Genomic DNA, 288,358 nt, shown 5'->3' on the forward strand with positions numbered 1-288,358 from the left:
TTAAATTATTGTCATCGCCCCCTGTGCATATACAAACCAGTGATTTACGCTGTGTCAGATGATAATACCCTAGTAAATTTGGTATTTTAATGGCTATAATAGCTCTAATAAAGAAATTAAATCAGATGTCATAGGCAGAATGCACATTTTTGCCGCTAACAATAAACTGAATTATAACAGGCTAAATATTATAAAGCAAAACTTGTATCCATTTGCAATTGAAAGCGTGTGTTGAAACCACTCTAAGATAAGCAGAAGAGGTTCTGAAGGCAGCGGGGGAGGATGCAAGGTGCTGGTTTCCTCCAACACAGTCTTTTATGATGATTCACTCTAAATCTCATCCTGAAGAGCATCATGCTGCACCCTGCCCCAGCTCTGGTCCAACCAAAATCCTAGAACCCAAGCCCGCAATTTTAATATGCATATAATTTCACACAGTTGATGAATATAACACACCATGGGTAAACAGCAGGGAGGGGCTAAATGGAAAACTCATTTGTTAGTTTTCCCACTTGGAGGTTGTTATTTTTTAAATTACTGATATTGGACACTGTGGGAGTGCCCTTTTTCATACACACTGAAGCACTCCACTGGCCCCAGGAGTCACTAAGACTAGTGGATTTTAATAGTTATAGATCTTAAATGGAGGGTTAGAAATTGTTTCTTTTCATTACAATTACAACAAGGAATTAACCCCAAGGGTATCCACTTAATTTCATAATATATAGACTGGAACGCTAATGTGGCTCTTCTACGGTGTAATAAAGAGGCAACTGGCCCTTCTCTCCCCAGGGTGGGTTTCTGTAAAATGTATCACCAAAAAAATGTAAAATGGAGAAGATTTGAAGTTAACAAGCTCCATAATGTCACCAGCTCCAGTGGCCAGCGAGAGAAACCCTGGTAGACACTGAGTGCTGCTTTTTTCTTTTCCAAGGGGAGCCCAGTTCCAGCACTTTTCTTTGAATCATTTCACTGACACAAGGAAAATGGAAAATGAGAGAAGGAAGAATAATTTACAATTAAGCACAGAAAGTCACAAGACAGAGAGAATTGGACTGAGGTGGGACCTGCATTGCATGCTGGCCAACTCCAATTATGTCAGTTTAACCCCCTGCACTCTGCAGACACCTCAGCTCCACTTAACAGGAATTTCCTCCCTACGTGCTGGAACCTGCAGCAACTCCAAGGATTAGAGTTTTCCCTCTTCAGAATCCAAGCATCTGAAGCCACTTCCTGGCAGAGGTTTAAAATCTTGGATCCCTGCTGATAAGCCCCTGAGGCTAAAGGCATTTTCATTTCCTAATGCTTTTTCATGATATTTGACTATGGATTTCTGGGGAAAATAGAGGAAGGACACTACTTCAGAAATAAAGCTATAAACAGAAGTGGTACAGGGACAATGGGAGAGGCAATTGGCAATTCAATAAATACACAACCCAGAGAGGAAACTTTCTCTCCTTATATTACGCTTTTTCAACATGGATGAAGCAGTTGGCCCACTACAGCTCCCAACTAGCCATAAACTCAGGATTCATTTCTTGCTTTCCCACTGAAAGTGTCAGTTCTGTTTGTAATCTGCAAATTTGCCAGTCAACTGGGGAAAAACTGATGATCCCGAGAGGGGAAAAAAAGGAAGATCACTCAACTCATTTGTTCACATCTATCATGCAGATCACATTTCCAGAGACAGAACAGATCATATAGGAAAGCCACACAGGAGTTCCAACTTCAGTGAAAAGTACCTCTTTATAAATTGGAATTCTCAGCTTCCCTCCCGAGATAGGAAGCAGGTGTCAAGAGGGTTGCCTGGAGAGCAGCAGAGAGGAGAAGTAGCTAAAGAGGGCCAAGGGAGACATTTATCACAATAGAAAGTTGAGAGAACCATAGCTGCTGGCTCAGAAACCATTCCTACAGAAACCATTTCTAGGAGAGTTCAGTATCACTCGCAAACCCAGGAGTAACAGAAAGAGGAAAGGAAGGCATGTTGCTACTGGAAAACAAACGCAGTGAGGATTCTGCCAGCAAACCAGTGAGGCAATACAATTAGCAGGTGAGTCTCAATTAAGCACATGGCCAAGACTTTGTAAATATAAACCACGGAGCCACTATCAAGGAAGATGGAAGTAATGCATATGCCTCTCTCCTTGCATTTTTTCATTCTTCCTTCCATCCCCTTAATACCACATGTCTCTAAGCTGTTTCCTGGCTATATCAAACATTGACTTATTAAAAGTTGTGTGCATCTCAGAATAGCTTCTTAAGCGTTTTTCCCCAATGGCTTTAATTGTGTTTGTTCTGGGCTCATAAACTTGGGGAACTTGAAGCATTTAAAAAACACACACAAGTGTGGTATCCAAATGTTTTGGTTTCTCTAAGCTCAATGCACTCTAATTGACTCTTTCCTTTAAAAATTATAATTAAAAGGAGCAAGCGCACCTACGTAGAAATTTCTTCATTTGCCTTAAATCTTTTCATGCAGGAAACTGTTAATGTCCTTTGTTTTGTTTTGTATTAAGTAGAAATAGGATACAAAACAATTCTTTAATTAGAATTACATGGAATGTATGCCTTACAAGTTTGATTTTCTGAATTTCCCCCTGACATTTTCAAATTGAATATCATATTCAATATCAATCTAACCAATAAAAAGCAATTTAATTTTTATAATGAACCAAGAGAATATCTAAATTTGGCATATCAGACAGTTTTTGTCTCTGCTGAATTATTTTAGGAGATGTTTTAGTCAAACTGACTTACAATAGCAAATTTCACATCCTTCAAGTAATATTAGACTATAGCCTCTTGATACATTATCATCATTTAGGACTAAAACTTATTCACACCATACCTCATGGGAAAAGTATCTGAAATATCCACTACTGTTTGTTCTGTTTATAACCCTATTTGCTTTATAGGTCTTATCTTCTCAGAAATTATAAACTTTTCAGTATCACACATAACTTCATAGTTTTTGATTTTTCAATATTTCTCACAGTGTTAGTGATGATTTGGATACAACAAATACTTTTTTTGTGATATAATGCTTCCTAAATGATATAAATGCTTAGTTTAACATAAACAGTATAGGCAAATCTATTTACCCTACATTGCCTCTGCCAAATGGCACAGGCTATTTCAAAAATGGAATAAAAACACACCGAAGAAATCCCATCAAACTTTTGTTATTTTCTACATTCCTAAGCTCACTCTGGCAGATAGCTAGAGGAAGAACAGAAATCATATCTCTGATAGCTACACTGCTGTGAAAATCAGAAACATTCTCTCCATTCTTTTCCTCTGGCTCTGGCAGTCTATTGAACTTTTGCCCAACATGACCGATGACCTGGGAGATTTTCACAAAACTGTTTCTTCTCCCATTTTTCCCATTTGGTCATAGGGATAAATCATTTTCTAAGGGCAGAAGGATTTCTGGGACATGCTAAATTGAAATAGTACTAGGCTTGCAATTGAATGTATCAGGCGACTGTTTGAATATAAGAGTTTAGGCTTCCAGAATGAAGAGATTAATTAGGGTTTCACCAGTATAGACCCAAAATTTAATCCACGAGATGGCCTAAGTGGTGAATATAGGTGGAGGGGAGGAAAAGTATGAGGCTTGAATTACAGAGGGCTCCCAAGAATATGAGGGGAAGTTATCAAAGGATATGAATGAGAAGGAATAGGCAGTGAGGCATCCTGGCTTGTGTATACATCCTGTATTTCAAGTGACATGGTTGTTTCTAGGAGCGTGATCAAGTCTGTCAAATGCTGCTGGTAGGTTAGGTTCAGATTGTTAGCCATTGACTTTATCAACATTGAGATTATCTAGCTGCTTCAGTGAGTGCTAAGGATAAACCATGATTGGCATGGCTCCAAAAGTGGAGCAGAAAAGACAAAAAGGACAGAGTTTAAGAAATCTTCAATAAGAGGAAAAAGATGATTGAGGTGAGGGAGAGTAGTAGACACCCAGTATTTTTGAAGATAGAAAAATATTTCAGGGTACTTACATATCGATGAAAACACAAATGAAAATGAAAATTTTGATTTTTCAGAAGCACAAAGAAATAATTGTGATGTGATTCCCTTGATAGGAAAGAGGGGGGTGTCCAGTTGACAGGTGAGTGAGACAAGCAGGGGGAGCTCATCAATAGCACCGGGGAGGAGGTCAGAGTTCAGGAGGTGGATAGATGTGGTGGTGGCAGCAGATGGAAATTTCTCATCTGATGGTTTATGTTTTCTTATCCTCAGGCCTTTGAGCAGCTGCTGTTACTCAAACAGCCTTCCTTGACCACTCAGTCCAGAAGCCTTCCTTTACATAGGGCCTCATACAACCATGTTTTACTACCTTTATTGCATTTATGACTTTTTTGAACATTGTTGTATAATTTGTTTCTACATTTCCCAACTAAGATCGTAGCTCTTACTACTTTACTTCTCTATCCTCAATTCCCATATCTGAAAAGCACAGAATCCAAACAGCAGTTTTGTCTATAATTGTGGAAGGAATAAGTCAATGAAAGTTTTAGAAACAAGCAGTTCTTAGAATCCAAGAGATTTCAAATGAAATATTGCCAGGCTCTTGTATATTTTCTAGAGTTATCCATACAGTTTGCAAAGTATGGATCACAGGTGCCTGTATTACTTGCTCTATTGAAAATGCACATATCTGAGAGTTTTGTAACAGTGAACTAGGTCATCCATGGGTGTGTAATAGGCTACAGACAAAGATCAGCAGGGGTCTCAAAGAGGAGCAGGGGTCTCCAACAGGAAAGGTTCTGCTCGTCCAGGTAAGACCCTGTATTTGGCATACATATCATGGTACAGAGAAGGCAAAACCAGCCAGAAAATAGAGAAACCTCAGGAATTCCAAGCCATTAAGAGGAAACAATCCTTAAATGTTTGTCTATCACTTGATAGTTGCTTTCCATAACTTTGTTTTAAGTATGTTGCCTTTCTTTTTTTATTATTATTTTTTCTTTTTTTAAATTTCTTTTATTTGTTTAAAGATTTATTTATTTTTATGGAAGAACTATTTTATTTTTATATAGGCCAGAGGCACAGGGAGGGTAAGAGAACTCACCAGAGACAGAACAGGAAGCAGAACAGGCAGATGGACTGAAATACACTGCTGAGGGGAGCAGTGGGTGAGATAGGAGAGGTTTGCCGTGCCATGTGGGTAGCTCCTGGTGGGCCAGCAATCGAACCCGCACTGCAGCAGCTGCGGACAGCCTCACAGCACTGTGCTCAACTTGCTGCGCCCCAGGGAGGTCCTGCTTTCCATAATTTATATTAGTACACCACCAAATCATTTCAGAGCTCATTTCATTTCAGAGCTCATTCCAAATCATTTCAGAGTTAGTATTGTTGGGCTCATTCTCACAAAGCCATCAACGGAAACCCTGAGAGATTAAGTCCTCTACACAAAGGAAGTTACCTTCAGCCATGGAACAAGAGCTCACAATCATGCTGTGCTTTTCTTAGCCCACCTAAGTCTGCAATGCCTCTAAGAGTCACAGAGTGAGAGTCAATGGTTGGATGATACTAGCAGTAATAGCTGACAATATATATATATATATATATATATATATATATATATATATATATATATATATGTCAGTAACACCAGCGCTAGAAATATACACACACACACACACACACACACACACTTCTGTTTTACTTCTGTGGGTTGACTTGCATTGACCTGAATCAAGAATATTTATGAAAAAGAAATAGTGCATCTATGAATACCAACTCCAAATTCTGCTAGAAGTGTTTATGCCTGGTTGAGCTATGCCAAAAAGCAATTAACGTTACCCAGTGGCCCTGGGTTTAACCTGTTATTTATACCAGTTCGGCAGAGGGGATCCATGAAATTATCTATGGCTAGTCAGCTTGGAAATTTTCCCAGACTATTTTTTAAAGGTTAACTGGTATTGCTGGTCACCCTTGCCAAATAGAAATAAAGAAGAAACTCAGAAATAGGAACTAGATATCCTGTAAAGAAAAGAAAGTTTAGTAGAACACAAGGGAGTTTTGATTAAAAAAAGAAAAATACAGGATGAAATCTAAGAGTTTGCCCTTTTCCTTTAGATTTTTAATTTTTAGCAGTAGAAGAGGATTTGTTTTGAAAGGTTGATCATTCTTCTTCCAAATTGTGTTTCCAGATGAGAAATAACATTCCATTCTCCTTTAACTCTCCAATGAAGGAGAATTTCACACCCCCTGTTCCAAACCACATATTAGAATAATAATATTCTGCCCAGGGTGTAGAATGACTTCTATAATCTGCCTCCTTGTTCACCACACAAAGACTTGTGCAAAAATGGAGTACAAAGGATATTGTTTGATTATGTCTCCCCAATGAGGTAAGTGCCTTTTAGTTAAGGGGGAAATAGAAGATCAATTTACAGAACCCACAAATGTGTAAGAACAATCCATATTTGTTCTTTATACTTCCTTCCTACCATCTTCCCTCTTCCTGTCCATTAATTTTTCATGGCATTTACTGCCAATCTTGGGCCTTCTAAAACAATGCAGTGTGATCTGGCCATTAATAAATGTAATCATCAAACTGAGGTAGAGAATATAGCAGTACTGTTGATAAAACTATCTTCCCAGCTTTGGCCTCTTCTGTTGCTCTGCTCACCTTAATTGCTTTTCTTTGACCTTGAAACTTGCTTCATTTCTATCCTAACACTTAATTCAAATTTTAGAGAAAAGTTATGAAAAAGCTGTATCCATTAGCAAAAAATTTAAATAAGAAAAATCTCCCAATAGAAGCATTAAGTAAATTCTAATTTATTTTGTTTGAAATAATATAAAGATATTTAAATTCAATTACAATGAACATTCAATACATGTGGGAATGCTTTGGATATGCATTGTTAAAGAAAAAGGATACAAAATTGCATAATTATAGGATTATAATTATATAGAACGTAGAAAGTGGAAATACAATTAAATGTTAACAAATTAAGATTACTGTGAAAATTTCTTTGTTTCCTCTGTATTACAATTGTTCTATGAAGTTAAAATAAATTTTAACTTAATTTTTGAGCTTAAAATTTTTTAGCTTAGATTTATGGCCTAAATGAACCCATATGTCTTCCAATTTCTCCTTTTTCTTTTTAGGTATTTCTTGATTCTTGGAGTAGATGTTCATGGGCAAAAAATCATGTTTGGGTTAGGCCAAATTTCTGTTCTCTGTGCCAGTTGATAAGGACAGGGATTTAGAAGGAGAAAGTTACATAATCAGAATTTTATTAAAACTGTCTGGGATTTTATAGATCATCAGTTTGAAACCCTGCATTTCATAATGTAGAAACTAAAGAAGAAAAAGCTAGAAAAATAAAAAGAGCAGATATGTGGGTTGATCCAATAGACACTTGTGAAATTTTTGTAGTTGTAATTATTTCAAAGGGTTCTGAATATGGTTAACAGTAGATCTAGGTAGTACAAAACTGCTTTCTGTCTAGTTCATTCTCCCCTACCCAGCTCTTTTCTAGTGACTTCCAGTTTTTTGTTTCAAAAAAATCCTGTTTCTCTAGAGTCTGCAGAGCGATTTTTTACAACACTCAGAGAGAGTGCTGGTGAAGACATTAAAAAAGATGTTTTTTAGAAATGTCTTAGTTCAAGGAGCAATGTGAGTAATCAATGTCATAGAAACCTGCTTTGTGCAGAAGTTCCCATTCACTAATTTCTTTGCCTGAGAGTGGCTGACTACCTACCCTGAGTCCCTCTCTCTAAATAGCTCTTGGTCAAAACCACCCCATTCAAGTTATACTGTCCCAGAGCAATTCCCTAACTCCCAGGTAAACCCAAGAACAAATCTGTCTTATCCTAAGACAATGCAACGATACCATCACATTCGAAGCCCATTTTTAAAACCTATAGTTCATTTCGATTGAAATTGTTTTGTTTTCAATTTCTTTAAATGATAAACCAAAAAATAAAGACCCGTTTGAGAGTTATAGACCTTCTCTTCACAGTAATCAAGGAGAGTTGAGCAATTGTGTAATGAATATAATCAATTTAAACAATCTAGTTTGAATACTCTTTCCCTTAATAACAAGAAAACTTTATATTTTAATTTTTCTTCAGTTTTACTTAATTTCTCTGTTAGTTATAAACTTAAATGACAAGAAAATTAATCTGTGGACCCCCTTTAATTTGTTTTTCAAAATGTAGTTACTGTACCAGTAATTTGGGCATCATCTGAGAGCTCATTAAAAACACCAGAATCTCAGGTGCCACCCCAGATCTACTGACTCAAAATGTGCATTTGGTCAGGATTCATAGACAACTGTGTTATATTAAAGCTTGCTAAGAACTGTACCACTGTTGTGGTGCAGGGTACCAACTGTACCCTGGACATTGTCACAGGGGAGAAAGAAGTCAGAATTCAGTATGAGTCCCAGCTCTGTTACTTACTTATTGGGGCAAGTAAGTCCTCATTTCCTCGATGCCCATTTGCTTATACTTAAAAGTCCTTACAGCAATGTTTACCTTTGAGGATTTTTATGAAGATTTATGATTGCTCTTATTCAAATAAGCAACTGTAGTGGACCAGTTACTGTTTTAAAGACTAGATAGAGCATTATGAGGAACAAGATAGACACAAGTCCTGCCCAACAGATAGTCCACAAACATGCCTTGAGCATGGACCATGTACTGCAGTACAGGAGTTCCTGCAATAAAATAGACCCTTTTGGAGCTACCATTTGAAAACAAGACACAGTTACAATTAAAAAAAAAAAAAAAAAAAAAACCTGCTAGTGTTACAAAGGACCAAGTACAAGTGCAAAGAGAACTTATATTAAGGGAATTAATCTAAGTTAGAGGAGGGAGTTCTCAAAATCTCTCCACCTTCATGTAACTTCCTTGCTAAAGAAGACAAACAGAAGATTTCCAACACTGTTAGGGGGAAATGATGTCCGTTTTGTATCGGGGTTGCTCTACAACAACACCATTGCATGAATGATGCCATCAGTGATGTGGCAGTGCAATAGGAGACCATTAACACAGACCTGAAGGGAAAGGGACACAGATTGGGGGATGTAGTTGGGGGAGCGCGGAAGGGTTACTGAAGGGAGGTCAAGGTGTCCCAGAAGAAATGTCATTCACTGAGACAAAATGAAGAGGATTAATTCTCATAAATGTGGGATTAGAGGGACACAAATGTAGAAAATAATATAAACTAATTCAGGGTTTCAAAAAAGACAAGTGACATAATCCACAAAACATTTTGCAAGAATCCCTTTGCATTTCTGAGAATAAACTAGATTGATAGTGTACCCTGAAACTGCCTCCTCCCTGGACCCCTAGATTTCTGACTTGCTCCCCTGTAAACCTTCTTCTGAATTTGTCTCAGACATACTCTAGGCCAGAATTTTACTTTGGTACTTTCTCACATGCTATTGTATCAAGCATGTTTTATTTTGTTTTTTTATTCTGATGCTTTGACATCTGGGACCTTGCTGACCCTGAAGAGCCTGACCCTCCCAAAACTAGTCAATTCCTAGAGATCTTAAGCAATTCTCTTTTCTTGTGTAAATCAAACAATCCAGAATCCCTGCCCCGCCTCCTCTTTTATCAGTCTCTCTCCACGCCAGACTACTCTTCAGCTGCTTTTAATCGCCCCAGGTCTAGTTTAACTAAAGACAATTCCTAATCCTGAGCCCACTGAAATTATTCAAACCAGCCAAACCCAAATCTGCTTACCCTTCCTTTCCATTCATTCCAATTAAATTAACAATAAAGCACTTACCTGTATTTCCTCCTCATTCCTTCTGCTGCCTGACCAACTCTGGTACCTTCCTTTGTGACCTTGTATCGTGAGGTCCAGCTAGTACTCTTGGGAACCATGAGAACCTCTTTTCCATGGCAGTTGAAAATGGAGCCACTGGTCCCACTGTACATAAATTAAAAAAAAAAAAAAGTAACATTTTTAAAGCAGTGTTGTACAACCATCCCAGGCTGGGTAGGTTCACTGTTGGTTCTAGCAATTTGAAGGAGAATTTTGCAGACCTTGGCATCATTTTCACAGCTTTTAATGGTAAGCAGGAGAAACAAGCCAGCAGGGAGGCAGCAACTTGAGCCTCTTGCAAATCTCTTTATGCTCTTTTCTCTGGGCTTTCTCTGGCTTTCTCGCGTGGTCTCCTCCTCTAGTGGCCAATCTCCCATCTCTGAGTAACTGCGCCCTTATATCCCTGACCTGTAGGGTCAGGTGTGCACATTTGCACATGCACACACACCTTTGCTCAGGTGTCCATAGTCAGGCACTCATGCCCCCCACACACTGATCCTCCACGTTAACAAGATTGAGGCCACAGGTGATAGCCACAGAGGCCAATGGCATAAAAGCCTAATGGACTTCATTTACGCTACAAAAGTTACATCATTTAACTTTTGTACCACTCCTATGGGAGTTTCATCCCCATTTTTTTGAGATGACAGAATTGAGTTGCATTTATCTTAGATTTCTGACTTTATTGAAGTGAATATAATATGGTGGGAGCAATGTAATCTTTCTAGTGAAATAGATTGGCCAGGATTCAAATTCTACCAGTTATGAATCTGACAGTAATAAGCAACCTTAAGAATTTTAGTCTCTCTCTATATAAAAGTGTATTATCTACTCTCACAAACCCTCCGCAAGGTTATACTATGCAAGGCAGGCACTTTCCAGCAGTAAATCATGGATCCTTGCAGCTTCTAGATTATGGCTTCTCTGGCTTCTCCATCTTAACACATGACTCCCAGTGTCTTCAAGATAAGCAAAGAGAGAACACAAAGAGCTCACAACTGCTCATGATTATCATAGTCACTTCCATGGACATAGTCATAGCTGCCTATAGCCCACTAGCCAGAACACTTCAGGTTGCCTAACTATAAGTTTGTAAAATGCACTGGAGTACCTGGATATTTTCTGTACCTGCCCCCCCCCCACCATGGATCCATGGTGAGTACATGGATATTTTGGGACAGGATAATCCCTGTCACACTGCCTGTGATAGGTGCTTCATGTGCTTAGGTTGCTTTTTTTTTTCACCTTGAACAATACCTTACCTTCCATTGACATAGTGTCCCAAGTGCAGAGGTCAATAGTTATTGTATTGGAAAAATCAGCTGTGCTCCTTCCTTTCATTTTTAACACATGGTCATGATCAGAGTTTAATATGTCAGTCCCTTTATAGACACTCAGAGGTCCAATATATTTTATTGATTCAGTAACCTCTTTATTTAATGTATACTTTAATATAAGCTGCTAAAATCAGAACCTCTTTCATTCTCATTACCACTTTCAACATTGGTTTTTGGCTTCTAAATGCTTTTATTTGAGATTGTTTTGGTTTTTTAAAAATATATATTCTAGGAACAGAATCTGTTGCACAGAAAACTGTGTCAGAATTCAAGCAGAAAAGAAAAATGGAATCTTTTGGTGGCTACCACAGAAATTAAATCCATCTATTAGTCCCTTTTTTCACCGCTTTATTTCTTTTTATTAGCTGCTTCTTTCTATGTTGTTTGTTTCAAGAACCCCCCAAAATACTATTACAGTATAATCTTCATATAAAGGAAAGATTCCATATTCCATATTCCCTGCCCCATCTAATGGAGGCTGGTGTTGAGTAAGGAGGAAACTAGAGGAAGAACAGACACATGGGGAGACATGTAAAGAACAATGTCCGCTTGCTTCTCGGCCCATGAAGAAATTGACAGTGGCAAACTTTAACTTGATTTGTTCTTTGATTTTGCTCCTTTCATCCCAGACTTGCCTGGCCCCTTCTGCTCGTTTCCTGTGGTTCCCTGCCAAAAGATGCCTTAGACTTGTGGCAAGCTTTCTGGCCTCAGTGACCCCACTTTGGGCCAACCCTGTTTTACTAGCATTTACCCATGAGGGGATGGGTAACATCAGGTGTTTTCTTGGGAAATGATTACCTTCCTTTCTCTCTCAATGCACATGATTATATTAAAGTCCTTTCACACTAAGCATATTCTCTGTCTTTATGTGGTGAATGGCAGAAGACATTTAGAGCATGCAGGTTTGGGGGTCCCAGAGTACTCATCAGTCTGCCTGCTAACAATATGTCTAATTGGTTCAGTTAATCATGTTCCAATTGTAGCACCTCTTTGGGGTAAAGTTCTCATAGGCTCTCCCTTCATAGATCACTACTCAGTCTATGTATGGTTGCCTTGGTCAAGGACAGTGGCTGTAGGGGCAGGAATGGGCACGGAGCAGGTTTTCTATGATCTCATGCAGACGTGGTAAAGGAGAAGAGTACTGGAGCCCTCAGTGGCTTTTCAGGCTTTTATTGGGTTTACCGGGTACATGGCAGGCCTCCCAGCCCCCAGCAAATCCTCAGTCTATCTGGGCTCTCTGGCGTTCTCTCTGCTTCTCTTCTTCTTCTCTCGGCTTCCGTTTGTTCTTGGCTTCTGCTGGCGTCCCCATGACACCGACCTTATAAACTCAGTCTCTCAGCCCAGGTGTACCCACTTCAGGTGCCCGCCATCAGGCATGCATTCAGGACCACAGGGTTCCTTCATCTATCCTAATGGCGGGAGGGCAGGAAAGCCTGATACTTTTTCCTAACCCTACAGCGGCCTAATACCATCTGGCTCAGCCAAAGTGGCTGAAAGTTGTAGGATACCAGCTGACTGTGGGCTCCACGACTCCCCTCTGGCAGCTTAGCTCCAACGAGAGCCTTGGGTGAGGCCCAGCCCACTGATTCATAGGTTTCTCTCCAAAACAGCATTGTGAAGAACTGTTTTTTAATGACTAAAGCTATATGCATCGTTCTCAGTTTACTGTTGTCTTAGTATTTTAGAGAGCAGGAAAATATTGAACCTCAGGGCTAGCCACCCATGTCATAGCTAACAGATGGGTTCTTCAAGAAAAAGGAAAATGTGAAAAACGTGTTGTCTGGTCTTTCCATCTCTGTTACACATAGGATCATTTTTAACAGTACCAACAACCTTCTACATAGCTTCACTGACTGTTGTAGTATTGAATTTTATTAATTTACATTTTGACTTAATGTAGGAGTGGTACTGTTGCCATGACAAAAATGCAAACTGAGTTAGTTATTCTCTCAAACATTTAGGTCACCCAGTGAGCATAACAAAAAACTATGATAATTATAAATTTAAGCAAGAAGAGAAAACAGATCAATTTTGAGCAAAGGGCATGACTAATCTATAAGTAACCTTTCTACTATGAAGCATTTTTTAACTATTAAAGGATTTTTTTAAAGGGTAAAAAAGAATTGAAACCAATATGAAGTTTTGCCTCATACACTCAGTCTTTCATAAACATGAGGAAGACATACTAAAGAAGAAAACCTGTCAGTTAATTATCAAACATACAAACCTAGGACATTTCATAGCAGCTTTAGTTGTGATTGGCAGAAAGGATATTGAAGCAACTCATGCCCATCACTAGAAAAAATGTATGTCAGCATGAAAATGCTGGGTGCACATCATGGAGCATCAGGTGGCAATTAAAAGGAACAGATGAGATTTGTTCAGAGCAACATAGAAGATCAAGATAGAAAGAGAGAGAAGGTAAGAGGGGGAGAAGGGTGAGAGGAAGGGAGAAATGTATAAACATCATCTGATATCATTTGCATAAAATATGTATATACAAAACAATGAAACAGCACGTAAAACAAAAAAGATATACATCATAGCAGTTGCCTATAGAAATGGAATTTAAACCTTTCAGAATAATATTCAATGGCATATGAAGTTACTGCATCCCATTCAAATTATCCTGTATGACCTCTTTGATGGCCCAGAACTTGGAGGGTAAGATTCCCAAATCAAAGCCTTGGGAACTCCTTTAATTCTCTCTGCTCCTGCTCTGAAGGGAATGGGTGGGGTAGACATGAAACAAACAGTTAAAACAAATAAATAAGACTCTCCATTTGTCTGAAAATAAGTATGATTAACAGGTTGCATCTGCAATGAGAGGCAGAGAGAAACATCACTCTCAGGTCGTGACATGCTTAACTAGACGGCATATTGTTAATTTACGCAGGACGTTTTGTTTTGTTTTATCTACAATAATGGTCCATTTGACCATCAACAGGTTGAAGAGAATACAAAACCAAACTCTAGGAAAAGTATTACAGGTAAGAATCAAACCTTAGCAACCATTCAATCAGTTGCTTAACCCTCAGCACAAATCAATGGAAAAGCAATACACTTTAAACTACATAGAGATATGGATTAATCATCAACAGTGCACCCATCCATCTCTTGGTTGGTCCTGGGATTCTGTGAGCCACAAATATTATGTTCCAACAAGTAGGATGTGACAAGTAGTCAGGAAAATAAAAGACAGTTGTGGTACTGAGTATTACAGGTGGTCAGAAGTCAGGTCCCAAGCCTTCACACAATTGAAAATGATTAAGGAATATACCCTCTGATAAAGTTTCAGAGCACCAGATGCTGGTGAGCATGGTAGCAAAGGCAACTTTTCCACAATAGCTAAGGGTAAATTTGAAAGACTTAAGTGAAAGAAAAGAGCCAAGACAGATTTGAAAGCTTCCAATCACCTGTAACAAAGCACTTTTTTTTTTCTGGGATTGTAGAAAGATGGGGGGTTGACTAATGAAGGAAGGCTGTCCGTGGCATGATTTATTGAGAGACCCACAAACTCTGATACAATTCCACACAATGGCATGCTGGACAAATTATGTGATTTTCCAAAGGAGATGCATGCACGATGAGAAATGGAAACAAGATTTTATGATTTAGGAAACAAAGCACAGCTTTCCTGCAGTCACATGTCCAACATTTAATCTCTAAATTATTACAACCTGAGAAACTAACATTTCTATTGCTGCAGAATGAATGACACACGGTTTAATGTTCCTCTTCTCTCCTGGGAATGTTCTTTCCTCAAGAGCTCAATGAAAAGAGGCTTGTCTGGTCATATCTCTGCAAAGGAATCATTGACTATGCCAGCTTTGATGTTTATTACCTTCTTATAGTGACGCTAGAAAAATTATTAATTTTTTTTTTAGAAATGAAACAAAGACGATGTCTCATGTATTCTGATAGAATTGGTTTTATTTTGGCAACATTCTTTCTCCTCCTGAAGGTGGGGGGTGCATTAACATATGAAACAGCCAATATGGCTTAGGCACAGATCAATCAAACTATATAAAAATCAACTCATTATCCCAGTGCCTATTGGCACAACATAGCCTGAAGTCCTACTGAATTAACCCACAAATATTAAAGACCATTTTTCTATTTTTGCATTAGGGTAAGTCCAAAGACCTATTTTCATTTTTCAAAATCATCTCAAAATTTTGCCATAGGACTCTGTGATAACTGCTATACTTTCACATTATAGGAATTTCCAATCATTTAATTCTGATTAATCAAGAATCATCAGATTTTTCTAAAATCCTACAACAGTTTTTTTTTGTAAAAATGTCCACATTCTACCCATTTGGTTTGTCATCATAGATTTATTTAACAGACATTTCATGAGAGTTAACTATGTATCAGATGCTGTGCTAGCAGCTGAGAATATAAAAAGGAATGAAATGTGGTCCCTACCATGATCAAGATTCCAGTCAAGTAGAGGAGACAAACATCTACATCTACACACATGATGCAGTGCAGAGACTGCTTTCAGATGGGGTACAAAGAATTTGTTAATGTATATCTAAGGGCCAAATGGATATATGTCTGTAGGGTAAGGTAAAAAGTATCAGGCTTTTCTGCCCTCCTGCCATTAGGATAGATGATGGAACCCTGTGGTCCCGAATTCATGCCTGATGGTAGGGACCTGGAGAGGGGTGTGTGCACATGTAGATGGGATTCCCCTGAGTTGGGCTTATAAGGGCAGCATCACGGAGATGCCAGCAGAAGCCGAGGGAGAAGCAGAGACCACCAGAGAACGCCGGAGAGCCCAGATAGAGTGAAGACTTGCTGGGGGCTGGGAGACCTGCCAGCCTCCCCAGTACCCCTGTGTACCGGGTAAATCCCAATAAAAGCCTGCAAAAGCCACCGATGGCTCCAGGACACTCTCTCCTCCTTTACCTGGTCTGCTGGATCAGAAAATCTGCCCTTTGTCCTTCCTGCCATTACAATGTCCCACCCCGTTAAAAAGTGGTCAAAACTATAACTAGTATGGGGCTTAACTGTATATATGTGGTACAGAACTAAACTCATATTTATGAACTTTCATTTTCATCCATGTTAAAAGCAAAAATTAGATCTTCCTAGTTCAAGTTAACGTAGAACCTTCCTTTTTTAAGTACAATTTCTTTTCGATAGCCAAATTTCTGGTTTTCCCAGTATCCTTCTCCAACCCCTAAGGGACTTATGAGCTGTGTAGGGTAAGGAAAAATTATCAGGCTTTTCTGCCCTCCCGCCATTAGGATAGAGGAGGGAACCCTGTGGTCCTGAATGCATGCCTGATGGCGGGTACACCTGGGCTGAAGTGGGTACACCTGGGCTGAGAGACTGAGTTTATAAGGGCGGCGTCACGGGGATGCCAGCAGAAGCCAAGAACGAACGGAAGCCAAGAGAAGAAGAAGAGACCCCCAGAGAATGCCAGTGAGCCCAAATAGAGTGAGGATTAGCTGGGAGGACTGCCAGCCTCCCGGCACCCCCCGCACCCCTGCCTGCCATATGCCTAGTAAATCCCAATAAAAGGCCTGCAAAAGCCACTGAGGACTCTGACTCCTCCTTTACCTGGTCTGCTGGATCAGAAAACCTGCTCTGTGTTCTTCCTGCCCCTACAATTGTCATTCAGAAAAAGACATCTGGGCTTAGCTGGTGTCCCAGCATCAACTGGCCTTGTTACAGAACAACCCCAAAGGGAAAAAGAGTGACTACGGTGTGAGTCCTCACCCATACACTTGAGTCCATAAAATATCAGTGGGTGTCATACAGGGCAACAAGGGGCACTAAAACTGGCCAAGGACAGTGTGCCCAAATAGTTTACCAGTCACTGTATGAGTTCTTTACCTGCGTACACAATTGCAATACTACTCAAGTTTAGAGAACAACAATAATGGGATGTATGTAACAAACCAGGGGAAACAGAGTCAGTGAGGCCTCAGATGGCCGTTAACCTCACCGAAAGCAGTGTCCAATGATTCAAAGTCCTAAACACAGACTCCTAAAATGGTGTCCCACCACTCAGGGCCTGGAGCAGCCAGACTATAGGCCAAGATCCAACTCACAAAGATAGCAGAAGACACAACAGGAGATGCTCACCAGAGCTGCTGAGATGAGCCAGCACAGCAGCAGACAATTGACACTCAAAACAGCAGTTGCAGTGGCCAAACAGCCCAACAAACGGCCCACACTCACACAGCTCAGCGAGGTGCCGGGCTCCAGGTCTTCGCCTTCCCCTTACAGGCTGTAACAGCAGCAAAGCTGGGAACAGTTTCGGTCACTCAACTACCTGCAAAGCCTCTGAGCTTTCTTTCTGAGTTTGACTGCTGGAAGCCTCTCCACATCCTTCAGAGGCCTGCAAAATCTTTCTGCCAGATCGGCATGATGGGGGCAGAAATGGCTGACCCTGTAATCACTGAAATTCTGATTCTTATCAGAATCTCACTCCCACCGATATTTTGTTTATATCTCTCTTGGGGCTATTCATCCTCACCAGCACCCCCCTCCAAGAGGCACCATCTGTAATAGTCTTTGACTTCAGCCCCCGTTACAGGTGGAATTCATGTTTCCCCCAACCGCTTCTGTCACTATACTAACTAGTGTGAAGCTGACATCTGTATTCTGTTTACTTAAGAACAGGGAGTGGGGACTTTCAGGTAACTGCCTATTCTGTGCCCATAGCCTAAAGCTTTCACCTCAACTGACATACACAACTGACATTCAGAGATTTAACCACATTCACATAAGGCCCCTGCTTTTGGCTATCCAATTTGTAGTTTCCATTTTAAGCTGTAGCAGCCTCCTGGCAGACATGCTGTTTGCTAATTCTCAAATACCACCCCATGCTCCAATTCTGAATTTTAGGAAGTTTCCTAGGTCTCTCTGAATCCTTTGTTGGAGCCAAAAACTTTGGGCCTGAGCTATTCCCTGGCCTACCTCATATACACATAACCCCATAATTTCTGTTCTAAGAATACACCCTTTGAAGCAATCATATCCATCCAGAGCTCTAGACAAGATGTGAGAAGCAGCTCCTAATCAATTATTTCTAAAATCACCTGGAGTCTCTGTTCCACCCAGGTCCAGGACCCAGCCCCAGTCTAGGGTTCTGCAATCTGATTTTCCTATCACTCCTTCTCTCCAGGCTCCTGAGTCATAGGGCAAGCTGAGCACCCTTAGGGTTAGAATAGAATAGAATAGAATAGAATAGAATAGAATAGAATAGAATAGAATAGAATAGAATGGAATGAGAACTAATCAAACACCCCAGGACTAAGGGCAACAGAACATTCTGAAACAAGAATGATAAAGAAAAGGATGCTAAGATAAGGACAGGGACACAGAGACTTAGTTCTGGGCAGAGACATTTAGGCAGTGAGTGAGACCACGGAGAACTAACCAATCACAAAGAGACTGGTGGAGCTTTAGCATTATTAGGGAAAGAACATATATATTCCCTGAGGCACAACTCCTTTGGCTTCCTGGACCCTCCCTGGCCTGGTTCCACTGGCCTGGGAGTCCCACTTTATTTCTGTTCTTTTCTCCTCAATAACCTTCCTTTCTCTCAACAACTCTGCCTCTTTTCACTTGCTTGCCTGAGCGTCAGTGAAGTGCCTGCTGCCACTTCGTTAGACACCAACCCTTGGTGGTCTAGTGGCTGGGACTCAGCGCTGCCAGTACAGCCTGGGATCCATTCTTGGCTGGGAGACTAGGCCTGAAAACCTGAAATTATGGTATCACTCCACCAGTTTTTTTTTCTTCCTGGCATATTGGAAAATTACCCTTGTGTTATGCTCTGCATATTCTGTATTCTGTGGCTTATGGCAAATCTTTCTCCCTACAGTTCTCTAACCTCTTAATATTTTAAAGGAATAGTTAATATTTAAAGCAATGTTCCCATTCTCTCTTTCAACAAACCTGGGTATTGCAAGTGAATGCTTTGGCTTTTCAACACTATTGTTTCTGAAATTAAGCTTCAAGAGCATGTTTTGGAATTCAAAAACTGAACATTATCTCCTTTGTTCTTGGCTGGGTTCTGCCCTTCGCCTGAAGCAATGGATATCATGACTCAATGGGCGGGACCATGGAGCCAATGAACTAAAGGGAATTAAAAATAAAGGAGAGAATATCTCAAACTCATGCCTCTTTTGCTCCTTATTTATTTATTTATTTATTTATTTATTTATTAATCTTCAATTACAAAAGATTGTTAACAAACTAGCAGTGGGTACATCTGTTCTTTGACATACCTTTGCTATAGAGTGGCCTGGAGCATGTCACAGAAAAAATAAGAGCAGAACTATTCACAAACAGGTGAGGCTGTATCATCACCCTGATTCACAGGGTGAGCGAACATTCCAGTCTCAGCAAAAAGAAGGCTTTGCCACTGTCTGCAATAAGCAAGGTTATTCTGAAGAGAAGTGAACAGAAGGACAATAAGGAAGGGGACAAAAATGACAGAAGTGGAGAATTTTTTTACACTCTCCCATATGACTGACTGCCCATGGCTGATCACCCAGAATTACCTCGCTATGATACCCAGTATCAACTGCAGATATTAAGAACCACTGTTCTAGCTCTCTACAACAAACTCTGGGCTTTCCTGTCTATTTTCTTATTTGATTCTCTCTGAGAAATAGAGTTATAGTAACCCAATTTCCACTTAAATAACCTGAGGCTTTCTGATTTTCTTAGAGGTGATAGAAAGCAAATTCAGACCTCCACACTGCTCGTGGGAAGAGCTATTGACAGTCTTCATCCTTGCAGGAATTGCTCGTTTATTCACATTTTTTCTTAAAATCACTCCTAATTTTTAATCCCACAGCTTATAATTATTTTGCTTATGATATGTATTCTTCCCACGTCCTGATGGACTGCAATTATCCTAATTTGTGCTGACTCCTCCCAGTATCATGTGTGGCATGGCTTGCTTACCTTGTCAAATATCTAATTACCTCACCTTTATGTTTGCTCTGTCCTCTAATTTTGAGGAAGCTTGCACTCTTTATGAGATGCCTTATGTGTTGTTTGTCATTGTTTATTCCCTGAAGAAGATATCCTCCTAGGTCATATTTCAAATCCCACCAAGGTATTTACTGTCTCAAGTCTTCCAGGGTTTAGATCTTTCCATCTAGGAACTTTCTGCAAGGAATGCCTTATGCATGGGTCAGATCAAAAAGAGTTTCAATCTCTCCCAAAAGTGTAATTTTAACCAATCTATCTGGAATTTCCTAATCTGCATGATAAGAACCCCCCTTGCCATCCCCTGGGGGAAGGTAATTTTACCTGAAATAATCTTTTATTTTGCTAATAATCTTGTCCCACCCTCTTTCATCTATAAATACCCTCAGTTTTGTGTAACCCCTTGCAGGATCTAGATGAGATGTTGCCGAATAAAACCAATTAGATATCGAAATGTGTGAATGTTGTTGTTGTTGTTGTTATTTTTTCATGACTTACAATTCAGTAGTTCAGCACTTTGGACTGTGCACAGCTAGTGGGTCTGGTCTTAGCGGCCTTCAATCAACACATTTGTGCTGAGTCGCCTGGTCAGCTGGGAAGCAGTTGGTTCAGGATGACCTCAGCTAGAATGATGTCTAGACTTGTTCACAAAACAATTGAGCCAAGTTTCAAGAGAGTGGAGGGGAAATATAGGCTTGCGACCTGAACACCATTATTTCTGGCACATTTTACTAGCTAAACCAAATTCTAAGGCCAGTCAATATTCAAGGACTGGGTAAAAAGAAGGCATGTTTTGCTAGGGCATGCTGAAAAATCACATTTCAGAGATGAGATTTTTATATTAACCTACCAAAATATATATACCTAAAATTGGTTCAACAATAAACTTAATATTAAGTGTGACTATAAGACCTATGTTGCTAAGTACTCTTACAGGGATAATACAGACAATAAGTATATATATATATATATATATATATATATATATATATATGATTGACACTGAGGGCACTTTGGGGTTAAAAAGGAAGTATCCATGACTAAGAAAGTTTCCTGGAGAAAGTTGTAGAATGTTAGGTATCAGAGATATACAGAAGGATGTAAAATACTGTATTCTATGTGTATGGACAGATAACACTGAATCCATGGCTCCTATCCTTATTAGAAGGTCAAGAAATTGCCTTACTGCCAGACTTGGGTTACCATGAATAGCATATTGGATGCCAAGGACTGTCAATAAGGAGGCATCAAACTGTTTCAGTTTATCAGTCCCTTCCCATTTCCTCCCATGGAAGGATTCCAGGTAAACTTTGTTCTTTGTCTAATTTTTATTCTTTATTTTATTTTATTTTTTTAAAGATTATTTATTTTATATAAGAACGGGGGTACAGACCAGATGTGTGGGAGGGTGAGAGGATTCGCCAGAGACAGAACGGGGAACCGAGCAGGCAAGCTGACAAAATACATTGCTGAGGGGAGCAGCAGGAGACAGGAGAGGTCTGACGCACCATGTGGGACCCCCTCGCTGGCGCTGCAGAGGCTGCAGACAGCTTCACAGCGCAGCACTCACACCGCCTGTGCCACCAGGGGAGGCCCTGTCTAATCATTTTTAGAATAGTAATTTATCAAGGACCTGGTATAGCCTAGAAACATTATATAATGGTCAACAAGATAATTATAGCCTCTATCCACATGACTCTTATAATGCTGCAAAGGGAGATTCACATTAAAGTAGGTTTACACAAGTGACTTTCAATTATGGTTATATGTCCAATAAAGAAAAATATATGGTGGTTTAAGAACAAAACAAGGAAACTTTTAACTAGTCATGTCATAGATGAGCAGAGATTGATCCCAAAAAGGAATTGGAAGGATCCAGGGGGAGAGTCCTTGGCTGAGGACAGTGTACCAGGGCAGAGAATGAAAGTGTCAGAGGACCAGAAAGGTGGCCAGTGCAGCTGCAGTCTAGAGGCGAATCACAAGACACGGGGTTAGAAAAGCAGGAAACTATAAGAACAGATCCGTCACTCCATCTGAAGATACTTTTCTCCAAAGTCGCAGCAAATTTAGGAAGCAAATGACATCATAAATAATCCAGACTCACAACTTTCTAGTAAACTGGCAATTTTTCAAACGTTTCCTCATTTTTGAGGGCTGGGTTAATTTTCGTCCAACCTGACTGGTTAGGAACTAAGTAGTGTCCTAGGATATAAAATGTCTTACAGGATTCTTAGTATTGAAAAATCTCTAGGCACACAGACTGAACAGTGGTAAAGGGGCAACACTCAAATCTGGTTCATTCTGCTTTCTCCCCCATTGAGGACATTCAGGCTAAAAGTTGTGTCTTACCTCCTTTATCCTTAGAATCTAAGGGAGAGAACTCCCAGAATATTCTAGGGATTTCTCTAATCCTCCCTTCCTATGCTACTTCTCCAAAGGCTTTCTTAACCACTAATTCTCTATGTTCCCTTGAAATTAGATCTAGGAGCAAATGTACTTCATGTGCAAATATTTGACTGTTTCTGTGTGTAAAATGGAGTTAAAAATCAAAGCTATAAAAACAAAAATAGAAAACCTTAAAAACCCAAATGGTGCACACATTGGTTGGGAGTGTGATTTGCTTCCTGTTTGGGGATGGCAGGGAGTTGGTAAGGAAAGCAAATCTGGAAGGATTTTCTGAGGCTCACTAGGAGATCAGATTGAGATTGTTTTCCTGTTCCCTTATATTCTCCAGCTGAAGGACTGACATGAAGCCATTGCTCTTTGCCCCATCACGCCTGTGGTGTCCCTGTGGTAGCCAGCAGTAAAGCTACCCTGTTCTAGATCTGTGATCATTGTGGGATTCCCCTCCATAACACACAATGTAATCCTTTACTTAATTCAACATCATTTTTCCTGCACTTAGCACGTGACGCATAGGTCCTCACTGTTCAATTCACCTAAGTTTAAAGAAAACTTGCGTGAACCCTGAGGTCAAAAGTTCATGAATCTCTCCTTCTCCCAGGAAGTTGCTTTATCTGGGCGTCTGATGCCATTTACCATCAATTTTCAGAGTTGAAAACACAATATTGTTTGCCTTTTAGGAGCTCAGTTCCTACGCAGGGTTCTGTTATTTTAAAACTTCAGCTAAAAATTTCCCAGAGGTGACTGAGTTTCCCCAGTCCTGGGGGAAGCTGCTGTGAATGACTTTTCACAATGCCTTTTCTGAGAGTCGCCAAGTTCACTTTTTGCAAGCTAAGTGTTATATGCTTAAATGCGTGCCAGGGGCATTCAAATTGAAGGAAAGCAAGAAAACTCTAAATGGCATGTTTTAAAATGAATAAAGAAATAGAGAAAGCTTAACTTAGAGAGGCAATAAGGCAAAAGCAAAGCTTGGAGTTCTAATCCCACCCTGAGCAGAGGGACCCTAAGCAAGCTACTCTGGCTTCCCCCTTCTCTTGCAGGGACATCATGGCATTCTTATGAAGACAAAATGAATGAATACTTGTAATTCATTTTTGCCTTTAGCTTTCTTAATGTCTCACTAACCAGCATGCTAAGACAAGGAGTAACTCATGTTCTGTGTTTTAAATGAACTAATGGAGATTCATTGATTTATGCAGTCAATTATAAGTGTGGGCAACAGCCAAATAGGCAAGTTACTTGATGAAAAAAAAAAAATCCTCAGGTCACTGAAGCAGCAATTAGCAAGTATTGTGGGGAGAAGGAGGGGAAGAGGAAAAAGGAGGAGGAGAAAGGCCTGATGAGGCAAATTGCCTTTAATTATCCTTAAACATTTTCTCGTCTTCTTTTGATGCCATAAGACCCCCTGCAGTTCCAAAATAAAATAAGCCTGAGTTTTGTTTTGCTCTTTTAAATAGGAACATAATAGCCACTGTGGAAACATGTTCTTAATCAAAGGTATTAAACTCCTGGCCGCTCTCCTTCGTTTGAAATTGCCTGGGTTGGTTATTATCCAGGGGAAGAGAAGTCTAGTCACCATTTTAGCTCCCTTCTTAGTAAATTAAAATATTAATTACAAAATACGTTATTTTTATCTTATATCTTAAGCTATTAGTTACTGTGGCCAGAAGAAAAAACTAAGGGATTCATTTTGTGCTGAAGTAATTTTCCTAACAAAGCATCCATGGCTACTTTCTAGTTCCTGGATATCAAATCGGTATATGGAATGGTGCATTTTGAGAGCCATCTGAATAAATTAGATAGCAACTTCATTTATTTTTTGTCTCAGAGATAAGTGTGCAATTACAGTCCCCGTGTCCATGTGCTCAGGACATGTGACCATGCAGACAAGGCCGTTGGCTGCAGCCCATGCCAGGCAGAGCTTGAGAGGACAGAAAGAATGTTTCCTTTTCATTTCCGCTGCACAATGCAGTAATCGATCTTATGCCCGTAGACACAAATGCTCAATCTCTGGGAAAGAGGCAAATAAAGCCACAGAATAGACATTAGAGCCAACTAAAACCCTCATTGTCTGCCTCTTCAAAGACTCAAATTACCAGCAAGGTATTGAGGTGACAGTAGAAAATCTTAAGAAAACACCGGCCGATGGTCAGCAAACCCACTGAGCGCGTGCAGATCTGCAAAGCCTGAAGTCATCACAACATAAACTGAAACAGGGGTCTCTTTTACAGGAGAGGTATATGTGGTAATCATGCACTTAGGTGGTTTATTGGGGAAGGGCAAAAAGTCACAATCTCCCTTGGGGGAGATTTACTTCTTTCCCTACTACCTGCCTGGAGCCTGACTTTATAATCTGTACCCAAACCCTTACATTTGGAGGGATATTTAGTTTAAGAGCACTCATTTCAGAAATAGCTACAAAGATAAGATTTCACCATTTACTAAGAGCCCACTATGTACTTAGTACCTTGCATATGTTATTTTGTGAATCGTTTCCATAATCTCATGATGTAGACAGTTTTTATAGCACCCGCTTACTCAAGTGAATGCTGAAGCTTCAAAAGATTTAGCAACTTGAACATTGGCAAGTGAAACAGGGGTGATCCAAACCCAAGCATCTAATTGTTAAGTCCTTGCTGTAACTACATCTGCCAACTTCTATCTGATGGTATGTTTGGGGGTGTAAGGGAAAGAGTGTGGGGTACTGGACAACAGAGGCCAGTGTGAAAAGGGGAGGCGAGAGGGCACCAAAGAGGTGAGATTCAGCCCTAGATATGTCTTCAAAAGAGAAAACCCCTCTTTGCCAGACTGCCAGATGGAAGCATTAATGCTTAGCCTGTTCTTCCCTCCCGCTAAACATCATCCAGACCAACCTTTGTTTCAGGCCTTTGTGCATATGTTTCACTGAATTGCATAAACCTATAGTCCCTGTGGATGAGCAAAGCAGTTTGAATTCTTTCACATGCACTTTTCTGTGTCCTTGGTGAATTTTAGTCATATGTCCTCCTCTTGAAAAGAGCAGACTCACTGAAGTCAACGGATCAGACTCTAGGACACAGGAGAGTGCAGGGGCCCTCTGCCCTTCTGTGTAGCTTAGGGGAAGTTACTCAATTCCCTGTACCTCGGATTCCTCATCAGAGACCTGGGGTTAATCATAGTGCCGCCATCATGGAACTGCAGAAACTAGCACATAAAACAGGTTGAATAGATGCTGGCTAATGGTTGTAGGAAGGAATATACCATCAATTGATTTACAGGATAAGAAAGCATTGCTCAAAGATGTCCTGTAAAGCAATGCTTGAAATAAATAAGTTTGGAAAATGTTGACAACTTCACCTGCTCTTAGAAATCAGTGCACGTGAAAGCAAATAAAGACTTAGCATAGGGGCCTCCCTGGTGGTGCAAGGGTTAAAGTCTCAGCGCTCTCAAGCTCTCAATAGCCACTGAGGCATGTGTTCCATCCCTGGCCAGGAAGCTGACCCACATGGTACAGCAGACCTCTCCTTTCTCGCCTGCTGCTCCACTCAGCAGTGTATTTCAATAGTTCTGCCTGCTCTGCTCCCCACTCTGTCTCTGCTAAATCCTTTCACCCCTTGCACTGCTGGCTTACACCCCAGTTTTGTATGCATAAATAAATAAAAAAAAATTTAAAAGACTTAGCATAGAAAAGTCTCCCCCAAACTGCAGTCAAGAAATCTATTTTAGGGCCTCCACTGGTGGCGCAAGCAGTTGAGCGCCACGCTGTGATGCTGTCAGCAGCCTCTGCAGCACCAGTTCGATCCCGGCCAGCCAGCGAGGATCCCACATGGCGTGGCAGACCTCTCCTGTCTCGCCCGCTGCTCCCCTCAGCAGTGTATTTCAGTCAGTCTGCCTGTTCTGTTCCCTGCTCTGTCTGGTGAATCCTCTCATCCTCCCGTGCACATCTGGCCTATGCCGCAGTTCTTGTATAAAATAAATCAATCAATCTTTTTTTTTTAAAAAAAGAAACCTATTTTAATAATTTTAACATGTTCATTCTCTAAAGACCTCTTGAAGGATGTCTGTTCCAAAGAACTCCTTATAGGTATATTACACTAAGACTAAGTTAAAAGTCTCAGGTTCTACATACATGTTTGTGAGTCTATCAGTGATCGGGATCAGCCGTAGTCATCTTTGAATTTCCAGCATTTCAGAGCCCAACATTTTGTCAGGGCTCAGAATGTTTGTAGAGTCAGAGAAAAAGGCTCAACTGGGAATTTAACAGCACCAAATTGTTGATCTGATATCACCTACGCCATTCAATCCCAAACACTTTTGCTGAGTCATAGCTACTCTTTCTGGAAGCAGACACTGAAACCACATTAAGCGTGCACAAGTTTAACTGAGAGGTATTGCCTGTGAAAAAAAGGCAGAAGCAGGATTGGGAGGGAGAATCTCAGACTGCAATGCAGATCTGATACTCAAGTCAACATGATGGGGACTCCAGAGCAAATACAGCTTGTCAGAGGCCTGCCTTCAGCACAATTGATAGAGCCCGCTCCCCACCTTGCTCAGTCATTGGCTGGGACCTGGCCAGGACAGCTTGGCCTTAGCTCAAATGCTGTTGCTACAGTGGCAGCAGATCCCTGAAGCTTTTCAAATGGACACTATCAGCTAACTACATTCCCCACTGCTGAATGGAAAGTTCTCTTGAAGAGAGATCCAGCAGTGCGCCTCGAGGTTGCCAAGGTGAGCCTCTTGTATGTGCCAAACTCAGTGGGTTCAGAGACAAATACCGCTTTATCTTTAGTGTGTAGTATTGTAACATAAATAAATTACCTAAATTAATCTAAGAAAGTTGAAGGTAGATAGATAGTTTCTAAGAAAAACAAAGTCTGCTATGGGGTCACTAATAATGTCTACCCCAAGCAAAGGAGTAATTGTGAAAATAACTGCACTCGCCACCCCCCAGCCTTCCCCTCCCCTTTGCCAACTCAGGTCTCCCTCAAGGTCAGCTGCAATCTCATATTTTCCATAATTTTCTTGAATGCTTCTATCTCTTCTGTCATTTCATAACCAACTACAACATTTATTACCTTCTTAGAATATATCACAGAATTTATGTTGTTCTACACTTTTCCCATAAATGTTTATTGCCACTACAGTTAGCCTCAGTGACTAAACTATAAACAATTTGGTGGCAGGGAAAATGTTTCATATTTCCTCACCCTTCCCTTTTTTATTATTATTATTTTCATTTGGGGGTTACATTTTTATTCCTGTATAGGAGCATATGTTCCACTTACCCTTCACCAAACCCTTCCCAGTTGAATAACCCGACACAAAATAACACACTGTAGTGAATATAATAGTTAGCTAATGTCTACTTTGGAATATATGCATTGATTGACTACACTGGCTGTTTTCAGAGGAAATCAGAAATCTTGTTGCAAAGATCAAGTGCATTGTCTATTCCTTTCAGCATTAATGCTCCAGAGGTAGGGAGTAAGAGTCATTCTCAGTTGGGATGCCTCTCAATGTGTAGTTGGAGATGTATACTTCCATTACATGTGTTTCTTTTACTAGCCCGGGCACTCACTGGCATTTTATAAGGTGTCCAAGGTGTAAACTAGTGGCATCCTGAACATTTACATAATCTCCATCTGTTCCATCTGACTAATTTGTAAAATATCTAACTTTAATTTTATAATATAATATAAAATTCTCTGCAAGCACAACTCAAGTTTCCTGGCCTCCAGTCCCCTTTCTGACAATACGAATACCACTGAGCTTCACAAACAGAAATTGTGCTTCTATACTTGCCTCTGAAATTCATGCAGATAATAGAGTGTAGTCTCTAGTTCTATTTTCTCCATGAAAATCCTCCAGGGATGGGTGTAGTCAGCTCCATTTCCCTTAAACTCTCCACTTCTGCTATTTTGGTTCCCATCCAGCCTCTTCCAAGGATCAACTTTCCAGTTAACTCTCTGTGGAAAGTAACAAAATTTATCAAGGGGTGGAGGTGGGCCGCGGGGTGGAGGCGAGGGGAGCTTGAGATAAATCAAAATTTCTTTCTTTAAAGCAGTTTGCCTGCTATACATCTGGCTTTATTTACCAAAGGGGAGGGGATACGTGCTCCTAAACTTAGTGAAGTTGTATCTACTCATTCAAATGAGTTTATCTTTTTAAATTGTAACCAAAATTACCAGTTTGCCAGTGCATGACATTTATAACATATAAAGTAAATAATAGCTTTCCGGGAAATCTCTTTAAACCCTTACCCTAAGAATTAGTCCTCATCACATTCCATTTGTTTACATGGTCACAATTGCCATCCTTATTTTAAAGCTCACTTGAAAGAGCATCAGAAGGTAAGTGATTTGCTGAAGGTCACAGCAAATCCAGGGTGAGTCAAGAATAGAAGCCAGCTGTGTGCACTAGCTGCCCCTTGCTCTAATCACCTCCACAACATCCATTCCCATACACCCCATCATTACTGAGACACTTATCCCAGAGCCCTGTACAATTCATCTTCTACTTTTTTTTTTCAGTTTTTTTAGTTTTTCTCTCAATTCATCTTCTATAAAAGGGGGTGGTGGAAGTGCTGAAACTGTTACAGAAGAGGGTTGGTACAGAGAATGCTCTTCATAAAAGGGGGAGGTTCTGTGTTCCCTGCCCCACCTAATGGAGCTGAGTGGAACTTAATGGTGAGGAGAAGCTAAGAAATCTTGAATGAAGACTTGGAGGAGAAACATGCATTAGAGACATGGGAAGAAATAGTCGAGTTTGCTTCTCGACTTTGTATTTACACCAGGGACTGGAGGGACATGGAAGGACGCATGTGGATTGGAAATAAAGAAAGATGCTTTGAAAAGACTTGGGTGATAGACCTGTGGGAATGCCTGCAGTGGTAGCTATTACCTTGATTTGTAGTTTGATTTTGCTCCTTTCATCCCAGGCTTGCCTGTCCTCTTCTGCCTCTCTCCAATGGTTCCCTGCCAGAAGGTGCCTTAGACTTGTAGCTAGCTTTTGTGCTTTGGTGGCCCTGTTTGGGGCCAACACTGTTTGGCTGGGCGTTTGCTCACAAGGGGATGGGTAGCTTTGGGCGTTTTATTGGAAAACTATTATTCTTCCTTCTCTTTCTGTGCACACTAATCTTATTAAAGTTCTCTTACACTAAGAGAATGCTTTGTCTTTCTGCAGTAGATGGCAGAACACATTTAGAGTATGCAAGTTTGGGGGTCTCGGGGTACTCCCTAAATCTGTCTGGTAACAAAACCACCCTCTCACTTCTCAAATTCACATCTGATTCATTGCAAAGTCTCCGAACCAATGCAAAGGATAGCCAATTGCCCATTTTCAGATAAAGTAATGTATTTAGTGAATTGGAAGGCTGCTTCCTTATTTAATATAAAATATTACTGTGAAAGTTACACAGATGCAGAAAATTTTTTCCCACTTCGCATCTTGCTGACATGAGTTCAGCCTGAGCTCCCTGTATGCTAGGCTGAGGACTCAGGAGATTGACTTTTTGTGGAAAACAATTAAGCAGACAACACAATGTTCTGAGTCTCATCATAAGGTGAAATACCAAGTGCTAAGAAAGTTCACAGACAGGGTATTGTATCTCAGCTTGAGGGATAACAAAGACTGCTGAGAAGCTGAGTTCTCAGTGAAGATATTAGCCAGGAGTTAAGGGCTGAATTGTTCCCCCTAAAAAGGACATATCAAAGTCCTAACTCCCAATACCCCAGCATTTGACCTTATTTGGTAATCCAGTCTTTTATAGACATAAGCAGGTTAAAATGAGATCATGGGGTGAGCCTTTATCCAATATGACTGGTGTCCTTACAAAAAGGGGAAATTTACACACAGAGACAGGCAGAGCAAAGGTTCTATAATGAAAGACAGAAAGAACACTATGTGAAGATGGAGGATTATAGTGCTGCATCTCTAGACCAAGGAACGACAAATGATTGCCAACAAACCACTGGAAGCTAGGAAGAGGCAAAGAATTCCTCTGCAAGTTTCAGGGGGAGCAGGCCCTGCCAGCACCTCTCAGATTTCTAGTCTCCAGAACTGTGAGAAAACATTTCTGTTTAAAGTCACCAATTTTGCAGGACTTTGTTAGAGCAGTCCAAGAAAACTAATATATCAGAACAAAAAGAAAGCAAAGGAGCATTCTAGATAAAGAAAATCAAAGAGACAAATGCCTAGAAATGAAACATCACCCTCCAAAATGGTTTGAGAGCGGGGCCATCCCAAGATGATGCTGGGAGCTGCGGCAGAGCAGGGGTCAAGGGCAGGTCTTGAGTACTGTGTACAATGTATTAGGTCTGCCCTTTGCTACCAAGGACCTTATGGAGTTCCTAGTGTCTCCATTGTAGACAGAAACGTTTCTGGATATAGTGTGTTCTGCACATCTGCTGATAAGCTATAAACCCTGCATTTCCTCTGCAGTCAGCAGCTTGAAGCATCAAAGCTTCTGTTTCAGCACCACATCAAAACTCAGGAAGCTTTAAAGTTCATCCAAACACCCAGCTCTTGCTGAAAGAAGACACCAGGACTCTGGAGACAAGCAGTGAACCATCTCAAGGATCTCTCTGAAAGTAAATATCCGATAAGTGGGCCTTTATTTACATCCTGAAATGTCCTTTCCTGTTCCGGGTCTTCTCTGGCCAGATCCAAGACACTAAGTCAATTTCATCTAAGTGAGGGCAGCAACCCAGTAGGGGTCACAAGACAGGAGGAACAAGACCCTGACACTCAGACCACAAACAGGCCCACTGCCTCCTGCTTTGTAAGAGACATCCAAGGCCATCCCCCTGGACCATGTAAACATGTACTCCTGGGACTGATCTAAAATTAGGAGTTGTGATTCCACTTTGAAATACCCCTACACGAAAGAGGGTATTCTTAGCCCACTTCCCATAGAGTTCAGCTTAATGCATTTCCTGCCAGACACTTGAATGGAGAAAATCTCTTATGATCCACCAAATTGGGGAAGCCTGGTCAGCAAGGGCAGGCTTCAAAGTGAGGCATCTCAACAAAACTGTGCAAGGGAATGGAAAGCAGGAGACGCCCTTCAAGAAGGTGTGTGAGCCATTCAAGGGCTTACTTTTTTCCTTTGATGTGGGTGGATGGCACCATAATGAGAAGAGCTGCCTTGTGCAAACACAACAGAGAAAGTATGCCAATAAAGACTCACAAGCCTGCGATCCTGCTTGTTTTACAGTTCGGTTACTGAGTCTGTGTTTAGAATGAAAGTGTCCTGTATTAACTTCTCAATGGAAATTAAACTTCCATTTGAAAATTTGAAGGCTGGAAAATGTGGGGGGAGGGGAAGTGGTGGTGGAAAACTGAAATTTTCTTTTCCCTTTTCACACACATTGGGTTTGAATTATGATGAGTTTGGTTGCACTTGGTATTGCTTGTTTTGTTTTCTCTGCGTTGAATCTAAAGATATTAAAATGTAGATTTACTGTTAGTTGTAGCACCCAAACAGCAGTACATTCAAATTACGGTGGATTTTATTTTAGTCTAACAGTCAATTTTTACTTATTCTAACCTGCATTCAACTTCCCTAATATCCCAGGTAGGATTTTCCCATGAGTTTTTGACCATAGTTTAGTGAAGAGTTTTCACCATTTTATTGTGACTTAATGTCCTATCTCTTTCAAGGCAACAACTATACCAACTCTCAGCGCAGAAGTGAGGTGCCATAAATGAATAGACAAACAACTATAGCATGGCGGAATCAACTTTCCCTTTTGACTAATCTTTGCTTTCCCTGAGATGTACCAGTTGCTGAGAAATCAAAGGGGCATGGAAATGATGTCTAAGAGAATGCTCTCCTATCACCCAGTTCTAGGTTTTCCCAACTTGGATTCTTCTGTAAGTCTCCCTCATGTGGAACGCTTCCTTAGAATGCAGAAAACAGCTAATTAGGTAAGCATCTTGGAAGATGTTATTTTAAAACATGGAACTTCAATCATACAGTATTTTATATTATACAGATGTCTACATGTACATAGCTTAATACCACATTTATATAAACTATGCATGCTAAACATAATTTCTACTCTTTATTTAAATATATTCTTTGCAAAATGCAATAAACTGCTTCATAATCATGGTAGCTTGACTTATAATAGTTTGTCTTAGGAATTCAACTCATTTAATTGGCTTTCCCTTCTACCCACTTAACACCCTCATCAATCTGGGGAGATGAGAGGCAAGGCTTTGTCCTCATTTGCCTGAGAGGAAAAGAAAGCTTGAATCAATAACTGAGTTTTGAAAGCAGTGCTCTGGAACCACTCTGGATGAATATAGCAGATTTTAGCATAAGACTGGTCCATGTTGGCTTTTGCCCAAAAAAGATTTTGTTAGGGAAGTAGAGTAATACTTACATTAATGAAGAAGCTACAGCTACACTCAAGCAACACACTTTATTGTCAGAAACTTTATTATCAGAGCTTGAAATATATGAGGCATTAGAAAGATATTTCAGAATGCCAGTAAAGGAATCAATTATAGTCTGGTCATGTGATCAACACTAATGTACATAATACCACCTGTTCTAGAAAATAAAATTATCATTTAAAGTATTTTATGGCAAAATGAGAGATAAGATTTGGGTTTGGGAAAGTCTGAAAATAAAAATATTATCTAATAGACTCCTAGGTGTTAGGAGGAATATATAGAGAATGTAAACATAAATACGGTTCAGTATCTTCATCTCAAGACCTACAGTTTCCAACCAGAACCTAGAAATAAGTTGTCCAGAAGCACAATTAGAACTGTGCTTTCTCATGTCTCCGATAAAATGTAGCAGTCAGCCAATGGGAGAGATTATGAGGCAGTTTTTGTTAAATCTAACTACTCGAGAGAGACCATGTGGACAGTGGAAGAGAAGGCAGGTCTAGGGAATCAGACAAGTCAGAGTGAAAATCTCAGTAACTAAGAGAACTTGGCTAAATTTCCTTAACCACTAGAGAATCTGTTTTCTCCATTAATAAAAGAAAGAAACTAGTTCAACCACTATGGAGAGCTGTGTGGAGATTTCTTGACCCTCTAAACTTAGAGCTTCCATATGATCCAGCAATTCCACTCCTAGGTATTTACCCAGAGGACACAGAAACATCAATTCCAAAGAGCACCTACATGCCTATGTTTATAGCAGCACTATTTACAATAGCTAAGCTTTGGAAACAACCCAAATGCCCAAAAATAGATGACTGGATCAAGAAGATGTGGTACATATACACCATGGAATATTACTCAGCATTCAAAAAAGATAAACACATGCAATTTGCAGCAACATGGATGGAGCTGGAAGGGATCATGCTCAGCAAAAGAAGCTAGAAAGAAAAAGAAAAATGCCAGATGGTCTCACTCATAGCAGGAATCTAGAAAACTTAAATAAGGGACCAGGAAAAAGAATAACAATAAGAAAGAAAATATCAAAATCAACAAATAACTATGAACAAGAGACACTCTATGGGGGGTGGGGGTGGGGAAAGGAGGGCTTGGGGTAAAAATAAGGGGGTTGTAATTGTATGGGGAATATAAAAAATTTAAATTAAAAAATGTAAGAAATCAAAATAAATAAATAAATAAATAAATATTTAATATCTGCAAAAAAAAGAAAAGAAAAGAAAAGAAAGACAATAGTATTTACCTTACCAGGTGGTTTGAAGATTTGAGATTACATAGGTAAAACACTTAGCCTGGTACCAAATACCAAATACCCAATAGAAGGAAGAATTTATAATAGGTAAAATTTAAATTACATTTACCATTATCACAAACTTGAGGAAAATTAGATTCAGTAGTATTCACGCCCAAAAGCAATTTGTCCCCTAATGAAATAATTTCAAATGTCCACAAGCGAGAGGGGAGAGTCTTCTTTTTATATTATAGGAAAAAATGTGAAAAGGGTAAGTGACTAAAAGATTAAAACTACATTAAAATATAATCAATCAATAGATCTCCAAGGGTAAATCATACACTGGATTCTTTTGTAGTCTATTTTACACAAGGAAGAAAAAGGTAGCGAAAGCAGGAAATAAAAGGAGAGGAAGAAAGGAATAACAACCTAGAGAAGAAAGAAAAGAGAGAAGAATAAAGGTGCTCACATTGAGTAAAAAAATATTAAAAATGATAAAAGCAAATTAAAATGAAAAAGTGAGAAGTAGCAATTGTTTACAACATTATGATTATATTCCTATTTCTAAGTTTTTGTTTGAAACAATGAAGATACTAGGTAAATACATTAAAAAAAATAAATTACTAAGCAACCATGATATTAGGGAATTCATAGAACTAAAAACTCAGGACCCTGGAATAAAGTAGATTCCATATTTGGCTTTTGTCCCAAGCCTCTGCCAACTCTTGGAAATCTTGGTGTCATCTTTGACAGATACAGTTCAAAGAATAAACTACATTCTTTTTGTCCAAAAGGAGGGAGAAGTGATTGTTTATTTGACTAGAAAAAGGGCAGAAGTGTAGGATGTGATGATAATCTCTTCTTCCAGTAGAATAAAGACCCTCACTGCTCTCAACCCCAAACAAAAAGCATTCTCTAAGCAATGGTAATAGACCTCCCAAGGCTCCCAACACCCTAACTGACCTCCAGTTCCAGTACTCAAGTGACAGTGGCCTACTGAGAGAAGCCAGTCTGACCCTTTTGGGGAGACTAATCACAGAGTTTAATGATTCAAACTTATGTTGCCTATATGATCATAAAATTTAGAATTTGGATAATTTAATTTAATGTAAAGTGATTCAAAGTTGATATTGCCAGTAAGGAACTGCCAGAAACAAGTATATATCCTCTCTACAGGAATTAAAATTCAATCTGATCCTTGGAAAACAGCACTGAATCTATAAGGTATAAAGAAAATAGACTACTCACAATGGAAAAAAAAAAAGGATCGCAAAACATATTTGGGAAGAAGGAACTATGAATAAACATCAGGAGAAATGACAGAAATAAGACATAAATCCATAAAGACTCCATGACATTGAAAATATAAAATAAATGGCATTGATTTGTTTATTTTTTTTGAAAAATTAACAAAGCATGTGAAAATTGATTAGTGATTGAGAACTTAAAAGGAATGCTTAAATGTATTTGACACTATATCTTTTTTTTTAAAGATTTATTTATTTTTATACAAGAACTGGGGTACAGGCCAGACTCGCGGGAGGGTGAGAGGATTCATCAGAGACAGAGCCGGAAACAGAACAGGCAGACTGACGAAGAAATACGCTCCTGAGGGGAGCAGCGGGTGAGAGAGGAGAGGTCTGCTGTGTCGTGTGGGACTCTCACCGGCCGGTCAGGATGGATCCCGCGCTGCAGAGGCTGCAGACAGCTTCACAGTGCAGCGCTCAACAGCCTATGCCGCCAGGGAGGCCCTAGCTAAACGTATTTGAAAAAGAATCAAAAGTAGATGTTTTGTAAATAAAAAATACAATTATTTAAGTAAAAGGGACCAATGGTTGAGTTAGACAAAAGAAAGGATAACACTAAAGAGAGAATTAATGAACTGGCCGATTTTTTAAAAACTAGTCACAATACACTCTAAAGGAATAAATAGAAAAAATGGACATAGATGACAGAAATAAAGATGACAGTCTAATCAAAGCTTCAGGCAGATTTAACAGAGAAAACAGGAAAAAGAGTAACATTCAAAGAGAGAAGGCTGAGAACTTTTCAGAATTGATGAGGCTAACTAATGATCAAATATAGGAAGCTTAAAAATTCCAAACAGGCACATCTAGATAAATAAAAAGGAAACTATAGGGAACAAAGTGAAAAAGAAGAACCTTAATACAATCCCAGAGAAAAATGGCAGCATCTCTACAAGAAACAGTGCAATTAAACTAATGGCTAACATCTCCACATCGCCAACAGAGCCCAAGACGGTGAAATAATAGAATCAATGTTTTGAGAGAAAATGACTTTCACCAGAGAGTTTATCTATGTTGAAATATGAAAGCAATCTTTCAAGAACTGGGAAATAAGAGAACAATAGACATTCTTAGGAAAACAAAAAAATGATTATTTTTACCACCAAAAAAGGGGGGAGAATTGCAAGAGATCCTCTTTAGGCAGAAGGACACATTCCAAGGAGCAAAAGAAATGTTGAATTAGACATTATATTTGCATGCCTCTCAAATTTTCTTAGCCACACCTTTGGCGTGGCTTAACCACACCCACACCGACCATTGTATGCAGACTTCAATCCACTTTGCCTGACACCACTGTGCTGTCTACTTCCTACTCTTGAAGCAATGCTTGATTCAGGACTGACAATTCGTACCTCAAAGAATAACGAGACATTTTAACTCAGGGGAACTGGAAGCCAATGAAGAATGCCTCCACTTCCTCCTCAAAGCCCATAGCCTGAGACTCATTTAGTAACACTTATCCCAGACTTTTCACAAAACCCTGAAAGACTGCACTCCCAGTCACCTCTAATAATAGTTAACTCAAACACATCTTTGTACCGGTTCTCTCTCCTTCCCTAGTTCATTCTTCTCTCTCAATTATATCCCACTTAAACTACTTGCTTATACACCTCTGTCTCAAGCTCTAGTTTCTGGGAATAAAACACTGGCAATGACTGGGCCCCCCTGGTGGCACCAGGGGTTAAGCACAGCACTGTGAAGCTGTCCACGCAGCCTCTGCAGCACAAGTTCCATCCCCAGCTGGCAGGGAGCTACCCATATGGCACCACAGATCTCTCCTGTCTCGCCCACTGCTCCCCTCAGCAGTGTATTTCTGTCAGTCTGCCTGTTCTGTTCCCCGCTCTGTCTCTGGTGAATCCTCTGACACACACACAGCCTGCCCCACACCTCTGGCCTGTACCCCCGTTATCATATGGGGTACTCTGGCCTGTACCCCAGTTCTCTCTTATTCTCTTATTCATCATCATATGCATAAATAAATAAATTTTTAAAAAAACAATGGCAATGACTAATTTACTTCAGGCAGGGACATCAAGAAAGAAGATAGGCTGAAAATATTTCAGAACAAAGGCTTTTAAGTTGGGAAGACGTTGATAAGATTTAATGTCTTTGAAAGTCATTTTATTGCATAAGCAATAAACATGCATTCTAAAATAGCTGTGAAAGCCCTAGAGGAATCTCCATAAATCATACAATATTCAAAGAGGAAAACAATTTGGGGGAGTTGTGCAAGTTGGGAGGAATGGTAGAAACTTATCCAATACAAAATAAGGCAAAATGGAAGAAGGAAAAAAGTAACAGATGGATACAGATCACTATACATTTGCCCAAACTCATAAAACTACAACAGCAAGAGTAACCATGATATAAATTATAAACTTTGAGTGACCATAATGTGTCAGTGTCAGTATAGGTCCATCAATTATGACAAATTGATCACTCTAATGGGAGAAGTTGATTATGAGGGTGAATTTGTGGGGACACAGGCATGTGGGAAATCTCTTTATCATCCCCTTAATTTTTTGGTGAACCTAAAACTGCCCTAAAAATTGTCTTAATAAAAAATAAAGTAAGAGAGATCTCCCTGGTGGCACAGGTGGTTGAGCGCCGCACTGTGAAGCTGTCCGCAGCCTCTGCAGTGCGGGTTCAATCCTGGCCTGCTGGTGAGAATCCCACACGGTGCAGCAGACCTCTCCTGTCGTGCCTGCTGCTCCCCTCAGCAGCGTATTTCATCAGTCTGCCTGTTCTGTTCCCTGCTCTGTCTCTGGTGAATCCTCTCACCCTCCTGTGGATCTGGCTTGTACCCTGGTTCTCGTATAAATAAATAAATATTAAAAAATAAATAAATAAATAAAGTAAGTAAGTAAGAAAAAAAGAGGAACAAATAGGGAACACAAAATAAGAAAACAGAAACAAGTCAAATATAGAAATATAAATTGCTTACGCTCTCTAAATAAAGGAAAATATTATCATATGGATTAAAACAATGTCTGGATACATACTACTTATAAGGGACACCCCCAACACACAAGAATACAGAAAGTTAACAGTTAATACGAGAAATAAGAAAACCAAGTCCGGGATAAATTAAATAATATGCCCAAGGCCATAGGTTTCTACATTCTTTTTTTTCTGATCCCAGCATCCAATTGTTTTCCATTATGTTATGCTAGTGACTGAGGATAAGGGCACTATCTTATTCATCTTTATGTACTTACCGTTCAAAATGGCAACAAAGCAATATATGCTGAGTTCATGAAATCAAAAGTATGGAAGTGTGCAATCCATCAGAAACATGTTGAGCATTCTGAAAAAGAGCAAAAATGTTTCATATAATTTATGAAGATTGATTTGCTCTAATATTTCTAACATAATAAATGAGCTTTATTTCTCCCTGGAGGATAAAATTAAGGCATAGCTCAACCTCAAAAACATCTACATGTGTGGTCATTTATAAGGTGACAGGCATGACCATAAAAGATGGCTTTCATTCATTCATTTATTTTACACACACACACTCACACATATTCACCTAATTTGTGCCAGATACTGCACAGTCATACAGATACAATGATAAATAAGACAGACACAATCTTTGTCATTTTAGAGATTACAGACTTCTTGTTGTACAGCAAAGCTCTAATCTTAAGCATTTTAAATTTAGATTTGTCTAAACAGCTTAAAATTCATTTCTCTTAGATAAAATTACTTTTAGGAAATTCTTTGACCGCAAATCTTAATTTATTAAGATTTCAGCAAATCTTAATTTATTAACTGAATAATTTTGGGCCCATCACTCAGTCAGTTAGATCGTTTACTATTCTGAGACTCAAGTTTCTTACATCAGTGTTTGAAAATAACTCCAACCTCTTGTGACAATTATCTGAGATAATGTGCCAGACATAGTGATGTACAATAAATGCCAATTCTATTTAGAACAAAATTGTTACTACAATACCTAAATCTCATATGTACCATATCCCATTTGTAAATATTAAGCATCATGCAGTCCAAGAGTCAGGTTTCAGAAAAAGAGAGCTGCAAGACTCTCTAGATGCAGCAAGACTGATATTTATTAGAAACAGGTTTATTGAGGTCCAAATAGGAATGTAATGCATGTATATTTATTCATACTATGTATCTATTACATAGATGATGGACTAGCCATTATGATTTGAATAATCTACTGGCATTTACTTGTAATAATGATCCTATTATATTCTGTATATTTAACACATATAATTTAGGATATTGCCTTCCATCCCCCAAAAAACATATGATTTAACGAAAAGTTACAAGGTGCTGTTTTGGCCATTATCTCCAAGCTCAGTCCACCTAAGCAGATGGAGAACTGTATTATTGGTTATGCTACATAAAACTAAAGACATTGAAATTAATAGAGACCTGGTTGCCACAGGATACAACTATACCTAATGGGCTATTAAAAAATGATGAATATGTGTCCCAGTGGGCCAGCAAAGAGAAGCCCCATGAGTATGCAAAAAAATGAAGGATTAATTTGACCTATCATGGCAACAAAAAGGACTAGTCCAAGTTGCAGAGCAATGACTGTGTGAAGAGGCTACAGATTTGGCTGACTTTCTCAGCATCTAAAAACAATTTTTTTTTTTTAAAGAAAAAGAGCAGAGTGTACTAGAATGAGCTTTGTGTTTGGTTTTGCTGCAGTGGCTCAATCTTTCAATGTTAAGTGCTGTTTTGCCTTTGATTCACCATGTCAGTGTGCTGTAAGTCAATTGCATGAGAGGAGAATTAAACAGTGCCTTTGGGAAAAATATTAAACTCTTGAGGATGTTGGGATGAAAGATGCTTCATAATTGCAAGAATTTATTATTAATTATTATTATTCAGACTCTCGTTTTCCAGTACTTCCCATTTTAGGTGAATGATACAAAGTCCCATCTCTGTCCTTCAAAACACAAACTAAAGATTCTTGAAATATTAGAAAGCTTTGTGTCTTTACTATTCTGTATTCAGGGCCACATATGAATAGATTATTTCTTTCTTCTCAGCAGCTATAAGATGAGCCATTAAATCTCTCAGAGAGTTTGGATGCCCTGGTAGTTGAATGAAACATCTTTAAAATTCAGGGTTTTTTTATTATTTCTTTTAAAACACTCCCTCTCTAGTGTAATCTTGTGTATTACTAATTGTTTATTATTATTACTATTAGTTTTACCTTTAAAATACTGTCAGTCAAGTAATGAATAATTCTACATGTCATAGAAGATTTAAAAGGTTGTGGAGGTGACAAGTAAATTGATCATGATGTTAGTAAAATTAAAAACGTTAGTTAAAATCTTCTTTGAAATAATTAACTAAAGGTGGTTTAATATATTTGTTTTTAACTGAAGATTTTAAGAATTGTGAAGGTCAGTCAGAACGATTTCAAACACTATGGGCCTCCCTGGTGGCGCAGCGGTTGAACGCTGGGCTGCAAGGCTGCCCACAGCCTCTGCAGTGCCGGTTAGATCCCCCACCGCCAGTGAAGGTCCCACATGGTGCCACAGACCTCTCCTGCAGCCCGCTGTTCCCCTCAGCAGTGCACTTAGTCAGTGTGTCTGTTCTGCTCTCTGCTCTGGCTCTGGTGAATTCTCTCACCCTCCTGTGCTTCTGACTGTACCCAGTGCTTGTATAAATAAATAAATATTTTTTTTTAAAGAACCATTTCAAACACTATAGATAAATCACTAAATCCAAGAGTCTCATTCATACACAAGCAGTGCACATCATCATGACAAAAGGGTCTCCATCAAAGGGGCAGGATGGAAAGCAGAGATGATTTCTTTAAAAGACCAAAATGCCAGATTTTTGGATGCCTCCTTTTACAACCCTGGGTTATTTCTTTGTCCTGCAAATACAAATTTACACTATCATGTATTCACAAGGGGGGAAGGAGTTTATTTGATTTAGTGCTTATATGTGCTACACACTTGATATATTTATCTCATTCAATCTTATCAAGAACTATTAACCTTGATCACATTTCACAAATGTTCGTGGTAAAACTCAGAAATGTTAGGAAATTTACCTAAAGTTACATGGATAACAAATGATAAAGTTAGAGATCCACACACAGATCTGATGAGAACAAACCTAAGTTCTTACCTTTATTTTTATTCATTCATTCATTCATTTATTCATTCATTCATTTTGTTGAATACCTACTATGTTTCTGGTTATATACTGAGAAAGTAAAGACCTCTAAGGTAATAGTCAGTGCCTTGGGGAGCTCAGAACTCCATTCTGGGAATGTGTAGAGGGGAAGGACTGATTAGAAACAGATGTTAGGGGAAGGTGAAAATGAAACCAAGGCTTCAAACATGAGTAGGTGTGTGGCCAGGTAGGTCAAAAGGAACTGTCTTTGCAGACAGACAGAGCATCATGGGCAAAGACAGATTTGCCTGAAATTTTTACTTTTGGAGAAACTTTTAGAATATAAGGTTTAAAGGAGAGTGTGGGAAGTTGGGAGAACAGTCACAGGTTGCCCGAAGTTGGTGATTTTTTAAAAAAGCACTTTTTTTAAAGTTAGGCTCATGAGAAAATTCTCAAATAATTTTCCCACACAAAGAAGCAGAATACTCATGGGAGTGTGAAATATGTATGAGAAACAGCAAATCAGTCTTCCATTAAAACTGTTCAGAGAATGAAGTTAAAAACAATTATGTTTATGGAAACCTAGAGCAGATAGACCTTCTCACAGTAAGACTGGATCTACTGACTGTGTACACAGTCTGCGCCCCCAGACAGTAACTTCTAGGCTCTAAACAACTTCCTCAATAAGGTGTGCAAAGAACTATTCCATTTCAGCATAACGCTAGCTACTTTGTAAAGTTCCCTAGAGCTACCTCCATGTGAATTGTCCAGAACAGCCTGTGGAACTTCCTCTTGGTCTTTTGGTTTAACATTCACATTGGCAGGTGATAGAAAGAAAGAAGGAGGGCAAGGCATCCTGATTAGGATGCTCTCAATGTAACCCTAGATTGGACGAAACCACCAACAGATTGATTCATGTTGGCACTGGGCTTCCTGGGATCTGTACCAGAAGCAGCTGCAGCACTCTCTTCAAACACCATGACTGCCAACCTCTGATGAGATTCCCAGGGGCCTGACCAAGAGAGCCAGGCATGAGATAGATTTCACGTTAATGAACTGCAGTCTCTGGGTTTTTAGGTAAACCGCTGAGTAATATGCTTCATTCTGGTGCTGGGTGGTGGCAGGGGGATGCAGAAGGAGCTGCTTTTTCACTTTCCATTTTCCTTTTAAATCTTCTGCTGTCCAGAGAAATCCAAAGACAGAGAATGATGAGCAACAAACTGACATATCAAATTGCCCAAAAAATATATTCATTATCATATGATAACCAAAAATGGGAACCAGGCCACCAGTCACATTAAGTTCATACAATCTCAGCAAGGGTTGTTAAACTCACTTTGAAAGCAACAAGATTTCTCCGAGATTTCTCTCTCTGTTTCTATCTCTCTACCTGTCTGTCCGTCTCTTCTTGCTCCCCCCACTTTCTCTCTCTGCCTCTCTATCTCTCTGTCTTTGTCTTCTCTGTCACTCTGCCTACCCTTGCTTCTCTTTCTCTCTCTCTCAGTGTATGCTGAGTTTCCCCAGAAAGTCACCACCATCCTGTAAGATGTGTTTAGGTTGACATCATTGGAATAATGACTTCATTTGATATTAAGGTGCCAGTGGGACAAACTCCCAAGATTAAAATATTTCTAGAAATGAAATGAGCCTCAAACATCATTTCCTTTTATGGCTCTCTAAAAATGGAGGGAAATAAACTACTACAATGAATTTTTGTGTCTAAAGATAAAAATGAACAACCAATCAATCATGGAGTCTTTCCATTTCTTCCAAGAAATATTTCCTTATGCCAAATTTTCTTTTGCTTTCTTTGGAAAGGTGGAAGGTAGCAAAGTGCCAAGTTCAGATATTGTTTCCCACACACGAGAAAGACTTCCTTGAGCTCACACATGGCATATTAAAAAATAATAATAAAAAAATTTTCTTAAATTTGCCTCCTAAACTTTATGAATGGCTCCATTATACATTTAATTCTGTAGTTTCTTAAAAACAGATTTGTAATGAACTATTTTATGCTCCTTAAATAATTTAAAATCCCAAAGATGCAGTTTTCAACAAAGCCTTAGCATACACACATTGGATGTACTGCTTGTATTAGATTGCACTTATTTTACATATTCAGTCGCAGGTACATTTCAGTATTTTGATATTTTCTGCATTGGTTTAAAAGACCTATTTATTATCACAGTCCCCTTACCAGTAAATATTTATGGGCAGTTTTATTTCTAGTTTAGGGTTTGAGTATTGTATCTTACAATACCTTAAAAAGGCATTGTTGATTTGCTATTTTAGTTTTTGATAGAAAGTGTGTTTATGGCATGGGAGATTTTTTTTCTTTAATAATTTACAAAATTACCTGCAGTAAAATCTTCACCTGTTCTTTGTTTTCTTAGCACCACAAAATTGGAATTACATATAAAATCTTTCCTCCAGGAGATTTATATCTACCATGGAAAGAAAATCTCCACTTAAATTTTTATGAAACATCAAAATTATGGTCTCCTTTAGCAAAAACAATACAAAGGAGCCTTTTGTTGGGTGAGAAATATTTCCAGTATTTGAGGACATCACTCTTTGTCTGCCAGTCAATCTTTATTTTCCTGCTGCAGCTTCTTTTTGGTTTCATCGATTCCCCTATTTATGTGTGCAGTGTGCTAATTTGTCTTTCATTACAGAAAGTTCCAAGGGCCAAGCACAGGAGCTAACCCCAACCAGAGGAGAGACTTCTGTCTGACTGTGCTTTTCACAGTTTAATTTGAAGCTGTTACATGAAAGGACTGATGACTGGTTGTTTTCTTTCTTTTTTTTAAGATTTATTTATTTATGCATACAAGAGCTGGGGTACAGGCCAGAGGTGCGGGGAATGAGGGGGTGAGAGGATTCATCTGAGACAGAATGGGAAGCAGAACAGGTGGATCTACTGAGATACATTGCTGAGGGGAGCAGTGGGTGAGACAGGAGAGGTCTGCTGTGCCATGTGGATTAGCTCCCTGGCTGGGGATGGAACTCAGGCTGCAGTGGCTGTGGATAGCTTCATAGTGCTGTGACTTAACCCCTTGCCAGGGAGGTCCCTACTTTCTTTTACAAAGGACTGATGTCACCAACCTTGAGGCAAAGGTCCCCACCTGGCACCCGCAATTTTTCTGCACACAGACATAAAGAACCCTATATGCTGTCCTTCTCTGTGATTTGGACTTATATCTCTCTTTATTGAATTATGTGTTTTAATAAATTGTTTATATAACATCCACAGAGTAGTTATCAATTAATTACCCATGGAAATTTAGGGGCTGTTCCACAATGGTAGTTACTGTATCCAGGGCATTAGACATATGTTACATAAAAGATGCAGTCACCTTGAAATTATATTGGTAAGACTGCCTTTTTCCTATAGAATATTATATATTCTAATGTGAAAATTGAGTTTAAAACTTATTAGGAGATGCGACTAGCATTTTGCAAATGGTTGAAGGCAGGCTTATACACGATATGCTCAGTCAAAATTGAGAAAATTGTGGCCACTCTGTGAGGAATTTCTGAAATTCTTAAGACACACTTGCCATCTCTGGATTGAGGCTTTTGGGAGTAAATACACAGCTCACTTAGAACCCTGGCTCCACCCAGTTCAACTCAAGAATTCATTTAGGGCCAACTGCAGATTCTGCTGGAGCTGGGGGAGATGTTATGTGTCTCTAAGTTTCAATGCTAAGATGAAAGCTTGGTCTAGTCCAGCAGCTTCTGGCTGCAGGGGCCAGAAAGGGCACAGCACAGTGCATGATGGGGCAAGATGGATGGACTCCAGCAGGGCCCAGGATGTGAATGACAGAAGGAAAGATAACTTCCAGGTCCCAGAAGAGCAAGCCCAGAACATGGCAGGTTCACTGTGAAAAGGAGGCAGAATGGAGACCCAGAAGGATGCTGATACGTTCAATAGACCAAGCCTTCTCTCCCTATGCGGAGCAGCCCTGAAGCTCTCAGCATCCAAGTGATTTTTCCATACTTGGAATGAAAACTGATCTCATTCGGAAGCATGCAGCGGTATTGTTTGTTTGTCTCTGTTGTTTTTCAAGTTACTGGGGATTAAAAATTGCCTTCCTTCTAGGCTGAAGGAATTAAGAAGTTGCATGAGCTATTTCTGAAGCTATAATCTAAAATCCCAGAAAATCAAAGTCATTACTTTAGGGCATTGTACTTCATTGATTTTTGGAAAAATTACCTCCATAGTTACAGTTTAATTAAAAAATACCAGAAACCAGTGACATGTTTTCATTTAACTATAATTCATTAAGTGAATTTGAACAAAAGCTAAGTCAAAAATTTGCCCTCATACATTGCTAGTATAAAAATAAAGGTGATCCATTCATGCATTCAACATGGAGCTCTGAGTTCATTCCTGAAGAGTCACTATCAAGAAATACAAACAAAGGACACTGTCCCTGCTTCCAAGAATAAAGAGACAGGAATGAAAACAAAGAACGATGATCCAGGCTGATGGGTAACCTATCAAGACACCATAAAAAGTGATGTGAACATCAAGAGGCACAAGTGCCTAACCCAGCAAAAGCTGGGGAAAAAATGTGATGTCAGGCCTCCCTCGTGGTGTAGGGGTTAAAGTCTCAGCACTATCAACCTTTTGCCAGCTACTGAGGCATGAGTTCAATCCCCAGCCAGCGAACAACCCACATGGTGGAGCAGACCTCTCCTGCCTTGCCCGCTGCTCCCCTCAGCAGTGTATTTCAGTAGATCTACCTGTTCTGCTTCCCACTCTGTCTCTGGTGAATCATTTCACCACCCACACCATAGGTTTTGCAGGAAAAACTTTTCATCCAAGGACCAATTTGTTCTGTTGGAATTTTGTTCACAATGGGAAAAAAAAGCTTAAGTGGAAATTCAGCTAAGTACTTATGATTAGTTTTAAATGAACCACAATTGATTTATTAAATGGGAAAGATCATCACACTTGAGAAAGGACTAAATCTGCTGAATGGAGAGTGTTCTGTAGGTAAATATACTGCATTCTGGTTACACAATCAGATTAGCTGTCAAATAAGAACAATCCCTAATATTCAATTGTGTTGTCGTATTTATTCTACAATTCTAGTCTTTAAAAAAGAAAAAAAGAAAAACCTGGAAGCTAGGAAGACAGCACTATTACCATCATTTTACAATATAAGGAAGAGTTGAAGATTTACCCAAAGCAACCTGGATTATCAATAGCAATTCTGCTGAAGGAAGTGTCCATATTTTTAAACCGATAAACCTCTATTCTGTGATATATCCCTTATCTAAAACTGATGTCAATCTTTCCCAAATGCAAAATTAAAAATATACTATCAAGTTAAGGAATAGGATACTTTTTTCTGTTAAGTAAAAATGAAGGTTATCCACTAACTTAATCAACTTCTCTTTCTATGTAGGATTTAATATGTTTTGTCAGTTACATAGTGGAATGACCTAAAATTGACACTATAACTCAGAGGATAGCAATGTTCTGAGGCTGCCCCAGAAAGAAGCTGATAGATTCTTATCTATGACATTTAACAAAGATTCGGGAGATGGAAGGAAATTACTGCTTATATTAAGATGGAAAAAATAATTAATTGACATAAAATTAGAGGAAGTCAGAAAAGAAGCATAGCTCAAGTAGATAATGAATTTGAATAATTTGGGCTACCAAAATAACCCATATATTCCTGGCAGCATTAATTATTCAGATTCATGTTTTACTTTGAGTTTATTGAATAACTGTCAAAATTTTATACTTATTTTTGCTTCCTATATTTATCGCTGAGATTAATTTTAACTTTTAAAACTTTGTTTTTTAACAAACTTTAAATATTGTTGTTTTGATTCCAAGGTTAAAAAGTAAATACATTGCCAATTTGTAAATTATCTACTCCTCTCCTTTATTCTGCATTACAGTTAATAAGACTGTATTGCATGTAGTATAAAGTCACTAAGAGAATAGATCTTAAAATCCCTCATCACAAAAAAACCCTGATTATTCTATATATGGGGGCAAACGATACTAGACTTAGTGTGGTAATCATTTCTTAACATATATACACATTGAATCATAATATCATACATCTGAACCCATATGTTATATGTCAATTTTACCTCAACTTTCACAACAACAAAAAAGATATTTCTTCTAGAGGTTCTAGGGGGGAAATCCATTTCCTTGACTCTTCCAGCTTCTAGGGGAGGGCTGCATTCCTTGGTTCATAGCCCCATAGCATCCCCATGGCTCCTTCATCCCTCTGCTTCTATTGTCACTGACATTGACCCTTCTGTCTCCTTACAAGGATTCTTGCAGTGACATTGGGCTTGCCTGGATAATGGAGGATAATCTTCCAACTCAAAATCCTCACATTAATTACATCTGCAAATTCTCCTTTGTCATGTAAATTAACACATTCACTGGTTTGGGGGATTAGGACATGGAAATATTTTAGGGGACACTACTCTGCCTATCAAAGAAGGCTTTTGTCAATGGAAGACGATTCAAAACCAGCACTGCAACTAGGTTTTTGTTCAAAGCCAAATCCATACTTGGAAATCATTTCAGAAGGCACAAGTGTATATTGCTAAATGTAATTGGTTTCTGTCTACATGGGTCTTTCTTGTTAAAATTTAATTATTACTACCCTTAGGGTTGTCTTTCTTTAATTTTTCTTTTTATTTCTTCTTACATACCTATTATTATTAACCCAGATCCCTTGTACTAGAAGTTTATAGCTGGGAATGGAGAATAGGATTCTACATTCTATTGCTAAATTCATTATATTCCTTCATAAAATGGCTTCTGTTCCTAATACCCTCATTTTTCTCAATAGCAATATAACAGAATAGCAATAGTGGTAAATCAATGAGCAGAAGAATTAATTGTGTCTGAGTTACAAGTGTGGCTCCCCTACTTAGCCAGTTGTATGTTCTTGGAGAAGCCACTAAATCTCTCTAAAGTTCAGTTTCTTAATCTACATAATGATAATAATGGTTTTGCCGTAAGTATATTAATAAATAGATTTCTGTGAAGTTGAAAAATCCAGTACAGTGTCTTGCACAGAGCAGGGGAAAAAATCCCATTCTTTATTTTACTTTTACCACCTTGGCACACCTGAAGTGGGACCTACCTATTCTTAAGGCAACCATTTCATAAAAGCTTGCAACCCCATGCACCCCACCCTACACCACACATCCTGCATTTGCATATTGCACAAACCTGGCAAAGATGGTCCTACTCCTAATGTCAACATTGTTTTTATAAACCAAGCAGGCTTGGGCCTCCCTGGTGGTGCAGGGTTTAAAGTCCCAGAGCTATAAAGCTATTGCCAGTCACTGTGACATGATTTCAATCCTTGGCCAGGGAGATAACCCATATGGCACAGCAGAACTCTCCTGTCCTGCCCGCTGCTCCCCTCAGCAGTGTATTTCAGTAGATCTGCCTGTTCTGCTTAAAAAAATAAATCTTTAGGAAAAAAATAAATAAACCAAGCCGGCGTTTCCTGACTGTGGCAAGGGAATGAAATATGAGAGGACCAAATTTTCCCTGACCTTACTCCATTCTTCCAACTTTATGTCATTCTGCTCCCCAGCAGCATGAGTTCCTCAAGGTTACCTGAAATCTTCAGGAGAACAGATGCAGTGTCTCTCCTGCAGGTCTGTGTCTCCAGCACCTGGTGGAGAGAGGCACATGGACTTCATTCCACAAATATTTGATAAATTAATAAACGAACAAATTACTTGTTCTCTCTCGTTTTTCATTTGATGGTTTGTTCTGCCTCCATTCTGCACTGCTTTATCTCCTCATCTCTGCAGTACAGATATAATATAGACCAGCCCAACAACCACCGGTTCCTCACTCTTCTAGAAAAATTTTCTGACCAGACCGCAGTGCCTGTTCTCAACTGCTTCTAAACATCTTCAACATTCCCACTCATCTGGTACTTACATCTTATAATGTATTATTTGTAAGATTTATTTTTATTGATTTATGTGTACAAGAACTGGCGTGCAGGCCAGAGGTGGGGGGGGTTGGTGGTAAGAGGATTCACCAGAGACAGAGTGGAGAAAGGAACAGGTGGATCTTCTGAAATACACTACTGAGGGGAGACAGAGGAGGTCCGCTGTGCCATGTGGGTTTGTTCCCTGGCCAAGGATGGAACTGATGACTCCTGCTGGTGATAGCTTGCTAACACTGAGACTTTAACCCCTGCACCACCAGGGAGGTCCCTGTAATGTATTCTTCATAAACTTTTCTCCTCTGTGGCCTCCCTGGTGGTGTGGGAGATAAGTTTCAGCACTTTCACTGCCTTGGCCTTGGCCAGGGATCTGACCCCACATATGGCGCAGCAGAACTCTCCTATCTCACCTGTGCTCCCCTTAGCAGTTTTTTCAGTAGATCCACCTGTTCTGCTCCCCTTGTACCCCCACATCTCTGGTCTACACCTCGATTCTTTTACACACACACATAATAATAATAATAATAATAATAATAATAATAATAATAATAATAATAAAAACTTCCACTTCTGTTAAACATTAATTGAAAGTCCCTTCAGGGCAGACAATGTGTCCCATTCTCTAGTACTAGAACATAGGCTAAAGTCATTATAGTCATTTGATAACTGCTTCTGAAATAGGCCTTCCCTCACTCCAAGCATTACAAATTGCACAAGATCCTTAAGAAGTATGTCCATGACTCGTGTTATATTTACAACCAGTTTGATTATTTTGACTGAAATGACAAAATTGTTTAACCAAATTGTTTCTTAAAAAACATCGTGACTGATATATTGACTTGACTGTACAAAATTCAATTATAATTCATTTCTGCAGCTTGTAACCATAAGTGGTATATGATAGGGGGTCACCAAAAATGTTGGGGTACAAATAACATGCTCTGTTTTCATTTTACAGAATTTTTACATCAAGTTTTGGGGTTTATTATTGTTTCTTTCATAAACTAATCACTCTGAGGTGTATGTAGGGGCTGGATGGTTATAGCAAATGGCAAACTGTGTTAATGGGAGGCAGGGAGGAACTTAATTATTCTCCCAATTTCCAAAGGCAATGATGTATCACATTAATACTTTTCCTTTGCTTTTTCTGCACACTAGTAGGTGAAAGTGAAATGATGTCCCAGTCCCCAGTGTGTTTGCAAAGGTGTCATAAATTATTTCTCTGCACCTTTTTAATGGAAGAGCTGTTTTCTCCTGATGCTACTCATCTGCACAGAGCATGGACAGAATGGCATGGGCTAAAAAAAAGAGTAGACAATGTGTTATAACAAATTTATTCTAGGAGTATTTTTTTTTAATTTGGGGATTTTTTTCTCTGAATGTTTTCTGTTCTGCAGGGTTGATGGTTCTTACTAACAAAATCTTCTAAGGAAATGATAATTTTTATTAGCAAATTCAATTTTAGTAGTATACTCAAAATTTCTGAATTTCTGAAAGCAGCACACCTGCAATTTTATGATACTGTAATTAGGGGATTCAACATTTTATCACCAAAGAATGCAAGTTCCTGGGGTGGTCCCTAAGAGTGTGTGATTAAGGCTAGTGCTTCTGTGTCACTCAATGCATGGTGCAAATGTTGGGGGTTCAAAGGAATGGACCGTTCTTACTATATGAGCCAATGCTGTTAAGTTCTTAGAATATCAAACAAGCGATCTTAGGTGAAATCTGAGTGCAGGTTATATAACCGTCACCTGGAATCCTCTAATGGAAATATCCTGAGAATTATTAAATAAAATTGCTAAAGCAATAGAAACTTGTGGACATGAAATTTTTGCTTAAAATCAAAGCACTGGTAGAGTCTACAATGTTAAGTATAAAAAGGCAGTGCAAAATGATTTATTTTTGGTGGGATTAAGGAAAAAAGGAAAGAGTAAGTGTAGAGTGGACAAGAAGAAGTGGAGAGGGAAGAAGAAGGATAATTAGTTTTGAGATGTTTAAGTAAAAGTAATTCTGGCTATTGAAATTATACATTAACTTCTGTTTGCTTATTTCTGTTAATTTTCTTGCATAGTATTTATTCCTGTAAGCAAAATCTATATATACATATTGTGAAAAAAATTTAGAAATGTCCACAGCACCAGAATTCTCATCACACATTTTTGCATGATACTCAAGATTTTTGTTTGCTTGCTCAAAACAACAGCTATTAATTTTTTAAAACAAAATCTGATTGAAAAATAAATTTTAACTTTACCTTTCCACAATATTTATTAATCTTTTAGGTACTTATCTATATATCATATATGAATTAATGGTTCAACTATTTTCAAGTTGTAAAAAGAATAGAATTCTTCCTTCTTAGGAACATTTAGTGCTTTATGGCTACCAAGAGTCCAGATGTTAAGTGATGCTAGTTGAAATGCTAGAATGACAGCTTTGTTGGCATATTTTTGCTTTATCATGAAACTGGTAATAAAAAATTTTGCTTTATCATGAAACTGGTAATAAAAAATTGGACCTTCCAACTGCAATACCCAGGCCTGATGGACATTGGAAAGGTAACTCAACAATTCTGTTGCTTCTGTTTCCCCACCAATAAAATAAAAATGAAAATTACCAATCTTATTATTCAAAGATCTAATAAAAGGACAATGGAGAATAAATATGCAAAAAGACTTAGGTATATTTAACAAGCTATATCATTACCAAATAGATTTCTTTGGCCTCTAGTTACTAAATTTGTGCCAAAACTTGTGATAAACATTTTATATACATTGTATCTCTTAATCCTTAAATAAGCTATAGTATTATCATCTCTTTAGAGTTTTAAATTCTAACCAATTCTGTCTATGCATCCCCCAAGATCTGCTCATTTGTTGTGCTAGCTAGCTGGAATGACTAAACAAAAAACTTAACTGCTACTCCAACATCTTGAAGCTGATCTCTGCTGTCTGCTGCAGCAGAAGTTCCTAACTCCATGTTTTTCTCACAAGCACAGAAATCTCATCTTAAGCTGCGGGACTTTCCTGTCAACACTGAGGCAGCAGACACTGCCACACTTAGGCATATGCAAATCCAAAATGTCAGGGAGCTCAAGGCCTTTGGGCCAAACATTGACCAGTACGAGATGGGAATGAGAGGATATATTATTTGTCTCTCTTCTTGTTCACTGTCCACACTATTTGGAGACACAACAGTTTCCTTCAGATTCTCTGAAGACCTCTGAGAAGCCAAATGGTCAGTTTATCACAAAGCTGTGACTAGCTTTGTAATTTACTTCCATATATTTGTTCTCCTTTCCTGGCTTTGTGGTCCTCTGACCTCACTTTGGCTTCCCTAGGGTAGAACTTCCATAAAATATTGGTGCTTAAGTTTTTGCTTCAGATTTTGTCTTCTAGAAAATCCATACTAAGAGAAAAAGTCATCACTAACAGATAAGCAGGCTTGATGGAGAGTCAGATCACTGGCAAAAGAACTGTTTGTTAACTGCAGATTCAAGTGTAAATTGGTAGAACTACTTTGGGAAATTATTTGGCAGTTTCTACTGAAACTAAACATATGCACACCACGTGACCCAGTGATTCTGTTCCTATGTGAATACGCATTTGAAATGAGTATGAAAGTTCATCAAAAGACACATATAAAAATATTCATATCAGCATCATACATAATAACCAAAATATGAAAACAAATAAAATATCCATCTTTGGTACAATGATTAACTTATTTGCAGAATATTATACAAAGAATACTGTGTAATAATGAAAATGAACAAACGACAACTACATGCAATATCATTGGTTATTCTCACAAATACTGGAAGAGAGAAAGCACACATGTACACACACAGTATAATTCTATTTATATAAAGTTCAAAACCAGGCAAGATTAATCAATGACCTTACAAGTCAGAATAGTCATTACCCTAGGGTGGCAGCAGTCATGATGGAAGGTGACACCAGAGAGCTACTTTGGTGGGTTAACATTTTATTACCCCATCTGAGTGCTTTCAGAAAATTAATCAAACCATGCAATTATGATTTATACACTTTTCCATGTGTATAGTTATACTTCAAAAAAGAAAAACTATTTAAATGAGCTAATCAGATTTATTTTTTTAAACTGAAGAAGCTCTCTCTATATATCATGTCAAAATTTCTTTAAAATCACTACCTGACATAAATAATAATTTAGATATCCTGCCTACACAATATAATAGTAAAGAGTAATAATAATAGCAAACAAACCCATAAAAACGCCAGTATCTTTTTCTCAAGTTAGAATGGGCTATCCTTTAGCTAAGAGAACATATTGTAAAATTCGCTACTTAAAACAATTTTTTTCTCCTGCAGACAATTCTCCAGAGCAGTCTAACATCTATGTGATGGCTAGGTAATCCAGGCTGCTTCAATCCTATGCCTCCGGAATCTGAGGCATTGAATCTGAGGCATAGAGTGGAAATCTATTGTTTCCACTCTAGGCAATGAGGGGTGGGGAAGAAAAATTCTGAGAAACCATGCAAATATTTATTGCTTGACCTCAGAAGGAACACACAGGAAGGGTCTTTTAGTATATGGCTTCACCCAACTGCAAAAAGACTGGTAAGGGTAGTTTTCAGTGGTCCTAGGAAGAAAGGAAACTTTATCTTAAAAAACATTGGTCATGCCTACCATAATAAACTTATTTAGTAAAAAAAAGAAGAAACTTCCATTGTGGTAGTATTGGTTTACATTATTGTTTGTATTTTTTTTCAGGTTTAAAATTTATTTTTGCATAGAAAAACTGGGATACAGGCCAGAGGTGCTGGGGGTGAGAGGATTCACCAGAGACAGAGTGGGGAACAGAACAGACAGACTGACTGAAATACACTGTTAAGGGGAGCAGCAGGTGAGTCAGGAGAGGTCTGCTGTGCCATGTGGATAGCTCCCTGGCTGGGGAGGAACACAGGCCATATCAGTGATAATGCTGAAACTTAACTCCTCAGCCACCAGGGAGGCCCCCATTGTTTGTATTTTAGAAATTCAGAATCCCCCAACACTTTCAGGTGGTGTTATCATAGAATACCCACAAACTAAGCACCCATACTGTCACCATATTCCCTTGCGCACCCTCCCCACTTTGTTTTCACCCCACCCGCCACCCATGCCTCAATTCTATAGTCAGCTTTCAAGGGTTACTTTTTTTTTATTTAAATTTTATTTTTATATTCCTCATACAATTACAACCCCCTTATTTTGACCCCAATCCCTCCTTTCCCAGCCCCCTACCCCCCATAGAGTGTCTCTGGTTCATAGTTGTTTGTTGCTTTTGATATTTTCTTTCTTGTAGTTATTCTTTTTAGTTGCACTTCATCTGGTGCTTGTTGGTTTCTCCATATTCTACATGTAAGTGGAATCTGGTATTTGTCTTTCTGTTACAGACTTATCAATATTTTGCTTAACATAACCCCTTTCAACTCCACCCATATTGCCACAAATCACAAAAGCTTATCTTTTTTTAAATTGCTGAGCACATCCATAGCACATCTTCTTGCCTCACTCATCTGTTTTGGGTTATCTATGTTGCTTCCACAGCTTAGCTATTGTAAATAGTGCTGCAATAAACATGGGAGTGCAGGTCTCCTTTCGAATTAGTGTTTTTGTCTTCTCTGGGTAGATCTCTAGGACTGGAACTGTTGGGTCACATGGCAGATCCATTTTCAATGCTTTGAGAAACTTTTTTGCTGTTTTCCATAGGGTCTGGACCAGCCTACATTCCCACCAACAGTGTAAGAGGCTTCCTTTTTCCCCCTCATCTTCACCAGCACTTGTTTCTGGTCTTATCGACATATAATATTCTCACATGTATGAGCTGGTATTTCTCTGTAGTTTTGATTTGCATTTCCCTGACAATAAGTGATGATGAACATTTTTTCATGTGCCTGTTGGCCATACCTATGTCTTCTTTGGAAAACAGTCTATTTTGCTTTTCTGACCATTTTTTTTATTACCTTAATTATTTATTACTTATACATATGACATGACTACTGCTTGCCAATACTTCATGTGAAAAACTGTGTTCACAAGGATACAGTAAAATCAAAATTTGAAATGTTTATCAGAATTCACTGAGCTACTTACTCCATTAATCACTCACAGGCATTTACTTACTCCATTTCCATTATTACTCAATTCCCCTTGTCACTTGGGAAAGCCACTTCAACCTCATGGGCCTTGGTTTCTTAACCTACGAATAGGACTCTGGAGTAACTGACATCTGTGTGTGTCCCTAACTTTTCCTAACTTGTGTCTCAAATGCACTGGGAATTATGGAAGTTCTACAAAATATGGCCCAAACTTTCTTGCTTGGTCCTCTACTGCCATCTCGCAGTCAGTCCTGCAGATGCTGTGAAGTCCAAGATTTGAACTGGAGGATACTGCTTGTTTTTATTTCAGAACGCTGAGGTGGCACCTGCTTGAGTTTCTTGCTGTGCTACGGTAAGTGATTGAATGTCAACGAAAAAGTTAGTGCATGACTCCTAACAGAAAATGGTGCACTAAATTTTGTCATTTTCCCCACTGTTTTATTATCCTTACCTGTTGAGAGAAAAGTGATTAAACAGTGAGTGTTAGCTTTACTTGCAGAGTTAGAAGAGACGGTGCATGCTGGTGGAACGGCTCCTGCTCTATGATTAGCTAATGAAGTAAAGGGGAGAAGGTATAAGAAGAAATAATGTCAGTATCCTAAACCAGAGTGCCCAAATCTCTATCATATTCCCATTGGAATGAGAGAGCAGAGGTGGAATTTCATAAGGCACTTACGAATTTTCATCTTCCTTTTCCTTTTTCTTGTCCCAATCCCTGACCTGAAGAGAATCCTGTAATGTTCACAACTCAAACCTTGCACCACAAAGCACAAATAAATATACACAGGCAGCCTTGGTGGTGAGTATCAGTGTTACAAAATGGTACCTACTGCAGTACTTATTAATAGTACATTTAGTCCCATTGCACTAGGCTTATGCTTTTCTAAGTGAGTTAAAGAGCATCAATTCCTATTGTCTACACGCCTACATTTCAGACCACACAATATTAATGTGGTCAAAATAGAATTACCTACCCTGGGTGATATAAGAGCAAAAGCAAGCCTATTCTAAATAAGTATTACATTATGTTTTGAGTTCAGCTGTTGTGGTTTTTGTGGAATGGACGAGTAGCACGTTAGAATAAAAGAGAGATTCAATATCACACGCACTTAGTCATGATGGGCTTCAGAGAGGAAGGGAAAATGAAAGAGATCTTTGAAGGCTGTAAGGAAAGATATTTGGCAAATCCAGGCAGGGGAAACTCTCTAGACACGGGGAGGGGAAGGCATAAAGGTATGCAATTAGAAGAAAATTGAGGTGTCTCCAGAAGGAAGGAGGGAAGGAACTGAATGAAGGGCAGAAAATTGAACTGAGTGGTAAAAAGATTAGTATGGGAGGAGAAAGAGGAATCAGATGCCAAGAATAACTAGAATGATTGAAAGAAGACACAAGAGTCTTATTACTTTGTTCACACTACCAATCTGTGCAGTGCGCATGTGTAGTTGGATATACCGATTCCAATTTTTTTTCCTCTTCTACTTTCCTGAGAGTTATGAGTTATTAAAATGCTGCAGCATTTTAATTTTTTGTTTAAACTTTTCGTGTTTAAACTTTTGATTGGACTCCAAAGGGTTGCCAAGAATTCCTCAACTTCAGAATTTACCACAATGGTCTGGGAGAGTTCAACTTGTCCCTTGACTCTTTCACTCAAGAAACATATATTGAACTAATCTATTTCATTAAATGCCTGAGTTTACTTAACTCTCTCTATTATTTGGTCACAAATTCAAAAATACGCTTGACTTTATTTTTTATGTACTAAGAGATCGGGGGTTTGGCTGAATATTTAAAATTTGAATAAACAAATTAAGAATGTATAAAAGTTAATGACCTGGATCATCATTGCATTTCAGAAATTAGAGTCAACTGTGTGTAGATACTATTCAAGAAATATAATCTTTTCTTTATTAAATTACTAAAGAGAAAATATCCTTAATGTCCTTTTCCCGCTACTGGACATACAACTAGCAATGAAGTCCTGTAAATTCTTTCCCCATAATTTCTCAAACTAAGTCTTCTCATTCCCACTCATCTCTCTCTTACCCAACAGCTCAACTCCTCCAATACCTCAAGAATGTAGTTCTCATCTCCAGCACCTAATTACCACCGAAACAAAAACTACACAAAATGCTATAGGCATACCTGTGGTTAGTTATTCCTTTTTTCACAAAGGCTTACCTAGAGCAAAATACAAACATTGCTGTGTCCCAGCTATCCCACACACTGTCCTCAAGTTGTTGTTCAAACTGATTGCTCCCTTCCCACAACATTTCATAGCCTCTTTTTTGTTTTTAAGATTTATTTATTTATGCATACAAGAACTGGGGTGCAGGCCAGAGGTGTGGCGGCAGGGGTGGGGGTGAGAGGATTCACCAGAGACAGAGTGGGGAGCAGAACAGTCAAACTGACTGAAATACACTCCTGAGGGGAGCAGCGGGTGAGACAGGAGAGGTCTGCTGTGCCATGTGGGTAGCGCCCTGGCCAGGGATCAAACTCCTGCTGCAGTGACTGCAGATAGCTTCACAGTGGTACTTCTTAACCCCTTGAGCCACCAGGGAGGCCCAATATCTTTTTTCTCCTAACCATCCTGTACCTTAGTTTCTTTTTCTTAGAAAAGGATAATAATAATATTAATAATACCTCCTTCATAGAGTTATTAATTAGTGCCTAGCACATAGTGTTATCTATATTAACATTATAATTAGTATTATTTGTTGCACTAATGTAAGCCCAGGACTGAATATATGAAAATATATATATATATATAGTTAAGTATATAAATAAATATATACTTTTCTGCTAGTGTCTGAAGTCTTATTTGCTGAGGTACTTGCTTGCTCCTCTGATCAAGCTCTAGCTTAAGCGTTTTCATTTGTTATCTCATTTGGCCTACCTCATAAACCCTCAGAGAATACCTAATGTTAACACACCCCAAAAAGAGTTCTTTTGGTAGAGCGAATAACTTGTTCCCTTTGCTTGATCAAGTACCATGAGTAAGTCGACTCTGTGATGTCAGAGGAATATTTTAGCCTAGAGCATGAAAGCTGGTTTTACCGAGCAGTGAGATCTGTTTAAACATGCTTTTTAAAAGCTGTATTTCATAGTCTGCATTTGGAATCATAATTCCAAAGGGGTCTTTGAGAAGGTTTTTAGTAGAGCTTCTAACCTGAAGCAGAAGCACCTGAGATAGAAGAAAATCTCTTCTGCTTTCAAAGAAAAACATCCAAAAAGATTTTCAAGCTATCTTTCATAAGCTACTGCAAAATTGGTGTCTCAGAATATCTAAAATACCTTCCCTGTAATGTAAATTACCCTGTAAGATCTACTTCCTGTTTTCCTTTCTTCTGTGCAAATGAAACCATTTAGCATCCTTTGATAGATTAATAATTCTACTTTCACTGTTTTAAGCACCTTATTTCTTAGATTAAATATAAATATAGATTGCCTTGGATTTTCCGTGTAAATCTTAATAAATTAATTATCTCTGTGCCTCTTCACTGAACTTGTCCAGAAATTTCCCACATAATTTTGTGAAAACCAAAATAGCACAATGAACTCTGGTTTCACTATTGATAAATTTAGCAAATGTACAAGTCAGGTTCTTTACCTAGACATTGTACTAGATGTTGGTACTATCTAGTTTACTAACTGTCCATTTTTTTTCCTTGCAATAATTTATAACTCTTCACTATTGGTAAATATGAATATATTTTAATTTTCTATTGATTATCGATTGCTTGATACTGTTTTTATTATTTTTCATGTAGTTTTGTCTTCATGTGATCTCATCATATTTATGTCATATTGTCCTTCATTGCTCTTACATGATTATAAAATCTTCATATCCAAACTTCTTTTTATTTTCACTTTAAAAATTCCCATTTTTGTATTTAACTTTTGAATGTTCATGATTTTGTTTGGCTTGTTTACTCGTTTTTAGCATGTCATCTCAAGTGAGACCCCAAAAAGTCAACATACCTCATGCAGTGTTAATGACTTTTTTTAATATATTAAGTTCTTATATATACCAAGGTTCTGCTTAGAAAAATTATTTTCAAATTATCTCTGGGTCAATTTTATACTGATTTTAGATAAGTTTAATACATGTTTTATTAAATACATTTTATTTTTAATAAATTGGTAATTAAACATGGGAAAATAATAGATAACTTTTTAAATTATGATAAAAATACATGCTATAAAATTTCCATTGTATTTGGTTCAGAGGTATTATGTAGATTCATGTCACATGACCGTGACCACTACTTATCTCCAGAACAGTTTACATCTTCTAAAATTGGAATTCACTTTTTACTAAAAGTGAAAGTTAATATTTTCCTTCCATTTTGCTATCACATTTTACCTGGTGGCGTAGGGTTAAGTCTCAGCATTATCACCACTAGTGCCTGAGTCTGATCCCTGGCCAGGGAGCTAACACGTATAGCACAGCAGACCTCTCCTGCCTCGCCCACTACTCCCCTCAGTGGTGTATTTCAGTCAGTCTGCCTGTTCTGTTCCCCACTCTTTCTCTGATGAATCCTCTTACTCCCCATACCTCTACCTTATACCGCAGTTCTTATATGCATAAATAAAATCGTTAAAAAAAAAAGTTACATCTGGTGTTAATAAGGTAACTACCAGAGAGTGGAAAGTGCAGCAGGACTTTCTATGGGAGGCTGATATGACAGAACAGACACTCAGGTAGTGGTAACAGAAATGAAGAAGAAAGGATGGATTTAAGACAGGAACTGAAATGTTTATAAGGACTTAGCACTGTGCGAGTATTAGGCACTTAATAAACGTTGGTTCTCCTTTTATTTTCCTTCCTGGATAAGGAATTAAGCTTGGTGAATTATTGAATAGAGATGACAAAATATGGGAAAGCAGTGGGACCTCTATGGGATTAATTTATTGTAATTCTCTCCAGTTCATGTCATCCAAATTATCAGTTCATTAACCTTTTTCTTATTCCTAAATCAATTCAGTTTTAGTTGTCTGTTATTATTGATTCTGATATAAAGAGCCCTAAGATCCAAAATATTTAAAAGAGCAAAATCATCAAAAGGCCAATAGGATACTATTTTGAAAATAGTTCAAATTGAATGCAGAAATAGAGATTCCAAGACCCATTATTAATAACTGTGATGATCAATTTTATGTCAATTTGAATGGGTCATAGTATCCATATTTGTGGTCAAATGTTCTGGAAGTTTCCATGAGTGTTTTGAATGAGATTAACATTTGCATCAATCAACTCTGAGTAAAGCAGATTGTCCTCCATGGTGTGGCTGAGCCTCATGCAATCAGTTGAAAATCTGAATAGAGGGCCTCCCCGGTGGCACAGCAGGTTGAGCACAGCACTGTGGAGCTGTCCGCAGCCTCTGCAGTGCATGTTTGATTCCTGGCCGGCCAGGGAGATACCCACATGGCGCAGCATTCTTCTCCTGTCTTGCCTGCTGCTCCCCTCAGCAGTGTTCTCGCTCTGTCTGCCTGTTCTGCTCCCCACTCTGTCTCTGGTGAATTCTCTCACCCTCCTGTGCCTCTGGTTTGTACCCCAGCTCTTGTATAAATAAATAAGTCTTTAAAAAAAAGAAGTGCGGGAGGGTGAGAGGACTCACCAGAGACAGAGTGGGGAGCAGAACAGGCAGATCTACTGAAATCCACTGCTGAGGGGAGCAGCGGGCATGACCATGTGGGTTGCTCCATGGCTGAGGGGATCGAACCAGCACTGCCGAGGCTGTGGACAGCTTCACAGTGCTGCGCTCAACCGCCTGCACCACCAGGGAGACCCCTAAATAAATAAATCTTAAAAAAAAAAAAGAAAACCTGAATAGAATAAAGAATAAAAGAATAAAGAAATAAAAGAATAAAGAAAACCTGAATGGAATAAAGAGTGACTCCCCCAAACGAGGGAATTCTTGAGGCTGATGGCTCTCAAACTTAAACTGTAGTTAGTTCTCCCCTGGGTCTATCAGTTGCCTGACCACCCTATAGATTTTGTAGATGGCAGCCTCTAGAACCATATAAACTAATTTTTTAAAATAAGTCATATACATGCGTATGCATATATTCTATTGTTTCTGTGGAAAACTTCAACGTGTAGTAACTAACACAATACATATCAAAGCATTCATTTTACTTAGGGAAATTTGTTCCTTACTTGGACTGTTTAGGAGAAAGTTTATACTTGTTTCCTGAGAATTTGTTCAACTCCATGATTAAAAAAAAAAAAAAAAAAAGCCTGCTCTGGGCTTTAGTGGGTGATAAAAATCCTCAAGGATTCTATTTCATTTCAAATACCTCCTTTCGCTTCATGAAAGTAAATCTTCCTAACAAAATTCATTTGAACATTTAAAAGAACGTTTAAACAGTAACATTTAGGCTGAACCAAGTTGTTACTGTTAAATATTCATTTTTTTCAATGTCAAGCAATATTGCATTTTAATACCAATTGCATTTTTAGGAAGAAAAGAGCTTGAACTCACAGAAAAAATTGCTTCCTCGAAACTCCCAAACTTCTGTCAAATTCCTCTCTCAGCTCTTTATTTTCCTTAGCACACATTCTCACTTTGCGCTCTCTCTGGCACTATTTGTATATTAGTCGATGTATGTCAAGACGATGATAATTAAATTTCACTTGAATTTCAGAGATGAAGTGATTAAATTTGAACTTAAATTTTTCTGAAATAGGTAGCGCTCTTGTATTTCACAGAGGGAAAATTCTACTTGAGTATTAGGAGGAATATAATTATCTTGTTCAAGATACTAGATCTTTCAAGAAACAATGCAATATTATCTTGGGTAGAAAAAGAGTAATCAGAAATTCAAAGCAGGTTTTTCTTAAAGTTATTTTACATTTTCAGGAAGTAATTGTTCTTCCCTCACACACAGACATTTGCCACAGTCAAAGGTAGAGAAATGACAAGCAGGCTTCTGTTTACTTCCTTCTGTGTAGAAGAAAAAAAAGGAAGCCATTCTGATGTGTCTATATGGCAGGAAGAAAGATGACGAGGCAGTCTAAGCAGCAAAAGCTGCTACGATAGCACAGCAAAGGTAGCTGACATTCCTTTTTCTCAAGGAACTGCAACCAACAGAGAAGACTGACTTCAGAGTCTCTCCGGCTGTACCTGGCTGTCTCCAGCATATGGATTTGGGCACTTATAAATGAGAAAGGTGACAGGAAGAGGATGTATCGTTATCCAGAATCGGGCATGATAGATAAGGATACCTGGACTGGCAAATTCAACTCTTCCCATCAGTCATCTAATTCAAATTCACCTCCTAAATTGAAGTGCTATTCAATTTCCTCTTGCACTGTAACTTTAACTCAGCAGTTTTTCTTACTCTATATCTAGCATTGATTAAGGAGTCTGAATGCCAAAGTTAAAGTTGCATTACAAGCTAGTGCTGTGCATCAGTGCTGAAGTGACAATCATCCCTATTCTCAGTGTGAACTGGGAGCGAGCACTAATTAAAATTATAAGCTAGAGAGAACATGCATTGAAAAAAAGAAGCCATCCCTAACCAATAATTCCAGGGATAAATCATACTTGATTTGCTAACATATAGAAGTGTCCAGGAACTATGATCTACAAATGTCTTGAATATGGTTCTAATCAATCTGCAGAACAATAATCAGGGAGGCATATAATTAGAACAGGCTCATCCGACGAGCAGCACATAACATTGTCTCACCTTGAAACAGTGCAGAGCATCCTGTCTCAAAGGTGAGAACTAATCCCAAACAGGCAGCTTTCTCACTTGAAATGCACCCTGACAGACTTCAAGCATTCCGGGAAATGCACTTCCAGACTTTAGATGTGTCCCGGTAAAGACTCACTGAGCCTCCTGCTCTTTTTGTCCTTTCCTTTTGCACTGACCCTTGCCACATCTGCTACATGAATGTGCAAAGGATTCTGATCCCAGATGCCCTTCATGACAGCTCCTAAACCTAGTTGGCAATTTGCAATCAGTAAGGGAAAATAACAGACAGGAAACTGAGAAAAGAAGAGTCAGTCATATTCTTTCCCAAGATACTGACCTCCTCTGACAGTTCCTGGTTTCACCACAGCTGTCTGGGTAGGAATAGCAGGGGAGAACATGAACAAAAACAAAACAAAGTTTTGAAGACTTACCACTTGTCATGTTCTTTGTATGATCACCACATTTATTCCACAGAAGAGACCAACGCTGTCCATTAGGAAACATTGAAAGAAAAACAGTATCTAGTAAGTGGCTTTCCAATGCCTGTCTTGAGACCTCCCATCCCACATGGGTTAAAATGTCATTTCCCTACACTCTTCTCTTTCCTCCTCATCTTAAACCCTCCAAGGTCATTCCTGACTCAGAGCCTTATTACTTGCTGCTTCTTAAGCTTCTTAAGTTCTCCCTCCAGAACAGCAAACACATACCTTGTGTTCACTGTTCAGGTCTCCAGCTCAGACAAGTCTTCCACAAGCAGGTCTTTCCCCACATCTTAGTGAGATCAGTTTTCTCACTGTGGCATCCTACATCATTTTGCCCTTCACAGCTCTGGTTTGAGGCCAAACTCTCTGTATTTGAGTCCTGGGTCCTATGTTTACTAACTGTGGGACATAATTTGTATGCCATAAGCAATAGCACTAATAATTTTAATAATAATGTCTACTTCTTTGTATGGTTGAGATTTATTTGGAATGTTGTCAATGAAGCATTACTTATTTAAATTAGTTCAAAAAGCACACAAGAGAACGCACCAAACACGGACATTATTTCCCCTTTCCCTTCCTTTCTTCCATTGTGGGCAAAAAGCTCAGGCATCAGTTTTCGCACCGAAGGGGTATTCAAGACTCCTTTCAATCTGACCTCATTCTCTCCCCACACTGTTGTTTCTCCACATTTCATCACAGACATTATTGTTCCAGTCACACTGGACTTCTCACTGAAATCAGGACATGTATTTTCATACCTGATTGTTTGTCACATAACTTGGCCCACCCCTTGATTTCTTTTTCTACTTTGTTCATCTAGCAAACTTCTACTGATCCTTCAAAACCCAGATCCAACCCTACTTCTTTATGTTTTCTTTTCAGAATCAATTCCTCTCTCCTTCGTGCCCTAAAATAGGTAAGTCTTTTATCATATTGCTTTGTAATTATCTTTTAAAATGTGGTTTCCTCTCAAGCAATGTCATTTGTATTATTACAAGGTCCTTAGGAACAAAATCCTCAGGTTTCCCAGCAACAGATTTTTAATCTTCAGTCAGTTACTTCACCTTGCTAAACCTCAGTTTCTTCACCTACAAAGTTCAGATAATAATTTATATTACATAAGATTGCTACAAGAATTGGAATATTTTAATGAAATAACTTTATAAATAAAGTAATCATGAACAGTTTAAATATAGAACTTAGCCAACAGTAGTTGGTGAACATATGCTAGGCATTTTATTTCATCATTATTTGAAGGACAGGGGTATCCTTATTTTCTGTTCTACCATCTACATTTACACATGAAAACTCATACTGTTAGACAAGAAATAGTTATTACAAAAGATGAAATAAAGGAAGAAGAAACTTCCTTATTGCTTTGTAGGAAAGAATGAGAAGGCAGAAAGAAGGCAAGGACAAAAGTGGAAAAACCGAATGACATACTTCTGCACACAAGATAAATATTGTTTTAATTAGTTAAATTAATATTCCAGGAGGAGACACAGAGACCTGCTCCCCTTTGCTCTCATTAACTTAGATCACAGCACAGCACAAAGCAGAGCATTCCCGGGAGTCCAGGTCCCTCCCAGGCGGAAATCTGGTGTGGTTGTGGAGCATTGTTCACAAGTGTTACTGATATACCCCGACCGCATGGCTTGAGGGAGATAATGACAATCCAGTTAAAGTCCTGATGACTGATTATTTTTCTGAAACTTTAAGTCAAGAGATGTTTATGCTACTCACAGTATCTTCCTAAAAAAAAAAAAAAAAAAGCTACTATCTCTGGACTCCTGTCACGTGCCAGACACTGTGCTAAGACACTTTACATACATTACTTCTAATCTGCACAGCAACCCTTGGCAAGGTAGGCTGATTCCAATTTTACGGAGGAGGAAACAATTTGAGAGAGGTTAAATAATTTGCCCAAGAGAGTCAGGGCTTACACCCATGTCTATGTGAATCCAACATTTCATAACTATAATACCTCTACTTCATTAAATTATTTATATGAATATCTTATATAAAATGAAGACTAAAATTGGGATAAATATGTAAAATTACAAGTAGGATTAAAAGGCTGTAGATACTTTTGCATCACTACCATCTTTGTGGTGCTGTGAAATGTGGGGCCATGTTTGCTGACTATGAAAAAAGAAAGTTAAGAGAAGAAAATGAAAAGGAAACACAGGAACTTTTGAATTTATTGAAGAAGGTGAGGGGTAAAAAGAAAATGAGAAGGTAATTAAAAAGTGTAATAAAGGAGAAATTTAAATATAAGCAAGCTTATACTCTAACAAAGATTAAAGGTTAATACTAAAAATTAGTATCCTCTATGAGGTCTTAAAAAAAACATATGGGGCCCCCTTGGAAGCCTAGGGGTTAAGTCTTGGCACTTTCACATCACAGCATGAATTCAATCCCCAGCCAGAGAGCTAATCCACATATGGTACAGCAGACTTCTCCTGTTTCACCTGCTGCTCCCCTCAGCAGTGTATTTCAGTAGATCTGCCTCTTCTGCTCCCCACTCTGTTTCTGGTGAATCCTCTCATTCCCTGCACCTCTGGCCTACAATCCTGCTCTTGTATGCAAAATAAGTAAATCATTAAAAAATAAATAAAATAAAAAGTAAATAAAAGCATGAAGCCAGAAGATAGATATGAAAGGAAAGCCACATGCTAAACCATATAGTCTAGCAGAAAAAAGGACTAAAATTGAGGAAATGGAAAGATATGCAAAAAAAGTTCTTAAAACCAAAAAATTTTTTTAAAGAATTTTTTTTAAAGATTTTATTTATTCATACATACAAGAACCGGGATACAGATCAGATGCGCAGGAGGGTGAGAAGATTCACCAGAGACAGAGTGGGGAGCAGAACAGGCAGACTGACTGAAATACACTGCTGAGGGGAGCAGCGGGTGAGACAGGAGAGGTCTGCTGCACCATGTGGGTTGCTCCATGGTTGGTGGGGATCAAACCAGCACTGCAGAGGCTGCCGACAGCTTCACAGCACTGTGCTCAACCACCTGTGCCACCAGGGGAGGCCCAAACCCAAATAATTTTTTAAAAAAAAAACAGTTGGAAATGGAGGGAAAAACAAATCTCTCAAAGAGAAGGAAAACAGAGGAGAGAAATAAGGAATAAGGAAATAAGGAAAGATAGGAAAGAAAGAAATAAGGAAAGAAAGGAGCCAGGGACAAAAGTGAGCATGCATTCAGGCAGCCTCAGGTGCAGGGCCCAGGAAGAGAGTGTCCATCTTGGGCTGACACCCATGGTACAAAGTATCATGCCCCTTCTGCACTCCTTTCCCTCTGAGAATGAATGAGCTGTCCCTAGAGAATCACGGTCTGTGGCCTTTGGTGCTCTATGAACTACTCCAGGGTGCCAGGGTAGGGTAGGGTAGGTCTCTATGCAGGTCAGAGGGTCCCCAAACTCCCTAGTACAGAGTTAAACAGTGCTCACTGGCCTCAGGCTAGCTGCTGAGTTTCTTCCACTTTGTAGTTGGCTGAAGTACTTAGGTGGTTAGTTTTCTTACTTGTAATAATACTTAGAAAATTGTGAGAATTAATTAATAAGAATTAATTACTCAGGATTACGCATGCCTCAGTAGGCTGTATCTCCAGCAACTTAACTCACAGGGCACCCATAACCACATTGCTCTTCTGAGCCTGCACCTGTAACTTCCGGGCTCTGCTAGACACATTTTGGGGGACAACAATATACAACACTATCAAAATTCTAACTCTTCATTTTTCAGGGGAAAATAATTGACCTCTAGTCAAATGTTAAAAACTAAATCTAGACTATAAACTTGAAAAGCACTAAATACTGAAACACACACACATTTAAAAGAGTACTGCCATTTAAGAGTCTAACTCAATATTTTCACTTTTCACATGATATTTTCATTATTATGGCTTATTTGTAAAGAGGAATAAAAAGTATCTATCTTCATAAACTGTCATTTTTGTGTTTTTGCTCACACTGCTAACTGGGTAAGCCAGTATTATTTGACATCTTGAATAAAAATATTCTGAATCTTTTTCCTGTTACAACTCCCTGTGAAGACATTTTATTTCCAAAGGTAATGGATAAACTTTATATTTGATCATCTCCCAGCTAATGTGCCTACCCCACTTTTGCTCAAATTTTCTGAGGTAGATGATCCTTTAAAAGGGTATCTTCTTCTGAAACACTTTAATTAAATTGACTTCTTTCAATTTCTTTACAGTTCTATAAAAGGCTCAAAACAAACAAATCCTTTCTTACTGCCAGCAGAGAAAAAGTACATGAAATATCAAGGATATTCTTGGAATTCAGAGTAAAACCAGAGGTGGCACATGCTTGTTAAATCTCAAACTCCGGAACCAAATAAACATCATACAGGCTCAGCCACTCACAGACTGTGAGAGCTTCAGCAAATTATTTTTCTTCTTTTGCAAAAGTGGATAACAAGTACCCTTCTCAGAGGATTGTTGAGAGGATTAAGCACAGTAAATCACATAACATTTGGTACAGAGCCGGGCATACATGAAGCATCTATTAAAGGATAGATGCTAGCATTTTATTCTCAGTGTGATATGTAAAATTAGTATGAGAACAATTATTTCATCGAGATATCTTTCAGAAATTAGACAGCAATTTTGTTTTGTTATTCCTTAACTGTTGAAGAAATTTACTCTATGCTAGTACTGCTTTGGTTCAAAAGCCCTCTATTTATTAAGATTGAGATTTCATCAGAAAAACATACCTGGATCTTTCACCTAATCAATATTTGTGATACTTGTCATTATTATTATTTCAGGGTGTTCTATATAGTTAACTGTCAGTCTTTCTAAGAGAATATAATAAAGTTAGTCATTCATTGCCTAATAAATTCAAACAGAAAAGCCATGCATACTGTCTGCCAAAATGCTTTTTAAAAAGCTTAGTTCTGACATGATTTACAAATGTTTATGAAAAACATACAGGAAACTATTCAAAAATTGATCATTTATCACTAGGCTCATGCTCATATATTGGGTTTAAGACTAGTTCTAACTATCCCTTCTAAACTTCTGACATTATTTAAAAATGCTTATGAAAAATATCCAGAAAACTTTAAAAATTGATCATCACTAGTCTCTTATGCTGCACGTTGGTTTAAGAAAAACTAGGCCTTTTAGACATCTGTAAGACATTTTGGTCTTACAGCTTCAATAAGCACATAATAGAGAAATGTGTGAAAGATTCATGAGGCAGTATTTTTTTTCCCATTGCATGTAAACGTTTTGGTGGGTTCGATTATATTGGATTACCTATTTTGTTTTTTCTTATTTCATCAATATCTATGTCAGCATACCAAACAGCCATTCCACATTGTGTTAATTCAAAAAGGTTTTACCAGTTAGAACAATTGGTTTCAAAATCAGGGCTTCCCTGGTGGCATAGGGGTTAAGTCTCAGTGCTATCACCTCCATGGCCTGAGTTTGATTCCTGGCCATGGAGCTAACCCACATGCCACAGCAGACCTCTCCTATTTCGCCCACTGCTCCTCTCAGCAGTACTTCAGTAAACCCGCCTGTTCTGCTTCCCATTCTGTTTCTGGTGAATTCTCTCACACCTCCCCCTGCACCTCTGGCCTGTACCCCAGTTCTTGTATGCATAAATAAATAAAAATAATCTTTAAAATCAAACTTCCCTCCGAAGTCTTCTTTTTGAGAAAGTGTACACTCAGTAAACGATAATGCCATTAGGAAAAGGATGAAGACTCCAGAGAAACCTTACTAAGAGATGAGGGGGGGTCTATCGCCAATAAATGAAAAATGCTCATAGTACATTTAATTAGCCTAATTACATGATGCACTTAGAGCTTCTTATTAATGCCTGCTGACAGAGATGTGTTACCCTTGCCTTTAAAGTTCTGTGGCCATAGTGCCTTGAAATGAACTTGGATAACATCCAGGAGTTTTCATCAGCCCTACTCGTTTGGAACAAAGCACTAGTAATATGCACAAAGTACATGTTCATTTAAAATGTGATATTCTTCTTAAACATTCAAGGTTTTCTGCTTGGTGCATTTCCCTAACATAATGTGTTTCTATTATCATTCAGAGACTCAGAGTGACATAACAGAAAATTCTCATTCCATACCACTCAAATAACACTGTCATGAATTAATTTCCAACCCACTAGTACCCATGCGTTCTTTATCACTAATGCTTCCAGGCTGCCATTCGTGCTTTATAAGGACAACTCAAAATCAACTTGATGCCCACTAGCAGGAAGCATGTGATACAGCATTTTTCACAAAAAGCATACTAATTACCCTGTGTAACAATCCTCTTCTATATTCAACATACCAGTAACTTTTCATATTGATGTTTGAGGTTTAATTCAACAATTTAATGGAAAGAGAAGTATCTAGAACACAGGATCCTGTGAATTCTCGGTACTAAGTTTTACTTGTAACACAGTGCAGGGATTATTACTGTCTTTAAAGAAAATTTCAGTTATCAGTAAAATATGAGAGCTGTTTGCACTTCAGAAACTCAACTTGTACACATTTTCTGCAGCCTTCCTACCTAGGTTATACCTGAAATTAAAATTTTACTGAATTAAAACTTTTTACAACACACCCTATTTCACAAGGACATTTTTAAACAGTCAGTTTTAAGACTGAGGTTCAAAACTGAATTGAAGGCAAGATAGAGTAGGTATACCAATATACCCCAAAACAAGCACACATGACTTCTTTTGAAATTTGGCAATGAATTTGTGTATCATGTTTCTTTTAATTTTGGGGAAGAGGACAGTGAAGGCAACTTTCTGTCAAATAATTGTTACTTTAGTTTTTCAGGTTAACATATATGTAATTATTTTCAAATGCATGTGGATGAGTTGGAGCTGACAATGTATTACATAATTTTTAGATCTGGAAGTATCCTCTTCCACATATTATTTAAAAGTCTGTAAGATGAATAGACAGAGATGAATAAGCTACAATTCTTTTTGCAGTAGAACACACAAGACTAGAATTAAAAATAAAAGGTCAACCTGGACTAATCTATATGACGTCACATCCAAAAATAAATAAAAACAACCACTTCTTATTCTTAATAGGCCAGCTGAGTGTCCCCAAGAAGAGGTAAAATAATGTAACTTTACAATAAAGTTTAGCCCCATAAAAAGAAAATAAACAAGGATGTGGAAATATCCAGGTATAATCTGGGTAGACACAAAGAAACTAGTGGTCAACTAATAAAGAGTAATGCGTGAGCATTAAAAAGATAGCCAGTACATTGATAATTTTAAAATAAGAAATTACCTTGCACTGGGAAAATTCCTTGGTGGAATCAGACAACATTTACACGTTAAAAAAAGAAACCTGGGCCTCCCTGGTGACGCAGCGGTTGAGCGCTGGGTTGCGAAGCTGCCCGCAGCCTCTGCAGCACAGGTTTGATCCCCGGCTGCTTCCCGGCCACTGGAGGAGGGTCCCACATGGCGCGCAGACCTCTCCTGCCGCCCGCTGCTCCCCTCAGCAGTGGACTTCAGTCCTTCTGCCTGCTCTGCTCCCTGCTCTGGCTCTGGTGAATTCTCTCATCCTCCCGTGCTTCTGACTGTACCCAGTGCTTGTATGTATAAATAAATAAATAAATAAATAAATAAATAAATAAATAAATAAATAAATAATCTTAAAAAAAAAAACTATTTAAAAAACGATTCTTTTTGTTATTGTTGTTGGCAAAGTTAAATGGTAGCTTCCAAATTATAACTTCTACTATGAGACATGGTAAACTACTTTTCCTTAACAGGATATTAACCATTTAGATACTTGCCTGCTTATTCACATTATAGTTTTGAGAACTGCCTCAAGAGAAACAGCACTAATTGAATAACCAATGCCACCCTTTTTGGAGGACGAGAAAGGTAGATAATGTTACCAAACCAGCCTAATCTTAGTTAGCATACATACTATACACAGTACCATACAGTTTCAGGTTTTGAAAAAGAAGTATCATGATTTGGTTTCCCTGGTGGTGTAGCGGTTGAGTGCTGGGCTGGGAAGCTGCCAGCAGCCTCTGCAGGGCTGGTTCTATCCCCGGCCGCAGGCGAGGGTCCCACATGGCGCAGACCTCTCCTGCTGTGCCCACTGCTTCCCTCAGCAGTGTATTTCGTAAGTCTGCCTGTTCTGCTCCCCACTCTGGCTCTGGTGAATTCTCTCACCCTCCTGTGCGTCTGACTGTACCCAGTGCTTGTATAGATAAATAAATCAATCTTAAAAAAAAAAAAAAAGTATCAAGAATTTCAGCCAAAATATGAATACACTCCTCAGAAGACTATTAAATCTGTTTGAACATTAACACAATTTCTTACAACCAATCTTCAATTTGTTAGGTATTAACTGAATGTGTGACATCTGTCCATTGTACTCTTATTGTTAAAATATTGATATTTTACCCTAGTGTCTACCTTACTATACCCACTATACTATACATTAGACATTTTCATATTACTCTCTTTAATTCAATAGGATTGACTACAAGCATACAACAGAGTGATTTCTAATTTGGTGGATGCACTTGAGAACCACAGTTTTAGAAGAATTTGGTATAAATGCTTATGGTGTAGAGAGGACAAAGATATTTGCTGAGATTCAATTATATGATTTTTGAACCTGAGTAAAACCTTTCTATGATAACAAATATTGTCATTGACAGCTGCTTCTGGGGATATTTATAATCCTAAAACTGTAAAAGTATGTTTTAGGAATTTCTTCTCAACTCTGCTGAAAAATCAATTTTTTTATGCTGCCCGAGTTCAACTGCAGATTTTCCAACCTCTTTTATTTGCCATTTTAATCTATTTTAGTCCTGGTGCAATGAAACAAACAAAAATACTTTCAACATGTTAACCTTTTAAAACTTACCAGCTAGATTTGTGGATGGGAGTAGATAATTAAAATAAAAATATGTTCTTTTCAGCATAAGAAACAAACAGGGGACTTACTGTATTCTTTTACATATATGAAAAGGGACATAAATACACCCCAGCAGATAGGAGTGGGAAACACCAGTGTGTAAATGTCCATTATATGTCATACATAAAAGTGCACATTAACTACTTGAAAAAATTCACATTTATTTACTGTCAAACCGTGTTAAACTTTACACTGGATATTAGTGATGGGCTCATTATTAACAGGTTTACACAAAGGGATGAAAAGAAAAGCAGAATTTTGCTGAAACAATTTACATTTCATTAGAACTTTATCATAAAATAAATTAATTACTAAATATAGGCAGAAGGAATATGGAAGAGTAATATTTATGTTTTATTTTATTTTTTAAAAAAGAATAGGCACCTTTTGTTCACTAGAAAGTTTGTGAGAAGTGCCCAGTGCCCAAATCTTTGCCCTCTGTTCAAGAATAAACAGAGGTTGACACACAATCTTTTCTAGATTTCACCACATTTGTGCAAGGCATGGCATAACTGGCTTCAAAGAGTTTTCTCCCCATAAAACACGTTCTTTTGGCAATAAGAAATTTAAATGTAAGAATAAAGACTAACTTGTCAAAGCAGAACACTGTATACAGTGGAAAATAAGTGGAAATGGGTAGAACTTACCAAGACAAAGTGTAAGAAAAAACATTTCATAACATATGTGCAACCAAGAGCTTTTCACAATATTTTCTTCAAACTCTTTAAAATTATTTTAATGACAATTATATTTCAGTTGGACACAAATGTATTTATTTTACCCTAGCAATAGAACAAAATATAATTTCTGTAGCCATTTCTCATGAGAATAGTTCATTGTACAGTTGAGGAAACATATGAAATAAGGCCTGTGGCTTGATTGCTAGTGGTTAAACATGTTTTCAATCTTTGCCTTAATGTAAAAGATTTGCAGTGAACTGCAAACTGATGCAGAATATCTCTCCTGCTTTTCCAAGTCTTGTCAGGAACAGTAAGGTACAGTAAATTTGTCCCACAGGATTTTAAAGCCTACGTCTTGTATATAATACAATGCAGGCCTACAAAAATGGTGCAGCCATATTTACAAATTTAGTTCACAAACTGCTGCAGTAAAATGGCTGGAAAGTTTGTTTTGCTTGTTTCACAATTTTTCTAAACAGCAGCAGAATCTTAAAATACCTGGTTGGCATCTCTTTTCTTTGTAACAAATAATTCATTTTAGTATACTCTGTATATACAAAGTTTTTGCATGTTTTATAAAAATTCACAGAACTGCAAGGTTCAGTCATCTTTTTACACTGGAGAACCACAGGTCAACAGAGCCGTCTCTTCAGGCAGAGTTTGAGGGAGCTGCATCGGGCCAATGGAGCCTTTATTTATTAATACTTGCATGTGGCCCGTGGAATTCCTTAGCTGCACTATTAAAGACTTGTTACCAGCTGCATTTGTCCTTCTCTAACATCTCCTTCAGGGATACACCCTTCTTTGTTAATGGGGATTATGTAACCATCACTATTGCCCCTGCTGATCTGGTAGCACATCTGAAGCTGGCGGCCAGCTCCGAGATTTGGCATGCTTTTATAGTAAATGTCCTCATTCTCACTCCTCCTGGAGGGAGAGAGGTCCTCTTCTATGTCAGGGCTGCTCTCCTGATAGGGAGAGTCTCTAAGGTTGGGCATGCTTGTATAAAGAGAGTCTCTGTTGGGGGACTGCAGGTGGTCCTCAGCCTCGGCAGTCAGCTGGGAGACGTAGCTATCAGTCCCCTCGGGCTTCACTTTCTTCTGGGGTTGGTACAGAAGGGAGTGAGTCCGCTGAGGAATGAGTGGTGCCTCGAGTTCTTTGTGATGGAGCTCCAGCCCTGGGTTGTCGCTGTGCATTAAAGATGAAGCGTCCGCCACAATAGCATCATCTTCGCTGCTGCTTCCTCCAATCACAGGTTTGACTGGGAGCGTGAGCTCCAGGTTGTGAGTCTTGCTGCTGCCCCGTAGGTTGTTGTGCACTAACTCTGAAATGATCATTTTCTCAAAAGCAGTGTCATTCAGACTTAGTCCACAGTCCACGACTTGCACGCTGTCATTATAGTCCCCTTTGCGCAGTGAGTAGCTGTTGTTAAAATTACCATTTAGCGGTAGAGTATCCATGGCACTTGTATCCCTGGCATTGTTCAGTGAATGTCCTGAAACAGAAAAGGGGGGGGTTGTCCATTACTGCCTCTGTTCCTTCCTAAACAGTCTTTACTTCTTTTGTACAAGACTTTTTAATGTCGTTCAGGACAAAGTTGTGTTTGAAAGCTAACACTTGAAAAGTGCCAGGCTTTCCAGCGTTCCCAACTATAAACAGTTGCAAGCCCTTACTTAGGTAACAGGAAAAAGTGTGAAAGAATAATACTGTTTTCCAGGGAGGGAAGATGGCATACAGAATATTACTTGATCAATTTCGGGGAGACAGTAGTTATGAATTGATTTTTGGTCAAATCTCTGACACACGTACAAAGAAGACTTCACTCCATGCCCTTGCATAGTTAATGCAAAGCAATTCATTAGTGACATTTACATTTTAAAGTACAAGACTATGGTTTATAAAAATAAAATTAACAGAATTTGTCCTAAACAACACTAAATTAAAAAGGAATAAGTCACATACAAAAACCAAAGGCAAATGTACAACATAAACCCACATAACTGGCAAGCAACTTATTAAACAACATTCTAACATTTCCTTTTTCTGGAGATGAAGTAAAAAAAAGAATGAAAAAATGGACAGATACAAAGAATTCATGTTAAACAAAGACAGCCATCTCTCACACTGACTGCACCAGGGTCGCACAAGCACCATCCAAAAACACGACAGACAGCAGGTGGGATGACTCACTTTGGACAACTCACATCATGTCTGTCTGCTCAGGCTATCTGGCCTAAGAGTAGCTGATATATAAAAGAAAGTAAAATGATTTATTGTAACATGATGAAGAATTTCTAAGCTTCTCAGCAACTTAGTCAGAGCAAGGGTTCAACAAATTAAATTACCAGCAATAGCAGCCTTTTATTTTTTCATTTAATATTTCTCATTATTTTGAATTTTTTGTAATATTACTCTTTCTAATAGCAATGGCCCCAGGCTCCTAATGGTCAAAGTTTGCCTGCAGCCCTGCAGTCTGCATCAGTCACAGTGACAGCACCGAATGAACCAGCAGAGTCTACTGTACGAGACTGGCCCACAGACACCATGGGCATGGAGGTTAAACGCAGAAATGTTAAGAGATTTCTTAAGTATGGGTCACAGAAATTAAACCAAGAATAAATATTAACTATGGAATGGGAAAAGGGTGTCAGCCTTGACTAATATATTTTTATCTCTAAAGGAATGAAAGATTGGATAAGTCTGCTGAAGATATGAAGAGAGGTTTAGGAGGAAAAAAAATATGGTAACATGCTCTCTTTGAATCAGAGTTGTATTTTCTATAGACACATAAACATGTAAACTAAGACATCACAGTGCTTCTCAGGCAAATGAAAATAAAAGTCTTAGAGAAAATTAAATGGTCTGCACATGGAAAGGTAGGTTATTCATTCTCAAAATCCTAGAGAAAAAAAAAATCACTTGTCTACAGATAGGTCTGGAAAAAAAAAAGAATGAAATGATGTTAGTGAAATGAATCTGACCACTGTGAGGCTGCTGCATTGTATGCAAGGCTTGGAGGAGTTTAGGAAAAAATTTTATTCTTGGAAAAAATAGAAAATTTCCTTTTTTTAATGCTCACTCCACTCTTAAAGCTGCAGATTATCCTAGAAAACTCAATCTGATTAATTGTTCAATATATTATCATTAGCAGAAAACGGGGGGAGGGAGGGAATTAAGATTTGTTGGTAACTCGTGTTACTTTAAAAACTTTGATCCAACCTCCACATTTGAAAAACTGACCATTCAATTTGTATCACGCTCCATGTATCACAAAATGAAATCATGAGAATTACTGGTAAGACTTCCTTTAGCTTTATAAATTCACATATGCACCAGTCTTTATTTATAAGAGCTACCACTAGAAAACATTTGGCGTTTTAAGTTAGAGGTGACACATGCTAGTATTTGTTTCCTCTGCAGAGGTTCGATTTGTTACTTTTCTTTCTTTTTAGTGTTACTTAATGAAATATAATAAAATATACTGGATCATCCAAAAGGTGTTTTCTATGATATACTGCAGATTTAAGCACATCTTTGACTGGTTTTGAAGAGGCAACTTTTTCTGCCCAAGTTCGAGTAATTCACTTGAAGACTTTCCACAGCCTGTAGCAAGATTACTGTGGGAATGCAGAAATGATAAGTCAATTATTAAGCATTCTGGTTGACAGTACCTCAGGCTTTAAAAAGCAAATTATTTCAGCATTGCATATACTTAAAGTATGGACAGCATTTGCTACAGACCTCTATTACTGACAACAGACAGCACAGATAAGATGTACTGTTTGAATTTGGTGACATTTTAGTTGCAAATTGTGAACCACTTGCCCGCTGAGTCTACTTCATGACTGCTAGTTATGTTTTAATTGTGCCGGTTAAAAATCATGCTGAAAAAATTTACATTTGATAGGCAAAGTTAAGTTTTACTCCCATACTTGTCTCTCTGTAGGTTGCTAGAGGAAAGCATAAGGAAAGTAAGAAAAACAAGAGAATGAAAAGAGAAGCTGCAGTTACATTAAAAAGAATTTTAAGGAAAAAAAAACGGAAACGAAGTTCTGTGTTTAATTTAGTGGTAAATATCAATCACAAATGAAGATTATAAGCTAGCAGTAATTATGCATTAACTTTTACAAAAACCTTGAACTTTCTGTTAATATTAAATATGTATGCTTAAAAAAAATAAGCTATTAGAAGACATCGTAATATAGAATGGGTTAGTGACACCCTCCCCCTCCCCATAAAAACATTGCAGGTATAAACTAACTGATATTAACTTTATTCTCAAAATTTTTTTAAGAAAAAAAGAAAAACAAAGCTGCACTATACTATAGTTTGGTTACATTGATAAAGCTGGACGTAGTTTTCTATACCTAGGCATCCAAATTATCTTTATTAGCTAATTCATTCCAGAAACAAATTCTGTCAGCAAGCTTTAGAGTCAACTGAACAGTATATTACATAGATAGGATACCTCTAAATGATATAAATCTTGAAGATGGGCTCTCGGACCATGTGATGTCAGTCCTGTAATAATATATTAAGATTTATGCCACCTGTGTCAAAAACATGGATAATTATTGGTAAATACTATCATGACTAAACTTTTACTATAATATAGTGCAGTTTTAGAAGCCTGGCATGGGCAATACCATAAATCTTTTTTAATTGAGAAATTAAGGGGTTCATAATAAATACATGACAACTTGAGTTGTACTCTAGAAATGGGCAAAGATCAGAGCTCTGTTTAGCAGCAAAGAAAGGTAGTTTTATTTGTAAGTATAAGCACACCTGGTGAGTTAAATACAGGAGCTGAAGGGGCATTACATACAACTGTTTCAGCGAGCAATGTGTTATAGGGGTTGTTAGTGCCGTGGGGTCGAAGAAGAGGGTTTGTTAGTAGGTAATTGCCAGTCATTCCTAAAGCAAAGAGACAAAAAAAAAATACATCAGTTCTCTTATTTTAGTGTTACAGTTGCAGTACAGTACGTTTTGTATTCATCAAGGGTAGTGGACAAGTTGGCAACGGAAATTCTGCTGAAATTTTCTGACTGTATTTGAACTACTAATTTGAAGGAGAAAGGGGAGAGGGAAGTTAAATTTCAGTAATTCACAGGTGCTTTCTAAGTCCCCCAAGTAAACACCTGCTGAGGATGACATTTACTAATTTATACAAAATCACTGTTAAACAAAAATGGCAATTAAATGCATAGAGATCAACATTATGTTTCAAGATGTTACTGCTTAATATTAAAAACCTACCCACTAAGGCCCAGAAGAGGGAATCTCAAACTTTCAGAATTTACAGGTGTGGGATTATCCCTCATGAAAACATCTGTGTTAATACCAACTTTGAAACAAGCAGGAGGCAAAACAACTTTCACAAACAGGTAAAAAGTATGGCACATTGCAAAAAGCTTCTCTTAGTAAATGCAAGAGCACACATGCTGAGGGGAAAAAAAGACTAGGTGTAATGAATTATTAGACTGTTCACAAATTCTATATAACCAGAATTTTCAGTTGGTAACCTAATTTGCCAGGTTTCAAAATGAATCAATGAATAATTCATTTCCTTTTTAATAGTAATCTTAACACAATAAGGTAAAACATCAGAGCAATGGAATAAACACACATTTCAGTCATTCTAATTGATAAATTACAAACCTTTCAATACTTATCAGACATAATTTTGCATAGCTAATGTAATTTGACTAAAAATATTTTAAAATTCAGGTTGGTTTTGATGCCATACATACTCCTTTTTTCATTTTAAACCAGAATCTCATCATAGCAATGTCAACAATGAAAAATGTCCTTAATATTTCATTGTGATAAAATATAACATGTTGTATTATATTACAAATCAGTATATCAAAGCTGAAATTACCTGGATAAATTACCTTTCCAAGGTAAAATTACCTTTCCAAGGGTATATATACAGTTGCATATGGTTTTTCACAGCAAATTGAAATTTACTAAGCTTGCACTGAAGACGACATGTGTATGTGCACGTGTAGCCTTCCTAAACAATCTTATTTTTCACCTTATTTTAATTAAGCATTATAATGATTACATGATAAAATTAAAGTTGGAGTTATGGACATTAAAAACCAGTAATTCAAAGGAAAAATTACTTTGTAAATTCTAGTGTTTTTTTATTTATGAATATTTTATTTTTGGATATTTAGTTTTGGATATTTATTATAATAGGAATTTCCACTACTAAACTGGCACTGTTTAATGTAAATAATAGTTACACTAATTATATAAAAGCTTTAAGAAAACTTTCATAAATGTCTGTTATAAAGAATAAACTGTCTTCTCTAAGAAAACATTTTAAAATGGCAAAGTAGGTTCTTAGTATTTTTTCCAGCTTTATTCTGTTAATGTGGAGTCTTAAAATATACTTTTTGCATTACATTAAGAATAGAAAGAATTTATATGTACTTTTATAAAAGGTCGAAGTTGACTCAAAAGGTTTGAGAGCTGTGATATAAACCCATTTGAGAGAAAAATCCAGCATTTTCTCTAGAATTATTGTAAATTGGTAAAAGATACAAAATTTATATTGTAAACTCAAATTTTCCTAGTGACTGACCTTGATTAAGTGTTGAAGTGCTATTGATGTCACCTGAGATAAAAGAAGATTCAGATTGTTTTCTCACAGTGTCATTCCACATCCTTCTTATACGACTCTATCAATATAAAATAGCAAGACATATGTTAGTTACCCCAGGTTTACCTTATTAAAGACACATAAAGATTTACCCTAAGAAATCTGTGTAGGATTAGCTGTTGGCCTTTTCAAAAACATGTGAGTTGATTCTGGTCTAAAACTAAGGAAGTCTATATTGTTCTGTTGCTTTTCTATTAAGGGCTATTTAATCTTCCACTCGTAAAAAGTTTTCTTTAATTGCCTTTTGTTTAAGTAGAAATGGTTGATTACTAAACAAATGTTTAATGAGTGCCCACTCTGAGCTCAAGGTTATCAGATGTTAGGATATACTTCTTAAAGAAGTATAACCTCTCGTAAAAGGACGTTCACACCTAAAAAAGAAGCATCCTGGAGAAATCTTTAGGAAGAAATTAAAATCAAAATACTAAAAAAGCAAATATTTGCTACCTAGATCATTATAATGAGGAGACAATTAATGCATCTGAACAGAACATGTCTCAATAGGCTTTCTATAAAGAACGTTAATTAAAGATGCGGTCAAATTCTTTGTTACCTGTGTGCCAGAGGAATACCGAGCGCTGGTTCTGGTCGCTGATGCCTTCACAGAACTGTGGGGGCTCTCAGTTGGGAGGCCACCACAGCAATACGAGTGTCTGAAGCACTTGCCGTATTCTTTCCGTACCTGTTATGAATAACCAGGAGACTGAGGGATTAATATGAATACATTTGCTTCTCGCTCTCTCTCTCTAATGAATTGAGCAGTGGAGATAAATAAGTTCCACAACCCTTTTCTATGGAGAAATAAGTTGAACTTAACAAAAAGCAAAGTTTGTTCAAACTGCTGAAATAGTAATCAGAAACATATCTCTGTCCACTAGACTGGCTAGCAGGATCTTCAAAATGTGATATAATCTATAAAAATGCCTTCTATGTTGTTACTATCATGCCATGTTTTAAATTAACAATAGTAATATTTTGTCAGTCTATTTAGACACTTAATAACCACAATTTCACATTTCACTCTGAGAATAGAACAAACACAAAAATTAGTATTTTCCTTGCTTATTCACAACTAATTACTTGTAATTCAGTCATTTAAGTTTATATGCTTCACATCCTCTTAGGTAGGTCAATACATAAACTTCTTTCACTGGATTGCACAGTTTTGTGGGTAACCTCTGTATAATGACAAGACTCCTTTGGCATAAGAATAAAGAAGAAAAGCACTTTGATACATATGCCATTAATTAGGATGGAATGTTTTCCTCATTTTCTGATGTGTATAGCTTTAACATCCAGTACAGAGAATCTAAGATGCCTATTCACTTCATTAGCACACAAGGGAACTATTTATGCAATTTCCATTCACATTAATGAGTTACCCATGTAATTTCCCTTTTCCCCTGAAGCTTGGATATATGAATAGATAGACAAGCTGTTAGGCTAAAAGAAAGTTTAAAGTAAACTTTAAAAAGTGAAGTCCAAACAATTGCTAAATAATAGGGTCCCTGCCTAGAGAGGAAGCACAGATTTGGAAGAAGTAGGGGAGAGAGCTGGGTTCTGGTCAGCAATACTATCTTATAGACATGGTGAGTTGTGGGTCAGAGCAAGACTTTGAAATTACAAGGAGGAGAAGTTGCATAAAAAGTTATGTTTTCAAACAGGTTCCAAAAACCTCTCAAAGACTTTTTCCTTCTTGACAGCTCAATGCTCAGTATCTGCCTGCAAATATCACGACTTTGACAGTTATTTCTTGCAAAATGAGAGAATTAAAATCACTAGATGACCTTTTAAATCTAAGTGCACTTCTAACTTCTATTTCCTATTTCCATCCTCCCAGATTTATTTAATTACACCTATTAGAGCAAAAAACAATGAGGTTGAACTTTCAAAGCATTTTCTTTGCCTAAATATGCTCACTCATTTTAACGAAATCATTTTATTTATATCATGTCCATAACAATTCATCCTGGCAGCATCCAATAGGACAGATCCAAGACTAAGTAGAACATGTTCAAAAGAAAACATAATTGTTACTTTAAAAAGCACAGCAAAACCTCTGATCAATTAACACATATAATGAGGAAAGGATGACTTCCTCACTCTTTTTCTGCTAAGTTTATGCTTTATGTACAAAACATTTGGTAGAAATTGTGAATATGTGATTATATGCATGTATACAAAATGCTCATGCATTCATTTTTTAAGAAATATAGAAAACCAAAAGCAATTACTAAGGTTATAACTGCGTAATGTTTATAAAGCTAAAGTTCAGTTTTATTAAATAACACATGATACCTCACAAACATTTTTTGTACATTTAATGGCTATTAACTGCTCTGAAATGCTGTATAACCAAGACAATGGCATTCAGAACGGTATTTTATCCAAATAATACCCTCCGGTGTTGGTTTTGCCTAATGCCTATATTGCTGTGAATGTACATTATCTGTCAGTATTGCACATTCCACTGTCATTATCTCAAAATTATAGCTTATCCAAAACTGATGGAAGTAACAACACTATCATCTTGTCAGGCTGAAAACATAATAGTTTTCACTTTCACAATTCTATTTCTCTGTTCAATTTAGTGACCAACTAGTAATAACAGAATAAAAAGACTACATTAGATATGCAGACAGGGTAAGGATGATACCTAGTGAAACACATGGAAATTTTAAACTTAAATGGCAGCTATTTTCTTAGGTTTATATCTTCTTACAATACATTAAACTTTTTTATCTTCAACTTTAATTTTTGAATCATTTTTGTGACTCCACTTACATAAAATCAGAATAAAGTAGTAAGATAGAAGATATTAAATTACTGGGTTTTAGATCTTTTAAAATTACTCAAAAGGCAAAATTAGTACTAATTTTTTGTATGCCTGGTGCTTCTAAAATTAAAGTCATTTATCCTTATACTAAATTTCACTTCAGACTGCTGCATTCTTCTCTATGAAGCAAGGAATGATGTTATTTAACTTTTTCTTTATCTTGTATGCCCTTTGCAAAAAACATGTTTTTGTAGAGCCCACTAGCAAAGAAGAAACTTTACAAATCTAATTTATAACATTTCCAAACTGAGATCCAAAAATGACTGGAATTGGCATATTTTATATGGGGAGCCTGAACTTCCAGGCAAGCATTATAACTGCTTTAGAATTAAAAATATGCTGTTTATTAGTATATGTAACTTAAAATTTTCTCTATTATATCTGTTATTTTTTCAATCAAAAAACAAGCAAGCAGAGGGCCTCTCCTGGTGGCCCAGCGGTTGAGTGCTGGGTTGTGAAGCTGCCCGCGTGCTGGTTTGATCCCCAGCCACTGGGTGAGGGTTCCACATGGCGCACAGACCTCTCCTGCCGCCCGCTGCTCCCCTCAGCAGTGTATTTCATCAGTCTGCCCATTCTGCTCCTCGCTCTGGCTCTGGTGAATTCTCTCACCCTCCCGCACCTCTGACTGAGCCCAGTGCTTGTATAAATAAATCTTTAAAAAAAAAAAACACGCACACACACAAGCAAGCAGAGTGCTTGGGTGTTTTCACTTACTTTCTTTTGGAGAGCACAGTGAAAGATGAAAATGAACACTCCCTGGAAAGCATTAAAGATGGTGAAGAGATATGCCATCACAATAGTCTCCTCATTAATAAAAAGCAAGCCAAATGACCACGTTAGGCCAAGAAGACATAGAAGAGCGAAAGCGCCAAGCACCCAAGACCTGAAAAAATAAAGTGAATTTTATTAACAAGTTCAAAGAGAGAACAGCATATATCACACTTAAATATTAACAAATCAGGAGTAGCAGTTGACTCTCTCTATGTTCATATTCAAATTCAACAGCACTTTGGCTTTAACCTTTCATTGACTAAAGAAAGAACAATAGCATTTAGTACTGCAGCCTCCAGTGAAAACAGCAACAGCAGGTATGACCTTTTCTTACTCCAGAATAAACAAGGTATCAGAACTATATTAAAATACAAGGTGCAAATCGTCCCCCATTGACTCTATCGTCTCATATGCATTTTGGTAAAAGAAACTCAGGAGTCCTTAATGAGTTTACTCCTATATATTTATTCCTGTGGTGTACTCATGACACTGAATAATGTGACACATACAGAAAGGTTAAATGGCAGATAATCACTGAACACCTAATCTTCACATTCTAATAAACTAATCTTAGGTGAACCTAAGGTTTTATAACTAAAGCATGAAGAAGCCTGGCTGAAATGGGACAAAAACATGAGAACAACTTCAAAATAAAATAATTTTGGAGAGATTTCATCATGAGTAGCTTAAGGAGAAAAGAACTGTAGAAAATAGGAGGGAATGAGAAGGATTTAAAGTCAGTGCATTCCATGTCTAACTAATGATCTTACTTGATAAATGGCTTATTATCTTCATAGCTAGAAAGCATTATAAGCAGAAAAGAGAAACAAAATTATTAGACAGAATTAAAATAGAAAGTAATAAGAAAGCATTTATATATTTTATAAATTAGTCAAAATTAAGAAAGTCAAAATGCAGAGGCAAGCAATTAAAAAATAAAGGCATATTATAGTTTAAAGGTACTACAGCAAATTAGATATTCCAAAATAATTATAAAAATTAAGGGTAATTCATGATATTGACGGATTTGTAAAAAAATATAAATCATGCCATAAATTTGTTAATGCAGGGTTCTACCTTACCCAGGTAAGTCCGTATTATAGTAGCCATCACAAACACGGTAATTACTGGTGTAGATGAGAAGACAGAAAGAGGAAAAGGAAGAAAAGAGAGAGATGCTAAAGATTAGCTCTCTCTCTTACCATGCAACATGCAATGAAGCTGGCACTAACCTATCTAAAACATCTAATTTTTTAAAAAATTATCCTTACTATAAATCTGCCATTTTTTTACATTAAAAATATTTTTTCACAATCCTATCATAACCAACTTGAATAACACCTCCACAAATTTTAAATTAAGACTCATTTTTAAAAAAGGTCTGAAAATGCTTCCATAAGATGATTTAATGAATCAACAGATATAAAATTTTTGTTAATTAGAAAGCATTTTTCCATTGATAGGTTGTTGCATTTTATTCAACATTGTAAATAAAATAAACATTTATTTAATGATTATGAAAACAACAGATAATCTCCAAGTTAACAGTAGTAAGAGAGTAAATTCTCTTAGGAAAACAGGATTAGAAGTGGAAACTGCTCAGAATCCTTAAATCAAAAAGTCATTTAACAAAACAAACTTAATATAATGATATCAGCCATGCAAACAGGAAGATCACTTTGAACTGCATTTTAAATTAAAATGAAATTGCTCCAGTGGTATGGAATTTCCACAAAGCCACTGAAACAATTCCTTGGCTTTAGATCAAAACAGAAATTGTTATCTAATTTTTGACCAATGTCTGTGACACGGAAACAGAGACTCAACCTTGATCAGTAAAACTTCATTCTGAATAATCTCTACAGTTGATAGAAGGCATTCATGTATTCCCTGTGGAGAATATCTTTCACTTAAGTTTGTCAAGCACTAAAATTAAAATACTAAACACTTACTTAATGTTTTCCAACCTGCTAGAATCTGGTTTCAAAGTGTTTGAGTGCTTCACCATTTTGCACAATGTGATCACCAGAAAGATAATATTTAGCTGTCATAACAAATAAAGAAAGAATTAGACCACTGTGAACAAAGAGTAAAAAATGAGTAAGCTTCTCTAATATATTTAGTGAATTAATGCAGTTAAATATAAATAACAATGACATGGGAACATGGTAAACACAGATTCAATTTTACTTTACATATGCAATGATCAAGTTGAGCTAAATAAAACATACTCTGGCTATGTATGATCGATTTTTTTAATAGATCATTTGACATGAAATTGCAACCTCATTAAATCAGGATCATGTGGTGATGATTAAATAAATTAGAAAACCTAAATTAGTTTCTTTAGCTAGAGGTACTCCAGGGCCTAAAAGCTATCTAATGGAAACACTGAAGTGAATTTCTTAGGAAGGGCATTTACATCATGTAGCTTAAAAAGGAAATATGGCTGGGTTTTGGGCCCCAAGACTTAGTTATAAGGTCTAGCCCTTGATTTTGATTGATTAAATGAACATAATTGCATTTATAGAACATATTTATAAGGCAGCTGTGAGGATCAAGTGAAATAAAATGTATAAAATATTAATTTACTATATAAAATAAGGTAAATTGTTAAACTAGAAACATGTACATATTTAGTATCCAACTATTAGTAGTTAGCAGTTCTTTTTTTCTCCCACCATTATATTGCATGGAGGTGGGTGAATTTTGAATAAAGGCTGCTTGAGTCCCTCTATACATTCACCTGTGCAAAGAATCTAGTTGCAAAAAAAAACAAAGAGAGGGTGGAATGGAACCTAACATGGAAGAAATGTTTGGGAGTTCAATGTAAGTGACTCAAAAGAAAGGCGCTGTGCATTGAGAGATAAAGTTTGTAATTCGCATTTGCTTCTGCACACACTGGCAGAATGCTAGGTGGTCGGGAGGGAGTTCCATTTTTATGCTCTAGTAACAGAACTGAAAGTAATACTGTGCCTGGACTTTTTTTAATGTCTTACTTGCTTAAGATCATTACTTTAAAAAAGATAAAATAAAGTTAATCCAGGCCCAAATGGTATATATTAAGAAAAGCAACCGTGAATAAGATATATTGTATTTGGGAATAAAAGCAATCCTAGTGGTAAACAACATAACTTCATTACAGTAATGTGATCATTTTTACCGAGTCACACCACCATCTGATGAAATGATAACTTATTTTACTCATCACAACTCTGGATTTCATAATTAAGAAAAATAATATAGGGCGATAAATAAAGTTCCCATGTCCTTCGTAATGATGAGTTTCAGGAATGGACTGATATCTTTAAGCTGTTTATCAGTCATTTCCTCTACTGTGCTTTATTATTTCTCTTAGATGTAAAATTTCCTCTTAAGGGATAAAAAGAAATTAATGGGCATAATTTGCAATTGGAGATAGCAATTTATCACTTGATGTTAATTACTCAAGGACAAATGAAGTTCTTCGTTTAAAAGGTACTTAAAAATAAATTTCTTAAAATATTTGTCTGCAAAAACTAAGTACATTTGTAGAAACATTTTTATAGCTTCATATTCTGAAGATCATTCCAGTTGATCACAATATAAATATTTACATTTTTAGGGATTTGGCAATATGATACATTCCATATACCAAGTATTTGTTGTCTTTACTTCTCTACACAAGATGTGTTTGTTGTATTGAGCTAGATACAATTTCTGCCTTTGAGAAATTAATCCCTCCAGCTGTATAATAAATATGTGATTTCCTTCTTAAAGAACCATGTACAGTGTATCTGTTTTTTAAGGCAGCATCAACAGTATTTTATTTTCTATTTAGTATAGCAGTAAACTTTAACTAGTAAGATTAGAAAATTAAAACAATACAAACTCTAAATATCCTAAAACCAAAAAAACCAAAACAATGTAAACAAACTGACTACGACTCAGGTAAGAAAGGCTGCTAAATTTATAGATAAAGAGTTAAAATGCATTAAGCCTTCCTTTCGTTCTTCTTGATCACCCTAGTAAAATTACTTATTTGTTTTCTGAACATAGGGTTATCCTTCCCTCTTTTCTTAAACAATTTTCTGAAGCACATAGGACCACAATTTGGCATTCATTATTTAAGCATATTAATTATCCTTTCGGGAATAAACTAACAGTAACAGTAACTCCTACTAGTACTACTACTACTACTAGTATAAGAGTCCAGGAAAGAAATCACTTATTATTCATTATAATGTATAAACTACAGGAAAATAAACACTGTGAAAAATGTGTATGTATAGTTATGCTATGAAAAGATAATCAGTAGAAAATGTAAATTCTTATGCAAACATTTTCAATGAAGAAAATCAGGTAAAAACAAGTTATTTCAAACCTAATACATTTTCTATTACAGTTGCAATGAAATGAAATCTACCAACATAAAAACAGGATCAAAGCTTAAATATAATTCACAGATTTTTTTGGTTAAGACAGGACTAACCAAGTTGAATGTGCCACAGAAAACATATCTCATTTAATACATCTTGTTTTTCTCCCTTCATTCTATTGAGGTTTTTAACATTACATGTGTTTTGTGTTTCTTTCTAGATACAAATATTATAGATTCACAATACACAAAGTTCAGAGAATACAGAAAATTACAGGGGAAGAAAAAAAAAACCCACAATAATATCCTGTAATCCTATTTCTAGAGGGAGACGGCAACTCTGGGCTCCATTTTACAAATCTGACATGTTAAATACCTTATCAAAGTTACTTAGCTTCTTCTATAATGTCAGTTCTGAGATACAATATACCCATGGTCTGGCTCCATAATTCAGTCTTTCCAAATAAAATTAACCATTTGTTTTGGGTGAGAAAACAAGGAATGTAACAAAGCAAAGATCTACTAGTTTTACATATTAAAAAAAAAATTCAATATCTATAAAGAGTAATACAATTTAGAAATCACTCAGATGAATTAGAAGATAAAATTATAAATTAATGTATAAGATATAGCTTCAAAGAAATACTGAATGATTCATGAAATGTTTTGTAAGTGACTTCCATCTGATGCAATTTGCTAGAATAACTAATTCTCTATTTCCTTTGTAAAGCAATACCATTCCATAATTGGAAAATGGTGAAAATGCAGACATTCTTCTACTCCCATTAATAAAATTATATGTTTGACAACAGTTACATGTGTTTACTCAAACCCATAAAATCTGGGCACATACAAAAAAAGCTGCTATTTCTAACATACTTAAAATTAAATGTCTCAAAAGACATTTTAAAAGCGAGTCTATTTAAAAACTTAAAATAATAGAAAACTAATTATAAAACAAAAGAATTTTTCCTGTCAGACTGCTTCACAAATGTCTGTGAAATGTCCATGTTAAAGAAATTGAAAGTAAAATTTATAGCTAATATACTAATAATTTAGGTTACCAAGAAATTTATAGTTAAATGCAACACTCATTTAGCCTCTGAAATATGACTTGAAGATAAGCAAAACAAGAGACAGTGCTATCTTTAACACGACAAAATGCCAACATTTCAAGACAAAGTAATTATGAAAAAGCATGCAAGATATTGTGAAGCATAATATGGCTAAAAATGCTAAATCTATGATATTTTTCTTTTCCACATCTCCACGTTACAAAGTTAAAATTTTCTTTAATAGATATTACACATTCATCTTATTAGAAAAACAAGATATTTATATCATTTAGGTATTAAATATTTTAATGTAACCACCAAGATGAGTGAAATATTTCTTAGAATTAAGTTGATATCTATTGATGTATAAAGAAAATTTTTTAAGAGCTTTCACAGTTCTCTTTACAGATTAAAAATATAAAATGTTGACTTTCATTTTCACAGAACAAATACCGTTGCAATGATCTTTTCTGGAGTTAATACTCTGGTAAGAATTAGGATTTTGTGGAGTAAAATATTTCAACATTCTACTTCTTCCTGTTCTTAATATATTACTGTATGAATCAGTTATTTTCATACAGGAAATACAAGGGCAAATAGAAACATCTTTGATAAAACTTATCCAAAATAGTCTCTCAAATGCAGTACTAGTGGTTGCAATTTGAGTTCTTTCTTCTTTGCATCTTCCCCATAATATAAATGACTCGTTTCTGCCACGTACTTTTGTGCTTTTTTTCTTTTTTCTGGTTATAGTAAGTGATTTCAATTTTATTTCTTCCCTATTTTCCTGCCTTGTATGCATTTGAAAAATAAAGGAAATCACAAAATTTAACATGGAATTCTCCCATTTCTATTAGAAGGCAGGCTTGATAGGAAAAGAAAATTGACTACACATGCAATTGCTGTTTTTGTCTCCTCAATTCCAAAGTAGTCACTTTTTGTCTGCTTGCCCTTTGCTTTTCCTTTCTAACATAGCATACTAAGGTTAAACAAAATACTTTGAGATAGGTTAAAAAATGTTCTCCATCTAGGTACACAAAGATTTGCTTAAGCCTGGTAAGTACATGTTGTCACTCATTCATTCACCAAGAAACTCCTAGCAAGTACAAGCTGGTAGGATTGTGTTACATATTGTATGTCAACCTACCAGTCTGAAAACTCATACTGATAATTAACTAAGAGATTAGTCAAATCATCCAGGAATTCATCAGATTTCAACTCTTGCTCTGTGTGTGTGTGTGTGTGCACGCATGTGTGTACACACATGAGTAAATAACTAGATGGAAAACTTAATTGAATTCTATGTGAGTAAAAACAAAATCAGAAGGAAAAAAAACTTCCCAATTCAGCCAAAATGAATCCCAAAACAATAATTTCATCAGTTACTGTTTAAATAACCTGCCTTTAATATAATTTGCTGAAAATATGAAGAAGTTTTAAAAAAGAAAAAGTACCACAGATGATAGGAGGGCACCGTTTGTTTTATAGTCATCAACCCGCTCAATTGAATCACATCCGTCTGAGCACAGCAGCTTAAAATTCATTCCACAGCTTGCAGTGCTGACATGGATATGATAAGACAGAAGAACAGAAACACCACTCTGAAGTAACCTAACTGAACTGCACATGTTCTGACCCTTTTTGTCCTCCCTGGAGCTTTTGCTACCTGGCAAATGCAACTCTAAAACTGCACTTGTATCTCCAGATCTTTGCTGTTAGCCAAGCAGAAACCTATTTCTCCCTGGGACTGGCAGCCAGAGAGGTGTTCTCTGAAGAAGACTTCTAAATGAGTGTGTGAGCTGAACTCTTACTGAACTGAATTAATTATTAACGATGCAGATGGAGCTGTCCAAATGATAAGAACAGCTCCTGACGTGTCATGATCCAAGCTTTCATTAAACCATTTCAGGCATACTAATGGTTTCCCACTGCTCATTACTTACAAGCACTTTTCTCATAGATATAATAACTCTAGTGCCTGTAGGCAAGACATTCTATAGAAATACAGAAATAGGAAGTTTTATCTTCCCATGTTATTTGTCTTCATAGAACATCATTTAAAACACACACTTATTTAGTACTACTAAGTTATGCTGTTATGGTTCATAAAGTTGGAAATGCAAAATTATACTTTCTGGCAATATTAATAGGTAATTTGGCTACAAGTGTATTCCTTAAAAGGGTTATATACAACTTGATTCCTATTATGAAGATTTGTAACTGAATTGATTTTTAAATGTCCTAAAAAATCACCACAGGGATATGTGTAGGTAAAATACTAATATTAACAAACCTGTGTTGTATAATCTTTTCAGATCTCAATTTAGGTTACATGCTAGATAATGTTTTACACTTCTCTATCCTTTGTCTTTCTGCGTTGGGATTATTGGAGGACAAATCAACTGCAGAAGAACTACTCCCAGGATCTATTAGTTGATTGCTACCAGCTGGGATTTTTTTTGTTTGTTTGTTTGATTTTTAAGTTTGGAACACTGTTTCCCAAAAGCCCTTCGCATCTCAACCTAAATTATTTGGTATAGAAAAATAATGAAATGGGCAATATCATAAAATATCCTTTATCTCTTTTGTTACTGGAAGTTGAATATTTGTGGACATTAACTTCTTCCACCAAATGAATTTTTTTAATACCCTAAGGTCAATAATTATCTTCAAAGATAGAAAAGAAACAAAACTACAACACAATGAAGTAAACATGATACTTTTATAGGACAAATTTTTCTAAAATAGACTTTATAAGTTCCTAGATATCAGTAAATTTGGCCAAGGGCTGGTGGGGGGTGGGTGGGAGGAGGCAGATGCTGTGTTTGTAGGGGACACACCTTTCATATCAGCTGTTTGTCATTTAATTTGAGCTAGGATTAGGATGTGTTAACATCAGGTAAAGCAAGAATAAAAACTGGGGCAATCATCTGGATTGAATAATTTTGATGAGAAATCAGCTTTCCTAGGAGCACTTGAAATATATTACAGCTTTATTTAACTCATACGGGCATTCATTTCAAATTTTCATTTTGCTTGGTAAAATCTTTGTGTAAAATAATTTATTTTAATAATAAAGTATACACGCTTGAAATAGTTTCAAGTTTCCATGAACTACTAAAAGATTGTCTCCATTTTATGAAACACTAGTTAACAAGAGAGAGTACATTTGTAACACTTTTTTAAAGAAAAAAATTGTTAAAATAGGAATAAAAAGATAGGCAAGATTTAATTTTCTTTCCTTTTCAATCTTACAATGGACAATATTAACTTAAAGCAATAAAGTAATAAAACCAATGATTTTAGCTAAATTCTTTTATTTCACATGTATTTCAAATATCTGACTTATGATAAAGTTAAAAATACTAAACATCACTATATTTAACTTGTTTTAAATTTATTTTAAAATAATTTCTTAAAATCCAGTATTTTTTTTATTTTGTATTTCTAAGTCTTAGAAAAGTAATTTTATTGACTTACTATTCATTTGCTAATCTAAACTTAAAAACATGTTTTGTGACCTAAATAGAATTTAGTTTGTGGCCATTTATTTAAAAGTACAAAAGCACTATGTAGAAATTAAAATAATATTAAGGTAATGTTCTCTCACTTTCACGAAACATTTAATTTATAAGTGCTATACAGGGTTGACAGAGGGCAAATATCACAGATTTTAGGACAAATTTCTGGATTAAAGTTCTTAGCAAAAGTCATAAACAAAATATATCATATATATTAGCTACTCCTTACTAATTATCAAAATAGTTTCAAAACATGTATTCTTAACATAGTTTACATATTAGATACTTTTTAGATGGCATTTTAGCAAACAAAATTAGAAATGAGAAAATGTACTTTTTAAAGGAGAGAATTTTCAGAAATAGTACTAATTAGCAAATATAACTCAAGAATGGCATACTATTTAAATTGTACTATATGATTTTATGCTATAAGTTAGATGTTTATGAATCACTGAATACAGATAAACTATAATAAAACATAAATCTCTGTTTCAATAGCATTACTAAAGCAGCAAGTTTATAATGAAGGGAAACACTCTGCTTACCAAAATAATAAAGGTAACTGGTCCAATGAAACTCCATATAAAATAGTTATCAACATGAAGCCAGCAACTATTATGAAAAGAGAAAAGTATGTAATCAATAGTTTCAATGGATCCCCAATAGCACAAGGAAAACAGATAAGAAACAAAGCTATCTTTATATTAGTCTTTGAAAATTCAGTTATAGTGGCCAAGAACAACTTTAATAATTATGATTTGGCTTTTATTTTACAAATAGTAGTAACTTATTTCAATCTACTGTTTTTCCCCCCTTTTGGGCTTTACATTTGATACACACTTATTCTTATATGATAAAAACAACTCTTACCCCCAAATTCTCAAGACCTCTGACTTTATTTAAAACTGTCTCATCCTTTTAAAGTTTTTAATCTTAAAACTTTCCTTCAGCTCTATAACTCTGATCTAAAGTACTGAACCTTATGGAATATAACAGAAAAAATATGTTCAGATATTATGTTCGTTACAAAACTGGATAGTACAAATATTATACCTCAACTGGGAATTGATGACTACTAGTGAAAAAAAATCAAAACATTGTATTCATACAGTATTAGAGTAAATGATGCATAAACTTATTAAGACAGATTTTACTTAGTGGTTCATTTTTCATATAATATTGAATCCCCACTGAATTTCTTTTATTTGTCTTTCATCATCTGTTCAGTCAAAAAAGCTTTCTTTAGTCCAAAGAATCTTTATATAACTAATGTTATCAAAGGAAGAAATACACAGAAATGGAAGGCAAATTCATGCCTCCAGCAAATAAAATCCTTAGAAACATGACTGTGTCTACCTTCTGTCACTTCCCATAAATATCTATAAGTTTTTATAAATGAAAGACAGTGACTTATTTTAGTCCTTCAAGCTGCCTGATAAAACATTATCAGAGTAAAACATATGGGATAGAGTGTGCTACTGTCACACTTCAGAATGAAAGTTAGTTAGAGGGTTGGCTGCACAAAGAGAACTAATGAAGCATTAGCTTAAAATCGAGTAGTTAAACCTGTCAGATGCTTTAAGTTCAGGAGAATTTTTACTTAATATCTTTCTAAGGCCAAAAAGTTATTTACTTTTTCAATTTGTTTCAGGTCAATCTTTTGTGTTAAAAAGAAAGTCCATAATTTAGAATCTGCCTTGCCAGAGCACAAATCCTCTGAACCTAGAAAATTACAAAAGACTTGATTGTAATTTGTGCACGGCATGCCCATTCTCTTACCAATAAAGCTTTCAAATGCTATTTTAGTCTGTCAGGGACCCTCACTGACAGCTAACAGGCTTTAAAAAATTATTCACTTGAAAAACACTCAGGTCACTTGCAATTACTTACGCTTTTTCTGTTCCATAGCTCTTATAGTCAATAGCAGCTGAAACTCCAACCACTGTGGCAGGAAACAAGTAACCAGCAACATAGTAGTACTTCTTCCTTGAATATTCACTTTCAAAAACTTCAACTAACATTAGATAGAGCTGCACACCTTCTAGGCACATCCAAGCAAAAGCAGCCAAAAAGAAAAAATGTAGGAGTCCTGCAAATATTGGGCATGCAATCTACAAAGGAAAAGGAAAAGGAAAAAAACAAACAAACACAAGAGAACATATGAATATAAACAGCTCACTTGAAAATTATGACATGTTCACAGACAATATTCATTGTTGTTTTTAAAATATATTATTTAGTGTAAACTATTGGTTCTTTAAAATTTTTTAAAATGAAGAAAGTTAGAAACACTTCCAAATTTTTAAAGTTTAAAGCTTACAAAGCATGCTAGAAATTTCATCACTAAAAGACGTGACTATTTTTTAGTGAAATTGACTATAAGTAAGAAAACATTACCTAATTTCTCTTCTAGAATTACCAGCTATTAAATTTGAATATTCTACTTACAGAGGATCGTTTCAGAATAGACTTTTCCAAATATATTATTTCAAACTGAATTTTAAAAATTTGCTTTAACGACAAATACCCTGGCTCTAACATTTTTAAGTCATATCTGGAGCATTCTTAAGTTGATCGCAGTGCACATGAACATAGCAAGAAGCACAAACTAATTAAGTTCTATTTCTGACACTGAGATATCATGATAATGAATAAACTGCTTAGATGATGAAGACATGATCAGAGAATGACTATATAAGCAAAATGTAAAATTTTTGAAATGGTAGTTTCATTTCAGTATCCCCGGCACTCTTCTATCAAAATTACATGTTTCAATAACAAGTTAGGAAAATGCCACTGTACCTTAATACAATGAATTAACTCATAATAGTATTACTTCATAATGATTGGGTTGTCCTTTAAATTACCGTAAATTATTCTTCAATAGTGTCATGGCAATTATATCAAGTTACAAGGTCAAATATAAATATAGCATCATGTGTGGCTTCACACCTGTTATAATAATTCTCAGAAATCTGAAGTCAATCAACTGAAGGAGTGCTTACCATGTATTTTGTTTTATCAATGCCTATTAGGAAAATAAATTCAGCGATGAAAAGGTTGATACAAAGGTTCTTGTGAATAGTATTGCGGTCACTTTGGAGACCGCGGAAAAAGCAGAAGGTGAAGATGCAGATGGCCAGGCAAACGAGGGAAATGACAATTCCCACCCAGGTGATGACTGTAAGGAGTAATTCGTGAACTCCATCTTTGTACTGAAAATTAAAAAAAAAAGATATGTGGTACATTAGTATTCCTGTATTACACCAACTAAAGGTAAAAAAGCTTTCACATGTGATAGCTCATCATGTTAGTACTGAACTGTGAATATTCACATGTGCTCAAACAGGACTCATTAATAAAAAGGAATTATAATCATAAGGCAGAGTTCAATACTGGTTTATAGATTTTATATCCAAATCATGATCTTTCAAAGTGGAAGATTTTGCCAAGAAAATTATACAAGTGTCCAGCGATTCCAAAATAATAATTGAAATAAATCACCTACATAAAACATTTGGAAAACATTTATATGAGAGACTAAAGGACATTTATTCACATGATTAGAAATAAATGACATTATAATGGCTTTTTTAACTACCATAAGTCAAGTTTTACGTTTTAATTTTCATCTTGGGCTTTTATATTGATGTTCCAAGAATCAAGTACACAATATTCTGAGAGACTTCATGCAAAAAATTTTTAGAACGTTTTCATCTTTGGGTATCATCAACACAAGAAGGAAGAATACTAAGAAACACTCCAGAAGTCACTCAGACCTTTCAAAATCTGCAGTTTTGTAATGTAAAAGTAGTTAGAAAATTTAATGTGAAAGTTGCAAAATAAGAAAACATTTAAGATGGGAGGACATGTTAAACTTTAGAAGCCTTTCTCTCTTTGGTATAACCTACTGCTGTTGATTTTTAAATTCACAACTACCTCTGCCAAATACCTGCCCAAAGAAGAAAAACTTAAGTCTGTTTAGCACATGTCTTTGAAAAGTAACAATTAATTGCCAAGACTTCCTAAAATATATGGACAGTGTAGAAACAAATAGAAATCCATATTACTTTGCTTTTTAGTTACGATAAGCACCCAAAGAAGGAACTATTACACAAGCTGTTTTGAATCTCTGAGGTTCTAATTAGAAGTGCAAATACTTACTGCAATTTCCCTGTGGGCCATGAGAATTGCAAAATTGGTTAGGTGGCTGCATGCACATGTTGTACGAGTTTTATTAGTGTCAACCAGCTTGCAGCCCTGGGTAGACCAATATCCCATCATAGTTCTCTCTGAGTAGTTCCAGAAGGAGCAGTTTGCATTGAAATAATTGTCAGGCTGGGAAATAAAATGACAAGATAAAATTAGGATTTTACACCCTAAGATGGCAATAGCAATTGTTTAATATGTGTAAAAGGTAATTTAGATTAAACTTTGCATGTTTCGGACTATAAAGTTTTTCATCAGCAAAATTGTAGACTATGTTATACAAGGCAGATATCTAACTTACAGGGGGTTTTATAGTCCGAAACACTCTACAGTGTACTCCAAATTACCAAAGACCCATTTTACACAATTAAAATTTCCATGGTATGATTTTACATACTAAAAGTACATTACAATAATTATTTTTTTCTTTTCTGACAAAATTAGAGTCATTAATTTGTTCTGAGAAAATTCTTTGAGGACCAATGTTTTAAAATCCATTTTCAGTTTTGTGCCCATTTTTGTTCTAAGTGACATGCTAGTGACAATTTGAATCAGGCAGTTTAGCATACTCATACGAGGTTCCTGAAACAGTGAATCAGCTGAATTGAATATAAGAAGAAAATAGGCTGTACTAATTTACTCCTTTTTTGCCATATGCTGGAGACCCACTTGGCTATCTGTGGGCACTTACTCACTTTCCTTATGTAACAAGAGCCAAAAAATTCTACAATCTTCCAACACACTATGATGTCTAATTACCAACTTGCATTCTTAAGGCACAGCAAAGATATCATATCTCTTCCATATTACATTTTAAAAACACAATATTTGTAACAATCATGTCAACTGTAATCAGTAAGACCAAAAAGATTTGCCACATTAAAAAGGCAGAGTCTTAAGAGTTAATAATCAGCCATCCTGCTGCTAAGGTAAGAGTTAATTTTCATTCTAAAACAAATTACAGTCATTTACATTTTCCTGTTGATTACTGAATTAGCTTTCATTAAGAATACACTTAAGTTCTAATAATCACTGAACCAGGCTCATTTAATTTTATGTTCACAGACTTAAATAAACTTGTGTCTCTGACCCAGTCCAACATTTAAAATTCAAATGGAAAGGTCTTTTCTTTCCTCTCTCTGCCATTTCCCCTTCCCCCTACCCTCATCCCCAGCATGTCAGTTTTGCTTTCCTTCCTCACTGGTTTTATAGGTTTTATAACCTTCCACTACTTCATTAGCATATATAACTTACATCGATGTGTGGCAGCGTAAAAAGCACAGGATCTGTCAAGTATACTCGGCTGGATTCTTTATTGATTGAAACTGAGATGACGTGGGAATTCACTGCAATGGTGCTATTACGACCAATGAAGTCAGCACCCAGTTTTATAGTTGCATTTTCTGTACTAAGGAACTGTCCCAGACTCCGGTAAATGATGAACACCAACTTTGCAAGCCCTAAGAAGATAAAAATAGTCATATGACTATACAGGTAATCTGCTTATGAATAAAACGATACAGTAAGATAAAAAAAATCCTATAGAACATTTATTTAGATTAAATTTATTGGGCAAGAGTAAAGGATTATTTCAAATCTACTCTTAAATGTTAAGCTGTGTTTGTCATATTAGGAGTCAAATACTCAGCATTTAAGAATAGATTTAAATGAACAAAAAAAAATCTTTCAATTTTTAAAAGACAGTTCCATCTTACCATTCCTGCTGTTCTGTTTGACAGTATTTGCGGAGAGTTGGATTGAGCTGCCTGCTCCTTTGATGCCCAGAGGAAATTTAAAATCCTGGACCTGTCCTTCAGTACTGAGTACTGCAACTTCCAGAACTAGATGAGACAAAGGAAAAAAGGGGCATTCTTTAAACCACAAAGAGGCAAATGATAATTTACATGGAAACTACTGTTTTCTTTTTTCTTACAAAACTTTACTGTTAGAATTTCAACAAAAGCATGAATAAGAAACTATTCTAAGAATCTTGACTACTCAAAAATAACTTGTAGAATCATTTACACAAAAATTTTATACATTTTCCTCAGTTTTGTATCTTTTTACAGTAAATTAATTCCAGAATTTCAGCTTGTGAATATGAACTGTATGATTCATAATAGACAACTTTCAAAGTTTCATTTAAATCATTAAACAAAAACAATTCAAAATGACTTTAATTCAAAATGACTTTCTGGTTCTTTATGTTGAGAAACTTTTCAATGAAAATTACATGACAATGATAAAATTAAATAAAAAGCATAAATCTGAATGTCTTTATTGCATAAATACATCTATTTCTGCATACGAAACATCTGGCCTATGTTAAAACTTTCCATTAATTCTCACTAGTAACCACCAACCTTTATATTCCCAAGTTTGGCAAAACTGAATTCTTTTTTCTTTTTTTAAAGTGTAACACGGAAGACACACTTTATTTATTTATTTATTTTAAAAGATTTATTTATTTATTTATACAAGCACTGGGTACAGTCAGAAGCACGGGAGGGTGAGAGAATTCACCAGAGCCAGTGTGGGGAGCAGAGCAGGCAGAAGGACTGAAGTAAACTGCTGAGCGGAGCAGCGGGCGGCAGGAGAGGTCTGCACGCCATGTGGGACCCTTGCAGGTGGCCGGGGAGCAGCCGGGGATGGAACTGGCGCCACAAAGGCTGTGGGCAGCTTTGCAACCCAGTGCTCAACTGCTGCGCCACCGGGGAGGCCCCAAAATAGAATTCTTGGCAACATCTGACCTGTTGCCGGTATTTGTAAATAAAGACTTATTAGGATATAGCCATTCTTAACATTTACATATTGTCTATAACTGGTTTAGTGTGCCAATGTCAGTTAATTATGTTTGTTTGGTTCAAAGTATAATACCAACAATGACAACATAAATGGCCTACGTGATTTCAATAAAGACTGCAATACTTCATATCAATATTCACTCTTTTAAATATGGAAAATAATTATTGTTTACTCTTAAAACAGACAATAGGCAAAAAAATAAAATCTTTGAGCTGCATGAAATGTCCTGAATATAGGTATACAAGACAGAGTTAAATTCATTCAACATACTGTAATCTATCTTACATGTAGCTTATATATAATAGTTCTTATTAGTTTATAATAACATCCATAGTAAAATAAAGTTGTTTAAATTAAAAAGCAGAATGATTAATAAAGATCTTAGTCAAGAATTTAATAACTTTATACCAATAAAATAAATTTATATAAATAAACTTAAAATAGGCAAAACTTCCTAGAAACACAAAACTATTAATGTTCAATTGCTATGTTTAATTGAAGTTTATGAACATTAAAATTAGCTGATATCTAAATATATAGTGAATCTAAAACAAACTGCTCCAGAAAACGTAAAAGGTATTCCAACTCATTTTCACAAGACTTCATTTCATGCACAGAACAGCACAAAGAAATTATAGATATTCCAACTTGTTAAAAGGATACAAAAACATTTATTAAATTACATGCAGGCTTTAAGTATAATATTCTGAACAGAGTTTAACTTGGAGACATGCAGAGATCACTGGATTAGAAATTATTTTAATGTATTTCACCAAATTAAGAAATTAAAGAAAAAAAATTACTAACAAAAATAACTCAACAAATTTCAACACCCATTCAATGTAAAAAATCTTTACAAAATAATAGGAATAAAAGGGAAATTCCTTGCCCAGATAAAGATGATCAGATAAAGGTTAGCTAGCCAAACTTATAGCAAATATGAAAACTCTAGAGCAAAAGTTTTAGTTAGCATTCTACTAAAAAGCTAATGAAGCAATTCAAGAATGACAAAAGTATAGTGACCGAAAGGAATGAGCAAACTGTCGTTATTTATAGCACATATGATTAACCACATGTACTAATGAAGGAAGACAATATATACTACCAGAAGTAAAAGAATTTAGCAAATTTGCAATGAGGAAAATCAACAAACAATTCGAATATTTAATTCAAAAGGAACATTCACAACAAAAACAAAAACAAATATGTAATCCAGGAATAAACCTAATTAAAAAAGTGCAAGATATTTTAAAGGGAAAAATACAGAAGTTTATTAGATGACCTAACAACAAAGAAAACTGTATCATAGTTTTTATCTGGAGAACTCAGCAGGTAAAACTGGCACTTGATCAAAATCTAGAGTGGTGGGTGAGGTGAGGCTTATGAACACATAGAGGTGAAGATACACCCCTAAAATTTATGTTGTTTGGTAAATTGCAAAAAAAAAAAAAATCTACATATTCAGTCTCTAATAAAAACATGAGCAAGATTTTTTGAGTGTGTAGAACTTGATTTTAAAATATGTGGAAGACACATGCCAAAAAGCAGTCAAGGCAATACTTTTTTTTTTTAAATAGAGGCATGTTTTTATTTATTTATTTATTTATTTATTTATTTATTTATTATGTTTGTTTGTTTTGTTTATACAAGCACTGGGTACAGTCAGAAGCGCGGGAGGGTGAGAGAATTCACCAGAGCCAGAGCGGGGAGCAGAGCAGGCAGAAGGACTGAAGTACACTGCTGAGGGGAGCAGCGGGTGGCAGGAGAGGTCTGCGCGCCATGTGGGACCCTCCTCCGGTCAGCCTGGGGGGATCGAACCGGCGCCACCGAGGCGGCCGCGGGCAGCTTCGCAACCCAGCGCTCAACTGCTGTGCCACCGGGGAGGCCCTCAAGGCAATTCTTAAAGATCCAGGATGCAAAGAGTCACCATATATTGACACTTTTTAAATAAAAGCATCAGAACACGACAGGCACTCCCAAGATGTATAAAAACTTGACATATGACAGACATCATTACAAACCACAGGAAGTAAGAGATGCAGTAAAAGTAATGAAACAACTGATTATCCACATAGAAAAAAAATTCTAATGCATTTCCTGCCTCACTTCTTCCCTTTCTCATAAACAAATATAAGTTTCAGATGGACTAAATACAAAATCGCAAAAGGCAGAACTTCATTATTTCTAAAGATGTAAAATTTTAGTAATCTCAAAGTATTGAAGTTTCTAAACAGGAAAGACCAAAATTTCTAAATAGGAGATACCAAAAGGAAAATGCTTCTTAAACAAGATACCAAAGGGGCTCCCTGGTGGCCTAGGGGTTATGTTTCAGCTCTATCACCACTACAGATCCCTGGCCAGGAGCTAATCCCCATTTGGCACAGCAGACCTCTCCTGTATCACCTGCTGTTTCCCTTAGCAGTGTATTTAAGTAACTCTGCCTATTCCCCCCTCCCCCCAACTGTCTCCGGTGAATCCTCTCACCCCTAACACATCTGGCTTACACCCCAGTTCTTCTGCACAAACAAACAAAACAAAAACAAGATACCAGAAATGCCAACCCTAAAGCCAACTAAAATTTGACTTCAGTATTTTGTCAAACAAAAGATATCACAAACCAGTAAAAAAGAGAAGGCATATACAGAATAAATATCTACAAACTTCATACTCAAATAATTAGTATCCAGAATACATTTTCTAGAGAGAAATAAACAGGAAAAAGTTGTGGCCAACAAATTCAAAGAAGAGAAAACTTAAAAGTACCCAGTAAACACATTAAGTAATGAGGGAACTGCAAATTATGTGATCAACTCAAACCCATTAGATTAACAAAATAGATGTCAATAAGAAAGTGTGATGGCATGACGGGTGAGGAAGTAAACTGGTAAAAACAGTATTACAAAGCGGCTTGGCAATATTGGGTCAAGCTGAAAATGGGCATGCTCTATCATGCTCAAGTTACCCTATTTTTGTGATTGTATATGGCATGCACATAGAAAAAAGTATGTATGTTTGAACAAGAAGACATACAAGCACTTTCACCACAGTTTTTTAATCAGCAAAAAAGCATAAGCCAATAAAATATCTGTCACTAGCATAAGGGAAATAATTTTGGTGTACTTTGAGGCAGATCGAATGGTCAAACTAGAGCGACATACCAAGGAGGTTAAATATGAAATATATAATAGTAAGGAAAAATTACACAATTATACTTAGAATGTTACATCCTTAATGTTTAAAACATGAAAAGTAATAGATATACATAAGTATGCAAAAAATTTTAAAGCTTACTCATGTTAACAAGTAAATCAAGGATGATGATAACTCCCTTCTTGATCTGATTAGGAGGGAGGGAAGACCCAGGTGACTTATTATCTATAACTATTTTTCTCCTCTAGCACCTGTAGCAAATCTGGTAAACTACTAAGAAGTGGCTCAGCTGGGTGAGTGAGGCACAGATGTTGATGATACTTTCTGCATATGCCCTGCTCAATGAATTCCCTGAAAGTGAATATACTGGATACACAGGGGAGTCACCCAGAGCCTCACTCAGTCAATGCTGTAGATGGGATTTTAATATATTTCTCTGTCATTCTATTTTTCAAATTGATCATGGTGGAGCGGCTACAGTGATTAGGAAGGAGAAAAAGAGAGAGCATTTAGGAAAAACAATAGCCACTGACAGTTCACATTGTAGGCTCCATCAGCCCAAGCTTCCGTAAAATCAACATGGAGCAGAGTGAAGATGTCAGGAGAAGAACAAAGTGAAGCCTTTAAGGTGATTTGAGGTGTGAAAAACAGTAAAACCTTTTCTGTAAGAAACTGTGACTTGGGGGCTTAGTTCCCATAATATAAGTAAGTTCAAATTGACAGAGATAAAATCATGCTGGCTGGTAAGCCTCTTGGGAAAATAAATGATGGGGGATTTTACAAAGGATGGGTTAGGTAAACCACCTAATCAATCCTCAGATCTCACACACACACACACACACACACACACACACACACACACACGACAACCAACATTGTGTACCTCTTTCATATAATGTGACAAAGTTCTGAGGAGTATGGGGGATGGACTTAAACCTGACCAGATCAAGCCTCTAGATCTACTTATCACTATATATAAGTAAAATGATAAAAGTGGAGGTGAAGTAAGGCAAGTCCAGAAATCCAGAATGTGGGAAATTTTACACACAAATCATTAATAAAATTTCTTCAACAACAATGAAAAAGGAGGTTAAAAAAACATGTAGGGAAAAATGACTTCATTAAAAGACTTCAGCAATGTGTCTTAAATGTACATCATAAACTTGTTAAAAAGTTTCCTCAAAATTGAAAACAAGAAAAGTTACATACTAGGAAAACCTAAGAGTGTACAAACACATACAATGATAAAAGATTTGCATCAGGAATATATAAAGAATCTTTATAAATCATTAGTAAGAAGACAAACAACCCTATTAAAAGGGGGCAGAATATATGAACACTTCGCAAAAATATATATGAATAGCCAATAAGCACATTAAAAATTGGATATCAGCAAAATGTAGCAAGGTAGTAATACAAATGCAAAATAAACCAATAGGAGGTAAGACTACAAACCACCAAATTGACTAGTATTTAAGAACACTGACAATCCTAAATGTTTGTGAAGATGAGGAACAACTAAAACCCTCACTGTTGTTAGGTGTATAAAATGGCACAACTACTTCGGAAAACAGCAGCTTTACCAACCTAACAGTCAAAAGTGAAAAAAACCTGAATGTATAACGAGTGACAGAGACACAAAGAGTAATGTGACTTTATAATGGAATACTACATGGCAACAAAAAAAAACTGAATTATTGATGTTCACACCAACATGGATGAATCTAAGAAACATTCTGTAGAGAAGAAATTAATACCAAAAAGAGTACTGAAGATCTAGAAAAAGCAAAACAAAACCATAGTAATAAAAACCAGATCAGGGATTCCCTGTGACTTAGGGCATGGGAAATGAGAGAAGAGAATAAAGAACTCTTCTGAGAAATGGTGGCTATATAGGTGTACATTTGTCAAACTCATCAAACTGTATACTTGTAACAACTGTCCTTATTGTATGTAAATTATACCTCAAAGTTGATTTAGTAGAGTTATAATCGGACATAATTATAACATATAATTATACCATTTTTATGAGGTTATATAATATAAGGGTAAATCATATAAGAAAGTTAAAATAGGATTCAAGTAGAAATCACCAAGGAGGAAAATCAAATTGTCTTAATAACCTACAATACTGCAGCCATGCCCTAAATTTAGATGTAAGTTTCAAGAGAGAAAAGAATACAAGGATAATGAGCTATTTTATTCCTAATGTCTAAAAGAGAACAAATCCTAGAAAAGGTCACTATCTTCCTCACACTAAATCATCGCTTTAAAAAAAAAATATACAATAGCTGGGGTACACGCCAGAGGGAGGGTGAGTGAGAGGATTCACCAGAGACAGAGCGGAGAGCAGAACAGTCTGAGGGATTAAAAGCACTGCTGAGAAGAGCAGCGGGAGCTACAGGAGAGGTCTGCCATGCCATGTGGGAATCTCCCTGGACGGCGGCCGGGAATCAAACCCGCGCTGCAGAGTCTGCAGACAGCTTCACAGCGTTGCGCTCAACCCACTGCACCACCAGGGAAGCCCCCCCTTTTATTTTTTTAAGAATAATCCTTTATTACTTTGGAAAAACACAGGTCTTAGGCAAAATATATCCTTGGGCACTGATTTACATTTTCAAAGTAAGTCTCAAACTGGGATAAAAATACCTCACACATATAATAACAGTGCATCTATGTATGAGGCTTCTGGGAGTATAATGTCAATCTGCACCACCAAATTTTCTTGCATTCTTGAAAAGGGCAGAAGAGGGAAATATTAGGTTTTTGGTTAAGAACTTTATTAGAATAGTAAATACATTAACCTCAAAAGTTAAGAAACCTTTAGATCAAAAGAGGGAGCTTTATTCATTTTGTACAAATACTAAGGCTATGATGAAGAATCATTTTCCTTATGACTAGCATTCTAGATCATGGCCAGGCAAGCTACATTGACTTCATTTAAAGTTTTTGAATTCTGGGCCTCCCTGGTGGCGCAAGGGGTTAAGACACAACCTATGAAGCGATCCGTTGGCTCTGCAGCACGAGTTTGATTCCCGGCCAGCCAGGGAGCAACCCACATGGCGCAGCAGACCTCTCCTGACTTGCCCACAGCTCCTCTCAGCAGTGTATTTCAGTCAATCTGCCTAATTCTGCTTCCCAATCTGTCTCTGGTGAATCCTCTCACCCCCCACACCTCTGGCCTATACCCCAGCTCTTGTAAGCATAAATAAATAATCTTTAAAAAAAATAAAGTTTTTGAGTCCTTACAAAACCTCACAGTAAATAACATGATTTTATTAACTCTTTCTATAAATTATTTAAAGTAAACTTAAGGTTTTGAATTTTTATCCAGATACTTTAATCTGATTAATGACTATTCTTCTATACACCTTTCTCTTCTGCATTTCTTTCATACACAACCCTAACATTAGGTGATAACATATGGCATCCCAGCTGTAGAGGCTTCATTCAGTATCAACTACTCTCACACACTCTCAATGCAAGCAAGATTAGTCTGTGTTCCCTTTTGACATTTTTTTACCATTTATGCTTGGGAAGCTTTTCTTCTTTACTAAGGGATACTATAAACTTTATTTGAGCTCATCATTACTGAATTACAACAATTTTAAATCAAGCCCAAATTAATCCTTTACTGTATTTACCATACTTGTTTTATGTCCTTCTAAGATCATCAAAAGTGCATTCTCACCTCTCATTGCCAGCCTTTAAATTCTAAGTTACGCTTCAAACATATCTGCAACTATTTCATAATCTATGAAGCATGGATATACTGCATTATGGGAGATGTAGTTCGCTGACCACATTTTCACCTGAAGGCAGTTGTGTTTAATATATAAACATTTGGCTTAAATTTGTGTGTCTAAAATATGTAACTGGGAAAACACATTCCAGAAAGTAATTTAAATTCATTAGGAACATATTATATAAAATGGAAAAACATTTGCCACAGTTCCATAGCAAGCATTTTCATTACTTAAGCAATCCATGTTGTGGCATTTAAGTACTCTTAACACTTTTTTCCTGTAATGATTTTTCAGTTGGGGAAAAAACCACATAAAGCCAACTTTTAAAAGACATAGGGTATATTTTGGCTTTTGCATTAATTTTATGAAGTGTGATCAATAATATATTTTGTTAATAGACAAAAATAATTTGACAAAAGATAAGTTTAGCATTGGTAAAAACTCAACAGATTCACAATGGAAATACCACTTTCTTAAACATCCATCTTCTAAATCAAAATAAAACCTGACAATAGATTTACTTACCAATATTTTCTGTGGGCATTGAGACCCTGGTGGGTTCTGCTAGATTGTCAGCCAGGACAAAAGCTCCTTCTTCCAATGTATCAAGTAACATTGTTGCAGTGTGTGCTTGTTCAGAAGAATTCATGTGCTTCCATGATTCCAAAGCTTCAGGTCTCAGCAGGTTGTCCACTGTGTCAACAATCGCCTGCATCCATTAGAAAACTATCATTAGTTTTGACTGCTTCTAGTACCAAGGTGATTTTCAATCACTGACTAGTGACAATTGTAATATTTATCTGTCATGATGATTTACTCTCATGTCAAGACGGAAAAACACCTGGACATTTATCTGGTCAAGTTGAAATATATCTGACCATTTCAAAACATGAGTAACTAATTATTAGTTGACTGCTGTTTGATTATAAAGTGTAAAAGATTTGTTTTTATTTATGGAAATCTCAATTGTTGAAGAGAAATATAATAAATAGCATGAGCTCATAACCTGAGGTACTCTTACATGTATGGTCACCCTAAAAATCTCAGGACTTTGAACATTTGAAATAGGAAGCACTGATGTCTCTGGAAGGGCCTAATATTCATTCTTGAAAAATGAATCAAGCCTTGTTTTGGAATCTGAACTAAAATAATCAAGTTGTTTATAACATTGTCCACTTACTATCTCCAGAAAGTTAAAACCAAAGGTGATTTCAAAGTTTATAAATTATCTATGAACATCTTCACTGTCCCAGTTCCCTGTCTAGCTAAAAAACAGTTGATAGTATATCTTAATTCATAAACAATGATTTTTAAAAGGAATCAAGAGAAAAATAAAAATATTTAAAGCCTATATTATTAAACATTTAATGAAAACAGAACAGCAGAATAAAGTCTTCATAAATACCCAAGTTGTAAATATTTATAGATAGCTTAGTTTATTACCATGCAAGATAACATTAAATAAAAATATAATCCAGTCAGTTAAGCAATTGAAAGCAGGCTTTTGTACTAATACTTACTGTAGCTGTGCACTGACTATGGCTTAGATAGCTGAAGTCACTGAATTTATTTTCTCTAACCCATTTACCTAGTTATAATGTGTCATTAAGCCATATAAATTGCCTTGATCTATTGGTAATCACTGAGGAAAAAAGAACATATATTGTACAAAGAATAACAGCAAAAATGCTAGTTTTAGGTACTATATTGAAATGAGCAGGGGAAAAGTTGTTTGAGGCTACTGTCAGAGTAAGATTAATTAGCTTAATCCATCTTAATATCCTCGTTCTGTCTGCCTTGTGAGCCACCACGACCTTCTTGGCAGGTGGAAGATACTTCCAAGTGGCGTTAAAGGCTTTTTTCTCTCTCTAATGGGAGACAGAATAGTCAAAATGCTCACAGTGATACTGCTGCAGCCATTAACTAGAGTGGAACAGAAATTGGTCTGCTGAGGCCAGATTCATTAGTCACCAAGAAATACAGACTGGAGCCTCTAATCTAAGTTACAAATGAATACTATGTCACAAAGCGAGAACTTGCCTCATTTGCATAGTGTAAGTCAGCTTCTGATTTGTAATTTAAGGAGTTTTATTAGTCTTATCTGAACAGAGAAGCTCATTTGAGACAGACTGAAAATGACACTGGTCAGAAATTAAGGTCATACCGAAATTTACTAGGTATACACATAACTCGCTAATGGCGTGCTTTTTATTAATTTGAAACACTCCTTATTTATTGCCATTTGTACTTTTCTAGTGGAATCAAAATGATCATTAGCCTAATCATATTCCTGAAGTAGACTCTGCCAAAGAAAAAATGCTATTCTTTTCTTGCTAAGATATATGTCCTGGGCAACATACCAATTATTACATTTCACACATTAACTAATACCTTAAAGGTGAAATGAAAATTTGAGTATGACAAATTCTACACACTTCAGCAGTTATTTCTTTGCTCCCATTACACAGGCTAAAAGGGGACTTTCAGAGAATTCCTACCTATAAACTGACTTTCTTGCTGACTATTCTTGCAGAGTTCTCAGGTCCAACAATGCCTATTATTAACTAGTGAGAGGCCATTCTTTTTTTCTAGACCTTGTTCATCAAAATTGGTAAGTCATGACTTTGGAAAACTTCTCATCGTTGTAAGCAACTGGTTTAGTCCTTCAAAGTTTGACTCATCAGGGACATGGGTCTTCAGATGAGCAAGGTTAGAAAACAACTATCATCCCCAAAGAAACTTCCAAAATTCAGACTAAAACAAAATGCGATTTGGCATGATTATTTTGATCTATGATATAGAACCAGCATGGCATAATTCCATTATTGGCCTCAGCATGTTTGCTACTATGTGGATATAAAAACAAGTGGACAAAGTTTCTGAGCATAACAGCTGCTTGCTACTCCTCTTAGCTTGATGAAAACCCAACATAATAAATATTGATAGCACTGTTACATAGCTTATATTTCACTTCTAGTAACCCCACTGCATATCAGCCTGAGTCTAGAGATGACCCCTAAATATTTCAGAACAAAGCATATTTTACTTAAGAGTACACAAAAGAGACCAGAAAGCAGTGATTTTTTTCATGCACATACATTATGACTATACAGTCTTTGATATGATAAACTGCCAAGAATATATCATAGCTGTTTTAATCAAGTTTTTTTTTTTAATCCACAGAGATGACAACAGGAAACAAAGTGACTATATGATTATTTTCCAATCAGAGGATATGCCATTAAAATTCTGGTATCTTTGAGTAAATGGAAAAACAGCAGAAGTTATAAAAATAAATTTGCTATTCTGAAAGTAATATACCTGCGAAAAATCAACATTTGTACAGCTGATATGGGGCACATTATATAATTATCAAAGACTGAAATACATTGGATCATGCAGCAAGATGATAAAGCGTGGCAGGTAGCTGAAGAAGGGAGAAAGCAGGGTGACAGCACAGGAGAGATACCTTAAGGTAAGCCCTGCATGTCTTCTCTCGTTTTTGGAGCTTTTTAGTAAAAGAAAAGAAAATCAGAGGTTAGATTTTATCTGTTGAAAATGAGGAAGGAAAAAATCCTCAAAAATTGAGCTGAGCTCAAAAGTTTATTATGTACAGTAGTCCTCTGGAATTCTGTGACTCTATAGTGAGTGCCAAAATTGTGTATTTAGTTTTTTGTTGTCTTTTACTAAGTACACCAGTCAAAAGCATTTTGATATAACTAGAAATAAAGCATGTGGTCAAAAAGAAAAAAGTTAATTTTTGAAACTTTACAAAATTGTATTAGTTACAGATTTTGGATTCATATGGAGCTCATATAAACTCTCATTTTATAGCATGTTGAAACAATGATCAAATTTGTCATAGTTGGAAAAATTAATAGCACTAATATACTAATATGCCTAGAGAGGAAGAACGTTTCCTCCTCCCCAAACCTGCCACTGAAAACTGGATTTCAGTGGCTGACATTCCTGTATGTATCACAAACTTGTTCCAACTGTAAGAGTTGAATGTATCTACACAGAAAGTGTGTGTGCTGTACAACACATAATCTCTCCAAGTGCAGATAAATGCATTCTAAAGTAAGAGTATTGACCACAATCAGGAGGATGAAGTTTGCCACTAAGATCTCCCTCTGGTATTCATTTGGGGGAGGGCAGGCACATTGCTCCTTTCTCAACCATAATTCTTTATTGAGAAATGAACCAAATTAGAAATTCTGGTGCTAAGTTGTATGACAAGGGGGCTGGAGGTTTGGCAGACAACTGCTAGATTCAAGAGCTGCCATACAAAATGTTTAATTTAAAATTACAAAATTTCTACCTACTTTGTTAAAAGTCCGTCCAGCTGAATCCTTCTCACTAGGTTTCAGTTCCTGCAGCTGTGCATCAAGGATGTCCACCAACTGCTCCATCAGTCTCACTGAAGAACTCACATCCCCAGCAAAAACCGGCCCTTTGGTATGTTTAGCCAGTTCATTGGCAAGACTAGCAGCATTTTCTCCACTTCTGATCTGAAATGGCAGTGTATAATGCTTCAGTAAGATTTCTTGTTCTATCTGTGGCTGCTTGTTCTTCTCCTGAGTATTTTTGTTGTGGTGAAAAAAGCATTTGCAAATATGTCAAAATCTGCAACTAATTGAGACCAATAACTTTCTCTTCATTTCAGTTGATTAAAGGTTCTTAGATCTTCAACACACAAAAGAAATTCTTATCCAGGAATTTAGAAGAAACAAAAGGAAAAATATAAAACCAGAAATCCTTTAAATTTTTTTCAGACAGCTTTCTCATTTCACTGTAACCATTTTAAACTGCTATTTAAAAATCTTATTTATTTATTCCAATGATCCAGAAATTTAAATCAGAATGTAATCAGTATGACACTCAGGGTTATTATCTACTGTCTGCATCACAGAAAGGTAGATGGGGAAGGACAAACTAAAATGTCATTGCATTACATTGTAATATGAAAGATACTAATGCCTTTTAAAGTCATTTTTAAAACTTATTCTATTATAATCATCTGTGATATACACATCTGTTTGCATTCTGTGGGTTCAATGATATTTGATTTATTAGGCCAATGCACTATTTGTCTTACAAACATCAAAAGAAACAGAAGAAACTAAATATGAATAAAATTAAGCAAGTATGCACTCATTAAAAGCTGAACATAGAAACAGCATGCTCCCAAACATATGTAACTTTGAAAAATAGTTTACAGACAAAACTATGCATAATTTTTTACTTTTATGCTGAACAAAGAGCAATGATGCTGGTTTTAACATACAAAGCTAAATTATTTATGTTAGAAGTTAAAGCCCTTATTCACCAACGTGTATCATATTAAAAGGTTCCAACCAACCTTCTGAGCCAGCTGATTTACCCAGTGTGAGGTACAGTTGCTAAGATCGGGGCCCTTAGGGTTCCATGTTCCAGTGGAAACCATGCAGAGATACGAGGCAGTTCCTACAACAGATGTAGAAAACAACAGTGAAATTGAAACCATTTTTCTGCATGCATTCGGGAAATCAGCTATGATAATCCTACTCTGTGTGTTAAATTTTGAATAAACACTAATGGAAGTGGTTGACAATAACTGACAAAAAGGGCATAACGCAGTTGTAAACAGTAAAAATAAAGTCAGCAGAGAAATTAAATTGGACATTTACAGCAAACAGAAAGCCTTTGATTTTCCTGAGACTCATCCAAAATAATATTTGTAATGAGAAAGGCAGTCCTAAGGAAGCCTTACTAGAGTCCAAGGGCAAAAATCTTAGGCTTGACACAGGTCATTAAGAGAAAGAGATTTAAAAAAAAAAATTCAGTGGTTGACCTTAAATGGCTTTCACAGTCTAAAAATCTTTGTATACAGATGCAACTTCACCAAAGTTAAATGATAATGACAAGGTTAGTTATTGTGAATATTCTTTTCTCAAAAACATTCCCGAGTAATTCAGAACCTGCTTTTACTAAATTTAAATATATGTGTTGGGGCCTCCCTGATGGTGCAAGGGGTTGAGATGCAAGCTATGAAGCTGTCCGCAGCAGCACAAGTTTGATCCCCAGCCAGGGAGCTACCCACATGGCACAGCAGACCTCTCCGGACTCGCCCGCTGCTCCCCTCAGCAGTGTATTGTAGTCAGTCCTCCTCTTCTGTTCCCCACTCTGTTTCTGGTGAATCCTCTCACCCGTCCCCCCACACCTCTGGCCTGTATCCCAGTTTTTATATGCATAAATCTTTATAAAAGAAAATGTGTGTACAGTATAGATAAATCTGAAAGGCATATTTTAGAGGAAATACCTCTTGTTCCCTTGGGACATGGTCGTTCAACCATCATTCCCCTTTGAGTCTGAGGCCACCTTATTCCCCTCGCATCTAATGCTTCGCAGAATCTCTCTGGCAGGGGAAAAATATTTGTTACAGGAGGAATTTTGGTTGTAGAAACTGCTGGAGGTGGTTTTGTCCCTTTGCCTCCTTCCTGTGTTCCAGCTACAGTTGTGCTCATGGGGCCTTTCTGTGAAGTAGTGCTTGTGGTTGATACTGTGGTTTTGAACAGCTCAGCTGAAGAAGTTATTGTCACAGCTGTGGTAGGCACTATGGAAAAAAGATGAGTACGTTAATCACAAACACACAGTCACACTCACACACAGGTAACACATGTATACATGTGTGCAAACACAAACACACATGAACACAACCCCACCCAACCCACTATCCCAAAATTGGCAAAATGAGAATTACTGAGAACATCACCAGGGTGGAAAGAACAAATCTCTTCATTTATTCCATTTATCTATCTTGGTGGCTAAGTGATGGTAGTTGAGGCTTCATTATAGATTTTGCTGTAGGACTCTAATTGTGTTAGGTTTACTTCTCAATGAAATACTGAATGATACAATTTAAATATAATTTGATCAAATATTATCTAACAAGAAATAAAGAAGTTTTATATAAAGTTCAAAGTATATATCAAATGCATTAGCACTACTGAGAAATGTGTGAAACTTACTTTCTGATATAAATTAATAGTGCTATAACCAACCAAATTTAACATATCAACAACAGTCTGGCAGCTATAATGCATAACTAAGACAACAGAAAATTTAGTCACCCACTCTACATCTTGCAGTAAAATAAATACTGTGACATCTTTCCACCCAGCAGCAATTCTTGCTTGAGAGATTTTCGAGCATGCCTGATTAGATCCAAACAGAAGATAGGCTTGGCATGCTTGTGCTATTTTAGAAAGGAAACATCTGAGGCTTTGCATCTTTATGTTTGAAAACATAGGTATGTTAAAGCAACTGGTTCTGGTCAGAGGTTATATCACAATCTCTTTTGAAGATAACAGGCTAGAAAAATTATGTCTGATACCAAAGCTACCCTGCATACCTTACTGAGCCATAACAGAGAGTATGAAAGGAATGACAGGTACCCTACATTTAAAAGTAGAAATTAAAAAGAAATCATGAAAGGTTATTTTTAGTATCCAATGTTACTTTCAAACTTAAACTTTAATTCACTGGATTAAAAAACTAGAGAAATTTTTTTCATTAATTATCATTTAATAAGTTTAAATAACAAAACTTCTGCCAATAAAAGTTTAATCCTGCCATTCAGAATTGATGAGATAATTACACTAAAGTTTTAACCACATTTATAAGTCATCGGCTCTTAAAACATGATGGCAACTTTAAATTGAGTACAACAAATTAAAAATAACAATTTTCAAATATCTTATAAAAACATTAACTTATGTTTTTTCTATACATAAGATATTAATCAGAACATAAAACTGATTAGAAAACAAGTTCATACTATCACTGACATGTTCAATATTTTAAGGTCTGATCCATAAATAATTGTTTATAACATTCTATTGGCACAGTATAGTCTAAGTTTATCAGTATCCTAGTTTTTTAGTGACAAACTTCTTGCTATTGATAAGTGCACACTACACACGTTTGACATCTTTTTTTTCTCTCTCAAGAGAAACTTCTTAAACATGTGTTTTATTTCCAGGGCATAATTTATTGACCATATGAGAGATGCCTGTGTACATCAGTCAAACATCATGCCTAGCCAGCTGCTGCAGAAACCTATTCAAACCTGTCTATCTTTTTCTGTAAAGCACTTGCCTGACATCTTGTTAAACCTCTGTAATTTTCTTTTGATTACAATGCAGCCAGCCTTTCAGTGCTTTCTCAATTAACATTTGTCAAAAGCATCACAATCTTTTGCAGATGTGTCAAATGACTGCAACTGAATCAAATCTTAAAGGGGAATGGAAATCAGAGCAAAATGAGAAAAGGGCAGAGCAAAATGGCTTAGTGCTGCACCATCTTATGTGGCCCCCGACATGGTACTACCTAGTACATATCTAATCATGGAAATATACAATATACCACCAGTGATATGTTAGCTAAACTTCAACAAAGATTCATAATGGGGCCTCCCTGGTAGCGCAGGAGGTTGAGTGCTGCACTACGAAGCTGTCCGCAGACGCTGCAGCGCGGGTTTGATCCCCGCCGGCCGGCGAGCATCCCACATGGTGCAGCAGACCTCTCCTGTCATGCCTGCTGCTCCCCTTAGCAGCGTATTTCGTCAGTCTGCCTGTTCTGTTTCCCACTCTGTCTCTAGTGAATTCTCACCCTCCCACACATCTGGCCTGTACCCCAGTTCTTGTATAAAAATAAATAAATCTTTTAAAAAAAAAGATTCATAATAATTGAGTCAAAGTATGTAATAAAATGACCTCTAAATAACAAAATTTCATACAAAACTCTATAGTCTGTTTCTGTGTGTTTTAATAATGTATTCTTACACCTTTTTACATTTTGCTCATGAAACTATGTTTAGAGGAAATCAAATTTTTCAAAGATCAATCAAGTATTGGAATAGTATGAAAATAAACATGAAAGTAAACTTTAAGTGGCAAAATTAAACCCTGTTGGAGGAAAACTAGAATTAAAATTTTGCAAGGTTGATATTTAGCAGGCTCAAGGAAAGCAATTTTTTTCTAAGTTGAAACTAGAAATGCAGAAGCATTTAAAAATTAGTATTTCTTTCAATAGGTGAAGAGAGATCACAACAAGGTATCTGATAATGATAAAACTTATCTTTAATCAGCACTTGTTTATAAGACACCATTTTAATCACCATTCATGGGTCACTGGATCATCTTATTTAATTCTTACCACAGCCCCATGATGTAGGTAGATACTATGATTATCTTTCTTTGAAAGATGAGGAAACTGAGCCATGGAGAAGGTGAAGCAATTTGTTCAAGGTCAACTGTTCATACTCTTAAATGCTACATTTTACTTTTATAGATAAAAGTATTTTTATAGACTCTAGAAAAAGTATGGCATCCCCAAAGCAATTTGCCCTTATTTTGGAGCATTTAGCTGGCACTATATTTTGTGTAAATGCCTAAAAGAAGGAAAGATATGGGAAGCTAACATAAGACACTAAAATGATAAACAATAAAAAATTTCTATAATGAAATTTATGGGACACAAAAACATCAAAACTTAAAAATATCCTATAAATGATTACAGAAAATATGAAGATTCACAATAAAATATTTTAAATCCAAATTGTACTTTGCTGGGTTATATCCCAGGGTTATTAGGATTCCATAGCAAGCATGCAGATTAACTGATTTAAGCGTTCTGCTTACCATATGAGTGCAAAGGCCTAAAATTAAGCCAATAAAATGCTAATAAAGGTATTTAATAGATACCCATGAAGATTTTGACAAACACATACAAAATGGTTACATTTACTATGGTAATGTTTACTGGGAACTTGCAGTTTATTACTACCTTTTTTCTGTATGAAAGTATTTAAGGACAATATTTATGCTAAATACTAGAATTTTCCTCACCCAGGTCTAAGAACTCATCCTTTGTTCACTGAATATACTCCAACTAGAGTGAGTACATAGGTATGTAAGGCAAAAATGCATATTCATTAAATTTACCTTTTTATTCAATGTCTGAAAATACTATCTTTTATTGAGCATTCATTATTAGTGGAAAGATGTTTCAAGAAGTAGGTATTCCATGCTAAATACTTCCTAAATAAATAAGCCTAAGCGGTTCTCTTGCAAAAAAAATTTTTTCTCGTATTATTGAAGTATTGTACTTTATAAGCACTCTAATCAAATATTCAGGAACTGTCAAAACCCAAGACAGTATTTTTAGGTAAGATCTGGATATCAAATTTGCAGACAGAATAAGTAAATATAAAGCAATTTAGATTAAAAGAAATAGAAGAGAGTTTAAAAGGGGTTTTTCCTCAGTCCATTCTAGAGAGGGCGAAAGTGAGAGGAAAGACAGACCTAGTTTAAGAAAATGGAGCAAATGAATTATGCATAGATCACAGAGAGCTAAAAATTCAAAGAAAAAGATGTATTTCAAAAACCATGATCAAGTGAAGAAATAATATGCTTGTGCTGTTAGGAGTGAAAAGGCTTGGATATATAAAAGGCTAAAACTATTGAAGTTAATACACTATAAAATAGTACACAATGAAAAAATGAAAGGAATGGTTAATTTTACAGCACAATGTATGCCTTGGCCATATACATCATAGCAAATCCAGTACTTAAGACTTGGTGAACTTTAGCCAAACCACTCAATCACTGATTTATGACAGGCAAAGACCTTATTTCTCTGATTGTTCTGTTCAATCAGTTTCTTGGATCTGGCTTCTGGAAAGCTGACAGTGGTTTATTGGTTTGACCTAAATTTATGGGCCAGGATAGTTCTACAAGACCCATCAACATGCATAAAGATATCAGCACATATCCTGGATGAGAGACAGGAGTCTCTAAAAGCACATGAAGATGAATTATAACTAGAGAGAGAATATGATTCAAACAGCAGCAAGTGAAATTTAGGTCAGATAAAACTTTTTTACAACAAAAGTTTAATATGGGTTCCAATATGAATTTTCACTTTCTAGGAGTAGTTAAGAATCGCTAACTGTTACCAAATATGTCTAAAGTTTTTAATTTTCAAAGATGGTAACTACTCCTTCCAAAAATTATCTAAGACTTATTCACCTGAAATTAATCAAATTATTTACTAGAATATGTCATATGACTTCATTATTCATCTTGTATTTAATAGAACACTTTGTGACAAGTCAACAAGGCAATGATTCTTCGTTAAATTGAACCTGTACTCAATTTTATTCACTATTGTACAGGCATTGTTTGTTTATGAATTTGCATCTTTAAAATGCCTGCCCACACCCCCCCCCCCCCGCACCGCCCCATGGAGGGGAAGAGATTTACTATCACCCAAAGTAAACCTCACACTTGTACTGGCAATACAGGTAATAAAACAAGGTTAACACAAAGTTTGATAAAATATCAAATGTTGTCAATTCCTGAAATTTGCCTTTGACAAACCTATAGGATAAAAAAGAAGGATGATACTAACTTTTAGAAAAATAAGAAACATCCCAAATTGCTAGCCACGTGAGAAAAAAGATGCCTAAATTTTAAAATAAATCATACTAAGTTACTATCAACAAAGACTTTATTCCCTGATAGAGCATTTGCTTAGTGAAAACTCAATTCAACAATGGGACATTTTAATTAAAAAAATTCTAGACATACATAAATGAGGCAAGGAGATTTTACATTAAGTCAATATTTCAATATTGATCTTATTTTATGAACAAAAAATCACATATTTTGGTATTCTCTAATAACTAAAATTAGAAATTCAACTACAAAATGCTTTTTTTGAGGTCCTGATTCTATGATAATATTTAGAATTTAGTAAGTTTATCTTAAAACATGTATAAGCATACATGGCTGTGTTTAAATGTAGGAATGTGTTATTTCTTTAACAGAAGAACATATTAATTTCTGTCCTACCTTTTTGAAGAGATGTTAAATTTTTCTAAAGGGTTTCTGGCTCCTAAAATTTAAGTACCTTAAATCTGAAAATTCTTAGTAACTCAGTAAAATGAATTAAGTCAGATCTTCAAAACATGAATATTACTGTTCAAATAAGTATAATTAATGTAAACACTACAATAACACAGTAACAAATTACTTTTATCATGAGTTCACATAACTGAACTCACTTGAAAAACTGAAATATATATCCAAAGATTTAACATTGCTTTCTAAAGTAATGATCCTCCACAAAGATGTCTAAAGAGAACACAAATGAAAAAGTGATAGCAGATCTATTTTTATAAAAATCTTCACTTAAAGCATAGTACAATGTGTGACAGTAAAGTCACAGAAATACTGAGCTAAAATCATCATTAATTTATCAGGCAATAAAAATGTGTAATTTTGCATGATGCTCTAGGAACATGTTGGATGACTCCCTTCCCTAGCCTAAGAGCAGATGCCAAAACTTAGAACACTTATGCCTGGCATTGCACATCAAGCCTAGCAATTCTCCTAGGACTTCCTAACACACATTTCCCTTAACCACTGGCGCCAAGAAGTTAAAAGGTCTGCACATAGATTGTAATCAATTCAGAAGTCAGGTAGAAAAAAAAACACAAGCTAACAGGTTTATAGTTGGTATATTTTTAGCAATGAAAAACGAAAGTGACCAAGGATGCTACATTTTGCAGCCAACATTTAAATGAAGAAATTCAGAAAAAGAAAATGGACAATGTAAGGCTAAACTGTATGTACACTATGTGACAACAGGAAATGCCACAACAGTATTATTTTTTGTGCTTGAATTAGGAGAAGAAAATAAGTAGGAGGAAAACCCCCCCACAAATCTTTTAGAAGTAAGTTGCTCACAAAACACATAAACAGTAGCAAGCAAACAATCTTACCTTGGGCAGGATCAGGTGGACCAAACTCCAGAGAATATCGTAAAATGAAATTATTGTTCCACACGTAGAGTTGGTTATCTCTTGGATTGTAATCCACTGCAGCAATATACTGGTATTGGTTGGGGAACGGGACATCTACATATTCTCCTCGGTTTAATCGGGTATTGTAAATGTAATCGATAGCATTCTTGCCTGTTTCACTTTCATTGTCTTGATAAACGGACCTGACCACATAGAGGACTCCACAGATCATAAAAGCATTTGATGCAGCACGTTTGTCATAGACAGTCTCCCACGTTGCTTCAAATCGAAGAGTGTATGGATTGAGTTGGCTAATAACTATCATTCCATTGTTCTGTTCAGTGGCATAAATGACCCATAAGCCATTTTCATCAACAGCTAGGTCGATATCAGTTTTTCCGCCCCATCTATATGGTGAGGTATCATGATAATTGGCATAGTTAATTATGGCCTCTCCACTCTTAATTCTAGTCCTCAGGTCAAATTTCACAATATTCCTTGTTCTTTCTTTGTTAAAGAAAACAGCACCATCATACACCACAAATCCAGTTCCATCTACTCGGTTTGGGAGTTTGTATGTTGTTGTTTGGCGACTGTTTTGAAAGTCTTCTAGAGAAGCATATTCTATTAAAGTATCAGTACGATATGGAGTCCAGGGCATGAAATAAATTTTATCTGCAGCCTGAAGAGGGTCCTTGCACCAAGCACCTGCCTTCTGTTCAGCTTCATATATACATGGTGAGTCCACAATTGCTTTCAAGGTCCCAGGGCACACAAAAACTAACAGTCATGGAGAAAAGACAAGAATTTAAGCCCAGTTAAAATTTTACTAAGGCAAACTAAAATTTTAATGATCATAAATCAAGACAAAAATAATTTTATCAATAGTCAATTTTACCAAATGCACATTATAGACAAGTGTTAACTCTTTTTTCCTTAAGTTACCGTAACCAATGTGCTAGCATACAACGTGGCTGGGGATTATCTTCACAAATACAAACCTAAGGTTAAGATCATTCATAATTGTGCTGCCAATTTACATTTTTTGCTATGTGTTTCCATCTTATAATTTGGTAATTTAAATTTAAGACTTTTGAGCTTTGTGCACCAGGCACAAAGTACTTTAGTCCAGACTTTGTACCCTTCCTCCCCAGTCCACTTATTAGACCCCCAAAAGCAAAACACTAAAATAAAGAAAACAAAAAACCAACATGACAGTTATTTAAAACTTTTACACAAGTTAGACTGAAAACAAAGGTGCTTCCATTGAAGGAACATAAATATTCGGAAAATGCAATTAAGAGCAGAGAAAGTAAATACGAGGAAAGCAGAGATGAAACGACCAGGAGACCCTGTAACCATGGCATGCTATGGAGAGGGTTCTGGAAGCCAGGCAAGATGACACTTTAATAATAAAATATCCAAGGGTGTCAGAAAAAAAAGAGATAAAAGGTGAAAAAGAAACAGAGAAAGGGCATCTTCCCCTCTCCAGCTTCACAATTTTTACCCCATCATCAGATTCAGCAGTCATATAATTTCATTGTAAACAGTAGACTTCTTTATGAGGTGCATTTATGAGATCCTGCTGATATTTTTAATGTCAAGGGTGTTGCAGGGAAAGGGAAGGGAGGAGGTAACATCCATAAGGCACATAACGGGGAGCTGGGGTTCAGACTGTATACGTTATTTACCTTTTTGCTCCACTTCTATTTTAAGCATCGGAAGAAAAATAAAAAAAGTGCAAGGAAAAAAGAAAGAAGATTAAAATAAATTGACTATTAGTCTAAGACTGAATTCGTAATAGATGCTAAATATAGGAAGAATAGAGCTGCACTAATTTGGATAAAGAGAAACACACAACAGGAAAACCTAGCAGGAGAAAGATTCTAAAGTTACATAAAAGAACATGGATCAATCATTTTAGTAGATTAAGGAGGCAATACAAATATGTTGGCATGTTGCTTCACTTAGAGTACCTGAATAAATAATGAAACTCTTCACTAATGCATGGTATACATACTCTTGCCTTTCCAAAGTCACTCTGCACTGTTATCAAGTTTTATTTTATATATACAAGCTACCGACACAAATGCATGCATAGGTGTATTATCCCATTTAACTTATCATATGAACACATCAAACTGACTGCATTAGATAAACATAAAAGGTAAATATAAATATGACAACTCATTTTTGGAGTTTAGGTCAAATTAATGAGTATCAATATAATTACAGTTTAACATTTTTTCAAATATATTTGTTAGAAGAAATAGATACTTATGCATCTCAGTATATATTTCAATTATTTTTCTATTATTGTCTACCTTTAGAAAAATCGATCTTTACATTACAAAATGCCTCCTTCTCAGAAATATAAAAATCTCCTCCCCCTCCCCAACAGGGATTTTGAAATGTGGGGTAAGGCATGGCTTTTTCTCCCCACTAAAAATTAATAACTTTAGTTATTTAGGTTTATATAATCTTTATATTATAAAATTTTTATTAAATATGCTATCACATATCTCAAAATTCTAATACTAATTCTATTAAAAAAAAGTAAGCAAAATACATACAAGGAAAAGCAAGCACAGTAGGCAAGGAGAAAAAGGAAGAAAGAATTGTGGTTAGCTTATTATGACATTGTCTACCATCATCAACTTACACAGAAAGCAAGCTAGCATGCAACAGCAATCATACCAAGCATTCAAAGCAAATACCTTGACTCCACAGACCCCATAAAAGGTAAATGCTTTCATAAAACAAACCTGATTAGTAGAGTTATATGAGAAAAAAAATCCTCCCTCCAAGAAGTTTGAAGAAATATATTATACAGTAAGGAAGGGTGCTACGTAAGATTTTTGCCAGTAAATAGTATGCAAATAATTACAAACCATAAAACACTATTTTAAATTGTATGTAGACTATGAAGTATGTTGCCTGAATTTCATAAAGTGACCAGATTAATGTCTGTGCTTCTCCCTCTTCCCTTATTAAAATTCATTAGAGTGTGCTAATACTATATCTCCAAACTGATTACTCAAAGATACTGTAGTTGCACATTTCATTAAGATGTCGCAGCTTGATTAATTTTTAAAAATCACATAATTCATCAAGATTAAATACTGACCTCCTGAAATACCTTAGGGAAAAACATTATCACACAAATATTTTTGCCATAGGAACAGCATATAACCTCCTGCATTAAGTCACACCACCACCCCCATCCAACATGGTCTATTCAACCACTTTCAGGAAACATACTTGCTCTATAATGTGTGATTCTGACTACATCCAGCAAAAAGAAGAAATTCAATGTACTGACATGAAAAAATTCTTGTTTATAAACCACTGGTCCTAAAATTAACTCCTCAGTGAGGAGCAGTATTATACCTGCTTAGATCAATAACGAAAGGGCATTGGTGGAAAAATGAGGATAAGAGAAATCATTAGTATGGTGACTGCCCAAACTGTATTTCTATATGGCTGTATTCTTATTTTAGGGAGGGAAAGGATGATTTTACTAAAATAAATCAATCAAATGTAAATGATGGGAATAATACATTTTGAAATGCTACTCATTGAAAATGGAACTTAAAAACAAGTCCAATAAAGGATGCAGAAAATACATTTTATTTTTCATTAACTGAAAATGGTTGGGGGTTTTATTATCCAATACACTAAAGTGATTGTGCAGTTACTGAGCAAAATATTAAATAGGGAGGTCCTTATTTGTTTGTGATTTAACTGGTATCACCTACATTAAATAAAATAAATATAAATTGTGTGGAAATTATAATTCTAATAAAAACTAAAAAGTAACACCCAATATAAAAAATTAAATGAACTCTCTGATGGATATAAATATTCAAAAGAGTTTACATTATGATTTTTATGAAAAACCAAAGGCAGATATAGGTATCAAGTCATTCAAACTTCTACAAACCCAGAATACAAAAATATAATAAAATGAATGAAATTAGCATTCTTCCAAACATGCCAACTATTTACTGCAACTTGTCTTAAGAGACTTTACATTTACTATTCTATAGACCAAACATAAGTACATGACTACTAACGTCAGTGGAGAACTATATGAATATGCAAGACAAGAAATTGACTCAAACAAACTACAGCCTACATAGTCTGTATCTGAAGTGACACACTATTTCATTTTGAATAAGATAATCTTTATTTATAGTAATGGTTTCATCAATAAGAATGGTCATTTTTCCCCTCATCAAATGAAATTTACTAAAATTATTGTATAATTTTTATAAATTTATGATAATTTGAAATAAGAGGTTACAAAAACCAGAACCAAATTTTGCCTGTAGGATAGGAAGTTCCAATCTTATCACTCTCCTTTATTCTACAAAGCCTTATGACTTCAAGTGTACATATTCAAATTACTAAAATTTCTGTTAATAATAAAGGATGTAGGATGCCTTGTTCACATATACTAGTGACACAAACATTATCTGGGCAAGTATAAATATCACATTTAATACATGTGCCCTGTCTATAAACATTAAAAGTAAAACAAACAACAGCATTTCTAATGGACTCTACTGAGCAAAATTATTATATCTTTTCAATAATCATGGAAAGTTTCTGAAATTGTTCAAAACAAGAGGAAACTGTTTGGCATATAGAAGCTTCTGGATAAATTGCTCTGGGTTGAAATGGCATCAAGATAGGTAGCAAGATACATAAATATTATCTGATGGTGCAATTTTTACCAACTAAGTGTAAAAGGCATATGCAAGTGTTACTAAATACATAAACACTATTAAACAAGGGAAAAGTAAAACTAGAGGCTTAAAACCAAAGCAAGTATAAGGGATGGGTATCATGAACAGGAGTACAAAGAAATAAAAAAAGAGGTAAATGGAGTAACGGATAAGGAAGCATTCAATCCTACTGATCAGAACAATCTAAAAGATCCTCATTTAAATTTTAATTAGTAAAAATCATGTAATTTATAGTGTGTCACTACTGTACAGTATATAGGAATTATTATTACTTGTATAATTTAACAAGGAGTAGTTTTAAAAAGCCATAGACTTATTTCTGCCTCGTGCAAACATCTAGAAAGGTAACAGGAAATTAATTACTGGGTTTTTTCTTTTGTTGTTAAGGACAAAAACTAAAAAGAACAAATACTTCTCTGAGTATAGCTATTTGCAAGTTTAGTGCACAATGTACAAAACTTCTGGAGAACTGAAAAAGTAAAATTTTGAAAGTTAGATGTTCCAGAAGATATCCACATATTTCTTTCTTAAACAGCACAAGAAATAACTTATAAGTCTGAAAATAATATTTCTTAACACTGTTCTTGGTCTATAGACTAGGTTACAGGCACTGGTTCCTGAAAGATACAATTCTTGGCAGCTCTGCCTGATTCCACCCTTTGGGAATGGATGCTGTATTCCTTTTCTAATTTGAGGACAGAAACCACGCTAAATTCAGGTGAAAGTGATTTTACGGAACAAAATTTTCGTTAGCTTAAAAGAATACAATGTTCCTCTAGTGGCACTCGAGAGTGATTATGTAAGCCACCAACACTACACACAGGAGAAATGATATAATATCAGTGCACTCAGTAGGTTTCCAATCCTACAAATGGTATAGAAAATACTGAAAACATAAAAAAGCATCCATTTCACCGGAACTCTACAGAGCAAGGATAAAAAAGAAAAGATAATCTGTGTTTGGCCTTTAACTGATCCTCCACAAAAAGCCAATTTATGAAAACTATGGGCAGAGAGAGAGAGAGAGACAGTGCCTTCACAGGTTAGGTAAGAATGTATTACTACCATATTGGACATATATCTATAAAAATTCATCCTTCTGGTTTTAGAGATATTGATACTCTGGACATAGGATTCTATCAAAACAAGAGCTCTTTTGAGGTTCTGGAAAAAGCAAATTCATTATTTAGTGAATCCATTTTTTTAAGAGGGTGTACAATAACTCTTAGATTAATAAAACTGACACCAAACGTGTTTTAATTCAAATGCCTAGGAATTAAAGAGACGTGGCACATTTCTTTTCAATTTAAAAAGACAAGAACACTATCATAAAAACTAGCTTATTGAAATTGGAAAACATGCTAAAACTTTCACTTTCTAAACTTTTTTTTTAAATTCAAAGTATAGAATACAATTTAGAAGTATGAACTGACAATAGGAGGAAAACTACACAGAATTAGAACATAGATTGAAGCTTAATTATAAAATTTCCAAATGAATTTTAAGTATTACTCTAGAGGATCTTACAAAAAATGAATGTTGCAAAATTTAAAATAGAAGTATATATAAGATTCTGGTATATTTTATTTATTGTAAAACTTCACCATTGAATCTGGTAAAGAAATGCTCCCTTTGGGACCAAAACCACTGGCCTCAGTTACTGTAATGGTAGCTTTTACCAGGCACTAAAGTTACCACAGCAGCAGGTAGCCATTCAAGTAGCTCACGATTAAAACTGAAGTCAATTCCTTCTTTAGAAAACTGTGAGCCAAACCAATTTGTCAGCAACTGGTATTGGGCAAAAGTACAGATTTCTATCTGCCCTATTGAATAGCTAATTCAAGTTTGTTTTCTGGAAAAACACTAGCCTTAAAAGCCAAACACTTAAGAACACAGACAGACATTTGGCCAGCATCACACTATGGCTTCCTTCCACACTTCATGAAGCTAATTGGAGGCTCAAGTCTGTTAGTGCTCTGCATGCATAATGGTTTGTAGGCCATAAACATATGCTTCTTTCACATGTGTAGTCTTTCAGCATCAATGAGGAATGCTGGAGAAAGAGAAAAATATAAACTTCATACTTACTGTAAGGGACACATTCATACTGGACTTCAAGATATTTGTATGTTCCAGGACATGGATCAGGAAATACATCTGACCCAGTAACTACTATACATTGTGTTCGGTTGTTGCACCTGGAAAAGAAATCAAATCTGGGTAACATACCATTTATTTTTACTATATAAACATTACAGAGTTGATTCATACTTTCTTCAAGAAAGTAGTATATAATATTAAAAACTCAACTGATTTAGATCGCTCTATGTTATTAAAGCAACAAAAGTCTATTTTCTTTATGTTGTACTATTTCTGTGTTATGGGTTACACTAAATATTAACTCCAAGTAAAAAGAAGATAGCTATCAGTTCTCTTATTCATTTTAATTGGAATTTTTGCCATATGCATATGCAACACAAAACTTACCAGTATACTAACCATACTTAAGAAATGGAAATGGTGTTATGACTAAAGAGAAAAAGAATCTTAAATTTAATAGCTTGGAAGTTTTGATAATGTATTAACACAAAGGTGGAGTCAGGTTTTTAAGCTTCTCCTCTAAATCAGATTTGTGTTTTCTACTATAAGTAATATGGACAGCTTGAATTCTAGATACTATATTAACAGGTCACACCTTCCCTCCTATGGCCTGCATGAACAATGAATGCATTTAAAGCATTCAGCACAGTGCCTGCCTAAACGTCCAAGCATTTTTGTTAGTCTTGCTATTTTCATAGATCAATGCATTTATTCTATCAGTATGGTATGACTATGAGCCTCAGTTGTTCTACATTAGTACTCCCTAAAATACGACATTAAAATGAATGACACTAACATAATGCTTAGAATGCCCTATGTATTACTACTGTCAGAAACATATCAAGATTATTAGAATGAAGGCAGAATTCCAGGCAAGATAATATTTCATTTCTATGAATTTGTACAAATATCTTTTTGTAAGTTCTGTAAAGGCAAGAGCCATTTTCTTTATAATGTGCCTTTCTAACAACCCAATGGAATATAAACTTTGCAGGATTTTATTAGTACATAAATACTAATACACAAATCAAGAGGTAGTACATAAATTTAAGAAGGCTAAGAAAACAGAAAAAGAGCATTATAGTTAAATTCATTTAAAAATTTGAATACAAGATATTCTATCAGGTATGGAAAAGATGGACTATAAAATAGCAAAAGAAAGAAGGAAAAGCAGCCCAATTTGAAGTACAACTACCTAAGGAGACAGTGGAAGGAGAATCACATTAAAGAGGGGATAACTTACCATGATTGATCTGTAATACCATATGCATATTTTAAAAAATATCATACAAAATAATTTTCAAGAGCATGGATAATGTAAATGTTGTAGTGTCACATTCTTACACATCATGTTTTTCTCTCATTCTGGATTTCTCTTAAACTGGGTCAATCATTTGAAGAAATTTCCTTATGGTTCTTCATTAAGTGTAAATGAATTATTTTAACATTAATCATAGAACCACTTTTATATCCTATCATTTTAAAAATAGGTGGATTTACTATTTCTCAATAGGTCAATATATGTTTCAAATAATGCTATACTTTCTTAAATTTGCAGCAAAAAGAGAGTTCTATATAAGTTTCTTGATCTCCCAGAAATTCTCAACCACTAATCAGTTCCCACTGAAAACAAAAGCCCTTTTATATCCTTCCTTGTATTTATTCATACCTACAAGGGTGCTCCCTTTATTTCATCCTGGTACCTTTCAGAAACAAAGAAATCTTCACTTCTGTGATATACCTTTTATACTATACTCACTTTGTATATACTTTGCAGTCACAACAAAAACTCTGCCATGCTTCAAATGGTTTTAATATGTATCAACAATGTATTCGTGATTGAAATTACATGAAATAACCATCTGATTTATGAGTAAGTTTTTCATATACTTCATCATATCACTAATTCAGGAATAAGTGGGAAAGAAAGGGAACTGAATTCAAGGTTGAAATGGATGGAGAGAGTTAAGTACTTTTGACCAAAGTGAAGGAGGCTCTAGCTCAGAGGATTTAAGAATTTATATATTTTTTCAAAATAAAGAATATACTGAAAATTATTTAATTTTTTCACTGGAAGATTAGATGAATAAATGGCTTTAAATAAGTATTTAAAATATATTTCATTTTATATTTTTCAATGTTACCATATGTTTCCGAGATGCATACAATTATATATGTAAGCATTCTTGCTGTCATTACACTTGCTTTCTTAAAGACCATTGCCATAAAATAAAAAAAAATAATTGCTCATATTTATTTTATTCTCAACAACTTTGTATTATGCATCTGACCAGAATTTTAAGACTTCAAAATTATTTAAAAGTAATGACCATAACTTATATCAACCACATAATTTTTATTACTTTTAGTAATCAGTAATCATATTGCACAAAATTTTTTACTTTTGACAGCAAAAATTATTAATTCTAAGTCTACAGTCTTAAATAAAATAGAAGAGGACTCAATGGAGTTCCTACAAATAAAATTATATAGATTTCTTGAATTCATGATGTTCCAAGATATTAAATATTCCTTTTCTGCAAGGGTAAGAAATTAATCTTGAGAAAAATTATAGAATTGGGGGGCTAAAATAAGAAACAGCTAACAAGAAGGGGAAAATAATTTTGAAAAGCATAATAATATTAGATTTGCATACCAGTGTTTTGATTCATAAAAAAGAAAAACTAAGCTTTTAGAGGACCAACTGATGAGAACAAAAACATAGACTATGTACATTCCTTTATGAATGGATCAAGTAGTCCTTGGTTTCCAAATACAGTAAATGTGGGGACACAAGGGTGGAAGAGGAAATACCCAATGTGACCTGTTAGTACTAAGATGAGCCTGAAAATACCTGTACCAATACAAACTAATATGGTAAAATTATAAACTAGTATCATTTAAGAATAGTGAAAACAATTTGCAACAGAAGCAAAGTAAATTCTTTGAACTGCATTGCTTCAAGTTTTATTTTAATGAAAATGAAAAGGCACAGCTAAGTCAAGGAAAGGCATTTGTATTTTCAGCCTTGGGCATAGTTCCTGCTATGATTTTCTCTCTCTTCACCCAACAGCAAAAGATTTATCAGTAAAGGTTTGATTCTATTTAATTGTCTTAACAATCAAATCATCAGTGTTTTTTGGTAGTACATGGATTCATTATGTCAATCTACACTTTTCTCAGATGTTACGCATAAAAATTGAATATGAGTGAAAACAAGAGAGAAAAGAATGAGGGCTTTTAAATGAGTAAAGCTATGATCAAAATTTGAAGGAAATATATTTGTTGTTCATTTGCAATAAAAATGCACACTAGATATATCTTAAACACCTTAACTTTTAAATAACTGATCTTACTTTTTTACTTTTGTGAAGATGCACAGATGAGTGAGGACAGTTAAGGCACTGGTTCTCACAATGTGCTCCCTAAACTAAAGGCTAATTATTATTTCACATCACTGGATTAAAATCAGTATCAAAATATGACCGATATACTTTCTATACATTGTCTTAGGTTGCAACTTATCTCATTAAATAGTTCTACTAATTTTCTTGAATCTAAATATATAAAGCATGCCAAACATCCTAAAATTCCAAATGTAACTAAAATAAATTAAAAAATAAATGTTCTGTAACATTAAGCTCAAATATCAGAATAAAAGTCTTATTTGTGACATAAACCTTCATAAAACTTACACCATAAACCACAACAAAAAAAAATATTAAATCCTGCTTTACAGGCCATAAAGCTGCTTTAAATGTAACAAAAATCTGGAATTTAAAAAATTATTTTAAAACTCCTTTCTAAGGGGGAGAAAGTCTATTCAGGAATAAAAACCATAGTATGTCTCAAAAAGGATAATAAAATTGAATATTTTGAAGCTCATAGTTTATAAATTTATTTCTGATGCATAATGGAACACTAACATATGTACATATGAGCAAAATTAAAAGTATAATATTTAAAGACAGTAAAGCTGTCGGAATTTACACAAAGAAGAAAAAAATAAAGATTATTGTTTAAAAGCAGAGGCTTTAGAATTAAGTTCCAGCTCGGCTGACATTTAACTGTGTGTGCATAAACAATGTATTGAGCCTTTCAAATTTAGCTTTCTCATCTGTAAAGCATAATACCTTATTTTAGAAGTTTGTCTTTATTGTTAAATGGGATAATTCAGGCAAAATCTTTGTAAATACACCAACAAATATGAATTACTGCCAACAACAAAAGCATTAACAATAGTAAGTAGTCCCTTACATAAAATGGACATGGATTTGCAAACCTTAACTGCACAGCATGTTTTACTCCAAAGTAGTCCCTACACTGTGCATGACTTCCTGTGTATAGCTTTAAACACAGGCCGAACTATTCATGCAAATTTGTTTCCTTTCCAACGCTAATCTTGAATTGTACAATGCCCAACAAATTGCTTTTACTCTTCTTTTGATTATCTTATGCTCATTATTACACTTTACCAAGTGCAAAGTATGGAGATGAGATTCCATGTGTAATCTATTGTGAGAGGTGTTTTAATCAATAGTCTTGTTCTGCTGATTAAGCAGGGGCTTCTGTTTTGGCAAGATAACATTAGTTTCTCCAGTCATGCTCCAAAAACCATTGGGAATCTTCAGCAGATCATTAGATATGCTACAATAAAGCTTTGGTACATTCTCTTTTCTTCCTTAAATTACTTCTTCACTGTCCCATCATTCCTCGTCTCGATGGCACTGCATTATTATTGCATCTCCCCTGAAACTTGCACTAGAGCTATGTCTCCGGGCCATAGGATGCCATTTTCAATTGAAGCTTCTGCTTGAAAATATAAATTAAGAAAATTTCATTATCTCCTGCCAGGGGCCATTATTCACCACAGTACTAAGGAAGATTAAAAATGCAAAATCTACCGACTTGAACAAATACTCTAGCTTTCAACAGAAATGTTGAGCATATCATGACAGAAACTAAAAATTAAAGTTTGCTGAAATTTGGAGTCCTCTAGAATTAGTCCCATTCTGAGTCTATATGTTCAGTGATAATTGCTTCAACAATCTCAGTCTCTTAGAGGAATCTTTTATTTTTTAAATTCAATTATAAATTATCAGCAATATTAACATCTGTTTTCTGAATTACCTTCTGTCTTTGTTAAAACTGCTCACTTTTTTGGAAATGAAATAAAAATTTTCAAGATACTAGAATATCGTGTAATGATACTCCTTTCTAAAATGCCAACCATAAGCAGAAAATTCACAGGAGTATCCTGGAAGATTTTAAACTACATCCACAGGCACATTACATATTCTAAATGAAAAGAATATCTACAGTTGATTTATTGTAAATGAATCTGTTCTCTAATTAATAGAATAGAAATGATATTCATTCTTGAGTCTCAATTACTTAAAAAAAAAGCATGTTATAAGCAAATTTCATTCAAGTGCCTAAGCTTTAAAAATTTTATAAACTTTACCACAAAAGACAAAAAATAAAGGGAATAGGGAAAAAGTAAATTGTTAACCTATAAATTCTTACTGGAGGTGTTTATAAGCCTGGCACATAACAGAAGTTTAGTAATTGTGTTTGAATGAATGAAATAATGATGAATGGTTAACCTGGCTATTTCAGCTCATAAATAAACACAGTTAGGAGAAAATAAATACCAGACATCCAATTCTGCTTCAATCAGCAGTACCTGATTCATAGAGAACTCTGTCAATTTGGACATAGTTTTGTACCATGAAAACCAATAATACAACACTTGGGAGGTAGATCTATTTAAGGGGAAGTAGGAAAAAGAAAGTAAACTTCAGCTTCCAAAACATTTCTTCATATGCCAACAATTCCTAGGAACCTAGTACTCTAGGTGCTAGAATCCTTGTACATTTCAGTCAGAATTTGGAATATGTTTTATACCTATAGTAGATGACCTTACAACATGAACAGGTAGATTCCATTGCAAATAGATTTGCTGAAGCAAAGTAATCAAATAAACCCAGGGGGTGAAAAGAAGTTGCTCTCCAAGATGCAAGGTTACAATCATCCTCACAGATCAAAGAGGGAAATAGAGTTGAATGTTAAATCAAACCTTTTTTTTTTTTTTTTGGTATAATGAAATGCTCTTTTATCATTTAAACTTCTATTCTGCAGAGCTAAGGAAAGTGAGTCCTGCTTTCTTTAAATATTTATTAATGATGATTTGTGAGTCTAACTAATTGCTAGGTAAACATAACATTAGGAAGCTAAATGGTGTGTAATTAATATGGTAAAAAAGAGGTGTTCTATAGTAATGTTCCCATTTGTCACATAACTGTGTTCTCATAATTTATTTAATAATTTTTTGCAGTCTAGAAGATCCATCTATCCATCATATTATATTTAGTTTTTTTAGGCAAGTTAGAATATCATACTGTAAGCATCACAGAATATTATATGTAAAGTGTTTGAAATCATTGAAGTAAAGGTTGATTACTGAAATCAAGTTACTAATCTCAAGGAAAATATGCTAGAATATTGTACTTTGTGGATACATAATTTGAAAAAAAGATCTAGCATTTCTAATTGTTTTCTATATACCAGTATTTTCAAAAATTTTAAATATAATACCTTTTTTTTTTTTTTTTTTTTTTGGTGGGATCCTCGCCGGTGGCCAGGGAACAAACCAGCGCTGCAGAGGCTGTGGGCAGCCTCGCAGCCCAGCGCTCAACCACTGCGCCACCAGGGGAGGCCCTATAATACTGGGTTTTTATAAAGTACATCTTAACATTTATAATTATATTTGAATAAAGTAAATAAGGGCCAACTGATCACTTAAAAATATATTTCTGTCCTATATATATATAAACAAACACAAATATATCTGGCTAAAAAAGTGTCGAGCATGCAACAGAAACAAAGTCAATAAATAAACAAAAATCAGGCAACCTGTATCAGCAGTTCAACAAAAACTTGATGGGAAAACACTTTTATTAAGCTTTTATCCAAAAGGCTGCTATCCCATTTATCAGTATGTTGAAACTGGAAGTTCAAAAAGCTACAGCCTCCACAATCATTTTGTATGAGTATTGTGAGAAGAATTTATATTTACCATTAATTTGCATCTCAGAAACAATAATTTTCCTCAGAAATTCTACATTAATTACTAAAATAAGCACTTTGAAAAGGCAATGCTGGTTTGCTAGAAACAACTTTTTATGTATTAGAAACCTTTGAAATTCCTTGCAGTTTTTACTGGACCTTGGGGTCAGTTTAATGCAAATTAGGCTTGACTCACTCAGAGCCTTATTAATCCAGTACAAAATCTCTTGTTTGCAGAAATGCACATTCAACATAAATGTGCTTGCTTTTATTAGCAAAATAAGAAGTATTTATTTACAAAGCATGCCACTGAGACTAAGTTTCATTCACAGGGTCATCAGGTCTAACTACTTAATGAAAGGAACAAGGTAATTTAAGTGGGGATAAAAACTATAAAACTTGAAATATTTAAAAAATATTGCTTCTGTGTCCGAATTTCCAAGACCTCTGCTTTTAATAATTCAAAAAATTATTATGACCTGTATCAATTAGGAGCAATTATTTATAAAAATGTTAACCTACAACAGTTTGCACTTGCAGAAACTACCACATTTTTAACAAGGGAAATGGGAAATCGCTATGGGATGCCCTAGTTAGATTAAATTAGCAAGAAACTTGTTACCAGACCATATAAAAGACACATCGTAATAAGACATGACCTTGCAGAGCCTTGGAGCCAATCTGTGATGTTTTTCCTTCCTATAACCCTTGCTAATTATCTGCAAAGTTATAGACCCTTTTGTCGTGGGTTATTTTTCTTGAAATTGTGAGGGGATTTTTGGTTTCTAAATATTTAATTAGTCTTGTTATGATATGAGAATTGTTGCACATGCCAAGCATTTCGATTCTTATACTCTCTTCCTTCTAATTATCCTCAGATTTAGATTGGTCATCCCAAATCTTTTTCCTTTTGTAATTATTTACTTCTCAAAGATCATTCAGCGAAGAAATATTTTCACCCTTATGGCTCTTCTTTTCCACAAATGGCTTTTCTGGTCCGTTAATTACCCGCTCAGAGGATTAGAGTTTGAAATAATGCAAAAGAACTTACAACTAAAAGGAGTTTTAGAGGGCAAAACTGAGTAAATTAGATTTCTGTTGCTATTTTAAATTCACCTTAAAAATTACTCCCTTGTTTTGGATATGATTTTGATAAACAGGAAAATTATGCCATAAATATTTTTTAAATCCCAAATTGCCTGATGGAGTGTCATTTGGTTAGTATTGTAAATCTCCATATATATAAAGCGAATGGATTTCTTGTCCAATTGATATCTAACCTAATTTCCTCTATTCAAGGTTTCATACTTTGTAACAGCACAGCAACAACTGTTCACAGAACTTCCTATACAAATCAAACTGAAAGCACAGAAATAAAAGCTTAAGACTTTTTGGTAGTACAGCCTCCCACATCCCCCCATCTATGCAAAACTATGACAAAATAAAACTACTTGTTGAATTATTTAATCAATTTGAAGTTTTACATTTTAATTAAATTAAATAAGCACAACAATTTTAAGTGCTTAGTTTTCTTTTATTAAGAGGCAAGAACACACTTTACCCAAAGTGAGTACTTTTGGTACTAAAACCTTTCATAACTAGCAGGACTATTATTCCCTTATCAAACTTATTTTTTCATCTAAATACAGTTTTTTATTATTGTTTTTATTTTAAAGTAATTCGTTTTCCTCATGGAACTTAGAAAATTGTTAAGTAATAAAATGTGTTATATTCACAGACAAATATGTAGGAATGCCTTGTGTAAAGGAGAAGAAAGCATGTTTATAATAATATAAACATCTTAATAATATAAACAGAATTAACAGATTAATGATGGGACTCAAGGATATACACAGAGTTAATATTTCTTCAAAGGGTCAACTAAGTGAAAACACAATCTGAAAACAAAATGCTATCTGATAATTCTGAAAGCCATGAATCTTTTCCATTAGCTAGCTAGTTTTAACTTTGTGCCCCCAACAAATCTGTTATCTATGCTTCCCTTACATTGTTTTTCATAACCTAGAAAGATGGATTTAAACTGAATTCAGACAGAAATTACTATCAGTGTACACATCTTGAACTATTTCTTCCTTAACATGAAGATCTATTTGAAACATATTATGTCTCTGAGGTAGAGCATTTTCAGAGCTTATGTCTCTAGGCTATTTTTCTGAGGACAGTCTTTCAGCATTCAGCGGTGCCCTTTCTACGCATACCTAGGACTAGCAACTCCTCATTGTATACTTGGATAAGAGAGAGAAGCACACACTTACAGTCAAGAGGAGGTACAAAGAAAGTTAACACATAAACTATGCAAGCCAAATGGTATTCAGTTCTTTTGATTACCCAAACCTGAAGTGATCGATGCCTTTTCCCTATGGCAGGAACTGTCTATGTAATTATTTTGGCAATTAATTATAATTTTCTTTGTGGCACATCTATATTTTGCATTTTAGTTGTCATTAAGCCCACCAAATAGCCTCTCTGTTTAGAATGAAGCTATAAATTCCTTGTTTTTGTTTATATTCTTTTCTAAATACTAGTAAATACTGCTGGGTACTTTACGATAGAGGTCTTATACAGTGAACGTTCAGGAAGGATGCTAGTTTTATATATTCAGTCGGATATTGGTAGCTTCTTTAAAATTCATTAGAATTACTAGTCCTGTTCACTGTAAAAAGTGCTCCCTCAATGAACACTTTCTAAATTGGAATTCACCTTCTTCTATATTTTAGTCAGGAATTTTCACAAAAGGAACAACACAAAATATCCTGTTGATAAATACTAGTTGTTATGTCCTTTATAAAAACTGCAGAAATCTTGTACAGATGTTTACCTAACTCTTCTGTAAGACAAGAGCTGAAAAACAAAAAAAGACAGAAAGCTGGAACCACAGAATCTTGGGTCATACCTAGTAGTAGTAAGAGCAGGTGTGGAAGGCTAAAACAATCCTTAATACTCATAATCTGAATATAAATAATCAAATTCACCAGAGATTTATAAAGAGATGGATACTTTGTGGTTCATACTCACTCAAAATTAATGGAGTCTCACCTGACTGATAAATACATGGCAAATTTCACTGGCTTACTTCTGATAAATCAGAACTCATCTTTAATCATGACAAAATATTCATAATCTAATCCTTTTATCAAATTGACTATCACTTCAGGAGTCTCATGTGTTTTCACAATTAAAAACCCCATGTTAGCTGTATATAATAAGACATTACATTTGATGCAAATCCGTTTCTATTGAAGTAAGTGCCAAGCTGACAGCAGGAAGTAGCTGATAACGAAGCAACAAGGTATTGCTGATAGCATTCTGGATAACTTAACACCTACTCATAAGCATTCAGGTTTCAGTATCTTACAAAGTATGCTTTAAAAAAAAACACAGAGATGAAGGAAAAGTGTCCTCTTACTATATCCCAATCACAAAAGCAAAAAATTATCTTTAAAAAGATAGATGGATACATAGGCAGGGAGGAAGGGAAGCAGGAAGGGAAAAAAAGAGAGGGAGGGAGAATGGAAGGAAAATTTTACATCCACCTGTGATTCTGGCACTTAAAACAGCACCCGAGGACACTATCAGTTGCTATTCTAGGTATAGAAATATTTGCAGTTCCGGAAGCATAGTAATACACTAAATGTACCACATTCAGGCAATATTTATGCAAAAATAACAAATGAATATAAATTTATATATTACTGTCCTGTTATAAAAGGAGCAAATGCATTATATATGAAGGGCTTACCACCCTAAGTGATATTTTCCATATTGACATTAGGATTTAAGCAATTTTTTATTTTTATTTTATTTTTTTAAAGATTTATTTACTTATGCATACAAGAGCTGGGGTGCAGTCCAGAGGTGCAGTGGGTGAGAGGATTCACCAGAGACAGAACAGGGAGCAAAACAAGTGGCCTGACTGAAGTGCACTGCTGAGAGGAGCAACAGGCAAAACAGGAGAGGTCTGCTCAGTGGCTGCCCATAGCTTGATAGTGCTGAGACTTAATCCCTTGCACCACTAGGGAGACCCTCAATTTTTTAAATATAGTAGTTTTATAGTACTCTTACATAACTGTGAGAAATATAAGAACAAAAATCTATAAAAGGCCTTTCCTCTTTAGCCTAAATACAAGAGAATTCTCAATGCCCAAAAGGAAGTAAAAAGCTGGTGTAAGGCAGCACATTATAGAAAAAAAATTCAAAGGATGAGGACAGAAGTCATAACAGATCTCCTCAGTATTCCCTCAACATTCATTATATTATTTTCCCTTCTTCATCCATGTTTGCAAATTTACTGTGCTGAAAGATTTGGTATCATAGTAATTTCTGTTCATAATTCATCTTCTTCACCAGACTGCATCTTTAAGGGATTAGTTTTAAGAATCTCTGAATCACATGCAGTTCATAATGTTGTTCCTTATCCTAAAATGTACTAATTCCATAAGCATCAGCCTGTAAGCTTGTAAATATGCATATATTCATGCCAGTTCATAAAAAGTTTTAGACTGGCACATTAGTATGCAATTATTTGGTAGCATAAATCAATGAAAGATAAGTATCAGAAGCCAAGCATAGTTTCATAATCATATAATATAAGCAAAGTTAAAACGTTTCTACCTTACACAATTTAAGTGGTGAGTATAAGTTTTTGAAAATTATAATGAAGGCAGACAACTTCCACTCTATATTATACACCTAGCCTAAATTAGCTTCCTATCAGTAACTTGCCTGAAAGGCTCAGTTCCTCGTGACCCATAAAATGTTAGGCTCAAGAGCTTTAAATACCTCTAACACCATGTACAGGTTTGGGAGTACAGGGCTGTGTGCTGTGAAGTGGCAACACCATCCTACTGAAAGCTAATGTCCCCTCTTAGGCCACAGATATAAACAGAGTAAGCAAGTTAAATAATAAATTACTAGGAAAAAAACTTTTCATCACTGAGTTTAAAAAAACAATATATACCTACCTCACTGTACTACACACATTAAAATATAATAAGGTATTTTAAGATTTTTATGTTTTATAAGTTATAACTAAAATCTGAGATTATCTTAATTTAAAGGGGGTAAAATTGTGTATTTTCTAGCTAGAGGATCTTAGAATTATTTTAATTTAAAAAAATTCAAAACAGAGTAGAACACTTAAACATTACATATTGCATGTTAGGAATCATGCTCAATTTATTACATGTATTTGATATGTCATTATTAAAAAACAGAAACACCAGACCTTGCCACTGCTCTTATCTTTGACCCTTCAACTTTTCCCATTTCAACAACCTCATTAATGTCAAAATGCCATCAGGGCATTTGCCCACTTGGAAATCTCAACAGCCCTGGCATGGCAAAATCTTTTAGGTTCACTTAGTAGTGCTTTCATTTTGTATTCAGTTAAAAAACTCATTAACAGAGTTACACAGATCAGAGTTTTTACCTTTACTAAAGAAAAAGAGCTGCAAGATAAACTTTAAAATGTAAAATGCCGGGCCTCCCCAGTGGCGCAGCGGTTGAGCGCTGGGTTGCGAAGCTGCCCGCAGCCTCTGCGGCGCCAGTTCGATCCCCGGCTGCTCCCCAGCCACTGGAGGAGGGTCCCACATGGCGTGCAGACCTCTCCTGCCGCCCGCTGCTCCCCTCAGCAATGTACTTTGGTCCTTCTGCCTGCTCTGCTCCCTGCTCTGGCTCTGGTGAATTCTCTTACCCTCCCGTGCTTCTGACTGTACCCAGTGCATGTATAAACAAAAAACAAACAAACAAATAAATAAAACAAAAACGTGTCTATAAAAAAAAATGTAAAATGCCATTTTTATACCTGAGTTGGAAAATTTTATCACTTTAAATTTATTTCAGTTTTTAATTGCCAGATTTCCATAATGTATGTAACTGAAAGTATTAACAGTACTTGAATTTATATTTAATGTTAGCACTTTTCGTAAGTTGGGTGACAGGGTAAGGACTTTGAGTCGCCCATCATTGAGAAGCTTAAGGCACACTTAGAACTATCACTGAAGCCAGGAGGAAAGTAGACAGAAGAGTGAGAGAGGTCCAATGCAGTTGCAACAAAGGCCCAGCAAATTCCTCCCTGGAGGGAGCTCTGTAGTTGGGAAAGCACTTCAGAAATATCTAAAAATGAAGCACTGGATGAGGAGGCCAAGCCTTTGTACTGGGGCATTCACTGAGCATTGCCTCTGGGAAAAAGGGTTTAAGATCCCTTCAGCCTATGGCAGTTCCTGGGCAGTAGCTCACTGTGAGCCCAAGAGCAGGCAACTCCCTTGGCAGCTGGTGGAAAGCAAGCCTGATGCTGAAGGGCATACCACAACAGCCACCAACTACAATGCTGTAATTTTAAAGAGTTAAATTAAATGAACTGCTTTCAAAAACAGCTCTTTTAATACTACTTCTCATTTTCATGGTTTTTATTGTATTTTATCTTCTTGTACAAAGCGACATGTCAATCCTGTTTACTAAGCGATATTCAATGAGTTTCCTATAGAGCAATGAACCTTAACAGGCAGCTTTTAATTGGCCCACATAGGAAACCACATTACTATTAATTCCACAGCTACAGCATAAAATAAAACCATTGCTTCTCAAACTCAGAGCAATTAGACCTCTCGGCTATTTGGCTAACTCTGCTTCATGATACCCAATGCAGTTAATTATACTTTTTGATGTTAATAGTCTCTGTCAGTCTCAAGCATAACTTCCCTTTGATGAATATTTAAATTATATTTGAATAAAAAATAATCTTGGTTACATTTCATATTCAGTAATCATCACAGCTTAATAAAAGGTCTACTCATAAAGAGTTGAAATAAATGGCAATGAGCATATAAAGGTCCAAAATCAACTTATCAGATAGTATATTTGTAATGACCATTATCTATCTATTGCACATACCTGCTTACAGTATATATTTTTAAAAGGTATCTATTACTCACATAACAACCCACAAATTAATTGCAAAAGTTACTTATAAACATTCTTTTAAATTATATACAGAATTACATGAATTAGCAATGAGGAAATCATAGGGCGGAGTCAAAAGATAATTTAATGTATGGGGAAAAAATACAAATTATAGTATGTCCCAGAAAAAAAATCAGCATGCATTCTCTTGCCTCCTCTGGCTGAATTGTTTCCTTAAGTTCCAAGAGTAATAACAAAAAGTATTTTCTTTTATATAAATTTTCTGATAACAGATCTTACATATATACCCTACAAATATAACTAAAAAAAGTAACTTAAGTACTTTTGTCCACTCAAAAATTATAATGGGAGTAAGGACTGAAGTGATAGTAAAAAAAAACTTCCAAGAATGGGGAAATGGAAAGAGAGGGAAGAAAGTACAAAAGCAGAGTCCATTAATATGTCAATAGTTTCTTAAAGTCTTCTCTAAAATCTTAGTTTAATATTTTCTTAGTTTAATCTATATTATAAGATTTTACACCAAGACTATGTTATAAACTGTGAAAATGGGTTTTTCAACCTCAAATCTTCTACTAAAGGAATGTTTTCTCATTTATCTACTTAATTAACACTTCTTAATAAATAAATTGACTTCTAAGTTCTTAATTTTCCACTTTTTTCTCCCAAATCCTGTCATTAGAATAAAAGGGAGACACAATAAAATAAAATGTAAGAACGTACAATGAAATATCCTGATATATAAATATCAACTCTGTTATAAATTTAAAAATAATAAGAGGGTTCAAATTTTGTGAAGTTTAAAACATCAAACTCAGGGGGACTCCTTTAAGGAAAAAACAGAAAAATTACAAGAAAATCAGGTGCCAAAATGAAGGCATTTAGAAAACAAATCATAATAAAGTTTTAAAAAATCAACAAGTAATACAAGTAACAAAACCCAGAAAACTAAATAACATTTTAATAAATTAAAATAAATAAACCATACATAAATAAATAAATCATATTCTGCGATTGCTTTTTTTTTTTTTTAAAGATTTATTTATTTATTTATATAAGCACTGGGTACAGTCAGAGCGCGGGAGGGTGAGAGAATTCACCAGAGCCAGAGGGGAGAGCAGAGCAGGCAGACTGACCAAGTACACTGCTGAGGGGAGCAGCGGGAGGCAGGAGAGATCTGTCGCGCCAGGCCGCGGGCAGCTGTGCAACCCAGCGCTCTACCGCTGCGCCACCGGGGAGGCCCTCTACAAGTGCCTTTTTATATAACAATTTTATAGTGTCACTTTCTACAATTTTGCCTTTCCTTTAGAACAGCTGATGAAAATTTGGTTTTATTATACATAAACTATGCACCGATAACATCTTCAATATTCACGTTTGATGAATTGCTATAGTCTGTGCCTCACAAACACATGTATTCTGATAAACTCTGCTTTATATGACACTCACTAGAAGCAGGGGAAGCACAGCACAGCAGTAATTGCAAACACTACATTTATTTTATTCTCCCCGTACTACATGTTTTCCACCAAGAATATATAGGAAAGTACGTATTTTTTGATTAGCTATCTATGAGAACCAAAATCTCCCATTTACTGTTCTACACATTTAATGATTCCACAGATTAGCTTCTAGCTCCACACATTTCAAACACTATTTCTCTACCACTTGCCACATATTTCAGGTGCCATAGGACATATTCAAATTGTAATATGACATCCGGCCTTACACATTTTTTTCATGAGCTATAAGGCAGTAAAATGAGTAAAAAGAGTATTTCTAAAGGCCATTTCTTCACCAGAATAGCTAGCAATAACATGAGTGTCTGCAAACCTCCTTAAAAAAAAAAAAAAAAATCACTAAACCAAAACTGAATTTACCACCAATTGAACTCCACTTATCAGAATCCCAGAATGCTCTTAGCAATTCTCTTCCAACCATAAATGAGAGAAAGTGTAACAGAGAGGCAGAGAACGAATTCAAAAACCTTAAAAGATTGTGCTTAAATATTCTTCAGCAAATTTCACAAAATCATATAAGCCTGTGAACATGTTGTTAGGTGCTCTAACAATATCTTAGAAAAGACTGATGTTTTAAGATTCATTAGCTTCATGGCAAACTGCCTTTAGGAAAAAAAGTAATATTTTCACAAATTATAGGTGAGTTCAGTAACAATGACAGAATCGTGGTCTGGAAAAAACAACTTGAAGTAAGTGACACTCATTTGTGACAACTGGGGAATGTGTTTAGTTGAGCTCTAAAATCACGTTTTCTTTAACAGCATATGGCATGTGAAGACACAGGCAAACTGTGACATGTTTTACATGATGTACTTGATTTATGCAAAATATATATTAAGATTACAGTATCATTCATTTTGTATTTCTTCACAACCAGATTTTTCTTTGCAAACAGCAATAAAAACTATAACTAAATTGCAATCACATATTTAAAGAAAATATACAGTAAAGTAAAAAAAGTTATAAAAATACGTATGACAAATATAAATCAGTGAAATATTTTCAAAAATGTAATTATAAGAAACCACAATCCTTACGCTTATATAATGCAAAGTACTGATACTGCTGTTTTTATTATTACTATTGTTGTCAATATAGCCCAAGCTTGCGATTTCATTGTGATATATGAAAAAATTAATATGGTCATAATAAATGACAGTTTTAAGGTGTTTCTAAATAATTTAAAATCAAGTGTTTTTCTCTCTTCATCTAGTAAAATTAGTCATGAGTACAGTGACTCACAACTGCTACCCTGCTTATGAGATAGCAAAGCAGAGCTTCTAAACTACTAGTAAGAAAATAAGGATTTGGAGTAAACAATGACTAGAGAAGTTTTCCTTATCAAATAAAAACATGCACTTCTGAAAATTTACTTATAAATATCAATAAACTGATTTCATTCAAAATTATTTTCAGTATTATTTATTACATAATAAAATGTATTAAATAATAAACATTTTAGAAAGGAAAACATAAGTAGACATATTTTCATCCTACAACTTCAATTAATGTATCAATTTGCTTGATAAAGACACCAATATGAAGTTGTGCTACATATGAAAACAATTCCAAATTCTTAAATGAAGCTACAGTTCATAAATTATTCTTCCTTTTTTATACTGATAGAAATTACCATTATATTACATTTCAGTAGCATTTTGCCTATGAGGTTTTGGTGGGGAAAAAGAACCAGGAAAATAAATCCAAAGGGAAAATAAGCACCAAAACAGCAAACAGCACCAAAACAAATCAAACTAGCTACACAAAATGATGTACTTTGTTTTCAAAATTAGTTTTGCATAAGCACATCTAGTAGCTTTAGTTAGTGAATTAACACCTGATCATCTAGTACATTTTAGTGATATGTCTAAATCTAGACTTGTTTTCTGTCAATTAATTTGTTGAAGTTAACTTTGTAAATAGAAACCATAGGTTTAGTATCAGTAGGGAATGTTGTAACTAAAAAAATACAGGGAATATGAAAATGAATGTATTAGAAATATCATTGTCATCTATAAGAGACATCAATCAAATGATAAAGCTAGAATTAGCAACACCTAGGACTATGAAAAAGCACTATGAAAAGATAATTATAGAATTCTGAAATTTATGTCAAAAGAATGCTCATATTCACTTTTATTTTTTTCACATTCCCACTTTAGTTTCAAAAATAAAGACAACTTCTAAAAATAAAAACTGAAGCAAAATAAAGTTGAAATGAGTTATGACTTTGTTTTAAAAATTAATTTCCCTTTCCCTCATCTAACCACTACTTGTATGAAAATAAAATCAAATTCAAACTCTTAAAGTATTCAAGCCTCTTAATTTCACTAAATAATTCTAGGGAAACACTTAAGATCAGCAATGCAGTGCCCACAGGGATAAAGACCCTGGCTTTCTTGAACAAAGGACATTAATATAAAGACAAAACACCACATATTAATAGGAAGTACCAGTGAAAATCAGCAATTCACACTTGCATTCTACGTCTTCATTACCTAGTAAAATTATTTTACTAATTTTCATTTGAAAAGGAGAAACAGAGGACCCTGTAGGGAAGAATCTTTGATGTGACATTGTTTATAGTTTTTACATTTGATAAGCAGGGTCATACGGGATATTTAGATGATTTGTCTTCTAAGTCATTTTATAATTTATTAGTCTTTCTTGCACACTAAATGTAAATGTTTAATATGGTTCATGTTTATTACTACCAATAGTCTCCCCTTCCTATAATGAGTTTTGGTTTATGCCCATCAGTAAGTGACATGCAAAGTATGTGTCCAATTAGATATACCAATTAGAGCTTTAATGGTTATTTATTGCTGTGCTAAGGTTCAAGAGTCTATACTAGTAACCTCTCAAATTCTTGGCCAAAGAGAAGTGCTTATAATCCAGTTATTTGTCTTGAAACAGTTCAGCCAAGAGCGAAGAATTAGTGGAAATCCATCACCTAACAAAAAATAACCTAAGTACCTCACACACAGAAGATGGGTTAGCAGCATGTGAGTTATTTATTTTTCCCCAGATGTATTTCATCTTAATAGACAAATGGGTGATAAACCTGACAATACAGACAGATAACAGTACTTGAAATAAACAGGATAAAGGAAAGAATGTAGTTTCTCAGAAATGGCAGGCTAAGAGCCTGTTAACAGGGACACTGAATAAAAATGCTAAGCAAGAAAAGTGTATCCCTAATCAGAAAGCATTTATAATAATGCAAGAATTAAAAATACCAATAATCCCCTAAAATGTCACAAAACATCAAGTTGGGTGAAAAGACAGATTGGCCTCAGCTTTGCCTCTTAAAACATACTAATTATAAGCCAGGGATAGGGACATCTTAGTACGGTAGGTTTCAATTTCATTGTTAATTAGGCAAATAATTGGCAAATCAATAAAACTTGAAAAAAGTTTATCATTACCTGTTAAGAGATCAGGAAACAAAAATTGAGCAACAAACTTTTTCATATTAGCTCTCTGACTTGGATACAAAGTTTCATCATGAAGACAGAGGGATCAAGATAGAATTTGAGAGGGTTTGTATGTCAAGGAGAGCATATCCCAGTGAAATCTATAATCATGAAGTCTGCCAGAACACTGACAGAACTGTGACTACACATTAATATATTTTCTTGATTAGAATCTGAGAGTTTCCAATCTTAATCAGTTTTCAAAGGAATGGTGTGTGTGTTTTAGTATCCTGTCTTTACATATTTTACATACTCTTAAAACCTATCAGTATACTTAATAATAACAGAAGTATATTAAAAAATCTAGATAGCAGAATTATTTAAGAATATTAACTGTTACTGAAGAATATTTTTTCCATACCACAAAGATTAAATTAGAGAGGTTCCTGGTATAGACAATTTGACACTACAGTCCTTTTGGCAAATGATTCAACCTTTATAAAGGTTCACAAAGTGAGAAGAGTGATCTCATGCTTCCAGTCCATCCAGGAGGTTCAAAAATAAGGAGAATACATATGCTGCAGTATGAACAAAGTGTACGAATGCACTGACAGGGGATTCACCTAGTGTAAAGAAAGGGAGTCAGACTATGATGTATTCCAAGTTCTTCTGCAGTTTAACAATCTGCTATTCAACAGAAGCAGAAGCTTGTGTTTTTTCCTCTCCCACAGAGGGTCCCTTGTTATGTGCCCCAACTAGTAGAACAGCTAGTGGAGAGACAGGGAAAGATCATTCTGCTTATGCCAGACTAAGACATATGTGGTCTTTTTCATGCAGCCTGAGGTTTAACTGCATGCTGGGAGCACACACTCTGCATTGTCTGTAATGTAAAAAAATAATAATAATAATAAGATAGGACAGAAAATGTGTATGCATATTCTGTGTACACACCTATACAATAACATATTTCTTCAAATTCTCACATACAAAAGAAATGACCTCTTGAATGCTGTTGAGCTACAAATGCTGAAAATATGTAATTATTATACTTTGAATAAATTGGTTGGGACAGACATAGGATTAGAAAAAAAGAAATTCAAAGAGAGGAAAGCTATCAAATAGTGTATAGGATGGGATTAAATAATCTGGCTCCTAGGTATTTGAGTCCATTTTCATCTTTTATGGAAAAGAGCTATACTCTGAAATAAATCTTGTCACTTACTTGATCTAATCAAAGTTTCCCAAGTTCTAGAAGCCAGATTTCCCCTAGGATAAATAACCCTGAACTGTACTCCTCATTTATAAATTGAGATCATGTATTTTTTTAAATTCATTTTCTGGCTCCCAGTGACAATGTTATTACCTAATTGTTCTTATCTATACAATGTTGTATGTCATTTTCTTGAATTTTATCCTTGAAAATCCTAACACATTCTTTTTTGAACTGCCTACACAGAATGAAAGTCTTCAATATCAATGAGAAAAAAAATGTATCTTTTTGATACTTAGTAAAGTATACTCCTGTACCTAATTTGGTTTATATTATACTCCTGTACCTAATTTAGTTTCCCTGATGTCAAACTTCTGCCCTGTTCCTTCCCCACCAAAATTTAAGGAGTTTAAAGATGTAATATAGCAGCCAAAAATACACTGTAACTTACTTAGTAAGAAATCTGATTAATGTTGTTATGAGGGTCTAGTTAATTGTTATCTATAAATTGGCTAAAATTTTTGGCTAAAAGTTTTAAAGGAACTAGGCTTGTTCCCTACGTTGAGGGCACTAAGATACTTTCCCTGGGGCAATTTCAATACAAAAAGGGTGGGGTGGGAGTGGAGCTATTTTTAATTCAAAAATAGCACAAAATAAACCTTTCCTATCATGGGAGAAAACTGAGGTATATATTCATATTAAATTTGGTTTTTAAAAGATTATTTTTATTTATTTATGCATATAAGAACTGGAGTGTAGGCCAGATGTGTGGGAGGGGAGGGTTTTTAAAGGATTCACCAGAAACAGAGTGGGGAGCAGAACAGGCAGATCCAGTGAAATACACTGCTGAGGGGAGCAGCGGGCGAGACAGGAGAGGTCTGTTGCGCCAAGTGGGTTAGCTGTATTATTTTTTTTTTTATAGAGGCATGTTTTATTTATTTATTTGTTTATTTGTTTGTTTTGTTTACACATGCACTGGGTACAGTCAGAAGCGCGGGAGGGTGAGAGAATTCACCAGAGCCAGAGCGGGGAGCAGAGCAGGCAGAAGGACCGAAGTACACTGCTGAGGGGAGCAGCGGGCAGCAGGAGAGGTCTGCGCGCCATGTGGGACCCTCCTCTGGTGGCCGGGGAGCAGCCGGGGATCCAGCCGGGGATCGAACCGTCACCGCAGAGGCCGCAGGCAGCTTCGCAACCCAGCGCTCAACCGCTGCGCCACCGGGGAGGCCCGGGTTAGCTGTATTAAATACTTGAGAACAGTACATATTACTCATAGAATCTCTTTGTATTGACGAATGCATTGATGCACATGAGAGTATGAATTAATACTCTGAAAAATAGGTCTTATCCATACATATTAACCTTTTAACATTGGAGAAAAATTAGTTCATACATACTTAATTATTTCCCTATCTCTAGGTCAATGTGCTAAAAACTTAAGGATATGTTATGAAGTATACTCTAAATCAAGGGGACAGTCATAAACCACATGGAAAGAGGACCTAAGGTACCATTTAGCCCATTGCTTTAAGAGGCTGACTAGATTGTGCCCAACTGCTTCAAAGAACCCAAACTGATAGCAAAATTCTAATTTACTTACTCATCAATACTCCAGGAGCAGTTGTTGAATTTTTGTTTGTTTTAATAAATTCAAAATTCATATTTACACTGAACTACAATTATATTCAAAGAGTGAAGCAAAAAAAACTCCAATGGTGATTATTTTTAAAAAGCATTAATATACATATCATTTCAGGAAAAAAATTCATTTCTCATTTTTTAGGGTATTATCAGTTAATAGTTTCGGTTATACACTTTTAAAGAAGCAATACACAGAAAATAGAGAATGAATAATAATTACTAATATTTTGACCATTACCACAGTCTGAATTAAAAGTTTATCTGACTCTCAACTGTTGCTGATGGTGTGGGAGGGGATAGAAAAAGCCCTGAAATACAATATACACATTATAATGGTACTGTAATTTCTTTGCCTGCTGCTATCAATATAATTTGTAGAAAGGGGGGCATGCAAATTTAACAGAAAAATTGTAGAGCTTTTATTTGAACATTTCAAGAAAAAGTTTCCTACAAAAATGTCTCTTTCTGTACTAATGAAACCACATTTTCAGATGATTGTAAATAAGAAAATCTCCAAATTATTAGGAGTTTGGTAAAAAAAAAAAATCACTCTTTTTTATAAATACTGACAGTATTTTTAAATTACAAAATAACTAGGGACAAGTATTCTACATACTCAGTAATTATTTAGTGATAACTCAGTTTCAAAAATATTGTCTACCTATTTTTCTTAGCTAATGAAACCAATAAATGTGACAGATTATAACCAGGTATATATAGAATAGAGTACTTATAAACTATTCCTATGAAAATAATTTTCAAGTCTTATAATACTGTTTTTATCAATGAAGTGTTCGGGTTTATATTGTCACTGTACTAATTAAATAATTTTATATCACCAATACAATAAAACATCTTTTCAATGGGGTTTTTTATATTTGGTTTTAGAGTTAACCCTTATTTGAACTGTCACACTACAGTACAGAAAATAATTGTATGCTTTCAGAGAATTTAAATACCCCAAAACTCTATTTTTTAAAGTATTAGAAAGGCAGCCCTGCTTTTACAGCATAAAGAAAATAACTTGCTATCTTATCTTGTATATCTCCTATAATATGTAATTATAATTATGAGCAGGCTTGTGTATTCTACAAGATATTCAACTCCACATTTAAATACGTAATCTGACAAAGATTAAGTTACCTAAAATGTAGAATTCCTCAATGTCATCTCTTTCAGATTCTTTCTGCATTTATTCTCACTGTTTCTTGCATGTCAGTCTAGTAAAAATAATTTTACATAATTCTTCACTTACTATTTCTCTCTGTTTAAATGCTCAACTCTTATTACTACTATTGAATAGTTGGATTAACACATAAAGAATGAATGAATGAATGAATGAATAAATGGTAAGTTACCGGGTTGTGTTTATTGTCTCCTTAGCTTAGGCATTTCCTGAATTTTGAAATACCACATGCAAATGATTGAATTGTAACTCAAACCATTATAATTTTACTACAGTACAGAAGCCATTTTTGCAAAGAAGGTAATTATAAATGGTAGCTTGTTTCACAGGTCAGACTTCAGATCCTACACAGTATGTAAGGTTCTTATTAAATTTAAGTAGAAAAAAATTTATCAAGTAACATTTATGTAAATAAGATTGCCTTAATTCTTAAAAACTACCCTTTAAGAACTAAGAATGAAATCATTTTGATGGAAATCTTTCCAATGTAATGTGTATGTTCTTTGCTTTCTTCATAATATCTTGATCAGTATCAACATTAAAAAAATTGATTACAATGTTGTACTATCAATAAAAATATACTAGTTCATATTCTGTGAATTTAGGACTTTTATAACTATTTATACAAACACTCTTACGGTATGGATACTTAGAAAACAGGTTTTCCATTATTTTCTTTATCATTTGGTGATATTAGTGCATCCAAACTAACCAGTCTCCACTCTAGAAATTTTTTTTTAAATCTACTCTGAGGTAGGTAGGCAATAAGCCACAAAACTACACAGAGCATTGTGTCCAGAGGGTGAGAAAAGGTCAGAGTAAAGGGTGAAATGAAGGCTTTGAATTAAAAAGAAAAGAATTTTCCTAATAAACAAAATATAAAAGCAATAATTAATTAAAAATTCTGTGATAGTCAAGTTTTACTTCAGATAGTCTTTATGTTCCAAGTCACTGGGATTGCTAGATAGGAAACTCTGGACAAGAGAGAGATTACTGTACTAGCTCAATCATAACTAACAACTATTTTAATATCTTATATATAAGGAAATTCTAATTAAGATGCCAAGAGTACCATAATTTAGAAGAAGAAAAAGAAAATGATGCCAAGGCAAAGGAAAAGCAGTATCTGTCATCAGGATTTTTTTATATTCTATCTTTCACATGGAGAAAAGTAATTGTCCAGTAAAGATATTTATATATTTTAAGATTCACAACACTTTCCAACATATTTTTAAATACAGAATTAACCAATGGTCTGTATATTCTCTCTCTCTCTCTCTCTCTCTCTCTCTCTCTCTCTCTCTCTCTCTCTCCCTTAACAATCACCCAACTAAAAGATGGCAAAAGCCTGGATACTTCACTAATTAAGATATATAGAAGGTGGGCCTCCCCTGGTAGCACAGCGGTTGAGCACTGGGTTGCAAAGCTGACCGCAGCCTCTGCAGCGCCGGTTCGATACCCGGCCACTGGGTGAGGGTCCCACATGGCACGCAGACCTCTCCTGCAGCCTGCTGCTCCCCTCAGAGGTATATTTCATCAGTCTGTCTGTTCTGCTCCCGCTCTAGCTTGGTGAATTCTCTCACCCTCCCACGCTTCTGACTGTACCCAGTGCTTGTTTAAATAAATAAATAAATCTTTAAAAAAAATATATATATAGAAGGCAAGTGAGCATATTAACAGATGTTCTGCAGGGTACGGCATTAGGAAAATGTAAATTAAAGCAGCAATGAGATACCACTACACTTCTTTAAGAATGGTCAAACTCTAAACACTGACAACACCAAGCGCTGACAACTGTGTAGAGCAACAGGAAGTCTCATTCACTGCCGGTAGTAATGCAAAATAGTACAGTCACTTTAGAAGCAGTTTGCCAGTTTCTGAGGAAAACTAAACACACTCTTCCACTATGATTCAGCAATTGTGTTCCATAAAATTTACCCAAATGAACAGAAAACTTCTATCTATACAAAAACTTTAACAGATGTTTCTAAAAGCTTATTGTGACTATAACTGCTGAAACTTAGGAGCAATCAAGCTGTCCTTCAGTAAGTGAAGAAACCAGTAAACTACATAAACTGTAGTATATACTCAATATGGAGTAATATTTAATGCTAAAAAGCAATGAGTCATTAAGTCATGAAGAGATACTGAAAAAACTTTAAGCCATGAAAGACATGGAAGAAATTGAGCTGGGTATTACTAAGTGAAATAAGACAATCTTTAAAGGCTAGAAACTGTATAATTTCAACTATATGATATCCTGGAAAAGGCAAAGCTATGGAAAGGAAAAGGATCTGTGGTTGTCATGCGTTAGGAAGCAGTATGAATAGTGGCACATAGGAAATTTAGGACTCTCAAACTATTCTGTGATACTACAATGGTGAATATATCATTAACAAGTTGTAGAAACTCATTAAAATGTTCAATGCCAAGAGTAAACTCTAATGCAAATTATGAACTTGGAGTGATAATGGTATGTAAAAATGAGTTCATCTATTGTAACAAATGTACTACCATGGTGGGGGATGTTGATTGCTGGGGAGCTTGAGTATCTGTAGGGATGGAGCTATGATTACTCTCAGTACTTTCAGCTCAATTTAGTTGTAATATAGTTTATTTACTAACAAAAATTCCAGAACAATTATTTCAAAAATACTGAAATTTAAACATTGTTGACTTTACAAAGACATTTCAAAATTTTGAAGTCTTTAAAACAAGATTACATTTGAAATATTCTTACTCTTTATTTTATGATATATGAAAATTAAAAATTATTACATCTTCCCTTTGATATGTCAAACTGTATAAAATGATACAGAAATTTAAATGCTGAAACTTACAAAGTGGAAATCTATAGTAGGCAAAGCCCATGTTTTAATAAAAATGCTGAGATATTTACTCTATCTGGCCACTTTGGAACTATTATATTTTTACTAATTTGGTTTTAGTAGCTAAAAAGGGATATTAACAAGAGTATTTACCTTTGAGTCATAATTTTGAAGGCATCTGGGAGGTAGCAGTCTGTATTCTCCATTTGAAATGGGTCAGCATCACAAATCTTGTCATCTGTTCGACCATAGTTAGCACTCTCAATCATGATGACATCACTGCCTGGACACCGCAGATCTATAGAATAACCTTCACAGGACAATTCTCGCCTAACTAACCCAAATGGTAAAGCTGCTCTGCTGAAACCTTTAAAATAAAAAAGAAAGAAAATGAAACTTAACTCAATTATTAAGTATATTATTTTAATAAGGCATTTCAAGTACTGTGATTCATGTCTATATTTGACATGTCCCACAAAATATATGTTTTTAAGTCATCCATTCACACAGTTACTACATAATTCTTTGGTCCTTTATTGTGTCAAGAATTTATTATTAAATATATATATATATATATATATATACACACACACACACAAAATATTTTCTGCATAACTTGGTCATAATCAGAAACTAAATCAGTCTTTTTAAGTAAATTCAATGAAACAGGAGAGATTCAAACAATGGATTTTTAAATAGTTGCACGTTATACAAATATAGAATTTAACAACTATTAAGGAAAACATTTCATTTTTTGTAAAAGAATAAAAGCTATGCTATACTTCTGGTCTTAAACTTTCTCAACATACATATATTAATTGTTGTTAGTAGCATTATCAAAAATAATTTATTTAAAACTGACATCAATGACCGAATCAGGCACTCAGAGATGCTTGCACTACTCCCATCGAATGCAACAAAACTGAAATACCCTGAAAGAGTAAAGTTCAGTCTTGTCATCCACAAAACGGTGATGGAACATTTGTTTCTTTTCCTACTTGTTTAGTTCTAAAATGAGACAGTATATACAGAAGTCCTTAATTAAAAGGTCTACATAAATTTATGTATGATTTGTATTAGGCACAGTGTTAACAATTACTGTTTATGAGTTCTTGCAAAAGATTCCCAAATGAAATGAAAAACTAGAATACTGTTTTATTCAAAGTTTTCAAATGGTCCTATAAAGGGCACTGAACAAAGTCCAAAAGGAGAGAAAACCAAGAAGAGTCAAGAGGAATCATGTGTGAGAAGTACATTTACTGTTCTGCTGGGTTGACTAGTTAACTATGATTAAAACATATAGAAAAGAAAACTAAATTATCACATTTTTTAAATTTCCATTTCCTAACCTGTTACCATCCTGTTAATAAATACTAGCAGTAATTTTCTCTTTATACTTTTAATTACTCTGCATTGTATGAATTGTGCCTTATATGCCTTTTTTACAGAAAAACGCTGACATCCAGAAGTAAAATAAATGGTTTCGAGTTATAAACTTCTAGCTGAAGAGCTGGATTTTATGTCCAGGTTAATCTAATACCAAAATCTATCTTCTTTATCTTTATTACACAATGCCTTTCATTAATTCAATGAAATAGAAAGTCACCTGGATGAATATGTATCCTCTTTCTAATGTAAATAATCCTCCCAAAGGGTTATTGGGTTACACATTGGTATGATTTAGGAAATCGGTAATTCTCAAACTTGGCTGAACTCTCATTCCTACTAAGAAAACCAAAGGTGTAATTGGAATGGAGGAAGAAAAGAAAACAATTTGGGGCATGGAAATCTTCAGGGGACTGTGGTAAACCCAACCACAGTAGATCTTGACAAAGATTGCCTATCCTATTATGAGATAACAAAAACTATTTAGAAAGAAACACTATTGATAAAGCAAGAATACAGAAATGGACCCGGGCAAATGTTAAGACAAACAGCAAACAGGACAACCATTCAAAAAGCTATTTCTTTTCCAACAAGTTCATAACCTTTACATATATTATTGCTTTCAATCATTTCCTGATCCTGTACTGTACTGTACCACCCTGTACAAGTAATTTAGCTTAAACAAATATTCGATTTACTGAAAAATAATTTTTAGGCCTTCAGAAGCTAACATTTCTGTGGCAAAAGCTGTGAGGAATTTCAAACAAATGACATAAAATTTCAGAGCCCAGCCCATTCTAATGGTACAGATAATTTGCAATTAAATTCATTAATAAAAATTAGTAGATCATATTAGAAAATATTAGGAATATGACAATGTGGCATTTGGAAACTGATTTAAAGTTGTTATTAACCATTTTTACCATTTGTCAAGAAATAGAACTGTTTATAAAATAATACATTTTAAAGTGTCTTTTAATTTTTGTTGTTAATCTTCAGGATTCTAGTTATGATCCTAAGTAAATTTTCCTCTGCTTTTGAAAGAGATTTGAAAAGTTCAACTCAAAAAGATCTGAGATCTGAGAGGATTCTGAAAAAGTTAGTAAGAGTCAACCAAAAAAGTAAAACAAGGAAAAGAAAATGGCAAGAGCAGCACACTTTAATAATTCAGTAGACTTTTAATGTAGAATCTTCAAAGAAAAGATATCATGGTACTTAGGCTCTCACTGCACAGAACTGTATGAGTTCTTAACAGTGTGAAATGCTTTATCTACTGCTACGATGCCTACTATTTTAAGTCACAATTTCTCTTTTTAGGAAGTTCTTGCTCTCAAGCTGCTATTTCCATTCGACTTTATACATATCTTCATTAAAGGGGCTATCATTGCCCTGTGGTTACTGTGCATATTCAATCTTAACATAATACCTTCTCCAATGGACTGTGAGGACAGAGTTAATAGTTATGATTCCAGTGCCTACACTGGTAGCAATGTGTCTTAGCACTTAGCAATGTGTCTTCCATTGCAAAACCTGCTTCCCTTGGTAGTGAAAATAAAGACAGTGAGCATTAAGAAATAAACTATTTATAATCAATGAAAATAATTAGCCACCTTCAGGAAAAACAAAATATTTAAACTGCCAATTTTCATTGTCTAGATTCTGCTGAGGTTTGTCAGTGTTTCTGACAAAGACAAATGAGATACATATTTTAAAATTATTTCTGTTTGCAACCAGAAATCAATCTAATATATATGTGTATATATCAAGAGAAATGAAAGTAGTCATTATAATTGTTAACATTTACACAACTATGATGGCTCTGTGCTAAATGCTGTATATGGATCACTCTGCTTTATACTCAACATCAAAAACAACAAAAGGAATAAATAATGAAGTAGCTACTACTATACTATCAATTTTACAGAGTATGAAACTAATGCATCAAACAGTAATTCAGATCTCAAGGATTATTTCAGTTAATTCTAAACTCATGAACAGAAAATTACTCTCTAGCCAATTTGTTGATAACAGAAGATTTATTTTATAAATTTCTGAAAGTTTATAAAACTCTGAAAGTTACCAAAGAATGTTAGCAAATATGACAGGAAACAATCCTTATAAAGGCTCACAAAGCATAAAAACAAGAAAATTATGTGTACAAAAATGCAGAGATTTATACCATAAATATGGAGAACTACCCTGCTCAAAGCCATTTCAAGGTTCTAACAAATCCTCCCCCATCTACAATTCTAAACAGACAAGCTTTGTGATCGTGGTATTCCAACATTTTCAAGGAATCAATAATTAACAATTTTTCTTTAAAATATAAACACATTTAAATATATTAACATGGATTTGTTTTGTATATTATATGGATTATCAAGCTAATGCTACTCAAAAGTACTTGTGGGGAACAAGGTGAAGTTCTCACAAATCATGGCAGGGATCTAATTAAATGCTTAACGGAAGGAAGAAAATAAACACAGGTCAATTATGGAGCCAAAAGAAAAATTCACATAAAATTTTCAGGAAAAAACATAAATTTTGTGCCTTCTTTAACCACTTCATACAATTTCTCTGAAAACTTAAAGGGATATTGATTCAACCTCTTTCAACGACCATTGAACTTCAATGGAAGTTTGGAAAGCCAATTGAAATTAATATTCATTTTGAAAATTCAGTATTTTAACTATGAAAAGATGGAACAAAATTTATTCCTAAAAATATTTATTTGAGCCCATATTTGTACCATGGAATGACCACCTGCAACACTTGACATGAAGAAAGAAAGCATCATGGATCTGATTACAATTTCTTAATTACATTTTCCTCCTTTGTACATGAAGTAATTTTTGACTGTTTAAATGAGGTGTTTTAGGGCATTTAAAAAAAATAAATAACTTGCCAAGATCATACAACTGATCCCCAACCATGACTTTGCATCAGTGTTTTTAAAAAAGAATTTTCAAGCCTTAATTCACACACATTGATTCAGGATCTGAATTCAGATGAAGTTTGTATTTGGAGAGGAAAACATTAATTTACTTTGATATGTTAACTGAGGTGTGCTATGGATTTCTCTAAGGTCTTTTAAAAATAGTTCATTTCTCTACTGAGATTACATATTTGCTAAGTTACTATTATCACATTTCTCTTAATTCTCTAATATAGTTTTACTTTAATCTTTCAATATATTCACAACAGTCAACATTAAATGTTCATCTATTAAATCTAACATTTGAGCTCATATTACCGGCTGTTTTATGGATGCTTTACCTCCTGAATAAGAGTCAACTTCCTAGTTCTTTACATAGCTTGTAAATTTGTTGTAGTTGAAAACTAAACATTTTGAATAGCATACTTTTAACAACTCTGGATTCAGACTTTTCCTCCTGTTGTTATATTTTCTTGCCAGTATCTGACAGGACTTAATCTGTAGAATCTGTCTTCCCCATAATATGCAGCTGCTGTCTCTTCTCATTACTGGTATTATTGCCATTTTAATTAATATTTTTTCTTTTCTAGCCTGGCTTCCTAGAGATCACCCTAGTCGCTACATAGCTTAGTAGCCAGCCAGTGATGGTGCAGAGACTTTGTACAAAACTATCAACCCACAATAAAGTCTCCACCCTCTGCTGGCTATTAATCTGAGAGTGTGTTCAGAAGCGTTCAAAATGCGGGCCATTTTCAAGCCTTGATTATTTACTTTCTGCTGAGTTCTCTCACATCTACTCCATATATAGCTAGCATCCCTGTAAATCAAGAATGCACAGAGAACATTTGGCTTTCACTTCCAAAATTCCCCAGAGCCCAGTTGGGCTCTCCAGTCTCCCCAACTGGGACCACATACTAGCAAAGCTTTTCCCATTTGTTTTTCATAGTGTTTATCATTGTACTAACAGCACTGCTGACCATGGCTTTCTACCCTTCACTCCAAATCAAGTCAACTCATCCTGGCAGCAAAGTCACTAAGTTTCAACACAATTCTCCCCTTATGAAACTACCACAAAGACAATTAGCTAAGGAGTAGGAAATTGCTCCTGGGATAGGAGCAACCTCCTAGAGGCTGGAGGACTTTAAAATTCCACTGCTCATAATAGAAGTTCTACCAGTTTTTCATAAATAAATGCATCCCAATTTCTTGTTTGGCTTTGGTTGATTTCAAAAGCCCCAAAATGGTTGCTGACAATTTTGTTCAGTTTTATAGTTGTTTTGGGCGGGGTAGGGAGGGAACTGCTACCTTCTTCACCCCATCATCACCAAAAGTTCCTTCAAAATTTTGCAAGTACTTATTGAAGGTAAATTCTCAAAACAACCATATGAAATAGTTGTTACTGTCCCCATTTTACACAGGAGGGAACACAGATAAGTCACATTTTCTATGATCATACATATAGTAAGAATGAAATCAAAGTTTGCCTCTCCAAACAACGGTGACAATTAACAGCAGGTTTGGGGACCCCTGTGGTAGAGGGCATAAGGACCTGGGTACTTTAAGTCTTAGGGGAAGAAGGGCAGGAAAGAAAATACTGTGTCTGGCTATCATATATTCATTGAAATTGCTCAGTAAACAAAATCAACATAAAGAAATTCCTAAATAAAAGCCTTTTAAATCACACTATTACTATAACATTCATTCTGTAAGCTGTATTTTCAATCTCTCTGTTTCAACAAAGAAAATAAAATAAGTATCCCAACAAGCAAAGTGTAATCCAATCCCTCTTGCAGCCCTGACAATCGAAGAAAAAACTTGTGGGAGGCCCTGTGAACAAAAAAATCAATATTGCAGCTTTGTGCTGTGCAAATGTGAATACTGCCAAATAGTGGTGCTTAGAGTAAAATGAACTGTTTTTCTCCTTTTCTCCACTCTGGACAAATGATTTTGAAAAGACAGTCCCGTCCGTCCCCCCCCCGCCCCAGCTATATAAAATGTCAAGCAATAACTTTCTGTGCTTTAGGCTGGTGATTGGACTAAATACCTCTTGGCAACAGGTGCAGTAACTTAGGACTGAAATCATTCACATTCAGGGGATAACTCTTAATAAACAGATGTACTGCTACCAGATGGGAATTTGTAAGACCAGAATTGGAATTCTATCATTGGATTTTGCATCATTTATGAGCATTTTTGTAAGAAAATATATTGCTGCTCTGGCAATAAATAGTACACTCTGTTATAAGGTTTATAGCTCTGATGGACTTCAAATACTTGATTAGGAACATTTTGATTTCTAACATTGTCTCCACTCAGTTTGCTCTTTGCACATTTTTGTAAAATCATACATTCCTACACAATTCTTTTTACCACGATGTAATATGAAAACTTCAAATTTTCTGGTACGGTCTTTCTTAATTATGCTCAACTAAACAATGTCATGGGCGCTACTGCTTATGCTGTGTAGGGCTCCAGTAAGCACTAGGCCTTTTGATTATGAGGGGCCTCTATGAACTGAGACTGTGACTTCAAGCTCTACTGAAACATTAACTCAGGCCACAGTGCTGGCATGTGAAATCTCTCATCAACCCTGCTTATATATGTTAATGTGATTTCTTCCTAAAATGGAAGTGAGAAAAATACTTAATGAGGGGACGTGATTTCAACCAGGTTGAACTCTAGCTTATAAGTTTCCAGAAAAGTTATTTCCATTTCATTTGAATTGAGATAAAAAGAGAATGTTAAAAGTAAAATTAAAAGATAACTTAGTTCACTAATAGTTCAACTCTTCCATTTATCTCTGCATATTCATGAGGCCATCAGATAAAAATTTTAAAAATTAAGGCTGCATAATAAAATTTCTTTGTATACTAAAAAGCAGAATATTAAAAATTTATGTTAGTAAACTTACACACTATCACTATTGTTTTAGTTAATCTATTAGTCCATTCAAGAAATAATTTTATCAAACACAAAAATATCTCATTTTTGTGTGTTCATTAACATGTAATTATCTTAACCTATCAGCATTTTATTTAAGGTGTCTAGATATGTAGAAAGTAAAAAAACTATCTTCACCTTTCAACTTCTTGTCATGCCGAGAAAAAAAGAAAATAAAAAGGATGAAGTGTCATTTCTCAACATAAGCACACTGGCTTTTGAAATGTAGCAATTTGTAAATATATCTGGTTAGCATGAGACACCAATCAAATCCTTATAGAAAGATAAAGTTTTTGCAAATGAAAGTATTCAAACAAAGACCATGCAACTACAATATCATCAACTTATCATACCTGAGTGTCATGCCTCTTTTGAGAAGGATGTTTATAGTTTTAGGTAAAATCAGTGCATATATAAAATATTGTGATTAACACTGGAAGACACAAAAAATTCCTAACAAAGAGATGCATGATGAATAATTACTACACAATAAAATCCAATTACATAAACAACCAGGGGAAAATCATCTTTAGGATTCACTAAAAGTAACAATATCCTGGACGAAGGTTAAAATACATTTTTAAAATGCCATTTGCTATACGTTCAAACATTACTACTTCTGAAAATTTAAAGGGGAAAGAATGCATTGAGACCTTCAAAATATTTTGGTATTAAATTCCTTATTTAGAAAGGAACTCACGTTTACAAAAGTCCGAAGTATCCACAACTGATTAATAATTCACAAGTACCATTAAAACATAGCAACTTACAAAATTCCAAAATACTATTAGTTTAATACTGAACTCTTTAAAAAAAATTCCTGATAACATATGACATGGAGAGGTTTAATAGTATCAGTATATGGCTGTAATTTCTTCAAAATTCACAAATATAGGAAACTTTAATTCTGACCCACTATTTTAAAATATTTGTGAATTTTGGGGCCTCCCCTGGTGGCACAGCTGCTGAGTGCTGGGCTGAGAAGCTGCCCGCAGCCTCTGCAGCGCCGGTTCGATCCCCAGCCACCGGCGAGGGTCCCACATGGCACGAAGACCTCTCCTGCCGCCCGCTGCTCCCCTCAGCAGTGTATTTCTCGTCAGTCTGCCTGTTCTGCCCCCTCTGGCTCTGGTAAATTCTCTCACCCTCCCGCACTTCTCATGTGTACCCAGTGCTTGTATAAATAAATAAATCTTTGTAAATAAATAAATTAATTAAATATTTGTGAATTTTGTATTAAAACTCAATATTGCTCCTACTGCTTAGTGCCCGTGTTTAAGGTATTCCCCTTGCACAAGATGTTCTACTCATGTTTCCCTTAGGCAACAATTACTCTCCAAAATTCAGTTCAAGGTTCTTTTATTAATTAAAGAAGAACCTGAATGCAGGTTCATGTCATCTATAGACTTTCTTCTAGTAAATATTTGCTAGGCACCTACCATATGCTTACCAATCTTATAGATACTTGGGAAAAAGTAGTGAACCAAAATGTCATTAATCCCTATATTTGAATGATTTATATGAGGCCTGAGTTCTTGGTATGTAAAGCTATCCTATTTGGTTTGCCATTACCATGTCAAAATCTGATACAGGATCAGTTTACAGCTCTCTGTACACTACAAAATGAAAGTATGTTAAATAAACATGTATGAATGAGTTAACAATGGTCAGCTCCTTGATCAAAGCAGGTAACAAGGGTGTCTTACTTTCTATCCCTCCTCTACTGAACTCTGAGCTTCTCAACAGAAAGAAGTGATTCCTCCTATTTACTTCTGTATTTTTGGTTTCTAAAACAGTATATGACACATAGTAGGCTCTCAATTTTTAATTTAGTTCATTTTATACTTTAATTCCTTGTACAGGAAGATGTCAAAGAGATCCAAAACCATAAAATAAATGTTTTTATAGGAGAAATACAGAAACAACACAACTGTATTTTCATATCTTAGTTTTTAAATTTTTTTTGATGCTTTAGCTATGCACATTATCAGAAAATGATAATTTTTTAAAAGATGTCAAAATTTAAATCATCCTGAATTTGGGGTCATTACTCATACAAAATGTCACAAAAGCCAGAATAAAAACTTTACTTCTCTCTCTCATCTTCTCTCCTCTAAAAGGAAATATTCTTACATCATTTTATAACTAATTAAAATCAGTTTAACATTAAGAATTTACCATCAGAAATGTAATTCTTCAAGCTGCTCATATTGCACTATAAAATTAAAATTTGAAAGTAATTCTGGAAAATTCATTCCCAAATAGTAATGACAAAAAACTAGAGAATTATCACAGGATAAAAAACAAAATAACAATTTCATCATCTCCTTGAGTACAACAACTTTACTATCACAGAACATAATCTGTTAGCAATTTCCCGATTTTTAAACTACTCTTTCATTACCAGACATTCCATTACCTCTCCCCACACAACCCAGCCTCGAAGAGATTGTTCTTTTTTTTTTTTTTTAATAGAGGCATGCTTTATTTATTTGTTTGCTGGTTTGTTTGTTTGTTTTTTTGTTTATACATGCACTGGGTACAGTCAGAAGTGCGGGAGGGTGAGAGAATTCACCAGAGCCAGAGCGGGGAGCAGAGCAGGCAGAAGGACCGAAGTACACTGCTGAGGGGAGCAGCGGGCGGCAGGAGAGGTCTGCACGCCATGTGGGACCCTCCTCCGGTGGCCGGAGAGCAGCCGGGGATTGAACCGGCGCCGCAGAGGCCGCGGGCAGCTTCGCAACCCAGCGCTCAACCGTTGCGCCACCGGGGAGGCCCCTCGAAGAGATTGTTCTTAAAGCCACTAAACAAGAAGCAAAGGTCCAGAAATGTGAAATTTGTTACCTCATCCGTAGCTGCCCCAAGAGACATGGACTTAAGGATTCTATTCCTTTTCTGTCATTGCATTAGTCTGATGACTAGAACTGACTAAAGGTAGAGAGCCTATTTAATGTGTTTCCCAGACTGGTCCCAGATCAATGGGGGTGTAAATTTGGATTCTAAGTCTTTCTGTTAAAATCTTGTTTTATTTAAACATAAACAAATATTTTTTTTAAAAAACTGCAACAAGGGCCTCCCCGGTGGCACAGCGGTAGATCACTAGGTTGAGAAGTTGCCCGCAGCCTCTGCAGCACTGGTTCAATCCCTGGCTGCTACCAGGCCACCAGAGGAGGGTCTCACATGGCGTGCAGACCTCTCCTGCCGCACACTGCTCCCCTCAGCAGTGTACTTAGGTCCTTCTGCCTGCTCTGCAACCTGCTCTGGCTCTGGTGAATTCTCTCACCCTCCCACGCTTCTGACTGTACCCAGTGCTTGTATAAATAAATCTTTTAAAATAAATAAATAAATAAATGTTTATTAAAAAAATAAAATTAAAAAACTGCAACAAAAACACACACCAAAAAAATTATCCATAATTTCATTTGTATAAGGTACATTTGAGTTGCCTCACAAGAGAAACCACAAAGTATTATAAATATAAGATTTTCCTATTAATGAACTTTTATTTGGCAACAAAAAATTCTAAAGGTATGAAGAAGTCTGCCAGTTTAACAACTGGCTTCCTCGTTAAATGTATCTATAAGGTGGCCAATTAATACCAATTCTAGAACTTATTTGCGTTAACTACATTGAAACTGCACAGAAACCACCCACTCATTTCTCTTAATCCCAAACAAGAATCCAAAGGTAATCACATTCAACCACTGCTGACTCAAGTGTCCTAGGTGGGAAAACCATTATATCACCATATACATACCTATGAGGTATTTATGTCTCACTTCAGGTAGGAAAGATTAACAGCCTGAAACCCAGTCTCAACTCTTGACTTTTCACAAATTGTTACCCACACTAATATTTCAATTATTTTAAAAAGTGTCAGTCATTTAACTTTTTCCCTACTGAAGAGTGGAGGAACTTCCTGTTTTTTTCACTAAAATGCATCTTTCCCCCTAAAACCTCAAATGACTTCTAGAAAATAAAAACTTTTTTTTTTTACTGAAAAGTAATAATAGTATCAAAGAGGAAAGAAAGGGTTTTCTGTCAGGAGTGAGGAAAGCATTTAACAACAGGGAACCCATGAAATCAAGTTGAATTTTTAAATTTTCCTCTCTAAACAACACTTAAAATGTGAATCTAAATTATGTTACATACATAACTCTAAACCCCCAAAGTAGACTGTCTTTCCTTAAAATTGAAGGTTATTTTTATATTATAAACAGCAGTAAAGATAAATTTGTGAAAGATACACGAGCTTATAGGACAACTAACCAAGTGGGTAACATGATATATATAAAACAAATAAAATTACTCCAGTGAAAACTGTACTGTTTTGTCATTTACTTTTCTCAGTGAACATTTGTGGAACAATTAAAAACAACACAATGACAAAAATGAGTGAAACCAAATGCATTAGAGCCTATTTTGTAAACTCTACCTCAAAATACAAATTCAAATCAAAATCTCCTCCCAATGGTAAATTTCTAAATTTATCTCTTATTTAACATTGTTGGCCACCTCACTTAAAAAGATTTATTGTGCACTCTTTCATTCACTCATTACATATTTGTGCTCTTAGTACAGTCTAATTCCTTCATTAGACTATTTTGGTATAAACACTAGAAACTAAAAACTCTCCAACCACAGGTAACCCCACTGCTTCCACAAACCACAGAGAGCCCATCTTGTGATAAAAGTCCCCCTTGAAGACAAGAAGACAAGACGATTATTTGTATGATACTATGACACTATGAATTAAAACAAATTTTCCCAAAATAGTATGAAGATTATCAAATAATTTCTTAACTGACAATATGATGGCTTTGATTTCATGATTGTTTCAATGTTGTCATTTCTGTATTGTAAATTTGAGAGATGTTCAGTTTTTAATGAAAAGATCAGCTTTTAAAGACCACACTCAAACTATTTTCAAATCTGGGTCACCGGGACATTCAAAGAGGGAGGGAGAGATAAATTTAATCTGACATCTGTAAAACCACACAATGTTACCTTAAAAAAGAAATACTCTACTTTTCTGGAGTTAAAATTATAAACTGTCTCATATTTAATTGCCAAGCTGATCATCAAGGAAAGTAGAAACAGCAGGGTAACCAATGCAAATGCATAGGCCCTGCCCCTACATATTCAATCTACTGTCCTCTTGCACACTTGCTCACTCCAGGTGCAAGAAGCAGCCAAGCAGTTCCAGCTCTGCATTCAGAGACTCGAAGAAATTGTAAGGAGTTGCAGGGAAAAAGACTCTTAGGTATGCTGTTTGAGTCTGTTACCATGCCGAGCTGGACAATTCTAATGCCGCTTTCCTGGTACTTTAAATGGTTGTGTACCTTTATCCTTTACAACCTAAATATTTTTAATTTCGCCATTATTAAGCAGAATGTTGCCTGATAAAAAGCTTCTACTCATAGTAAAAAGAAAAACAGAAGACAAAGACAGGCTTGATGAAAATGTCCAAATCAAGCAAGCGCTTCTTATTAAAAAATGAAAGTAAGTTTAGGTGAATCTGATTTACAATCACAATGGGTATGCTTGAGAAAATTACACCTCTCAAGATAAACTGTCTAAACAAGATACATAAAGGTTAAATATTATATATAATGAGTGCTGAGTATAAATTTCAAACAAATCTAGAAAAAGGAAATAAAAAGTTACAGATAAACCTATAAAATAATGAATTGCTAAGGATAAAAAGAAGACAAAATTAAATTTTGGTGAAATTTTCTATCAAATTAACAAAGATTTATCAGGTTGTTGTAAAACAGTCTCCTATATTTTTGATACCACACACTGGTACAAATTTGACTAAAAGAGCATAAACAAATCCTTTTTGTAAGAATCTATTCTAAAAAACCTCCCTGGTGGTGCAGGGGTTAAAGTCTTATTATGATCAAGCTGTCTCTAGGCACAGTGGCATGAGTTTGATGCCCAGCCAGGGAGCTAACCCACAGGGCGCAGCAGACCTCTCTGCCTGTTCTGCTCCTACTCTGTCTTTGGTGAATCCTCTCATCCACAGCATCTCTGGCCTACATCCCAGTTCTTGCATGCATTAATAAATTTTAAAAAATTCCTTAAAAAAAAAGAATATATTCTAAAAATGATGCAAATATTTGATGAAAAGATCTGGCTAGAAAGTTTACTCATAAGAATGAAAATCTTGAGACACACTAAAAGTCCAAATAAAGGAAATGGTTTAAAAAAAAAACAATAAATACTACAATAACATTTGCAGAAAACTATGCAAAAGAAGTATGAATTTGTGTGTGTGTGTTATGTAAAACAAAAAAAGAAAGGAAGGATGTGGAAACCCTTTTTTGCGTAGCAGTGACTAACTCATCAAAATCAACTCATCAGCAATCAGGGAACTGAGGGATTTTGGCCACCAACCCAGGAGAACCAAAAAGTAAACTTGAGTTAAACTGAGTGGCATGCAACCTAGGAAGATAATGGAAATCCTGTTTCCCTTTATGAGAACCATCTGAAATAGACTATCTCTCATTCTGAAAGTCTAAGTGTTTACAAGACCTTCTTGGTTCTAAGCTACCCGACTATATACCAGATCCCTATGTGATGTGGAGAACCTGGGGTTTTTCCCCCAAATACTGCATATATTCCTACTCCTTACGCCGTAATTCCTTCACTGGATCTGAGATACATTTCCCTTGGATGATCTGTGCCCCAAACACTAAATTAATAAGGAAAGCAGTATTTTCCTTAAGCAACGATGTGACTGTCTCGGGCTTGTTTTTTTTCCTCCATCCCACTTCTCCCAACTCATAATTACCTTCTTGCTGTTCTATATTTCCTCCAACTCAAACCAGACTTCTTTCCTCTACATGCCATGGTACCACTTTGCCACTGTTTGTGTTAACCCTTATATCCTGAAAGGTGGATGAGTGATGTATTTTTTTTTAAATAAATTTTATTTTTATATTCCCCATACAATTGCAATCCCCTTATTTTGTTTTCTTATTTTATTTTATTTTTTTTATAAATAATAAATTTTATTTTTATATTCCCCATACGTGATGTATTTTTAGGGAATTAACTATATGAAAGAAGGAAGCAAATGGTGCTTGTGACATGAAGGTGCTATGTAGAAAATATCACTAGTTTCTTTTATTACCTATACTTTATTAAAATACACAGTTAGGGCCTCCCCGGTGGCGCAGCGGTTGAGCGCTGCATTGCGAAGCTGCCCGCAGCCTCTGCAGCGCCGGTTCGATCCCCGGCAGTTCCCCGGCCACCAGAGGAGGGTCCCACATGGCGCGCAGACCTCTCCTGCCGCCCGCTGCTCCCCTCAGCAGTGTACTTCGGTCCTTCTGCCCGCTCTGCTCCCCGCTCTGGCTCTGGTGAATCCTCTCACCCTCCCGCACTTCTGACAGTACCCAGTGCTTGTATATATAAATAAATAAATAAATAAATAAATAAATAAATAAATAAATAAATAAATAAATAAATAAATAAATCTAAAACAAACAAGCAAATAAATAAATAAAATACACAGTTAATCTATTTACATTATGGAATTAAGTTGTAAAGTAATTTATTCAGTCTGAAATCTGATAAGTGCATCCCTAACTTTCTTCATAGCATTCTCCCCACTTGGAATTCCTTCCTCAGATTAACTTCTGGGCCCCTCTTTTCCCTTAAGGATCAAGAACCCTTTTCTTAGTTTTCCCGAGCAGAAGATACATATAAAACTACCATGAAAATGACAAAAGGCAGACTTGATTCAGAGATGGGATGATAAATATTGCAGTTACACAAATTATGTGCCCAAGACCCTGAAAATCACACTAACAAAAGTTACACTTGGCAAGAGTAGTGATTTATTGCCAAAGGAGCGGGATACTAAGAAGGGGTCACTGATGATAATAACGCCTCACATGCTCCACTCCTGTACACTGATTCTTACTGAAAAGGCAAAGGGCAAAGCCAGGGCCTCCATGGTGGCGCAAGGGGTTAAGATGCAACCCGTGAAGCTATTTGCAACCACTGTAGTATGAGTTCGATCCCGGGGCAGGGAGCTACCCACATGGCGCAGCAGACCTCTCCTGACTCGCCCACTGCTCCCCTCAGCAGTGTATTTCAGTCAGTCTGCCTGTTCTGTTCCCCACTCTGTCTCTGGTGAATCCTCTCACCCCCACACCTCTGGCCTGTACCTCAGTTCTTGAATGCATAAATAAATAAATCTTTTTTAAAAAAGCAGGGGTGGGGAGCAAACCCAGCACTTTCATATTTCTCAAGGTGCCCCAAGAATAATGAGAGAATAATCACCCTGCTGTTCAGTAAGATGCTCTCTCCATCTCCTTGGTGATGCAGATTCTGCAAGCTTGGCAACCACATTAACTTTTAGCAAAGTGTCACTTACATTCTACAGGCTGGCTAATCTGCTTGCTTCCTGTGTGCTTTAAAACCAATTTGTTAACTGTTGATCTTGGACGTCTTAGTCTTCTTTTTTCTAGGAAATTCTTAACTATATGATATTTTGCAGATGTACTCTGTCCAGCACACACCATCTACATTTCAACCCAGGCTCCTCTATTTCACTACTTGAGTGAAGTTGCTCAGAGGTAAACTCAGTAAACTCAGTTTCCTTATCTGTAAAACTGGAATACTAATAGGCCCTACGTCTCATAGGATTTTGTGGGGATTAGATAGGTCACTACATGCAAAGTATTCAAAACAATACTTGGCAAATGTGAGTGCTTGATTTGCCAGCATACTTTTCTTAGAAAGTGGTGCTTTTGACACCTGGTCATAAGTTCTGGATTCCATCTCCAGTGACTTAAGGAAACAGACTAATTGGTAAATTATAAATCAGATATAATTGACTAACTATATGTAGATAATTTACAGATTATGAAATCATAATCATAGGTAATTAGAAATAAGCTAGTCCCTGTTGTTCTCATCTCTCCTCCCTCTATTTTCTTTGAGGGCACTAAGTTCATTTGCTCTGTGTGTGTGTGTGTCTGTGAGTGAAGTCAAGAGAACAGATCATAACCTGCAAGTATTTAGAATATTTGCCCACGGCCTCTGCGGTGCCAGTTCGATCCCCGGCTGCTCCCCGGCCACCGGAGGAGGGTCCCACATGGCGCGCAGACCTCTCCTGCCGCCCTCTGCTCCCCTCAGCAGTGTACTTCGGTCCTTCTGCCTGCTCTGCTCCCTGCTCTGGCTCTGGTGAATTCTCTCACCCTCCCGCTTCTGACTGTACCCAGTGCTTGTATAAACAAACAAACAAACAAACAAACAAATAAATAATATAAAAAAATGCCTCTATTAAAAAAAAAACCAAAAAAAAAAAAAAAAGAAAAGAATATTTGAGACACAGTGTACATTACCTCATTTAATTATTACAATGACCCTAGCTGAATCCATACAACATTCTGGCCGAGTGGTGCATTTTCACTCATCCGTTTTTAAGACTAAAACATCCTCAGAGGAGTTTTCTCTGACCACAAACCAAAGCTATTCCATCTTACTTTGTAAACTGTGCTCTAATTGTGACAATACATTCCTGGGCATCCTTTGTACCTGCAACACAGTTTCAAACTTAACTATATGTTTCTCCTTTCAAGACTAAAAATTCCTGGAAGGCAGGAATGGATGCATACTCTTGTTTTTATCAAGCATCTAGCAGCACTTGGTTATTTTAAGCACTTAATATATACATATGTTGACTTTACAGCTCAGAAAATGGAGACTCAGTGGCATACAAGGTCAAACTACTATAAAAGAAATCTGAACACTAATACTCCACTCAGGACACCATGGCACAGTGTCATGTTCTATCTCAAATTCTACAAACAGTTACTTGGTAAATTTCCAGACCCCTTCACTTCAGCAGTGTGTCAGCTGATTTCACCATGTGCATCACTGCAACCCTAAGAAATTCCTCAAAACCTTTTGTAGGCATGTAAGTTCAACATCAAATGCATATTGATGGGACATATTGATAATTTTTTCAGAGAATTTCCCAGCCTTACTCTGCAAACCATATTATTTAAATACATAATCCCCTCAACTATAAACGCACTTGTGTATTAGACAAGTGGGTATTTTATTTGGAAATCTGATAGGCAAAATTTCAAAGTCATCCAAGGTCGTAGCAAACATTTTAATAACAGCTTCATTACATGCAACATTGTATTTTTTTCTGAGCATTCAGATACCGGTTTTATTATTCAAACGAAATAATGAAAGACTATAAAACCTATATAGGTTTCAAAGAAAAGAGAATGAAAGCTCTATATATACTGCCCTACTGCCGTGGTCATCTATTGCTTTCACAATGTCTAGTAAAAAGTCAGCTGGCTGAATAAATGAATCAGTCTTACTAAAACTTGAATTATTTCTGGAGGAAATATGCTTTACTATACCTTACTTTATAGTAAATATATACTGGAAGCCTATATAGGCATGCCCTCTGAGGGAAATAGGAAGGGTCACTACATAGAAAGCCACAGATAGTTTTCTTAACCATATAGAACTTTAAGACCTGGTGCAGTATGCACTCTGAAACTGGCAAACAATTGGTTACACTTTTACATAGTAGTTGTCATCTTATATGGTCTGTAAAAATAAGATATTGTGGTGTCAAAAATCTAATGTCAGTAAACTCAGTAAAGGAAATTATTTATCTTTAATGAGAAACTCTACTATAGTCTCACGTATAATTATTTCTCAAGCATAAATTCCTTTCATAATATATTTCCAACATCCATCAAGCCATAATTTGAATTCACAAGCTTTCCGGTAAAGTTGGGGGAGTGGGGACAGGGACAGTACATACAGTTCCCATTTTGCTCAATCATAATCAAAACACTTAATAAGGTAGGTACTTTGTAAATTCATGTGAACATGCTTACAGTAAGCCACTTTATGTCCAAATGTTACTAGATCAAGTTTTAAATCGTAATTCCTTTTTAATCTTTTAAATTCAATTGCCTATACTTCCTCTACTTTTATTGCATATTTCAGTTTTTTAAGCTCATTTAGTCATCCCTGAAAGATTTATTAGGGATCACCATATGCTAATAATAACAAGACACAGTATACTAAAATGGATTTTGCCTTTTCTACATTTAAGCTGCTCACTCTTGAAAGTATGAAGTGGGAATACATCATGTAGTAGAGAAAGGTGCACAACAAAAGAGTAAATTATCTATATGGTGGGGAAGTCAAGGATAATCCCTGAGGAGGGCAATGTTTCCAAATCTCCAATATCAAATGTATACAAAGTCTAACAGACCAGAAGTGAAATAACAGAAAGATCACATTTAAGGTCATTTTTTAAAATTCCTACTATTATTTTAATTCTAAGAACTTTCATTACAAAAATACTATAATACATGGAATGCAGAGATGAAATAATTCTGTCAAAATATTTTTCTCACTATATTTTTTTTAATTAATAGTACTAGTTTCATTTCAGTCACTCAACATTTCACATGTTTATGTGGGTATTGAAAAGTGCTCCAGTATTTCCAAAATACTGAAACTCAGCATGCTAAGAAACTCAATTAAACTCAATTAGTGGACTGTATGACTGTCACATTTATTTATTTCACTCTTTACCAGAAGAGGAGTTTCTGACTGCCTCATTGTCTACTGACCCCTTCCTCATTATTTTATGAATGGCCCTTCTCAAATTCTCTCATAATTCATCATCTCCATAATTTAAATCTTTCTCTTCTTCAGTTTTTAACAACCACTCTCCTACCTTTATCTTTCTAAAAGCAGATCTGATTCTGGCAAGTTTAATGGGTTTGACAGCTCTCCTCAGTCTTCAAAGCCCAAATACCCAAATCTAGCATTCAAAGTAACTCTTGATTTTCTAGCCACATCCAAAGTGTCCAGACTCATCTCTCTCAATTCTCTAACCCAAATGAATAATAATCACAATCAGCTTTCAAAAATATATTCTAATCTCAAGAGGCATTTTCTGGACCTGACCATCATAACAAAAATCACACAAGTGTAAATGATCACATTTTGTAATTAGGAATAGTTGTATTCATCTAGGGACTACTCCCTCAGGAATAGTTGTATTCATCTAGGGACTACTCCCTCAGCATATCAATTGTTTTGGTTTTTTTTAAAAGATTTATTTATTTATTTATATAAGCCCTGGGTACAGTCAGACGAGTGGGAGGGTGAGAGAATTCACCAGAGCCAGAGCAGAGAGCAGAACAGGCAGACTGACAAGCACACTGCTGAAGGGAGCAGCGGGCAGCAGGAGAGGTCTGCGCGCCTTGTGGGACCCTCGCCTGCAGCCAGGGATTGAACCAGTGCTGCAGAGGCTGCGGGCAGCTTCGCAACCCAGAGCTCAACCTCTGCGCCACCAGGAAGGCCCAGCATATCAATTCCTATATGTTTTTTTCTTTATATTCCTCAAATAACTACAGGTGAAAAATACTCTTGCTTTAAAAACTGCCATCTACGAAAAATCTAAACAGTTAAAATTCACTTAGGGATTGCAGGGTAAGGAAAAAATGTCAGGCTTTTCTGCCCTCCTGCCATCAGGATAGATGATGGATCCTTGTGGTCCTGAATGCATGCCTGATGGCGGGCACCTGGAATAGGGTGTGGGCAGATGTAGATGGGATTCACCTAGGCTAAGACTGGGCTTATAAGGACAGCGTCACAGGGACGCCAGCAGAAGTAGAGCAGAAGTGCAGAGAGCAGAACCACGAGAGAAGCAGAGAGAGCCCAGAGAGAACGCCAGAGAACGAGAGAACGCCACGAGAGAACGCCAGAGAGCCCAGAAAGAGTGAAGACTTGCTGGGGGTGCCTCCCCCAGCACCCCTGCCTGCCGTGTACCTGGTAAATCCCAATAAAAGCCTGAAAAGCCACTGAGGGTTCCAGGACTCTTCCTTCCCCGTCTACTCCAGTCATAGAGAACCTTCTCCTTGTCCTCCTGCCGTTACAAAATACAATGTAAATTTCATGACAAAATATCTTTATTATATAGTTGTAGGGTAAGGAAAAGTGTCAGGCTTTTCTGCCCTCCCACCATCAGGATAGATGATGGATCCTTGCGGTCCTGAATGCATGCCTAATGGTGGACACCTGGAGTAGGGTGTGGGCATAGGTAGGTGGGATTCACCTGGGCTATGACTGGACTTTTAAGGGCGGTGTCACGGGGACGCCAGTAGAAACAGCAGAAGCCGAAAGAGAAGCAGAGAAAGAAGTAGCAGAAGCCGAGAGAGAAGCAGAGAACGCCAGAAAGCCCAGATAGAGTGAAGACTTGCTGTGGCCTGGGAGGCCCTGCCAGCCTCCCAGCCCCCGAGCACTTCTGCATGCATGTACCTGGTAATCCCAATAAAAGACCTGCAAAAAAACCACTGAGGACTCTGACTCCTCCTTTACCTGGTCTGCTGGATTAGAAAACCTGCACTGTGTCCATTCCTGACCCTACAATAGTGTTTTTGTTATTCTCTTATTTAAATGCTGATCACAGCCTAATAAATGTTGTCTTCAGAAACTGATAATGGGTGGCAACCTACAATTTAAAAGGCATTAATCTAGTGCAAGTCCTTAAAGAAAATGGAATTCAGGATAAATATGTTAGTTCCTTGAGATTCCTGAATTAGTTAATGTAAGAAGGCACTATATTCTAAAACATTGGTCTGGGCAACTGGTCAGCCTGTTCTCAAAGTGCCTATGTGCATTCTATCAACTGGCTTGGAAAGAAATTCAAAACTTACAATGAATACTCATAACTCTACTCTGCACAAAGTAATGAGTCTCCTCAAAACATATTCAGTATCATTTGTAAATTTACTAAGAATAATCCATATTAAGCATATAACAATATATACTCAGAATGTCTATCTTTGGCTAATTACACTAGGGGCATTTTTCAAGATCTCTAAGACTTCAGGACTAAGTGCATCTTTCTGAGAAAGTATGTCACGTTCCTGGAATTTCAGAGCTATGGTCTTTTAATCCATTACCAGTTTTCTACCAAGGGATTACTGTCTTGTTTTTCTTACATTAATTATATATAGAATCCTCAGGCAGAATTTACGACAGAAAGAACATAAATGAGCTAAGCAGATGATGCTATTTTAATTAAAAAGTATACATGTAGATATTTCATTTTGAATAGGATTCAATAAAGGTTAAAGTTATTTTTATTTGGAAGGTTTTGTTGTTTCAATAAAAACCACATGTTAAAAAACTTCTCACACTATATCTTAATAATGCAGAATAGTCAACTTGGAGCTTCATCTATAAAGGTAATAAGTATCTGAGGAATATTTGGGAAGAGAAAACACAGGAAATACAAAATTGCCTGATAGTTAACTCACTCTGAAAAGCTGAACTTCTGCTTCCTGGCAAAGAATTATCTGATTGCCACCCAATTTAAAAGACTATAATTTGAGCAATATAAAAGATGTATAATTACAGGTAATTGCAAAGAAACAACATGTGTATCATATCTAAAATGATACACTGAAATACAAATCATGCACAAACTATTTTAAAACGCTTCCAACAACAACAACAACAACAACAACAAAGCTAAATTCTCTCTTTGCAACTATGCTCCTATGCAGATTGCAAGAGGGGTCATCATTATAAAGTTAATAGTTTGTGTTGATTAACAGTATTACCCAACATAGTATCCATTTAATTTCAGTTAACTGTTATCTAAGTGACCTACCTAGATTTTCACAAAGCTACAGGTAGCCCTAATTTGTCTCTATTTTAGAGTAACATCAGTTTGGGACTGTTTTAGTATATATTTGAACAATATTAACAGGGCATTCAATTTTGGAAGAGACAGAATATATGGAAATCCCAAACCTTAATTAAATCAGGGAATGAGGATTTGAAGTAGTAAATAATAAATCACAATGAAACCTCAATCTGGTTGTCAAGGAAACTACTTTGCCTCTGCCATAATTGCTGTGATCCCCATTCTGCCCTTTTTGACACCAAGCCTTATCATGCATTCTGGTCAGAAACTAAGAAAGTAGCTTTTCTATTCCTCTCAGGCAATCATATAACATGCATTGAGCTTGACTGAACAGGGCCATGCGACCATACAAACACTGAATTCATGGCCTTTTCTTTTCTACCTGGAGACAGCAATTAACTAGTAGGTAGAAGTATACTTCTATCAAGCTTCAGATGAGAAATGAGACCAAGGCACCTTGGCAGGTCTTAGCAACTGTGTTTATAAGGAAGCTTTTACTAATTTATTAACAAAGACCTATTTGTGAGTCAATAATCATTAATACCTTAAACAACATTTTTTAAAATTCTTTAGAAAATAAAGACCAAATATTAGGCTTGGAATATACATATATAAGCACAAATATACGTACATAAGCACTAATATATATGTTAAAGCACTACATTTAAGTTTTATAAACCAAATATTATAAAACAATAAAAGCACCGCCAAATAGAAATTACTAGCACAAAATGACTTTCTTAATTTCCCCCTACTTCTATATTTTCATATTGTTCATTTTTAGACTATTACAAAATAAAATTCTGAAACAAATTGTCAATTTTATGTCTCTAATTCCATATACTCTTCCATTTTGTTTACTAGTAATTTTTTATGTCTTTAAATAGATTCCAAAATATTTATTTCTAATGTAGTTCCATTAATTTTTTAAAGGACTTCTTTATTTGGCTACATTGTTTTTTAGATCATTCAATTCTGAAGTTCTCTCACTCTTTTTAATTACAAAATAGTATGAAAACAATATTACCAACATGTTTTTTTCTTCTATCAGTATACACTGAAATCAAAATTACCCTCATCATCAGCAGGACAACTGCCACATATTCAATTTTTTTTGTTTTATTTGCATAAACTCAATATAGTCACACACAAACCAAGTTTCTCTAGAGTTGGTCACTTACCTATCTCTATTCAGTTAAGGTTTAGTTAAAAAGAATTTGATAAATTTTAGCTTCCAATATCACTATTAGTTTCCTTAATTTCAACTTAAAATTAAAATACTAGGCAGGGAATTCTACTATTTGGTAACAGGTCAGAAAAGTTGGTAAATCTTGAATAAAAAAATATTCCACTATATCCTCTTAGGAACATATAGCCTGTCAACCACACAATTCCAACAGCAAAAATGTGGTAAGATTCATTACAAATAATTCACAAACACAGGGCTATTCCTATGGGAAGAGCAATAAAGGAAAGAGTTTCATCTTAAAACATGATTTTTTTTTTTTAACAAGCAAAAACACTTGTAAGTATAAAATATTAGCAACCTAGGACTTTCAGTATTGCAGTGTATGACTACTAATAAAGCTACAGTTCTAATCACAAAGATGCCATGTATCTTAGTTTTTAAGAAACAAAGAAACATATGTCTTGTTTTTACAGGGTAGCAAGGGAAGTAACTACTCAACAAAAAAAGAAAGCATTAAGTTACAGGAATTCAGGTAGAATATTAGAAATGAAAAAAACAATAAAGTTGAATTGGGTGACACCTGGAAAAGGGGGATCTGGAATTAAAGTTTAGTGCAATATCAAGACAAACACATGGCAACTCACTAAGTAAACATATGAGATATAAGAAATTTCATAGCATGAAATTTATTGCTTTAATATTTTCCTTGCTTTTATCTTATTTCAAATAGATGGATTCACTTATTTTTTACAAATTATTAATTACAAAGTCCTTGAAAATAAGAAGAGTAGGAGGACTATTCTTGAAAAATCTCAATCAAAGCAATATTGTTAAAGTTGATTATTCAGGGGCCTCTCTGGTGGCACAAGGGGTTAAGTGTCAGCACTAAGAAGCTATCCACAGCCACTCCAGCATGAGTTCGATCCCTGCCAGGTTGGGGAGCCACACGGTGCAGCAGACCTCTCCTGTCTGTACTGCTGCTCCCCTCAGCAGTGTATTTCACTGGATCTGCCTGTTCTGCTCCCCATTGTGTCTCTGGTAAATCCTCTCACTCCCCTGCACCTCTGGCCTGCACCCCAGCTCTTGTATGAATAAATAAATCTTTAAAAAAAAAAGTTGATTATTAATACAAAAAGAGGTAAGAAGAAAAAAAGATCATGATGCCCAGTGTTAGCTATTATTTGGCTTCACTGTATTAATTTGATACTTGCAATGAAGATAAGTACCTGATTTTCTTGGCTCATTTAAAGGAAAAAAATAAATTAAAGTACTTCTTGTAGTAATTTATTTGGTACTCAAATAAACTTAGAATATTACATAGGTTTGTTTTTTAACTTTGCTTAAGTTCTCCCATGAAATCCACCATCCGGAAAAATAAACTGTACTTCTCAGACTAAAGCAACATATCCCATAAAATCCATTCTCTTCCAATGAAACACATCATACCTTTACTGGGGAAGTTAATTATGTGCTTTGGTTTCACAAACCAACTGCTGTTGCCAGCTGCATTTTAAATAAGAGTAAACAGAGACAGTTTGAGCTGTCAACAAAAGACATAATTAAGTAGAAAAAAATGCTGTCAATAAAACATGGTTACAACATTTAAAACTTTGAAAACAAATAGGACCAACCACATTTGGAATATATTGCAGAATCAATACATCTTAATCACTAGCCATTTGGGTCAAATAAAAAAAAATAATATACATGGGGGAAAGCTTATAAAATCATATTTGTAGGAAAATAAGGTTCTATGAAAATGAGGGGGAAAGTATGTGGTTTTTTGTTTTTTTTACCTTTTCTTAACTGAGAACCACAGACAATGCAGACCTATATAAAATGATCAAAGGTTTATATCCTCAATTCTGCCCTTTTAGATGCATTGGAGAGAACCTGATTCATTACATACCATGGATCTTAATTATCTACTAGAGATGTTTCATAATAGAGTGTCTTATTAACTATGAGAACAGACATCATATTTTTCAGTTAAAAACACATTTCATTCAGATACAAAGCACATTTATCTCTTCCTCCTAGGTATCGCCAAACCATAAGGCTCACTTGTTTATTTAAAATGTTTCTAATTTTTTAAAGTGCTTTACATGTTTATTCTATCATTATCCATAAAATATAGATATGGTCATTTGGATAGGTTTGGCAGAAAGCATGAATTTTTGTTTTCCTTTTTAGATAAAATTATATTCAGCATAATCAAAATCCTTCAATAAGTATTCTAGAAAGCACCTTGGTTACAGTACAACCAGTATAACTCTGAAACTACAATGATTTATGGGGGGGTGGGGAAATACTTCTAACTATTTAGTACCCAACTGATTACTGGATGTTTATCCAACTTTATCATTTCTAGTTAGAACATATTATGGATCATCACTTCTCTATCTTCACATTTTCCCTTAAGCACCTAATATCAGGAAATAAGATGTCCAAATTCTGTACAATTTTTATTCTATAGTATATCTGTCTATGTTGGCATACCAGAAAAGCAGCAAGGTCAGATTTAACAACAAGAACAAGGCATGGGGAGCACCTCTAGAAAATTATTTCACCCTCAATGAAAAAAAAAAAGGTTAATGGGGAAAAAAAAAAAACTGAGAAATCAATTGAGTATTCATTGATCATCACCCAGGTGGCTTTAGCACAGTCTGAGGGAGATTTAAGGCAAAATTAAGATAAAACATTGTCTTCAACTTGAATAGTGTGAAACAGACCCACAAAAGGAAGTTTATATAAGTAAATATTCAGTCATGTGGCACACACTATTTGGCTGTGTGGTGTAAAAATCAGGAGTAAAGGAAGATTACTGAGACTTGAAACGGCAAAAGCAAGATTCAGCTTAACTGCAAAGGTGTGAGCAAGAAAGATGGCACAGTGGTAGAGCACCAAGAGTACAAAATAATCTCAAAAGTGGAATTTATTATTTAGTCTGTGCCCCCCACCACCTCCCTCCCTCTCTCAGTGCAATTCTCTTAAGTGTAACAACCTGCAAACAATAAGAGTGACTTGACAGGGAAAACAGAAACATTAAATAAAGTACAAAGGAATGAAGGTATTACCAAAAAAAAAAAGAAAGAAAAAAGTTCTATCACTCATTGTTTTGAGCCCTGAATCCATCAATCCCCATACCACTTCATAGCAATATACAATTTCACACTCAGCATGTAAACCTCTTTATCCCATAATATGCAATTTGGTATACTGGTACTTCAAATAAATATAGGAAGAAATGGAGTCTGGGGCTGGGAGTGGGGGAGAACACTACAGTGCTAAAGACTGTAAGATGCTACTGCACTGATTAAAGTTTGAAGAATCAGAAATAAGATATCTTAAAATTGCTTTCTTTAAACCTCAGTGAAGGAAGAATTTAAGGCTAACTTTAAGAAGATATGGCAGGTATCTTTCATATCTGCATACATCAGGGAAGGTTGTTTACTTGGCTTTTACTCTTAGGGTGACTGGGAAAGTCCAACTACTTGTGAAATAAGTCCACCAACTGTATCTGAGGGTCAATTAATATGCTAAAAAATTGTAACAGGGTACAATAAAGATGTTCAAATGATCAAAGCAAATTATCAGAGAATCTCTTTCAGCACAGTGAGGTAACTTCAAACAAGTTTTTTCTTCCATCATTCACATGAAAAACTAAATCTCAGCACACTTAAATGAGTTGTTTTTGTACTATGTGCTAGCAATTAGAACTGGAAATCAAATTTAGTTGTTTTATAGATTAGTTTCTATAACACTTGATTTTTACAGTCATTAAAAACTCATATTTCACTATAGATACACCTGGCTCACTGAGGCAAGTGCATTTTAAATATACTATTCTGGGCTGAGTGATTATCACCAAATAGTCATAAAACTTAACAAGGAGGGGGTGCTTAAGAGTTGTCTAATTCAACTGGTTAATGCTGTAGTTGAGGAAATGATAGCTCAGATCTGTCACTGCCTGTGGACACAGAGCAATTTGGTGCCAGAGAAAGGTCAAAACAAATGATTTACTTTCAACTGCCACGATGCTTGTTTCTTTAAACATTTGCTCATAAGTATTTTTACATTTTCCCTAGCTTGCTCAGCAGTAATTCTCTGTTTTAAGCAAAGTTCAGTTTATTCAATACTCTCCAATCACACTAACTCTGAATCTCTTTATATACCTACTTGCATTTTAGTCCTGCAATGCTAATTTCAGTCTGGTCCTAGATTGGACCATTCAATAGTCTCAAAGATAGAGACCATTTTCTGGGGGAGCAGGGGGTTGGGAGGATGAGGTGTGGATTTAAAAATGCAGATAAATTATTTTCATATTTTCATTGTTAGACTAACAGATTTGTTTAATTAAATGGTTTTGGGGGAAATATCTTCATAATGTATACATGTTTTAAAATTGCTACCTTTTGATATGAGCTAACTGTACTAGAATGCAAGAGAATCAAACTGCATCATTTTAAGAAATACAAGATCAATGTGCACCTTTTTAAAGAAACAGCAATTCAAGAATAGGACTATAACCCAGATAGGCTTGTATTTATTTCATGTTTCCCATGATTCAATTTATTCTAGGTTTTTGCCTTTTATGTGACATTGAGCTATTTTATAATTATAGTTGAAAAGAACGGCCTGTTAATTTAAAAAGGACACATTACACTATCTCTCTCTGGTACTATAATATTTTAATTTTTTTTTTTTAAAGACAAACCAGTTGGAAAGTGACCATCTGCTAGTGTGTTAGTATTATTCGGGCAAAGTAATGACTAAATGACCTCATTTGCTGTGAGAAAGGGACTATTAAATGAAAGAAACGCAGAAAAAGAAACATGAAACTAATAGACTGATTCAGTGTCATATAGAATCATTTTTCAGTATCAACAACTTCAATAGAATAATTTTTAAATACATGTTTTAATTAAAAGTATAAATAAATCTTCTAAAATCTCCTTTTTACATAGTTGAGAAAGGATAAAGCAAACAACTAAAAATCAAACTTTGCATCAATTCTTCTAATATGATTTAAGATCTATTTATTTCCTGAACATCATATTCAGAGAGTGATTACTTGCCTAACATAAATACCTGGGTAGACATATAATTTTAAAAAAAAAAACATTGTAACTTAAATTTCATAGGTCATTATAAATTCATATATTTTGAAATGTTTTTCAAAAATGTATGCCATAAGTATACATTTCAATGAGTTGGGTAAAGTGATGCTTGTTTATTTACAAATAAATTAGTTAAGGATGTCAATCAATTGATAAACAGATGTGTTTCTTAGTACAGTCATTTCCATGTATGTATAATATATAATTCTATGTAACAAGTACACAACCTGTGTACCAATGAGAAATTCCATCATGTCTGGTTATGCTAGGGAAAATATCAAGGTGAGCCACTGAAACAGTTTTCCCTCACCTATGGAGTGGACTTTGAACTTAAAGATTTACTCACTTGGAAAACTACTGTTTCCCGAAATCTCTTGGGAGATTTACTACAGACGATTGAAACTACCCACAAATTGTAGTCCATTTTAATACCACGAACCACACATGCCTATTCATTAAAACTACATTGTGTTCTAAGATGGTAAACAAATGGAAAATTATAGATTTTTATAATGAATATTCCTAGTCAATTTGTTTTATAAATATGTAAACATGATTTACAGAGATTTTTTTCCTTTCATTCAAATACAATTAATCTGCCTTTGTCAAGCCTGACTCATGGCTAACACCTGGTAAACACTGTAAGTGGTTCTGGCTGCTATTAAGCAGATTAAGTCATCCTCAAGAACTTCTAAGGGCAGGATATCCATATAACTATTTAAGCTAGTATCAAAATTTTTTTAAGATCAAGCTCTAACTTCATTCCACATAACCAAGTGTTTTTTGTGTTGTTTTGTCTTTAAGCAAAGTAATGATCTTAAATACATGTCTGACCTCAGCAGATACAGGTTTACAGTTTTGGTAAACTGCGGTTCGAAAAACATATATAATACAGGCTGAATAATTAAATAACTCTGGCTCCATTAGATCATACTAAGAACGTGTCTCACACCTAGAGTATCTATAGACCTCCAATTACACACACTTAAATAAAATACCAGAAATAAGCCACTGGACTCCTTTACATAGCCTTACTAGATATCTATGGGCACTGTTCTCAGTGCTTTACAAATATCAATTGTCTTTCTCTTTCTAACAGTACTACTACAATCCTCATTTTAATGACAAATAAGACAAACGCACAGAGAGGTTATGTAAGTGGATCAAGTTCAGACACCAGAGCACTACTATTCAAAATTGTTCAGTCTTTGATTCACTCAACCAATGTGGTCCCAGATCACGCTCTTTTACGCCACCTTAGTCTGAGAAGTGTGGCAATAAACGTTGACACACAAAGATAAAGGAAAACATTTTTGAGTCTGATAGTCAATCCTGAAAATGACTGCACTTTATTGTCATCTTAAAGTAAACACATCTATCATAATAAAAGCTTACTTCATTGGCATTCCCAGAAAAAGAATAAACTATCTAAAAGGGTGGTTAGGAAAACAGGAACAGATTTAGAATTCAATACTCTAGAATGAGGATTTGAGTAGGAGTGGTTAAGATGAATACCCAAAGAATCCTGATTCATAAAAGGAGTTGATTTTACTTATAATTCTAGTAAATAAGATTGAGCTTACTGATATGCATCAAACACCAGACTGTAGTCATTTGAAGTCGAACTTCCATCAACAGATTTAGTTGTATAAAATCAATGACAGGAAATAACAATGAATGTCGATTATATGAAACAATTTTTTTCTTAGTCTCTGAGTTTAAGTTACCCAAATTCTGCCACTTACTATGTTATAATAAACAAATACCAAGTCATCAACGCCTATGAATGTGATTCCTTGAGTGAAAAATGAAGGGTTTGCATTAAATTATCTCCAAAGTTCATTTTACTTTCACAGTCCTTTAACATAGCCACTCAAGTTAAACAAGCATTTTTCAGTCAGGTAACTGTACATCTCACTACATGAGAAGCTCTGCTAACTGTAAATTGTGGATTCCTCTTGTGGTCCTAAATGGTCTAACAAAGTCACTGGGGAAAAGTTAATATTGTGGCAAATGTGAATGAGCATAAAAGATCAAGTATTGTCTTTAGTATTACTAATAATTTTACAGGAAAATAATGCATATGGATTACAATATATCCAAAATACAGTCCTAAAAACAAAAGTGGGGATTTTAAATATTGTTTCATGGTAGAATATACCAAGTTTCAAAAGGAATAAAAATGAAAGCTCAATATGCAAGTATCTGATTTAAAAATATTTCAGAAACATATTAAAAGCACATAATAAAAGCAACATGATTCTCATTGTTGACCAGGCATTAAAAACTTTTTATAGTCAAAGGGGGAAGGCAGGCCTCCTGGTGGCGCAGGGAGTTGAGTGCAGTGCTTTGAAGCTGTCGGCAGCCTCTGCACAGCAGGTCAGAGCCAGCCATCCAGGGAGATACCCACACAGCGCAGCAGACCTCTCCTGTCTTGCTCACTGCTCCCCTCAGCAGTGTACTTCGGTCAGTCTGCCTGTTCTGCACCCCACTCTGTCTCTGGTGAATCCTCTTACCCTCTGCACCTCTGTCCTATACCCCAGTTCTTGTATGCAGAAATAAATAAATCTTAAGAAAGGGGGGGAAGGCATTTTTAAAGGTTAACTTTTTTCAGTGCTCTACAAATTAGCATAAATGTTAATTTTTTTAAAATGCTAACTTTTATTATTTTTTATATTTACATTCTTACATTATTAATAATTTTGGGTCAGTATCTGATTTCTCCCTGCATGTGTGGTCTCCATAGTTCTCCCACAACGATAGCACCTGTGACCCATCACCAGAGTCCCTTGTGCTCTTCCCTTATTTCACCTAGCATAATCCCTTCCAGCTCCATCCATATTGCTGCAAATGGCATATTTAAGTCTTGTGTGACTACTTAGTAATATTCCTGTGTGTGTGTGTGTGTGTGTGAAATCTTCTTGATCCATTCATATGTTTGGGGACATTTAGCTCATTTCCACATCCTGGTTATTGTAAATAGTATTGCAATAAACATAGGCATACAGGTTTCCTTTTGGATTAGTGTTTTTTTGTACTTTTACTAGATACCTAGGAGTGGAATTACTGGATCATACGGTAGACCCATTTTTAGTGTTCTGATGAACCCCCACACATCTTCCCACGCGGTCTGACCAGTTTACTAAAATGCTAATTTTTTTAATTGCTGTAAATTTCAATGAAACACAAAAAGATGTGACAATCAAGGTCTTCATTATCACTCAAATGAACAAAGGACTTATTCCACAAGGACTTGATATACAATATTCTCCTTTGTGAACTTTAAAAAGTTGGACTACTATGGTAAATTCATAATTGATTTTGGGAGGGAAGTTCAAGTGAAGGATACAATATTAATTGTGTATTAAAGAGACAGGGTGAAAGAAAATGTGCCTCTCTGGAACATTTTAAAAATACAAATGCCTGATATGAGTTGCTCTTCATGTCACATTAACACATAAATCCTAGAGTAAACTCTAAGTTCCCCTCTAAAAAAAAATAACAAAAGAGCAGATTATCTATCAAATAAAAGGGAGATCTTTACATGTGAACAAGTAAGGAGGATACCACACTCAGCTATAATTTTAAATAATAAGATTTTACTGTTGTTCCAAGTTTATAAAAGTTCATCAAAAAATCTAGTCACAACATGGTGCAATATTAAACAGAGTCAATGTATCAGTAGAAATTTTACATAACAATTAACAGTGCAATTAAAAGTCTATGTAATGTAACACATTCGTGATGTTCTTGCTACTCAAAAGCATTGTAAAGGTGCTTTAATAAATTTTACTCCATTATTCTGTATTTTTTCTTTTTTTTTAGATTTATTTATTTATGCATACAAGAGCTGGGGTACAGGCCAGACATGTAGGGGTATGAGAGGATTCACCAGAGACAGAGTGGGGAACAGAACAGACAGATCCACTGAGATACACTGTTGAAGGGAGCAGCGGGGAGACAGGAGAGGTCTGCCATACCATGTGGGTTTCTCCCTGGCCAGGGATCAAACTCGTGCTGCAGAGGCTGCAGATTGCTTCATAGTCCAGTGCTTAATCCCTTGTGCCACTAGGGAGGCCCAATTCTATATTTTTCTGAAGGACAACAATGGATCTTTAGTTTCTTGTATATTTTTACCGTACACCATTATGACTAACTACTCAAACCAGTCAGTTTTCGACCACACAGCACAAGGTAAGTGTCATTAGGGCAGGGGGTTGGCAGTGGGACAGTTGTTCACTCTGCCTGTCATTTCCCTTTAATGCAACTCTGATTTGCCTTTGTTCTGACAGTAGCAAACAGCTGCTTGTAAATGAGCCACCATCCCTGAGCTGCCTCCCATTATTCCCCACTTTTGTTTGACAAGGTCACTTGCTGTAGGGATTTTAGGAAGAAAGGGTTGCAAGCCTAAAGAATTAGGAGTTTAGAACATAGGCAAGCCAAATATTTTTCTTGGGAAACAACAGTAAATCAGCACTAACAACAAAGATTTTTGCTCATTGAGCAAGTCAGCATTTCTCCTTTAATGCAAAAGTCAAAATTCTCAAGCTCATCAAAAGGCAAATGACTTTTCCATAAAACCTTTCTTTAGATCTAGATGATAGGTGTACAAAAGATTTCATCACAAAATAATACAGACAACTGAATATTAAAAAAAATACAAAGATGTTGCTACCTGCTATTTAACCATGATAGAAGTCAGATCTAGAAGACAGCAACTTGGGAAACATTTTAGGAAAACTCAAGAGTACATAAATCATAAATTTTACTTGATCTTAAATTTCAATGAAATTTTCATATGGCTGATTTCATTAAGGGTAAAAAAGCAGAGACATCCAGGATCAAAAATTTCACAACCTCAGTCAATGTTAATGCTTACCTTTATGTAACAAATTAATTTATATAACGTACAAATTAATCCAGAGTGAAACTTACTATTAAAATATTTGATCAATATTCCACTAATGCTCCAAAAGGTATAACTGACACTATAAAGTCAACTCACCTTTAATTTTAGCCAGACCTATGATCTTGAGAAGGAGTTAGAGGTGCATTATAAGATATTATACAATTAAATTGTTTCCTAAGAAAGGCAAGCAGAAAGAGTGGAAGGGCAAGTTTTCAATGCCATGGATGAATATAAAAGAGGGCATGTTAGAGCAACCACCATCCATAATGAATCATGATTTTATGGTTTTGAAAGTTTATGAGTGGGAAAAGATCTAGGAAACGCTACACATTCTTAAGATAAAACTGCCTACATGTATCATAGAAATCGAATGATAATTTTGTTCATTTTTCTCATCTTGATAACACAATATTCAAAGGGAATGTGAGTGTATAAATTCTATTAATGGATAATTAAAACAAAACAGGTTCTTCTGAGCAGCATTAGCACTTTGGGTGTATTCATAAATAAGAATCAGATATTTCCACATTGGGGAAAAAACAAAAAATCATGTTATTACCTCAATTTTTCTCATTCTCTAAGTCAAAGATTACAATACCATTTACAAAAATTCCCATCATTGTATACTCCCATCAATTATACTAAGTAAATTTTGTCTCATGTGGAAGGTATTTGGATTTAAGAATGTTTACTACCTCTGCTAAGTTGACTTTGTATACACTGTAAAGGCCTCTCCATTTTCCCTCTCTTATTTCGTAGCCATAAATCATCTGTCATTTATGATGTTCAAGAGAAATGAATTTTTCTACATTTCAATCAGAACTGCCAAAGCACAATTAGAAAGTACCATATTTAGAAACATATTAAAGAGTGTTATTAACTAAGTTATCTTTTATTATCCAGTTTTAACATGTATTCACTTAATAAGAAAATACAAAGACTAATGGTGATCCCTTATGACAGTATTCACTTTTGCTCAAAGACTTGGAACATTCTAGTAGTTCACTAGAGTAGAGGACACAAGATTTTCACCTTCATTGATATTCAGATACAAGCAAATCACCAAAACTCATTTACATCCCTCCTTTTTCCTTAAAGCATGTTAACAGCAGGTAGTCTATCCATACCATTTTTTGAAATAGGTAGGTGACTTAACATGCCTTTACTTTTCAGTCAAGACCCTGAGTTAAAAATAAACTTGAGTTTTAACTTCATCATTTTCTCTACAAGATGCAATAATACAGAATAAACATAGTACTTAGCTTGTTCTTATTTTAATTTTCATTCCACTTACTGGTTTTGTACTATAAATTTGCTCATTTGAATTTTGCATGTTTTCCAAAGAGTTAAGCATTTAAGCTAATAGAGCTGACAAAATGATCTAGTAAGAAACAAAGTTTCGGATAATCTTATTTTATTTTCCTTATTACTGCACACTATAGAATTGTCAGCATTCATTTAGACTGATGAACACCACATTTTTAACACCATTACAATAAGAAAATTATGATTATATGGGCTAATATAAATAAACAATATACTAGCCCTAAGATATCCAGAATATATAGCTACATAGTATGTAAAAAAAAAAAAGTCTTCTATTTGTAAAGACTTTTCAGAAATAAAATTATTAAATAATTAAACAATTTCAAAGGACATATCCTTCTAGAGCCAGATTGTACCAATATTCAATAAAGAAGAATTATTTGTCAGGAATTAAGTCATGCAAAAAGATATGTAGAGAAAATTCAAGTTATGAGTATTTTAAGCACTTTCTAAAGAAAAGTCAGTATTTTAAAAAACTGCTAAGAAATTTTTGAACGGCGTGATTACAAAATTATAAAGAACAAACCAATCTATATAGCAAATTTTTTAATGGTAACTTTAAATTTAGGAAATTTTAATTTCCCTCGTTACCAGTACCTAGTGACAAATTAATGCTTATAATCAATGAGAAATAAAAACCTACTGAAATGCTATGACCCAAAAGTAGTTTTGTCATTTTCTAACACTGATGTAAATTTTTTCATAAACAGAAATAATAAAAAACAAAAAATACATTTTTGGTTGTTTTAACTATATTAACATATAAATCAATAGAGATAGAAATCATTTTAACAGCACTACATCAAAAAATCAAAACCTTGATTATCTCACAATATTTCTTGTCTGCAAAAATGAAAAAATGCTTTTTAGGACTAGTGATTCTGACATGTTATATTTACATTCCAACATCTTGAAAATAATTTCATAGCCAGTAATGGTCAAATATGCCAAAATTAGACTATCATTTTGGATGCTTTCCAAAATATGAAACTCTATTGTAAATTAAGAGAAAAGTCCCCATCTAACTTTAACTGAAAACTCATTTTTGCAATTAGAAATGTTACCTTATAACTTCTTACGTGCTAATATATCAAAATATTTCAAGGATAAACAAGAATACTTAGCTGTGCTTTAAGAACTTATAAGTATAAATGGGAGAGTGACACTGACTATCCCTTATTTTTTGTGTTAAATAAGGCCTAGGGAATCCAACTACTCCAGTGCAGATATTTAGGCATAAACGAAAGTTTTTATATTATGTATGTTTTAATTTTATTGTATCGATAATATGCAGGAATGTTAGAAAGGATGTTGAGAGACCAGTGGAATCAAGTATCAGTAATTGAATCATCTTGCTAAATAAAAGTAGAGATGTGGATTAAAAAGCGTGTGTGTGTGTGCGTGTGTGTATGAGATATGTAAAACATTAAAGTCATTCAAACTTGGAGATTTGAGAGGTAGGAGATGGGTCAAGGATGACTCTTGGATGTCTGACTTGTGCAATCAGAATGAATGCTGTTGCTTTTGACTGAGATCAAAGGGACCACACATTGCAAGTAGAGTTTTGAATCCAATTCTTCCCTTTTCTCCCCCCTAGATCTTTTTATCCTCTCATTTTCACCTTCAAAGAAAATTTAAGACCTATTACCTGATCAGTTTTCTGATTCAAAAAATAATTCTAACTTGGATTGGAAGACCCTTGAGCTACATTACTTTAAACTACAAGACTAGACAGATCAATACACATTTTTGAAGAATAGTCTTACTGGTGTCTTCATTCACAAAATCAACTTAATATTAACCATTCCTATTATTAGTATTAGATCGCTATGTGTAATGGCTTTTCTACCCAGAGTAAATATAGTATATGTATAAAATGATTAAAATTACAGAATGTCATGATAGGAAAGTACTAATATGGCTATAGTTTGAATTCTCTATTTCCTCTACAACCTATAACGCTGTACAATCTTTCATCTTTGTGTTCAAAGAATTTGATCACCAAACCACTGATTTTTCATGTTTATAAAATGTAAAATAAAATTTGTGACTTGTTAAAACTGGATATAATTTACATTTAAATGAATGCTTTTTGTTTATTTAGGCAGGCATGTCAGTCTGTTTTTTTTTTAAGTGAGCTTTGAATTGAGTTCTCATGAAGCCAGATTTAATTGTGAATTCTTCTGTATACACTTATGTGTTCATATCTATATATGGCAACTTGTTAGTCATTAGATTTATGCTGTCAAATATTTTTATTTGCTGCATATCTTGAAATTATAGATCGCTATATTAGATCAAAATTGAATAAGTAATAAATGTACATTTCTCTTTATGGAACAAGACAAAATTGATGAGATTTCTATGAAATTACAGACTTTGTGCCAGTTATACAGTTAATTTCATACATATTGGTGCATGTATCTGAACATAAAACTCTATACATATTCTGAGTTTATATAGAGAATAAAATGTAGTTAATTTATTAAGAACACATACATACTGTCACACACACATATTTTTTCCCATTTCTTCATTTACTTAAATAAGATGATCCAGTTACTGATACTTAATCCCAGTGGTCTCATAACATCCTTTTTAATACCCCTGCATATATGTTTCACCTTTCCCACATCACCACTCTTTCTCATCATAGCAACCATCTGATGAGGTCAATTTCCTGGTTACTACAGTTCTTAGCATGAACATAGGCCACAGGATACTACTTGGTTTGAATATACATTCTTTGATGTACTGAGTCACTTCAATTAGTCAAATGTAACAAGCACAGTTCTGCACATAGGGATAGCCCCTGATTTAGTCAAATATCCCCATTATATATGTCAACTCTTCTTTTTATTTATTAAATACTGACAGCATTCTATATGCAAGGAGCTGTTAAAAACCAAAGATAGGGTTTCCCAGCCACATTAACTCAACATTCTAGTGCAAATAAGATGTTTATCTCCCCCAAAAAAGATGGGCAAAGAAACCATAGGTGTAAAGGTCCTCTCCTGTTTACAGAAACTAAAATAGGACCAATACTCCTGGAGCCAAGTGAACCCAGTGGTTCGTTGACACTTGAGAGAATCAGAAGGTAGATGGCTTAGGGGTTTGTACCTACAAGCAACCAGGGAGTCTTTAACAGGAAAAGAAAGTGATCTATTATATTTTACAAAGTTCAGTTTTGCCAAGCTGTAAAGAATGGAGAAAAAGGGGGGCAGAATGAAAGTGGCCACTGAACCAAGCAGTCGCCTTTGTAAAACCTACCACACATTTGTAATTTAGTTAACGCATGTCTCCTCACATCTTACTTAAGTACCAATTAAACCTTGTACGGTTTTCTTCAACAATATCAATAGATGAATATTATCCACGAAACCCTTCAAGTGTAATGGAAGTAAGTCAGTAATTTTTATAATAAGTATATACACACTTCACCCAAAGTGAAGTTTTATTATTAAATAGATGTCAAGAGTATAATATTTTGTGTCTCTGTCACTCTCCATATTTATCTGGGGAATTGGTTTCCATTTCTTATCAAGCGCTCCAAGGAGTCTACAAGCTCCAAAATTTTAAGAACCATTAAAGCCTACACTACACCATAAATCAGAAGTTGGATTTGTTATATGACATAAAAAAAAATGAGAATCTAAGTTCTTAGATAAGAAAGTTACCTCTTGATTTCTCTCAAAGTACAACTATCACACAAATTAAAATTTTTAAAAAAACATTGCTTACTCTTGATTTTGAGATTAAATATTTGGTTTTCCTTCATAGCTGTATTTCATGTAGGTGCTTAGATTAGCAATTCCAAGTAAGGAAAGGCAGCATAAAGTTACACTTTAAAAATGTTTATGGATAATAACTTATTTGCAGATAATCGTAAATTGTTTTAACTAAATAACCACTTTTAGGAACAGCATTAAACATAAAACTCACTCACCAGCCTCGATTTTATTTTCTTTCTTGTATGTACAGCAGAGTTGCCTCCTAAGTTTCTCACACAGATATAAAAAGAGCTATAGAATACAGGCCAATGTGCATATAGCAAAGGAAATCAGAACACCCTAGGGAAGAAGTTTGGTTTGTTTTTATAGACACCCAAAACAGATCCCCTTCATCCCATGGGGCTCAGTCACAACAATACTTTGTCCACTGGTAGAAAAACATTATTCTATGCAGGCTGTTTTTTGTTACCTTTAAAAGCAGACATTTCAATTGCTGGGATTTTAGACGTCATCAAACACTAAAAGTAATAATTTATTGCCAAAATAAAGTCAGATATATAAGAATTCTGAGATAAGAAAATTCTGTAATTTTAAAAGCAAAATCAATTGATACTATTAACATCCCTAGAAATGTTATACAAGGTTCATTTCCTTTTAGCTATCCCTCTAACCATAGGAACTGGACAGGGAAAAAGTCCCTGCTTATATTGACTCAAGAAAACTATTTAAATTAGTGAGGCTTTGGTTTTTCTGCTTCCTAAAATTTAAAAATTAATTATTATTCCATGTTACATAGATCTCAAATTCTGTCTAGAAAAATTGTAATTCTTAATAATGTTATAAAATCAATTATAACTATGGATAGCAATTAATATTCTAGCATTGAAAGCATTTACTTGCTCCTGGAATTTTGTATTTTGAGATCAGTGAGAGACTATTTTCTTTAGTGTAAGACATACAACAATCATTGAGATATCCTTGCACAAGTGACACTTGTATGGAATATGAATGCAAGATTCCAAATTATATGAGTAAACAATAGTCTCAATAAAAATATCCAATCATTTTCATAGAAATTACATATAACTTATTATTTCTTTATAACAGCTCTTGACTGCCACAGTAACAATTTGAAATATAAAACTTAAGTGCAGTTTTAATTATTTTTTTTATTTTCTGAGGAAACATTACTTAGCCAAATATATAAAGGCATTTCTTCATTAAACCTAGTATGCTAATGTGTACAAAATACTGTTCTGTAAAACAAAATTTTAATAAACAAAGAAAAATGACCAGTCCCTGTCCTCATAGAGCTTATAGTGGGAGAGACATACTAGTATTTACAGATACTAGAACTGTTCAGGAGAAAATAAATAGGATGATGTAACTTCAGAGGAGCTTTCCATAAGATAAGTCTCTGGGGGTTGACATTAATTAGAGACAAGACATAAAGGATGACCAAAAAAAAAAAAAAACAAAAAAAAACAAATCAGTGACATGGCAGGCCGAGGAATGAGTTCCAGGCACAAGAAAAAGTCTGGAGTGTTCCAGAAAAGGAAGGCAAGTTCATGAGATGACAACACTTCTTTTCTATTTTCTAAGATCAGCATGGCTTAATAGAAGAACATGGACTCTGAAGCAAAGAGGTCTGAATCTCAATTTCAGCTCTACTAACTTAAAAATTATGTGATCAGGCCTCCCCAGTGGCGCAGCAGGTTGAGCACAGCGTCATGGAGCTGTCCCCAGCCTCTGCAGCGCAGGTTCGATTCCGGGCTGGCCAGGGGGATTCCCACATGGCAAGGCAGATCTCTCCTGTCTTGCCTGCTGCTCCCCTCCCGGAAAACAGTGTTTTCAGTCCATCTGCCTGTTCTGCTCCCTGCTCTGTCTCTGGTGACTTCCCTCCCGTGCTTCTGGCCTGTACCCCAGCTCTTGTATGCATAAATATATAAATCTTAAATAAAATAAAATAAAAATTATGTGATCTTGGGCAGAATATTTTTAGCTTCTTTTTCCTACACTACATAGGGGAGAAAATAAGATTCATATTTCAAGATTGTTGACATAAAAGATAGTCAGCAAACAACAAATTCCTTTCTTCTCCCAAAACTGGTGTCACTTTTATATTTTTGAGCTTTAAAATAAACGCCAATTTTTTTTTTACTTTCACAGTCTATGTAAAACATAAAAAAATAATAATTTAAACAAAATTTTCAATGCCCAAGAAATCAAGACTTTAACTAACCAAGTTTTCAATGAAAGTTATGATGTAAGCCCTCTCCCTCCCTTTAGGGTGATAAATTGTCTTCCTCAGAGTTCCAGTCTAGGTACTATATAGGTGGGGCATACAGCAAAGGTTACTTAAGAACCACCTCACTTTTTGGGTGACTCTCAAAAGAACTACACCACTGACAGAAAACTAGTAGCTTATCCTACACTTAAGGAAAAACAAAGTGAGTCAGAAAAAAAAAATAAATAAAGACTGCTTTCTAGAACAATATGGTGCTCATGGAAAGAGAGGGGAGTAGGGGTGGGGAATGAAGGGGGATGAATAAATTAAAATCGTTAAAGTAGAAACTATAGGAACATCCTATATCTCCAAATAAACATGAAAAAATAGCTGCAATGTACTGTGAAAGCTGCTAAGTGCTTCCAATTTTAAAACTTCACATTTATTTTATGGCTCAGTCTTCAACACTCAGTATTTTTTATATATTTTAGTGAGTAAATTAGAACTGGAAAGTAAAAGTATGGAACAATGGAAGCATGAAAGTAACTGAAAGAAATGCCCAATATTACAACTGGTTTTACCTACCAGTTAAAATTACATTAAATTTTAGAAAAACAAAAATAATTTAAGATTACAGTTTTGGAAACAGATTGGAAAAAAAGACAAGGGAGCACTCAAGTTAATTTAACATTTACTTTAAATAGTCATGCCTGTTTAGAGTGAACACAGAAAAGAGAAAAAGGGTAGAGATACTAACACTTGGAGAATCTGCTATCTGCAAAGCAGTGTACAGGAGCTTTTACAAGTTTTAGAAATAAAATTAAATGGACACTCAAGCCCAAAAATCTCACTTCCCTGCTTCACTGTAAATATATTTATAGTGATGGAAATTTTCATATTAACAAAGATGCAAAAGAGACATTGTCAAGTTAACTAGAAACCAATAATCACACTTTTCATTTTAATTTTACCCTTAATTGGTCAATTCATTCTCTAGTGCAATATTTTGTGTGTCAGTGACTGCCACTGCAGGAACAAGAAAAAAAGAATTCTATGCACCTTCTCAATGCTGTAAGAAATACATTCAATTTCCTCTGAATCAGAAGCAGATCCTCACTAAATATGTACTCATTTTGCCAAGCGATATGCTATCTTCAGATACATAATTCCAACAATTTTGCATACAACAAAACCTTCATGCTTGACAGTTCTGAGGCTCACAATGAGTACCTTACATTTATTTGTAAAGGCTGTATGAAATTAAGCCATGAAATATATTCAACTTAGTATGTAGAAGTGGTCATAACTGTTGCCATATCAATGTTGGCCTCTACCTACAGTAAGTGCAGAGTAATTTATAAAATTGAAATCTCAAGTGCTAAAAACATAACACTATTTTCAGCTTTAGTAACTTGGAATAAAAAGTTCTATTCCACCATTTTTAGCTCTTCCTCTATAATTGCTACTTAGAGAAAATTGTACTTTTAAACACTGTCCTATAAATACTTAAAACTGTTGAAAAATAAATATCCACTGTTATCCATATTAATTTAAATCCTGATACTAAGGAACTATAAGAGTCAGAGGTCATTTAACACTTGTGACATATAATTCAATATGCCTGGGTCAAATGTATTGACTTTTAATCTTTTGAAATTTCTTTTTTTTTTTAAACTAAAGCATAACTCCACTACCAATCTTTTTGTGTAAGAAAACATGCTCATTTATTTTGCAGCAGTCTTTCCATATATGATACCAAGTTTCTTGGGTTTTTCCCATTAATTGATCTTAAAGAATAAAATCTCACTTTACACTAAATCAAATTTAAGTAACAGCAAGAGACACCTCTAGCCATATTTTCATATGATCACTAAAAACCACACTGCAACTTAAAGATCACAGAAAGACACTATTGTTTAGAACAAAAGGGTCACAATCCTCAAGTTGGGGGGTGTGGTGGGTGGAGAAACAAAGAAATAGGATTGTCAAAGGTGATTTTAGGTAGTATTTTTTCGGTTTCTAAGAGTATCCTTCCTGGAACCATGATTTAAACCCTGACGCTCCATGGGTCTTAGCAATATAAGCAGTACTTAAGAGGCAACAGGGAACAGCAATGACCAAGTAACCCTGAGTTGCATCCAATGGTCACTGTGGTTTAGTTTAAGCACCTCAAAAGCTGGTAATATGAAGACCAACCTGAGTTCTCTCTTGTCCATTCTCAACTCATAAGACAAGGTCTAGAACCACAGAGGAATTAATCCTACACCAGCCAAAGGTCAATACACCTGAGAAACATACAAACTGATCTCTAATTCATGTTCTGACAGCAGCTTGCTGTTGATCACAAACCATTTAAATTTTCTACACAGTCAGACCCCCACAAAATAAAAAGCCTCTATGCCCAGTAAAATCAAAACAGAGTATTACCTGCGAGAAAGTATAAAGGTGACACTAGAAATCAAATTCCCATTATTTCCAGTGTATGCTGGTTTTTTTCTGTGCCTTAAAACTTAGAAACCAATATATTATTTTGCGTTATATGGTTTTTTTCCAAAACAACTTTTTTTCTTTTTTAAAATAGTGTAAATATGAAAGGAATCATTCATTTATTCATTCCTCCAACAGACATTTATTTGGTTTCTATATCATACACAATTGCAGTTGCATGGGAGATATCAGCAGATGTGAAAAATGACAGGTCAATCTGTTTGGTCAAAGAAGGAAAATGTCATGAAAAATTAAATACTTCTTTCTCTAGGGTTTATAAAAACAAGATACAGCAAAAACAGGTTTGTTTATGTTCTATTAACAGTCATCTGCTGGGAAATTCATTCATTCATCCATCAAATATTTATTTATTGAAAAATACTTGCTATTTGCTTTCCTGAGCCTGGGAATACACACTGGCACAAGGCATGGTGTCCCTGCCTTCATGATGCTACAATAAATCTATGTAAAAATAATTTTGAATCAAGACCTATTTGTTAGATGAAAGTAGTTGCTTAGTAACTCAGAAATAGGAAAGTTCAGAGAATGATAAAGCAAGTCAATAGGAGCTACAAAGAGGTTAAGAGAAGGCTCAAAAATTAGTGGCAAAAAAGTGAGTGTTGCCAAAAGGTATTGGCCTATTATGGATCAGCTGATTTTTTTTTCCTGGGGAATTTATCAATGCAGATAATGTAAAAATAACATTCTTCTTCAATTCTTAAAAAGTACCTTATTCATATTTCAGCCTCCCTTTTAAAATTATTCTACTAAATCAATATAATCAATCCATATTACTAATTTTCTTGTCTTTGAATTAATCAACATTGCCAGTTTCAACTTTGTCAAGTAAAATACAATTCCAGGATAAATGTAAGTTTATTTTTTATAAATTATCTTTAGCCATATTTTGCAATGGCAAAGTATATAAAAACAGACTGATGTAAGTAAGGCATAGCACTAACTAAATCCAAATTGCTTTATAATAAGATAATATGTGGTGGAAAATGTTCATCGTCTAAATACCAAACACTTTAATGTATTTGTTGATAAAGAAAAATATGAAATGTTAAGATTTTAGAAATGAGGCTCACAGAATTAATAATATATAAATTTCTCTGGGTGTAACACTGCACAGCAACACCTTTAATCAAACATGTGGAACCTGACAAGACATTCTGACGTTCTTATCAAGTGGCAGATGAGTTTCTTAAACTGATTTAATATTATTGAAAACATTAAAATCTTTGCAAAATTAGCTATGGTAAAATACTTCGATACTTTATCATCCTATTAAAATGTCAGTGAAATGTGAACATGTTCTAAAATTAATGAGGATATAAAATGAAAATGATTTAGGCAACTGGAAATCATCTACTTAAGATTATCTCTCACATACAGAAAGTGTTTTATAAGGCAAAATGAAAAATAATGAATAAAAAGCATACCAAAAAACAAGTAAATTTTTAAAGTTAGAAGCAAATATTCTGCTCTAGTGGGCTGAACTTTTATTTCAAGGGGTTAGAGTCAACATAGATATTGCTGTCCTTTCTTAACTTTTAAAATGAGGAAATGTGGAGGAGAGAAAATAGCTAACTAGATTAGCAGTTAGGACCAAGAATCAAGATACTGGATTTTTAGATTTTTTTTTTCCTTAAAGTACCTCCTTGTCATGTTACCATGGAATATTCTCCATCTAATATAGATACAAACCTAAGTGCCTGAAACTATATAACATGTAATTATGAAATTTGCTAGAAACGGTGTACTTTTAACACTTTAATGAACTGAAAAATAAGAGACCAATGTAACAGCGAGTTATTTGCCCTTAAAAATTTTTTAGAAATACCTTCATTTACTTCAAAATAAATCACTAAGGAATATTTTCCAAAACCTGATAGCTTCTGGATGTCAGGATTCCAAACCTTTTTTTTATTTTTTTCTAACAGTCCATAATGGTTCAATTTGCTTAGAATTCAATAAGTTCATTAAATTACCAGTATTTATCCAAAAGTCTTATACAATATAAAAACTCAAGTGAGCAAATAGAAAAAAAACTTATGAGTATTAATCAAATGATTATAAAAGTTTTATTGTATGGTGATTTTTACTTAAAGAATTTCAAATAACTTAGGGGCAGAAGAACGCAAATTTTAAAAATAGTACATAATGGAAATAAAAAATACTACTATTAAATTGACATGAGATTTTAACAACTTTTTATAATATGAAAGATCATATATAATGTCAGAGTTAAAGTGACACGTGTTTTAAAATAATGATTATCAAATTATTAAAATTATGTTATAGTAAATATTTAGATTTATTAAATATATGGAATATATTTTATTATACAAAATAAATATATTTAATATTTGAAACTCAATGTATTGTAGTTTATTATCATAAATTGTGTCTATTATTTATAACTTTTACTGGTTATATCTTCTCAGTCTTTACTCATTATCAAAATCTGAATGGTGGAACATAATTACTTAAATGAACTCTGGACAATTAATTTCACAGAGGTACACATCAAACTTTTTATTCAATCAACATTTTTCAATGATGTTGAAATGATGATATACATTATATGACTATAAACTCCATGGCTTGTTAAAAACTCCTTGATGGGAAAAAAAAAAAAACAACACTCCATAATGGGTTGAAAATGTGCCATATCCAGTGGAAAATAAGCACTCTAAATTACAAACAGAACACTTACTCTACATTACATCTGGGGAGCAAAAATGTTCGATGTGTCTACCATTTGTTTCATGTGTTTAAGTTTTACGGATAATTTTCTTCTCCAGGTGGTTACACACTTACTACCATTTTTTAATGTTGCCAGCATTCACTGGCTCTGATGTAGGTAATTATCCCCACCTCTGAGAATTTAAGAAATAAGAACACTAGGTCAAATGGTGACCCTGTTTCCAATTCATTGAATTCAATTTGAAATCTAAAGAGGTAAGGATGGATGTGTCAAGCTTTGGAAGACAGTAAAAATTAAGGAATACACTGTCTTAAGCCTTACTTCTAAATATTTTTATAATACACTTGTTCTTGCCCTAAGAGTAGGTTTCAGGGAATAGTTAAAATGATGATCCTTCTTAGTTTCAGTTTTTCACACCACCAAGCAAAAAAAAAAACAAAACAAAACAAACAACAAAAAAAAACAAGAGTGCATAGTAACAACTCAATATAGCACTTGTTGAATGTGAAATAGCAAATAACCTTCCAGATAAATCTCAAGTCAAGAAAGGGTCAATCATGTTAGTTCTATTTCCTCAGTGCTATTAGATATGTATGGCTTTCTCCATTCAGACAGCGCACAGAATTTCAAATTTTCTATATGCGGTTTCATTTAATCCAGTATTACTACTGACCTAGAAAAATAGTAATGAGTGTCAGGGGCTAGAACTAATAACTTATATCTCCCAGTTAAGAGTATTATAATACTTTCTATCATTCTCCTTAGTTTCCAGTTTTCACATCTCTAAGACCCAATGCAGTGATAATTATCTTTGTATTTCCTTATTTTCCTATTCCAAACTAACCATTAATTTTAATGCCTCATTTGAGATGAAAATATTTTATCATTTCCATAGATTTCCAAGGTTTAGTTTCAAAGAACATAAAGATTTCAATGAAAATTAAGAAGATTGACTGATACATAAACACAAGGAAAAATTTTAACAGGTCCATAGAAGGTTATATAGATGGTATATATAGTTAATGACATTCCCTCTATAATTATCACAAAATGAGCCTTAAATTTTTTATTCATTTATTCAACAACTTATTTAAATAACTGTCATTTATCAAGAACCCACAGATTTTAAAATAGAAAATGGTGATATATTCAAATAACAATGTAAACTTTCAACTGTATGTGTGTTGATTAGAAACAGAACCCTCTCTTCATAGAAGCTGTCAATAAAGGGTGAATTTGAGAAGGTTGCCATCAGAAGGAACCATCTGGGGTCTGATAGAAGCTTTTCTACTGACATGTCTACACAATGCCAAAATATGTAGTCAATGCAGCTAAAAAAATAAAGCTAAGTAAGATGTCTGGCACCAGAGACAAAAAGCATATGTTGAATGCCTGCATATTCCACTTTCTCAATAGGCTGTCTGGCATCATCAAGCCTGAGTATGAATAGTAAATGTACACTTATGAATCTTTAAAGCCATTTCCTTTTTACACCTATGCATTGCTTAAATTATGGTTTAGTTAAATTATAGGCACCATAGAATATAAATCTGGAAACATTCCAGATTGAAAATGAAAATAAATTTCCATTATTTTACAAATTAAAGGGCATCAAAATGCTATGTCAGATAATCACAGAATGAATTAGTCTCATCTCTGCATTTATCATTGATTTAATGCCACCAAAGTCACGAAACTGAGCTTAAGTTTCTTCAGGTACAAAATTGAGTAAATAATACAAACCCCACAGAGCAGCAGCATTACCAGGGGCAATGAATAAAAAGTACCTAGAACAGTCCCTGGTATCTATTAAAGGTCCAACAAAGGGTAATCACTGTTTATAAATCTAAATTAAAAGCAAAAATTAGGGAGAGAAATTAAAACTAGTTGTTTCTGTATTTCTATAATAAAAGTTTCCCAGACTTGACTCATGTTTATTATTTAATGATTAAAGTAAGCGTCATGTTAAATGTTTATAATAGCTAAAGGAATATTAAGGTCCTGTGAGTATTTTTTTAATTCTGTAAGTATACCCTATTGGCAAGTCTGTTTAAGTTTGAGCTTACTACAATTATGTTTTTAATGGTGATAGTTTTACATACAAAATTATCCATCAAATTCATTTTTTTTATATTTCTCATCTTGGTGAACTAACAATCTACTTGACTCCCCAAATTCATCATTCATCATACCTAAATACAAACGGTCATTTCATTCCAACTGAAAATGCTCTTCATACAGGCATTGCTGAGTGGGTAAAAGCCAAGTTGACAAGGCAATGCTACCAGCATCCCAAGACAGCTCATTGGAAAAGTAATGGCTCAACTCAAGGGCAATCAATCAGTGATCCCCACAGCAATGCAGAATGTAGTGTCATAGGAAAAAAATAAAAATAAAGAAGGCTCTGATTTTCTCTCTTCTAATGAAGGTGAATTGGGAAAAACAGAACAATTACAGAATCACAGCAAGAGCTAAGGTGACAGGGTAAAACAAGGTTGGGAGGTGTACACCTCCCAAGGTAAAACTATGAGTAAAGCAAAGGGGGAAAAAACAGAGTAGAAAAGCCAGATGGTTTCCAGAAGAACAGGCAGATACAAAGGGAACCTATGGTGAGTAAACACAAACTCAAATTCCTGCTAGCCCAGACCTTGGATCTGTGCTATACACAACCAGCTTCCTCCCATCTTCCAATTTCCAAAAGGGCAGCATAACCACCCCCTCACTCTACCCTTAGGCGACCGAAGCTTATTAATTTCCAAACATCCATTAGTCTCCTTTCTTTATGATCAACAAACTTAAATAGATTGTTCTATCCCTAATTAGGAATTTACTAAATCCAATCAAATTCTATCCCTGAAATCCTGTCAATTCATTTCTTTTTATTCATTGCATTTTTCTCATCTAGATTATTGTAGGCTTATTTAAGAATATGGGCAGATCACAAGATAAATCCAGCTCACAAGTGTTCATTTGCCCCTCAATGTTTGAATTGTGTTCTGAATAGCCAACATATGAAAATATGGAGATATAACATTCAAAACCAATTCTGACTTTTCTTGGGGAAAAAAATCAAATCAACTGACAACAGACTCACATTGACAAAATATAAAAATAATGACAAAATAATCACCTGAAGCTGAGTACCATCTGCCTACTTTAGACATGCATTTTTCCAGTTTTGTTCCATTTCTTTATACTCTCCCTGTTTTCACTTCTTTGTTTATTGCCTGCCTCCATAGGAATCTGTTCAGTGTTGTATTTTCAATAACCAACTCCATTCAACTCAAATAAATACATCTAGAATAAAAACCATCTTTGAAATTATTCAGTATTATCTGTGATCTAATGATAAAATCCTTATGCTTTTACAGGATCCGGCCCATACTTTTCATCCAGTGTTATTTGTCACCCCTCACCTTGCAAACACGCTAAATCACAAACACTTTAAATCACTGGTTGTTCACCACGTTTTTTAAGGCAATGTTTTTGTTACACTCTAGTTTCTCTCCTGGAATCCCTCATTCTTCAGCTGACCAATTCTTACTCATTTAGGTATCTCTGCCAGAAGGCGTTCCTTGACATACCTAGTTTCAGCTGGGTGTGCCACATATGCAGCTCTCTAATCTTATAAATGCCATAATGTACCATCACTATTATTAAGTTCATTAAAGTCAAAAACCCATGTCAAGCACAAAGCATAGTCCTGGCACATGCTAGTTTTCAATAACTACCAATGAATAATGTCTTAAACATCTCATTTCTAAGCATCAACAGTTCTAAAAAGTAGGTATTTTCCCATTTTTATAGTAAGAAAAGAGACTTATTTAAACAATTCACACAGGTTCACACAGTTAGTATGTAAAGAGTCTGCATTTAAACCACTGAACTAAAACTTGATGTTTTTAAATATATACTCTTTCTCAGCATCATGGGAAACTCTGGTATAAATGTAATTTCACTACGGGATACATCAGTGAAAGGAAACAGAGATCAAGTCAATACAAAAGATAATAATGTCTAATCCTAAATCAAAGGTGACAGGATAAGTCCTCTGAAATGTTCAGCAGTTTCACTGAAATGTGAATGGTTGTTGAATGTCAAGATAATTTTTAAGTCCTAAGCAAACTTGGAGAAACTTCACAAAATCTTCATATTGTGAGCATTCAGAACTTCATTATTTTACCATAATATAGGAAGGTGATTAGAAAAAAGAAAATGAGGGCCTCCCCGGTGGTGCAGTGGTTGAGTGCTGGGTTGTGAAGCTGCCCGCAGCCTCTGCGGCACCAGTTCAATCCCTGGCTGCTCCCAGCCACCGGAGGAGGGTCCTGCATGGCACACAGACCTCTCCTGCCACCCGCTGCTCCCCTCAGCAGTGTACCTCGGTCCTTCTGCCTGCTCTGTTCCCCGCTATGGCTCTGGTGAATTCTCTCACCCTCCTGCGCTTCTGACTGTACCCAGTGCTTGTATAAATAAATAAATAAATAAATCTTTTTTAAAAATTAAAAGAAAATGAAAAAACCAATCTATGATGGAAAATGTATTAAGAAAATTCAATGCCCACAGGATAGGCAAAAGATAGATCATAAACTCTCAAGAAAAATATTTATGACAGCAAAGAAAGCACGATTAACAGAACTAATTAAAGGATAATTCTGTGATTCAGGTTATTGAATTTAAAAAAAGTAACGCTGCTATAAATGTTTCAAGCACAAATTAATTTGAGAATACTTAGCAACAGCTTGTGATGTAAATTTGTAAAACATAAATTCTAGATTTTGTTTTCAAATATCATAGTACTATATTACACAAGAATTTCATGGAAAAAATGTATACCTTGTAATAGCAAATCTTTCTAGTAAGATCAAAGAGCCCAAAGATACAAAAATAAAACTTTTAATATTCCTTCATTAACAACTGATTTGCTTTTATTTTTTGCAATCTTTGAAAACTTCACTATTTATCACCATAGGCTACAAATCATAGTTTTTTTTTTGTTTTTAAAGGATTGATACATAAAGTCATATTAGATGTCCTAGCTTTCTTAAAAACACCAGCGCCCGCTTTTTTTTTTTCTTTCCCCCTCCCTAGTATCTCAGAGCCAACTAAATACTGACAAGTATTGTTTTCAGTACATGCGGGAGTAAAACCCTTGAAAGCAATCATCGTTTTCACACAGATGGATATAGATGTTTTCAGTGTTCTGTATGGAATCTTATTGCCACATAAGCACCTGCAGTCTTGCATTGTCCTGCTAGGCATTCCTAAAAACACCTGGGCAAGCTGTTTACTAAAAAAACTAGACATTGGAAGAAATGAGGGATAATTAGCAAATAAAACTATTCCTGGCACTCTCTCGACATTAGAGCAGAACAGAGCTCCAAGTCGGCACCTGGTGAAGGGAACTGCTAGATGTGATAATTCCAATTTACACATTCAGCACAACATTCTGTCTGCCTGTCAATTTGAAACAGTTTCCTATTCAGTGATAACAGATACTCCGAAAGAATGCAGTGTCGAAATGCTGACATGAATTTTTTATGCACCAACTAGACCCTTTCTCCTCTGGACCAGCTGCATCTGCCTCCTTCACTCTTGGAAGGGACTGACACTTGAGTGCTTTGTCCATCTACGAGCAAAACATTTTATATTTATAGGCAAATTTAAAGTATCAAACACTCATGCAGAAAAAATTCTAATAAAATTTTCTTAGGCAGTTAAGGAAAATAATAAAGTTGTAACAAATGTTTTACTGTGTCTGTGTATCTTTATTTAATGCAGTACTTCAACCACCCCACCATGAAAATACATATTTCTACTGAGTATAAATTTTATTAAGATTAAGTAAAATTTATTAAGTAAAATTTATTAAGATTAAGTAAGAGAGAGAAGGGAGGGCAGATGCATAGAGAGAGCATTGTAAGTCAGGTATTTATTTGTAAATGCTAAATAGGAAAAAAAATTTAACCTTAATTATGCAGTTTCATTTTTCAGATATTTCCCTATAACCATCTTTTCAAGAGTTACTTATAGAAAGGCAATTAAGTTAATGTTATAGTCAGAAAATTAGAAGTTCCAGATTTTCTAATCCCCTTTTATTTAAATGACAAATGTGAACAATGTTTTATAAAGTATTACTGATTTGTTATTTTTCCTACATATATACCAGATTATATTCATAATAATAAATAATATCTCCCCCATAATAAACTATGCCTTCTCCTTCCAGGTAGGCACCTGGATGATTGCTCATTTATTCTAATAATGTGGCCAGGGTTCAACCATTTCTGGAACTTTCCCTTTATATTTCCCCATTTAAGACTGGACTGATTTGAGAAAATAGATATAAATTATTCAGTAATGAAACTGCTAAAATAATGCTTCTACACCTTTATTGTTTTAAAACAAAAGGTGGTAATGAACTATTATATGTGAGACTCAAACCTCAAATCAATGCAGTTTGTCAATAAAAACTTCTTAAGTTTTCTGAGCAAATCGTTTAATTACAAGGTATCTAAGGTTTGAATATTTAGAAGTTCAGAATATAGTACTTTTAACATACCATTCTAAATAAAATTCTTCTTCAAAATTAATGAATAAAAAAGTTACTTCCTCTAGTTGCACTGTGCATTTAACCTTGATTTCTACTAAATATAGAATGTGTCAATTGCCTAAATCATTCACAGACATAGATAGGATGTTAAATCAGATAACCATTTAGAAATGTTGGCCAAATAAGGAAAGAATACAAAATTGACAACCATTATACATACATACGCAAATATACATACATACATACATACATACATACATACACATGTATATGTGTATATACATCTGTTATAGGGCACTTTATGGAGAATCCCCCAGACATCATTTTTAATATAAGCTATAACCATTTCAATGTTAATAATAATGTCATTAAGCATATATTGACAAAAAAAGCTGTAAACTTTCAGAGAGTTTTCTATTTATTAATAAGAAATTCACAAGACAACATCACAAGAATTTTCTAAATCACTAGAGATATTCATTACTCATCATTTTTAAGCTGATCATTTTTTGTTAAGATTTATTTATTTAGGGCCTCTCTGGTGGTGCAAGGGGTTAAGATGCAACCTATCAAGCTGTCTGCAGCCTCTGCAGCACGAGTTCGATTCCCAGGCTGGCCAGAGAGCAACCCACATGGCGCAGCAGACCTCTCCTGTCTCACCCACTGCTCCCCTCAGCAGTGTACTTTGGTCAGTCTGCCTGTTCTGTTCCCCACACTGTCTCTGGTGAATCCTCTCACCCCCTATACCTCTTACCTGTACTGCAGCTATTATATGCATAAATAAATAAATCTTTAAAAAAATCTTTTAAAAAAAAGATTTATTTATTTATACAAGAACCGGGGTACAGGCCAGATGTGTGGGAGGGTGAGAGGATTCACCAGAGATAGAGCAGGGAACAGAACAGGCAGACTGACTGACGGGCACTGCTGAGGGGCACAGCGGGCGAGAAGGAGAGGTCTGCTTCGCCATGTGGGTTGCTCCACGGCCGGCAGGAATCGAACCAGCATTAGAGAGGCTGTAGACAGCTTCACAGCGCTGCTCTCAACAGCCTGCGCCACCAGGCAAGCCCCATTTAAGCTGATACTTATTGTTATCTTCTAAAGCATTTTCTCAAACCATAGAAAGCAAATGGCATTATCAGGTGGGTTATCACTGGATTGCAAGAAAGAAGCTCCATTTTCAGAAAAGTCAACATTAGCTGACCTTCTTTTATAGTGTTGTTAGTACCATCTAGATAATTTAAAAAACAAAAATCCTATAATAACTGAGGTTGCAATCAGTAATCAGAGTATGTTACCATTAAATCTTGTATACTCAGCTCTTAACCCTAAAGACTTTATTCCTGCAGGATACATATTATATAAACAGCCACATCTGTTGTATTTTGATATTCACAAATTCACCAGATTGTTTTCAGGTGATCAGTAGTGAAATTAGCTTCACCATGAATAAAGCATGTACTTAAAATATTGTTTTGGTGCTAACACTCCTTGAATGCACTTCTCAGTTGAGCATCAAAGCACTATGAAAAACACAGATATTACTATAACACTGTCCTTCGACTCAAGGAACTTATAAAGGAGCTTATAGGCTGACCAAAAAGTAGTCTATGTGAACAAAGTACCTTAAATCATTTTGTCCAATATATTATCCCCTAGTCACTTGTGGCCATTTAAATTACATTCAGTAAAATTAAAATGCACCTTTCCAGTCACATTTGCCGTATTTCAAGTGCTCTATAACCACTTATGGCTAGCGACTTATTCTATCGCACTGTGTTGCTATACAAATTCAGGATTCCTATTTATATGAGAAAAGAGGCTCTTAAAAATATGTTTGAAAAGTAATATAGCTTAACTGGAGTTAGGGGAGGAAAGAAAATCCCACTTTGAAGTCAAATTTGAGGCTCTTGAATTTTATGCCATGCAATTTAATTTTTTGTTTTACTGGGTAAAAAACTGGTCATAGAATTGACAAGATTAATTAAAATAATGCATATATCAGCATGTAAAAACAAACTCAGACGCTCAAAATCTAAAAGAGGGAAAAAGACTGATGAAACGGGTAGAGAATGGAGGAAAAGAGAGAAAGGATGGAGAGGACCTAAGGGGTGGAAGACCACAAAGGGATACTGAGAAAATACAGAGAACAAAACTAAAGAATTATTACTTTGTGCACTAGGCTAGACTACCATTAAACAACGATAAGACTCTAGTGAAATGTCATGGTTCAACCTCAAAATGGTCTACTGATGTTGACAAATGCTTTTTTCCTTTAATATACTCTGTTCCAGTACATAGACTAGACAGAAACTAAAGTAGTATCTACTTCTAATAGTTACTAAAATAGTTTTCATCTAGTAAAGGTTTTTATATATGCTGTGAGTGCCACAGTAGTGAGAAAGAGTGTTTAGGCAGGGCAGTTAAATATTGAGTTGTCTACTGACAGTATCAACCATATCTGGAGTACTTCTTAGTACACAGCATTTGAAATCTGTAAATGAGTTTCTGATTTGTGTCGCCTGAAATGTATTCCAAGTAAAGAGGTGCTGGTCATTCAAGCTATTTATCTGTATCCTATATATTTGAAGCTTTAAACTGTGTAGCAAGGATTATAAAGCAAACAAAGACTATTTCGAGAGGTTTCCACAGTGATAAATTTGCCCTTTAATGTTTTACTACTTTATTAAAACATGCAATTTCAAGACACAAGTATATAGTTATCACTATTACACTAAAGTTAATATTCCCAGAAGACCAAAATATTATTTAAAATTAAACTTAGTTCTATCTTCTTTTTAACTACATTACTAGAAACATTTGTTTGGACCTTGTCAGAAGGGTTTCAATTTTACATCATTACGTTTTAACTTGCCTAATCAGTTGAACAAAAGTACTTTATGTAAAATGATTCTTTTAGTTGCCTTAGCTACAAATCCCTGCAGGATACTATAATTGAAATCTACTCACGTAAGTTAGGAATAATTAGGGCCCCAAATTAAGCCAAACACAAAGTTAATTCAAATAGTCAGCTGCTGTCATTTAAATGGTTACGGAGTTTTATTGTTGCTTAACATTTCTGAATGCTTTTAAATGTACTTTGTTCTTCTAGTCTGTATTTAGTATTTCAAGTACAAACAGAAATGGGATCAAGAAGCAAAGATTCACTAGCCTTTGGAGTCACACCTATAGCCAGTCCTTTGTCACTAAAGGTTTTCCACTCAATCTTTGCTATCAGTCAATTAACAACACTGTTGAAAGAATGGAATGACAGCTCTCCAAGACAAGCTTTCTGGTAAATAAAGCAGCATCACCAACTCTACAGTGAGTGTCATTAAAAGGAACAAAAGTAGGGGCTTTTAGAAAGGGAACAGGGATAGTCTCTATTTGCCTAAACTCTAAAACAAAGTAAAGGATTAAAGAGCTTCCTGTTGTAGTGTAACAAAAGGGAAAAGATAATGTCCAAAACCCATACTTAAAGAGGGGAGGGGGGTTCCAAAGGCATGCCTTTAACAAGTTTAATGATGACTGCTAATCAGTGTGAACTGATACAGTAAAAGATAAAATTACTGTTGTAATATTTCAATTTTTCAGTGTTAGGAAGTTAATCACACTCAGCATTTGTTAGTACCTTCAAAGAGAAATTGTAATTTAATTAAAAAAAAAAAGCCTGTATTTCCTGAGATTATTCGATGTTAACAGTTAGCAATACTGATCCTCCTATATAAGTTTTACGTATTTCAAGATAAAAATCAGTCTTAATAGTTTTGATCTTAAATGGTATAATTTAAAAAACTGAAAAAAATGGTTTTTTTGATCGCCATTTAAAGTATTTCTTAAATATTCTCAAGTGATAAGGTCATGAAGTAGAAAAATACAGTAGTCTGAAACTAAATATAAAAGATCTACAGAAAGAAAAACAGGTTGACTTAAGCCAAGCCTGGCTTCGATCTTTGAAGGCTTTAACTGGTTCACTGTAAGATTTAATCTTCTACATTCCTGATCTCCAAACTGTTTTAAAATCTAAACTTCTTAAATTCTACCAAAAAATAAAAATATCTTGATCTCTAAATCACCTATATAAAATTCTCATTTAAAATTTGCTGTTCATTTACTTATTGTTAGGCATTAAAAAGCTGAAGAGTCTAATGAGGTTTACAAATAAATATAAACTTGAAAGTTGCATTATAAAACTGAAATAAATCATTCATAAATAACCTATCTTTATCTGTCAGGAAAGCAAAAGGAGATTCTCACTAAAATTAAATAGAAAAAATACAACAGTTCAGCATGTCTAATACTACAGAGAAAAAAATTACTAGATGACCTTAAGCAGCAGATAAAACATTTTTAAACTACTTGTGATAAACAGTTTATATTCAAATAATACCATCTTTTACTCAAGCAAAAATGGCAATAGCTCCTAGTTTTTCAAAATGTTGATTTTGGAAAACTAGTAAATATAAACTTTTTCTAAAAGGGTTAAAATCAACGTAACACTTTGCACTACATGTTTCTATCATGTTACTTTAAGTCATAAAAGCATCTGTAGTAAGATGCTATAAATGTTTCCATGTTATCCAGAAAGAAAGGACAGATCAACAGGGCATAGTGGGAAATACCCCTAGGGAGAAAGAGTTAGACTGCACTGTTACTCTGGGATTTTTCAAAAGATTCATCAGATAAAAGGTCAATAGAATGCATATAAAACAAGACTAGAAGTGTAACAATATATAAGAATATTCAATAAAGTTTCAGGATTGCTTGGTGCCTTTATAAAATAAATGAGTCATAATACTGAAAGTGGTGTTATTTCTATATTTCAACCTTGTTAAAGTTAGAAAGAAATTTCAATTTGCAATGGTAGAAATCACTGTCACACAAAATCTGATTTTTTAGACTAAATATTTTGATCACCAAACTCTTTCATACAGATGAACTCTCAGACACCAGCCAACACCTGGGAGCTTATTAGAAATGCAGACCCTGAGGCCCAGCCAGATGACTGAAACAGAATCTACATTTCACCAAGATACTCCATGTGATTTATATGTGCTTTAAATTTTGAGGAGCACTGTTTTAGATAAATAAGAAAATCAAACACATCTAGTATGACTTTCCTGATATTTCTATTCTCTTGTACACATTCTTCCTAAACCTTCCTCCCCCTGGATCATAATGCACAGGGTTTTTTCCTAGATGAGAGGGCCTATAATTGCACTAAATCCCCTATTTTCCATTCTTTCTGCCTGGAAACAAATTCAGGTATACAACATATTTACTAAAAACAACCAAAAAGGAAAAATATAAAGAGCACTTTTAAACAATGAAATATCTGAACCTACCTACATCACTGTGTCCTTCACTTAATAATTTTTGAATCACCAGCGACCACCTCACAGAGTTCTGCCATATATAAAAGTAGGTCTTTTAAAATCGGGGCCCCAATCCACTGCCAGCAGCAATACTCCCAAGTACCCTGCATCCTTCCTATTACATTTAACTAAGCTATGAAATCCTTGCCTCTTACTAATATACTATATTGCTTCTAATCGAAACCTAAATTTAACAATAGGCACATCTATCACCTGGGTTAGATTAAATATTACATATAAAAAAGAAGAGGAAACAGAAAGGTGAATGAAAGAGAACAATGATTAATATACTCACACACACACCAATTAAATACTGAGAAGAATATAGAGCTCTATAAATAAAGAACAATATGAACAATAATTTTATGTCATCTCCTTTTTAGATTAAACCCTATGAAAAACAAAAGTCTGCTTCATCTGCATCTCTCTTTTTCTTTTTTTTAAGATTTATTTATTTACGCATACAAGAACTGGGGTATAGGCCAGAGGTAGGGGTGGTGAGAGGATTCACCAAAGACAGAGTGGGGAGCACAACATGCAGATCTACTGAAATACACTGCTAAGGTGAGCAGCAGGCAAGACAGGAGAGGTCTGCTGTGCCACATAAGTTAGCTCCCTGGCCAGCCAGAGATCGAACTCATGCTGCACTGGCTGGTGAAGCTTGATAGTGCTGTGTCTTTAACCCCTGCGCCACCAGAGGGGCCCTTGCATCCCTATTTTTCTTTTCCACTACAGGAAATGTCTTATATTTCTTGGCACTTCAGAATCCCTAAAAATGCAGAACTTTTAAGTGCCTAGAACTCTAGTGCATTTTAATCACTAGTGTCATTTTTGCTTGTTCCTAAAAACAAAAACTTACCCATTAAAACTAATTAAACAGATGCAACAGATATCACTTTAGTAGAGAAGAGCATTGATGTATTATTGGAATCTGAACAACAGGGATATTTTCACCCCAAGTTCAATCTGTGATATAAAATGTGCTCATTCTGGGGCCTCCCCGGTGGCACAGTGGTTGAGCGCTGGGTTGCAAAGCTGCCCGCAGCCTCTGCAGCGCCAGTTAGTTCCCTGGCTGCTCCCCGGCCACCTGCAAGGGTCCCACATGGTGCGCAGACCTCTCCTGCCGCCCGCTGCTCCCCTCAGCAGTGTACTTCGGTCCCTGCCTGCTCTGCTCCCTGCTCTGGCTCTGCTGAATTCTCTCACCCTCCCGTGCTTCTGACTGTACCCAGTGCTTGTATAAATAAATAAATAAATAAATAAACAAATCTTTAAAAAAAAAAATGTGCTCATTCTTTTTCTTTTTTAATGATTGTCTATTATCCACCTGTAATTTGGGCATGGTCCAACTTCATCTATTTACTTAATATCTGATTCATAATAAATGATTTAATAATAGCTAACTTCATTTTAAATTAACTGAGACCACAGCTTTCACCCTATAAAAAAGTTAATTCCAACTGGATTAGAAATTTAAATATAAACATTTTAGAGCCACAGTAAAATTCAAGTGATTAAGTATTTAATTATTCTCAAAATATTAACTTTTAAGTATCAAAATAATGGAAGAGCTTACAAAAGGAAATACTTCCACATCAAAATTAAGAAAAATGGCTAAAGAGTATTAAGCAAAATACTGATCATTGTTATATCTCATTAGAAAATGCTCTATTCTGTTTGAATTTTCATAAAATTAAGCAATATGAACTTAAAAGGTAAACCAGAATATATGTTTATTGGTAAAAATAACAAAATATCAGTTTAAAAAATAAAAATGGGGCCTCCCTGATGGCGCAAGGGGTTAAGATGCACTACATGAAGCTATCTGCAGCCTCTGCAGCACAAGTTCGATCCCCGGCCAGGGAGCTACCAACATGGCACAGCTGACCTCTCCTGACTAGCCCACTGCTCCCCCAGCAGTGTATTTCAGTCAGTCTGCCTGTTCTGTTCCCCACTATGTCTCTGGTGAATCCTCTCACACCCCATACCTCTGGCCTGTACCCCAGCTCTTGTATGCATAAATAAATCTTTAAAAACAAATAGGAATGTGTAACAACAGCAAAATTGGCAAAAATACTGAATTAAAATTAAAAACTGATACGTAAATCCATGAAAAGTGTTTCTCACAATAGTTCCCAAATTACAAATTTAATTTACAATCAAAATACCTATTTTCACATATCCAAGTGACAACAATTCTTAAAATTTTAAATCAATGGTGTTAAGGTGTGTAAACTGATATTTTTACACACTGATCATCAAATTGGACATTTGTATAATCGGATTTAGAAAAATCAGCTTAGAAGATGTCTATATGTCTGATATAGTAATCAGTATTCCAGAATTCTAGTCTTAGGAAATAACCAGATAGGAAAGAAAACATATTTATTTTATTTCAGCTTGAAAGAGATTAAGTTCAAATGGCCAACAAGTAAAGGGAGTGGGTTAAAGCACTTTTTTTTTAAGATTTTTTTTTAAAGATTTATTTATTTATTTACACAAGCACTGGGTACAGTCAGAAGCATGGGAGGGTGAGAGAATTCACCAGAGCCAGAGCAGGGAACAGAACACACAGACTGACAAAACACACTGCTGACGGGAGCAGTGGGCGAGGCAAGAGAGGTCTGGGTGAGGCAGGAGAGGTTCTGTTGTGCCATGTGAGACCCTCACCAGTGGCTGGGGATCTAACAAGCGCTGCAAAGGCTGCGGGCTGCTTTGCAGCCCAGCGCCCAACCACTGCGCCACCAGGGGAGGCCTGGATTAAATCACTTTTGATTTGTACTTGATCAATTACAGTGAAGGTGTTAAAATCCACTATCTAAATATATAATGACATGGTAATACAAGTTACAATAATTTAAAGTGAATAAGCAGGATATAAAAGTATACGGAGATGAAGATCCTAATTTTGTTTATACATAGTATCAACAATGTGTGTTTAGAAAAAAAAGTAAATGTATTACAGGTTTATCAAACAATTTTAAACAATTATCTTAATTCCACCATTGTTCACCTTTTCTTGTAAGAATATATTACATTCAAAATAAGAAGAAAAAAATTAACTTTTAAGGAAAAAAAGCAAGAATAATGGCAGACATAAAAGTCAAACTCAGCAGAGTCCCATGCTGATAAGGAAGAATAAATGTTTTTTTGCTTCCTGAAGCTCTGATAAGGAATTCCCTTCTCAGTCTTACATTTTAGCCAAGAGATCCCATGGCAGGGGCTAGGTATTCTCCTGGAATCACTTCTGTCAAGTTGACAAAAGGAGTTCAAGAATAGGGTTGAAAGATGTCATGAGATATTCACTAATCCACATTGATGTCTAATGCATGTAGACTGCACGGCTGTCATATGTCATTCTCTGTCATGCAGGAGGTGAAAAGAAAATAAAGAGTACCATAGGGTACCAAGCATATGTTTCAGTAAGACACTCCTTTAATAACCTGGCAGATAAATTGGTTCTTTCACACATACCAGCCCTACATTAATACCCAAATGTGCTCAATCATTTGTATTATCTTATTCTCTAATACCACAACCTAAGTAAGTAGTACATAAAAGAAGGTGTGAGAATTCAAAAAATGAAGCAAGAGATTAATCAAAACTGAAATGACTCAGTATGGAGTAATTAACACAATTACAGTATTGCAAAATTAAGGTGCTTTAAATGTTTCCTGTGCTTTTAATTAGGCTACCTTTAGTACACTATTGATTCTTTTCAAAATATAGCAATAACTGTGATAAATGTCTAATAAGGATGTAAAATCAATATGGACAAGTATATAACCTCTTTACTTTTGCAAATTATTTCACATTAACACATTTATTTATTAAATACTTGAGTGGTCTTTTCTGTCAGAACATGGAGGATGGCAGAACCTAAACAGCCAAGCAAAACAATGTTATTGAGGTCTCTTGGATGGCTGTTCTGCATAATATTCTGATTTGTAAAATTTTTCCAACAGCAAAAGATCTACTGGTAAATCAACAGAAATTGTGGATAAGCAACCAAAAACAAACCTTTTTTAAAACTGGAAATGAAACAAGAGGATGGATAGGGTGAAAACCAGTAACTTAAACTCATACAGCAAATAAGGTATATTCTAATGCTGATATTGATATACAAAGACCAAAATATACCACAAATTAACTTTTTAAAAGATACCAATATGGGGCCTCCCTGATGGCACAAGAGGTCAAGATGCAGCACTATGAAGCTATCTGCTGCCACTGCAGCATGGAGTTAGATCCCCAGCCACAAGGTGCAGCAGACTTCTGTCCTGCCCACAGATCCCTAAGCAGTGTATTTCACTCAATCTGCCTGTTCTGCTTCCCACTCTGTCTCTTGTGAATCCTCTCGCTCTCCCCCCATATCTCTGGCCTACAGCCCAGCTCGTATGCATAAATAAATAAATCTTAAAAAAAAAAACAATGAATCCGATTAAGCTTAGTTTTATTTTTTTCATTTCTGAGTCATATAAAGAAAAAATATACCTTGTTCTTGAATCCTGGTAGTAACATAATACGGATTTGGTTTTGCAAGATAAGAAGCCACGTCACACATTTGTAAATGGCATTAATATTTATATTTTAAAACTAAATTACATCACTTCCTAGAGAAGAAAGATGTTACAATCAAATTACAATATACCCAGATAATGCAATAAAGAATATTTAAAGTGTTCTAAGAGCAATCTAGCTAGCTACTTTCTCAAGGAGTAAAATCACATTGATCTGCACTAAAAATAATTTTTTTAATTAATTGTTTGAAACCACTGTTAATTTACATGATTTATAAATTAAAAAAATAAGATTGCATTTGCTATGCAGCGAACACAGATATGCTGTACAATTCCTATTAATTTAATGGGAGTTGTGACTCCCATTAAGTTTAATAGCAGTCATACGGCCAAATCCCCATGTACCTTTGCTGAAAATTTACCTCCCAGCTTTCAAATCAACTATACTGAAATGAACACAGTACCTACTTTTGCTAGACTGGAAAATTTAAGTCTCTACAGTAAGTTAATTCAGCATTATCATAGCAATGGCTATGTAGTTATTTTCAACAAGAAAAAGAACAAGGTTATCACAATGAAAAGAGACAAACTGAAGCAAGGGTTTAGGAGCTCTAAAGATGTAATATTTATCCTTAAGAGAAAATGTGTTCTGTTTTTCCAATTTGGAGTCAAAACTCTTATTTCTTTTTCAGTATGTTGTAAGAATTTTTTTTTTAAAAAATCCTAAGCCTAATTATGCCCAAGAAGCCTAGGAGAGGAATAGTCACATGAAGAGGTATACATTGTAATTCCCAGTAAAAAACTGGTTACTAGGTAAGAATCACAAATAAAAAAATAAAAAATAAAAAAAACATTTTTTTCTAATAAAAACTTCTTAAAAACCTATATTATAGCCATACCCAGGCATTCACAGCCTATACTCCACCTCAACCACCCCCAGGCACTGTACTCATTACAGTGGTTCCCAAGTGTGATGTGCAATATCAGTGCCATCCCAGGAATTTGTCAGGCCATGCAATATCCGGGCCCCACCCCAACCTTCCAGGTGATTCTGTTGCTCCTAAAATTTAAGAACAGTGCAATAATTTTTCCACGTCCATGTTGTCCTCCACTGATCTTTGTTCTCCACCATCATGCCATCATGCTCACTACTGTCTTTACCTAGCTTATTCAGTTCATCCTAAGATTCAGCTCAATCACCATCAGTTCCAGTTGGAAGACTTCCTGTCAAATACCTAACTACTCAGACAACCTTCATCTCCATGTCTCTGTGAACAGCATCATAATGGTATTAATTACCTGTTATTATGACTTTTTATCCCCTCTCTCACTTTTAAATCTATGACTAACCCTCTACAAAGATTTATGCTATTTCACATGATTACTATAGAATAAATACCTACTATAAGTAAGATATCTTCCTAGGATATACTTTTGGAACAAACAAAAAATCACTATCCTTGTGAAATTGATAATAGGTGTAAGTATATATAAGTTTTACACATTTCATTATATGTGTGTATAAAAAATAAGGGGAAAAGAATAAATGAAAATAGGTTGGAATTATTTTAATCTTTCTTAAATTTTAAAGAATCAACAAAACATCTGTTTCTTCCACCAAATGACCATCCTGGAGGAATGATTTTTATACTGAAATGTTTCTTTCTAATTCACATTTTACCCTTAGATCAACTTTTTTCACTCTATTTTCACTCAACTAGTGAAAATACCCTGCAGTCAACCACCATTTTTCAGTAAGATATCATGAACTCAAGCACATTATAAAATGTGCTTAGAGAATTTAAAAGTACATTGAAAGCTGGTAAGATACTATTTCTACAGGTATGTTCTTAAATTTTATTGATGTATATAAACAAATATGTAGTTGTTATCTGGCATATTTGGCATTTATACATGGCATAATATTTTTCTTTAAAATAAGGATAAGCAACAATGTAATCTGAGTTAATCAACTAAGATTTTGATTAATGCAATCTAATTACATACTCATTGCATAAAGAATTCAATCTGAAATTCATATTACCAAATTTTCTGAAGAACTGCTATTATTTGCAACTTGTCACTTTAGCAAGCCTTTATATGCCTAACTTTAGTTGCCAGAGCTCCATTATATAGCATAATTTAATTCTCTAGGACACAAAAATTCAATTTACTTTCCTACTTCCTGTTACATGATTCCACAGTGGGTTACTATGCTTATAAAAATTGGCTGAAAGAATCAAAGCACACCAGTTTCTCAACAAACTGATTTTGGTAGGATTTAAAGCTAGTTCTCCAGGAATAAAATCAGTTCTAAGGAAAACTTACAAGCAAAGAAAGGGAGAAAAATAAGCCAATTCTAACAATTGTACCTTTGTATAATCAGCTTTACTATGGTAAAACTTAAAAAAGTACTTGGTGATTTGTTCTTTAATATGCACACAAACCATTACATATTTATTAAGGTTCTGTGCATAGAAAATATAAGCCCTTGCAAATGTGGAAATTTAGCTTTCATATGAACAGATGTAAAACAAATCCCAACTTACGGTGAGCCTTTAAATACTAAGGCAAAACACTACTTGTAAACAGGAGAAAAGAAAGCATGGTCCATAGCTGAATATAATACACAGGCTCATTTTGTTTTAAATCTTAATTAGTTGCTATTACTTAAAAATAATGTCCAGGGCCTCCCCGGTGGCGCAGCGGTTGAGCGCTGGGTTGCGAGGCTGCGCGCGGCCTCTGCGGCGCCGGTTCGATCCCCGGCTGCTCCCCGGCCACCAGAGGAGGGTCCCACATGGCATGCAGACCTCTCCTGCCGCCCGCTGCTCCCCTCAGCAGTGTGCTTCGGTCCTTCTGCCTGCTCTGCTCCCCGCTCTGGCTCTGGTGAATTCTCTCACCCTCCCGCGCTTCTGACTGTACCCAGTGCATGTATAAACAAAACAAACAAACAAACCAGCAAACAAATAAATAAAGCATGCCTCTATAAAAAAAAAAAAATAAAAATAAAAAATATAAATCTTATAAAAAAAAAATAATAATGTCTGGCTTCTATTGAAGAGTTAGAAGACTAGGAAAACCAGGCTAAATGTTGAATGATAATCACTCAGAACAAGTACTTTCCTGTCTGCTGCAGAATTCAAAAGGTGGCAGTACTCAAATTACTTTGCCTGCTTGGACCCAGCAGATACTTTATACCCAGCAGGTATTCCGCAAAAGACCATGAGCTCCTCAAGGGCAGAACTGTGCCTTTTGCAGCTTTTAATCATAGGTGCCCTGCTCAATTTAGTTACTCAATGAGGAAAGAGGGAGGAAATCATCTAGGAAATCTTATGAGTTTCTCTGTAAGGACCCAAGAACTGATACAAAAAAGTGCTCATCCCTGTAAAATAAGAAAAGATAAAAATCATGTAAGGCCCCAAAGAAACTTACTGGCTGAATGGTTAAATTTATATATTCTTTCCTGTGCTCTCATACCAAACTTATGATTGTTTTCTCTATGAGTGTTCACAGAGCATTATCTGCTTTCTGGTAATAAAGGACGATCATGTCATGATCAACTTTTCGAAGGCAAAACCGTATGTGGTGGGATCAGTGTTCGAAGAGTGTACATGACCTGCATATACTCTCAAAGCTAGCAGTATGGGCTCATCCCAGGTTCTTTTTACCCATAGGAGTGAAGTGCTTCAAAAGCAACACCCCCTGGCCTGATGCACCAAAAATGAAATTTCTCTTAATAGCAGATATGAATCCTGACCTAATAGGTGACACTAGAAATAAAACAGCAGTATCTCATGAAAAAGTCTCTGTTTGCTAGTCCCCTGCTGAGTTAAGCTACTGTACTAGCAAAGTAGTCTCTACTTTGATTGGAAATTTTTCCATTATGTGGACTAATGAGCTATTGGCCCACACCTGGAATCTTTTTTAAATGTATAAAAACATTCAATCATAACAGCAGGAATTCAGTTAGTTTTCCCTCCAAAAAAACCTAAAATGCAAAATTATAAACTATACACAAGATTTCCTAGCAATCTGTAACCCAGTTTCTGTTCACTGTTTATCATTATGGTATTATTCATTCATTTTATTATTAGGTTTGATACACCTTTCAATTCTAATGCAAAGAGTAATGTCTTCTGAAAATAATAGTGTAAGTTATTTGCAACTTTCAAGTATGACTTAGGTTCAAGTAATCATTGTTTACTTTCTAAATACATATATTCTTATTTTAACATCTCTAAATTTGTTGCTTATAATATTAAGTAATATCAGTATTAAATGTGTAGGGGACTAGAAGAGCATGGAGAAATTAATAAAACACAATTTTAAATAGCAATTCAATTAAAAATCTATTGGCTAGGGCCTCCCCGGTGGTGCAGCAGTTGAGCGCTGGGTTGCGAAGCTGCCCGCAGCTTCTGCAGCGCTGGTTCCATTCTCGGTTGCACCCCGGCCACCGGAGTAGGGTCCCACATGGCGCGCAGACTTCTCCTGCCGCCCACTGCTCCCCTCAGCAGTGTACCTCGGTCCTTCTGCCTGCTCTGCTCCCCGCTCTGGCTCTAGTGAATTCTCTCACCCTCCTGCGCTTCTGAAGGTACCCAGTGCTTATATAAATAATAAATAAATAAAATCTTTTTTAAAAAATCTATTGGCTAAATTAAAATATTAATATGTTGAAACTTATTACAAAGATATTAGAATAATAAGTTTCTATCAATTGACAGTATGCCTCTGATTCTCTACTTATCATTTTACTAATAGATATAAATGAAATCAACTGAAAGTACATAGAAAGTCAACCTTAAAATTCTCATTTTTTTCAACAATATTAATTGGGGCAAAAATATTACCTTATATTTTACATGTTTTTCTCAAAGACTTTGTTTTCTTCACAAGCTTTACAAGATTGATATACTTCCACACGAAATACAATAACTACCAATGTCAGCTAGTGGTAATTTTAAATTAATTAGTCATAAAATTAATGCATCTGAGTTCCACATTAACTTCTGACCTCCTCTTTAAAAGGCACCTGGATGTTATTCTCACATATTATTTAAGATTAAAAAAGTACTGGATACTAAGAAATCCATGTTTATTAAGAAATGATGATTCCAATTATTTCATTAAACCTCAAAAGTTATCTACTTTTTTAAAAGTCAGATCAGTCTTCAAAAGTAAGTAGCATTAAGAAGGAAGAACTACCAAACAGTCAGCATCTTCCAGAAGAAGGAAAAATTTTATTTAGGAATTTTAGAACTATGACTGTATTTGAGAAAATGACAAAACTAAAGCAAAAGAGTTGCCACAAAATATTGTCAAATTCACTGGAATAAATATAGTCAATGAAAGTAATTTTCTATCAAAACAAACCGTTCATTTAGTTCTCTCTGGATTATTTGCAATTATAATATTTTATAAATTTATATAAAATATAAATCCAGCTTCTAGCATTTTCTACACTATGCAACTATGCAGTGACAATAATTCAACCTCTAAGAAAAAAAGAATGCAACACTGAAAAAAATCTTTTGAAATAATAATCATTCAAGTCACTTCTAAGTCTGCAGAGCTTAAGTTCTGAATTAAAAAAATAAAATTTAAACTGTATCTTACCTTCTGTATTCGATAAGAAGCTGATTATAATGATAAACCACAGACTTCGCATTCTGCAACCAGAAGACACCATTATTGATCCCTTTAAATATTTTCTTTGTATTCCTTAATGAATCTAGTTATAAAAGCCCAGCTTCATCGAACCCAGCAGTCTGCATCATTGATCCTCATATCTGAAAAACAAAGAAATCCATCATTTTCTCTATGATCCTGCTACGTCACAAAAAATACATAAATAACAACAAAACACTCTTTTCCTCCGATTCTCCCTCCCTCTTCCAGGTATAAAAAGTGTTATATGTTTTTATTCTATATCCAGTATGAAAGATGCTCCTACACACTGGGTATCCGCACTTTACATTCTGAAAAGAATAACCAGGACAAATGAACTGACAATAGTTAAATCAATTCCTAATAATACCTTTCTCCTCGGAAAGTACAGAAAGTCATTCTAGAATAATTATCTCTTTATGCCACATATTAGTCTTTTTATCGTAGTGGCATTAGAACATAATACCTTTAACAAAATTTGTGAATACACATGCAGTTTCTAGTGACAATTTAAATATAAACCTGCAGTCAAGTCTAATCCAATGGGCCTTAAGGATCCAGTCCTTCAACTGGAAAGGAGAAAAAATTTTAGGAATGTAACTTATAATCAGTATTTCTCAGTTACTACGATTGCATTAGACCAGAGACTACTTACTGGTTCACTGGAAGTGGTCTACTTTCTTTGAGGATAGTTGGAGGAATTGCAGAATACACACTAACCTTAATCATATAAAATGGACACAGTTCCCAAATATACCCTGTCTCCTAGTCTAGGCTCTTAAAGAAATTACAAACTTTTTCCTTGAAGGGATATCTTAACAGTTTCTTCATATTAATCTACTATCATTTTTTTCTAAGTAATACACTTAACCAAAATTTTTTAAGGTACCCTTACCCTGATGGATAGGAAGAGTTTTTTAAAGTGGGGCAGTAAGAATATCCCTGCCCTTTCCAATGTTGTGTCTATAACTCAAATAAAATGAGGCTGCATAATTTAGATTTTTATTTCATTCAATACATAATTTAAATTTAAATAATTTAGATGCTGTCACTAAAACATAAAGGAAATATAGAAAACATTTTTCCCAGATAACATTCATTCAGTTCTCTATACCACATTATCTGAGTTGCTCAGCGCTTGCGACATGCTTCATGTATCACATGGGATTCTATTAGCAGTTCACTACATTCTATTATCAGTTCACTCTAATGTAACTTAAGTGGAAAAACGGTCAGATTTTAAATGGTTTAGAACACTTAACAAGCTATAAAGTCACTATCTTGCTTTTATCAACAAACACACCAAAAAGAATGTAAAAAATCTGAAGCTATTATCTAGTGTTTAAATATAAAGGTCCACAAAATCACAGATCAAACTAGCAAGATATTTCGGTAATAAGTTTGTTTTATACTCCTCCCCGACACATATTCAGCCTGATCTTTTCACTCTCTGAAGTCACGGACAGCATTTAGGTATAATTTCTGCAGACATTTACGTATCATGATAAGGGGGTCAGAACTGGTATTATCCAGTTATCAGAACACCTCAGATGCTTCTCTATGCAAAGAAGTAAAACAAAAGCAAAGGAAAGCGTAAACTTTCTCTTCTCAAAGTCAAAAATGTAAGGACAATATATCAAAAATCAATCCGATGGTGACACATGGCATGCATCTCTGCAAAACTGACTAGTTCACAGTGCTCATTTTTCACTTGAAACTCTAAGGAAAAAAAAAAAAAAGGTAAACCTGCAGTTTACAGCTGCTATGCCAGGTACCTGCCTTAAAACTGCAAGCCTTTTTACATAGGTATAAAGAGAAGTCAGATAATTTTATGGCCTATCACCTAAAAAGGCTAATCAACGAATTATTATATCCTATAGACCGTTCAAGTGGTCTGATCAAGCAATTAGAATAATTTTAATGTATGAACAAGGTGCATTAATTACAACCAGAAAAAATTAAGTCAGCCCTTGGAATGCTCCTGATTCAAGCAAAGCATTCTGACCAAGTTTTGGTTGTAATGGATACTTTCATTCCATTGTACTAATGCCTACAGGCTGCTTGCCCACAAGCACAACTCTTGAACACATTTCCAGGTTCTTAAAGCGATCCAAGACCAGTCTGTCTTCGGTCATCCCCATTTGAAAGAGTCCTTGTTTGTGGGCATAAAGGGAAGGAAGAAATCAGGGACTGATGACGGCCTTGTAGGAAACAGCTGCCAAGATAGGAAAACCTCTGTTAGTGAGGGGGAAGGAGGAGGAAACCACACAACCAAGATCTCTTTTGTGGTCTTTGGCCAGGATAGACTATTTCATGAGCAGATTTTAACTAGAGTAAAATTTCAATGTATTCTTAAGATGTGAACATAAAATATAATTTTAAGATCTTAGAATGTGAAATGCAATTTTAAGAGTACGCTCCAGTCAGTTATGAGACTTCGTATAAATGATTGTTTCTGGAATGTAAAACAATCATGACTTCTTTTATGCAAACAAAGCTTTAGTCCATCTGTCTGTGCAATGACTAAATAAAAGTACATCAACTTTATTTTTCTAATTCTACAACCTATCTGCAATCAGTTTCAATTTTTTTTCCCAAAAGTTCAAGCTTTAAATGCAATTTTGAAACCTAAGACAAAAGATTTTACTACTATGATACAAATTTAGAACCACCTTCATTAAAAAGTTAATAAAAATTTGAAATACTTAGCAAAATTAATTAAATAAGCTAAGTACAAAATGAATAAACAATGAAATATGGAGACACTAATAGCAAGAAAATGCCTAAGGACACTCACAGGCATAGATGTAGCTAACACACTTGTCCTTCAAATTTTATAAACTACCAGATAAAGCTCTACAGAAGTTTCTCTGATTGCATGACAACAAAAATCAGAAAGAGTATTAATGTTACTTTCAACAAACAGAAAATATTAAGTGATTCTTCATCTCAATCAGCAGTTTGTCTAAAGATTTTTATAAAGCCCTTTCTCCAAGCTTTCACAGAGGAATTGGAATGTAGTCACAGTACACAGATGAAAACTCTCCTAATGCTAAGTAACAGATCGTTTCTTAATAAAAACAGAAACAGAATGCTTCTACTTAAATGATAAATGATTCTATTATTAAAAACCTGAACCACTTCTAATATACAACCTCCTCCTCTTTTTCCTATCCTTTTAGTAAGAACATTCAAATAATTTCATTCTAATCTTGTTTCAATAAACTAAATACCATTGTCTACCAAACCTCTGTCAAGATTTTTTTTTGAGATGTAAGTATCCAATTACTCTGTCATGTAAAAAGTCAATTAATGCATCCTTACTACTAAACCTTCCAAAGCTGAACAGTGACTTCCAGGAATAAGACTCAGCATTGTTTACATCCCAACAGCCCTCAATGTTTTATACACTACTTACAATGCACAGTTAGCTGTAGACTTCAGACAGTAATCTGCTTATATTTATTAGCTGCGTTAAACATCCCATGCCTTAAAAACTGTCAGCAAAATTAAGAAAACACTACTAATCAGTTTTAAAATTAGTGTATTTCAATTACATTATCAGGAAATCACGGTTAACTTTATAAGTAATGCTGCCTATTTAGGAAAAACTAGAAAAATAAAACCAGTTTCTTAAGCATCAATGAAAGAAGATTAAGAGGAAAAGAAAATTCAGCCAAAATTTTCTAAAACTGATTAACTAACATGGATATTCTACTAAGAGCAAAGCCATCATAAAGATTCATGTCTAAAGCTTTACCTTTGATTTCTACTCATGTACACTGAACCACTGTGATGCCTGGATATTAAACCAACAACTATAGCATGTGAACAGAGAAAGGAAAGAGGCATCTGAGCAGATGCCTGGACCAAAGTCGCCCATCCTCATTATTAAGCACTGTGTAAAATGAAACATTAACTCTTTGGGTAAGCCTAAAATTGTACGCATTGATGTATTTCAAATCTAAACTAAAGCTAAAGATAGCTTTACCAAAAAAAAAAAAAAAAATCAGCCTCTGATCTCATTTGTGCTATAAAATTATAATCATGGGCAGAATTTAGTAGCAAAAAAGAAGCTGCATTTTACCATCCACCCCCCTCCAAAAAAAAAGGTAATACTAACCACACTCCGACTCCATGCAAAGGATCAGAAAATGAAAAATAAATTAGTTTCATTTCAATTTTGTTAAACCTCATTCAGGGCGTTCAGTTTTTAGAACAGTCTTACAAGCAGTCCTTACAGGCCAGAATTTCCCCTTCTTGTTAACACAGAAGAAAACAACAACACCCTTGGGAGTTTTCTTTCAGTAAGTTGTCTAAGTAAACCCTTGCTATATCACTAATCAGAAAACCCTTTTTAGCTCTAGACAGTCAGTGTTCTTTTGCATTGAGTTTATTTTCTTTCCCTTCACAGAGATAGGGCAGGAGCTAAGAATGCTGATGGAGATTCTAAGACCACGTGGACAACCACTAGTCACCACCCTCTTTTCCCATTTTATTTCTGCGGACACTGATATCAAGTCTAGTGTACTTCGATTCAACTATTTATGCTAAAGTCCCCTTAACATTCATTATTGCTCTTACCCTTTATTGAAAGTTCTTCGTTGAGAAGGAATAAATTCTCCTATGAGAGGGCTTAGAGGAGGAGCAGAAAGGAGAAGAGTTCAGGAATGCTCCCAGTAAATTACATCTGCTATCTGCTATAATATCTAGGAGTCATGCTGAGCATGCAAAAGAGGCTTGTAGCTGTGGACACTGGAGATACAGTGCAAGGCAGTCTGCTATTCTCTTCATTAAAATCCTTCCAGTTGAAATAATAAAAACAAATGGCTGTCATTTTCAAACCAATGTAGGGGACATTTTATGACTGAACATAAACTTGCAAATGAAGTTTCAAAAGAAAAATATGAAGCTACATGCCCAGTTCAAAATATTACTTATATATCATGAAAGATGATGGCTTCCCCAACTTTTCTACTGAAAAAAAAATCATGAATCCATTTGCTTTAATTTGTACTTATTTTAAAATTTAACAACATAGACTTCAGTGTTTTCCCCATTTGGGAAAAAGGGGAAGTTATTTTAGAGTGGCAGTTCTCTCCAACTTTAAGGAATTATTTTGCACTGAATACAAATTATGGGTACTAGGTCTAGAAATATTTCCTGAGTACCTACTGTGTGCTAAATGCTGTATCAAACACATATCATTAATCCTTATTAGGTCAATGTTATCAAAGTCAGAAAATTAAGGCACAGAGATGAAAAGTAATTGGATCCAAGTTACTCAGCTCGCAGGTTACAGAACTTAAATTCTGATCAAGACTAATTACAAAGCCATTCTTTCGGCTAGTCACTAAAGTAATTCAGGTAAAAAATATTTCCTGAGCATCTATTACATGCTATATATTGAGGGAAAAAAATGATTTAAAAACTCCAAACACTTGGGCCTCCTTGTGGTGCAAGGGTTAAAGTTTCAGCACTATCAAGCTATCTCCAGCAACTGCAGCATGAGTTGGATCCCCCCTCCCTAGGGAGATAACCTACATGGCATAGCAGACCTCACCTGTCTGCTGCACCCCTCTGCCGTGTATTTCAGTGGATACATCTGTTCTGCTCCCCAATCTGTCTCTGGTGAACCCTCTTAACCCCCCCACCCCAGCCTACGACCCCAGTTCTTATATGCATAAATAAATTAAAATAAATCTTAAAAAAAAAAATGCCAAACACTCAGGGACCTTATATTCTAGTTCAAAAACAACCATTTCTAAGTCTAGCACATAGTTTGGGTCCCCAAAAATGACAGAGATAAACAGACTATTTTCTTTTATTATTTCACAAAATCTTCACACAGTCTAAATATGTAATTATCATTTATGTGGACTATTAGCATTTGGCCCTAAAATGACAACATTTAACCTGCTCACAAACTTAAATAACAGGGTAGGATAGAAGTCCACATTCTAAAACCACCACTGTCACTGATGAAATAATTCAGATAACTTATTTATTTTATATATGTTTTATTATCTTCCCCTTTAGAATAAAAACAGGAAGTAACATAAAGTCATCATTTGGGATTATGAAAGTGATAAAATACCGAAAGAATAATGAGTTGTTTCTCAAACTGTTCATAGAACAAAACTAACATCCCTTAGGTAACAACAGCTAAATGCTAACTTAATTTTTAGTATTTCCAGTTGAACTATCTTAATTTTACTCATTTATTGTGCTATTTAAATTGCTTATAATACATGTTATAAATTAACAAATTATTCCTGACTGGTAAATCTTTTTTTTTTTTTTTTAGATTTTTTTTTTTTTAAATAGAGGCATGTTTTATTTATTTGTTTGTTTGTTTGTTTGTTTGTTTTATACATGCACTGGGTACAGTCAGAAGCACGGGAGGGTGAGAGAATTCACCAGAGGCAGAGCGGGGAGCAGAGCAGGCAGAAGGACCGAAGTACACTGCTGAGGGGAGCAGCGGGCGGCAGGAGAGGTCTGCGCGCCATGTGGGACCCTCCTCTGGTGGCCGGGGAGCAGCCGGGGATCGAACCTGCGTCGCAGAGGCCGCGCGCAGTTTCGCAACCCCTGACTGGTAAATCTTAACAGCTAATGTAGACAAGAAATTGCTTATAAGCAAGGGGGAAGAAAAGCCCATATTTCCTAAAAATATAATTTATAATAAATCATAGAAAGAATGTTTTCCTGTTAATATTAACATTAAATTAATTACTATTAGTATTAACAACTATGATATTAGGGACTAAACTTTGTTTAGGCAAAGAGAAAAAAAAACGCCAGTGCTTCTCATGAAATGCAATCTTCTGTTTGGCATACAGCACTAGATCTTTGTTCATAAATCATTGTTACTAGCAATTCCCTGAATCAATATTCAGATTCCCTCTTGGTCTATATATACAACCACTAAATGAAATAATAATGACCCAGGATCTGTCATATATTAGGTCATCAATATCACCATCAGAAGTTTCTTAGAGGCAATGAGGTAATCTGAATAAAATATGTCAAATAATCTTTAAAAAAATGAAAAATTGCCCATTAAGAATACACAGTAAGAAGTCAAAGAAAATTTTGTAAAGTATAGCACATTGACTTTTGTAATCAGTAAATGATATAACTCATTTGTAAGCTATGTGTGTGTATAGTCATCTAAACTTCCCATTCTTCTAAAAAAGGTCAAAATATTAACACTATAATTATACATACGGCAGGTCCAGTCAATGAATTTCTAGTGACTGTATACTATATATATCTTTTATATTGAGTACTCAATGGGCTTTACTTACTATTTTTATCTTATATATTAAATGAGCCTGCATTAGATTTTAGAGGGATTACAAAACTAAGATATTGTCACCACTTTCATCTCCTAACCATTAAACACACAAGACAGTTACTAAAACCCAAAATATATATTAGTTAATAATTCTAACTTCCTAAAAACTTACTGGTAATGCCAAAATAATGAGATATCAACCAGTATCTTCTTTTAAAGATTTATTTATTTATGCATACGAGAGCTGGGGTGTAGGACAGAGGTGCAGGTGAGGGTTGGGGGAGGGTGGTGGTGAAAGGATTCACCAGAGACAGAGTGGGGAACAGAACAGGCAGACTGACTGAAATACACTGCTGAGGGGGGCAGAGAGAGGAGAGTTCTGCGGCCCATTGTGGATTATCTCCCTGGTAGGGGATCCAACTCATATTGCAGTGGCCAGCAATGGCTTGATAGTGCTATGTCTTTAACCCCTGAACCAACAGGGAGGCCCCCCAACCAAGTATCATCTAGAAGAAAAGATCGCAAGGTTTAGAGATCAGGAACACAGAATTCTGGCTTAACTTACCACTACAAGGTTTAAGACAACTAACATGTAGGCCTAAAGATCAACTACATACACATTTAGGAATATATAATAAGTCCATTTCCATTATTTTCCCAATTCTATGTTTTTGGTCCTGGTTCCAACTTAACAAAACTTATGGACCTTTCTTTTATCCAAATATTTCTCAGCAATTACTCTAACAAGTCACATTTTAAAAATTACATCTAAAGGAGTTGCTATTTCAGAATCACATTTTTTTTCAAACCTACTCACAGGTTATTACATTGGCAGCCATAAACAATAACCTGAGACTTACTCAGCTAACTTATTTCATACTCTGTCTTCAAGGGAAAGACTACAGGATCAAAAAGCAAAATGGTATTTGGGACTTTTTCCATAAAGAACAAATTCCTGCACTTAGCCAAGAGTAGTCACTACCAACTCCTACGCTCTATTATATATATATATATATATATATATATATACTCCTACGCTCTATTATATATATATATATATATATAATCTGTTTACAAGCAAAACTCAAAATAATAGCATTTTATTGAGATGTAGAAAAAGCTGATTATTTCTGAAAATTAGCAATAAAATTGGGCTCTAAGTTAATAAACAGAACAAACCCTTATATCCATTGTTAGATTTCATGTAATTGGAAATTCATCCAATAAAGAGTAATTAATAGACTTAGATACAAAGGCAAGGAAAATATTCATGGACACAATTAAGAAACATAACAAACTGGGTCATTTTGAATGGTTTCTTAAGTGCAAAATATTAAAAACAAAAGCAAAAGCTGTAGTTTCTTTAAAAATTAAAACATCGGGCCTCCCTGGTGGCGAAGTGGTTGCGTGCAGCACCGGTTGATCCCTGGCCACCGGATGAGGGTCCCACATGGTGCGACAGACCTCTCCTGTCTCGCCCGCTGCTCCCCTTAGCAGTGTATTTCGTCAGTCTACCTGTTCTATTCCCTACTCTGTCTCTAGTGAATCCTCTCAACCTCCTGCACTTCTGACTGTACTCAGTGCTTGTATAAATAAATAAATCTTTAAAAAAAAATTAAAACATCAAGGGCCTCCCTGGTGGCACAGGGATTAAAGTCTCAGCACTGTCAAGCTATCGCCAGTCACCCAGTCACACCAGCCACTATGGCCTGAGCTTGATCCCTGGCCAGGGAACTGCCCAATTGGCACAGCAGACCTCTCCTCTCTTACCCGCTGCTCCCCTCAGCAGTGTGTTTCTGTTAGTCTGCCTGTTCAGTTCCCCACTCTGTCTCTGGTGAATCCTTCCACTCCCTTGCATCTCTGGCCAACACCCCAGTTCTTTCATGCATAAATAAACATGTCCTTAAAAAAATTAAAACATCAAGTTTTATGTGTTAGTGCTTCGTAACTACTCAATCATGGAAATGAATGGTTTCTAGAAAGGGGGTTTTTCAACTTTAAAAAATAATCGTACAACCACTATTATAATTTCAGATAACATCAAAGTAGTAATGAAACAGTGATTTTTAATAAAAAGCGAAAAATGTAAAAATCTGAGGAAAACTGACTAAAAGCCTGAACTTGCCAAAACATCCATTTTAGAAAAGACTTACATAATTTTGCAATATTATAACAATTTAAAAAATTCTTCCAATCCAGAAAAAAATCGAGGGGTAAAAACATATCACTTACTGTTACCATTTCACATAGAAAGTAAAGCAAAAATTTGTTCTTAATAACAATTATAATGACTAGTGATTCTTTAACTCACTTAAGTTAAAAATTGTCAGAAGTATCACATTGTGTTAGGAAAGATCAGAAGCAAGGAGTTATGTGGGCAGATACAGAGACGGGGCCAGGAAACATTTTAAATTAATTGAAGGCCACATTAGTAAATATTTTAGGCTTTTAGGACCACAACTATACAACTCTGCCATTGTAACAAAAGCTGCCATAGACAATGTGTAATGAATGAGTATGGCTGTGTGCATGTCAATAATCTTGACAACAAAAATAGCCAACCGTCCATAGTTTGCCAATCCCTGCTGCACACGATGAAGATAACTGAATGCAGTTCAGTCAAGTAATGAACTGATCATTAACTATCCTGTCTGCCAAAATAAACCAAGTTTAAACAGTTATTTTAGAAATTAATTTAAATGTTAATGTAAAGGTAAATTAGCCATGCTAGCATGCAGGCTCAGGCGGAAGCAGCATTATACTGACCAAAACAAATTAGTGTTTAAGTGTGTGTCTAACAAAGTCACGTGTAGAGCTTACAGAGTTTGGGGAGAAAAGAAAACAAAGGACATTACCACAGTAACCTACCTTACTACTTTGTTTGGCAGGAGAGAATGTAAAACCAATCAAAACAGTAAGTAATGGGAGACTGAAAAGTAATGAGGTTTGGACAAGACCCCTGAGGTATTCTACCATTAGTATGATGGTTTCAAATGACTGTTTGTAAAAGTGGCTTCAAACTTCTGAAATTTCTGTCACCGTTGTTACTCACCCATATAAAACACTGGATATATCCCAGTTCCACAATGTATTCAACAGGAAACTACTAAATTCCAATTTGCTGAATTTCTGCTGTAAAGCTAAAAATTCCACCTAGCCAAAATCACTTATTCCAAAAATATGAAATCACAATAAATGCACACATTTTAGAACAAAAATTTTGTTTCTCAATTCCCTGCATCTAAGCTCTTTCCCAAACAAAATACCTTGTTTTTAATTACGTAAATAATTTTATTTTCTACAATCAAATGTTTCTTAAATTTAACAGTCATGCTACAACATACCATAGAAACAACATTCCTAAGCTACAATAGGTATCACATTAAAATACACAAAGGCTAAACTTTCCTATCAATACCACATATAAGACAAAAAGAGTGGAGAAGGTTACAAATTTTTAATAAGAGCATTATATTATGGTAGTAATAATCTAGGTGTTTTACTGGAAGTGAAGTGGATTACTGTAAATGAAATTTTAAAATGTCCTTTCCATTTTTCAGATAACACAAAATGACTTTTTTTCATGTCTCTAGCGATAAGGATAAATTTGCCGCACATTTAAATGGTGCCTTCACCCTTCCCACCCTGGCTCATGAATTAATAATTCAGTGACATTAATACAAGAAGATAAATGATAAAAAGGTTAAGGCACATGGGCCAACCATATACACATACTTCTTTTAGCAAAGTTAATACTTCTCTGCCAATTATAGCTAAAACTTTTTAACAGTTTTCAATAGCGTTTTTACAATCTTACTAGCAGCTTATGCACACACAATTTCACACAACTCAGGCTTAATAAATCTCCTGCTGGTACCAAACAATCATTCTATGGGATTAAAGTGCAACATCTGTTAACATTAATAATGTTTTATATAGTCATATGTATTAAAGAAGTCTCTACTTCATTATTAGTGTCCTGAAAACCTTCTAGACCGGTATACTGATTTAATATGAATTATAAATATATCTTTCAATTGGTGACTTAAAATAATAAAGAAATACATTAGTGTGAAATGGTAAAAGAAAGAAATCCTTCTGAACTATACTGACTGTGTGTAAGTGCCTGCATGGATAAACTGAAACACACACACACACTCTCACACAAATGAAATTAGCTCAAGGTCTAGTAGTTTTTAAAGCCAAAACTCCTTTGGAGCATTATTCAGACTAAATTTTTGTAAAATACAGTTCTGTTAGTGTAATAGGGACTTCATTTTAAAGTGGCATACGTTTATTCACTGTTGGATTGATTCTTTTCTCTGAAATGTCTTAATCCCCCTCATTCTTTTCATTCTCTCTGCCCTAACAAACCCCTCGAAAGTTCTGTAAAAATCTCATAGCTGATTTCTCATCCCCCATCCACTTTGCAAACCTCCAATATACAAATCTTCCTAACTTCACTCCAAACCATAAAAATATGTAAAACTGGAACTAGAGATCATTTTATATATAAGACAAAGAAAACACTTGGGGTTGTGTTTTAACAAAGACAAATCTCAGAACAGCTGGTTTTTAAATTTTCCCCAAGGTACAAATATTATTTTATCACCGTAATTTAATTTTCACAACAAATATGTTATCTCTATTTTAACAATAGGGAGGGTCCAGGGATACAGGGTAATTTCCACTTATAAGGGGAAAAAGTTTAAAACGAAAAGTGGCAAAAAGCAAATCTGGGAATAGAATGCTAACAGATCTAACTTCAAAAATACTTAACCCAACCTCTGTTTCTGTCAAACTTACTTGCTCAGTAATTCTGAATACACCCTTTTAAGTTGACGTCTACTGTCTTTTTACTCATATAGAAATCATCTCCCTGCATTCCACCTAACAATATTCTACACAGATTTGATTGGTTAAAAAACCATCTATGCCATAAAGCCAATCTGACCTCCCAATTCCCTACAATCATTATCTGCACCATTTCCATGGTAGTTGCTATTAGGTTTTCCTGTAACTCTCTGCAATTAAGCTTTTAAGCTCTTTGAAATCTACTGAAATTTTTAATATTTATGTTTTTCAATTATTGTTTTTTCAAACAAAACCAAAAATAAATTTTCACAATACATAGTCAAGAATTTTCTCAAGGTTCTGAGTCCAGTACCATAAACAATCTAAGGATGCAAATGAAAAGGAAATAAGACAAAGCACAAAAAACTTAACAACTTACTTTAATGTAATTAAGAGTAAGTGTTCCTTATGGACCACAGCTTTTGTTCATCACTTTAATCTTGATTTTGATGAATAGTACAATATTCTGGTGATTAATACAGTGAATGTACAATAAATTAACCAAACCCTGAAAAAACAACCATAATGTTGATGGGTCTTTTTTAGCTGATGCCTAAATTTGAGAATGCCCATCCTTTTTTCATTTCTAGTTCTTTCTCATTAAATATTAAGCTTATTTGATTTTGGAACCTTGGGAGGTTTACCCTCACCTTCGTACCTTTCTTGACATATGTTCCTTCCCTCTAGAATCACTTCTGCCAATTATTCCTTTGCAAACTCCTATTCCCTTTCCAAGACACTATAGTTTTGGCCCATTAATTGACTATCTAATTTCCTCCTTCCTATCACCTCTACTAGATACACCGTAGAACACTGCCAACTGTGTTCATAGTACAATATTCTATGACCAGGTAACTGAGGTATCATTTTAAAATAATTGTAAGCTAATTCAAAACAGAACTCATCGCTATCACAACTATTTCCACAGTGCCAGGCACCCTTGCATCGTGCCTCGCAAATATCCTATCATAAGTGTTTCCCGCAGAAAGGAAGGATGGTAAGTATAAAGGGAGGAAAGAGGAAGGAGTGAATGAATAAGCTGAAAGTAATGTATAGCAATAGTGGAATGAATGAATGAAAGTGAGTGGAATTCAGAAACTGAATGTCTTAAAACTGGAAACAGATATCTGCCAGAATAGGGATTTTCAAGGATTTTTTTCTACGTAGGGCTATAAATTAAAGGTTTAATTTAACATTGAAGAATGTCAATTTAAAAGACAGAAAATGAAAGTGGCTATGTTTCGGAAGAATTAATTTACCAACATTTGGCATAAGATACTTCAAAATTTTCATCATTTATAGAAGTGAAATAAGCCACTCAAAGGAGAGTTTTTGAAACCACTGAGTCCCTTATTAAGAGGTAAGAAGCAGAAAAGTCCGCATTTAATAGAGAAAATAAAACTTCAATTCAGATAAAACCAAACATCAATAGAATCAACCCTTGATAGTTTTTCTTTATAATACTTGAAAATTTAACACCTATATAAGCAATTTAAATTGTTTAAAATGTTTAAAGAATTGCAAATGTGAAATTATATGAAATATATATAAATGTCCTTTCGAATAAAAACAGGATTTGGGCAAATAAATTTTCCAAAGTACACTGAAAATACAAAATCATTTTCTTTCAAAAAATTTTTAACAAACTTTCGTATCTATAAATTTTTCCAAATTTTGAATTTGAGAAAGTATTATTTGCATGTTTTTAAAAGACAGGAATATATGAGCACAATATACTTTTTATCACCATTCAGAACAAATAATGAAAACAATTAAAATCCATGACTTTTTAATCTCCCAAATGACGGAACTCACATTCATACTTTATCACCTATCTTGAGTTAGTATCTCCCCCTTCTATATGAAAAACCAGTAAATTTCACATTGGGGATTAAATTTCTGCCTTATTTTGCAATTAAGGTATCTGATATTGCCTATAATGCAAATAGCACTGCAGAATTTTATATTATTTATCATTTACCAAGTTTCACTGGGATTGAAAAACCATGGCTTTTCTAAATCCTAACTTTCCAACCATCCTCAAAACCAGTATTTACAATTTAATCAACTTTAAAATATGAAGCAAAAATGTTGATAATAAATCTAAGCAGTTCATTTCAGAAAGATATCTGAATATTAAATATGAAATTTAACAGGTTTTAATAATTAGACTCTGTGAACGGTATAATGCATACGTCTGTCCTCATTTAGGAAGACGTGCTTTTCACATAATACTTATCAACGAAATACAAGAAATTTTCCTGGCATTCACTAAATTATAATCTTGAAACCCTACAGCCACAACGTACAAATTTTGATTTTATTAATACTTTAAATCAAACCATAGCTATCATTCAGTTTCATATAATGTAATTTATAGCAGTCTTTTGTAAATTCAAGAACATAATGAGATTTTAGCATTAATCACGAGAAGAGAAGGCATTTTGGAAGACATAGTACCTCCCCACCTAAAAAAATTTTTCACAATTTAAAAAATAATCTCCCTGGTATCTAATTACCCATTGCAGAAAAGAAATGGAACAACAGCTCTTTCATACCAGAAAATGGCTCTGATGCTAAATTGGGGCCATCTTTGCTAAACGTTTTCATGATATTAAATGCTAGTATTTCACAGTTCTCTAAGTGGATGGTAATACCCTGACTTTTCTAAAATATTTTGCTAAGCAATTCTTTGTATTTTGTATGTAATGATCATAAATATCCTTGAAAACTTTAATATTTTTATGGCTTCTTTAACCAATTAAATAAAATTCACATTACAGTATCAATAACCATATTGCATTAACCTCCATTTAATTCGTATTAATTACCTTACATAATCTGTCTTCAGCATGACTGATCCACTAGCAGGAAAAAAGGAGAAGCCTGTCTTCCTTCCAGGAGACAGTTCTGACAAGATCCTCTACTGAATTCCTTTTAAAACTGTTATTATACATGGGAGTATCCTAGTATCCCATATGATTTAGGGGCAGAGATTTGGGGGTTGTGAATGTAAGTCAGGGAGAACTAGTGAAAATAGGATTCTTTTCCTGTGGTAATCAATTCAGGTATCAGATTATAAAAGTAAAATAAGAGAAACAGTCATTTTTACTGAGTCACACAGGAAAAGTGAAAGCAGAAATTATTCTTTCAGGTAGATGAGTAGACATCAACACTTCCTGTTTTCAACATTAGAACATCAATTTTGATAAAGGACAGTCAGGTGAGTCACTGATATATAATCTAAGGAAGACAGCAACAACAGCAACCCCTACAGAAAACCCTGAGCAGAAATGAGAAAAGTAGAAAGGACAGATCTCCCAAACGACAAGAGAAAAAAACATATCCTAAGACTGAAAATAGATGTCAGAAGACATGAGTCTCTTCATTATGTGAATCAATTCTCATCAAATTTAGTCAATAATGACACTAAGTTTTTGTTGAGAACTTACTTTGTTTAAAGTACTATGATCACTGCATCACACAAATTTTCTCTATTCTATGGAAGCAAGAATACTGGTTAGCAGAGGAAAAGGAGCACTAACCCTTTCATTCTTACCTTTACCATTCCTATATCCATAAGAGGAACATGTTACTAGGATCTCATGTCGCTGACTGAGATCTTCAGAATCAAAAACGGTAACTGTTCACAGCCTTCCTGGTGGCACAAGGGGTTAAGACGCAACCTATGAAGCTATCCGCAGCCTCTGCAGCAAGAGTTCGATCCCCAGCCAGGGAGCTACCTACATGGCGCAGCAGACCTCTCCTGACTCGCCCACTGCTCCCCTCAGCATGTATTTCAGCCAATCCGCCTGTTTTGCTCCCTACTCTGTCTCTGGTGAATTCTCTCATCCCCCCACACCTCTGTCCTGTACCCCAGTTTTTGTATGTATAATAAATCTTTAAAAAAATGGTAACTGTTCAAATATATACTGAGAGTTTACTGAGTTATTCACTGCTGACAGGTGCTTTTAGTTGTTGTTCAGCCTTGTCACCCATAATTAACTAGATACAGGATTAGTCATAAAATCTGAAAGTTACTGCTGGCTCTAAAGAGCTGAAAAACTATTGCGAAAATGATTTTCTTATTCTTATTTTGAACAAGATTTATTTTGAAAATTTCCTATGTTTCAACAGAATAAATATATAAGTTCATGATATATAAGCTTTCTGAAAAGAGGCAGGGTGGTATTTAAAGAAACCTAAATACATCAAATTACTTGGTTAAAGAGCTGTTAAGAATGTTTCAGAAATGATCTTAAACAATGAGGATATCAATAGGTCTAATCATAACCAAAATCTTCTTTAAAATGAAGATTTTTCTCTAACTAGCTGATAAATAGCTGACTTTTATATTTGATTACCTCACGGAAATACATAAAATTAAAAAAACACACACAAACAAAAACCCTGAACTTTAAGCCCACATAATAAAAATTTTCACTTCAATGAGCACTTGAAAAAACATACATTTAAACAAACAGGTATATACTCAATACTTTTAGAAACATCTATAAAGAAAGCAAAATCGCACTTTTTTCACAGGTATAACTTTAAAAAAAATAAACATCAGTGGAAGAAATTTCTTTGGGTAGCTGGTATTCTTTGCACACACCTCAAAGTAGCCCTGAGAATATGCACTTATTCTTCCTCCCTTGCTCAGGCTAAAGGTAGGAATGACTTATTTTTATAACCACGGCATAGATTCCAAGCTCGTCTTCTACCCCAAATTCAATCAATTAGCACATTCTATTCTATCATTATGAAACTTCTATTGCCACTGCCTCTGATTTGGACTACAATCCGTGCCTTCTAACTAGTTTTCTAGTTCTTCTATTTCCCTGCTCCAGGTCATTGGCTACAGTGCGTTGAGAGTTAACAAATAATGTAACACTATCTCAGTCAAAAATATTAGTAGCTTTTTTACAAGCTATATGATAAAGTCTAATCTTATCAGAGTAAGTTCTTAATAAATGTCCTAAACAAGGATCCAAGTTTCACTTCATTCCATTCACTATGGAATTCATACGTTACATAGCCATTCTCCTTAATACAATGTATTTCTGCTTGTGTTTCTCCTGTCTTGAAAGCTAACTTTTACTCCTCACAAAGCCTGCATCTGCCAAAATGCTCTTCTGCCTTCAGGTCTACTTTCCAGGTCTCTTATCTTATCTTATTTTTTTTTAAAGATTTATTTATTCATGCATACAAGAACCCGGGAACAGGCCAGATGCATAGGAGGGTGAGAGGACTCACAAGAGACAGAGTGGGGAACACAACAGGCAGACTGGCTGAAATACAGTGCTGAGGGGAGCACTGGGCGAGACAGGAGAGGTCTGCCGGGCCAGGGTCTCTATTTTCCATTCTATTCATTCTGAGTTCATGCCTCCTACCCTGTACTTCCATAGCCTTTCCCTCTACACTTCATTTTAGCATGTCAGTAACAGTGTCCCTTGTATTGTAATTATTTGTGGAAATGTCTGCTTCTTTCATGACTCTTAAGTACTTAAGAGAGCACAGTCCTTAAACACTGCATTTTTCCAGCCTTTAACAATGGCTGTTGGTCTACAATTAAAGGCCAGACATTAATGAATAATAGGCTGAAATGCACTTACAGATAACTGTTCTTATAAAGGATAAAAAACAATGAATATTTTAAAAATACAGACTTTAAGACCAAAGCAATGACATACTTTCGGTCTAGCAATTATGGTAAACTCCGTACTAGGATTTCTGTCAAGTTTTTCAAACCACATGGATTGCTAAAACCTCTGTGGCATTGAAAGAAACCAAAAATGGTGTCTTGAAATTAAATTCCAAAGCATTATAAATATTGTGCATTATTAAAGTAAATCCAAGCCCTCACCTATCATTTATACACATGTAACATTATTGGGAATAAAATCAAAGCATAATATAAAGAGAACATACCCATATACGAAATACTAGTTTTCAAAAGATAATTTGGGTATGACTTTAACTTTAATTGGATCGTCAAAACAATTATTTTATATAGTAAGAATTCTCTATAATTGTGCATCTTCATACAATTTATTAAAACTTGGATTGAGAAATAGGACAGCAGCATAAATTGCTACTGTCTTGGTGATATCTTAATGGCTTGGTAATAATATCTTAACTACACTGCATAACACAGAGGGTGACAAGGCTGCCAAAAATCAAGATTTACTTCATTCAAATTTACCTGTATCATCTCAGTTGTACCCCGTAAGTGCCCCTATAAATTAAAACTATATTTAAGGTTTTAGTTAGATTAATACAATCTAAAATATTCCTTAAGTACAACTAGGTATGTATACTATATTTTAAAAGATAAAATTCTGATTGTTAGAATAGCAACTTTCAATTTATTAAGTTGTAATATTTACATATATTAACCAAAAAGTGTGCTGTTTTAGATTCATTAGTCTAGTATATATCTGTTGTACTTGCATAACATAAATAAAATTCAAAGTCTGTACAAAGGAAGATCATTACTAAAGAAAGGGAGCTACTAATTTCCACTTACTTCATTAAAATATTTTTTCAATCTAGTCATAGATTTTTGTAACAACAAAAATGAACTTAAATCCTCTCTCTATATCCATTTCAAACCCCAACACAAGTGATTTCAAAAAAAATTAATCAGGATGGTAAGCTCTTAAATTTCATGAATTTTGATTGTTAAAATGATGTAAAGAATTGAAACTTTAATGCATACTCGGCATTTAAAAGTCAATTTGATGAGGAATTAATGTCCAAAAAGATTTTTGATTGTTAAAATGATGTAAAGAATTGAAACTTTAATGCATACTCGGCATTTAAAAGTCAATTTGATGAGGAATTAATGTCCAAAGAGATAGGTGGAGATTTAAAAATTGAGAATACTTGTGATGTTATCTAAAAGTTACCTGTTATAAGCAGTACTAATGAAAATTTTATTTAGCCAAAATTATATACTGTTTCATGGAATCCCTCCTAAAATTTTCAGTTTGCCTTTCTAACTACTTTCATTACTGATACATGTTATAGGTCTCTATCGAAAACCTACCTTTCTTACAGGTTGCATATATTTTTATAGGTTGCATATCTTTTTCTTTTTTATGAAACAAATATAATGTTAACAAATTAAATAGTAAAATTAACACAAAAAATTATCTAAATCTTCAGATCTAATAAAAAAGGAGAGTAAAAATAAATCAATAGATACTAAAGCTTTACGCACAGCAATAATTTCTAAAGACAATGTAAAATTCTGTCCAAGAACTAATTACATACACACCCTTATCATAATTTGTTTAAAACAAATCTAAATAAAGGATGGCCAATCAAAACCATCTATTATGCTATATAATTTCTCCAATATTTTATATACAAAGTAACTTTTTTCTTTTAAAATCATTTTATTCGTAACAAATTTAACTATAGAATAGATGTATATACATACTCCTAAACTGTCATTTAAGACACTTCAATAAAAACCTTATATTTCCTTTAATGAAGAAAAGTATATAGAACAGTTATTTTGTACATTTAAATAAAAGGAGGCAAGGATAAAAATATCACTAATGATTATCAGACTAAACATTAAAAGAATCTTTTACAAGAGTTAGTAATGGTAAACATGAAGATAGAGCTAATACCATTTTTTCAACGATGGAGGGCTTATCCATTTGGATACCATACTGAGAACACTGGAAAGAGATGAGCTAAGAACTCATCTTATGCTGATTCCTCAATTCATTACTAGTGTGTTTCTTCCAAACACTATCTTTAAATGTGTTTGGCCTTGAGTTTTTTGTATATTTTATTTTTTTTATTTAATACAAGTTAGTGCAGCTGCCTGCTCACTGATCAACTCTTTTCTGCCCAGTTATGGCTGCCGCTACTGCCCAGTGCTTTAGTGCAGCATGGAAAGAGGGGCGCTGGCCTCAAATTCAAGGTGCTGTCATAGTTCAGCTGAGTGGTCTCTGAACAAGTTGTTGCTTCCCTTTCTTCCTATTGCTTCATTTGCAAAATGGAGTAACAAAATCTACCCTTTCTTCTCAGCCTGGTTACCAGTCAAGAGTAATAGTAGTTTAAATATCGTGTTACTAAAGTAAGCGTTAGACAAAAACTTAGAAATGTGGATGCGTAGGGAAGTTCACTGCAGTATTGTTTGTATTGGCAAAACCTGAAACTGAGAACCTGATGGGTAAATTATGGTATGTGCAAACAACATATACTGCTCCTAAGCAAAAAATAATTGACTTAAATGATAGAGGATGGATAGATTCACAGGCAATTGAATATGAATAGTTACATGTTGGAAAAAATCGTAATTATGAAGGGTCTAGCATATATTGAGTCATACGAAAACACTCTGATGACTACTACCATATGAGTCCACAGTAAACTGGTAATCTATACAGTGATACTGGTCACCAAATTTACTTATAGGCTCTTTTTAGGAAGCCAAAAAGTAGCTTATTTGGAAAGCAAAAAAAGTGTGCTTTTAAAAAAGAGAGACAAATAAGCTCCCCAGTCTTCAATTTAGAAATTAGCAACAGCATGTCATTAAAATAATACCTACAAAACATTCTACCAGAAGGAATGCCAAAAATATTAAATGTATACACAATATACCCAATTAGGAACAATATAAAAATCCAGTATCACCAAATTTTATAATTAATAGTAGTTTGGAATGATTTATTCTTTATAAATAGGCAATACCAATTTTAATAAAGTTAATAAAGTAAATTAAACTATTACATTTTAGCTTATTTTCAATTAAAAGTTAACATTGTGACTTAATTGAAACCTTCTAGCTATGCATCTCTTGGTCTTCAATTAAAAGACAATACAGAGAATAAGGCTCTCAGTGTATGGAATGTACAAAATTTCAAGGACTCTTAAACAAGAATTATACACTATGAGTTATCCAACTTAATACTGCTTTAAAGAGCTTTGATTCTTAATCTCTAATTTTTAAGAACGTTCTTAAACTATTAAGAATCAATCCCACATTTGTTTTGAAAAATGCAACTCTAGAAAATGTAGAAAATGAGAGAGTACTAAAGATACTAAAGATATGTTTCTAGATTTTTTTAATCATGCATTATTAGCTAAATAATTATTGCTTTCAAGGATATCTATTCTCATTTAATGAAACCAATTAAAGGTTCCCAGAATGAAATGTTGGTAGGAGTCCTGCACTTCTTAAGGTAGGACTATCACAGCATAATTAGCAAAATAAATAAATAACACATGGGAGGTGTGGGGGAGTGACTACATTACTAAAATAGGTGAACTATAAAGTTCTGCTTTATCAGCAATTCCTAATAATTGTGTCACCACAATTCTACAAAATATTTTATAAACACTAATCAATCCTGAATTCCTATAAAAATGAGAGACAGAAAGGTGCTTATAGAATGTATTCTTAAGTCCCTTAATGTGTTGCAGCTGTTATCTGAATCCCATTTGATAAACACTTAAAACAAAGATTTTTTTTGAAGAATGATTCAAATAATTTCAATGGTCCAGGTACTTATTTCTGCATTACCCGAGGGCTATTGTTAGGCCAGTAATTACTACTAGGAGATAATAACAAAGCATTTACTATGATGCGCTGCTGATATGCAGTAAAAAGCTGGCTAAGCTAACTTTTTATTTAGGACATCTGATATGAGAAGTAACAACTACCTTCCCACTTTGACTAAATTTGGTGAAAATAAACCCCTCTGAATCAATCATCTAACTCACAGAGCACTAAATATAAACATGTTTAAAAACCACTACATGAAAACTCAACAGTTAATGACTCCTTTTTCATTGTTAATAAAAACCTCACAAAAGACAATTATATTTACATTAAAATATGAAAAGCACACAGATAAGATACAAAAATCACACATAAATAGAAAGTCTCAGTAATTTTTATTTTGGATTTCATATACTTCCTTAAGTATTGTATATATTTTTATATAGAAGAAATACAATTATGTTTAAATTTGAAAAAAAAAAATGGTGAGATCCTAACATTCATTTTCTTTTAAAATGAACAGAAATTTGATATTTGAAGATTTTAACATTTTCACTTCTCAGGGCAATTTCTAATTAGCAATAGCATATTAATGCTACTAAATCATACCATATAAAGTGTACGTAGTAAAAGTATTCTTTTTAAAAACCTTTGTTAGATTTCGAATTGAAGAGGTCTATAAACTAGACAAAAGGGAATGTCTTTGAAACATATAAAAAACAAAAAGAAACAAACATTGTTTATTTTTAATCATTAAAATATTAGTTTTTAATCCTGGTAATAAGGAAATTTACAATAGATTTTTAAATTTTTCCAATTTTTTTTTAAAACATGCAGGCTCACTTTTTAACATTACAGACTTTTCATATAGGTACATATAAATTTTTGATCAACGTTATTTAGGGCTTATTATATGTTTTGTTAACTTTCATTTAAAATGTTAACATGTTAAACTAATTCACCCGACTCAAAAAGTATTAAACATATCTTTCTTAATAAGAAATTACATTTTTATTAAAAAAGATTACTTCAAGTCTGTATTCATAACACATTTCTGTTATCTGCAGAATTATTCTTCCTACTATATTCTACTCATAAAATAGCTTTCCAAAAAAAATTCTGCTCAAATAGATGCAGGAGCAAGTAATACACATTTACTCTTTAAATATATATATATGTACAAAGAGCACAGGATGATATAATTCATATCCTTTGTTTTTAATTCATTCAACAATGTTAATAAAATTTTCTTGGCTAATTTACAAATATGAAGGCTACTTTAAACTGAAAAGCACTGACCAATTAACTTCCCTGTCATAAACATCATAATATAATAAAAAGACAGTAACACTCTTATAAAAACAATAATTAAAATAACACATTTGCAATGGATTCAAATTTTACCATTTGAAAAAAATCACTCAAAAAGTCTTCCTTCAAATTTTAAGACAGAACAAGTAGAACTTACCCTCGCTGTGCCTTTCCAATAACCTCACAGAAGTTATGCACTCCTTGACAGTTACTGCTTCTCACGTAACAATATTCCTGGAATGAATTCTCTAGTAACCCTTACCTCTCTGTGAAGGGAGGTGTGGTATTTGAGGGAAAAGGCAAATGAACTATAATAACGGATTCCATTTTCCAGTGCCTATCATATTTAAGATAAGATCTCTTTTTAATCACATTGTTTAAAGACAATGATTAAACTTGGCAACAGAGGATGCCTATCAATAATTCTATGGAAAAGCAACATTTGTATACTTTTGTAAAACATACCACCATAATCCTATTCAAGTGCAATTGCTGTTGCTAATATTCTTACACCCTGGTATGAAAATGCTCTAGGTAAATATAGCACAGAATTGTTAAGATAATACACAATCATGCTGAGAGGGTAATACTTACACAAAAGCCCATGCTAATAAATCTCTTTATTAGACAAGTTTCCTTACTCAGAGTGTCACTCTGTGAAACAGTTAACAATCTGACTCTTGACATTAGTAAGACTGATTAATAGAAAATCCGTAACAATGAATTAAGAACTAAGACCTCTTAAAATATGAAATCTTTCTTTTTATTTGTCCTATCATTCCTTGGTAAGATAAGAAGAAAAATGAACTATTGTATCTCCTTTCAAAGATGTGCAAGCAAATTCTGATATGTTACTAGACCACAACTTAAAAAAATCATTTATTACTAACAGAATTTAATATAGTATCTTACACTTAAATTTCCTGGCAGTCAAGTATATTCAGGTAATACAAAAAATTCTGCTCACCAAAAAGATCAGAATGCTCTTAAAGGCTTTTTACCCAGATTATCAAAATACCTGATCTAAACACTCAAGTATTACTTACTGAGTATTTGGCTTAAAATTTCCTAAAATTTTAGTTGACACAGGGTTTATAAACAGAATTCTGTTCTTTATCAAGTACTGTCTATTTTTTCCAAGTTAGCAGTTTTCTGAACCATTTAATATTAGATCCTTACTGGTAATTTCCCTGTTTCAGTGTCACTGCACTAATCGGTCCATTACTGCAAACTCATTAATCCAAAGTGATCATTTTTGTTTTTAGAAAAGAGCATATGCAACACATCTAACCTGATCTATTAATTAAATGTAGAGAAGCATCATTTACTAGTTACTATGATCATTTTATAATATTTTACACAATCTGGAAAATTACCTGTAATTTTCTTATGTTAGGATTTATTAGATATTTAAAAAACAGAGTTCTGTGGTCATCCACCCCGCTTTCGCCAGTCATTAAAAGAGAAATAAGAACCTCGAAAAGAATGTGGTATCTTTATTATTTTAGCACATCTGTAACCTATAAATACAGGATAAAAATACCTGGTGTGTAGTATGTTAAATTTTCTGATAATTCAGCTAATTCAAAAGTGCTCTATTTTCCTTAGATCAATTATTCTCAAGTTAAAATAAAAAGCTGCTTAGTAAAATATAATTTTCAAAAGAGAAATTATCAATTTATACTGCCTTGATTATTTTCTCTCATATACAAGCTCCCTCTGCAGGTAATAACAAGAGTTAGCAAAAATATTTGAAACATGTAGGCAGTTGCCTGCTTATAGATGCAGATCACCATTGTCTAGAAATACTATTATCTAGCATGCACCCTCCTCCTTACCAATTATCTGATTAAAATAACTGCTCTTGAAAAATTGTGGTTCAACATGATTATTCTTGTCCTTCATCTCAGTTAGGAATGCTGCTACAAGGCAGGACACACAAACTTTTGACAAAGTCACCCAAAGAGCTACTCTCACAAAGAGTATTTCAAGGAAAAGAAAATAGCACCTTGCTCACACAGCACCAGCCTGAATCCAGAGACCACCCAAAACAAAGCTGTTTAATCTGTTTATCTGATGCATCTTCTGATTGCATACCAAACAATCAAAGGTGGCATTTTAAGATTAAAATACAGTGAAAGATAAAACATGGATTTTAAATAAACGAAGTAAAACAACTATTTTTTCTCTTCATTGAGAGTAATTCAAAAATTCCAACCTGGACTGTATTTATTTCTGAAAAATAAGTCTTCTATTTCCCTTACTTTAATACAACAAAAAAGGACAAACTGGTTTGTTTTTTGCAAATTGCTCTTTAGCTTTCTGCAATCTTATTTTCAGAAACTTTTTTAGATTTGTTTATACTCTCCTCTTCTGCTATATTCTTTTTTCCCCAGATATACAGAGATCAGAGATCAGGTGCATCTCAGCCAAAGAGAAATTTAAAAAAAAAGAAAAGTTCAAGAACAGTTTCAAAGCCTTAGGGTCAAGGTGTCACCAAAAAAAAACCCCAAAAAATACAATTATCACCCTCCTCCTATTTTTAAGATTTCCCCCTTCAACTCTATGTACACCACCTTTATAAAATATAAGTAATAGCTGGAAATTTAAGGCAAATTCAGTTTGACTCACCTATAAATGATTCATTAAAAAATGATTTTTAAACAACAAAGAGCCTTACTAAACAAACAAAAATTATAAATGTTTTCATGCTAAACATATAAAATATACAGTTATAAGTTCTATTTCTACCTTCCAATTAAACAAAGGAAATAAGATTAAGGGGAAAGGCAACTAATAAGCAGCATTTTGGTGACTTTTTTGCTTAAGATATTAAAAATAAAATCTGGTTTCACTTACATTTTCAAATATTCAGACTGCAGACCTAGTGTAAAAGCACTGACAACAAGAAAGTGGTTTCCATCAAGGCTATGGGCATCACAGCACAGACAGAAGAGAAAGCAAAGCGGAGGAAAACGGCTCCTGCTTCTACATCTATACAGCTATGAAGAGGAAGCAGCTAATATCCAAGTATTATCTCTCTCATAACAAACAGAATTTTGAAAAGGACAAAAACAGTTAAATGTCTTTAGCAAAAGTAACAATATCTAGGACATCATAATTGTAATTTTTACTTATTGGTGTATAGAAACCAAAATTAATTGTTGATGAATTATACCTATCTTTTTTAAAATGAAAAACAAACTACATAAAATTCAGCAGCATTGTATTTTAATACATTAAGACCTGGTGAATTCTATTCAAATACATACAATCACTGGGTTACAAAAGTATAAGCTTCCAACATCACCAAATTTAATGCTTCCCAAACTGTCTTAAAAGTTAACCATAGGAAAGCCAGGAATATAAGAATTAAAATACACCATAAGCATCCTTAGGTTAGAACACAAAGACGAGTAGATAAAAAAACGCTATGTTTAAAATGTGTTCTGTAATTTCTAAGTAATAAACACAGTAATGAACACTAACAAATGGTAGGCTTTTAATGCTGAGAAATAAAATTTCTGTATGGAAGGTACCGAGGAAATAAAGAAATTCCAAACAGAAATATTTAAGCTTCAAAGTAGAGAACCCAGGGAAGATCATTTTCAACATGACTTTTTAATGTAAACTGCAGCTGACAACTAAGTAAATATAACCTACATAAAACGGAAATATCAACTAACGACTCTAAAATTTTATGATTTACCCATTATATGGAGACTTACTATAACATTAATTTTAGGAATAAAGAATTAAAATTAGTACTCAATTTTATAGTCAAAGCAGAGAGAATTCTCTTTTGCTCTTTCTATAAACACGATTTACTGTGATCTGTAAGAGAAGCATCATTCAAAAGCAAGGTCACTTAGCCCTCTCCCAGTAGTAGCCAACAACCATTTTTGACAGCAATTGGGGTTAGATTATTCTGTCATCTAAATCCAAAGCAATAATGCTTGAGGTGCAGACTGATGTAAAAATACCTACAAAATGATGCAAATTGTGAACAGTACTAGTATTTCATGGTCCAGAGGCAGGAAATAACCTTTGAGAACAAAATATGGATTCAGTCATTCATATCAAATGGATATCTTAATCATATGCATTTGTATTTCAAACTTGCCTTTGTGCTCATTTTAAGACAATAATCAACAAATACTGACATCTACAAAAGGACAAACTATAAATTGCGTGTTTATATATATAATATATATACACACACGCATGTGTATATATTTGACCAAAAAGGAGTTACAGATTATCTAATAATTTATCTAATGTAATATAGCTGCTATCTAATAATAGCAAGAACAAAACTAAACCTTTTTCCTTTAACAAGGAACCTCATGGTACATTCTCTTTCACTAGGACAATGGCTAAAGGGTTTGTCATTTACTCATTCAAAAGAAGACAGACAGTTGTATTTGGTTTTGTTCTAACAAAGTATGCTTGAATTGATCTCAGTCTAAACTCAACCATCTTTTCGACTTCTCCCATTTCTCTTGGTCAAAAACGAAGAGTTTGTTCCTATCACCATTTCTTTTACCTACCATCAGATTAAAAAAAAAAATCTCTGAGTTCCTTAACACGTCTTAAAACAGGATTAAAACTTGGTCATTATTTCAAGAAGTTAACTTCGGCTTAACCTGCCTGTTTGTTAATCTCATATTTCTATTTTTATTAAAGTATTGAATCCTATCCTTTAAAAAATGTCTCCCAAAGATTTTTCAGCTTTAAATAGGCTTTTTTTTTTTTTGAGGCAACTACTTTCAATACTGAAATTCAGAGATTAAGGTATAATCCCTATGTGTGAATTTTAATGTTTATCATGCACTCCTCACAGATTGGAAAAATCAATGACAAGACCAACAGGGGCCCGTTTTGCTCAGCATACGTTTTCTTGTCAGGTCGTGATTAATGCTGTGCTCTGTAGAGGGAGACATTACATCCGGGCTAAAACAGACCTAAATTTTACCCTCAGGCAGAAATCTGATTTAAACATCTCTATTTAAAGTGACATTTGTCCTCTCTTTTCAACTGGTTTCCCCAGAAATTCCAGGAAGTTGACTTCATGACCTAAAAACAGCCGGGTGGCTTTGAGCAGCAGTTGTGCTTGTTCTTGCACTTCGGTAAATCTGGGTGCCAGAACGAATCAAGGTGGTTATAGAAACAGGTGCCCGGCAATCTGCTGCGATGAATCCCATGCCACTTTATTGCTACAAGAATTAAAGATTTTGACTTCCATATAATTCTAGTTAGTAGTAAAAATTTCTAAGATGTGTTTCCGTTGCTCAGAATAACGCTGCTATCCCTACGGATGGACAAGGTTTCCTTTGATTCATAAAATGACATCTGAAATTTCACTATACCAATCTCAAATAACAACTGATTACAAATTCTAGGAATCCAGAAGTGACTGGTGAAAAACAAACCTCTAAAACAAGTAAGAATATGCAAGTGTAAATGTTTTCTTGTATGTCCTGCAATAGCTTCCATAAGAACAAAGATGTAAAGGAAAAAAGATGACAAAAATGCTCACATAACAAAAGTCACCAAGTAAACAAGATGTAAGCTTAATAAAACAGGCACCAATATTCTTACTCTTTGAAACATTGTAACTTTTGATATTATTAAGCAATTTAGACATTGCTGGTAAGTTCCTACTAACCAAGGTAATCTAATTTCTGTTGCTTTTCAACGTAAATTGATTTTTTTTCTTTTAGCCGTTCTGGTAATTGAACAAATTTATACAACTGTGATGGGATTTTACTTACCACCACACAAAGCATAAAATCCTCTACAAAGACAAACCATATTACTTCATAAAACTGCATTTTCGTTCTAATTAAACAAAGTATATTTAAACTTGTTCTATGCTTCCAATGCGATCAGTAACATTTTGCTAGGAGCTGCACTTCACCTGCAGGTGTTAAGCGCCTGTTTCCTTCATTTCATCTACCTTTTCAAAAAATATTTGTTTTTGCAAAATGTAAATGTTTTTTTTTTTTTACTGTAAGAAATACGTTTTGAAAAGCCACTGGATAAGAATATACTGGGAAGTATTTGTAAATCATTGTCTATATTTAGGTCATTGGATAAATGACCTGAACATTTTTTTAAGTATTTTTGGTTGACTGGAAACTTTTCTTATGATGCAATGACCCATCCAAAAAAAAAAAAAAAAAAAAAACCTACTCACTTCAAAATCTTCCTAGTTTATAATATATAGTTAACAAAATCAATATACTAAATTCAAAATGCCACCTTGAAGTGAATAAAATTTGAGAATTAGATTTTATATACTCACTCCTTTGAAAATTATACTAAGTCAAGAAAAATGACACTATTTTAAGATTCTAATTTCCTAATTTCAATATTTAACTCTTTATCCACTTCCTTGACCTTTTTCTTACAGCATTAAAAATATAATAATCATCACTACTGGACCACTCTTGAATAGCAAAAAGATTTTAAAGACAGTCTCAGTTTTCCTGATAACATCAAGTCTAATTACAGTAATCGGGACCATTAAGCACTTTTCAACCTTTCAACCTTCAATCAAGAATTATTTGAAGAGATGAATATTTGGGTGGGGCGATAAAAGTAATTGGTGTTATGTAAGAGAGAAGTTAACTAAGCTATGATTTTTATCTATCTTTAAAATAGAAATGTTTTAATCTTCCCTGAAAATAGATACAAAACAGTTATCTATTTAGGTAATGTGAACTAATATTTAAACAAATTACCTCAGGAACTGATATCACCAAAACAGAAACAGGACTTCATGTCCTTTTCAGGTATAGCAGCTGAAGTTGCTCTTTTAACACCTGGTCAAAATCATCAATTTGTTGCTTTAATTTTTTAGGTAGGCTTTTCAGCAAATAACTTGAGCCATTTTTTAATTTTTTTAAATTAATGTATTGTAATGTAATGATGTAATACAAAAAGAATTACACATTTGATTTGTAAAATTTACTGGACAGTAATTCCACTGCAATTTACATGAAGCTTTTCTGCAGGAAAGCCGACGAACGTCAAATGTGTGCGTCTCCAAGATTCCAAATCAGATCCTGTGATCACCAAGAAGAAAAGTGCACAGTCTCTGAAGAAACTTTTTGTAAAAATAGCAATCTTGTATGACCTAAATTTTTCAATTTTCCAAAACTATCTCATTCTTAACCTAAGCACACTGAATCTATGCTATTAAATATCAATAATTGTGCAAGTTGTATGGATTCTTACTAAAACGAAAACAGATTTCTCTCAGGTAGGTAGGCACAAGAGTGCTTAGCCCACGTTAGTATAAATTGTAATGATCGCTTTACCTCCTACCACACCTGTCAATAAACTAAGTGTTACTTGAACGTTTATTCAAAAATGTTAGGTCAAGTAAATATTTTGATAGAAAATAGAGCAGTAACAGTTTAAACCATGGTGTGCATACATCTAGATACTTCTTGACCTTCCCAACACCTCAATCTTAGTTCACAGGTTCCTTTAGTACTTATGGTATTAAAATATTATTTTAATTTTTTTGATGAAACACAGAAAGCTTCAATAATGACCAAATAAAGAGCTAACCCTAAATAAACCTTGGTTTTTAAAGCTCTCCTCCTGCTAATTTTAAGAAAGGAAACACCCAGAAGCCTGGTGTTAACGTTTCTGCTGATTGTGAAAATTGCAGCAATAAAAACTCCAAATGCTTGTCTTAAATTAAGACTTGTAGTACTCTATGTGAGATCTGTATATTTATATTAGTTTTTATAACATTTAGAAGTTTTGTTGTCTGCTTTGATGTTAGTCCATTAATAAAGCAGAGTCAAAAGCCTGGAAAAAATTATATTTATTGGAATTTCTCAAGTCAAAACCTGAAGTAATTGGCTTGTCCTACCCCACATGATTCAATATTCTGATTTCTCCAACTACCTGCTCCCAGAGCTATCTGCATTTCTAAATTTGTTTTCTGTTGCCAACACATAGTAACCCACAGTGATTGAAAATGGCAGCTGAAGTGCTTCTACAACACATTAATTTTTCTCTAAGTAGTCCAATTTTGTCATCTAAATGTTGAAAAATCTTCTTTTCACTGCTTTTTACACCTTCAGAGATTTGCAGAATTCAGGATCACCATGATATAAAATGAAGAGCAATGTTTTCAAGACAATTTTTAGATTATCACTAATAGCTCTAAAGGATAATGTGTTTTCTTTATAGCACTCTGCATTCAAAGCAGACTAGTTAACAGCAACTTAAGTGCAATAATGGCAATTACATCAATGTGGGGTTTTTTTCCCTTTTTTCTAACCTCGAAAGTACTTCTTAGACAACTGAAGGGATCAGATAAATAAACTATTATAAAATGATTTCAGGGTAATGATATACAATTTGAATGCCACTAAAAGAAACCTCATCTTAATCTGAAAAAAAAAATTACCCTATTAAACTAAAGACTAAAAATGCTAGGCATTTAATGATTTTTTTTCACTCCAAAATTGTTTCTTGAGTTCATTTTCACTATTAGAAACAAGAAGTTCTGAACATTAGTAAAAAAAAAAATTCTCATCCAATTAAGGAATATCAACTCATGTTCAAAATCAACCAACCATCAAATGTAAAACTAAAAAAATATGAGCTTACTTATCTCCAAAACATTCCCTGAGATTTATTTTCATTTCAAAACTAGGTATTATAAAACCTTAAGCTAAATAAATAAAACCAATACTTCCCCAGTAGCTGAAGATAAAACTTGTACCTTGACCCATCTGCTTGCCATAAAATGACTTGATGACCCAAGTACTTGCTCTTACTTGCTTCTTCATTTAAGGATACTGAGTTGTTAAAAGAAACTCAGACAACACATCTCTGAAAATGCAAAGCATGAGCAAATATGCTATAAATACTAAGAAAAAAGTAAACCAGATTTAAGATGAACTCTAGATTTACTGTTTGATGTAATACAAAAACTGAGACAAAAGCAATCAGATTTCAAACAGAATTATGTCTCTTTAAACGCAATTAACTAAAAAAATCTGAGTTCACTTACAAACCATTTTCAAACTTACACTTGCAATAGAAGTTGCATTAACAAAGTTCATGTTGCTTTTAATATTCAAAATTCACTGATTTCTTTCTTGTTAAGTTAGTATTTTAAAAATAGTTTCATGAGTGTAGTAATGAATGTTCTTTTATTACAAGATTGCCATTGTTTTATAGACTAATTAAAAGACTTCTTCCCCATTTTACAAATATTTCAAACTGTAGGCCCTAGAAAAGTATTTAGTTAGAAGAAACAAGCTTTCTCAGTCTTTTCCACTAAAGGGACCCCAAAGACAAGCAACAGTGACTATCATAAAATAAAAGGTCACCCTTTTTCTAGGAACAAACCATTTATCAATAGAAAATAATTGTCTTGCCATTTGCAAGGGCTCCACAGCAATAGACAATGTTTTTCGCTCACATAATTACAAAACAGTAAAAGTTCAGAAACACAGCCTGAATCCACCTCCCTATTTTTACCCTTTACAATTCTCATTGCCCTTTGGGCCTCTGCTTGGAAGCAAATGGAAGACAGGCTGAAGTTTTCTCAATTGAGCTGAAGCTAAGAAACCTTTGATATGCTAATAGTCCCCTTCAAACGGTAAGAATTCACACTTGCATTAATTCAAACAATTTGTGCAGAATGATGTGAAATGGCACCTCTTTTAGAGGCAAGCAACAAAAGGAGAGAATCGGAATGTCTGAAGAAACTAAACAACAGAACATTTGTTCTGCGGTATTCTCTCTATCATGCATAAATTTATCGTAGGGGAGGGAGAGTCGACAAAAAGTTCCCTAACACACCTGACAGAAGTAGGTTTTCTGATAAAAGGTTTCTCCAGTACAATAAAGAGACCAAATGTAAAGTTACAAAGTTATCTTTACCTAGGTCAAAAGAGACGCCCACACTACTTGGAAAGTTGCCAAATACACCCCAATACACCCCCAAAACTATTTCACTTTTTCTGTTAAGGACATCTATTGATGGCTTTGTCACTACCCATCATTTAAAGTTTGCTCAAAATTCAAACCTGATTCAGTAAGAGACATCCCAACAGGCAATTATTTACCAATCGGATGTGACTTTTCTTCATTGTGCAACTCGAGTTGAGCAAAGAGCAAATTCGGTGGGGTGCGTTCCAGACACAAACACTGACAGGGAAATGAATGAATCAACAAGATCCGTTAAATCTACGCGTCTGGAAAGGGGAAGAGAGAAGTGCACATACTGTAAAGAATGCAGAAGAAAAATTAAGGATCGAGAGCGGGGGTGGGGAAGAGAGTGTTTTAGAACCTGGCCTTTGTAACGGGAACCATATGGTCGGTGGCTGTGGCTCAGACGCTCCCAGGATGCTTGGGAGAAGATGCTAAGCAGCCTGACACCTTTCAAGAAACAGGAGGGAAACATTTCCTCGGTCGGAATCCCAGACAACAGTGTGCCTAATGAAGGGCGGGTAGAAGGGGCCAGGGAAGGAGGAAAGGATGCAGGGCAGACGTCCACAGAGGACTGGAAAGAAGATGGGCCAGCAGGACTTGTCCTTCCAACTATGCTTTTTGGAGAAGAGTGAACAAAGGTTAAAAAATACCGATGTTAAAGGCACATGTTCCTCAGCCTCCGCTCGGTGACACTTTGCACAAAGTAAAGCTTCCCAAGACTTGCCTGAACCCAAGCCCCAGAGTTCTCGGAAAAGACCAAACTTTACTGATCCCAAGCAAAGGAGGATTATTGCAAGCGAACCTCCCCACCACTGGGACGCTTTCTTGGATTCGTCCGCGCCTCTCCCTCGGAGGGTCGGGTGGCCCCAGCCAATCAAGGAGCCCACGCTTGGTTAGCCTAGGGGTCTCCCCTTTCCTCGCGCTCCTCCCACGTCTTTTCCTCCCCATCGCTCCCCATCCAGTACCCCCTCCTCCAAACCTGGCTGCCCGAGGAGCCCGGCGCCACAGCCACTCCAGGAGCCCACACCCCGAAACTTCTCCCGCAGGCCCAGCGCGGCGCGCTGCTGCCCTCTCACTGCGGGTCCGGGAGGCTCTCCGCCCTCCCCAGGGTCCGCCGAGCGCCCGCCCGGCCCCGCCGCGCTCCCGCCCGCCCCGCCGCCCCTAATCGCTGCCAGCCCCAGCGCCCGCCCCGCCACATCTGGCCGCGCTTTGCTGTCATCCTCGCCTCTCCACCACACCTGAGCACCCCCCAGGAGAAGAACAACCCGCACAACTCATCCCAGCCCTCCCCAAGCGTCCACTCCCCTTGAGCTCGCTCCCAGCGCTCGACTCCCCGCTCCACTAACAGCCCGGGACACTCGGCGGCGGCGGTGGGGGGCGCTTGGGGGCGAGCAGTAGGAAACTGGGGCGCGCTCTCCGCCAGGCCCGGGGCCCCGCACCCGGAGCAGAGCCCCCTCCCTTGCCTCCCGCCGAGGGCGCGCCTCGCGCCACCACCTCCCCCCCCCCCCAGTCACCCAAGGCAAGCTTGGAAAGGGCGAACGGCGGGCACCTTCCGATCCCAAGCTTCAGAACAGAAAAAAAATGCACGGCCCAATCCCGCACCCTCCCCTCCCCCGGACCCCCCACTTCCTCCAGGGCGCTCGGGGCAACTGGACTTAAGCCTTGAGGACGTAGCCAGGGCTCGGGCGGAGAAGGAGAAGGAAAAGGAGAAGCAGGCTGGACGGGACTGAGAGTTCGGCGGATCGATTTCGGAGAAGGGGGGCGAGAGGGGGAGGAAGGGGGGCGCGCAGCCCCAGCGAGCGCGGGTCTCCCCCTTCGGCCCGGCCGCACATAAACAAACAGCCGAGCCCCAACTAACCCGCGGCTCCCTCCACCTCCAGCATCCACCCCCGGGCAGGAGGCGCAAAGCAAACAGGTCTCCGCAGCCCGGCACAGAGGCACATTGTTCGCTCCTGCGGCTCTTACCTCGGTCGGCGAGCGCGCCCCGGGGGCCGGCCGTCTGGCGCGGGGGCCGCGCGGGGAGAGGCGCAGAGCGCAGCGGCGACCTCGGCCGGAGAGGGCCGAGGCCGGCCGCGAGCGGGTCGCCGGCCGCCGAGTCCGCGAGGGAGGCAGCGCCGCAGCTCGCCGGCCGGACAGGGCGCCGCGGCTCGGCGCGTCCTTCTCCTCGGCGGCCGCCTCCTCGTCCTCCAGCCAAGCAGCCAGCGCCAGGCGGCTCCTGGGGTTAGGTCAACATTTTCCCGCAGTTTCCCGCACGCCGCTCCGCCAGAGGGATCTTTCACACGCGCGCGCGCGCACCCCAGAAAAAGAAAAAAAATGGGGGATCTGCGCGCAGGGGGCGGTGGGGGCCGGAGCCCGACTGAGGTGCGCAGACTTGGGGGAGTCCCCTCGGAGCGGCGGCCGCGGGAGGGGCGGGCAGACGCCGGCGGCGCGAGGCCAACTCAGTTTGTCAGGCGAAGCCCCTCAGCCCGCCGTCCGCGCCGGCCGGACGAGCATCCCTCGCGCCGACCCTGCGGCCTGGGGCGGGAGCCGCGGTGGCCCCTCCTCACATGTCGGGTCTCCGGGCGCGGGCGGAGAGGTGGCCGCTGCCCCGCGGAAGGCGCACGGCGAGACTCGGGCTCGGGGAGGCGGGGAGGTGCAGGGAAGAGCCACGCCACGCACAGCCACGGAAGGGGGCTGCCCCCCGACAATCCCAAGGAATTCTCCTCCGGTAAGCTCCCGCTTGCGCTCCGGCACCTCTGCGTGTGTGCGCGTGCGAGCCGAGAGAGTGAGAGGGAGAGAGGGAGCGAGAGGGAGAGCGCGAGAGAGACGGGGGAGTGCGAAGTCCTGACACAGACTCTCGGCGAGGTCTGAACTGGAGTCACCTCCAGCCTCCTCCTCCTCCTCCCCACCCCCCCAATCCCCACCTACCCCCCCTCCCCGAGTTCGGCTAATCATATAAACATATTAACGTGTAAGGCGGCAGAGGACAAATCTCTCCCTCCTGATTTTTCCAGCGAGGGGCTCAGGCAAACTCGAAAGAAGATTACAGGCAGCTAAGTCCAAAACGTGGAGCAGATAATCTATAACTCATTGCCGCCCAATGGCCATTTTCCACTCCATTTGAGCAGCTGCGGCGGCCGTGCGCCCGAGCGGGCGCGGGGGAGGGGGCGCAAGGGGACACTTACGAGCTGCGGGTGGCGGCGGCGGGGACCAAGCAGCCGCCCGAGGACAGGCCGGCCCCGGCTGCGCCGGCGGGGCGGCCGCAGGGCTGTCCAGGGGGCGGCGGCGGCGAGGGACGCGCGCACCCGGCCGCGGAACGCGCCCGGAGGCGGCCTGCGGTGGCTCGCGCCCTTCCGCTCCTCCCCGTCCGCACTCTCCCCTACACCTCCTCCAGGGGATCGGCCGGCCGCCCTCCCGCCCCCCACGCCAGCAACACACCCATTCAACCCCGGTCCCCACCCTCCCACCCACCCCCAAACTCCACTCGCTGCGCGCTTGGTGCTCCGCGCGCTCTGCCTGCGCGCGCTCTCCATCCCGTCCACACACACGCACTTTAAAAACATTTATTTTATTTCTGGAACCGGGTGAAGGGTATCGGGAGAGCGAGGCGCTCCGGCCGCCGAGGCGGGGCGCCGGGGGCCGGCCAGCAGCTCGGGGTACCCCCCCCCGACTCCCCTCCCCTCTCCGACCCTCTCCTCTCCTCTCCCCAACAGGCCCAGGAGCTTTCTCCTGCCTGCACTTCGGAAAGGCGCCCAGGATGCGTCTTTTACCCACCCCGTCTCCAGGTTTTCTCTTTTCTCCACGTAGCGAGCCGGAGGCCCCGAAACTTTTAGTTTCCGCAACCCTCCTTTTGTGTGACTGCTCCGAGGAGAAAGAACGTCTGTTCGCCGCGGCTGCCTCCGTCCGGCTGCGGCGCGCGGGGGACGCTCCAGGGTTAATGCGTCTTTGATACCTGAGATTTCCGGCGCGCTCCTTAATGAAAGTTACATTTTTTTTAAATTGCGATGACTTTTTCTTTGTAGTTGCAGAGAGCTAGCTAAACTTTGACTTTATTGACTGTATTTCACAAGAGCGTTTTGTTTGTTTTTGATTAAACTCACTAGGATAAGCAAAGGAAGGAAAGGAGACTACAAGGTACTTTTCTTCCAAGTGCATTCATCGTACTGCTAGGTCTGTTTCTCTCATTTCCTTCCTTTGAAACGGCTTTTGCTCTTGTCCTCTGATTACACTTCCTTGCACCTCTGTAGGTAGTATCAGCGAACAGATTGGCAGCGTCGTCAACGATGGACCAAACCTTAAGATGGGGCCAATCATGCTTGAAAAACGTTTAAATGCCAGTTAAGTGTCCTGCTGCATGAGAGGAAGAACAAACCCGGGTGATTTTTTTTTTTTTAATTACAAAATATCAGAGCTGAAGTTTGCGGATGTATTTCTAAGTCACTGATTCTACCAGTGAATGCAACCGTCAATTAAAGAAGCATGTTTGCATTGATTGGGGGGGGTGGGGGGTCGGGGGGGGGGGGACTGATTCTCTCAAGATTTAAAACCTCCAGAAGATAGGATGAAACTTGAGCTGCTTTCCTTTCAGAAACAATATATACTTTTTTTGCTCCGGGTACGTTGCAGTCGTACTTCTGAAATCATTTCAAACAACAATGATATTAACATGTCGACAGCAGAATGTTCCAAAGACTTAAAGACTAAATACCTATCAGTGTTTTTTTTTTTTTGTCACAAAGCCATATAGTTGTAGTATTTAAGGTAAATGCAGCTATTGGTCAAGTTCTCAAATTGTTAAAAAGCGTAAGAAGATGCATCTGTGCAAATATCTGAAACATGCTCTTTTGGTTGTTTCATTACAATTCTCAGATTAAAACAGGAATCCTTGAGGATCACATTTCTTCCTACTTAATGTATTCAGGTTTAATATTCTCACCATTCCAAAAGGAAGAGGGCCCCTTAGAGCATTTGTGCTTTTAACTACATACACCTTACATTTGGAATTTCTTAGCTTCGAGTATTGTCATTGCAGGATAGAAACTAGTTTGGAGGAAAAATATACTTACCCAGAGCTGTTGTGAAATTTTATTACACACCTAAGTTTTTACATCTGTCAAAATTTATACATACAGCAGCTCTGCTTAGGGAAACTAAATCAGGCTACTTAAAAGTAGTTGAAAAGAAGACAGACTTGTAGAGTTCTCACCCCTCAGAGGTCATTTTTTTATGGTCTCCTTTAGAATTTAAAATCATTTTTATTCAAGATTGTAAGCCAAAATATGTCAAACTAGTAATAATGCATTTACTGGAAAAGTTTAGCCCTTTCTTTTGTCCACCTTTGAAGATTTTTCACTCAGCTGGGCATGATTCACAAGAAGCCCCAATGAGTGCATAGATCAGTCTAATCCTATTTTCTTTTGGGAGGCAAAACTTAGGTTGAAGTTTTTATTTAGTGAGCTTAGTAAGTAATCAATAGAAATTTTTGCCTGATTTAAACTGGCCATATGTTGGCTCATTTACTTATTTATTTAACTCTCTTAGAAAGAATCTCTGGAAAAACCCAATGTCTGCATTTCATAGAGCTGACACTGATGCTGAGGACATAAGTGAGTCACACTCTGCTGTTCCTAAAGAGACTACATCACGAAAAAAGCAGGATGCATGGGAGAGGGAAGGAGTTGTCAGAAGTGGGTTAAAACTATAGAGAGTGGAAAACTCCTCCTACCAGTTTTTAATTTTAATTCAATAGGGTGTGTATTTTATATAGCTCAAAGTGTTCAACACTTTTTTTCCTTTTTTTCCAGAATATAGTGATCTTGCTGTTTTTAAATTTACATCCAAGCATATTCCTGTTCTCAAAAGTATTTTTAGAGAAGTAAAGTATTTTTAATTCTTTTTCCGCACTTAAACATAATATTTCAACCGTCTCTGTATCCACAAAGAATTGAAGCAGAGCTTTCAATTGCATTAATATATTTGAGATTAAGCTGTTAGCCACAAACCTGCCATTACAAAGAAACACTTAAATGACACACATCTAGAAAACGTAATTTGCCTGACACTTCATGACAATTCAAAACATAATTTATAACAATACAGGTGTTATGGTAAAAAATGAAATGAGAAGCTTAATAATGTCTGCAGATGTTAGCAAGTTAAAGGAAGTTGGAGTATGCTATGCATTCCCTAAAATGCAATCAATTTAACTACTCAATCTATATTATTATTTAAGCAATGGCAAAAATCATTGACTTATTCATAATACCTGCTAATTGTTTTTAAAAATAAATTCTACGAAGACAAAGGAAACACCCACTTCCATTTGTTTTATGTTAAATCAACATCTAACCACTCATGGTGATTTCATTCAAAGAAAACAGAAGGAACTCATTAGCTTATGTGGTTAGAGAGATTGATGGGCTTCAAACATTTTAACCATACATGTTTTTTCCAACTGTAGAAACTGATGTTTTTAATTTAAGCAACTTTAAGAAACTAAAGATTATTTTATTCAATGAGTTCACATATTTTGATACAGAAATTATGCTAATTTTAAAGCTATTTATCAACCAAGCATCTTTGTTTAGAGGGAAGTGATGAGGTACTTGTCAAAATATAAGTATGAATAACAATAGTTTGGGTACCAAATTAAATAATCTGAAGAAATAATGAAAATGGACATGCTTACAATATTGTGATTAGTATGAGTTGGTAGAATATAGTAAGTAACTTCTTCACTGCCTCACTCTGGAAAATGTGGATTAGATAAACCCACTGTAAAAGGAGTAAGTGGGAGTGCGCTGGGGTGGGGTAGGGTGATCTGGAACTTTAAAGTGGACAACACTGGACTAAAGTTTGAGCAACACAGCTGAAGAGAACTAAATTGTATTTATTAAAGGGAGCATATTTTTGCCTGAGATGAGAGTATTGCGAGAGCTATAAAATAAACAAATAAAAAATATGTGAAACTAGTCGAATTTCTGAACAGAAATAGAAATAAAATTAGCTGAATTTCATCCTAAACTTAGTCAGTTCTCTTTTCTTCATCATTACTGTTCAGTGATGCTTAGTGCTGAAGCTGGTTTTCCCTAGTCTAGAAAATAAATTTCTTAAAGCTCTAGAGCAGATCAAAGCAATGTGTGAATATCAAACGTAACTAGAACTGGTTGAAAGTTGCTAGCTTTGTTTTTCATTTTAGCTTTGCCATGCATGTAGGCTGAAAAGAAATCAAAACTCATTTTCCATGAGAGCAGAAACATATGAAAGCATTTGGCAAAGCCAATAAGTTTTTAACTATTCTCCCAGCTCTCTCCAGGCTGAGTAAATCTTTGTCTAAGAAGGCCAAATCCTATCTCAAATGTAGAGATGCAGTTATGACAGTTTGAACAATAGCACAAATATGGTGTCCTGTGCTTAATATTATTTAGAAGTATATAGTCACATGTATTATTAAATACCTATCACTTTGTTTTTAATACTTTTTAAAAATACCAGTACAAGTGGTAGCATTACTCTGTACACTTAATGTTTGTATGTTTAACTAAATAAAGGATTATACAATTTTTATACTATTGTTATTATGATACTCAAAAGTAAGTAAATTAAAAAAAGATATCCCTCATAATCCATAATCGTTGTTCCATTGAGACTTACACAACTCAGTTAGTCTCTTTCTTTCCCATAGATTGTTCCCATAACTCTTGTTAATCTCTGTACCTTGAGGATTTTCTATAATTGGATCTTATAGATCTTTTCTATCAATGTTTCTGTCAAGCCCTGAAATGTAACTATAAGAACACTCATTTTATACAAAGCTGTCTATATTCCTTATAGTAATTATTTTATTCATCATAAATACACATAACCAATGTTTTCTTGTTAAAGTGGTTTTAAAAAAGGCCTCCTTATTCCTTTTTACTATATGCAAGTTTCTGTCAACAATACAAATGAAATTTCTTTAATTTTAAAAAATATATTGAAGTTAAACTAAGTGTAACTTAAAACCACAATTCTTTGTTTAAATTTAAAACATTTGAATGGGCAGTTCTTGGCATAGCTTAGCTGAGAATGAGAACAAAAGCCAGGCAATGGTTAATAGTAGAGGCAACTCCACTCTATTGAATCTAAAACTTTAAAGACAACCAAATAGCAATTTCACAGAAGTACAAATTGAATTTTTAGTGCCTCTGAGAATATGTCTTTGATTATTCATGTCATAGTTCATTCTAGTACAGCAAAACTTGCAAAAGACTTAAGAGTCAGGAGACAAACTCACAAATGCCCTCTTTGCATTTTAGAAAGTGAGTCAGATACAATTACATAACACCTTTAATATTTTCATATTAGTATATATTAATGATTTCTTAATGGTATAAGATAGCATAGTAATAAGATATGATCTTTAAAAATGAGATATGATCTTAGTATATTTTTTAACAAAAAATTGTTTTGCTGCAGTTTTGAAAATACTTTGTATGTTAGAATTGTATGAGATATTTGACTTTGACTTTGATATTTCTGATCCCATAAATTATCTGTTACTAACATTTTCTATTAGTTTGTTCTCTAATATGATAGTTATTTTTAAACTCTGCTCTTCTCCTTTCTTTTAAAAAGGCTTTGATTTGTTGTGTATAGTTTAGTAAAAAAAATAAATTTGCCTCAGCATGTGGAATTAGGACAGTAATTTGCAAAGATTTTCCTCCAAACCTAGCTCTCATCATAGTTTCCTGATAAGATAATGGAATGTTGCCATCTTTATATTCAGGAATAATTTAAATCTTTATAATTACGTTTTCAACTTATTGCAACTCTTTGCTATGCATTCTTAAGGTCAATATGAAATCAATCACTTAGGTCCTAGACCAAACAATGATGTAATAGGCATATGTTTTTGTAATAAGTAAAAGTGCATTAGAAAAGAATCTGTTTTCTTTAAAATTAGCAGGCAAATACAGAATCATACTAAAATGACACTTATATCTCAAAGGAGTACTAAAATGATTTGATAATAAGGTTTCATTGAGCTACAGTCAATGAAAATATTTTAGGTTTAAAAAATAAAAACCCATAAATAACCTCTTCAGCTATTCTACATTAAAAATGAAGTCGTTAAATCATCAGCTGGGTAACATATTCTTTGAATGGCTTTGTTTCAGTGATGGAGATGTTGCACTGAACTTTTCATTCTTATTCAACTGCCCTGATTACCAAAATCACCTATCTACAATATAACTAAATAGAATTGTTAATGCATTAAGAGGGCATCCCCCTTTATTATGTGAATGTAATTTATGATGCCATTTTAATTAGTACTCTGCTCTTACTACCTGAATTAATGACCCAAATTCAAACTACATATATTTCATTGTTCAGAAAATGTAGAGTATTTTGCAATTTCCTGTTTATTATCTAATGATAATTGAAACACAATAATTCATTATAATACTGGGTTGCTATTATATATGAAGTACAATGTCTCAAAGAAAGAGGTCATGTAAATAACATGAAAAAATATAGTTTGTTAAAATCAGAGCAAAGTTGAGTGCGAAGGCTAGCTGCAAAATGTACATTTTTGAGAAGTTCAAGAATGCAAACTACTTTAAATAATATGAACCCCCAGAAGAATAGCACTTATCGTTTAAAAATAAACTGTGGATAATCAGGAATAATATAGGTAAAAGGGGCCTGAAAAATATTGAAAATAATGAATTTTGACATTTCATATAACTATTCAATATTTACTTTCTCTTCAATGCCCTATTGCAAAATTATTTTAAATATGATATATACATAAATCAAAATTTTTATGCAGGTGTAGATTTGAGATAATACTGGCCTATTTGTTTATACTGAATATTTCTGTACGGAAGGAAACCTTCTAATGTCAAAAATAGATACTAGATTGAATATATAAAAAACTGTCTTTACTACTTAGGTGAATTTATAGATTATCAAAATTTGGAGGTAAAACATTACACCATATAACTGAGGGAAGTCTATCTTTTCCTCAATTTTCCAGTTAATGAAAGAAGTGTTTAAATACTCTATAGTTAGATTATTAACTTCTACAAAACTGAAACAGATGTGTGTCTTAGTATGCCATTAAATTTATGATTTACATAGAACCCTTACATAGAGCTGAGCAGAGGCCAATGATTCTAATTTGCTCTAGATTTACAATAACCTGATCTGGTTTTTGTAAGTATCGAAACACTTTAAACAAAATTAGAAAGCAGTTGTGCTTTGTGTGATTAAAGATGCAATTCCCTTTGGAGTAATGAGAAAAGTTAGAACATGTTTCTTACTTTATGGATGTTTCTATTATAAACACAAGTGCTATACATTATATATTTTTGTTACCACGATTTCCTTGTTTTTAATTATAAAATAAACCAATCGAATTTCATTGGAGTCTCAAATTGAAGCTATGCCAAAATTTAGCTGAAGAATGTGTACTGAGCTTCATAAAAATCCTTAAAATTTTTCCCAGGGTCTAAGGTCTTGTTATACAAATACTAGTTCACCACAGTTTTCTAGAGCAAAACATCTTTCTGATTAAGACCCATGCAGCAAAAAGACTTCAGTTCTGCATACATTTCAAGCCCTAGAAGACGACGTGTATAAAAATGTTCAGGACTAATGAATACTGGATTCATATAAATTACAAAGAGAAGAAAAAAAAATAGCCTATTTCATCTCATTACACAAATAATAATATTACAGCACTATTATTTAAACCTATTTTGCTTGGTGAATTATATTCCACCAGCTCCTAAAAATGAAATCTATAAAAATACTTTATTTTAAACACTGTGAATACTGGTTCCTTAAAAATCAGTCAGAAATGTTGATATAAATATCATTATAAACATTTGTCTCTATATGTATATAGAAAATAAGTACATGCAAAAATATTAATTCATTAAAAGTTTATCTCTCATAAAACCTTTATTAGCCCTTGAAGTCTTTGCCACTTCATATAAAATGATTTATCTTTTGAATAACAAGGTTCCATTAATCTGTTTGACAAAGGAATTTTTAAATCACTTAAATAATTTATTTGGATGAATTATTTAAATTCTGTAAAATATATATACGCACATGTATATGTATATATCTGTGTCTATATATTTGTGTTCTAGCACAATATCATGGAAGAAATACAAAATAGAATTCAGAATACATTGTCCTTGACACTACCAGTGTAACTTGGTGTTGCTGCTGATGTGTTCTTTGATCACCCACTGTTTGCATAGGACCCCTGTTAGAGGGCCATTTGTGCTACATTTGGCACATCAGGGTGATTTAATGTAAAAGAGACATGCACATTATTTTTCTATATTCATTTTTAATTTTGCATTTTTACTGAAATTGTAGGCTGACATAGCTTTCAAAATGTGAGGATAATAAAGGCAATTATTCAAATCTCATAGAAAACCTGATTTACTCAATTCAGTGCTCTAGGTGCTACTGCAGAGTGGTAAACATACACCCTCCCTGGAGAAATAAATCATCGGTGGAAACAAAGGGCAAATATGCATGCAAAATAAATAGGAATATACATATAAATTTATAAGGGAATATACAAAACTAATTAGGGCATAAAGATTTATAGTATAAGCTTAATATACATGGCATTCAGAAATTTTAACTAAATTACTCTTTCTTTACAGACTATTCACAAAGTTTTCTCTCAGATCTTTTTTTTTTTTCTGTGAAGATGCATTTTTTTATTCATGAAAATGGTGTAATAATTTCCTAATTTTGATGTGTCTACAGAATAAATTTATGACAGGTTCTTATCAGTTTTATTTTTATTTTTTTAAATATTTATTTATGCATCCAAGAGCTGGGGCACAGGCCAGGGGTGCGGAGGTGGGGGTGAGAGGATTCAACAGAGACAGAGCAGGGAACAGAACAGGCAGACTGACTGAAATACACTGCTGAGGAGAGCAGTGGACAAGTTAGGAGAGGTCTGCTGCACCATGTGGTTAGCTCCCTGGCCAGCCAGGGATCGAACTCGTGCTGCATTGGCTGTAGATTTCTTCATAGTGTGGTGCTTAACCCCTGATGCCACCAGGGAAGCCCCTTATCAGTATTATTTTTAAGAAGATATAGGAAATAAACTTTCACTTATGTATCTCCTGCACAGAATAAATGCCGGGGGATGGGGGAATTTTGTTTTTCCTTCAAGTTCCCCCGTTTTTGTTGGAAAATACATCCAGTTTTTCCTTTGTGGTACTGCTTTCCTTTCCATCATAATAGGTTTTGGTGGGTTCACACAGGCTTTATTTCAGTTTAGTGACCCATTCTTTTAACAAATTCCTTTTAACTTTAATTTCCAGAGAGGTCCTAATTTTACACATACTAAAATATTAATATCTGTTTGTGGTATTTAGTTAACTTTGAAGCCTCTCTCTTCTCCAGTCTTTTCTCCACTCATCCAGCCATCCATAAACACAGCTATATATATCACAGTACCATTTTTATGCCCGTTTATCCATAGTTCTCAAACTTTATTAAGGAGTATTAGAAACTGTCAGCTGTCTAACACAACATTTAAATGTCCCTGATAATCTAAAGTAACATCTTGATCTCCTGGGGAAACAGTCTTTTAAGCAGGCTATTATGTGCCTGAAGTCCCTTTCTGGAACTCCCTCTCTGGAAGCACCTCCTTCCCTGCCCACATTCTTGTACCAAGAAGTGTAAATGGTCCCCAAGTTGTGTAATACAGGAAGTAATATCTTATTATTCAGAATGGTAAGCACCAATTGGATGAAATCATTTTTGAAACACTTCACCTACTCTCAGATTTTTGAAGAACAGTGACCATTTTAGTGTCTTGCAAAAACCCCAAATTATAGTTGTTTGTTGAAATGTATTTGTGGAACAAATTTTATAGAATCCTATAAGCGTGAATACTATTATAATATTTACTTGTTTAATAAGGTTACTTGCTATTCAAATATTGTAGCACTGTTTTGCTGATACGATATTACAAGTCAAATAACCTAGAAATCTTATACAAATGTAGTTATCATAAGTGTACATATGTGAACACATGCACATGCCATTTACTTACTAATAAACTTGTTTAGTCAGTTTATTGAAATATTTTTATAGGCTGTATTTAAATATTTTAATATCTCCACAAATTAGTGATTACCAAGAAAATTGGGTGATTTCCAAAAAATGAATTTAAAATAATAACGTACACATATGCATGTGCTTTTAAGTACAAACATCAATTGTTTAAGGAGTTTCTAGAATTAATATCTTATTTAGAGAGACTAGGAGTTGAGAAATAGCTCAAAGGAGGCAAGAAATTAAAGCATTTGTTTTTTGGATTCAGAAAAATTGAATGGATTTTATTTTGAATCCCACTTTACCTAGAATAACCTTTCTCCCCACTACCCTTCCTATCCCAGCAACTTGTATAAGATAAAAGTATATCCAGGAAACCTCAGAAATTAGAATCACTGGAACGTACATGAAGCTTTTCAAAGGTATACTTTACATCCTGGCATTTGGATTTTATTCAAAATCAAAACATGTTTGACATTTTATGCATTTCGGTAAAAAGTATCATACTTCATCTGTTAGGATTCACTAGGCAGTCAAAGACTGAAACTACAAAGTCAAGAAGCAAAAAGCTTTTTTAATTATTTTTTCCTGCCAAATCACCAGCACATTTATTAATATTGTTTTAAAGAGTAAATTAATCACATTCCCAAGGAAGATGTCCTGATATTCTGCTGACACTTCAAATGCTCTTTCATTTGGTTTACATTCCTTTAAAAATAAAAATACGGGGCCTCCCCGGTAGTGCAGCAGTTGAGCGCTGGGTTGCGAAGCTGCCCGTGGCCTCTGCGGCACCGGTTCGATCCCCGGCTGCTCCCCGGCCACCAGAGGAGGGTCCCACATGGCGCGCAGACCTCTCCTGCCGCCTGCTGCTCCCCTCAGCAGGTTACTTCGGTCCTTCTGCCTGCTCTGCTCCCCGCTCTGGCTTTGGTGAATTCTCTCACCCTCCCGCGCTTCTGACTGTACCCAGTGCTTGTATAAATAAATTAATTAATTAATTAAAAAAATAAATCTAAAAAAAATAAAATAAAATAAAAATACGGTCCAAAATGTTTTAGTATAGACTTTGCTATTTAAATTATACTATGTATCATTTTATCTCTTTGATGATGTGGAACTTTTCAGTGTTGAAGGACCATCAAAATGAATACTAATGATTATACCAGTTATTACATGTTGTATTTATTGATTTGCTCTTCTCCCACTGGACAGTAAGCTCCTTAAAATCTCACTGAACTTCATATGCCCAGTTATTAGCACAACATGCACTGAAAGTCTTAAAATGCTGTCCTATAAAAGAAAATCTAGCTAACAAATATAATTTATATAGTGAGAGAATGGAAAAGAAATCTAGATATATCAATTTAAAACAATATATGAACTTCAAACTTCTGGGGAAAAAAAAGAAAGGCCCAAGCAACATTATTGTACATTATTATTTCATAACAACATTCAGCAGTAGAGGCCTTCCCTTTTAAGTAAAACTGAACACACCACATCCTCCACCATTCCATATTACCACCTCAAAAACAAGGCCAAGTTTCTTGTGCCATGAATCACCCAATCTGTGAGGTTTTGTTTGCTCCTACTAGTAGAATGAAAGACCAGTGAAATACGTTTTTACCTTATCTCTCTAAAGTGGAAAATGGAAAGACAGATCAAGAGGACTATATATTTCACCCAACTGCCCTTCATTCGCTACTTTTATCTTTCTGGCTCCTGTAACCATTTTAAATTTTGAGCTCTGGTGGCCACTTATATGTGAATGAATGTGTGAATGTTATTGTCAACATACGTTCTATAGTTGTGAAAAATATCTTGAATAGTAATAATATTGCTTTACTGAATTTAAAGAATTTGTCTATAAACCACTTCCTTTGTACACATACTGATAATGCAGTATCGAAATTATAGTTTCTGTTTTATTCTTAATGTTTGGCCCAGCTCTCTCTATACTTACAGTCACAGTTTCACTTCTCCTTACTCAACACCACTTTCCACCACTCTTCTGATTTTTCTCTTGCATTTTCTTTCTGTGACCTGTTCTGTTTCCCCCTACGTGGAGTACCTTGACAATAAAAATTGGTGCCTTTATTGCTTTTGTATTACCAAATATCCCCTAAGTATAGTTCACCAAGGGAGAACAGATGAAAGGAATGGCCTTTCTGTCCACCAAACAAATGGGAACAAACACCTTTTAAGGATTAATGCACACAGTTTAAAAGAATCATTGGCTTAATAATTAAGAAACTAATAAAACAGAAATAGCTAAACACAAAGTGTGTTAAGGTGAACAAGTTAAACATTTACTGAAATTTATTACAAGTAATTGGTGGTTTCAGGTATGTTAAAAATAGTCTTTTATAACTTATTACTTTCTTTTTTTTTAAAAGATTTATTTATTTATGCATACAAGAGCTAGGGTGCAGGCCAAAGGTGTGGGGAGTCAGAGGATTCACCAGAGTGGGGATTTAAACTTTATTAGAACAATTATATGTGTTTATTTTTGGATTTGGCTCTGTTTAGAAAAGTGTCACCACAAATAATTTCCAGGGCAACCAATAAACTGATGGTGACATATATGAATAACTTCCCTTCCTTAACAAGGTGCTTCTAAATAACAAAGTTCCACTGAGCTTCTAATAATCATAGAATTTCTTTTTCAAAAATTTTATTCTTTTCCTGCTCACTTTTCCTGCCAACTTGTAAGGTAAAGGATATAGTCAAATCATAAAAATGGATAATTCAGCCAATTCATTTAGTCTGCATCCATACTAAAAAGTATGGAACATTTATTATCATTTAGACTCTTAACAGAACACATACAATAGAAAGTGGAATTTCTTCTCTTGATCTCAGTAGGCTATACCTAGCTGAAGTCATTTACATTCAGTTTTTACTTAAAATTCTATAATTTGGTACAGTAAAGAATTTGGTAAATACTATTTTAAATCACTTTGCTCTGCAAAAGTTTTTAAAACACCACTGAAGCACTTGACATATCCTTTTAAAAAGTTATACATTACTACGTAAAAATAAAAACTTTAAAAGGTTCACATTTTCTTCTCCCTTACCCTGAAAAAAACTTATTGATAAAGATTTGAAAAGGACCTCATAAAATAGAGCATAAAATAGCTTAACTTTGGTAAATGTTAATTTAAAATATTCTCTTAGAAAAGCAACATATTGTAAATACTTTGAATTTAGACTGCACTACATGGGCCAGCTCTTAGCTTCACTATTTTTAAGCTGTATGTCCTTAAGTGGGTTATAAAAGCTCATCTTTTCACTGTTTCTTGTTATTTATAAAATGGTAATAATAATTACATGTATTTTATAATGTTGCTGTGAGTGTTATATGAACTAATCCAGGTAATATCTGACATATAGTCAGTCCTCAAATATTTGTTATCATTTTGGTACAGTTGACAACATTTCAAAATGCTGCTAAATAAATGCCTACAATTGTATGAACTAATACGGAACAATTTTGAATATTTTGACATATTCTTCCATAGTGGTCTATATAATAGCAAAGCATTTTAGAAGAACATTTTGAAATATTTGAAACAGCTTTATATTTATCACAAACAAATTACTATCACATGTATGTCAGTGTTATTGCTAGTACTTCTGATTATTAAGTTAGCAATCTGAAGAACTCATTAACTGTTACTTATGTTCACAGCAATGATTCTTATTCTTTTATATTTCAAAGTGCTTAGTTTTTCCTTAAATCCATAACATTAGAAGAACCTCTAATTAAACTTATGCTCTGAAAGAACTAAACAGAATTTATTTATTTTTAAAAGATTTATTTATGTATATGAGAACTGGGGTACAGGCCACACGTGTGGGGGGGGTGGTGATAGGATTCACCAGAGACAGAGTGGGGAATAGAACAGGCAGATAGATTGAAATACACTGCTGAAGGGAGCAGGGGGCAAGTCAAGAGAGGTCGGCTGCACCATGTGGGTAGCTCCCTGGCTGGGGATTGAACTTGTGCTGCATTGGCTGCGGATAGCTTCATAGGTTGTGTCTTAACCCCTTGCGCCACCTGGGAGGTCCCATAATTTAAAAGTTTTCTGTTAGGCACTATCTATTTTTATATTAATTTATAACTTCAAATCACAAAAAGAATTTAAAGAAATTTACAAATAGAAATAAAGTAATAAGAGTAACTATAACTGATGAGGCAGGGCCTCCCTGGGGCACAAGGGATTAAGTCTCAGCACTATGAAGCAGGCCACAGGTGTGGGGGGATGAGGGGATTTACCAGAGACAGAGTGGGGAGCAGAAAGGCAGATTGAGTGAAAACACTGCGTGAGTCAGGAGAGGTCTGCTGCGCCATGTGGGTATCTCCCTGGCTGGCCAGGGATTGAACTTGTGCTGCAGAGGCTGTGATAGCTTCATAGTGCTGTGCTTAAAACCTTGCGCCACCCGGGAGGCCCAATAAATAAATCTTAAAAAAAAAAAAAAAAACACAGGGGAGGGAAGAACACGAGGGACTATGGTGATGGTTCACAGGTGAATTGGTGGTGGGAATTTTATGGGGAGTACATCTGAGAGAAGAAAGCATACAAGCATACATTGTACAAAAACGAACAATTATGTAAAGTATATATATATATATATATATATATATATATTTAAAAAGTACATACATTTTACTAGAGACCAGAAAAAGAATCTTGATGTTAGAAATTATCCTCTCATTAATATACTGCAATATTAAATAATAAGCATGACTTCTCAGGTTATCTGGAGGTGTGTCTTTTTGGATTGCCATTTCAGTGTTTAGTTTTTACTAGATTTTATTCAAGAGGAAGGGGAAGCTTGGGGATGAACATTAATCAAACACCATCTATGTGTCAGATATCATGAGGACATTTTAATGTAACTTTATTTTAGGACTGGCATTTGGCTGGCATGCACTGGTGAGGCTTGCTGGCAGTTTATGACCAGCATCTGTTCTGATCTATTGGCGCCCAAGCCCAGCCATCTACACATTACTGAATATTTTAGTGTTACTCCTACTTTATTTGATCTTCGAAATATACCTCCAGTTAGACTATTCAGGGACCCCCGGCCCTTATTTTCCCTGCTGTTCCCCATTCTGCCCAGAGGTTTACTTGCTTATGCTAGTTTGGTTCTAGAATTGGGAGAAGCTGATGTTTATAATCATTTTCTTACATGGAAGTGTCTAAGCCATAGGTATAAATTCTAGAGTGGCAAGTATGAGTTTAAAAAATTGTATTTTTCAACCCTGATGATAGCGGCCCTGGCAGCTGTGTGGTCTATAGGGAACCAGAGGTAAAGAAAAGCCACGCCAAGGTACACTGTGTCTGCATGCACCTGCTCCTGATGCAATCGGCCATCTGGATCCAGGTGGGATCTACTTTGGTGTTCTTGGCTAAACACATTAGGAAATGGCAGGTGTGCATGTGATATCTTCCTGTCCATCTACAACCAACCTGAACTGCTGTAAGTCCTATGATAAATAAAGAGATTATGAAATAGAAAGGCTAACTTATCTAAGGTGTCTAATGGTAAAAGAGGTATTAGATGTGTCTTTGAGACTCTAAAGCCTACATATACTGTTTCAAATTTATTTTAACTGAAAAACTTTTTCCCTTAAAAACAATCTTACATATAAGCCCCACATATTAATAAGAAGCAAGTATGTCTGATTGATTAAAACAAGATGAAGGCCAAGGGTTGACTTTCAGCTATACTCTCTCTACTTTTAAGCAGTTCTCAAGAAGTACCTCCACAAAACTCAATGCAGTGCTCTTAAGAAAAGAGTTGGAAAAACATTGACTTACAAGGTGCTGCCACCCTCACACCCACACTGTGTTGTTCACCTTGGTAAATAATTTATTCAGCAAACATACCATGTAGCTATTGAGAGCCAGACTCTAGGAATACAAAGACAATAGTGCCTGCTGTCAAGAAGCTCATAGTCTTAGGGAAGAGGAAATATATATATAAATGTATTAAAAAAAAAAACACTGATAATGAGTTTCTGTATCAATTCCCACAACTGTAAGAGATAGGAATGTTAACCCTTTAACAGATGGGAAAACTAAAATCAGAGAAGTCCAGAGGATGGATTATCATTGCAGCCTAGAGTGACAGAATAAAGATTATTACCTCAGGGATACCAAACTGGTTCCATCTTCCAATAGGATGTAGCCTGCAATTTGTTGTAAATCTTTAACAAAGTAAGCACATTTCACCACAGATTTAAATTTAAAATGCAAATCATTTTAATAAGAATGAAAAAAAGCCTAGAAACCTACAGATTAAACCATTAAAATCATTATCATAATAATACCACCTTGCACAGCCACTATTATTACACAGCTATTATCTCTTTCCCTTCTAACAACAACTCTGGGAGGTAGGAAGGGCAGATATTATTGTTTGGGTTTCACAGAAGAGTAAGTCTCTGGGCTGTTAAAACAAAGGCAATAAGGTATAGGGTGAGATTACTAGCCTACAGAAAAAAATAAACTTTTCTTACAGTCTCTATCCCCAACTAGCTGTGAGACTTTGGGCAAGTCAGTTAACATTTTTAGGTCACAATTTACTCATCAGTAAAGTAGAGCATGCAGCTCTTTCAAACCCCACAGAAGGGCCCATTAATTCTTACATGAGTTAAATCTCTAAGCTAATATAATGTCTGTGTCAGGAATAGAATACACTTTCTATTTCAAAACTTTCTGCAGTTTCATGCTGCTGGTTAATATTAAGGTGTAAGGAAATTTCCTGGTTTCCTGGGCATAGAGCTTGTTCATATAAACCTGTTTTTTTTTTTTTTTTTTTTGCTTTTAATGATTTATTTATTTATTTATGCATACAAGAACATACAGGCCAGAGGTGTGGGGTTTGAGAGGACTCACCAGAGACAGAGTGGGGAACAGAACAGGTGGACTGACTGAAATACACTGCTGAGGGGAGCAGTGGGAGAGTCAGGAGAGGTCTGCTGTGCCATGTGGGTAGCTCCCTGGCTGGGGATCGAACTCATGCTGCAGTGGCTGCGGATAGCTTCATAGGCTGCATCTTATCCCCTTGCACCACCAGCAAGGCCCTAAACCTAATTTTTAATCCAAATCTGCTTATAATTAGACAGAGCTGATGGAAAGGTAAGTGAAAAGTGCTTGCTAAATATACTTGTAAATCCACAAAATTGTGGGTGGAGGAACTCTAGAGGAAAATCTAGATGAATATAAAATGAGAGACAGAGAGAAGTGATAGCACCATAGACGTCTTGGCCGGAAGGGTGCTTTTCTAATGCAGACAACAAAATCATCAGGGAAGCAACATATCTCAGTATTAGGGATTTTAGTCTTGAAGGATTTGCAAAAACTTTCATTTCTCACAAAGCACTGACAATTTCTTGACCAGCCTTGCTGATAATTTCATTTCCCAGAAGGCAGAGTAAGCAGTAAGGGGAACTCCTACTCCGGACCCAATTCTGACAGAAACCAGTAGGTAAAATGAAAATGATTGGAACCTTGGGGAAAAGCAACGGAGCGCTCTTAGAGTTTGATTTAAGCAGTGTTCTGCCTATGCAAACACAAATGACTCTAATGAGCAAGAAAATGGGGAAGAAACTAAAGAGACCAGGGCACTGCGCAGGGACCTACTGACAGGCTCTGAATCTAAAACAGCGTGTGCAGGAGATGAAAAAAGGGGACACTGATCAAGCACAAATATATAAAGGTAGCATAGACTTGTAAAAATAACATCAGCAAGACTAAAAGCACAAATGAGCTGGGGCTTGTGAAAGATTTTAAAGTGAACCAGAAATGATTTCCTTAGCATGAAATGAAGAAGAAGATCATTTCAGGAATATCTCATTTTTAAAAATTTAAGACATAAAACTCATTCACAAAAAAAAGAAAGCCAACCATCTTTTTCTCTTTTGTTTTTCCCTGTTGGTTCATTCATGTCTCTGCTTACATCATCTCTTCATAGAGGACCCTGGAAATCCTTTTTTAAATATTTTTTTTCTGACATCCTCTAACTTTTAGACTTTTCTTTCTTCCTAGCACTGGCCACCATTATCTACAAGCTTAGAGTTTGCTTCCTCCTGTATTGGAATGTGAGATCTGTGAGTGCAGGGATTTTGATTTGTTCAGTACTGTATCTCCAGGGCCTTGAATGTAACTGAGTATTACTCAGTAAACGTCTGTTGAATGAATGAAGTTAAGACCATTAAACATTGACTAAAAATTGAAAAGCAAAATAGATAAGGGGGCTATAAGATAGGTAACATTTATTGAGGACCTACTAGTTATCATATATTAAGTAGTTACATGCACTCACTCATTTAATCATCATAGCACCCTACCAAGTATGTACTATTATTGGGTTGAATCATACATACAACTCAAAAAGTGAAGAACTAGGATTTGAGCCAAGATGATAGTTAAGTTCCCAGCACTTTTCCCATATGCTGCACTGGGAGAACCTGCCAATATGTCTCCTGACTTCTATGAATTATTACCAAAGATCTAAATGAGATTACGTATGGAGTGTTCAGCTGATTTCTTTTGAGAAATGAGAGGATAATAGAGGACAACTGCATCTTTAAAAAAATGGAAGAGTATGGACACTTCATATCCATGAAACTGATTTTGCTTGGGTGCAGAATAACTTTGATTATATTTATAAAATGCTATTTCATGAGAATTTAAAAAGGTGGTTATTGGGGAAATGTATACATTCAACAAGAATAAACTATTCAGACCAATCTTCTATAGTCTTTATAAAATTTATAAACCACTATATCAATGCAGTAGATACAGATATTGGGGTTTTAGCAAGTCATTATTAGGTCTTCTTTATATATTCTTTTGAACTAGATGGGAACATTTAAGTTTAGAGATAGTACTATTACATGTTTTCATAACTGGCTGGATGATTATACCCAATGGAATTTTAATAATCTGTGTCAGCCTGGAGGAAAGGTTTTCAAAAGGCAGAGCATAGGCCTTTGTCCTTGACTTTTCCTCATAAGAACATACTTATCAATAACTGAGATAAGAAAGTATGCCTATAAAAAAAATCAGTTACTGAGAATAAAGAAAGTGAATAAATTCACTGGATTACAAGATCATGAAATTTACAAATTAAAATGAATAAAATCTAACAATATATAATTTTGTTGGAATAATTGTGAGGTCATACATTGGAACCGAAACACCAACTGCCTCAATTAGATTTAAGGTCTATATGAGTCAATAACAGTACTCCTGGGGAAAAAAGAGCTTCCTTGGCAATGACTCAATGGCATATATGGTGACATGAAGAGGAGGAAAAGGAGGAAGAAAGGAAGAAGAGGGAGAAGTAATTTAGGCTATGTTCATACATTCAGGAGGTACATGAATCCAATATTTAGCAGTATATGTGATGAGGGGACTTCAGCGTATGTGATGAGAAAACAGTTAAAGAATTGAGGAATTTTTAGCCTGGATATTACTGTATTTGATAGCATAATCAGAACACTATAAAAACAATAATTTCAATCATTATTCAGCATTTACTATTAACTAGGCACAATATCAAAAATTTTACATTAATTAGTCCTAGTCACAACCGAGAAGATATATGATAGAAAATTGAGACTGAGAGACATTAAATAACATATCCAAGATAATAAAGCTAGCAAGTGATATTGTTCTCTTTGAAGCCAGGTCTGTCTTTCTCCAGTGCTGTCTATTGTCCTCTATACCATATGTCCTCTACTAAAAGGAAATGAAATTACATAATGCATGTGTGTGCATTTACATATGTGATGACAAAATTATGTAAAAATAACAGAGAAAACTATTTACAGTAAAAAACACCAGACATAGATATACTGATATTTTGATTGTGGTTGTCTTGAATACTGGCAAAATGTATTTCCTTTTTTTAATCTACTTCTTTTAATTTTCCAAATCTACTTTTCTGAACCTCTCCTAATTTCATAACAATCTTCCTTGTATTTTTCAATTAAAACAATTATAATTTGGAGGAGGGATTAGCTTTATTCTGAGTTGACTGAAAATGCTAAGTTAAAATGCTGCATGGTATAATGAGGCACATATCAGTTTGAAAACAGAACCACATATAATGCGAATTTTTCCAAGATGCAATATCTTGATTAAATAGATTGCAAACTTGTTATTCCTAGAGATGCTAACCCTGGAAGTTTCCAAGCCTGGAAACTTGTTAAATATGGTCAAGGTTATGATCGACTATGTTAGAAATAAGAGCCAGGACAAATTAAGCAGAAGATGACATAGTTGATTAATATATCACTTCATACTGAGGCCTTTCAATCATCCTAAGAGGCCTTATTTTATAAGTATTTCTTATAAAAATATTTGTAGAATGAATTCATCAATGTATACATTTAGAACAGGAAAAGTAGACCATGGATAATATTTAGCTTTTCTAGCCACCTTTTTCACAATGTATGCATGGGTAGCAAAAACTGTACAGAAAGTGGAGGTCATGCTCTTTTGTTTACTCAAGTTCCAGGCTACTCCTAACTGTTGCTCTCTGAGCACAGAATAAGTAGTCCCTCCAGGAGGTGTCATTTGAGCATGACTGCTACTTACATACTCTCCCTCTGTCTCCATTCCAGGCTCCTATAAGCATCCTTTTTAATTTTTTTTAAAGGCTGTCTATTAACTAAACAGAATCCTCTGTGAAATCAGAAATTGAGTCAGTTGATCTTCAAAGATTATATAGTACTTTATATAGTAGGCACAAATATTTATTGAATTATATTTAGTAAATATATTTAGCGAGTTTTTCTTTTGGTATCGAAGTATGACTTGAAGGAGTGCCTTTGATTTCATGTAAAGACTAACATAGAGGGCATCCCTGGTGGCACAAGGGGTTAAGCACAGCACTGTGAAACTATCCACAGCCACTGCAGCACGAGTTCGATGCCTGGCCAGGAAGCTACCCACATGTCACAGAAGACCCCTCCTGACTGGCCCGCTGCTCCCCTCAGCAGTGTATTTCAGTCAGTCTGCCTGTTCTGTTCCCCACTCTGTCTCTGGCAAATCCTCTCACCCCCCACACCTCTGGCTTGTACCCAGGTTCTTGTATGCATAAATAAATAAATCTTTAAAAAAAAAAGACTGACAGAGTTCATCTCTAAAGGTTCTCGTTACTCATTACACCACCTGGGAGAAAATATCTGCATACAATGCATCCAACAAAGCTAATATCCAAGATCTACAAAAAACTCATACAACTCAACATGAAGACAAATAACCCAATTTAAAAATGTGCAGAAGGGCCTCCCCGGTGGTGCAGTGGTTGAGCGCTGGGTTGCGAAGCTGCCCGCAGCCTCTGCGACGCCGGTTCAATCCCCAGCTGCTCCCTGGTCACCAGAGAAGGGTCCCGCATACCAAAGGAGGGTCCCGCATGGCGCACAGACCTCTCCTGCTGCCTGCTGCTCCCCTTAGCAGTGTACTTCGGTCCTTCTGCCTGCTCCGCTCCCCGCTCTGGTTCTGGTGAATTCTCTCACCCTCCCGCGCTTCTGACTGTACCCAGTGCTTGTATAAATAAATAAATAAACAAACAAACAAACAAATAAATAAATCTATCTTAAAAAAGCATTAAAATATATAATTTTAAAAACTATAAAAAGCAAAGAGCTGATGAGACTCAACAACAACAAAGAAAATAACCCAGTCAAAAAATGGGCAGAAGAGCTAAAAAGAAACTTCTCTGAAGAGGAAATGCAAATGGCCAACAGGCATATGAAAAAATGTTCAACATCACTTGTAATCAGGGAAATGCAAATCAAAACTACCATGAGATACCATCTTACACCAGTGAGAATGGTACATATTAAAAAAACTAGCAACAACAAATGTTGGCGAGGTTGTGGAGAAAAAGGAACTCTCCTGCACTGTTGGAGGGAGTGCAAACTGGTCCAACCACTATGGAGAGCTGTGTGGAGATTTCTTGACCTACTAAACATAGAGCTTCCATATGATCCAGCAATTCCACTCCTAGGTCTTTACCCAAAGGACACAGAAACGTCCATTCCAAAGAGCACCTGCACACCTATGTTTATAGCAGCACTGTTTATAATAGCTAAGCTTTGGAAACAGCCCAAATGCCCAAAAATAGATGACTGGATCAAGAAGATGTGGTACATATATACCATGGAATATTACTCAGCATTCAAAAAAGATAAACACATGCAATTTGCAGCAACATGGATGGCACTGGAAGGGATCATGCTCAGTGAAATAAGCCAAAAAGAAAAAGAAAAATACCGGATGGTCTCACTCATAGCAGTAATCTAGAAAACTTAAATAAAGGACCAGGAAAATGAATAACTATAAGAAAGTGAAAATCAAAATCAACAAAAAACTATGAACCAGAGACACTTTTTGGGGGGTGGGGGGTGGGAGGGGAGGGATTGGGGTCAGAATCAGGGGGTTGCAATTGTATGGGGAATATAAAAATAAAATTTATTATAAAATAAAATAAAATAAAATATGACAATCTGGAAAAAAAACTATAAAAAGTATTCAGAGATATAAATTTACAAGAGAAATTAAACATTTTTTGAAAAAAACAGAAAAATCTCAACGAATGGAAAAATAAACCATATTCTTGGATTGAAATAATAAAAATTGTAACATAGGAATCAGTTCCCTTCAGGTGATCTGTAAATTCAAAAAATTTCCATCAGATTTTGTGTGAGTGTAAGAGGGAGTAGTGACAGGTTTTTCCTAAGTATCGTATAGAAAAGGATCACAATAGACAATATACTCCTAAAGAACAGATAGTGGATTGTAGCAGATTTTTGAAGTTATTATAAAGCTATAATATCTGAGGTAGTATTATATTGGTGAAATGATAGTGATTTGACCAACAGAATAAAGAACCAAAAATGAGGTCATAAATATCTGGAAACTTGATTCACTAAAAGGCTAGCTTTGAAGATCAGTAGGGAAAGTAAACAGTATTTGATAATATAGTACTAAGAATAGAGTTTCTTTTTTAGAAAATTCATTCTCCCTTCACACCATACAAAAATATTTCAAGAGAATTAAAGACAAATGTGAAAAATGAAAATATTAAAGTAGTTAAATGATAAAAGGAAAAATTTCTTAAGTGGGAGAGATATAAGTAAAAAGAAAAATTTACTAAGTTCAACGTCATTGAATGAAGAACTCTGTTCAAAAAGGTGAGAAAACAATCCACAGACTGGAAAAAGGGATTTGTCACACAAATGAAGAATAGATTAGTATAGATATTGCCTACAGTTTAATTTTTAAAAATTGTTTGAGGGGCCTCTCTGGTGGCACAGGTGGTTGAGCATAGCGCTGTGAAGCTGTCTGCAACCTCTGCAGTGCTGGTTCGATCCCGGACAGCCTGCGAGCATCCCACATGGCGTGGCAGACCTCTCCGTCTCACCCGGGGCTCCCCTAGCAGTGTATTTCAGCCAGTCTGCCTGTTATGTTCCATGCTCTGTCTCTGGTGAGTCCTCACGCCCTCCCGCGCATCTGGCCTGTACCCCAGTTCTTATATGCATAAATAAAATAAATCTTTAAAAAAATTGTTTGAATCAGCACAGTACCTCATAGAACAGGAAACCCTAATTGTCAATAAAATGAGAAAAGATGAATAATCTTATTAGTAATCAATGAATGAAAGTCAAAACTATGAGGAGTTTTATTTCTTATTCACAAAATCACTTAAAAATTTAAAGTATTTGACAATATTAAATGTTGGGCCTCCCTGGTGGCGCAAGGGGTTAAGACACAACCTATGAAGCTGTCCTCAGCCTCTGCAGCACAGGTTCGATCCCCACTAGCCAAGGAGATTCCCACATGGCACAGCAGACTTCTCCTGTCTTGCCTGCTGCTCCCCACAGCAATGTATTTCAGTCAGTCTGCCTGTTCTGTTCCCTGCTCTGTCTCTGGTGAATCTTCACACCCACCCGTACATCTGGCCTGTACCCAGGTTCTTATATGCATAAATAAAATAAATAAATCTTTAAAAAAATATTAAATGTCAACAATTTTGAAAAACTACTGGTACATTTGTCTTTATACTCCTGATAAAAGCATAAAATTGATATACTTTTATACAACAGGAATTATCTAACATATTTGAAATTCTCCCATGCTCTATTACCAAAAACTTCATTTTCACAACTTATATTCTAGAGCAGTTTCTCAATTTTATGCTATTGGCATTTTAAATCAGATAATTTTGTTGTTGTTGTTGTTGGATCTGTCTTGTGTGGCTTATAGAATGTTTAGAGTATCCTTGGCCACAACCTATTAGAAGTCAGTATCATCTTTCAAGTTATGACAAGCAAAAATGTTTCTAGACATTGCCAAATATTACCTGGAGGCAAAATCACTCCAGGTTAGGAGCCACTGCCATAGAGAAATTTCTGTAGATATCTTATACATGTTCAAATATCTTATACATGTTATAGCATCTCTATGTGTAATAATAAAAATAACATAAATATCCATTGATGTTAATGAAGACAAATTATGTCACACAATGGAATACTATACAACAGTGTAAACTAATAAGTTATAGTTATGAACTACAAATGTTAAAACTTAACTTAATGTTGATTGTAAAAGTAAAATACATATATTTTCATATACATATAATTGCAAGCATGTAAATGAATTGATAAAACATTTAAGGATAAAAATACAGAGAGAAAATTCAAGGAAAAACAAAAAGATAGAGAACATTTAGGATAATATATAACTCTGGTTAAAGCAGAGAGTTAAGGAATTATGAAAGAAAGAGTACACCGAATTTAAAAGATCACTATATTATTATTTTTTTTAATTTGGTTAGTGGGGACACAGGTATTCAAAGAGAATGGCTACTAACAGAAAACATGTTCGACTAGTTGCTTTACAACAGGGGTTTAACCAAAAAAAAAAAAAAAAAAAAACATAACAAAAAAAACCATTATAACTTAGTGGCAATAATCAGTGCAGAGAGTGAACTCCCTCTTGTAAAAAGCCCATCAATTGTTTTTTTGCTATTTAAGATGAATATTATTCCTGTGAAATGAACCAAAAAGTTGTATGAAACTGGAAATCCCGGAAGAAACCTATAATCTACAGGAATAATTGCGTGAGATTTTAATTGAAAGAAAAGAAAGAGACCTGTTTTTATCTTTGCTTTTTTCTTAAAACTAATCCAACTGTTGACCAATTAACAATGCTTTAACATTACTATCATCTGACCTAAAAATTGAAGTTTGATAAATTGGAAATAGGTATGGAGTTTTAAAAGCTAGATGGCAAAATAACTATTTGCTAGAGTTAACTCCATTATGGAATAGCTGTCATTAATGATATAAGGTAATACATTTTTATTAATGTGCTCAGAAATAAAGTACATTTTATTGTTGATTGAAAACTAGATGCTGTAACTATTGGCAGAAATATACATTCAATCTTTGTTCATTAAGTACAACCACAGTTTGGAATGAGAGGGAAGAACTGTTTCGTTGAAGGGCAGAGAAGCTACACTAAGAAATCTACTTTATTTAAATAGTTGGAATTTATCTTTACCCTATTAGAAAAGCTCAGTAATGCTTAAGATTTATTCTGTTTTAAGCTTCCACTTTAATAAATACATTTGCATTTCAGTTTAGTTCATGTAATTCAGTACTTTGATTGCGTTCTTAAATTTGCACACTAACAAATCAGAAAGAAACAGTTGAAATGAGCAAATGTTTTAATCATTCAACTATTTGTTACTATGACCCTAATCTTGAGCATGGACAGGAGGCTAAATTTGTTTATTTTCTTTCTAAAATATTATGATATTTTGGTTGTACTAAAGATGTTATAGAGTAGATGCAAAAAAAATTATGAATACAAAATTTTGATTCCTTAGTATATCAGATTAACATCTTGGTAGCATAAACTTTTTAGAAATATATATTTCCATTTACAAGCAGGTATGAATTTGGCTCCTCACTATAGAAAAAGCTGATACTATTTTTTTTTCTCATATACTTTCATGTTTTAGCCTTTTCCTAGAAAGAATTTTTCTTCTTCTAAAATAGTTCATAAAATACCAAATTCTTATATACTAAAAGTCGATGTGAAATCATAGGTCTTTTTTATATTGTTTTTTAAATGTTTATATTCTCACATATGCCTGAATTCTAGGAGGGCTTTTATTTGGGAAAAAATTAATAAAATAACAGTTTTATTTTTACTTTAAATTCTTTATGCTTTATTTTTTACCCAATTATGTAATCTTCATTTTATATTTTTAGGTCCTTTAGGATTAGGTGGAAGGCTTTTTAAAAAAAAAAATTATAAGATCATTTTGATCATCCAATTGACACAAAAGTTGCTGCTTAATTTTAATATACACATTTCATTCATGATAAATACACCACTTTGAATAGCCTATTATTCAAATAATGTTTGTGTTCTGTTTATAAGAGCCATACATATCTATTATAGGAAATTCAGAAATTGAAGAAAGAATGATAACTATTAAACCCGCATTCCCACTGTTTTGTGTCCACTTCAAATTTTTTTTCTCAGCCTGTAATATCGTTCCAATTTTGTCTCTTCTCGATACACTAGTACATATGCTCACAATATAGAATGGATGATTCCGTGTCCTACACTTAACACAGTACTTCATGTTGACATTTTTATTTCAAAGTGATGAATTTTTTCTACTGTGAGAAATTCTGTCTTTTTCCAGGGAATAACAAAAACCACTGTGAAAATAAAACTTCATAGGCGACAGTATGTAGAATGTGTTGAAAACCACAATTTTACATTAACCTTTCTCATTCAATAAAATTAATTTTTCTGTTACTTGAATTGTAAGGAAGTTATGATTAAGATTAAAACTAAACATTACCTTATAATTCACAAAAACATAAAGACAACAAAATAAACAAAATCATACATTAGCTAGCTTACTTAGTATGTTATGAGCTATATTCTCAGAAGACAAACATTTTTAAACTGAGAGATGTTGAGAAAACCTGGTCAAAAATAAGTTAAAATCAGTTTTGATGTAACAGTAAAAATTCCAAAGGACTTTTACACCCCCTGAATATATGTTACAGATATGCTTTTTATTTTGCCCCTAAACTGCAAACCACATTTATTTCTATATTTGTGTATGTTTTAGAAAAAAATTTCTCTAGAAAACAAAATGTTGAGTGTACCATGTTCAATTGCAATCCAATAGAGAAAGCAAAAACAAATTCTCTGTGAAGGATTGTAGTATATTTGGTGAGCACTTTGGAATGCTTTTAGAATTTGAATACAGCATCCTTTTATTTTAAGAGTATAGGTTACTTTATAATTATCAAGTTATTCAACACACTTAGCAAATGATAATCTACTTTTAATATAGCAATTCATTTTTATTCATTTACATTCAATACTATCAAAAATAGAAAGATCTATTTACTTACCATTCTGGGAAAGATGAAATATATCATTTTGCCATAAATATCCTAGAAAGCAAAGAAAATATTTTATGTATTATACCTCCATCCACAGGGATCATAACTGCCAAATGCAATGCATCAGCAGCAAAACAAAAATGAAGTAAATCTATTGCAGAAAACACAGTTCAGTCTTCTAAGAATTCTTGAACAGGTATTACATGCTTTTGGACAGAGCTACCTGAGTATTAAACAATTGTTGTGATAAGTACTTTTAAATTCAGGAATAACACATTCTGTATTCAACAAAAACAAATATTATAGTATTAAGAGAATTTTGTCAATATGTATTTTTTGTTCTCTTTAGCTAGGTTGAATTTTTCACTGATAAAGCTAGGACAGCTATATCTAAAACACTTTAAATAATAATTGAGGAGTGTTCTACTTTCCTGAAGGCAATATTAATGAACATGACATCCATTTATAGGTAAATAAATTTCTTGCTTGGAATCTTAACCTGAAAATATGATGTAGGAACTGAGAAAATTAGAAATCCAAGCTCCTATTTTTCCCACACTAAATAAATAACAGAGAACCATTCATTTTCTTAGTATTTTCTTTTGATTAAAGGTAATTTTTAAATTCATCACATCATAAAAATTAGAACAAAATTGTGTTTTGAAAAGGTTTTTGTACTTTTAAAAATATATAAAATAATTATAAATAAATTTATAAAGATTTTTGTACTTTAATTTTTTAAATTTAACATTTAATAATCAGTATAAAAATTTCTTACTGTCAATAATTCTAATATTAATATATGGAATATGCTATAATGAAAGAAATATACTTTTCTCATATCCAGATAATGTTATTCAGTGTTGGTCATTTTTGTTCCTTTGTTTTTTTAAATTTTCATACAATTAATTTAGAAAAAAAGCACATTGAGTTCATCTCCCTTTACCACAGCAAAATGATGGCTAAGGAAATTTTAATAGATAAAATACACAGCAAAAGTTGTTGCTTGAAATTTTGGATGATGACATTTCAGGACTTTCAATATTACTTTCAAATGAAATTCAAATATATTGAAATTTTGAATAAAAATTGTGTGTTAATATGATTTGAAGTCACTATTCCCAAGAAAGATACAGTTTCTGTAAATGTAAGCTAGCTACAATTTCACACTACAAATACTGGTATTCACCAATTATCACCTCTTGCTGGGGAATAAAATTAGGAGTTGGGGAGTGCATCAGATTTTCACAGAGAAAAATATATTAGATATTTACATCTTAAAGAAACATTTGGATAGAATACATAAATCTGAAATTCTGAAATGATGCAGGACTTCTCTCCCTGAACATGGTTTCTTTTAAGGAAACTATTATGTCATATTTAATAATAAATGTTAATAAGTCATTTCAAATTTTTCTATTTATTGATTTTTAATAAGAGATTTTAAAAGAAAAAACATATCAAACTCAGGAATTCTTTATTGTGTGTTATGCTTATTCCTAAAGAGTTATCAATACAACTTTTGAAGTTAAAACTCATATATATGATTTCTAAACTGCCAACAACAAAAAAATGAAAACCCCAACAAAATATTTTTAAGCACCAGTTCCTGAAGAGGGCAGCACGTTCTAGATATTATTGAATTCTAAGCTCAAATATGACAGCTTTGGCTTTAGATTACTTCTTAAAAACAAGAGGAAAAAAATGGATTTTTTTATATAGATGTCTGCTCCTATGATACAATAAACCAGCAGAAATTCTAGGGAGCTGCAGACCAAGGTCAAAACTGCATTTGATTATTAAGAGAGAACATTCAAATTAGACACCTAAAGCAATGTATTTAGAAAGGGTACAACAAAATACTCGTAAGGAGACTTTCCACGAGGAATGTGTTTTATCTTAATACTGTAGATAACTTTTTCTATTGGCAGTGCATTGACTGTCAAAACTACTAAAGGGGTTAGATTTAATTATCTCACTTCTTGCACATTTCATCTCAATTGCTATGGCAACATTCAGTTGCCTGAGCAGCAATGCACACTTTAATCAGATATTTCCTTCTCATTTTTCTATGAGCCAAAACTGTGCAGTCAAATTTACAACCAAGTCCTGATGAATATGATAACACTTCTTACAATTTAATGGGCAACTTGCCTCCACCCACACACATAAATATTTTCAGAGAGGTTTGTAACTATTGGACATGTATAAGACTTGATAAGAATATACATTTGGACTTTCCTATTTCATTGCTTTTTTTTCTTTTCCTATTTCTGTCATCATTCCTTTATTAGAGTTTTTCATCAATTCAAAACTCACTTCAGTGAGTCGCTACCATGGGTCACCTGCCCTCAATGGGAGAGCTGATGAGCAAAGGAAACAACTCCAAATTCAAATGTCAATCCTCAACAAATCTATTGAATTATTTACCTTTTATCTGAACATACTTTGGATTGGCATATCAAAGTGCCTTTATCTGTTTCTTGAAAGCAGGTAAAAGATGGAAAATAATTAAAAACAAAGCAAAACGTGATATAGAGGAAAATGTAGAGAATCCAACTTAAACAGAAAACCAAGCATGAAGAAAATTTGGTCACACTTCAGTAATATAGCAGTTTTAATGAGAAGTAGAGGCATTACACATTGGATTATTGATTTGGTGATAATAACCATCTATATTATTGGGCTATCATCATATTACTATTTTGCAAAAGATTAGAGAAACTTTTGTGGAACTATAAAGAATATTCAAAGTCTCATTTAAAGTGTTAGCGAATCATAAATGACAGGAATTTTGCAAATAACAAATACATTTTAATCTGGTACTGTGCAATAAACTTTTTAAAACTGTAATTAAGAAGCAAAATGATGTAAGATCTTCCTAACAATTTTAGTGACTGCTAAAATTTGTATTTCGATAGAAACATTTTGCCCTGAAATTATGATAGCTCTCTAGTAAGAAATTTTGCACTAGTAGCTGACTGTAATATTTCAGTTTGATTTTTCATTCACTATTTAGTCTAGTAAAATTTTCATTAATGGAAACAACCAGAAAAGATGCTTTCCATAGCAAGGTTTGCTAATTTGACATCTTAATAATGAGATCTATATAGTATCTTATGTATTACAGATGAATAAATAGAGTATTAAATCAAAACTTGACTAAAAAACACAGAAAGATTATTTAAAATACAGGGCTTATATATTTTTAACTATAATAGAGTTAGGTAATAGCAGATTATAGTCAAAATATGGTTATCGCAAAGATGATTTGCCATTAAGGTGATGTTTGGAAGCCACATAGTTTTAGGAGTAGCTGAAGGAATAGGAAAAGTTTAATTAAAAGAGAAATCTATACAAGAAGAGAAGTATCCTCAAATATTTAAAGGGCTTCTTATGTAAAGTAGACGGTGAGCGTCTTAGAAAACTAAGCCAATTGGTAGAAATTCCAGACAAAGTGGATTACAGCTGTCTATAAAGGAAATTTGAAACAATTAGAATTGCTTAAACAATGGCACAAGCCATGAGGCAGCAAGCTCCCTGTCTAGACATATTCCATGAACTGTTTGCATGAAACTCGTATTTTTGTTACTTATATTCTGGGACAATGTTGTAGAAAATGTGGTAGAACCACTTCACAAATTTAGATTTGGCAGTTCAGATGAGTCACTTCTTAATGAATTTTTCAAAGACTGGTGCTGTATGTAGATATGGAAACCTAGCAATGATCTACAAACAGCATATTCAGCAACAAGTTCGCAAATCCTACTCTAGAGAACTAGTCTAAATGAGAAAAATAAACAGTTCTTAGTGAAGAGTTATCTAAACCTCCAAGGAGTCATGTAAATTGGTTCTAATTGGCTTTCTTTCAAGAACCTCAGTAGATGCCTGGGAGTGACTAGAGGTGAAGAATGAGTTCCCCTTTCAGTATTGACTTGGCTCTTCTACCTAACCTGGGGTGCTGCCAGACAACATGTACGTTGCTGCCTATGCTAGACTTGTTCTCTGGATGAAAGGAAGGTTTTGGCACTATCCTCAAACTCTATGTTCACTTAAATAATAATTGCTCAATTAAGGGTCCAGGGCTTTACTTCTTTACCAAGAGAAATTAAAAGTTGAAGAGAAAATTGCTCAACATATGGGAATGCTCACCCTCAGCAAGACTGCTGAATAAGATAAAGGAAAGTTGTAACCAATTTGAAGATTATAAATATAAGGAAATTGCTGATTCTTGAGTCAAAGTAATATGCAGTCTTATGTAACACCAGATCCTATGAAACTCTATTTTGTATTAGTTAGATTGTATTGGTGTTATTGCATAGTTTGGTTTTGAAGTCTCCTCATGTGATCCCACTCTTGAATTCCATTGAAGGAACAAAGGACTTTAAAAGGTCTTGCATAATATTTAACCGTACTCCACTCCATTGCTGTTACTTGGAGCATGAGATCTTTTGAAGAATAGCTGTCTACTTGAAGCATCTGTTTCTCTCTAAAGATTTGATGAGTAGTTTTGTAACAAGATAAGCTAACTTTTATTTTTTACTCTCACAGAATCTGGAGATCCTATAAAATACTATATAAGTATTTTATCTCCCCTGCCCCCCCAGGTCTCTTCAAATCAAACCTTTACATTGACTTATGTTGTTTATAATTCCACCTGCTGAGATTTTGCTGGCAAATGGTCTTGAAACTTGTTTCCCAAACGCTCACCCACAGACACTTTTACTAGCCAATTCCATTTGGTTGGCTGTGCTCCAACCCAGTCTCTAGTGAACACAAACATTAGCTACAGAGAAACAGAAACTTCCATGGCACCCTGGAGGAACTTTTTGATCCAAAAGACACTATGAGCAAACCAAAATGTCATTGCAAATTCATGAACATTTCTTTATGTTGTGAATAGCAGGAGGAGGAAAGGCCTCCATTTGTGCAATGGTTGTTCCATGTGTGTAAACCTAGCTCCCAACTTGAGATCAAAGGCTG

At 35.2% G+C, this 288,358-nt stretch overlaps 1 protein-coding gene across 23 annotated transcripts; it reads right to left on the reverse strand.

The window, feature by feature from the left end:
- Positions 1-74,078: 74,078 nt before the first annotated feature.
- Positions 74,079-219,905, reverse strand: ADGRL2 (adhesion G protein-coupled receptor L2; the record flags this gene model as incomplete). 23 transcript variants are annotated; one of them, XM_084241748.1, is made up of 23 exons in its annotated part: positions 74,079-74,964; positions 78,255-78,383; positions 80,062-80,158; positions 80,693-80,821; positions 83,690-83,858; positions 84,517-84,543; positions 84,829-84,873; positions 85,699-85,790; positions 93,225-93,291; positions 94,570-94,790; positions 95,685-95,894; positions 96,844-97,017; positions 98,143-98,348; positions 98,604-98,729; positions 107,115-107,298; positions 110,059-110,097; positions 110,915-111,100; positions 111,952-112,055; positions 112,891-113,184; positions 119,419-120,219; positions 126,279-126,388; positions 152,249-152,462; positions 219,833-219,905. In XM_084241748.1, 23 exons carry the CDS (start codon positions 219,903-219,905, stop codon positions 74,210-74,212), a joined length of 4,452 nt encoding a protein of 1,483 aa, XP_084097874.1. The 23 variants fall into 23 exon arrangements, with proteins under 23 accessions (XP_084097874.1, XP_084097892.1, XP_084097885.1 ...); XM_084241766.1 differs by lacking the exon at positions 110,059-110,097 and having other exon boundaries at positions 80,095-80,158; XM_084241759.1 differs by lacking the exon at positions 110,059-110,097.
- Positions 219,906-288,358: the final 68,453 nt, after the last annotated feature.

The sequence above is a fragment of the Talpa europaea genome (assembly GCF_964194135.1).
Source record: "Talpa europaea genome assembly, chromosome: 9".
Lineage (NCBI taxonomy): Eukaryota > Metazoa > Chordata > Mammalia > Eulipotyphla > Talpidae > Talpa > Talpa europaea.